The 288,358-nt window shown below is 46.1% G+C and overlaps 2 protein-coding genes and 1 pseudogene across 53 annotated transcripts; 1 reads left to right on the top strand and 2 right to left on the bottom strand.

Moving 5' to 3' along the window:
* Window positions 1–4,624: 4,624 nt before the first annotated feature.
* Window positions 4,625–15,860, bottom strand: MRPS10 (mitochondrial ribosomal protein S10). 3 transcript variants are annotated; one of them, XM_021098698.2, is made up of 7 exons: window positions 15,737–15,860; window positions 11,459–11,523; window positions 11,297–11,369; window positions 8,743–8,879; window positions 7,403–7,511; window positions 5,959–6,048; window positions 4,625–5,495 (listed from the first exon to the last, which is right to left on the bottom strand). In XM_021098698.2, exons 1-7 carry the CDS (start codon window positions 15,836–15,838, stop codon window positions 5,412–5,414), a joined length of 660 nt encoding a protein of 219 aa, XP_020954357.1. In that variant the 5' UTR covers window positions 15,839–15,860; the 3' UTR covers window positions 4,625–5,411. The 3 variants fall into 3 exon arrangements, with proteins under 3 accessions (XP_020954357.1, XP_005666054.2, XP_003482233.2); XM_005665997.4 differs by having other exon boundaries at window positions 11,297–11,366; window positions 15,733–15,797; XM_003482185.5 differs by having other exon boundaries at window positions 15,733–15,797.
* A 5,161-nt stretch (window positions 15,861–21,021) lies between these two features.
* On the bottom strand, window positions 21,022–238,411 carry TRERF1 (transcriptional regulating factor 1). Of its 50 annotated transcripts, none has more exons than XM_084968137.1 (18): window positions 238,294–238,411; window positions 237,359–237,443; window positions 152,370–152,453; window positions 94,177–94,291; window positions 65,092–66,790; window positions 63,317–63,363; window positions 62,288–62,438; window positions 60,563–60,673; window positions 56,758–57,148; window positions 55,775–55,841; window positions 54,591–54,730; window positions 54,350–54,453; window positions 52,024–52,099; window positions 42,547–42,635; window positions 40,114–40,227; window positions 32,330–32,533; window positions 28,233–28,444; window positions 21,022–24,022 (listed from the first exon to the last, which is right to left on the bottom strand). In XM_084968137.1, the coding sequence occupies exons 5-18, from the start codon at window positions 66,529–66,531 to the stop codon at window positions 23,698–23,700; spliced, it is 3,471 nt and encodes a 1,156-aa protein (XP_084824263.1). In that variant the 5' UTR covers window positions 66,532–66,790; window positions 94,177–94,291; window positions 152,370–152,453; window positions 237,359–237,443; window positions 238,294–238,411; the 3' UTR covers window positions 21,022–23,697. The 50 variants fall into 50 exon arrangements, with proteins under 50 accessions (XP_084824263.1, XP_084824251.1, XP_084824245.1 ...); XM_084968125.1 differs by having other exon boundaries at window positions 60,563–60,811; XM_084968119.1 differs by having other exon boundaries at window positions 28,233–28,480; window positions 60,563–60,811.
* A 14,489-nt stretch (window positions 238,412–252,900) lies between these two features.
* On the top strand, window positions 252,901–254,002 carry LOC100155543 (small ribosomal subunit protein uS3 pseudogene; annotated as a pseudogene).
* Window positions 254,003–288,358: the final 34,356 nt, after the last annotated feature.

Below are 288,358 nucleotides of genomic sequence, written 5' to 3' on the forward strand. Positions count from 1 at the left end.
AACTTAACAGGTACACTGCCCATTCATTACCAAACCATCGCACAATGTATTTTTTTTTTTTTTTTTTTTGTCTTTTGTCTTTTTGTTGTTGTTGTTGTTGCTATTTCTTGGGCCGCTCCCACGGCATATGGAGGTTCCCAGGCTAGGGGTTGAATCGGAGCTGTAGCCACCAGCCTACGCCAGAGCCACAGCAACGCGGGATCCGAGCCGCGTCTGCAACCTACACCACAGCTCACGGCAATGCCGGATCGTTAACCCACTGAGCAAGGGCAGGGACCGAACCCATGACCTCATGGTTCCTAGTCGGATTCGTTAACCACTGCGCCACGACGGGAACTCCCCCTCATGTTTTTCGATATTTAAGCAACACTGAGGAGTGGTTAAAGGATGGTACTTGTGCTCAAAAGATTGTCTGAATGAAACAGAACTTCATTTAGCTTCTGGCAGAGGAATCTAAAACTCAATGGGCTTTCCTGAGGGTCAGTCGCCCATGACCTGCCCTTAAATACCGCTGAGCTGTCGAGGTATAAATATATCGTTTTAAAGAGGATTAGGACTCCACAGAGAATGATAGCTTGAAGTGAGGAACAACAGTAAGGATTTAAGGAGGGCAGGGTTAGGAATTGAGCAGGGATTTGCAAAGAGAACCCTGGGGATCATGGGCATTCAACCCTAAGCCTGGCTCCAGGGGGAAATGCTTGCAAGCAATAAACCAGTGTCTGCAGAGTCCTAGATGGGCTGGGCCTTAAGCCCTACTGTTGTCTTCACACTCATGTTCTTGTGACCTGATAGGACCTTTCCTTGCTGAAGCTTAAACTCTCCCGCTGCCGCCTTAGTCAGGACCAATGTCAATCTTGAGACAACAGGGATTGCGCAGTGGGTTATGCTTCTTGCCTTTGTCCATACATATTTACATCTTTTTTTTTTTTTTTGGTCTTATTTTAGGGCTGCACCTGCAGCATATGGAAGTTCCCAGGCTAGGGGTTGAATCAGAGCTATAGCTGCTGGCCTACACCACAGCCATGGCAATGCCGGATCCTCAACCCACTGAGTGAGGCCAGGGATCAAACCTGCGTCCTCATGGATGCTAGTCAGATTCGTTTCCACTGAGCCATGATGGGAACTCCCATATTTACATCTTTTATTCCTTAGATTATTTCCCCCCAGTCAATCTCCTTAACTATAAGCTTTAGGGGAAATGATAGTACACTTTGCTAGTGTGTAAGGCCAAATAAATCTGGACTTTAGGTTTGAACGGTGTGCATCTGATATGTGGGCATCTGAGTGCAACCCAGGCTTTAAAAACTAGGTTCAAAAGCTGCCTCTGCTGTCACTAACCTCAACTCAGACAAATCAGCTTCACCTTTTCATCTCAGTTGCATTTGTAAACTGAAAGTGCAATCAAGTGGACAGGTCATATTTGGTTTTCTCTCCTATAAAATAGGGATAATAATAGTAACTACTCTATTGGGTTTTTATAAAGATTAAGATCACATCTGTAAATGACTATGTAAAATGCTTGGCATAATATATGGTGGTTATTATAAGAAGCATGTTACATGTTTTCTTATCTAAATTAAACTGCATAGCCATTGTAAGTATTATCCTCAGCTTAGACATATCAAGGTCTTTTCCAGCTGTGCTTTTTTTTTTTGACCAAGGCTGTGGCTTGCAGAAGTTCCAGGGCCAGGGACCGAACCCTCGCCACTGCAGTGACCCAAGACACAGCAGTGACAACACCAGATCCTTAACCCAATGAGCCACCAGGGAGCTCTTCAGCTGTTTTTTGTTTTTGTTTTTGCTTTTTAGGGCCATATTCACGGCATATGGAGGTTCCCAGGCTAGGGGTTCAATCAGAGCTACAGCTGCTGGCCACAGCCATAGCCACAGCAATGTGGGATCTGAGCTGCGTCTACAACCTACACCACAGCTCACAGCAATGCCAGATCCTTAACCCACTGAGTGAGGCCAGGGATCAAACCTGACACCTCATGGTTCCTAGTCAGATTCTTTTCTGCCGCGCCATGACAGGAACCACCCCGGCTGGTTTTTAAACAGGGCGGCACACAGCCATCCTGGAGTATCATCAAATTTGCACTGCCATCTGGTAATAGCTGGAATTTACTGAATGTCTATTGTGCGAGGTGCTTTATTAGTTACCTAATTTATTTATTTATTTGTCTTTTTAGGGCTGCACCTGCAGCATATGGAAGTTCCCAGACTAGGGGTAGAACCGAAGCTGTAGCCATCAGCCTAAACCACAGCTACAGCATTGTGGGATCTGAGCCACATCTGTGAGCCACAGCTCATGGCAATGCCAGATTCTTTAACCCACTGAGTGAGGCCAGGAATCGAACCCACGTCCTCATGGTTCCTAGTGGGGTTTGTTACCGCTGAGCCATGACAAGAACTGCATAAGTTGTCTACTAATACTCCAACCTTCTTAGGTATTATTTCCTATATTTTACTGATGAGTAAACTGAGGCTCTGACAGGGTTAAGTATCTTGCCTAAGTTTATAGCAGCTAGTGGGTTTGTACTCTTATCTGACTCAGGACTGTTTGACTCCAAAGTCCTTATTTTCTCTACTTGGCTACTCATGAATGTTGTTGTAAAGCTAACTTAATAATGTAAGAAAGGAAGAATGGAAGTTAACAAATACACATGGTTAAGAAAATAGATTAGGTAGTTCCCTGGTGGCTCAGTGGGTTAAGGATCCGGTGTTGTCACTACTGTGACTGGTTACAGCTGGTGTGGGTGTAGGTTTGATTCCTGGCCCTGAACTTCTACATGCCATGGCTCCAGCCAAAAAAATAGTAATAATAATAAAGAGAAAATAGACTAATGACTTGATATACAAGTAATTTTCTTTGAAAGCACTGAAACCAGACACTGAGTTTAATCTGTAGAGGTCTACCAATAATTTAAAACAGACCTTAAACTATTTAACTTACTATGGAAAGAAAATATACTTCAGATCAGAGAAAAATAACGAGCATTTCTGGGCTTCACCTCAATAAAAAAAAAACCCATCTCATTTCCTACCTGCCCTCTGGTTCTCCTGACATCAGGTCCACTTTTCTCTCCCCACCTCCCATCCCCACCACGAACAGAAAGTGAGACTGGGAAGTTCCCACTGTGGCACCGTGGGTTAAAGAATCCAGGGTTATCATAGCTGTGGGGTAGGTTGCAGCTGTGGCTCAGTTTCAATCCCTGGCCTGGGAACTTCCACATGCTGTGGATGCAGCCGTAATATTAAAAAAAAAAAAAAAAAAAAAGGAAGTGAGACTTGGACATTAATTCTAATTTTCAGAATATATGTTTACTCAGAAGGCCCAATTTTTAAAAAACCCACAAACTTTCTCAGTCTATCAAAATAAACTTACCTAGTTTATACCAAGAATAGGCTTTAAATATGTCAAAGAAATATCACTAATTTTTATTGTATATGTAGTTTATTTATATATATAATCTTAAAACAAGATTTTAATATATAATTTGAAGTCCTAAATAATCTGGTTTTTAGGATACTTCGGTCTGAAAATAGCTGGAAATGGATGGACACCTTTTTTAGAAATTTTTTTGGCCATGTCTATGGCATGCAAAACTACCCAGTCAGGGACTGAATCTACACCACAGCACTGACCTGAGCCACAGCAATCACAATACTGGATCCTTAACTGCCAAGCCACCTAGGAACTCCTAGACACCTTTAAAAGTGCTCTCATGAAGAGCCACTGGTGGTGTGTATGCAGAAGTCACCCTATTATAATAAATGATTGTCTGTAAAAAAAGCACAAAAAAAGATTAGATGTGGATCTGTATTTGAGGATTTCTTCTAAAGTGAAAATGAGTCACAATTACTGCTTTGCTAGATATAGTTACCATTATATTGCTCTTGTTTTACTTTTTTCTTTTTGTCTTTTCAGGGCCGCACCTATAGCATATGAAAGTTCCCAGGCTAGGGGTCGGATCAGAGCTGTAGCTGCTGACCTACAACACAGCTGGCAGCAACACCAGATCTGAGCCACATCTGCAACCTACACCACAGCTCATGGTAATGCCAGATCCTTAACCCACTGAGTGAGGCCAGGGATTGAACCCACATCCTCATGGTTCGTAACCCACTGAGCCACGGCGGGAACTCCCATGACTGGTTCTTAACCCTGAAGCTTAGACCAGGGCTAAGCACTCATCAGGCATTTGTGAATGACAAAGTCACCAACAGAGCTGTGAACAGAATGAGGTCACAGGGCACAAGGCTGTCATTCTTTTCATGTTAATTACAGTAATGTCAGTCTGATACACGAGCAGTGTACATTCAGAACATGCACACCTGATAGCAGGCTGGGAAAAGAGGACAGGGACTCTGATTTAAGGGGGGAAAAACTGAGACGTTGTAACCACCCCAGCGATGTGAAGGAAACCACAGAAGACATGGACCGGATTCTGCTGTAAAAAGGAAAGGAATCACTCCCTTGGGGTTGATTCACCAGCAGTTTCAGCCCACTGTCGTCGTGCCTTTTTCAGAGTTTTAACTACTATTTAGTTTCATGGAAAAGCAGACATCTCCAAACAAAAACAGTGCTGTTCACCCAAAGAAAGAGGCCTTATCAATGTGGAACTTAATAAGGAAAAGTATTTATTTGTGCCTTGCACAATTTTCAAAAGCCATTATTTCTATTCAATTTTTGGTATTTACTAGAATGCTGGGTGCAGAGTTAACATAAGAAAAGCTTGCTGGATAAATAAATTACAGGATGAATGAAATGATTCAGGCAGTAATCTCATGAATGTTCAAATTCCATGTTGGTGACCCTTCTAGACAGCCCTGTAAGGGTTTGGGCCACAGCAGAATTCAGGACATGCCATAAATGAGCTTGCTCTCCTGCAAAGTACACCCATTTTTAAGAATGTAATGTTTACATGAGAATTTGGAGGTCACCACCCCCAAACTAGCATTTGCCAGTCTGAACTAAGGTAAGTATCAAAAACTTTAACTGCTCAGGGTTAAGTTAATCAAAACTTCCTTGTAGGTACTTTGAAAGAATAAAAATGTGTGAGGAATATCTGAAACACCTGCAGATGAATGAAACAATATAAACCACAAACTAATGATTGAACAACAGCAGAATAACAAATATGAATTTGACTCTTGGTACAGAGTGGTCCAAAAGGTTTGCTGGCATTTGTTAAACATCAGAACTGAAACAGTGACATGTATAAAAGAACAGATAAAATAGTCCAATGTGTCACCCAAGTTCTAACCCCTGCTTCCACTGGTCAGGGTATGTGGCCTTAGGAGAAGTTAGGTGGACGCGAAACTGTCTTCGCTGAGGGCTCCCCTGCCTTGACACGCTGGTCTGGCCCGCCCTCACTGCACACCCCGGAACAAGCGGTGGCGCTGAGACTTTATGACTTGCTCTCTTCTTTCTCCTCTGGCATTGTTTCCCAGATTGGCTTCCTGATGTGTTCTGGTAATTGTTCTAATTTTGTCTAAAGAGAGAAAAACAAAATTATAACGTGGATGGACTTAAGTGAACTCCTCAGCCACAAACTGGATTTATTCGTTCTGTTCCCTCAAGTCCTCTCGACTTTTCTCTTCTATCCTCTCATCTTGCTGCAGGGCTTTGACACAGAGGCAAGGAAACTCGATGGTACATGAAACACTCTCACACGTATAACCCGTCTGATCCTCAGCACTCTCCACAGAACGCCAGTTAATGTGGAACCCATGTCTAGACACCCACTGAGAGGAAGGGAGGTGTCAGAGGTGGCACCAGGAGGACGTGGGCCGCAGGGCCGCAGTGCGCTGAGCTGCCACCACCGCACAGGTTGCCCCTAACCACCGAAGCAACTGCCTCCAGGTCCTCCCCTCCACCTAGTAGCCAGACTCAAGGGGCCATGTAGCAACACAACACAGATCTCCTTCCAACAGAGGTGGGAACTCAAGCCATACCTTTGTGACTTCCATGGCAACTCCTTCAGGTAAGTTTCGCTGAATATATTCCAAGTAGACATCTGCTGTACTTCCAGTGAGATGTTCTAACTAAAATTTCAAACATGAAAGCAGTTCATGCTACACTGTTAAAGTCAAAATTTTAAGGTCTTTTTTTTGTAGTAGTAGAATCTTTTCTTCTATGAAATCGATCAGAATTTGAAAGGAAAAAAGTGTAGACCCTTGATTTGAGCTAGTTGAGGGGAGCACGGCCCCATGCCCCTTCCTCCCAAATGCCTTAAAGCCAGGGCTTCACAGAACCCAGCTGGCAAGCACAGTATCAAAACAGTATACTAAGAAGAGTTTCACAAAACACCTCAAAACAAAAGAAACAAAAGACTAAATTATAAGACAGAGTCAGTCAGATTTTCTGTGTGTTCCATGGCAAGGTGATTTTTGATTTTTCTTTTTCATTTAAGGGTAGGATAACATCTTCATTGTATTTGTATCCTTAATGCCTACAACATACTTCTCATATAAAAAGATGCAAAAGCACTTGTTTTAACAATTACCCATCTGGAGTTCCCATCGTGGTACAGCGGAAACGAATCCAACTAGGAACTCTGAGGTTGCAGGTTTGATCCCTGGCTCAGCGGGTTAAGGATCTGGCATTGTCATGAGCTGTGGTGTAGGTTGCAGACGTGGTGGATCCTGCGTTGCTGTGGTGTAGGCCGGCAGCTCCGATTAGACCCCTAGCTTGGGAACCTCCATATGCCGCGGGTGCGGCCCTAAAAAGACAAAAGGCAAAAAAATAAAATAAAATTTACCAATGTTAACACTTACCAATCATCTACTATGTGACCAAGTGTTTAAGTGCTTCAGATAAATATCTCATTTAATCCTCACACTAGCCGTACCAGACAGAGACTATTATCATTTCCACTCTCTGGGGGAGGAGGGGGGGCACAAGTCACACAGCAGGAGACGCCAGTACCTGGACTTAGCTGTGTGACTCCAGAGCCCTAGTTTTCCTTAACTGCAAGGCTATGAGGAAATGGGTAGCTGCCCAAATGAATGATAACCAATGAATAAAAACCTTAATGCGCCCATCACAGGCATGGAAATCCAGCGAGCAGTGAAAAGACCTGCTAGAGCTGAGTGAAAACTTAGCCAGAATTTTCCAAATATAAGCAACACTTATTCCAATGCTAGCTTGAGTGTATAAAAATTAGTCGCCCTAGTCTGTATTACTGAGTTAAAGTATGAACTACTCTGAAGGATGGCTTTACTTGAGTTTGATTTTCCTCTCATGCTGCTTCCATGACAAACAGACATTTACCCTTTCCACACTATCAGGCGTGGGCCGACGGATTGGAAGTCCACTCAGCCAGGGTTAAAGGCAAGTTATGATGCTAGTGCTAGTGTGACATTTGGGGCATTTAAAAAATGCCTGAGACAAACTTACCTCTAAACATCTATAAAGGGTTCTCATTTCATACTGAACTCTGTGCTTCTTGAAAATATGCACTGATTTGAGAAGAGTAAATCGCTCTATTTTCCTTGGAGGCTCATGTCTGGAAAATTAATGGGCAAAGCAACATACTTAAGCTAAGTGATGTTCAAACCTGAGTCACTGATATCAAAGCATGATTCCGCAATTTTGTAGGTCAGGCTCACGCTCAATTATAGGCATTAACTACCATTAACGACTTCCATTTGTCAAGACTCTCATCTCTAACAACTCCTGTCATGAAGCTCAGGCCAAAATAAACCTGCAGACAGCAACAGGACCATCTGCCATAGATCTAAAAACAAGCCTTGGCATGCAAGTGAATGCACACATGCACACACACAAACACGTGCACGCATCACCAGTTTTCACACCCTTGAGGTCCCACAATGACCAAATACATGAACTGTGAGGAGCAGCACCGTGTGTTGACACAGTTGTAATGCTCTGCCATGTGTGATAATCACACAACTATTGTCTGTTACGGGAAATGTGTGGGTTCCTTCAGCTCTGTTAGAAGGCAGGGGTGGCGAAGCCCCAAAGGGGCCTTGTTCAACATCAGAAGGAGCTGCAGCTGTACTGGACCCTGCAGTGACGTCAAGGCTCGCCTTGCTCATGCACAAAAGTTCTAGGTGAGTGGTGTTTCTTAAGGCGGTTCTGACAATGGCTATAATAGCAAAGACCATTGATTCCAACAGGCCCAAAAGGTCTGCCTCCCTGCCCCATGGCGATCCAGACACGAGGGCTTCTGGGCCTCCTTATGTCTCCACAATTTCTAGAGAAAGGATTCCCTCATTTTCCTTGTTCACCCATCCTAGCATTTAAAAATGCCGGTAGGAGTTCCTGTTGTGGCTCAGTGGTTAACGAATCCAACTAGGAACCATGAGGTTGCGGGTTCGATCCCTGGCCTTGATCAGTGGGTTAACGACCCAGTGTTGCTGTGAGCTGTGGTGTAGGTTGCTGATTTGGCTCGGATCCCATGTTGCTGTGGCTGTGGCGTAGGCCAGCAGCTACAGCTCCGATTAGACCCCTAGCCTGGGAACCTCCATATGCCGCAGGAGCGGCCCTAGAAAAGGCAGAAAGACAAAAAATAAAAATAAAAAAATAAATAAAATAAAAATGCTGGTAGACAAGAAGGAATGATCCTGCTTGGGGTAACATCACAATTCTAAATGCTCCCCATGATGAGGCTGTGTCCTACTTTGAGAGCTCAGACCTAGCTGGGTCTGGCACCATTTTCCTGCTTGATTGTGTTACGGCAGCTGAAAGATCAGATTAAGAAAGTCCATACTTACACCTTAATAGAGATGCCAAGTTCTTTAGCAGCAAGCACGGCAAAGTATTCATAACTGTCCAAAACAGCCTTATCATGGCCTTTTACTAAAACTGACAGGCGCTTATATAATGTGTCTGGTTCATCAGAAATGGTTATCTACAATTTCAAAAATCAAAAAGAAAAGTTTTGATCACAGTTCCTCTAATATTTATAACTGGAAAACTTAACTAAAATACAGGTTGAATCAAAAGGATTTTCAAGCAACCTACAAAATCACCAATGGAACCTTCGAGTTTACTAGTTATTGAACCCCAAATTCACCACGGGAAAGGACTTTGGGGTCTGTTAATAAAAGTAGCCTGGTCAGCAGACCTGGGCTGAGAATTAATCTGCCACTTCGAGCTGAGTGACACTGGACAAGTCATCTAATCTCATGGCACTTTAGTTTTCTTCTATATAAACAGGACAGTACCCGTGCTACAGCTCACAATACTTCTCTCTGGAACAAATAAGAAAGCAGGGACATAAGTGTTTATAAATTATAAGGCACTGTTAAACAAGGGCGAGCCACTGCTATTCATAGTCTTCTCATTAGATTGTGTCCGCGTTTATTTTGCCTGCCCTAATAAAATTACTCATTTCTCATTAAAATGTTATGACACTGACTGTAAATATAACTTCTACTTCTTCCACCCTATAACTTAAAGATCTTAGAAATAATGGGTTTGACATTTCTGACTTTATTCCAAGAGGTGAATTATCTTCGCTTCATTCATCCAGCAAACCAGTAAACCAGTAATTTATATTACTAATCCAATGATTCAGGGTTAAATTACTTTGTCCCTGAAAGAAGATCTACTTACTGACTAGGAAGCTAGACATTCATTCTCAAGCTCTCCAAAGAGACAGAATATACTGATATTCTATCTGCTGAGGGACAAGGGAGGAGGAATATAGCCCAAAGAGTGATCTGGTTGGTTTCTACAGGGTTTTAAAGATATTCTGAATGTTACAAATGTTAAAAATCAAAAGACTCTGCATAAAAAAAAAAAAAATCTGAATTTCAGAGTTCCCAATGTGGCACAGCAGCAATGAATCCGACTAGGAACCATGAGGTTTCGGGTTTGATCCCTGGTCTCGCTCAGTGAGTTAAGGATCCAGCGTTGCTGTGAGCTGTGGTGTAGGTCGCAGACATGGCTCGGATCTGCTGTTGCTGTGGCTGTAACATAGGCTGGCAGCTGCTGTAGCTCCGATTCCACCCCCTAGCCTGGGAACCTCCACATGCCATGGTGCAGCCCTAAAAAGCAAAAAAATAAAATAAAATAAAATAAAAATCTGAATTTCATTTAGTGTGGAAAATTTTGACAATCTGACATTATTGCCTGATTTCCCACATGTCAACAAGTGGCTAGTGTAGCAGCTGTCTTGCTTATAAAGGGCAAGCCTGTCACTGTCATCCTGTCACCTTTTCTTACAGGCCTGGCTCACACAGGCGTCTGAGCTGGAGACCTCATGGAAATATGTCCAGTATCTACCAAGTGCAAACATTGAACCAGCAGTCCTTTAGGTGGAACCCAATTCCACTCTGGTGTGCGCATGCACAGACATATATATACAGACAAAGGTCTAGAAGGATTTGTACAAAACTATGAAAGGGAATTACTTTTGTGGGGTGGAACTGGAAGCATTTGGAACTTGTAAGGAATTTTTTTTTTTTTTTTTTTTTTTTTTTATTTATTTATTTATTTTTTTTTTTGTCTTTTGTCTTTTTGTCTTTTGTTGTTGTTGTTGTTGTTGTTGTTGCTATTTCTTGGGCCGCTCCCGCGGCATATGGAGATTCCCAGGCTAGGGGTTGAATCGGAGCTGTAGCCACCGGCCTACGCCAGAGCCACAGCAACGCGGGATCCGAGCCGCGTCTGCAACCTACACCACAGCTCACGGCAACGCCGGATCGTTAACCCACTGAGCAAGGGCAGGGACCGAACCCGCAACCTCGTGGTTCCTAGTCGGATTCGTTAACCACTGCGCCACGACGGGAACTCCTGTAAGGAATTTTTTAAACTACAATTAACATGAAAGCTGGGCTGGTGGAATCATGGTTTTCACTCAAAGGAAACAAGGTTACACAGCTGCTCCTGGATTTTCCCAACTTGTGATGATGCTCTTTCTCCCTGTGAACAAGAAAGCACTATCCAGGTCCAGGCTCGGTATCTTAAAATGAAAACAAAGACTGGAAGGCTACCAGAAAAAAATGTTTCTGTAACATGATAACCAAGTATTTGGCATCATTAAGTATGACAACTGTCCACTCTATGCTGAGCTAAAAGCAAAAGGCTGCTCACTCCCACAGTTATTTGGGATAAGTAATCGATTCAATTAACACTTACCCTGATAGCCTGACAGAGACTGGCAGCACTCAGGGACATCAGAACACTCTCCTCAGGTGCCCCGTGCACCAGTATTCCAGAACATTTTTTAATTCATCAAGTGTTTGGAAAACAGCTCCAAATAGAATAATGATGCAAATTCACTGCTTATGTAGCTTCCCATGTCAAGAAATACAGAGTACCTACCTCAGGCTTGGTCATATCCTTGGGAACATCAACGTGTAGGTTTGAAAACTGTACCCACTTCATAGTGGTGCTGCTACATGCGGAAACAAAGAGAAACCTAAGTAAAACAGCACTAAGACTCCGTTTTCTTATTCAATTTCACACATCCAATTATATACTTACAGAAGAAAGCCACCATTTTTGGCCGTACTGCTCCTGGAACTGCTTACAGAAAAATTTCTTGAACCCTTAAAAAAAGGGGGATGCGTATTAGAATTAAAGTCAACCCCCAAAAGATTCACGGTTTCCATTAAAAACAAAAAGATGGGGAGTTCCCGTCGTGGCGCAGTGGTTAACGAATCCGACTAGGAACCATGAGGTTGCGGGTTCGGTCCCTGCCCTTGCTCAGTGGGTTAACGATCTGGTGTTGCTGTGAGCTGTGGTGTAGGTTGCAGACACGGCTCGGATCCCGCGTTGCTGTGGCTCTGGCGTAGGCTGGCAGCTACAGCTCCGATTAGACCCCTAGCCTGGGAACCTCCATATGCCGCAGGAGCGGCCCTAGAAAAGGCAGAAAGACAAAAAAAAAAAAAAAAAAAAAGATGCCAAAGATGCTTCAAATAACAGGCTATCTCATTATTTCAGATATTGGGGTAACTAAAATGTCAAATTAGCTTTTCTTTTTCTCTTCCTTTTTTGGCGGTCCTGTGGCATATGGAGTTCCTGGGCCAGAGATCAAATCCAAGCTGCAGTTGTGACTTACACCACAGCTGTGGCCATGCTGGATCCTTAACCTACTGTGCTAGGCCAAGTATCAAACCTGAGTCCCAGCGTTCCAGAGATGCTGCCGATCCCATTGCACCACAGCAGGAACTCCTAGACTTCACTTTTAAAAAGGAGGTGTAGAGTTAATAATCAAAAAGGATTCTCAAAATACTAGAGACTCTTTATCATTTATCTTTTTTTTTTTTTTTTTTAAGGGCCTCAGGTGCAGCACATGGAAGTTCCCAGGCTAGGGTTCAAACTGGACCTACACCTGCCAGCCTACACCACAGCCACAGCAACACCAGATCTGAGCCATGTCTGTGACCTACACTGCAGTTCACAACAATGCAGGATCCTTAACTCACAGAAGGAGGCTACGGATGGAACCAGCATCCTCATGGATACTAGTTGGGTTCGTTTCTACTGAGCCATAATGGGAACTCTGAAACTATCTTTTAAAGCTCAGGAATAAGAACTTAAAAAAAAAAAAAAATCCTCACATTAAAAGAACAGCTATGAGCTAAATGTGCAGACATGAAGGAAAAAAAGTGTGACTTCATTTGCCCATTATTTTTTACAGATTAAATGTTTTTCAATATAATACTTATTTACATATTTTTAAGCATTAAAATTGTCTTTATAATTTAGTTTATGACTCAGAGTTGGGAGATTTTTTTTTTTCATTTTCTAACGCTTTATTGAAGTATAATTGGCTTACAATTTTGTGACAGTTTCTGCTGTACAAGTGACTCAGCTATACATGTACACACATCCACTCTCCTTCAGATCCTTTCCCATAGGTCATCACAGAATACTGGGCAGAGTTCCCTACACTACACAGCAAGTCCCTGCTGGCCAGTCAAAGAGTCGGAAAGATTTTGAAATCAAATCTATGGTTACCAAAGGGGAAACATGGAGAAGAGGGATGAATTAGAAGTTTTGGATTAATATATACACCCTACCATATGTTAAATAATCATCAAGGACCTACGGTAGGGCACAGGGAAATCATTCTTTAAAAAAAACTTTAAAAAAGAGTTGGAATAAGAATTTGAAGGTATCCTTCCTTTTGAAGATTTCCCAGCATATGCATGTCTTGGTTTGGCTGGGATAACTAGGTTATAAATAAATTGAGACACATACCAGAATTTACACTCATGTTTTATCACTGCTGTTCCTCATAGTGCAACAATCCAGCCTTTCTAAATCTTTTATTGTCAGCTCCCCCTGGTGGAACAAAACCTATAGTTGTAGGAAACCTATAGTTCCATATATTACTTGTAATTTGCCACTGAGATTTAAAAGTGTAACCTGAGGAGTTCCCTTCGTGGCTCAGCAGTTAACGAACCCAACTAGGATCCATGAGGATGTGGGTTCAATCTCTGGCTTTGCTCAGTGGGCTAAGGATCCAGCGTTGCCGTGAGCTGTGGTGTATGTAGGACGCAGACGTGGCACTGATTCAACCCCTAGCCTGGGAACCTCCATATGCCATGAGTGCAGTCCTAAAAGGCAAAAAAATAAAATAAAAATAAAAGTGTAAACTGGAAAAGCTCAATAGGATCCTTTTCCTCCTTTCTTTCTCTCTTTTTCTTTCTTTCTTTTTTGGCTGCACCTACAGCATGTGCAATTCCCTCACCAGGGATCCAACCCACGCCACGGTAGTAACCCAGGCTGCTGCAGTGAAAACACCAGATTCTTAACCCACTGTGTCACAAAAGCTCTCCCAGAATCCTTAAATATACTTTGAGGATGAGAATAACAGTTTACTACAAATGAAACTTAAAACAGCTGAGGGTCACCTAAGTATGTTTTTAAAAGTCTATTCTTAGCTTATTGTCCTTCCTCTCTTCTTTACTTGAGATGGACGCAAATTGAAACTTTCACAATCGCCCCTGGATCAAGGGGGAAAAATAAAGAAAGGAATTCAAACACAATACAAGGCAGTAAAAGAAAACTCCTTTCCCACATTTATGCCAGTGGCCACCCCAATAATCCGGTTGTGCAGAAGGACCTCAGGTCTAAGGAATACAACACTTCCCAGGCATCTTCTCCGGGTATAAACCCCTGCTTTAAAAAGTTGAAGCCTAATGTGCTGTTCAACCTACAAATGAATCTTAGGAAGTTCTTAAGTTTTCTTTCTTTTTTGTCTTTCTAGGGCCGAACCTAAGGCATATGGAATTTTCCAGGCTGGGGGTCGAATGGGAGCTGTAACTGCCAGCCTACCTCACAGCCACAGCAACGCCAGATCCGAGCTGTGTCAGGATCTACACCACAGCTCACGGCAACACTGAAGCCTTAACCTACTGTGCAGGGTCAGGGATCAAACCCACGTCCTCATGGATACTAATCGGGTTTGTTACAGCTAAGCCACAACAGGGACTCCCTCCTTTTTTTTTTTTTTTGAAGGCATAAGCTGTAGTCTGGTAACTGTGTCTTAAAAATAGCTCAAAATTTCAATCTCTAACACCACCTGCCTTTTCTTAAAAACACTGGTTCTTAAATTCTGGTCCGAGGACATTTTCACTGTGGGCTGGAGAGATTAAACTTACTTCCATAATAATAGTAAGACGTTATTTGCAACTTTGCCATTCTGTCACCAGTGTGCAGTGAAGTTTTCCAGACACTGTGGTATAGCAACAGACTGCAGAAGCTGCTGTGAAACCCCAGCTGTCTTCTATTAAGCCAAAATCAGAGATGTGCAAAAACATCTCTTCTCACTAAATTTGTTTCGGAAAATCTAGTTGTACCCCATACAAAGATTAATTACGTTAACATGTAATGAGTTTATTAGTGTTATTTTAATTTTTTACTTTTCTTTTTAGGGCTGCAGGTGCAGCATACGGAAATTCCCAGGCTAGGGATTGAATGGGAGCTGCAGCTGAGGGCCTACACCACAGCCACAGCAAAGCGGGATCCGAGCCCCGTCTGCGACCTACACTGCAGCTCATGGTAACGCTGGATCCTTAACCCACTGAGCGAAGCCAGGAATCCAACCCGCGTCCTCATGGATGCTAGTAGGGTTCCATACTGCTGCGCCACAATGGGAACTCCCAGCGCTATTTTTAAAGGAAAACGCATTTTAAAGATTCTTGGTTGTAATTTCCAGTAAGCTAAACATTCACAGCTAAAACCCACAAAAATAAAAGCTCTCTGGAGTCCTCAACCATTTTTAGAGTGTAAAGGGGTGCTAAGGCTAACTTGAGAACTGATGCTAAAGGTTTTGTTTCTTTCTCCAAAGAACCGAGCAGAGGTTATCCAACCAACTCCTCTGACTTCAGCGACTCTCATCTAAGTCTCAGAAACCCGGCTATCAGCAAGGTATCTCAGTCTGGTTCCGCGGGAAGCGTCAAAGGTCTCATGCCACCTCATTTCAGAGAGATGAAACTTCCTGCCTGTTCTGAGCCTCGGTTTATTTCGCAAATGTGAAAGGCCGGGTCTGGAACTTTCGCTGTCCTATATTCTTTACAGCTTTGACACTCTGATTCTTCCTGTTGCCCTGACTCATTACGTTTTATCCTATGAAAAGAAACTCGACAAAACATCAGCCCTTTTCTCGCTCCTTCCCTGCAAACAACGGGCTGAGATAAGGAATAAATATCGCGGAGGGCTCCAGATTGGCAGAACGACACGCGACGGCCAGACATAGAGGCAACTGTATCCGTAAGTCCGCCTAATACCCTCAGCGCGCCCGGTACCTGCCAGAGACGCCGGGCCAGCGCCCCAAACGCCGTTCGCGCCGCCATCTTGCCGCCCCAGCTTCCCGGGATCGCTTCCGGGGTCACAGAGCCATCCTCTGACCATAGAGTTCCGCAAAAGGAAAGAGTGTATCCCTGTGTTCCGGCTCAGGAACAACCATAGAGACGTGATCCTACGCTCTCTGAGGGTGGGACTGTGAATACAGCCAGCTTCCTTCCGGTCGCAGCCGGGCCGGTAAAGCTTCAGCTGGTACCTGGAGGGATACTGAATTCCGCCAGCGTTTCCCTCTTCAAATTACGGTTCCTGTTTTGTTGGAGGCAAACATAACAAATACATGCTTGGAAAAAAAGTATATATTGATGTCATGTCAGCTGATATATTGACAATGTTATCTCTGAGTTAGTGGATTAATGGTTGATTTATTTTCCCGTTATGACGCAGCGAAGCGCTTGTGTACCCGTGGCCCGCAGAAAGCCAAAGTGACAGCGGGAGTTCGCTCCAAAGTAAGGATTTATTGCAGGGCGCCAAGCAAGGGAGTGGGAGACAAGCCTTAGATGTACTCCAACTTGGTCTTTGAGTTAGGTGGGTTTTGTTTTGTTTTGTTTTAAGAGGAAGAGCAAAACAGCTGGGATTAGTCATTGTCTTGTGACATTTCTGAATTGTAGAGTCAAGAGTCATGATGTCACTGGTTTAACGATTCCCTGGCCAGGTGGTCCAAAGCTCCTGGTCTCTTAGCTCATTTTGCCCTGGAGGAACGACCTGAGGTTGTACTTAAGTGATGATGTCTGTAATAGCCATAGTCTTGGCAGGTTATCCAGGGGCCCTTCCGGAACCGGATTACGTCTTTCAATTGTGACATTCACAATTGGCTGGTCTCTCTTAGCCAGAGGAGTTTTCCCATAGCTCTGCAACTCTATTGCGGCTTCTTCCAGGGCTCTTCAGCCCGTCTCTGCCTTGAGTAGCTTCAGCTGGGTGACAGTTCTGCAGCTGTCAATGATGGTGACATTACAGCTTGAGAACAATCTTACGTGTGTTATCTAATCTGATCCTCACAAGAATACATACATTTTATCCTAATTTAAAAGGTGAAAAAACCGAAGCCCAGAGTGAAATGACTCAAAGTCATTATGATGAGTTAGTTACAGCTGAACCAATGACCATCATCAAAAATCCTAGTTCCGGAGTTACCATTGTGGCTCAGCAGAAACGAATTGAGCATCCATGAAGATTCAGGTTCGATCCCCGGCCTCGCTCAGTGGGTTAAGGATCCAGCGTTGCCATAAGTTGTGGTGTAGGTCGAAGACACAGCTCGGATCCCACGTTGCTGTGGCTGTGGTGCAGGCCAGCAGCTGTAGCTTCGATTAGACCTCTAGCCTGGGAACCTTCATATGCTGAGTTCGGCCCTAAAAAGAAAGAAAAAAATCCTAGTTCAGTGCCCTTTGCACCCCTCCAGCTGACCTCAGTAAGCTCCAGTCTCTTAAGTCTCTTTTGGATGTGAGGACTAGAGATTCCCCACGTCCCCACTTCCTGCAAGAAAAGGAGTTATTTTATTTATTTATTTTTTTTAACATGTATGTGGCCTGAACTGCTCCTGTAACTGGAAAAGTGGGCTCGGAGCAGCTTTAGGGACTGGATGTCCTCTCCATCCCTAAGGCCAAACATGGTCTCTTTATTGATGGGATTTCTCTGTTTACAGTTTCTGCTCCCTCAGAATTCTGCCTTGCCTGTGGTCACTGCTTGCTGCTTTTGGCTCACCAGCTTTTTCCATTCATGCTCTGAAGTGTGGGAATTGGGTATAGTCCCTTCGTTTTCTTTTCTTTTCTTTCTTTCTTTCTTTTTTTTTTTTTTTTTGTCTTTTTAGGGCATATGGAGGTTTCCAAGCTAGGGATCTAATCAGAGCTGTAGCTGCTAGCCTCAATGCCAGATCCGAGCTGCATCTGCAACCTACACCACAGCTCACGGCAACACCAGATCCTTAACCCACTGAGTGAGGCCAGGGATTGAAGCCGAAACCTCATGGTTCCTAGTCGGATTCGTTTCCGCTGAACCGTGGCCGGAACTCCCTAGTCCCCTTATTTTTCAGGCCTAAACCATGTCCCGTGTCACCAAACCAACTATGGACCTAATAGCTTGGGGTCCAGTTAGTTGGCAGCAAGGTGGGAGTCATTGTGAGGAGCAACCCCAGGTTTTGCCAACAGTGGGGCTGTGGACAGGGCCCTTTGGTATGATGTATGGGCATGGACAGTGGGTTTTTGTTTGTTTTTGTTTGGACATGTAAAACTTCTTAGTTTATTAGTATGGAAAGCGTTTTGAAGCCTGGCCAGTCCATTATGGATCTCTTCCCTATGACCTAAACTTTCAAACCTGACCTAATGTAAATGAGCAGATCAAATGATTCTAGAGAGTTGATGCAAGTCCATCTTGCTGTAGATCCAGGAAAAATAAGTGTATACATCAACTATTTCTAAGTTGAATCATATTTTGATTGCACCAGTTGTTGTTGTAAAAGACGCCTTTTCTCCTCGATCATGATGGTTTTGTGGTTACACACTTGTCTCCAAATGCATCAAGTTGTATTAAAAAATATGCATAGCATTTTATGTGTCTATCTTAAAAAAGTGGTTAAAAAAAAAAAAAGAGATGGCAAGACTGCCAAAAATAAAATTACACAAGCAGAGGAAGTAATGATCCCAAACAGCCCAGAAGGAGATCTGTGTTATATGTAAGGAATGTGTGTTGGAATGTGAAGCAAACATGTATACTTGGCCTTTCCAGCTCAAACAGAAACGTTAAACACTTCCCTTGGGGGTGGGGGGTGGGGGGCAGCCCTTTTCAAAAGATTCTCTTGTAAGGAAATTAATCAACCCTTTGGCCCTTTTATACAGAGGTATCCAGAGATCAGTATAGTTCGCTTAGGAATATATTATTCAATTTCTTAACATGCCTCCCTAATTATGTTTTGCTTATGTTAACATTAAAACTCATCTTCATTCCACAGCTGGCTAACTATGGCTGAGGAAATTAGACGAGGAGTCTGTGGAATTCAGAATTGACTTTAGGTAAACTCAAAAGAGGTTTTATTTACACACACACATGGATAAGCATACCTGGAACGTTAGAGAGATGATTAGTTAACTTAACAAATAGTTGCCGAGCATCTATTGTAAATTGCAGTTCAGAATAGCAGTAATGCATAACGTTTGTTTTATTCCAAACCTTTGCTTTATTCTTTGCTTTGCTTCCAGTGGGGGAACTGGATCAGTTCCCAGGGCCCTGTATGTCTTTCCTAAATATCAAGTTCCTTGATAGGAATGATGTCACAGTCATCTTTATCCACTCAACTCCCCCGTGTTTAATACAGTGTGGAAGAGTGCCTGGCACATGAGTACTGAGTGAAAGAATAAAACGTAGAAAAAAATCTTCAGATTGGACACGTGGGCCCCGGAAGCAGAACATAAATTTCCAAAGCCAGCTAAATGCACCGTTTGCCAAGGAATAGCTTTTTTATTTGGTACAGGACTACAACTGATGACCCAAATTAAACATATAAAGCCTCCAAAGAAGGCAGAAGATCAAGGCCTTGGACAGTTATGTGCCACTTAAATTTCATATGAAATCCAGAATTTCCACTTTCTCCTGAAACTTGCTGTTGATCACTGAAAAGTAAACACACTTTTTTTGGGGGGGGGGTCTTTTTAGGGCTACACCCACGGCATATGGAGGTTCCCAGGTCAGATGGGAGCTGCAGCTGCCGGCCGACACCACAGCCACAGCATCACCAGATCTGAGCTTCGGCTGCGACCTAGACCACAGCTCACGGCAACGCCAGATCCTTAACCCACTGAGTGAGGCCAGGGATGGAACCTGCAACCTCATGGGTCCTAGTCAGATTAGTTTCCCCTGTACCATGACAGGAACTCCTAAACACACTTTTAAGAACCTGGAAATTCAGGTTAGCAATACCTATGAACCAGGGTAGACTGGATTTTGTGGGGGATTCGCCGTGAGATAGCAGTCTGCGATACTGAGCTTCGGTGTGAGTGCAATGGTGTAGAGATCATCAACCCTTCAAGTGGCTCATCCACGGCCTGAGAAGCAGAAATGTTCACCCGTGCCCCCAGGGTAAAAGGGGGAACTTGACTGAGCATTAGATGTGGTCGGCAGACTTCTAAACTGGTCTACAGAAACCCACTAAGAGTAAATTAGCATTGAGAAGTCCTTTCAGTGGCTAGAAAGAAGGAATGTTTAAGCCAAATGAAACTCAAAAAGATAACATTTTATTTTCAGAGCAGCTGATGCAATATTTAATCAGGTTTTCACAAATAAATATGACAATCTTGGTTTGGTTACATCTCTCTCTCTTTTTACAATTTATTTTTTGCTTTTTAGGGCTGCACTTGGTGGCATATGCAAGTTCCCAGGCTAGGGGTCGAATCAGAGCTGTAGCCGCTGGCCTACACCACAGCCAAGCAACTGGAGAGCCGAGCCATGCCTGTGACCTACACCACAGCTCATGAAACGCCGGATCCCCAGCCCACAGAGCAAGGCCAGGGATTGAACCCCCATCCTCGTGGATACTAGTTGGATTCGTTTCCGCTGTGCCACAATGGAACGTCACATCTCTTTTTTGATGAATGCCTATCTATGAGAACTATAATAAATTTCTGAGAAGGCTAAGGACTGGAAACTTTTAAGTAATATTCTCCTGGCTTTCTTTCTGGGGGAAAAAAAAAAGCATTGTGGTAATTTTAAAAAATGCTTATCACTCAGGGGGAAAACTGACCTAGAATGCCCCAGCTGTTTTTGTTTTTAAGGAATGCACCTTTTTAGGACAAGTCTATAAAACATCTTTATTTATTTGTTACATATGATGTTTAAATATAACGTTGCTTTCAAGCTTCAAACTTTTTTTTTAAACCTCTGGTAAAATAAGACTCTTGGTTGGCCTTAACAAAAACTGACCTAGGAAGAAACATTTTTAGCAAAATGTGTTATAAAATTCACTAGAAAATACTGTCCTCTTTTTGCCAAAATGTTACATAAAATCCTTATTAAAAATACACACATTACAAAAGAAAAAGTTATGAATATGCTATACATAGTGCTTTTGATACGGACAGAGGGACCTGCATTCCGGGGAAAATACAGTGAAGCACATTAGATATTATGATGTCAACTTAAAATAGTGCAAACCGGAATAAATTACATCCTAAAATGGGAAGGCATGCAAGTCATTTCCTGCAAATAGAACACAATGAAGCCAGAACAGGAAGCAATCACAACCACTATTTAAAAAGGTTTTCGTTTTTATTACATTAATTTTTTTCAAAAATACTTTTCTTTACAATAGAACTCCTAGAAAATATTTACAACCTTCCTCTAATAAAATAGAACAGCAGTTAAATATATTTGAAAATAAGATGGGTTTTTCCATAAAATATATCTGTTAACTTTTTATATACAAGCTTTCTCAAAGAGGTCTAAATTCACTAATGAAAAACCATCTGATAAACAGTTACCATGTTGAAGACATAAACCATTGGGAAGAAAAGTTCTTTGGGGTGGGGAGAAATGAGGGAACACTAAAACACAACACATACATGCAGGCAGAATTATTTCAGGAAAAAAATAAGTGCAATATTTTACTATGAAGTCAATTCTTTCAGTTGATATTGTGAAGAAATACTAATTCAGGAAAGCGAACTGTCTCATCAAGGAGGAGTTCTTTGGTTATTTCAAGTAAAAAAAAAGCTTAACGCTATACTGCACGGAAAATCAGAATTACATTGTGCATTATATTTTTGCTTGGCAACTCAGTTTATTTTTCATGTTTTCAACTGGAACAGCCGGGCAAGTCTCCAAACAGAACGAGTACATGTGCTTTATAAACATTTTTCTGGGTGTTCGCTCCTCTGCTAGATAAGCTTTCACAGACCCAAGAACAGAACCATTCCAGAATCATTCTCAGGCACCCACAAGCGGGGGAGGAGGTCCACTGGGACAGAGAGGATCAGCCGGTATTACTTGGAATGGTTCTGGAACGGCTCTGCGGCAAAGCTGATGCCCTGCTCAGACGGTTCTGAGCTCAAAACATAGGCTGGGATAACGCATCAGAAACGGCAGCAAGTGGAACAGTATGTTTTTCCCCTTAAAAAAAAAAAAAAAAAAAAAAAAAAAGACAAAGGATACCTTCACGACCTCGTTTCTGAAAGACAGAATGATGGAATGGGAAAGAACCTTGATATTTATCTTCTGTCCGTGGCTTTCCTGAGATTCAGAGGAAACTGCCTGCCTGGGGCCACTGTGGCTGGAGCATGTGCACTAAATGCATTTGCAGGGATAACTTAAAGGATACTTGGGTCCTATGCTCATGCTTCCGCTGACATCCTAACGTCAAGCTATTCACGTGCCAGCAAAGTGCCCTGGCAGAACGGCCACACTACATCAGCATCAGCCTCCCCAGGGCAGGGGCAGGCCTGAAAGCCCCCAGTTCCGGAAGCCACCAGCCAGCAGCGTGGGCTCTGAGCTGGGGCTGCACCCTGGCCTGAAGGAGCACGCTGGTTTGCCCTAAGCGTGGCTGTGGAGCCGTCTAACCGCCCCAAAGCCGGAGCTGAAAGCCCTTCTGGAAGGATTACAAGTTTATCACCTTCAAGTACAAACAGCAACCCTGCCTGCAGAGACAGGAGGAGGCAGAGCAGACTTACGTAGCTTGGAAGATTCTAGAAGTGCTTTGGTACATGACGTTAATGAATACATTCATTGTTTGAATCAGACCTTGGATCTACGGTGGTATCTGAAACCGTTTTTTTGCTGGCCTTTAATGCTATTTCCCTTGCATCTGTCATCGGATTTGTTAGAAAACCCTTCTCCTCAGAGTCAGCATCAAGGTAAACTTCGCACAGGTGAATGATAGCAAAATCCCAGTGAGTGACGTTTCACAGTACTTGCAAGTGGCACAGAGTAATTTCAGAATTCCACTGACCACAACAGCGTGGCAAAAAAAGAATCAGTTCCTCTGATCTAGTTTTGGGGCAAAAGAAGACTTCTTGGCACTCTAAGTACTTCAATCTGTGCCCCTCGACCATCCTCCCTAAAAACAGCCCTGGCAACTTGATAGTTGGGGTTATTTTCCTCCAGATGGATTTCCAGTCGGCTCAGGCCAAAACAACCCACGAAGCAGTCAACCAGTCCTCAGGGACCAGGGCAGAGGGCATACTTGCTCCACGAACCTCCTTCTTAGTAAATCACTGCCAGGGAGTGAAAGCCTGAAAAGATACAGGACTCAGTTTTTAGAAACAGGCTGAGTGACAGGCAAGGCAGGGAGCAAAATTATTTTCACATTTGGTCAACTCTTCCAATGACGTGTGTGCTAGCAGAAAAGTCGTGGGACACGAGGGCTGGCTTTGCTCACTGGATAGCTACGTGCTAGCGTGGTCTCCTGGCAAAGACGCCAAGTTCATTGCAAACTGCGGAAATGAGGTTAGAACAAAAAATGACTCTCGGTGGGAAAGGATGGCCCAAGACCCCAGCTCGAAGAGGGTAGCCTGCTTTACATACACGGGTGGGAGGGCGCACACACGCACACACACACACACACACACACACACACACATATTCACTCACTCACTCACCGCAAGCTTTGGGATAAAAGACAACCAGGACGGTTGATCACTGAAAGCAAAAGAACTTGAGTGTCAGGTTCATTCCCAGCCAAGAATGAGTTCATGGGAATGCAGCCCAGATGAAACACCTCTTAAAGTAGAATTGTGCCAATTATTTATTCCCCCCAACCCCCAAAACAATTTTTTTAAATAAATGATTTTTTCCCCCTAAACCTGAAAAGCACGACCACTTTTTAAACAGGTAGTTTAAGATGGGTACAAAACGGAGCAGGCAGTCCGGTTTCCTGACGAATGAAGATGGAGGCCGGGGGTTTTCTCGGTCTCTAGGCGACACACGGGGCTTTAGAGTTCCGTGTCGCCCTGAAGCAACACTGAATCTTGATCGTCCAAGAGGAGGCCGGTGTCCACAACCTCGGCCTCTTCCATGACGCCCCCTAACTGCTGGACGACGTCGTCATCGAGGATGTCCACGTCCTTGATGGGTTTGATCAGACTCAGCTGGTCCAGGGGCAGCAGCCCCGGCGGCCCCACCGGCCCCGTAGTTCTCTCTATCGTGGCTGCCATCTCGGCCGCAAAGGCCGCCTTCTGGGCCTTCTGCCTCTGCTGTTCCTCCTGCTGCCTGTGCGTTTTCATGTGCGCATTTCGGCTTTTGATCTTGAAGAAGACTCTAAAAACGAAAAGCAGCAGCATGTGAAATTTAAGAGGATCTGAGGGTTTTTTTTGTTTTGTTTTGTTTTCTTTTTAGGGCTGCACCTGCAGCTTATGGAGGTTCTCAGGCTAGGGGTCGAATCTGTGCTGCAGCTGCCGGCCTGCACCACAGCCACAACCACAGCAACATGAGATCTGAGCTGCGTCTGTAACCTACACCACAGCTCACGGCAACACTGGATCCTTAACCCACTGAATGAGGCCAGGGACTGAACCCCAGTCCTCATGGATCCTAGCTGGATTTGTGTCCACTGAGCCAGGAAACTCAGGATCTGAGTTCTTGGAAACCCGTGTGTCCTATAGGGGAGTAGCGGGTACATGATCTGATGTCTGGTTTGGGGTGGCTCTGACAGGGTCCTCATCTTCTGAGCCCATAAGACCTCCTCCCCCTGCGACCTGGCACGTCTCTTCAAGCATTGCAAGGAAAGGGGATGAGGACAGGACCCCAACTATGGTGTGGCAGGCTTTCTCCCTGTGCCCACAGAGGATGAATTCTCAAAGCCTCCTGTCCCTCTGGGGCCTGGGGCACACCTTTTCTTCTTATCGTCCCCCTTTCTCTCTCCTCTTGACCTTCCCTAGCATCGTCAAATCATGCTGCCGAACTCTGGTGGTTTCCATCATAAAACAACTCCCCTGCTGCCTCTGGCCTCCTGTCCCTGTTCTTCCAATCAAAATTCTTGAGGATCTGCCTACACACACTCGGCACAGCTCCTCTTTCCTCCACCCGCTCCAACTGGACTGTCCACCCTCTGCTTCAGCCCAAGCACTCAAGAGCGCTAGGAACCATGGGGCCAAGTCCAGTGGCCCTCCTCTGTCTAGGCAGTACTTGACTTCTGAGCTGCATCCACCACTCCTCTTCCCCCCAAGACCCTCTTCTTGTCTTGGCCATGCTATATCGTAATTTCCTTTTTTTTTTCTTTTTTGTCTTTTTGGGCCCATACCCACAGCATATGGAGGTTCCCAGGCTAGGGGTCAAATCGGAGCTGTAGCCGCCAGCCTATACCACAGCCACAGCAACGTGGGATCCAAGCTGCATCTGTGACCTACAGCACAGCTCACGGCAACGCTGGATCCATAACCTGCTGAGCAAGGCCAGGGATCGAACCCGTGTACTCATGCATACATGGACACTAGTTGGGTTCGTTAACCACTGAGCCACGTCAGGAACTCCTCCTACTGTTTGCTTTTGAAGGAAATGGTGGTTCTCAGCTGGGGGTGACTCTGTCTCCCAGGGAATAGCTGGCAACATCTAGGGATGGGGGTGGTGCTTCTGGCATCGAGCAGGTAGATGCCAGGGATGCTGTGAAACACCCTAAAACACAGGAGGCAGGCCCTCCTCCCCAAACAAGGAATCAACAGCCCCCGAAATGTCAGTTCCGAGGCTGAGAAACCCGGGGATGAGGAGCCTGCTGACCATGGTCATTGGGCCCAATCCAGCCCCCTGCTTCTTCTTTGTAAATACCCCTGCCTCTTCTTTGTAAATAAAGTCCTACCAGAACACAGCCGTGTCTATTTGTTTCTGGATCATCTGCGGCTGCTTCTGCATTAAAATAGCAAAATTAAAATAGCTGTGACAGAGACAGACATGCAAAGCCTAAAATATTTTGATCTGGACCTTTTTCAGAGAAAGTTTGTCCAGCTGTGAGACTGCCTGCTTTTGGAGAGGGAGGGTGACATAATTCATCATTCCTGAGCTCACAAAGGGGAAAAAAAAAAAACAAAAACCCGTTTCTAAGACCCATGTCTTAGAGTTGATGCGTCACTCCTGGACATAACTGAAAATTGTTAACTGGAATGAATACGATTTCAGCAGCTAAAAGAAGCATTCTGCAAACATCTGCCTAGTGTTATTCCCAGTCTGGAAAACCAGAGAAAGCATTCCTATTTTCCATAAAATCTTAACTGGAGTTATGGGAGAAAAAGGTCCTAAGCAACATAAAAATAAGACAAGAAAAACATTTAATGGAGAGCCCGAGAGCTGAAAATAATCTATGTTTTTCAGTTGTCAAAATGTTCTTTGTTGCCACCTAGTGGAGGAAGGAGTTGTAGCCTATTAGAGGCGAGGGGGTGGAAGGTTTCTTTCCTCCCAGAAGAAACTGGGGAGAGTCCAGGCCCCCAGCTCTTCTACCCCAGGGCAAACAGATGGAGTCAGCCTGAGGGAGTTGCATTATTTCTAGGAAATAAGCCTCATGAGCAATCCGGGGGCTCACTTATTTCTCGGTGACATGAAGAGGACATCTGGGTCTGATGGACGTCTGAAGGACGTCAGAGCTCAGAGGAGGGGGCCCACACTTAAGTCAGTCTCCCCATCTCTGTTTCACAGAGGGAAGGAGAGCTGCTAGTTTCAATTCACTGTGGCAGGTGCCACCGACCTAAGGCTAATAAGAGTACCGACCTCTTGGGGCCTGTCAAATTCATCAATACATGAAATATCACCCACAGCAGATGGAGGTTCCCAGGCTAGGGGTCAAGTCAGAGCTGCAGCTGCCGGCCTACACCACAGCCACAGCCATGTGGGATCCGATCCGCATCTGCGACCTACATCGCAGCTCACAGTGACGCCGGATCCCTGACCCAGAGCGAGGCCAGGGATAGGACCCGCAACCTCAAGAATATTAGTCACATTCGTTTCCGCTGCACCACAACAGGAACTCCCCACGTGATAGCCTTTAAAACAGTGCCAGGCAAATACTGAGGAACTGATAAAAGGCAGCAACTATCAAAATGCCTGAAACGTGCCTGAACTGTTCCATTAGAATGAATATTATAAACAGAGGTCCAAGGTGGCCGCATTCTTACAGCCAAGGATGTTCTCTTGGTCGAGTTTCAGCAGCTACCCGGGGGTATCTCTCAGGTGAACACTGCACATTTATGGCACTGGCCATTATGGGAGGAGAAACGGAGCAAAAGGCTCCCAAAGGAAGTCACCGATGACAGCCGCTCTAGGCGGCACACTCACTGAGAAGGAAACTGGAATTCTACACAGGATGCTGTGGGAGGGACCTGTGGGCAACCGACCATCACTGATAAAATAAACAAAGCAAACCAACAGGATGGAACAGTGGTCAGAAGCCCAGGCTCTGTTTCTCAACACACATAGGTTCAAACCTCAACTCTGCTCTTACTGGGGGTATGACCTGGGGCGAGTCATTTTACCTAATGTTTAATCCTTATTTGTAAAACAAGGATAAAGCAGCATCTGCATCCCATGCAGTTTCTGTGTGTGGATTCTGAGAGGGGCTCATGTGCATAAAGCATGGAATAAAATTAAGTGCTCAGTAAACGTCAGCATGAGGTGTTTTTATTACTACCTACTGACAGTTTTCCTCTTTTTGTTGCTTTATATTATACTTAAATGGGCAGAGATGACCAATAGCTTTTATCTTGCAAGTCAACTCTGATCAGTTGGTTGTGCCAGCTTGAAGCATTAGGATTTGATGGCTTGGAAAGGATTTGAGTCTCATCTTAATGTGAGAGCAAAGAGTGTAGCAATTGATTGGTAATGCCTGCCCTGGGTGCAGGAATGAGCAGTATTGGTAGGAAAGCCATTTCTGCCACAGAGAGCTCCTGATTAAGTGCTTTAGAGCCAATCACTCAGCAGGGATGCAAAGACAGCAGCACTAGTGACTATGGTTTGGGTGTGAAGGAAGAAATGGGAGTCAGAGTCCCATCTACCATTTCTGGAAAAGGGTGTCATTGTGTCAGTAGAGATTTGCTCTCTGACGATGTCCATCCTTACGAAGCTTCAGGACATAAGAATAACTGTATTCTGAGTCAAAGACAAGATCCACCTACCATGAGGCGATATGTAGACTCCCAAGGATGGTATATGGAAAAATCTGGAGAGTCTTTTTTTTTTTTTTCCCTTGTCTTTTAGGGATGCACTTGCTCCATATGGAAGTTCCCAGGCTAGGGGTTGAGTCAGAGCTGCAGCTGCTGACCTACACCACTGCTCACAGCAATGCCGGAATCTTAACCCACTGAGGGAGGCCAGGGATCAACCCGCATCCTCATGGGTACTAGTCGGGTTCTTAAACCACCGAGCCACAACGGAAACTCCCTGGGTTCTTTTTTAACCCTGGTGACAACTCAGCACATTTCGGTCCAGCACCCACAGAGCCATTATTCATCACACACTTAGACTCAGTCCCTGGTCCAGTTCTACTCACTTGCCACACTCCTTGCAGGGGAAGATGGTGGTGGGGTCTGTCTCGCCGCTGGTGGTGCTGTGGGAGGGCGAGCTCTTCACTGAGCAGTACCCGCTCTGGGCACTGCCAGGCTTCTGCTTCCCAGAGGGGACAGCACCCCGAGCTTTGGTCACCTGGTTGGTGCCACCGTGGATGCGAGCGTGGCCATTCAGTGCCTGTCGGGAGCTGAACACCTGGGGAAGAAAGGGAGTGACATGACATCTACAGTCCTGAAAAGGAAATTAGGGTTATTAGTCACTCATTGGCAGAACATGGGATATTTGAAACAGTGTCTAATGACAGGGCACAGGTTTTACGTAAGCAAACTCTGGGCAAATGCCACAGAAAGTAGAGATCAAATACCACAACCACAATTTTTTTTTTTTTTTTTAAGGGCTGTACCCGAGGCATATGGAGGTTCCCAGGCTACGGGTCAAATCTGAGCTGCAGCTGCCAGCCTACACCACAGCCACAGCAACGCCAGATCCTTAACCCACTGAGTGAGGCCAGGGATCGAACCTATATCCTCATGGATCCTAGTCAGGTTAGTTAACCCCGGAGCCACAAAGGGAACTCCCACAACCACAACTTCTGTGCCAAGTGAACCGCGCATTGTTGTTATAATCAAAAACTGGGGGCTCAACCTGGGCCCCTCTGTCCTCTGTCTCACAGGGAGGCCCACGGGCCACTTTCCCTCTGTACATCTTATTTTTTTCCATCTGAAAAATGAAGGGGTTTGGACCAGCTTTCAAACTTTTTTTAGCCAGGTACTACCTTCTTCCCCCTTTTTCTTTCTTTTGTCCTTCCCTTCGCTTCTGTTCTTCACTTAAAAAAAAAAAATCAGACCTTATTCCAAGTTCAAAGCAGAGGTGCTCTAGCTGAAATAGACAGCATCCCAGAATCAAGTCTATTTGCTCAGCTGTATCCCTCCTCCGGGGAGCCTAATACCCCAAGAGGCACAGCTTGAAAGACACTCATTAGCGGCTCTGATATATTCGGTAGGTTATGTCTCAGCTCCAATCAGCCAGCATTGAAGCAAAGCTTCAGACCCCCACATTTATTGCAGGATGTTAGAAAGGGGGACAACCTGGTCTTTTGAGGCTCATCATAAAGCACAGTCTCCCAGCCACAGTATTACTGACATTTGGGGCTGGATGATCCTCTGTTGTGGGCATAGTCCTGAGCATTTCAGAAGGCTTATCAGCATCCCTGGCTTCTGCCCACTAGTTGCCAGCAGCACCTCCTCAGATGTGACAAAAATGTCTCTGGATGTTGCCAAATGTTCATGGGGGACAAAAAGTGGCCCACTTGAGAGTCACTGCCATAAGGGAGGTAATCCACACCCTTGAATTCCAAGAGCCCTGCCTTCCAGATTGTTAAATGCATCAGATAATGGGAGGACCCACTGAACTGTCTAGCCACAGATGGTTGCTCTGTGTTAAGTCCGTGAGTTCTGTGCATGGTCTTGTAGGGAAAAAAAAAATCTTTTTAGGGCTGCACATATGGCACATGGAAGTTCCCAGCCTAGGGGCTAAATCGGAGCTGCAGCTGCTGGCCTACATCACAGCCATAGAAACCCTGGATCCAAGCCGCATCTCTAGCCTGCACCACAGCTCATGGCAATGCCGGATCCTTAACCCACTGAGTGAGGCCAGGGATCGAACCTGCATCCTCATGTATACTAGTTGGGTTTGTTTCTGCTGAGCCATGATGGGAACTCCCAGAAAAGAAAAAATCTTGATGTAGCAACTAAAACCTCCATGTTTAGGCAATGAATAAAACATACTTTCCCCTGTTACTTTTTTAAAGTCATGAAAAAATAACCATCTTGCCAAGCAGTTTTGATTGGGTAAAGTAAAAGCTGATTTCCTGCTCAGTAAAGAATTTTCTGTACACCCAAACTATGAATTGAGGAAGCATCCAATTTCTTTTTTTCTTTTTTTTTGTCTTTTTGCCTTTTCTAGCATAGAGAGGTTCCCAGGCTAGAGGACAAATTGGAGATGTAGCCGCCGGCCTACACCACAGCCACAGCAATGCAGGATCTGAGCCATGTCTGTGACCTACACCACAGCTCACGGCAACGCCGGATCCTTGACCCACTGAGCAAGGCCAGGGATCGAACCCGCATCCTCTTGGTTCCTAGTCAGTTAACCACTGAGCCAAGATGGGAACTTCCAATTTCTAAACAAATTCACCACGGGTACTGTCATTTAGAGTCAACATCTTAATCATCCCTGAACGGGTGCTCTATACGATACGGCAGTGATGGCGTGAAGCGTTGGGGCCATTAAACATCAAAGACAGAAACCAGCTAGCAATTGCTCATGTTCTCTAGAGCTAATGCAAAATGTATAAATCATTTAACTTTCTTTTCTTTTGAAAAATTTCTATGGCCCCACCCATAGCTTATGGAAGTTCCTGGGCCAGGGACTGAATCCCAGATGCAGCTGTGACCCATGCTGGATTCTTAACCCACTGCAGGAGATCGAACCCATGCCTCCACAGCGACCTGGTGCGCTGCAGTTGGATTCTTAACCCACTGTGCCACAGTGGGAACTCCTCGTTTCTTAAATGTAAATCAAGTGAATTTCTGCTTTAGGATCCAAATACTTTACTCTAATTTTTTTTTTTTCTTTTTAGGGCCAAACCTGTGGCATATGGAAGTTCCTAGGCTAGGGGTTGAACTGGAGCAGCAGCTGCTGGCCTACACCACAGCCACAGTAACTTGGGATCCGAGCGGTGTCTGCAACCTACACCACAGCTCTTGGTAAGGCCGGATCCCCAGGCTGGATCTTGAACTGACTGAGTGAGTCCAGGGGTTGAACCCCGAGTCCTCATGGATACTAGATGGGCTCGTTAGTGCTGAGCCACCACGGGAACTCTAGGATCTAAATATTTAAAGACTGTTGCTTTCTTCATCGAAGTGACAGACTCAATAAGTAGTATTCAGTACACTCTAGAAAACAGGATTATCCTATGTAACTCACAAGCAAAGATAAGCATGAACTTGGGGAAAATAGGCCTTCTCATGAAAGAAGCAACATTCTTTGAATTTTTGGCAATAATACCTCTAGAACTTGCCTGCCCAGGGGTGCCCAGATTTAAGGAACCTGATTTGGGAAAAACTCAACCATTAAGACGACTTGGGGACCAGAGAGGACTGAGAGTCTAAAATTAACAATTAACAAAACATATCCTTTAAAATACACAGGGAACCTTAGATCAAGCCGGCAGAGATCCTGGGAGGCCATCCTTTAGCACTAAGAATGATCAAATGGTAAACTGGTTTTATTTCAACTAAATGATGATTCTAATGTACTTGAAAAGTACTGGGTTAAGTAATTACACAGACACCCTTTTAGCCTGTTTACATGAATAATTTGCTTAGTAAATTTTTTTTGTCTCCCCCAAAGGGTACAAAGACAAATGTTAGCTAGATCTTGGTAATTATGCCATAAAAGGATACTCTTTCTCTGTGGGCTCTCTCACTGCATTTATTTATTTAATTTTGGCCTTTTAGGGCCATGCCCGAGGCATATGGAGGTTCCCAGGCGAGGGGTCAAATTGGAGCTGTAGCCGCCAGCCTACACCATAGCCACAGCCATGCCGGATTCTTACACCACCGAGCAAGGCTGGGGAGCAAACCCGCATCCTTATGGATAACTTAGCCGGGTTGGTTACTGCAGAGACACAGCAGGAATTCCTCTCACTGCATTTAAAATGCACGTTTACAGGGCGTGACCTGGTGTCACACAGCCCAGAGGAGTGGACAGGCACCAAGGACCGTGAAGCCCAGAGCTCACTGCAGAGGCAGAACCACACGCTTCCTGAGGGCGGGGATGGCCTTTGGTCCTCTGAGCACCAGGCACCCACTCCAGAAATATCTGCAGGCTGAATGCATAGGTAAATGGATGATAGGAAGACAATCCCGGCTACGTGGACTTCCCTCGGCCCGGCCTTCAGGGCGGAGAGCAGAGCGTACCCTTTGGGAACTGTATTGTCCCTTAAAGCTGAGCACAGCTGCCATCCGTCCTGGATCCCCTGAATCCCAGACCCCAGGAGGACGCAGAGACACTTACAGCCCCGCAGTTGGGCATTTCACAGATGAAGGAGCCAGAGGGCTGGCCCATGGCCGGCAGCGGCGGCCCCTCGGCGTGAGCCAGCACCGGGCCCGGCGGCGGCTCTGGGGACTTGGGCAATTCGCTCTCCTCTTCTCTTGTGGATTTCCTGTCCTCTTCTGGGTCCTCCTCCTCCTCCTCCACCTCTTCCTCTTCTTCACTTGTCTGGTGGTAAGGCAAGAAAAGCAAAAAGGGGAAACCCCCAAATGGCATTTTCAGTGATGAACAGAACCCAGGGGCCCGGAGAGCAGAGCGGGCCGGGCTGGACACTGCGGGGGGTGGGGGTGGGGGGCTCTTTCGGCAGAAGGAATGGCAGGTGGAGGCCTCTGGGGATGATATGGTCTCTACAAGACCGGCCACTGGACACCTAGAGTTCTGAGAGCAAGGAAGTCCCTGCGGCCCCACCTGGGTCTCCTTATCACTTATAAGAAAGTATGCTAAGGCAGGGACGAGAGATTTCTGCGTGTGGCGTCCCCTCCTTGTCTGAGACTGGCCGACCTTGACACTGACTAAAACCCGGGCAGGTTGCCCCACTTGTAGCAGGTCTCTCTCCCCAGAGCATTTAGGAGGGTTTCTAAGCATTAATGACACTGTGGGATCCCTCTGGACAGAGACTAAAGAGCTATCGTGCTTTGTTTTCACAGGCCTTCAAACACCCTTCCATGTACAAAGCCGGAGCTGTGGATTTGACTTGTGCAAGGTCCTGCTGATGCACTTTTGCTCAGTTCTTTTTTAAAATGATTATTATTGTAATTGATTTGCAATGGTCTGTCAATTTCTGCAGTACAGTAAAGTGACCCAATGTTTTATATATATGTATATATATATATATATATATTCTTTTTCTCACATTATTCTGCATCTTGTTTCATCACAAGTGATTAGATATAGTCCTGCTCTGTTCTTGTCAGAAAACAGAATCGGAGTGAATCACAATGACTCTGACAAGGAGAGGCAATGGAAGGGACTAGTCCCTCTCATTTACTATGTGTTTTTTGGGGGGTGGGGGGGTTGTTGCTGATCACTGGCTCTTGGAGAAATGCCTTTCAGAGGCATCCTATGAAAAAGGACAAGAAAAATACTTCCTACAAATAAGTATCCTTCCTGTGACTGTGTCCCCTCCCTCTACTTGAGAACAGCGATGAGTTGGGAGAATTAAGCCGACGGACGGAGGACCAGGGAAAGGGGATTTGGTGTCACATCGGCCTCACTTCCGCCTCTTTTACAGCACTTCGCAGCATACAAAGTGCTTTATTTGCTGTGTCACGGACTGGGCGGTAAACAGTCCTCCTATTTTACATACAAGAAAACAAAAGGGATGTCCAGCTGCCTCCCGCCCAGATGGGTCATTCGTCTCTGCCAGGCCTTCTGCAAACCCACTGCTTAAAGCACGTGGGCTCCAGGCGGGTTTACCCAGACAGCGATGTCACTCTGCGTGAGCCTACGATTCCCAGAACCAGGAAGCAAGAAGAATAAAGATTCCTTCCCTCCCTCCCTTTCTTTCATGGCAGCATCCATGGCATGTGGAAGTTCCAGGGCCAGGGACGGAATCCAAGCCACTGCTGCGACCTACGCCAGCACCACACCAGATCCTTTAACCCTGTGCACCAGGTGGGGGACTCCAGAATAAAGATTTCTGGGATCTATAACCTAGGGCCTAGAAACCACAAGCTTTCTCTCTCCAGGCTGCATCGGGGGTGGGAGAAAAGATAATCCCAGTAAATATGGGCATTTAACATTCTCCTCACTTCTTCGGTACTGTCCTTAGTATGGAATACATGCACGTCTGAGACAATGTATTAATAGGGTGAACTTTAAAAATGGCCCCGGTTTCCAGTGGATTAATCCAGATTAATCACTAATGATGACCTTTGCTGAAAGACTTCAATGAATACAGATGTAGGCTTAATACACTTGACAGAGCAATTTGTGATTTAAGCTTATAGGTCCCTTACTAGTATAGAATTTACAGGCTGATTTCACTTAAATGGCTTTATTCTCCTATGAATCCTCCATCTTCCAATCTCAAAGAGTTTCAGGTAAGACCACGTGATGTCAGATTCCAAGGGTTCATGCCATTCCTTCACAAAAGGAACTTGTGGTCTCAGGTATCAGATTATTAAGCAGACCGAGGCCTAGGGTTTGCCATTTAAAGTAAATTACATAGTAGCTTTCAATGACAATGGCACTCATTTCTCGGCAGTTGCTAGAATTACAGTTTTCTTACCATGCCATTATTTGGCTTAAAAGCTTTTAGGGGAGAAGTTCCATAGAGCAATTAAATTACAGATTAAATGCTACTGTACTGTGATTATGTGTCTCAGGAATTTAAGCAGGGTTTACTTCAAGTGGCAAAATCAAAGTGGCAGGTTCCCAAAATGATTTATCATGAGGCCAAATGGCTCATGAGTGTGACTGAGAGATGCCAAGACAGGGGACAAAACCCCTAAAATGTAGGACAATGTATCGACAAGTTGGCCATTTTATGATGTGTTGTGAAATGAAACTTTTGGTAATATTCCCAAATCAGTAGAAAAGCAGGCAAATATAGGGCAGGGATATGACTATATACTTAACAAGGTACTCCAAGAGTACTCGAGAGTCAAATAAGAGTTTTTTGAGGAGATTTTTATTTCTCCGGCCTGCAAATGGCATTTGTATTATGAGAAAGTTACAAGCTAAAACACAAATGCTCAACCACCCAAATTTATTCAATGACAAATTTGAGTGTTACAGTCAGTGATGAATGAAGATGGTGATGACAATATACTGAGGATTTGCTATGAATCAGGCACTACACACACATACACACACACACACACTCTCTCTGTCTTCTAGTTCTCACAAAAACCCCATACAAATTATTTCTTTCTTTTGAGGGCCGCACCTGCAGCATATGGAAGTTCCTGGGCTTTGAATTGGAGCTGCAGCTGCCAGCCTACACCACAGCCGCAGCAATGTGGGATCCGAGTCACATGATTCTTAACCCACTGAGCAAGGCCAGGGATTAAACCCGCATCCTTAGGGACATAGGTAGGTTCTTAACCCTCTGAGCCAAGACGGGAACTCCTCAAAATTTTATTTCTTAAATAAATAAATAGGCTCAGCAGAAAGCAATCTGACTTGGATCTATGAGGACCCAGGTTTGATCCCTGGCCTCGCTCACTGGATTAAGGATCCAGCGTTGCCGTTGCCGTGAACTTGGTGTAGGTTGCAGACGTGGCTCGGGTTTGGTGCTACTGTGGCTGTGGCGTAGGCCAGTGGCTACAGCTCCGATTCGATCCCTAGCCTGGGAAACTTCATATGCCGTGGGTGTGGCCCTAAAAAGACAAAAAAAAAAAAAAAAAAAAAAAAAAGAAGAAGAAGAAGAAAGAAAAGAAATGGGCCAGAGAACTAATTTTCCCAAGACCACAGAGCTGGTAAAGAAGTTGAGCTGAAATGTTAAGACCTGTACCACCCGATTCTAAAACCCTGGCCTTCACTCCTCGGCCGATGCATGTGTCCACAGGTGCCCATCTGCCCATCTGGACGTGGCTTAGGTTTCCAGCTCCAGTACGGATCCCCTGAACCTCTCAAAACCACTGGAACCAGCTGCCCTTAGGCGTCAAGGGGAAGGAGGCTGTTTCCCAGGCCCCTGTCAATGGACTGCACTGTAGGTGCCTTGGGTCTGGCACCCTGCGGGGCTGCGCCCTTGGAGCCCTGACTGCTGTCTTCTAAAGTCAGTTAAGCGTCTCAGCTGGTTTCTTGAATCGTGCTGAATTGTGGCCGCAGCCAGACCCACAGATTTGCCCTGCATGGGAGTGGGGGCCTGGGGAAGGTTCAGGAAGGTGTGGCCAGCACGCTGCCCTCCCACCTCCTCAGCAGAGCCCACCTTGGCCCCTTCTTCTGCCCATAAGAGTGGAAGGGCCTGAGATGGTCTCTGGCCAGATGTCGAATCACCTGTGATTGTGCTGTGTTGACCTTCTGGCTCCCTAAGGAACAGGCATTGCCCACTCTCTTTTTCCTCTCCCACAAGTCCCTGAGCTACTGGACCATGTCCCACCCGGCCCTCTAGTGAAAGACTGAGGACTGTGGTCAGACTGCTACCCAGGTGTCCCAGGCAGGTCTGGAGGACGAGGAGGACGCCTCCCAGCACTGCGCCTTCTGCAGCCTCCCCAGTCCTGCATGGTCCCAGCTTTTCACCTCCACTTGGCAACCCACCCTCAGAAGGTTGACCCGCGCCTTCACAGAGCCCTCAGGGGAGCTGGGAGCTACCACATAGTCTCCTTGAATCAAGAGTTTCTTGTGGGGCGTATCTGAGCCATTTCTGCACATAGGTTTTTGTGCTCACAGGTCACAAGGTGTGGATGCACCTGATTCAGGCAATGCCTGGCTCCTGGCAAACAGATCCAAGAAGGGGTGGTACCTGGGGCGCCACCTTGACCCTTCCTCCTCAGTCGGAGGCTACACGCTGCCTTGGGCCTTGCCATCCCTGAGATGAACCTCTGCCGCCTGCAGTAACACCTTCCCCAGCAGCCCTCCTCTGCTCAGAAGCCCCTGGCTCAGCCCATCTCTTTCCAGTGAGCTCATGGAGGGCTTGTTGCCAGGACCCAGAGTGACTCCTCCATGGGAAGAATGCTCACTCGTTCATTCAACAAACAGTTACTGACATCATGCCAGGCGCTGTCCTGTAACACACAAGCCGGAGAGACATCACTTTGACTTAGGAAACCAAAGCCTCTGATTCTGCCCTCTTCCACAACATGACTCTGACAGAGCCCAGAACATTCCAGAATTGGAAGGGACTTTCCAAATCACCTGCACCCTCAGCCCCCTTTAATAGGTCGGTAAGCTGAGGGGCCAGGCCCGAGGTCTCCCGGGATTCTTTGTGCTTCCTTGTTTGCTGTCTATTCCACTCACTGAGAAAGGAATGCTCTGTGTGACCTTGGGCAAGTGCCCTCCCCTCTCTGGGCCTCAACCTTCTGCCTGTGGAATGACGGAGCTGGATGAGAGAAAGTCTCTAAGGCCACAGAGAGACTTTCTGGTCATCTCATGTTGCTTTGAAACACTCTTGGGGTTCACAGTAAACATTCTCTTTCTGTGTGCCATATCTTCCCAACTACAATATATGCTCATGGGGCAGGGAGCAGAGGCCAGCAACATCCCTCGGTCACCCATAGCACTACAGACATAGGGGGAACTCAACTGCTCCTAGCTGACTGAACCAGAAGAGGCCATATCGGTTTTTGGTTTTATTTGTTTTGGGGTTTTTGGGTTTTTTTTTTTGTCTTTTTAGGGCTGTACCTGAGGCATGTGGCAGTTCCCAAGCTACGAATTGAATTAGAGCTACAGCTGCCGGCCTACACCACAGCCACAGCAACACAGGGCACAAGCTGCGACTGCAACCTACACCAAAGCTCACGGCAACACCGAATCCTTAACCCACTGAGTGAGGCCAGGGATCGAACCCATGTCCTTATGGCTACTAGTTGGGTTGGTTACCGCTGAGCCCCCATGGGAACTCCCTTACATTGCTTTTTTAAAACCTTCAGGCACAGATGAGAAAAAGGTTACTCAGACATAAGACATCAGTAGTTAAGCTGGTCAAACAAAAGTCCTGATCACAGGAAACCCTGAATAGAGAACACTGCCATCTCCGATCAAAAGAATGGCAAGACCATTCTATTCCATTTTTTTTTTTGATATTTGGGTCCAAATATAAATTTATATATGTTTGTATATTTCACAGCTAGGATCAATTCTTAGTTAGGAACTTAGGCTTTGAAATGTTAATGAGTCCAAGTGTTTTTACATTTCTCTAAGGGCATATGCATTTGATTGCTCTAAAGTATTACACACACGGGAATAAGGCTCAGACAACATACTCATCAGCCCTTTGACCCTAGCTAAGTTACCGAGGCTCTCTGCCTCTGTTTCCTACCTCAAAGAATTCGGACAAGGAGTAAATGAGTCAATATGTGTAAAGTGTCTCCTGGTACAAAGCCTGGAACACAGGAAGTGCTGTGTATGTGTCGATGAAAGAAACCAAACCGGGGAGTTCCCGTCGTGGCTCAGTGGTTCATGAATCCAACAAGGAACCATGAGGTTGCGGGTTCGATCCCTGGCCTTGCTCAGTGGGTTAAGGATCCGGCATTGCCATGAGCTGTGGTGTAGGTCAAAGACGCGGCTCGGATCCCGTGTTGCTGTGGCTCTGGCGTAGGCCGGCGGCTACAGCTCTGACTGGACCCCTAGCCAGGGAACCTCCGTATGCCGTGGGAGCAGCCCAAGAAATGGCAAAAAGACCAAAAAAAAAAAAAAAAAAAAAGGAAAAGAAAAGGAAAGAAAAGAAACTAAACCACATATTTGCTAATAACACTTACAACTGGGGCACAATCCAGAATGAAAGTATAATGACAAACATTCACAACATTCATGAATGTCAAACATTTTCCCTGGAAAGTGACAGACTGGACTTCAGTGATCTGCGTTAAGACTTGCGATTTCTACATCCACACATGGGAGGTAATGTTTTCCACAACATGAGAGATTTCCCTCGGCTATGGATGCAGAGAAGGAAGTTAACCACAAGGACAAAAGTGGTAGTAATCACAGAAGCCATGCAAGGGGTTCGGAGAAGATTTTGATCTCATGTCTTTACTAGATACCTTATCTTTTAAATTTTTTTCTTTTTCTTTTTCTTTTTTTTTTCTACCTGGAGGCACATAGAATTCCTGGGCTGGGGATCAGATCCAAGACAAAGTTGCGACCTAAGCTAAGGCTGTGGCAATGTTGGATCCTTTAACCCACTGGGTTGGACTGGGGATCGAACCTGCATCCTGGTGCTGCACCGATGCTGCCAATCTCTTTGTGCCACAGTGGGAGCTCCAGTAGGTACCTCAACCTAATAAGCAGACAACTCTGGATTGTCTGCTAATGAAGGAACTCAATGTCAGGGATGTGAGGGTCAGAATGACCTACACACTGCTAACCAGTTCCTGGATAACGGAGAGTTCCTGGCGCCATCTAGAGGTCAAAGCAGCTTCTTGCATGTGCTTTGGAGAAGCCCTGTTAAATCCGAGGATGCCTTGGTCTTGGTCTTTCTTCTTTTTTTTTTTTTTTAGGGCCGAACCTGAGGCATATGGAGGTTCCCAGGATGGGGTCTCATCGGACCTGTAGCTGCCAGCCTACACCACAGCCACAGCAACGTGGGATCCAAGCCACATCTGCGACCTACACCACAGCTCACGGCAACGCTAGATCCTTAACCCACTAAGTAAGGCCAGGAATGGAACCTGCAACCTCATGGTTCCTAGTCGGATTTGTTTCCACCGTGCCACAGGGGAACTCCTGCCTTGATCTTTTTAAAGCATGTTATGCTCTCTGATCAGGAGCGTCTGTGTCATAGAAGTATCAGGAAGGGATATCCCAGGGCATCAATGCACCTCTTATAAACCAACCAGGTCAAGGCTGGGGCCACCAGGGTTCAAGTCCTCTGGCTCCTACCCACTTTGGAATGCAGGCCAGCCCTCAGCTTCTTCCCTGATCTCTGGTCTACAGGTCAAACCCAAAGCTGACTTCCCTCTGCCTAGTTATCCCAGGAAAGCAAGGCCAGGAAATCAATCAGTCACTCGCCACGGCCACCGGCCATCGGGCAGCAAAGCCAAGTCACCGGCCAGCCACTTACAAACCTGGGGGCGGGGCGGGGGTGGGGCCCGAGGAATGGGGCCCGCGGAAGCGGCGCTGGGGGCAGCCTCGGCCTCACTCACCACACAGTCCTCGATGATTTCAGAGAGGCGTGTCCGGTGTTTCCGGCCCAGCCGCATGATTTTTTTCCATGTGTAGTAGTACTCCACACACTGAGCCACCGTCTTGGACTTCACCTGCGGGGACAGTCAGCTCAAGATCAGCTTCATATAGGTTATGACAAACCACTGAGCAGATTTCCCTGTGCTATACAGTCGGTTCTTGTTAATTATTTCATTTTATTTTTTTCCTTTTTCTACAGCACCCATGGCATATGGAAGTTCTTGGAACAGGAACTGAATCCGAGCTGGAGCTGCTACCTGCACTGCAGCTGCAGCAACACCAGAACTGTAACCCCCTGTGCTGGGCCAGGGATCGAACCAGCAATGTCACAGAGACAAGCCAGATCATGAACCCACTGCGCCACAGTGGGAACTCCTAATTATCTGTTTTATAGAGTAGAGTGTAATAACCTATATGGGAAAAAAGAATGGAGATATATATATAGACATGTGTATATGTGTGTGTGTATATATATACATATGTGTATATATATATATATTTATACGTATAAACCGATTCACTTTGCTGTACACTTGAAGTTAACATTAACATTGTAAGTCAACCATACTCCAATAATTAAAAAAAAGAGAGATCAGATCAGCTTCAGGGCGGTGGGCAAGGCAGCAAGCTTTTGTGAAATGTTCAGTTCGTCCCAGGTAAGCAGGTTTATGCAGCTGAATACAAACTTATACATAGCGGAAAACCTCCTTTCCACACCTGCTCTCCATCCATCCATCCATCTGCTCCCTCCCCAGCCTTGCAACATGGCTCGCTCCCCTTGTTCCTATCTTGGGTATCTTTCCAGAATTCCTTTACAGATACACAAACAAACACAGAAATACATCCCTCCCTGCCATTCTGCCTCACAAAAGGTAGCGTGCTAGAGGCACTGTTTTGCACCTTGTCTTTCTTCAAAAGAAGAGCTTGGAGATTTTTTTCACGCCATCCAGAGAGCTCACTCCCCTTATTTAATCTATAAAGCAGCATGTTTTGTTTTGTTTTGCTTTTTTTTTCAAATGCTTCAATGTGTTTGGCTCTCCGACTGGTTGACCTTCAAAATCTATTTATGAAAAATGTTCCTTAGGAATGGAACAGGAATATAAGGCAGAAGTTATGATGCCAAGAGCTTAGTTTTTACAGAAAACAAGGCTTGCCCTGTTTTCCCCCGAAGGGGCAAAGGTAAATGTGTTTTAAAGAGAAAAAAAAAATGCCTTTATTTAGTTCATAGTTCTCTAAGCTCAAAATGGGGTTCAGTCATGTGGGTTTTCTGGAGGCAGATAAGAAGGTAGGCTGTCCCCTTGGGCAGCTGCATGGTGAGACAAGGACGGCACCCTCTGAAGACTGGTCTCCTCACAGCTGCTCCCTTCATAGCCACCAGGTATCCTGAGTTTCTACGTTAAGAATCACCCAGGGAGGGAGACAGGATCCCAGGGAATTCTTGTTTAAAATCCTGCACTGCCTGCCAAGCACCACCCATGAATCTACCACCAGTCAACATGGGGCGGGGCCTTTAAGGAACAAGGCCTAGGACAGGCCAGTCCTGGGGAAGGTGACTCAGGAGGGACAGGAGCCTGGGAGCTGCTGGGCAAATGGGGCAGCAAAGACTGTGGTGGCCTCCAAGGCAGGCGTGAATTCAGATCTGAAGATGGAGCCAATTAGAGAAAAAAAACCCACCTATCCTGATTCTCATCCAGTCAAAGCTCAGGATTAAGGACAGGAGATGAACTCAGGACAGAGCCAGAGGCAGCGGTCACCCGAGATCCTGTTCTCTGTGGACCTAAGCATCTTTCTCTTTTCTTTTCTTGGCTGCGCCTGTGGCAGGCGGAAATTCCCTAGCCCAGGGATGGAACCTGAGCCACAGCAGGGACCTGAGCCACAGCAGTGACGACTCTGGATCCTTAGCCTCTAGGCCACCAGGGAACTCCTAAATTACACTTTATTAAGATAAAAACAATCCCCCACCACTGCCACATCCAAATAATCTATGTCCTTCTCCCCCACCACATCCCAAACAGCAAGGCCATGCCACCTACAACAAAGACCTTTTTTTTTTTTGGTCTTTTGTCTTTTTTATGGCTGCACCCTTGGCACATGGAGGTTCTCAGGCTAGGGGTCTAATCCGAGCTACAGCTGCCAGCCTACACCACAGCAACGCCAGATCTTTAACCCAATGAACGAGGCCAAGGATCAAACCTGCAACCTCGTGGTTCCTAGTTGGATTTGTTTCCACTGCTCCACAACGGGAACGCCACACAGACCATTCTTAACCAGCAAGAGATGGAAGACATCCTTTTGGTGAGTCTTAAACCAGTAATCTAATATTTCTATATATCTTTAGGTATACAACTTCCCAAATTCGGTTTCAAAGGAGCATTGGGAAAAAACAGGCTTACCATCTTCTGTACAAAAATAAAGTCTTTGCTGTAAGTGGCTAGTGCTTTGTTAAACAGTTTTCTTTCTAGGGAGGTCCACTTGTCCGAACCTGTAACAAAACACAGACTTTATAAACAAAAACAGCTCTTGGTTCTTCTCACTTTTAGTTGTTGGTTCACTTAGCTAAGTTACAAAACTACAACTGTTCAGCATGTAATATTGTAAGTATCACATGTTTTTGAACCAAAAACCAGTGTCATGTAATGGTTAGCAGCCTTGACACCTGGGTTCAAATCCCCCCCTGTGGCCTTGACCTTGGCGAGTTACTGAAGACTCAGGTTTTGTTTTTTTTTTTTTTGTCTTTTTGCCATTTTTTGGACCGCTCCTGCGGCATATGGAGGTTCCCAGGCTAGGAGTCTAATCAGAGCGGTAGCTGCCGGCCTACACCAGAGCCACAGCAACGCCAGATCCTTAACCCACTGAGCAAAGGCAGGGATTGAACCCGCAACCTCATGGTTCCTAGTTGGATTCATTAACCACTGCGCCATGACGGGAACTCCTGAATACTCAGTTTTGTTACCTACGACGGGGATAATTCTAATTGTCTCCAGCTCGTAGGATTTTTGTGAAGGTTTAAGATCACACACAAAACGTGTCTAGCTCAGCAACTGGAAAGTTGTCAGCGCTCAACAGAATTTCGCTAGTTTTTATCTAACTATGATGAGAGCAAGTAGACAGGTAGCACATGCCCCTTGGGATGGGATGGATTCAGCTGTCTCCACCCTCAAAGTGTTCCCAAGCTCGTCGGGAGAAAAAGCCAGGAGGCTTTGCATTCAAGGTGATGACTGCAAGGACGAAGGGAGGGGCTGGGTGCCAACCGGGCACGGGGGACGAACGCCACACTCAGGTCAGGGCTGCTGGCAAGGCTTTCTGGTGGACAAAAGACTTGAGCGGAGTTTAAAAAGACGAAGAAGCCAAGTCAGGCAAGAAGGAAATGGAAGGGAATTCTGGGGAGAGAGAGTAGCACGTGCAAAGTCAGAGACAAGCAGGGAGGGATACACTTCAGTCAGTCAACCATCCATTCAGCAGATAGGTATTAGGTGTTTACATGCAAGTCACTAGGGGACAAAAAGCTCATATTTACAAGTGCTTATTACTACATGCCAAGTTTGAAGGACTGAATCAGTATTAGTCATTTGGTTCTACCGAAAACCCAGTCAGACTGGAATTACTGCTACCCATTTTATAGACGAGGGTGTGAAGGTGTTCAAGGAATAAGCAGGAATCCAGTACGGCTCAGCTATAGGGTTTCAGCAGAGGTTTAAGCAGATGAGAGGCTGGGAAGTGAGTAGGACCAGCTCCTGACAGATCTGCAGACCAGTGAGGAAAAGGGCCTGGCAGCGCCAGGCTGGCAGGGCCACCATTCTGGCTAAACTGGATAGTCACATCAAAGCAGGATAGGAAGATGATCACAGAGACTGGTTCTGGTCTGTTTGGGGCGAGACAGAGGCTGATTTCTAAGAGGAGGCGTATTTCTGGGGGCTACAGGGAAGATGCAATCACTGTGGCTGGTTTGCAGAAAACTCAGCCTCATTCCATTGTTTGTTTGCTGCACCCGTGGCAAGTTCCCAGGCCAGGGATTGAATCTGAGCCACAGCTGCGACTTATGCCACAGTTGCAGCAACACCAGATTCTTAACCCACTGCGCTGGACTGGTGATCAAACCTGAGCCTCAGCAGTAACCTGAGGTGCTACAGAGAAAATGCTGGATCCTTGCCACACTGTAGTAGAAACTCCCTCATTGTAACATTTGAATTCCCTGTGTCTTGACTCTTTGGATGGTACATGGCTGGGCCTTTGACAAGCCTCTACTTTTCAAAGCTGTAATCCCCCAAATTATAGTATTTTTCCTTCCAACCAGAACAAGTTCAAGATTTCCCATTTTGCTCTGCTTGACTGATGGGGCCGAGGCACAGGGAACCTGAATTGCTTCTTCCCTGGGAAGGTTCAGGCTAAGTCAGTCAATCAGGAGAAACCAGGCCTGGCAGGCAGGCAGGCAAGGAGGACAAGTGGGGCCGGGGGTTCAGAGGAGCTCTGCTGGGGTCGAGGTGCACAGAGGAGGTTGGCGGGATTTGGGGCTCTGGAGCGGTTCCATCACCATTCCTCAAATTCTATCCAACATTCAAGAGCTTGGGCTCCCAGCTCCCACATGCTCCCCTTGCCCGGGGCAGAGAGAAAGAGCAAGACAGGATTAACCAGCAACTGTAGAACCAAAGAGGAGTCAGGGTTCCTTTGAGAAATCCACCAAAGCAGCAAAAGAGGAATCAGAGAGGCCATGGTCTAAGAAGACTGTGATGGCGACATGTCACAGCAGCTGAGTCCCTGGACGGGCTTACAGGGAGGGTGACCAGCTGCCTTGCAGGTCCAGTCTCTGCAGCTCCGGGCTGCATCTCAGATAGGAAGCCAGGGGACATGTTGCTGTTGGAAACCCCCAATTAGATGAATGAGAATCCATTCCTTCCTCGGGCAGATCAGAGATCAGTTTCCTGAGTTAGGGTGCGGCCCTTAGATCCTGTGAGACACTCACATGGCCGCGCAACCTTCTCAGCACCCAGCCTCGACGGTGGGCACTTCCTTCCAGCAGTGTTAAATTCCCGGGTCTGTCTACCAGCAAGAAGCATGTCTCTTCATGTCCCCAGATGGCTTGCCAGCTGTAACCAAGAAGGGGAAGTCACAGAGTTCCCCCTGTGGTGCAAGGGGATCAGCAGCATCTTGGGAGCGCTGGGACATGGGTTTGATCCCCGGCACAGCACAGTGGGTTAGGGATCCGGCGTTGCCACAGCTGCAGCTCGGATCTGATCCCTGGCCCCAGAGCTCCATAGGCTGTGGGTCAGCAAAAAAGAAAAAAAAAGGGGGTGGGGGGAGTCACTTCCTGGACCATCTGTCATAGGGGATCCCCAAGCTTCACGGGGGAAGGAGGCCTTCTTCCCATCAACGCCTCAGTGGTTTTTAGGGCTGCTGCTCTGTGACAGTCTTCAATCTTCCCACTCCTGAAGTGTTCATTTCACACTGCCGTCCGGATCGGAAGTGGGCTGGACCCTCCAGCATTGCTCTGTGTCGCACAGCCCCTCTGAAGACTGGGGAAGGGTCACATGCCCAGAGAGTGTAGGAGGGGCCTCTGAGCAGTCCAGGGGCTGCGCTCTAGTGCTCAGGACAGTGCTGTGTGCACGTCTGTCCAAAACGGGTGTCTGCGAAGTGAGAGGCAGAGGCGGGGCCAGACAAGCTCATCCGTTCTCATGGTCACACTGGCATGCGCTCCATCTCTGCATCCTGATGACAGGATCGCCCACCGGACTGAGGATCCACTCTGGGCTTGAATTCCCAGGCCAAAGCCCAGTATATAGAAATAACATCTGAATGCGCTCACCCCAGATAAGGTCACTGTGCTGTGATAAAAGAGGGGTGACCGCAGGCTGCAACTTCGTTCTGTCACTTACTCCTCCTGGGATCTATGCAATTTTACTTCTCCGAGTCTGTTTCCTTTTTGTGACTTGGGGGTTGTGACAGTCAGCCTGTGACTGACAGCACTGGTCCTAGGTAGGTGTGCGGCGAATGTTTTATTTATTTTCTTTTAGGGTTGCACCTGCAGCATATAGAAGTTTCCAGGCTAGGGGTCGAATCAGAGCTAAGCTGCCAGCCTATACCACAGCCACAGCAATGCCAGACCTGAGCCGCATCTGTGACCTCTACCACAGCTCATGGCAACACCGGATCCTTAACCCACTGAGCGAGGCCAGGGATCGAACCCCATTCTTCATGGATGCTGGTCGGGTTTGTTAACCGCTGAGCCACACACACAGGAACTCTTGAATGCTGAATGTTTTAGATCCAGCCATTCAGAGAGGAGATTCTAAACCAGCCTGCGGCCATGGGACACATGCTGTCCCCTGCAGAGGTGTGCTGGCAGTGCTCATGAAGCCTGCCATCCTTGCCAGTGGTCCCTGTCCCATGTGCACACCCACAGCCTTGCTGCCTGTAACTCGCAGTCTCCTCCCTGCAGGAATCCTTCACTAATCCGGTCAAGGCAAGGCTCAGCGTCTCTGCCCCTGGAATCTGTCTGGCAGAAGCATTTTCCTCATCCTTGGAGAAGGTTTTCTCAGCCAGCTTTTCTTGGATTCTGGGCCTTGGACAAAGTCCAGGATAAAATGCAAAACCGAGGCAAGGGGCTGCCCCAACTCCTCGCCTGGCCTCCGTCTCTGAGATCCCTGCTGTCCATGCAGCATGTCCCAGGGGTCGGCAGGCTGACTTGCCCACCCCCACCCCCGCCCCCCAGCGTTCACTCATTTTCCCTGGGGATTCCCGGCTAGTGGGTTATTATCAGCAGGGGTCCCTAACAAGACGATTAAGGCTAATTACAAAGAGCCTAATTAACTGGAGGGAACTGGTACTGGAACAGTATCCAGAGGAAAAATGTTCTGAGCTTCGGTTGCTGGGAAACAGGCTCTGGATAGTGGTGAAATTTGGGATGATCTACAGCGAATGCAGGCAGTTAGAGAGAGACATGGAGGGGTGAGGAAAAGTTGGGGCACAGTATCTTTTAGGCTCTTGCTTCTTTATCCAATCTGCCACTCTATGTCTTTTGACTGGAGCATTCAATCCATTGACATTTAAGATAATTAATGATAAATACGTATGTATCACCATTTTAAAGCTTGTTTTCCAGTGGGTTCTATGTTTCTCCTTTGTTCCTTTCTTTTTTTGGTTGGATGATCTCCTTTTCACAGCATCTTCTAAAGAGGGCCTTTCTGTCTTTCTTTCCAGCTTTTAAAAACCGTTATTGATGCTGTTGTTACAGCAGTTACACAACAAAGACACGCTGGCTGTGCGGAAGAAGGAAAGACTTTTTTACACCAGACCTTCATTTCCGTGAAAGGTTTTCCATGGTGGGTGAAGGCAGAGTAATTTTTCAGGGATGCAGGTAAACCAGGTGATACCAAAGTTCCTTCTAGAAGCAAAAGGAAGGGAGGCCTTGATCTGAATCCAGGACCTGAGCTTATCCAGCAGCCGGTTTCTCTGCAAGTACCGTGTCAGGCAAAGCAGCAGAGCAAGTACTAACACAGAGCCTGCTCTTCAGAGGACCACTATCCAGCTCCAGCCATGGGCTAAGAATGCCTGCAAGATGACATCATAGCTGTGCTTCTTGCAAAGTATTCTCTTGAGAATGTAGTTCTGTCTCCTCACCAAACTGGGGCAGCTTCCAAGACAAGACAGGCCTCCTCCGGCCGAACTGGGTATTTCCTCCAGGTCTCTCCCATCTCCGGAGTCAGGTCAGGGTTCAGGACCCAGTGAGCGCTTGGGCTGTGGTGGGGGCCCACAGCAGCCTCTGCTGAACCCTGGCCAAGACTCCCTGGGCCAGTTCTGACACCCCCTCCACGCCCCGCCCACCTGCAGGAATGACAGTTCAATGGAAAAACCAAGGATGCTGGAAGCCTGCTAATGACAACCCTGACTCCCCCACGCTCAACCCTTCCCCACCCAATCCAGCCACTGACTGGGAGCCACTGCAAACGCCAGCTGCCCACACATGGGTGGAGGTGCAGAGCAAGGGCTGGACCGGGCACCTTGGTGTGAACGAGCCCGCGAGCTGCTGCATTGGCACCTTCCTCTGGGGTTCTCTCTTTTTATTTTTCCACTTTTTTAAGGTTGCACCTGTGGCATATGGAGGTTCCCATGCTAAGAGTTCAATCAGAGTTATAGCTGCCGGGCTCCGCCACAGCCACAGCAACGCCAGATCTGAGCTGTGTCTGCGACCTACACCACAGCTCAGGGCAATGCTGGATCCTTAACCCACTGACCAAGGCAATGCTGGATCCTTAACCCACTGATCAAATCCGCATCCTCATGGATACTAGTTGGGTTCTTAACCTGATGAGCCACAACAGGAACTCCCCTCTGAGGACCTTAACAGGGCTCCTCTGGGCTTGCCACGCGGCCCGCAGATCTGGGCGAGCAGCCCACCCACACTGGTGTCCCTCCTGGGCTCCCGCACCGGTCATGTTTCCTTTTCTTAGTGAATCGCCTGGAATGGGATGCGGTGGAAGGCAGGTCAGGAGTAACGTTAGGGAAGTGACTTTTCACAGGTCCCTGTCTCTGTCTCCTCCAATCTCATAGCCTCCCCCCACCCCACAAACCCAACCTTTCCGCCACCCCTCCAGGTCACAGATAGGCCCGCTGAGGCCTGATCTCCTCTGTGGACAACTGGGAGCCTGGGGGGCAATTCCAGGGCTGGAGGTGAGCTGGAGTGACACTGGCCACAGCCACAGAGCCGGACACAAAAAGGATCCCGAAGGTGGTGTCCCAGCAAGGCTGGACTTGAGCTGACAGGCAATCCTACCGGAGAGCAACCAACGGGGCTTGGCACAAAGGCCAAGGCAGGATGGGGCCACGGGGATGGGATTCACTGACAACCAGAACCAATCGAGGGTGGGGCAGGGAGGTGAGAAGGGTGAGGGAGGTCACGGCTGGTAGCTGGGGCAAGTGATGGGGGTAGACTCTGCGGCCTCCTCTGTGCCCTGGAAGGGACCTTCCAAGGGGGATGGAATCAGGTCAGACCTCAGAGGCCTGTGACCCCTGACCCCTTTTATTTTTTTGCATTTTAGGGCCCTACCCACAGTACATGGAAGTTCCCAGACTAGGGGTCCAACTGGAGCTGCAGCTGCCGGCCTACGCCACAGCCACAAAACTCGGGGTCCGAGCTGCGTCTTTGGGCTACATACACCTCAGCTCGCGGCAACACCAGATCCTTAACCCACTGAGCAAGGCCAGGGATCGAACCTACAACCTCATGGACACTAGTCGGGTTCGTTACCGCTGAACCACAAGAGGAACTCCCCCTGCCCTTTCTGCTCATAATTCTAGAAGATTCTCTGAGGCCTAGTCTGTGATCACTTCATGGAGAAGACAAATGACAAATGGCAGACTTAGATGAGCACCCATTTCTTGGGGACACACAGCTGGCGGGACACCAACCCTTCACATCTCACAGTCCTATGGTCAAAATGATTCTGGAAGCAGCGAGAGGGCTCTCTGGCCTGTGGGGAAAGGGAGCAGGGAACAGGCAAGGGACTTGCCAGGAACCTAAAATCCCCACAGGTCAATGAATTTTTTTAGAGTTCAGGGCCTTGTAGTTTCAAAGTTTTTAGTTATTTAGTGTTTTTGTTTCATTTGGGGGTGGGGGTGGTTTCCATCTTTTTTCTGTCATGACACACATGAAAAATAAACAAAAAAACCCCAATGCTTGCTTGGCCGCTGGGAAGAATTGGAGGGGATCTGGGTCCCAGACGAGGTTGCTCACAGCTGGAGCCGACCAGCCCAGAGGTGGCAGCCAGCCCGATCACCCTGGTCACCCCCAGGGGGCTGAGAATGGCCACAGCAATGGTTGGGAGGTCTCACCCACTAAGCAGAGAAGCCTGACACAGTCTCCAGGAGGCTGGACAGCCTGTCAGGGTTTAATGGGCAGCAGATGACACTGGGGATTAAGGGAGGACTGAACTGTTTCCAGGGCAGACGAGGGAGAACGCCCACACCTCCTGCCCACCCTCGGGGCAGACACCAAGCAGGAAATGATGCAGACGACATTAACAAACTGGCTCCCTTAGGCCAATGGGTCAAATGATGGATTTCTTCTCCCATGAGTCTCTGCCGTGCTTGCCCACTTCCAGGAGTGGCTTGAGTACAGGCCAGCAGCCTGGGCTTGCTGTGCTCAGACCAGTGGCTTCTGAGGCCTTTCCACCCCATGATGGCAGGTGGGAGGGCCGACTCATGCCAGGAGCGTGTTCGGTGAAGCAGAGGGTGGCGGGGACAGGGAGCCCTGAGAACGTTCCAGTACCTGCAGAGCAGCCCTCACCTTGGGCCACACTGGCTGCCCAGACCAAGGGCTGGGAGAGGAACTACTGGGTCCCCGAGGCCGCTGAAGTACCTCCTCGGGCTCTGCCCCAGGCACCAAAGGCACCTTCAAAAGATTAGCAACCATGGAGTTCCCATCGTGGCTCAGTGGTAACGAACCTGACTAGTATCCATGAGGACGCAGGTTCTATCCCTGGCCTCATTCAGTGGGCTAAGGATCTGGTGTTGCTGTGAGCTGTGGTGTAGGTTGCAGACACGGCTCAGATCTGGCGTGGCTGTGGTTGTGGCATAGGCTGGCAGCTGCAGCTCGCAGCTGACCTCTAGCCTGGGAACTTCCATAGTCTGCAGGTGTGGTCCTAAAATGATTAAAAAAAAAAAAGATTAGCAACCAGGGGGGGCGCGTCGGAGGATCCAGCTCCCTCTGAAACATAGAGGCCCAGGCAGGGTCGTGGAGACTGTCGGAATGGATGGGTTTACTAGTCACTGGAAATCCAGCGTGGACTTCAACTTCCTTTGTCACTGCAGGCTCCCCAACCTTTGCCTTCTATCTTCATGATTCTCATGACATTCAGCTCTCCAAGAGTTTCCTCCTTCCCGCTTGCTGGAGGGGACATTTTTTTTTTTTTCTTTTTAGGGCCACACCCGAAGCATATGGAGGTTACCAGGACAGGGGTCCAATCAGAGCTATGGCTCTATACCACAGCCATAGCAACATCAGATCCAAGCTGCATCTGTGACCTACACCACAGCTCATGGCCAATGACGGATCCTTAACCCACTGAGCGAGGCCAGGGATCGAACCTGCAACCTCATGGTTCCTAGTTAGATTTGTTTCCGCTGCGCCGCAACAGGAACTCCTGGAGGGACCACTGTTGATCCATCCCCTCCTAAGCCACACTCATGTGTAGATGTATGTGTACATCTGCATGTATGTACACGTGTGTATGTGTACACATACATGCATGTACGTGTCTTTCTCCCGCCATCCGTGTGATCTGTGTTTAATAACTTCCTCCTCCTCAGACTCTGAACTGCATGAGGCAGGATTCTGTCTACACCTGTCACAGTCACCTCCTCATTCTTCTGCTTAGTAGTTTCCTGTACACAGTAAGTGCTCGCTAACCATTCAACAAGTGAATAATAAAGCTACTAGAATGTGCCAGGCATTGGCCTCCATATACTCTCTCCCATCTTCACAAAATGCTGCAAGGGGTGGAATACGAGGCCTATTTTACAGGTGGGGAAACCAAGGCTGCACAAGGCGACAAGTCCAGGCAAGATGTGAACCCAGGTCTAATGATCTCAAAGCCGAGGGGCTGCTGAGTGTTGCTGCCTCTGTGCTCTACCCTCCGAGGCTCCTGCCCCGAGACACCGACCTCACTGCTGCAGCCGCCCACTCGCGCCCAGCTCAGGGCACAGCCAACAGCGACCAGCCAGTGGACACGGCTGCCCCGACAAGCTACTTCCCAGGGGCGTTGGGATGACAAGTGGAGGATAGAAGGGGTGCTATCAACTATTAAAAGGCGACACAATCAGCATACAAACAGCCCGCTCTCAGAAGGCAACGGGGCGCAGGGCTCCTGGCAACCTACCGGCATAGTGGTAATTTGCTAAAGGATGACATTTTAACCTGAGCGGCTTCCGCAGCAGCAGCATTTCCAGAGCAGCCTGCAGACCCACAGGGGAGAGAAAAGGTGAGAGTCAGTAAGGCGGCATGTGTCCTCGGAAGACCGTCCGACTCACTGGGAAGACGAGCCAGCACTGCAGGGCCTGGGGCTGGGGGGCTGGCAGGACAACCAGAGGACACTCCCCTAACTGGCGTCTGCCTTCTGGTCAGCACCCTGTGGGACTCTCGTTCTAAAACCTGCCCCACCCAGGCCTGCAGCCAGCTGGTCATGTCACAAAAACACAAGTGGCAGCCAAAACCCAACTCCTTCCTTGGTGAGGGCCCACCTTCAGAGATATGGTGGGGCCTCCTCTGAATGGAGACTGAGTCACGGGGGAAGGATTCCGAGGAAATGAGTGGGTGATCTGGAACTGCTTTTGCAGAAAAGTCATGTTTCATCACAACTGAACATAAACAGCTGTGTTAGCAATAACTGTACTGCACGCTGTCCTTCCAGGGAGCCTTGCTAAACGACCCTGTCAAATCTGCCTCCTTCGGCCTTGCTGGCTTTTTTTTTTTTTTAAATCTTTTTAGGGCCGCACCCACAGCATTTGGAAGTTCCCAGGTAGGGGTCGAATTGGAGCTGTAGCTGCCGGCCTACCCCACAGCCACAGCAACACAGGATCTGAGCCACATCTGCGACCTACACCACAGCTCATGGAATGCCGGATCCTTAACCCACTGAGCAAGGCCAGGGATCGAACCTGCATCCTCATGGTTCCTAGTCAGATTTGTTTCCACTGAGCCACAATGGGAATTTCAGCCTCGCTGGCCTTTAAAAAAAGTGGTACAGATCAATGGTTTAGGGGCAGAGCAAGGTCTAGAATTTGGCTGCTCCAAGTGTGGCCCACAGACCAGCAGCACAGGCATCCTCTGGGAGCAGGTTCAAAAGGCAGTACCTTGGGCCCCACTTCTGGAATCACTGAAAAACCTGCATTTTAGCAAGATTCCCCAGGTGATCTGGGTGCACGTTAAAAGTTTGAGAAGCATCCATCTGCAGCACTGATGTTCAAAGGTCAAGCAGAGTTCTCCAACGTTCTATAGGATGCTTGAAGAGTATCAATAATCTCATGAAAAGATAATATTGGGACATTTGTTTATTTTCACATTTTCATTAAATCAGAAAGCAGGAGGCCAGCTCTGGTCTAAGACTCGTAGTCATAAAGGGGAAGTAAGAGTTGGTAACAAACTGCTCTGGGCTGGAGTCCCAGCTGAGCAGCTCTGAGTCTGGGAAAAGGGCACCAACGTTCTGGTTTAGGAGATGCCAAAGAACTGTGTCAAAAGTGCAAGAGTGAGGAGTTCCTGCTGTGGCGCAGTGGGTTAACGATCCTGCTTGTCTCTAGTATCACCAGATCGATCCCTAGTCCAGTGCAGTGGGTAAAGAATCCGATGTTGCTGCAGCTGTGGCGTAGGTCACAGCTCTGGCTCGGATTCCACCCCTGGCCAGGGAACTTCCATATGCTGCAAGGGTGGCCGACAAATAAGAAAAAATAAAAAGTAAAAATTGGAAGGATGCCACCAGGTGGTGCACAGCAACATTGCACTCTGGTTAGGGGAGAAAACGGTTCTCTGAATGTCATCCTTTGGCTGATCTCCATAGGAAAGAACCTTTAGTGGAGTATGACAGACTCCTTCAGGCCAAGTCTGGCTTCAGGAAGACCTTCTGCCTCCATTACCGCAGACCTGTCTCCTGATGGGAATTACAAGACTGCTGAAAAGAAAGCTGAGCTTCCCAAGACAGATGTTCCTATCGTTATTACTTAGGAACAGATGCGTAAACAAAAGTTCAAATGGAGGTTTTCCTACAGGCTTTTTTTTTTTTTTTTTTTTTGTCTTTTGAGGGTTGCACCCTAAGCACATGGAAGCTCCCAGGCAGGAGTTGAACTGAAGCTGCAGCTGCCGGCCTACACCACAGCCACAGCAACCCCAGATCCGAGCAGCATCTGTGACCTACACCACAGCTCATGGCAATGCTGGATCATTAACCCACTGAATGAGGCCAGGGATCAAACCCACGTCCTCATGGATCCTGGTCAGATTAGTTAACCACTGAGCTATGATGGGAACTCCCATACAGGCTCTTAAATCCTGACCTCCTCATTGAGATAAGGACCATGGCAGGCACGTCGGCTGGACATCATCTTATGAACTGGCTGTATGATACAAAACAATGCAGCATCTTGGGAAAGTGCTTTTCAGAATTCGGACATGATGAATATGAGCCTGGAAGCCTGCTCTTCGTGGTTCCTTACCATGACATCACCTTTGGCCTCGAAGAGAGAGTGCAAAGCAAATTCAGAATTGGTCCCACCACCTGGCAATGCACTTGAACAGCACAAATTCAGGAGAGTCTCCACTGTTAGGAACAATGAGAGGTCACTGCATCAGAGAGGGCTCAGGGTCGCGGAAAAACACACCAATCCTGGAGCCAGGGTTCCCCGGGAGGAAGAGAATCCAGCCTTTCCCGCCCGGTTCTTCCCTGGGTTCTAGTACCTCTTTGCTGGAGGTCATGGTTTTCCAGCTCCGGCCAGGGCTTCCATACCAGGGTGGCCTTGTGTGTGTCCTGGGCCAGGGCAGAGACATCCTGGAGTTCTGGGATTTCCGCTTGGAATCTCAAGCCAATGTTGATGCGCCTTTAATGACAAGAAGAAAAACAACAGTGCGGTCTTCAACTTGAGGCCAAGGGCAACTGTCAGGGACTTGAAAAAGAAGGAAACCCGTTCCTTCTCCAAGAACAAGAGGCAGGGGCATTTCCTCACAGTGTGATCCTAAAAGTCTGGGCATGGCCTTCTCACCGGGATAAGGAACGGCTTTAAGATTGGGGAGAGATGCTGCAGGGAGCAAGGGAGAAGGGGCTTCAAGGAACCTTAGAGCTGGCTGGGGAAGGTGCTAATTCCCAGGGAACAAGGCTGCCCGGAGCATGGCTGATGGTACCACTTAACCCACAGAGACAAATACAAAGTTCTTATTTCATTTTTTATCCCTTCCAGACCACTCCATATACATGGTCCCATCTGAACTCCACAAAGACCCATGATGTAATAACCAAGGCAGTGAAAATGATTCCTATTTAATAGATGAGTTAACTAAAGCCTAGAAAGGTTACCTTGATCAACAGCAAGTAACGAAATGTGCTGGAACCAGGTTTTCTGATTCCTGACTCATCTATTCAGCACTCTACCATCTGGCCTTTTCTGTGCTTACCCATGAAATTAACCACCTTTCTCTTCCATTATACCCACACCCCCGACCAAGCTCAAGTATTCAAGCCCGGTCTCTTGGAGGACTGGCCAAGAATCTTCGGAAGAGGACAAGGAGAGCATGGCATTTGGATGCAGCATGTGGAGAGCTGGGCACCCCAACAGAGATGTCTCAGCATCACTTGGGATGTGAACGCATGTAGCCCCAACCAAACTGGCCCTTGGAGCCGGAGACAGGGATGCTAGGTTTGCCAAATACAAGGCTCCATGCTTTCAAAGCACTTAGTCTTTAGAAAGGTCTTGAAACACTCGCCATTACAGGGAAACAAACAGCACTTGAGAAATACTACGGTCCTACGCTTTCTCCAGTTTCCTGTCCAGCAGCCACACTGACTCCCGAAGTACTAACTACTCTTCCCACAGCTCTTCATCCTCAGCTGAGCCTGCTGTTCTAGAGGGTACTTGGCTTTTCCTTACGGTTCGACATCAACAGTCTGCTCTCCAGGCCCCGGGGTGACTGTCACATTGCTGCCATCGATGCTGTCTGAAGCACAAAAAAACAGAGGTCACGGGGTCAACAGGGAAGGGTACTGAAGAAACAAAATGAGCAGTTACTTAAATTGTCATAAAAGTGCTCCTCTCCTTCCCAGTTACCCCAGGAGTCTTCCAGGAGCTGGATGGAGTGTGGGGATACACGGCTTAGGGATCCCTACTTCGCACAGGATAAGGAGATGCCAGCTGCCCTACCCCCGTCTGCTAAGCTATCTTTTTTCTATGAAACTATTCTTGCTCCAGAAAGAGATCTTGGCCACAGGTCTCTCCTGCTTGACATTCATACAGCAGGCTAAAATGCAGACGTGTGGTCTTGCATATCATCCTATTTGTACACCCACTCAGCATTATTTATTTACATATTTATTTATCTTGTTTGGGCCACCCTGTGGCATATGGAGTTTCTGGGCCAGGGAACAGATCCTAGCTGCAGTTTCGACCTAAGCCCCAGCTGTGGCAACACCGGATCCTTAACCTGCAGTGCTGGCAAGGATCGAACCTGCAACCCAGGGCTCCCAAGAGGCCACTGATGCCACAGCGGGCACTTCTTTTACTTATTTTTTCAATGGCCGCACCTAAGGCATATGGAAGTTCCCAGGCCAGGGATCGAACCTGTACCTCCACAACGACCCGAGCTACTGCAGCGGGATTCCTAACCCGCTTCACTACAGCGGGAACTCCTACTTAGTATATTTATTGGGGGCATCTCACATGGTTATCCACAGCACACTTCAACTGCTTTTCCTTATCCCAGAGAGACTGTCATTATCAGCTACACTGATGCCCTTGAGACTAGGTATTCTGATTCTGAGGACTTCCAGCTCCTAGCACGGGGCCTGGTACGCAGAGCAGATCCCCCACCAAGCTCTGCGGTGTAAACGAGAGGGAGCCGCGACGGGCCGACTCACTGGAGCGGCAGAGCAGCACGCGCGGCGTGGGCGTCAGGGGCGTGAGGGGCAGCTGCGGGTGGGCGCCGGGGCCGTGGCCGTGGCCGGAGATGAGCACGTTGCTGAAGAGCCCCGAGCCCTGGCGCACCGGGCTCAGCATGGGCGGGGGCGTGTAGGGGGGCAGCTCGAGGGCGGGGTCCAGGAGCAGGTGGTCGCCCAGGATGCGCGGGGAGCGCAGCTGGCTCTGGTACAGGGTGGCGCCCGAGTGCGAGGCGCCGGGGTTGGGGTGGTAGGAGGGCGGCGGCGGGATGAAGAGCGGCTCGGGCCGGTGCCGGAACTTCTTCTTCTCGGGCACGGCTTTGACCGGGTCCTCGGCTTTGGCCGCACCGGCCTGATGCTTCTTGGGAATTTCCTACAAAGGGAAGAACGATCCAATTCAGATACTTCCAATTCAGATGCTTGGGCTTTTCCCACAGGCCATTTCCACAGGCTGAGGGAAGCGGGACTTCTGTTGGAAAGGCGACTCCTCCCTTCCACCGCCTTCGCCTCCTCCTCCCCAGACCGCAGCCTCCTCTGCCTTAAGAAACCGTCGCATCCATTTCACACAAGGCGCGATCTGGTGGCTCCATTAGGGCGAAAATTTTGGTTCTGGAGGAAATGCCTAATGTCTGGAGAGGGATGGGGGTGGCAGGGAATAGTGGGTGGGCAAGAAAGAATAAATTCTCATTCTTCAGTGCTTATCACTGCATTCCCATCTGGTGAGTGGAATCCAGCTGAGGGGGCCCTTTAATTCCCCACCTCTCCCCCGGGGACAGACTTCAGGGACAGATAACACATGTTCCGAGAAGGGACAAAATAAATCTATACAGGGAAGCTAGGCAGAGGCTGCGGGACAGGAAGAGGGGGGTCAGGCCTAGGGGAGGCTCCCAGGGCCAGTGACCCAGTGGGTTCTCCTTCCAGGTCACATCAGGGCTGAGGCGAGCCGTCCAGGACCTTTGAGGGCCCCCTCCTGTGCGCCTGGAAATGGATGTGGTGACCCTCCCCCCTCACCACCCCTGCCCACTGCTCCCAGCATTCTCCTCTGCGGCAAGCCCTTCTCCTAGGTTGGTTTCCTGTCAGCCGTGTTAGTTTGTTTCATACTGGCAGAACCAAGCATAGCCTGGGAGGAAGATCGGCCACACAGGTACATACATACTAATAAGTAAACACATGCACGGAAAGAGATAAGCAGGGTATGCCAAAGCCAAACACAAACAGACTTGGTCGTGTGCCAGCATCAGCCCAGAAAACCCCAGAGCTGGGTGTGGCTGGAGAGGCAGTGGTATGGTTGGGGGAGTGGTGGGCATACCTGCAGAAAAGTTCTGGGCGGTCTGTGGTACCCTCCCAGGCCCCTCAGAGCCAGCTGTGGTCCCTGGCAATCCCTCTGCCCAGGGTGGCGCCTGAGCAGGAGGCCACAGGGGATGATGGGAAGGCTGGCCCTGGTCATGTGACCAGGCTCCTCCAGGCCATGTGACCTGCCTCAGTCACCCCTCAGCTCTGGGCTCCTCTTCCTCAGGGCCCCTTCTGCTGCCTTCAGCACTTCAGGCTGCCCCTCCTGTCTCTGCCTCAGCTTCACCATCTGCTAGGGTGCCGTCCCAGCCCCTTGGCGGGGAGCCTAGGGAAGCAGAGAGGTGGGGAAAGGAGAAGGGGCAGAGGGGCCCCAGACTCCCATCTCACCCTCAGGAGGCTCTCCTTAGGCCAGGGAGCTGCAACCTGCTTCCTGTCCCCACCAGAGGGCTCCTCATCGCCTGAGGCTGAGGAGAGAAGGGGCTGAGGAGGAGAGGGGGGCTGAGGAATGGGGAGAGGATGCCTGAGCCCCCAGACTTGGGGAGCAATCCCAACCCTTTACACCCTGTTCCCGGGTAGCTGATGAGGTGATTTCCATCCTGCACTGGAATCTAGACCTCTGACCACAGGGCCAAAGGTCTCTGCTGGGCTCTCCCTCTGTGCACCTCTGGTTCTGTTGCTCTAGCTTTAAACTGGAGCTTTCTGATCCTCCAGGCAAGATTCTGAGGACCCTGAGCCAGGGAAGGCACCAGAATGTCAAACCTGGATGTCACTTGAGAGGAGGCACTTACAGAGTTCCAGCCAAGCTAATCAGACTCTGGAGGCAGGGCCAAGAGCAGAGACGTTTACAAAGCTCCCCAGAGGGATGACGGTCCCTGATGGGTCCGACCCCGCCCTCTCAAGGTCAGGGGAGAAACCAAGGTGCTGAGAGGGGAAGGGTTGCAGCTGTCTGCATCCCAGCGGCCAGGAGCAGAGTGGGGATAAAAACTGGACTTTTTAATGTCTTTCTGTTAAGTGTCAGGACCTTGTTCACATTTACACAGTCCTACCTATGTGCTTCCACTTCGGTTTAGTTCCTCACAGTATCTCTCTCACCCTTCCCACAGAACCGAGTTCAGCTCTGCCTTCAAGGCCCTGCTCGGAACTCCCCTCACGATGCTCTTCTAAGGGAATTTGCACCAAACTTCCCCTGTAATAGGGCCCTTCATCCCGGGCCCTAATTACCTCAGCAACGCAGGTGTGTCCCCAGCAGCCACCCGGAGGGCATGGCTCTTTCTCGCCTGCCCTGCTCATCCTCTCACTGTCTTGTGTGTGTGTGTGTGTGTGTGTGTGTGTGTGTGTGTGGGAGGGCTGCTGCCTGGGGCTCTGACCCCTGTGTGACTAGGAACCTCACTGTCTCCAGTGAGGCTGGGAGCTCCCCAAGGGTAGAAACGCTACCTCTCCCGCCACATCAGGAACTTCCTCGGGCAAAGCAGGAGCCTGGTTGTGTCATTTCATCTCTGCCTGTTGCTGGCCCACAAGACCTGCCAGCTGATGAGACTCCCCCCCCCCCCCCCCGAGGGTCTCCATCCATCTCTCCTCTTCTGAGCTTCAATATTACATAGAGAACCCCAAAGGCTCTTCCTGGACTTTTCTAGTTCTCTTAATTATCTTTCTGATCCCTATTCTGACCCAAGCCCACCCTCCCACCTCCTGGATTCCCAGCAGCCACCTACTCTCCAAGGACAAATACGACCCGGCATACCACTCATGGGGAGGGGACAAATCTGAGGTGGTCAACCACAGGGATTACAGACTCGCCAGGGGTGGGAGGGAGTGGGGGGGAGAGGTCCCTGTCCCAGACCCGAGCTAAGCTGCTTGGCTGAAGCACTTGCAACTTGAGAAAAAAGAACTCAACGGTGAGTGAGAAACACAAGTCTCTTTGCTTTCTCGAGATTGGGGGTGGGTGGCTCAGTGGAATTACTTTGGGAGCCTTCATGAATCAGGTTCTCGGAGGGTACTGACGCAGAGATGATACTGCAAGTATCAAGTCTGGTAAGACTGACTGGCCATCAGAATGGATGTCAGGGCTACTGCTTGGAGGGCCCCATACACTAGGGGTGACATCTTTGGCTGCCGGATCTGAGGAGGTCCCGGCGGAGGGGCCTGGGCCCTGGGCAGGAGCTATTTAGTGTCTTGGACAGGTCTTGCATTTTTTATTAACTGTGATTACCTCTTCGGTTCTGGTCTCTCAGAATCTAACCCAGACCGTCAGCCCGGTAGAGTGGCAGGTGTTTACTGGGTAGCAGGCACTGTGGACACGGGTGGGAACTCCAAGGCAGCCATCGGGGCCAAGCCATGCCTGAGCCCAGGTCGGGGGCCCTGGCGCAGCTGTCCCCCGTCTCCGAGAAAGCAAAGGGAGGTCCCCACCCCAGGCAGGCGGGGCAGAGCAGCGACTCACAGCAGGCGGGCGGGGGGCAGCCCCTTGGGGGGAGTGCGGGGGGGAGAGGGTCATCCTCACGAGCACGGGCATCTCGTCGTCCGACACCGAGCTGGCTGGCTTGTCTCTGGCCGAGGGGGCGGCAGCGACGCTGTTGGCGAAGCCCTGAGAGCTGGGCTTGGGCGGCAGAAGCTTGACAGGGACAGACACGGGCATGACCATAGGCGTGAGGCCTTCCGCCTCGGCAGGGAGCTGCGGCGGAGGCGGAGGCGGAGGCGGCAGTGGCGGCTGCGGCTGAGGCGGAGGCGGCGGGGCCTTCTCTCCTTCCTCCTACACAGACAATAAAGGCTTTGATCCTGGGCCGAGAGCAGCTCTCCCAAGGGGGGTGCCCTGTGCCCTTCCTGAACCTGGAAGGTTCCTGGGCATCCCGCGTGGGTGACAGGGAACCAGGGCAGGGTGGTTTCCTTCCTGCCGCCCCGCGTCCCTCGGCGGCAGGGATGCCCGTGGGCAACGAACAAGGCCCTCTGTTCTCTACATTAAAAAAATTGTGACCTTGTATCACTTGTGCATTAAAACAAACGGTCAAGAAAAATTTTGTGTGGGTGTCACTGCTTTCAAAGAAAAAACGATATGGACTCATAATCAGGCAAAACAACACAACAACAAAACCCCCCAAATTAAAGTCTTGTGGAGGACCTTTTAATTCACTGGGCCTCAGTTTGCTCATCTGTCAAAAGGAAGACAAAGCTCTTTTAACTGGCATGATCAGGAGACGCAGTGACCTGGGTCACAGCAAAGGTTTTGGTGAAGAGAGTTAATCCCATGGCAACGATATTCAAAGAGTTGAGAAAAATTCTTTGAATTTTAATCTAACACTAAACCTGCATGGACAGGGAGGGGTTGGGATGGGCTGGGAGTGTGGGGTTAGTAGATGCCAACTGTTGCATCTGGAGTGGATAAGCAATGAGATCCTGCTGGATAGCACAGGGAGCTATGTCTCATCACTTGTGATGGACCATGATGGAGGATAATGTGAGAAAAAGAATGTGTATATATATATGTGTGTGTGTGTGTGTGTGTGTATATGTATGTCCATATATATGTGTGTATATATATATGTATATATATGTATATATATGTATATATATGTGTGTGTGTATATATGTGTGTATATATATGTATGTATGTATATATATATATGTATATGTATATGTATGACCGGGTCACTTTGCTGTATGGCAGAAATTGACACAAAATTGTAAATCAACTATGATAGAAAAAATAAAAATCTTTATAAAAAAATTCACCCTGTGTGGCTAGTTCACCACGTGGATATCCTACCTGGATAATCCTGAGGGCATTTAAAGGTCTTCAGATGCTAGAGTCTAACACTAGTGCCCTGGTGAACAGAAAAGGCTGGCTGGAGCCTGACAGTCAACAGTAGCCTCCACTGGCCATCACTGACGGATCTGGAAGGCCCAAGGGACCCCAGTCTTGACTGTCAAGCAGCAGGAGTTAAAAAAATAATACATCTCCATGTTTTCTTGCTGTCTTCTCCAAGAGGTATGTAGGCTGGGATCCCCTTAAAGGATTTCTACCACCTCTGTTCTGGACTCTTGTTCACAAAGCCGGTGGCAGTGGGGACCGTGTGACCTGGCTGGCTCCCAGCAGCAAAGCTGAAGCACTTCTGTTAAGGAAGGACTACGCCTCTCAGTGACATGGGGGCTCACGTCACTCTGTCTGACGGCAGCAAAGCAAAGCAAGCAGCACATGGCCTGGGAAGGAGCAGGGCTGATGCCGACTCACCTGTTTGAGGCTGGGCGAGGCCCTCATCCCCCCGTGGGACCGCATGTGCCCGTTCAGGGCAGGCAGGCTCTTGAACTCCTTCAGGCAGATGGAGCACGTCAGCTTGTTCTTGGCATCAAACTGCTCCCCAAACACTCCTTTTGGCTGGCCACTGCTCAAGGGGAGGGCCAAGCGGAGAGGACACGCACAGTGATAAAGGGGAACAGTGACTTATCACAAGACCTCACACCCCACAATGAACCCATTTCATTCATCCAGAGCACCCAGGGCCACAGTCCCACTTGTAGCGCCCCAGTTGCTTTCTGAGAACTAAGTCCAATTTACAGATGGACTTAGTTCATCTGTAACTAAGATCCTCAAGATCCTGCAAGAGTTGAACCAAATGTCTTCCTTCATTCTAGGCTTTCAGGGGCTTGGCCCCATTCCCCTGCCCCCATGCTTATTATCCATCTAGGGTCAGCTTGGGTCTCTTCCAGAAGGCTTCCTTTAGAGACCTGTGTTTAAGTCTTCTGGTTCAACCTCCAGATCACACGCCTTAGCAGTTTATCAGGTTCTGGCTAAGTTTTTATTTACCACGGCCACCAGGCGAGAAAACAAGACCGTGCTATGATCCACTGTGGCATCCTCAAAGCTTAGCGCTATGCCTGGCACACAGTAGGTACTCAATAAATACTGAATGCATAGGGGATAGAACATGGGCTCTGGAGTCCACCCCAGCATCCCTACTTCCTCGATGTGCTACTTTAAGCTCTCTGAGCCTCAGTTTTCTCGTGCGTAAAATAATAGTAATTATAGCCAACAATGGTTGAGTGCTCACTTTGTAGTGGGCACATGGAAATCACACCCACTCTTGCTCAGTTACCTTATTACACACAAGAGAGAGTAACAGTAAGCGCTCAAACACAGTAACTGCTATTATTATTCTTATACATTTCTTTGAGGAATGGCTTTGGAAATGAATCATGAGACAATCCAGGGAAATCTCCCAGTCTCCCCAAATGCCAACGAGCCTCCATGTATCCAACATACCTTGACTCAGGGGACCCCGGCTGGGCTCTGCCATCAGGTACGTGCATCTAATTTGAGCCATGCAGGGCACCGGAAGAAAGAAGAAAGAAAGAAAAAAAAGAAAAAAAACCATGTGTTTCTGATGGGAGGGGTCCTTGAGCAGCAGGAACCCCCAGGGCCTGCACTTCTAGGGTTCTTCCCCGCTCTCCCCCTCACGCCCACTGGGCTCACGGCCACTCCTGACCTTATTCTTCCACACCTGAGGCTTCCAGACTTCTTGCCCTTGACGGTCCCGGGTCTGGGGCCCCGCCCTCTCAGGGGGCCCCACCGGCCACAAGCCCGCTAGGACTCATTCCCCACCTCCTTCCTTCCTGCTCTCCCGTCCACCCACTCTGTGCACAGACAGGCTCCATTCCCTCGAGAGACAGCATCAAGCTGGGCAACTTCCTGCTGGAATTCCTTCCCAGCCCTGTCCTCTTATTTTCATAATCACAAAGGTTCTCCGTTACCACTGGCCCAAGTCCTAAACACAACAAGGTCATGGGGAGTTCATCTCTGGCCTTCACCCCTCCTCACAGCCCCCTTCCTCTCTATCCTGGTCCTATTCAAGGTGACCTCCCCCACCCCCAGACCCTGTTGTCACATGAGTGTAGCACCTGCAACACGCCAAGGCATGAATGGTGCCCAGCACACCGCAGGGTGGTTTTGTGACCAAATACATCTGGGGAACAATCAAGGGTTAGCAAGGGTCACCCGCAAGCTGAATCTGGCCTACAGACACGGTTTGCCTGGCTAGACTGTTTTTAAATATCCTGACTAGGAGCATCATGAGATGGGGCATCGGGTCTCCTATCTACTGCAGACCTTATCATCTCCTACCAGGCCGTGTGGCTTATTGACTTCACCTGCCTGGATCCTGAGGGCAGCGAAGGTTTTTCATCTCTGCAGCTATATGAGGTCTCCCCTTGGGGATGCTCACGGTGCACATGAGCATGTTAAAGACCCTGAGAAGCCCAGCAACACAGCACCCTCTTTTACTTTAAAAAACCCTCCATCCAGAGAACCCATTCCTCTTCCCCAGCAATATCCACTAAACATTCTATGAACTCTTTTTTTTTTTTTTTTTTTTTTTTTGCTTGTTAGAGCCACACCTGCAGCATAGGATAAGTTCCCAGGCTAGGGATCAAATTGGAGTTGTAGCTGCCAGCCTACACCACAGCCACAGCAACCCCAGATCTGACCTACACCAAGGCTCATGGCAATGCTGGATCCTTAACCCACTGAGCCGAGGCCAACGATGGAACCCGCATCCTCATGGATCCTAGTCGGGTTCGTTAACTGCTGAGTCACGAACGGAACTCCTCTATGGAACTCTTATTTGGAGCAACGTCCTTTGAGAAATGCTGTCATGACGAGGTCTCCCTCGCAAAGGGGGAACAGGTGCCCAGGACATTCCCTAAGGATATAGTTCTAAGGGGGCCAGACACCGTTACTGGCTGGTCCTGGTCCCCGAGCGCCTGATCAGACCTTGACCATGACATGCATCGTTCGGGACCGCTATGGTATTTTTGCCCTCTCCTTAGTGAGATTCTAAGCTCTAGGGGTGAAGCCCTGAGTCAAAATGGACTCTGAATTCCAATGGCTTGGCATAGACAGCTTCTGGTCAATGTTTGTGGAATAAGGCAAGAACGGAAGTGCTGCAGGGGTTGGGAGGGAGGACCTGGCACTGCACAGACTCAGCTGGCTGGCCCAGGAGCACACCCCGATACCAAGGGCAACATCCATGGTGGGAGTACCTGGGGCCACATGGCACTGGGAGACAACTGCTGGTGCTGAGGCCCCATGTTGTTGAGGTGGATGCCACTGGGGGACAGGAGCGGCCGGTGCGGGAGGGCACTGCTGACCCGGTTCAGGTCCGAGCTTGCCGGGTCTCCCATTCCTGTATCTGGAGGCCCCAGGTCCCCGTGGGAGCTCAGCATGGCCTGGGCCTGCCGGTCACTTGGATAAGTCTTGGGCTGACTGTCCTCATGCTGCTGGTGCTGGGGCAGGTGGCTCTGCTGGTACAGAGGGTGGCCGTAGGGCTGCTGAGGCTCCTGGTAGTAGTACTGGGGCATGGAGCCCAGCTGAATCAGCTGGACAGCGTGCGCCTGCTCCGGGGTGTACTGGTGGGGGTCCCTGTGGTAAGAAGGGGGCTGCAAGTGCATCTGTGGCTGCTGCGGCTCTTGCAAATGCTGCATCACGGGTTGGGACTGAAAATACTGAGGTATCTGCATCGAAGCCTGCCGCTGCTGCAGCTGCTGCTGTTGCTGCTGCTGTTGCTGCTGGGGCTGTGACGGGCGAAGCGGCTGCAGGGGCGGCTGCATTTCTTGCATCGACATACGCTGCTGCCCAGTTTGCTGCTGCTGCGGCTGGGGCTGCTGCTGCGGGTAATACTGGTGCTGCTGTATCTGCTGCATGTGCGGGGACAGCATCTGGGGGGCCTGCAGGGACTGTCCTCCTTGCACTGGCATCTGTGCCAGGGGCTGCTGGTAGTCATAATACAGGTGCCCTTGGCTTGGGTGCTGCCCAACCTGAAGAGCTGGTTTGGACAGCCCACCTGTGAAACCAGGGTGAGGCTGCTGGGGCACCTGCTGGTAGCGGGAGGGGACGGCCGGTGCTGGGGGTTCCATGGGCTTCTGGGACAGCAACTGGCGGAGGGCACTGTCCGGGGCTCCGTCCATCACTGACGACTGGGTGTGCAGCACCTGGGCCATATTGTTGACCTGAATCCGCAGGTTTTGGTTGGCAAACACCTGGGTGAAAGAGTCTAGCTTGTGCAGGACACCGCTGGTGAGCTTCTGGGTCCGGATCTCGCTGGCCTGGGAGTAGGTGTACTGGAAGCCATCGGCGGGCTCCGCCTGGGCCGGTGCCCCCCACATCATGTTTGAGTTGGTCAGGTTGCTGCGTAGCTGGACGTGGTTTCCAGGCCCTGCGGGCCCTCCCCACCCTCCCTGCCTTGAGGTATCCACTTGGCCAAGGTTTTTGGAGCCAACAGGCAAGCCTAGACCGTCCCGAGGATCTTGAGGGAAGTGGGGGGAGATGGGTGATGCCTGAGGAGCATCCATGGCAGCGCCAGGGACCGTATTCCCATAGCTGTGGTTCAGCCCGCCGTGGACGCCAAGAGGTGGCTGTTGGTAGAAAAGGTTCTCACCACCATGGGCCACGTGGTTGGTCTTGTACAGTTGCTGATCCCCCATGGTGCCTGCCTTGGTCGTGAACGTCCAGCCACAAAACCATAAAAAACAGGTCAATGACACAAACCCGAAAGGACTGAAACCCTGAGAAGCAGAGAGAGAGCGTCCACACTACTCCACGGCTGACATGTCCGTGCCCGTGGCTGGAGCCAGGTGTTCCTGTTGGCCTGTACCACACATGTGCAGAGCGGGGGGGTTTACATCCTCACCCGGGCTGAGGTAGGGACCAAACGCCACCGTGGTGAAGAGGTGCCGCTCACACCTGCAAGACAAGATGCAGAGGACAGGAAGGGATTTACCTGATACTCTGAAGTGAGCAAGTTTATCTACCACAACCCATTATAGAAATAAATACGACACAGGGGAGTTCCCGTCCTGGCACGGTGGTTAACGAATCCGACTAGGAATCATGAGGTTGCGGGTTCAATCCCTGACCTTGCTCAGTGGGTTAAGGATCCGGCGTTGCCGTGGGCTGTGGTGTAGGTTGCAGACGAGGCTCGGATCCCATGTTGCTGTGGCTGTGGTGTAGGCCAGCGGCTACAGCTCCGATTCAAGCCCTAGCCTGGAACCTCCATATGCCGCGAGAGTGGCCCAAGAAATGGCAAAAAGGCAAAAAAAAAAATTTTTTTTTCTATTTTTTTAATTAATGATTTTTTTTTCCATTATAGCTGGTTTGTAGTGTTCTATCAATTTTCTACTGTACAGCAAGGTGACCCAGTCACGCATACATACATTCTTTTTTCTCACATTATCACACTCCATCATGAGTGTCTTAGACTAGATAAACAATGAGGTCCTGCTATATAGCACAGGGAACTATATCCAATCACTTGTGATAGAATATGGTGGAAGATAATATGAGAAAAAGAACATACACATACATATGACTGGGTCCCTTTGCTGCAGAGCAGAAATGGGCAGAACACTGTAAATCAACTGTAGTTAAAAAAAAAAAAAAAAAAAGACATAGCCGGTTTCATACATGCTGCACTTTTACACTGATTCTGTAGATCTTGACCCCCATGTGAGAAGTGAATTCTCTACTTTCAAGCCATTGCACAATGGCTCGTTAATTCAATGTTTTGCTCACTGATTAATCCATCCATTCTTCTGAGACCCTGCTACAGAAAGCCCAGCACTATCCTAGGACCTGTAGGGGATATGAAAAAATTTTAGACCTTCATCAATCAATTCATCTGGTCAACAAATATTTATTTATTAGACATAGACATCTACTAAGTATAAGGTACAATGCTAGGAAATAAGACACGGGTCAGCTCTCAAGGCACTTATGGTTAGAAAAGTTAGTTGGTCACATGATTAACTTCAGTATAAGGTGGAAAGAGATGCACATAATAAAAAGCTAAAAATAAGAGATAAGGAGCTCACAGACTGTGGACTGTGTTTCCAGCAGAAGAAGAGACTTGGAGAAAGTTTCAAGGGAGAGTATGCACATGTCAGTCCATAGCTCCCTGCTTCCTTGGGGTCCCTGTTTCCTTGGGGTCCCTGCTCAGGGAAACATCTGTGTACAGTGCTAACCACCTGGCTGGAAGCCAATGGCGTGCGTGACTCCAAAAAATAGGCTGGGCCATTCAGATTCCCCCTCTTAGAAACATGAACTAGGACATTTTGAGAGAGTGGTTGAGTCTGATTCCAAATCACACAGGTTCTTTTATGAACTTCACTTTTTTTTCTTTTTTTTGTCTTTTAGGGTCACATCCATGGCATATGGAGGTTCCCAGGCCAGGGATTGATTCAGAGCTACACCTGCCGCCTACACCACAGCCACAGCAACACCGGATCCTAACCCACTAAGCGAGGCCAGGGATCGACCCTGTGGCCTCATGGATACTAGTCAGATTTGTTTCTGCTGAGCCATGATGGGAATTCCTCTTTCATGAACTTCAAATGGGGGTGTGTAAACCCCTGGGAGTGCACTAAGACTTTCCAAGCACTACCCACACATGCGAAGTTATGAGAATCAGTGTCCAGTTCCTCAACTTCCATAAAAACCCTTTTCTAGGACTAAAGAGAGACAGTCCTGCGGGACATTTGGTTCTGTCCAAAATGCCTGTAAGACACTGGGTCCATAAGACATTTGGCCCATGTCAAAAGGTCCTTGAAATCTGGTCTCATTCAAAACCCCCATAAAGCTGGAGTTCCCTGTCGTGGCTCAGTGGCAATGAACCCGACTACTGTCCATGAGGATGGGGTTGCTCAGTGGGGTTAGGGATCTGGCATTGCCCTGAGCTCTGGGCGGTTGGGATCTGGCGTTGCTGTGGCTGTGGCTGTGGTGTAGGCGAGCAGCTGCAGCTCCGATTTGACCCCTAGCCTGGGAACTTCCATATGCTGTGGGTTCAGCCCTAAAAAAAAAAAAAAAAAAAAAAAAAAAAAAGAGAGAGAGAGAGAGAGAGAGAGAGAGAAAACGTTCATAAAGCATATTTGGTCCATGCCAAATGGTTCTGGACGGGATTAAATGCCTGCTAACCAGCTACAGATGTGCAAGATGTCCTTTTATTATACCTGCTCTTTCACATCAGCCCTCTTCCTTTAGGAAAGAAAGACAAACCTCTTAGTCATTCCAGCCCAAATCTTAACTAGGCTTATGCCCCAGGGGTAACTCCCCCAGCTGCCACACAAGGGGAACAGAACACTGAGAAAGCAAGCAACTCTATTAAAGAAGTAAGTAAACCTTTGCAAGTAAGCTGGGTGGTTTCCAATTCTTTTTTTTTTTTCCCATTAGGAAACCTAATAGAAGTAATTAAACTATAATTGTTAGTGATAGATCACTATGTGATTTTTGGACTTGTACTTGCATCTGTTAGTTTTTGCCAATGAGGGTTTTGAGTGTTTGTATCTACAGAAAATGAAATATGGAATTATAGTCAGTGCTGAAGCTTATCTCATAGCTCATGCAACAAATAGCATTCTTCCATGGATGAATTAAAACACAGAAGAAATAACCCAGCACCAGCTCTCTCTGGACCTGGGGGAGAACTGCATGGTGTGTGAGCTCAGTGAAAACCTGAGCTGTACACCCTGACCCCATCACACACACACACACACGTGTGTATTATCCATCCATAAAAAAATTATCTTCAAAAGTCATCCAGCATCACCATCTAAGAGGAGTATCTTCCACATAATTTTAGTTTTTATGTTTATTAATTATTTATCCAAATTTGAATACATTTGACTTTTTTTGATCAATGGCATACTATTACTAATCATAATGATAATTCAGACAAAATGAAAATTTTAATACTTAAAGCTTTATGATTTCAGGAAACTAAAAAGTTTTAACCATACAAAATAGTTACAGAGAAATATGATAAGGAAGTAAATGAAAGACTTTTGCACAAAAACATACTACATATATTACACTGGGATGAAATTCCATGGGGGAAGGGAAACGGAAATAAAATTTCAAGGAGAGGAGTTCCTGTCGTGACTCAGTGGTTAATGAATCCGACGAGGAACCATGAGGTTGCCAGTTCGATCCCTGGCCTTGCTCAGTGGGTTAAGGATCTGGCGTTGCCATGGCTGTGGTGTAGGCTGGCAGCTACAGCGCCAGCTAGACCCCTAGCCTGGGAACCTCCATATGCTGCAGGTGTGGCTGTAGAAAAGACAAAAGAAAAAAAAAAATCAAGGAGAAAAAGGAACACTGACAGTTAACAGACGCGTGTGTGCATTGGATGATGGTGGGTATCAAATTCCTATGGTGTTTAGATTCCATTGGATAAACTGAAAACAGTGATGTAATAGTTTTACTTAAAAATATCAATGTTTACAGTGTACTGGAAATTGCATCTCCTGCAAGAGTATGATAAAAAAAATATAGATGTAAACTTAAAAATGTGCGAGGGGGCACGTGGTTTTGCAAAGTTCATTTGTGGGGACTCTGAAGCAGAAAGTGTGAAGACCACTGGAGCAGGCCCCCTTCAACTGGGAGCCAGCCAGAGCTGCTCTCTGTCCCTTTCTGAATGACAAAAGAAAGAGATGGACAACTTCAGGGTGAGAGGTCTGCTTCGGGGGAGTGGTGGGTGGAAGAGGGAAGCAAGGGGAGGAAAAGGTTGGCCAGAGATGCCCAGAGCAGGTCCTGAAGGTGAAGTTCTCCAGCCAGGAGGACTCCCAGTGACCAAGACCAGCTCAGAGGGTCTGAGCTCCTGGCTACTTCACAGGCCCGCTGCCAAGTTCAGAGCAAACCCAACATCCTCACCCCCAAAATGGACACTCCTCCGAAGTCTTGCCCTTGACTCCCCACTAGCCCTTAACCAATCACCACAACCTATTAATTTACCTCCTAGTTATTTTTCCTAACTCCACCCATGTTTCTCCCGTGCCTTGTCTATCATCCTAATCCAAGACTCGGTATCTATCTTCTGCACTTTTCCCATAGCCTTCTTCTTCTTCTTCTTTTTTTTTTTTTTTTGGTCTCTTTAGGGCTACACCTGCACCATATGGAGGTTCCCAGGCTGGGGGTTGAATCAGAGCTGCAGCTGCCAGCCTACACCACAGCCACAGCAATGCCAGATACAAGTCAAGTCTGCAACCTGCACCACAGCTCACAGCAACACTGGATCCTTAACCCAGTGAATGAGGCCAGAGGTTGAAGCCACATCCTCATGGATACTAGTCAGGTTCATGACTGCTGAGCCACAAGGGGAACTCCACCAGCAGCCTGTGTTTTAATGAGCCCCCCTCCCCCCCCCCCCCGTTGAGTCTGACACCCTCTCAAGTTGGAGGCCGACTTGGATAAGGTTAACCAGTCTCCCCACATTCAGATGAAGAAGCTGAGGCCCAGAGGTGTAACTGCCAGACCTACAACAGTACCTGACTTACAGCAGTAGGCAATCAAGAATCTTCTATTACGGGAAAGAGAGGGAAAATGACTTAGGGAAAAGGACGTAAGGTGGTAACAGAAAAACAGGATGCTACTTATTTTACATTGCATTTACACACACACACACACACACACACACACACACACACACACACACACACACACACACACACACACACTTCTTTTTTGGCCGCACCCGCAGCATATGTAAGTTCCTGGGCTAGGGATCGAATCCGAGCCCCAGCTGTACCTAGGCCACAGCTACAGCAATGCCAGATCCTTAACCCACTGTGCCAGGCTGGGGATTGAACCTGGAACACCACAGAGACAAGCCTGATCATTGACCCACGGCACCATAGTGGGAACTCCAATTTATGTTTTTTTTTTGCATAGGTACTATATTCACAGAGTTCAAAATTGAAAAGATAAAAACAGAGCATACGAAAGAGTGAAAATTATGCCAAATAAATGCTTGAAAATAAAATGAAAAGTTAGAGCAAAAAAAAAATTTTTAAAGGGTATCTGCCGAAGGTCTTCCTCCCACCCCTGCCCTCAGACACCCAGCACCCCTCCTGGAACAATCACTCAGGTTCCTCTATATTCTAGAGACATGTTGCTCACGCATAAATGCTTTTACACCCCCCCACCCCCACCCCTTTGCACAGCCAGTAGCAAGCCAGGCCCACAGCTTAGCATATCTTATCAAAAGCCTACCTTATGTTTTTTATTTTTGGCTATGCCTGTGGCATGTGGAAGTTCCCGGGCCAGGAATCGAATCTGTGCCACATCAGTGACCTGAGCCACAGCAGTGATAATGCTGGATCCTTAACCCGCTAGGTCACCAGGGAACTCCCCCAAAGGCTATCTTAGACAAATCATTTAAAACCTGGAAACTGTTCTTTATGGATTAGTCCATCCCACAGAACTGTTATAACACCAACTCAAGATTTAAGTCTTTATTATTTTTCTAATAGGGTAATGGCTTTGCTCATGACACACGACACTTCCTATTAGGCAACTGACACGAGGAGCTTTTCCATTCATAACCAAATTAATAAAATGACTGCTTTCACATTTCTTGGTCAAATCCCTCCTTACTCTGGGATTTCAGATTCAGTCTGACCAAAAAACCCCATCTGCTCAGACCCTGAGATGCTCTCTGTTCCCCATGAAACACTATCAGCGAAGGACCTTCTGAGCCCATCTCCCCACGGGCTGTCTGAACACTCCAAGGCAGGAACAGCATCCTACCTGTCCTGGGTCTCCAGGGCTTGGGACACAGCAGATGCTCAATAAACACTCCCTGCGCTGAAACGCCGAGCCAAACAGAGAAGACGCAGAGAGTTTCACCCTCGAGTTTCCATGCTTCTGACATGGACCCCGGGCCAGAATTCACTATTTTCTCTTCAGGGCACAGAGCCATGGAATGCTGGACATATTAAAAAGGCTCTACAGAGATGTTTTAGCACAGGGGTTTTCTGTACAGGGCCAGCTGGTAAACACTTTCAGCTTTGGGGCCATATGATGCCTGTTGTAACTCTGCAGTTGCAGCGTGAAAGCAGCCATCAGCAATATACGAATGGGTGTGGTTGTGTTCTCATGCTACTTGATTTATGGACTCTGAAACCTGAATTTGATATAATTTTCACATGTGAAGAAATAGTGTTCTTCCTTTGATTTTTCTTCAAGCATTTATTTATTTACTATTTATTTATTTATTTTGATTTTTAGGGCCGCACCTATGGAAGTTCCCAGGCTAGGAATGGAATAGTAGCTATAGCTGCTGGCCTACGCCACAGCCACAGCCACGGCAAGTAACATGGGATCCAAGTCAAGTCTGCCACCTACACCACAGTTCACGGCAACGCAGGATCCTTAACCCACTGAGCAAGGCCAGGGATCGAACCCATGCCTGCATGGATACTAATCAGATTTATAACTCGCTGAGCCACAGTAGGAGCTCCCTGAGCATTTAAACATGTTAAATAAAACTCTTTCTGGCTCACATGTCATACAAGAACAGACTGGGTGGAGGGGGCTGGACTTGGCTGACCCCTGTTCTAATGCATCAAAGGCCCTCTCCCCTCCCTCCCCACCCCCAGGGCACCAGGAGACGGAGCACAGTCTGCAAAGAAGATGTCTGTCCAAAAGGACCATCCTTTGAACCGGAGAGAGGAGAGAGGGTGAGAGGAAGTTGACTTTGGCCAAGGGCTCAGCGAGACTTGTTTGCTTACAATTCGGAAGGGGTAACACCCTGCTCCCGCCAGACCACCATCGCTTGTTTGAGGAAGAAAAACCCCAAAAGATTTTCCTTTTTCCAACACCAGGCCTGCCTTCAGAGACTGTCTACACGATTCCCCAAGTGACTTGGCTTCAGCTTTAGTCAAGACTTCCTCTGAGGTCTGTCAAAAGAGCTTAACTTGGATCCTCCTGGGATTCAGCTCCCCAAAGGAGGCAGAAGCCAAGGGCAGTTCTCCAAGTCGTGGGCTTGTGGCTCCTGGTCTCCTTTAGAACAACAATGTTGTTCTAAATGCTTTCTGACTGGTCTTCTAAATAAAGCCAGTGGGTGTTTTAGAATCCAGTAACCTCATTATCGTGGACGAGTTGTGCCAATGCGGGCGATTAGCAAGGAAATCTTCCTCCTCACGGAGTGACCACCCCCCTGCCCCCCGCTCCTTCAGGGCACCCCGGCTCCCTGCCCGGGGCTCACGCTGACTCTCAGCTCTGGAAGGATTTTCCAGGCTTCCTCTGGACCCCAAGAGGCATGTAATTCTCCATCTCTGACTCTCACTCAGGCATCGATCACTTCCTCCAAGTCCCCAGGACTAGGAAGACGCCTGACTCACAGCCCAGGAACCTTCGCGTGGAGAGTGTGAACTTGGCTTCCCGGGGACAGCTCTCCCCCGGGAAATGGGGACTGGAGCCACTTTGCTTTCTGGTGTGTGGGTCCTCATGGGCAGCGCCCTCTCCTCTAGGCCAGCAGTGGTTCCCCACCAAGGAATGACTATTGTCCCTCCCCGGATGACTGCCACACGCCACTTCCTTCTCCCCCTCTCTAGCTGGCATGGCATGGTGAGGATGCTGAGGACACGGGGAAGAAAGGGGGGACTGCAGGCATCTAGGGTGGCTTCCCAGAGGAGGCAGCCATGGTTCGAACCCGCCTTGTTCATATACTCCTGGGAAACAGTTTTTAAACCAGCCCCCTGGACAAATGGCTAGGACTGGGTGGGGAGACTAGGGATATGGGACGAGTTGGGGGTTGATGAGATCTGCAGAGAGAAGGCAGGGGAGACAGCAGAGCAATGCACACGAGTCCCTGGGTGACCTGAAGGTCGACTGCTTCACAATCTCGCGTTTCTCCCAAGGAGTTGCGGCTAGAAGTCCAAGAGCAATCGGTGATCATATTTTGCCAGGAGATCTGACTTGGCCATGACCACAGGCCTTGCCGCCGGGAGGCTGGCATCTGTGATCAGTTTTGTCCTTTATATTCTTTCCTACAAACTCGGATGGAGAACCTACTGCACCAGGATGCCACGAGGAGAGATTAAAAACCCTCAAACCTGTGTCCTTTAAAGCCCATCATCTCTGGGGTGGGGGGAGGTACCGAACTTCCTAAAGATCCAAGAAATTTTGCAAGGAGGAGGCAGAGGAGGCAGAGAAAGGCCTGGAGAGGGTGGGGGTGGGGGAGAAAGGTCACTCCAGCCAGGGCCCAGGAGGCCCCCTGGGCAGACCTTGCTGCTGGGGACTCAAGGAGGGTCTCAGCAGGGTGGCCGGCTGGAGGGGTGTGGGCCAGGGCTGCAGGGAGGGTCCATCCACTCCCACCCCCGAGGACCTGAGGCTCAGGACTGGTGAGTCAGCTCCTGGGACGGCAGCCAAGGAAAGATCCCCGTCCCCGCAGCTGTCCCGGGCAGGGCAGGGCAGGGCAGGGAGGTAGGGAGGCGGCCCTCTGACGCAGCCCCAGGGAGCGTGGGGTGACGACGGGGGGGAAGGGGGTGACTGGTGGGGAGATCTGGCCTCATTGGCTCCACCCCAGCCTCAGAGCAAATTATAAACCTAAGAAAACACAAGTCAAGCATCGGAGGGCTCCGTTCCTATCACTCAAGCCCCACGCCCAGCACCCTGGCCGAGCTGCCAAGGGGCCTCCAGCAGGACAATGGCACAGACCTGCTTCCTCTGCAGGGGACAGGAGGGGAGGGGCTGACACTGTCCCCTAGGGCTTCACCAGGCCCGCAGACCTTCGTGCCCTAGGCTTCCAGGCAGGCCGAGCGGTTAGGGGTTCAGTTCCCAAATAGAGCAGCTGGCTTCATTTTGGGCTGTGATTTTTTTTTTTTTTCTTCTTTTTAGGGCTGTGCCCTTGACATATAGAAGTTCCTGGGCTAGGGGTGGAATTGGAGCTATAGCTGCCAGCCTACACCACAGCCACAGCCACGGCCATGCCAGATCTGAGCTGTGTCTGTAGCCTACACCACAGCTCATGGCAATGTCGGATCCTTAACCCACTGAGCGAGGCCAGGGATCGAACCCGCGTCCTCATGGATACTAGTCAGGTTCCTAACCTGTTGAGCCACAACGGTAACTACTGGTCTGTAATTGTGAAGACATGAGACTATATAAAAAACAAATGCCCCTGGACACACAGGCCCAGAGAAGGAGTGTGTGTCTTGGGGAAAAGCACCCCCCTTCTTTCTGGAAAACAGCAGCTCCCTTGCATGTGAAGTGACTGCACAAGTGTCCTTGTGGCCACGTTTCTGTCTGTTTCTCTTGGTCCTTCTGTCCACATTTCAGACAGGAGGTACCCCAGGTTGTGATGTCAGTGCCACACTCAGCATCCTGTCAACAAAAGGCCCCATCCTTGGGCAATGTCACGGGCCCCCCAGGCTCTCCGCTTGGAAGATAAGGGGCCTTGGACAAGCACAGCCCTTCTGGCTCAGAGTTTTAAGACTCTGCGGGCAGTTCTAGGAGTGAAGTAACAAGCCAGAGGACCTCTGGTGTCCGGGGCTGGAGGCCTTCCCATCGGCATTTCCTGGGTCGCTCCCCATTCTGGGCCCCAGTGGACTGGGTTCTGGCTGATCCTCCTCGCCCCGCCCCCACCCCTGCCTGGTGGGTGTGGACTTTCCAAGGGCAGCTGGAGGTCCCTCTGGCCCATCTCTGGGACCCAGCCCCTGCTTCATGCCTGGTACTGCACTGGGCAGGCATTTGCTGTGCGGAGCCAGACAGAGGGTTTCGTGGCTCACTTCCCACTTCCAGTCGCCCTGGAGCCCCTGGACTGAGGTCTGACTCAGTGGCTGGGCTACCCCTGGCAAGGCCTCCTTTGTCCCTGTGCCGAGAGCCACCAGCCTTCTCAACTGCCCCTTGGTGAGAGGGCACCCTGAACAGGCTTCCAGGGCCTGAGGGGAGCTGCCGAGGGAGGGGAAGCAAAGGCTAACAGACTGAGGATGGAAGCAGGAGAAGGGTCTGCAGGAGACATGCCCCCGGGAGCTGCAGAGACCAGTTTCGTCAGGAGGGTCTGGTTTCCAGTGAAAGCACACCCCCGTGAAGATAAACTGCATGCTTCCATTCACAGATGCTTCTAGGAACTCAAGCGTCACAGAATAAAGTTGGAGTGGACATTTACCCAAGGGTCCCACAGTTGACACTGTGTGTGGATGACAAGAGGCCCAAGGGGTTGACTTCTGTCTACGAAACAGCTACTGGGAGGCCTCGGAATCAAGAGGGTATCCTGCCCCTTTCTGTGTTTGCTCCCTCTGCTGGTAATCCTTAGGGTGACTGTTTTCTATATTTATGGCCGCACCTGCAGCACAGGGAAGTTCCCAGGCCAGGGACTGAATCTGAGCCAAAGCTTCGACCCACACCACAGCTGCAGCCATGTGGGATCCTTTAACCCACTGCACCAAGCCAGGGATCGAACCTGCACCTCTGCAGCAGATTCTTAACCTGCAGTTGGATTCTTAACCCATTGCACCAGATGGGAACTCCTGAGGTGTTCTATTTTTCAACCAACACTAGATTTTAAGTTCTAGAGGAGCAGACCTGTGTCTTAATACCTCTGCTCTTATACCTCTCCCTCCCTTCTGCCATAAGCAGTGTTTGACCCAAAGCAGATCCACTCAGTGTTTACAGAATGCGGCAAATTCGTCAAACATCACCCCTGAGCACCTAGCATAAGAAAGACAATCCCCTTCTGAAGAAGCCAATGTGGTCCAGCATTAAGCCTGGGATGCCAGCTTAAGAACATCCCCAGTGGCTCCCAGGGATCCTCGGGCCCTGTAGACTGACTGCAGGTGGGCGGGTTGTAGTCAGGAGAGCAGCAGGAAAGACACCCACACAGAAGTCTGATGAGCTGTCCTAAGATGGTGCGGAGCAAATGGGGAGGAAACAGGCAAGTGCTGGGTGCTGGGATGGGAAGTGTTGGGAAGTGGTGGGTGCAAACCCCAGGCCAAGCCCTTCACACGCCCTCACAACCACCACACCAATGGGAACTTGCATCCATCAACTTTTCTACCTTGCCAACATCCCAATGACACACTGTGTGATGGGACATGCCCAGATGTATCCCGTTATGAACCTCTGAGAGAATTCCTTTAGGATACAGATACAGGAGTTCAGGATTCCCTTACTAGTAAGATGATTACAGCAGAGTTTCATAAAAATAAAAAAAAAAGGACACAAATGACTTATAGACACTGCAGTATGGTTGGAATAACCAAAGACTGAAAACATCCCAAATGCCTATCAATGAGGGATTGGTTAAAGAGAATGATGGAATAACCATAGAGTGGAGCACTATGCAGCTGTTAAAAAGAAACAGAAACTATGAACTGATATTTAAAAATCTCTAAGGCTAAAGTTTGGGATTAGCAAATATAAACTATTATATATAAAAGAGATAAACAATAAGGCTCTACTGTATAGCACAGGGAACTATATTCAATATTCTGTAATAAACCATAATAGAAAAGAACATGAAAAAGAATATATAAGTAGGTATGTATAACTGCATCACTCAGCTGTACCCCAGAAACTAACATACCATTGTAAATCAATTATACTTCAATAAAAAAATAAAATGGGAGTTCCTGTTGTGGCTGAGCAGAAAAGAATCCGACTAGTAACCATGAGGTTGCGGGTTCTATCCCTGGCCTTGCTCAGTGGGTTAAGGACCCGTTGTTGCCATGAGCTGTGGTGGTAGGTCGCAGATGTGGCTTGGATCCCATGTTGCTGTGGCTGTGGTGTAGGCCAGCAGCTCTAGCTCCGATTCGACCCCTAGCCTGGGAACCTCCCTATGCCGCGAGTGCGGCCCTAAAAAACAAAAACAAGCAAAAACCGAAAGCATAGTAAGATATTAGGGTTTTAAGTTAAAATAAAATTTTAAAGCATGCATATATGGCTTTTAGGTGTTCATGCAGGTTTTTTCACTGTTTTATTACATCTGCTTGTGTTTTTAAGAAATAATAGATGTCTATGGTTCAGTCATTAGGAAAATATAAAAAGCCACAAAATAAAATATCTTCCTACTCTTCTTCTTGTTCAGCCCAGAGACACCCCATCCCCACAGACAACTATTACTTGTTTGTTTCTCTGGAGCCTTCGAGATTTTCTGCATGCATGTACATGCAACTATGAATATACAGTTGGCCTCATGGGGAGCCGTATTTGCAAATTCTCCTGCTTTTTAAAATTTATGTGTAACCCAGAATCAGTCCTCGCGGGGCTTTTTGAGTCATTGGTGAACAGGCGCAGAGCAAAGTTTTGGTTTCCCGGTACGCGTTCCTGATGAGGCTGATCAGAGCCTGTTTCAGCTTTCACACTGTAAACAGGGGTCCTCTCATGGTCTAGTTAGTGCCACCCCTTTCACACTTCTGTGCTTTTGTTGATAATTTTGCTGTTTAAATCACCCCTCAGCCCCCATGTTGTGCTGAAGTCTGGTGTCACTGAGTGTACACAAGCTATGATGTGCCTTACAGAGGAGATACGAGTGTCAGATGAACTTCATTCAGACACGAGTTACAGAGCTGTTGGCCATGAGTTTAGTGTTAGTGAATCCAGCGTATCCTTAAACAGAAGCACAATGAAAAGAGGTTATGTCATTGATGAAAGTTATGATTGGAGGCTTTCAGGAAACTAACCCTGTACTAACCCGGTTTTTGCTTGTTTTTGTTTTTTAGGGCCGCCCCTGTGGCACATGGAGGTTCCCAGGTTAGGGCTTGAATGGGAGCCACAGCTGCTGGCCTACACCACGGCCACAGCAACATCAGATCCAAGCCGAAGTCTGTGACTTACACCACAGCTCACGGCAACGCAGGATCTTTAACCCACTGATTGAGGCCATGGATTGAACCCGCATCCTCGTGGTTCCTAGTCGGATTCATTTCCGCTGAGCCATGACAGGAACTCCTCTTACTACTCTTTTGAGGCAGGGTCCAGGGCTTTGCTTTGCTCACAGAACTGCTCAGGACTATGTGTTTGTCCTCATGAACAAACCATCACACAATGTACAAGCTCTCATTTTCCAGATCTGTTCCTGTAAAAAGGAGCCAGAGGTCAAGGACCCTGGCGGAGGGATTATAGTGCAGAATTGTGTGACAGACTCACCTTGTCACTCCCCGCCAGGGCCTGTATTCCATCATCTTGCTCACACCTAACTTGGCAGCAGATTTACTTTTATAAATTCTTTTTTTCTTTTTCTTTTTTATATGGCCACACCTGTGGCATATGGAAGTTACTGGGCCAGGAGCTGAATGGGAGCTGCATTTGCAACCTATGCCGCAGCTCGTGGCAACACGGGATCCTTAATCCACTGAGTGAGGCTAGGGATCGAACCCAAGTCCTTGTGGATACTAGTCGGGTTCGTTACTGCTGAGCCACAACAGGAACTCCAACAGTCTCTTAATTGCTGGTCTTGCCCCCTCCAGCCCTGCCCCTTCTGATCTATTGTCCACCCAGCAGCTCTGTCCACACCACCCCTTGGCTTCATACTGCCTTCTGCCCAAAGGACAAGCACTCAAAGAGCTCAGCCTGGCCAGGGTGCCCCTCACCTCCCTTCCCAGTGATTTACCCAACCATTCAGCTATACACGTCCTGAGCCCCTGACCCATGAAGCCACATAGAGTCTCCAGAACAGGATCCCGCTGCCTGAAATCTCTCTCTCCCACTCTCTACCTTTTCAACCAACAAGTTCCTGCTCAACCTTGGCATCTTTTACGAAGCCTTCTCTGATTCTCAGCCATTCACTGTAATGAAGTATTTACCGGGTGCCCACTCTGTACCAGGCACAGTGGAAGGATGAGGGTGGGTACACGACATGACATCAGCTCGCATGCTGTCAAGTGCTTGCTGTCTGGGGCGGGGGGACTGTCAGACAATGACAAATCTGTCTATGACTGTGTGTTCTGACAGAGGGGTGTCACCTGAGCAGAAAGAGCAGGGATGGATCCTCTGAGGAAGTCATGGTGATTCTGCCATCTGCAGATGAAAGGACTTGAATAGGAAAATGGAGTGGGGAAAGCGGCCTACCGGACAGTCAAGTATGGCACGGGCAAAGGTCCTGTGGCAGGTGGGAACACGGTGGACACATGGACTAAAAGGCCAGAGTGGCCAGAATAGAGGGTCGAAGAGGGTGGGGATGAAACTGGACAGGGGGCAGGCACCAGATCACTCCAGGTTCCTAAAGGTCAGGAGTTTAATATTTGGAGTGACGGGGAACCATTAAAGTGTTTTGAGCAGTATGTGTATATGCATGTATGTGTGTACAAGTTGTGTGACTGGTCAGATTTCCTTTTTTTTTTTTTTTGCTTTTTAGGGCCACACTGGTGGCATATGGAGGTTCCCAGGCTAGGGGTCTAATCAGAGCTACAGCTGCTGGCCTACGCCACAGCCAGATCCAAGCTGCGTCCATGGCCTATACCACAGCTTATGGCAACGCCAGATCCTTAACCCACTGAGCAAGGCCAGGGATCAAACCCAAAACCTCATGGTTCCTTGTCGGATTTGTTTCCAATGCGCCATGACAGAAACTCCCAGATTTCCATTTTTAAAAGGCTCCAGGGTAGAATAGAGGTCAGCAACCTTTTTCTGTAATGGGCCAGATAGTATGTATTTAAGGTTTCACAGCCAGGAGGCAACCTTGAGGCTATGATGTAGACACTTACATAAACAGCAAAAATTAATTTCTACAAACTTTTAAAGGAAACACAAAATAGTAATTGAGTACAATTTCTATAACATAGACCTACTAATGAGAAGAATGGAACAACTTTTTTTTTTTTTTTTTGCTTTTTAGGGCCTATCATCCCCTAAAATACGGAAGTTCCCAGGCTAGGGGTCGAATTGGAGCTGCAGCTGCCAGCCTACACCACAGCCACAGCCATGCCAGATCTAACCAAGCTGCATTTGCAACCTACACCACAGCTCATGGTAATGCTGGATCCTTAACCCACTGAACAAGACCAGGGCTTGAGCCTTTGTCCTCATGGATACTAGTTGGGTTCATTACTGCTGAGCCACAATGGGAACTCCTTGGAATAACTTTTTGGAGGGATAACATTTTGCTTAATTGCATTCCAAGTCTGTGCCCCGTATCATCAAATGTTTGTATACACAAACCATTTTAGCTCATAGGTTGTACAAAATAAGGCAGTGGCTAAATTTGCCCCCTGGTCAGAACAATGGACTGGAGGAGGGTCAGTGAGGATATGGGGGGGACTCAGCTTCAAGATGGCCCAGGCAGGGCAGCGAGGATGTGGGTGGTGATGGAGGGGCATCTGGGGGTGAATCTGATTGGACTCAGTGATGAGATGGGCCCTGAGGGTGGTGGGGGCGAGTGCCCAGACGGTGCCTAGATTTGCACCTGTGAGGACAGGGAGCACCTTGAAAATTCAGGTTCACTTTGAGACCTACAACAGGAGCTGTCACAGCAGCAGCTAGGCTGAGGGCTCTAAGGCTCAGAGGGGCTTGTAGTCCCCTGACAATAGCCAGTAAGTGAAGGCAGGGACAGGAAGAAGAATGCCTGCAGGGCAACAGAGGGCGGCAGGATTCAGGATGCATGCCTTTTTTTCTTTTTTTTTCTTGTTACTATTATTATTATTTTAAAAAATTAAAGTACAGTTGAGTTACAATATTGTACCAATTTCTGCTGTACAGCATAGTGACCCAGTCATACATATATATATGCATTCTTTTTCTCACACTGTCTTCCAGCAGGACCTCACTGCTTATCCATTCTAAATAGCTGTCAAGGGGGAAGGGGGAGAGAGTGGGATGGACAGGGAGTTTGGGTTGGTAGATGCACACATGCCTTTATCACACCACTTAGCACATGGGTCCCAGCTGGTTTATCTGCCTCCACCATCAGACGGGGACCTCTTCTACGGAGGACCTGGTCAACTCCATCTACTGGGGTCAGCATAATACAGGGCACCCACTGGGCGCTAAGGACACAAGAGAGGGAGGGAATGAGAGAGGAAGGGGAGGTCTTTTGCTCCCACTGGCTCACATGGAGAAGACCCCCCCTCAATTCACAATGGAAGCCCACGTCCCACTTCTGCCCTGACCACCGACCGTCTCACCACGGGAGCTGCTTTCCATAAGGGTCACGAGACCCTCTCCAATCACTCAAAATCATTCAAGTGTGCACGTGAACACACATGGACACACAAATCTCCTCCCCACCAACTCCTGCAACATGATTTGTGGTGATAATGTATTGACAACACGCCCATCAGCTGTCAGTTCAACATGCCTAAATATCATGTTCCATCACCCAGTATGTCAGCTTTTTTTTAATTAAAAAAAATTAAGTGGCAATCCCACTTACAGCAAGGAAGGAAGAGAGGGGGGAAAAGGCACAGGTTAAAGGAAATCAATTTTTCTTTTTCCACCCTTTCTTTCCTTTTTCCAAATAGAAGAGTGAAAAGCTCCTGGCTCCATCTTTCCAACAACCCTGGGACGAGGAGGTCTGTGCTGACATGGAGACTTACCTGCCCTGGTGGCTGTGGGGTGTGTCTGGCTGACATCAGTGGAGCCCAGAGCGGACCTGTTCACAGAATCCCCTGGGCCAGTGTGGGGTCTCTGGTGGGGACACTGAGGAGTCTGTGGGAGGGGGTGCTTGTCCTCGTAGGCCAACAGAAACATTCCGGAAAGCACTGAACAAAGCACTACCATCCACAAAGGTCATAATTGTTTTCTCTACTTTGGAGATGAGGAAATTCGCATGCAGGGGATGGTGCGCCCAAGGCCACAGAATTGTGACAAAGGGCTAGGCCTCCAGCCCTCCGATGCCAGGACAAAGCTTCCTGATACTGTGTCGTGTCCCTCGTTTGCCCGTCGGAGTTTTGAGCAGCACAAACCTACTTCCCTCTGGTTAGGTCCTTGCATCTGTCATGTTCTGAAGGGTCAAGGAGAGCTGGACACGCCCCGGGAACCTGGCCATCAGCTCCTGGCAGCCTTCAACCCTCTAGCAAATAGCCATGAACTTGGCAGTATGATAAAGAATCATGCACTTTATACCAAAAACAAACAAAAAAAATGTTCTAAGTTTAAAGGGCTAGCTCCAGCTATCTGGAAACTTTTTTTTTTTTTTCCTAACTCATCAGGAACTTTCCATGGGAGAGAAACAGATGGATTACATGCCAGATGATTTCCTCAGAAAACCAGAAATACCCCAAAGCTCTGGGTTCTGGAGTCAGAAGACCAGAGTTCACATCGTAGCATTCCACCCAGAAAGTGAGAGCCGGGCTGGCCGATCTAATCTTTTTTGCTTTGGGGGGAGCCTCCGTTTCCCATCTGTCAATGAGGAATGCCAACACCTGACTGTTTCAGGTTTGTGAAGAGAAGCAGGAGAATGTTCAGGACATGCGTGGTGCCCAGGGAAGCCTCACAAAGTCTCCCCCCTACCCCCGGGTGGGGTTTCTAAGTTGTTTTGTTTTGACTTGGGTACAGTTTAGGTCAGGCTTCATGACTCAGTCATGATTGAGTAGGTTTGGTTATTTGTTTCCTGGGCAACCTTCAACCCTCCCTTTGTTTCAGGGAGCAGGAGGAACGGCTAGAAGTGGACCCAGGAAGGAAAGAAAAACCACAGCCAGGTGGGCCCTCCGGTGTATTCACCCTGACACCCCCCCATCCCCCGCCCGGGGAGCCCCACTGCATCACGGCACATGCACCCTTGTCCTTAACGAGGGTCCGGAGCCATCGTGGAAAGGCTGCAGGACACTGAGTGTGCTGAGCACTGCAGAGGAGGAAGCACGTGGACCCCTGTGTGACTGCTCATGGTTGAAGGGCGCTTTCTGGGGCAGGTTGGCCCCTGAGAGACAGGCCTACGGTTCTCCATGTTCAGTGAGCCCTGGGACTCAGCGTGGCCGGGGTTACTGGTAACAAAGGGGCCCTTCTGCTCTGGGGGGTCTGGTTTTCAAGCTGCCCAAAACCCCAGGAGGTGGAAAGAGAAGTTAATTCTTTGGTAGCTGTCAAAAGCTTTGGGACATCAGTGATCATGAAAGCAAGAAGTTGAAAGGGGTGCGCCCCAGTTACTCGGAAAGAGACATTTCATTCCCTTGGTGATAAGGAGATAGTTCACTTCCTTTCCTCTTTTGAGAGGCCCCCAGCTCTCGGATTCCAGGAAGTTGGCAGTAACTCAGTCTGTATCTGCTGTTTCCTTAATTTCAGTTACAGCCTCCTGGTCTGCTCACACAACGGCCCCCTCTAAGGAGCTTGGGACGTGCTGTCTGGCAGGGCGGGCGCAGGGAAGCAGGCCTGGGGTGGCCTTGGGGGCCCACTTCTGCCACCCGACCCATGGGCAAATGAGACACTTCCCAGTGGAAGCGCCTATTTCTGGAGAGCCTGTGCCAGCCTCAGAGAAGTTAGGGGGGAAGATGCAGCGAACCCTCGACATCTGGATGACACTAAGACACCCACTGTTTTTCCACAAGGCAGCCTGAGCAGAAGGCCACACTCCCGCCCTGAGCTAAGCCGTGCAAGCTCCGAGGGAGGAAGAGGTTTCCAAAGGATCACGCGCAGGGAAGAGTCCAACCTGAGGGAGATGGGTCACTTGCGTGTCCTCTAAAGGTACCAACACGAAGATGTCATGGAAATGGGAATAAACCAACTCCTATTTATTTCTACTCCACCGATGAAAAGATCATGGCCTCTCCTGTCAGTGTCCTTTGTCCCTGGACCTACACCTGGTCTTCTGGACCCACACCAAGCCTCCCCCTCTCCCCTTGATCCTGGGCACACGGATCATCTCCCTCTTCAGGGGACACTCACAGGAAATTTAAACCTTCTCAGTCGGGGTTCTTCGAAGCCCACTTCCCCTGCCCTCCACCCCACCCCCTACCCAGCAGCTGTGTGTTCAGGAAATGCAAACCCAATACAAAGATAACCCGGACTAAACAGAAAAGGAGACCGGCCCTGTGACCTTGTTGGGCAAATGACTTCCCCTCCCTGCATCTCAGACTCAGCTTCTGCAGAAGGAGGAGGCTGGACCTGATGGGTTGTAAGGAGGTCCCGCTGGATCTGACCTGTAAGCCCTCAGCTGGAAGAACCCCCAGATCCTCCCTGTCTCGAGGACACCCAGCAATCTGGAGGCAGGATATGGAGGCAATAGGGTTTTCCACAACTGACACCAGACCCCTAAGGACCTCTTGGGGGTCGGGACACCGAGATGTCAGTCTTAGCTCAGCTGAATTTTGGAAAAGGAAAGTGAGGTGGGCGGGGGGGGCGGCGGGGAGGTTATCAGAAGAGACTTAAGCTCCAGCTAGAGTGTTTTAGTTTTTAAAAAATAGAATAATCCACAAATGAACCTATCTATAAAACAGCAACAAGAGTCACAGATGTGGAGAACAGACTTGTGGTTGCCAAGGGGGTGGGGGAAGGAGTGGGATGGCCTGGGAGTTTGGGGTTAGTAGATGCATACTATTACATTTAGAAGGGATAAGCAATGAAGTCCTGTGTAGCAAGGGAACTGCATCCAGTCTCTTGGGATAGACCATGATGTAAGATAATATAAGAAAAGGAATGTAAATATATGTATGACTGGGTTGCTTGCTGCACAGCAGAAACTGGCACAATACTGTAAATCAACTACACTTTAATAAATAAAAGATTTTAAAAATAGCATCATCTATATGACTAATATAATAAAAAGCATTGAATATTTTTAGCACCAGGACCACCCAGCAGCAAGAAGCACCTGAAGGTCAGGCTTCAGAGATGCACTTAAAGAAAGACTCAGTTTAGAACCAATTTCCATTGGCTTTTATGTGTCCGTGGAAGCACATGAGTCCCCTGCCTGGGGCGCCTCCCTGTCTCTCCAGTCACAATAACCCCAGCTCCCCAAACTCCTCACATACCCCCGAACATGATGTGTCCTGACTTCCTGGTTCTGGAACTGGTTTCCACATCTGCACCTGGGACAACCCCTGGTTTCATTGTGCAGGACTCAGCCAACAAGGAGAACTCAACCTGGGGCGTCACCCTATGAAGAATGTTTAATCTACCAGTTGAGCTCCCCATGGGCAAAGCCAGTTGGATGGTGTAAGTAATCGATCTTGGCTCACAGCTCTGAGTAACTAGAATGGAGGAGGGACAGGAAGCATGAATCACTATCTGGGGAGAGTCTGTTAATAGACTTTGAGGTTTGCAGGCAAGGGTGCAGATGGGGTAGGATTGGGCCAGGCCCCTCAGCTAGGCCAACATCACTTTGGGAGGGTCAATCCCCTCCCTAGCACAGCAACATCAATGCTCAGGTCCCTAGAAACCCCCACCCTTCCAGATACTTGAGCCACACTTGGAAAAAGAAGACAAGGGGTTGACTCATAATCACTTGACTGAATAAGTTCTTGATCTTCACAGAATGAATTTTTTTGTTTTGTTCTTTTTTTTGTCTTTCTTGGGTTGTGCCCACTGTGGTATGTGGAAGCTCCCCGGCTAGGGGTTGAATCAGAGCTATAGCTGTAGGCCTATATCACAGCCACAGCAATGCCAGATCCCCTACCCACTGAGCAAGGCCAGGGATTGAACCTGCATCCTCATGGGTACTAGTTGGATTCACTTCTGCTGTGCCACAACGGGAATGCTCCACAGAGTGGATTTTTAAAGAAAGTCGTCAAAGACTTTTATAAAAGTGAGTTGGTAGCTTTTGTCAGAGAGACAAAAAGGCAAATGCAAATCCATTCAAGACCACAGCATTTACTGGCTGTGAGGGATCAAACACAGTTGGGAAACCTGGTAAAGCACAGTCAAACATTAACTGCAGGACCTATCAGGGTGCTTGAAATGCTAACAGAGGTGGTTCTCCAAGAGGAGCCACAGGGGCCATCTGTGGGGCTTAGAAGCACTGTACTGGGACTCACTGGCTCAAGAGAATGCCTGTCTCTAAACCTCAGTTCACACCAGTTCTGCACCCACAATGTACAAGGATTCTTTTCTGGCTTCCTGCCCCATGGGGCCAGCTCCAATCTTCTTCCTCCAGCTGCCCCAGGAAGCCTTCCCCAGCCACTCAAGGGCACAGTGCTGCCCCCCACCCCCCCTTGGAAACCTACTCTGAAATTCCTGGCACTTGATCTTATGAAGGTATTTATCCTTTACGCATTTTTTGGTCATAAAGGCTTTCTAAAATGAATAGACTATTTTCAGAGTAGTTTTAGGGTCATAGCAACTGTACGCATTTTTTATAACACTTGCCCTGAGTCACTACAAATAGCAGGTACTGAAAAAGTTGTTGCCTGATAGATATCAAATCAGGAAGTGACACAAATCTGAGTGTAATATAAAGCCACGTACTTATGAGAAGGGAGTGTATGAAGTTAAAAGCAGGAATGTCAGCTGTAAGAATAGAAGTAAAATGGACAGTGAAGACCACCCATACCGTCCCTTGTGGATGTGTGTCCAGTAGAATGGGTGTGCTATCCATTGACTGGGGGCTCCACAGGGGAAAACGCTCCAGAGAGTTGTATCATGAAGCTCCAGCCCCCCCATGGTTCCACGACAGAGGGAACAGCTTCAAGGGAGGGCTAACATTCTGAAGTGTTCCATTTCTAGAAATATACATTTCTAGAACCCATGGTTTATAGCCTATGCTAACACTGTCCAGAACAGTGTGTTCTGTCTTCTCTCAGATTATTTTTAAAAACACCCAGTGAGGAGTTCCCATTGTGGCTCAGAGGCTTAAGAACCTAACTAGTATCCCTAAGGATGCGGGTTTGATCCTGGCCTTGCTCAGTGAGTTAAGGATCTGGTATTGCTATGAGCTGTGGCACAGGTTGCAGACGTCTCTTGGATCTGAGGTTGCTGCTGTGCTGCAGCTCTGACTTGGCCCCTGCCCTGGGAACTTCCATATGCCGCAGCTTCAGCCCTAAAATGACAAAAAAAAAAAAAAAAAAAAAATCACTGAGGCTTGAAGGGGTCTGTTCTTGGCTACAATGATACTGACTACATGGACTGAGTGCTCGCGATGCTCCAAGCTCGAGCTCCGTATACGTACACTGTCTCTCAGTCAGTCCTTGAACAGAGCTGTGGTCCCCATGTTGAAGGTGGAGAACCTGAACTTCAGAGAGATGAAGCTGGTGAGGGGCAGAGCTAGATTCAAACTCAGCTCTTTCTTTTGCTCCCAAACCCCAAAGTCTAACCACCATGCTCTGTGGCCTCCCCCATCCCCCCACAAAAGGCACAGCAGCAGGAGACGGAAAACCAACAGCAGGAAGGATGGGGTTGTGGGTGTGTGGAAAAAAGGAAGGGAAGACGGTGAGAAGAAGGAGAGAGAGCATGAGGACAAGAGGAAGTTGGGGTCTGGACGAGGTACACATGGGCGCTGGGTGCCCATCCAGGAGGCCTTTGCCAAGTGGGAGCAAACTGGCAAAGTTGCTGGTGACCACGGGAGAAGCCAGCCACAAAATATGCAGAAGCCATTTCCTCTCTTGAGGAAGATAAACAATAGATTCATAAAAAAATTTTGCAAAGCTGTCCAGCTATTTAAAGCATTCCAATAGGAACTTATATCCTCTGTGAGCATAAAGTTAATCCCCCCAAAAAAGGATCAGCAGCTACTTTAAGGAGAGCAGAGCTGGGACAAGGTGACTGGAGAGGGATATACCCCTTGCTTGTCTGTCACCTGCCAGCCCTGTGACTGCAGCCAGTAACGTGTCCTTTCTGGGCCTTGATTCACTCTTCGGTGAACAAGAAATAGTCATTCCTGCCCCACAGGGCTATGGTGGAAAAGAAAGAAGACAGACTTTTTGGCAATATGGCAGACCAGATACCCAACTTGACCTTCCCAATTGCAATGACTAACATGCTGTTTAAATTTTTTTTTTTTTTCTTTTTAGGACCACAACCACAGCAAATGGAAGTTCCCAGGCTAGGGGCTGAATTGGAGCTACAGCTGCCACCTATGCCACAGCCACAGCAATGCAGGAGTTGAGCCGTGTCTGCAACCTACTCTACAACTCATGGCAATGGCAGATCCTTAACCCACTGAGTGAGGACAGGGATCGAACCCACGTCTTTTGGATACTAGTTGGTTTTGTTTCTGCAGAGCCACCATGCAAACTCCAAACATGCTGTTTAAAATTTTAAATGTAAAAATTGTACATGCACTGTAGAAATGATATAAATGGAAGGATTTCTCAAAAACCAAAACCAAAACCAAAAGCAGGAATCCTGGAATGCAAGCTAGCAGCAAAGCTGGCTTTTGCCCTGAGGGTTCCTGCCAAACAATACGGATTCTAAGTTTCCCCTGAGAGCTGCAGAGGGTTCAGGAAACAGGAGAAAATGCTTAGTTCCTTCATAAATTTGGGACTCCAAAAGGCTCCACCCTCAATGAATGAGAAACAGACCCAAAGATAAAAAGGGACTACAAGGAAACCTGACCTCGGGATGGGTAGAAATCTGAACTCAGAAGCTAGACCCCACACAGATTTGCAATTTTGAATTCATGTTATTTCATGTAGCCAGAAAAGCTTTAGGTAGAAAATGAATTAAAAACGATTTTTGGGAGTTCCTGTCGTGGTACAGTGGAATTGAATCTGACTAGGGCCTATGAGGTTGCAGGTTCGATCCCTGGCCTCACTCAGTGGGTTAAGGATCTGGCGTTGCCATGAGCTGTGGTGTAGGTCGCAGATGCGGCTCAGAGCTGGCGTTGCTGTGGCTCTGGCGTAAGTCAGCAGGAACAGCTCCGATATGACCCCTAGCCTAGGAACCTCCACATGTCGTGGGTGTGGCCCTAAAAAGACAAAAGATAAAATAAGTAAATAAATAAAATGACTTTTGGTTGGGAATGTCCCCAGACAATTAGCAGAAGTTAATGCAAAGTATCTCTGGAAAAATCAGCTTCAACCCATACCTCAAACAATTCCCAAAGATAAAGTTCCAAGGAAAATGAGCAGCTCACACACACAAAAATGACAACAGCAAGGAAATAAGGCACTGTGAGTACTATCCAGCACAAACAACAGACAGTAGAATCAGACCTGCAAAGGGTTCAGATTCTGCAATCACCAGACATGAACCCCTACCATTTCTAAATAGCTACTTCCACATATGAAAAAGAAAGACAGACAGAAAGAAAAAGAAAGAAAGAAAGAAAGAAAGAAAGAAAGAAAGAAAGAAAGAAAGAAAGAAAGAAAGAAAGAAAGAAAGAGGGAAGGAATTTGGCAAATATTAGCAGGAAATAAGTGGTGAGAAAATAACCAAGCAGATTTTAAACATAATGGGCCAGAACTTCTACAAATGATAAATAAAGGAACTGAAAAAAAATTCAATGGATGGATTAAACAGCATTCGAGACACAGAATATATTAAATGGAAGACCTTTTCCAGAGATACAGAATATATTAAATGAAGACCTTTTCCAGAGTTCAGCACAGAGGGATAAAGAGGTGAAAAATACGGAACAGAGACAAAGATATACAGAGACCAGAATGACAAGGTCCACCATACGTCTAACTGGAGCTCCAAAAGGAGATATTCGAAAGAATGGGAAAGAGGCAATATTCAAAAAATAAAGGATGAGAATTTTCAGAATTGCTGAAAGCCATCCATCTTTGGCTCTAAGAATCCCAAACCCAAGCAGAATGAAGACAGAGAAATTTACACCTGGTTACATGACAATGAAGTGGCAGAACACCAAAGAAAACAACATCTTTAACAAAGCCAGAGAGAAGCGTCAGGTCACTTATAAAGGAACAGTAATCAGACCAACAGCCAACTTCTCAAGAGCAGCATTCAGAGCCAGGGGTAGTGGAATAATGGCTTTAGTGACTGAAGAGATTATATCCAGTAAAGCTTACTCTCAAAACTGAGAGCAAAACAAAGACAGTTTCGAGCCAACAAAACCCTGAAACCAAACAAAAACAAAAACTTGAGAGTTGACCACTGACAGACTCTCACTGAAGGAAAACGCTGAAGGTTTTATTTTAGGCAGAAGGAAAATGATTTCAGATTCATGAAAGGATGTTGAGAAAAGATACTGATAAGAATGTGGATACATCTAAACAAACACCTACTGTATTAAACAATGATGTCTAACTTGTAGGGGTAAAAGCAGGTAGAATGAAAACACAGGATAACAACCGTACATAAATTGCGAGAGGCCGTGGTTAGAATTAAACCAGTTTATGGTTCATGTGTTATTTGGGAGGAAGGTAAAGATGCTGATTAATTTTAGACTTTGTTAAGTATGTCTGTTAAAATAGATGGGGTAAACATCGAAAGAACAGATACAGAGCACACAACTTCCAAAGAAGATGGAAGATGGAATGAGGGGGGAAAAGTCTCAACCAAAAAGAAAGAGCAGAAAAAACTGCAAGTATATGGAGATGGTAGAAACAAATCCCAATATATCAGGGAGATTATCTAACCTAAACATCTACATACCGAACAGCATTGCCTTATAATGTATAAAGCAAAATGTCTGGCACTACAAGAAGAAATGGACAAATTCCCAGTGGGAGATTTTTTTTTGGCCGCTCCATGGCATATGGAAGTTCCCAGGCCAGGGATCAAATCCGAGCTGCAGCTGTGACCTAAGCCACAGCTGCAGCAAGGCCCCATCTTTAACCCACTGTGCTGCGCTGAGGATCAAACCCATGTTGCCACAGGGACAACACTTGATCCTTAGCCCCCTGCGCCACGGTGGGAACTTCCAGTGGGAGATATTTTTAACGCATTTCTCTCAATAATTGAAAGATTCTTCAGATGAAAACAGAAATGGACACATTACAGGTGCTATGAACAGCACAATGAAATAAGATATTTTGATCACATATAGAAAACTACTATATACCTAATAATTAGAAAGAGCACATTTTGTCAAGCACTCATGAAATATTTGAAAAAGAGAAAAGATTTAAAAGGAGCACACAGAAAGGGTTCAATGCCTGTTTCAAACCCTCTCTAAGAATCCAAACCTATTTTGTCTTAAAAAAGATAAAGCCTCCGTCTTCCTTGTGCACTGATGTGTCTCACATCTAGCACACTGACTGTCACCAAGGAGGCTCTTAAAAGAACCTGAAGAATGAAGGGTAAATGAAGCAATTTCTGTTGAGAATGGTGCAGGTTGAGGGATTAACTGGCAGGACCAACACTGGAGGTGATGAAGCCTTTTCTAACTTGGAGGGGAACCAGCTGGAACCAGAGGACAGGATGAGTGGCACCAGACTCCGGGGAGAACTCACACAGAAAAGCAGAGTCACGACAGCCACCTTCAGATCCAAAGAGAGAGTCACGTGGGAGAGTCTGAAAGCTGTCTTTTTAAATTTTTTTTTTTTTTTCTTTTTAGGGCCACACCTACGGCACATGGAAGTTTCCAGTCAAGGGGCTGAATTGGAGCTGCAGCTGCAGGCCTACACCACAGCCACAGCAAAGCAGGATCTGAGCCGCATCTGCGACCTACACCACAGCTCACGGCAACACCAGATCCTTAACCCACTACGCAAGGCCAGGGATCGAACCTGAGTCCTCAAGGTCACTAGCTGGGTTCGTTCCTGCTGAGCCACAACCAGAACTCCCTGAAAGCCCAGTCTTTGTGGCTCCCCATGGCAGTGCACAGGAGAGCAGACAACAAGGATTTGTCCTGACGTTAGGAAGAATTTTCTTTTTTTTTCTTTTTCTTTTTTTTGCCTTTTCTAGGGCCGCTCCCCCGGCATATGGAGATTCCCAGGCCAGGGGTCTAATCAGAGCTGTAGCCACTGGCCTACACCAGAGCCACAGCAACGCAGGATCCGAGCCGCGTCTGCAACCTACACCACAGCTCACGGCAACGCCGGATCGTTAACCCACTGAGCAAGGTCAGGGATCGAACCCGCAACCTCATGGTTCCTAGTCGGATTCGTTAACCACTGCACCACGACGGGAACTCCAGGAAGAATTTTCTGACAATTCACTGTTCAACACTGGCTGGGAACTGGCCTAGTTGATCCTCTAAGGCCCCTTCTGACCCTGTGTGGGACAGGAGTCTGGTCCAGGCTGTCCTGGGAGCCCCACACCACGAATGGCCCACCTTTCCAATTCTATCCTATTCTCGAGATTCCTTCACTTCCAGTGTCCTGGCTACTCAGTCTGCCCAGGATCTCAGATTCAAGAGGTGGTGGAGGAACAACAAGCACTTCTGTCCCCGGAAACTCAATGCAGCATCTTTCTGCTCCACCATCGACCTCGCCATTAACCAAAATGAGCATGATTTGCCCCAATGGGCTGACATGCACTTTTAAGTCTACCCATGTCCCAGTAATCTCCATTTTTTCCAGTCCACGGTGAGGGATTACAAAAGCAAAAAATGAAAATACCTAAACCTTCCAGGAGAAGGGAAGCCGGCTCACCTTGACCTCTGCAGCAGATGGGTGCGTTGGGGGCCTGGCTCTGGGGGCTTCTCCTGCGGCCGGCCAGTCATGCTGCTCTCATGCTGCTGAGCAGGTGGGAAGAGGAGGCCTGGTTCTGTGGGAAAAAGAGAAGGAACGGTCACTTCTTCACCACGAGCTCCCAGCTCTCCATCACCAGCCTGCTGAGGACACTATCCAGAAGCTGCTGGAGCGCGCTAGGCTGTCCTCACCCACCCTCTTGTCATTGCCGAGCAGACATGCACTGGACGAAATTTTCCCACGCCCTCCAATGTGCCAGGCGGGGCTCCCAGGAACAAGGCTACAACGATGAATTAGACGCAGTCCCTGCTTTTGAGCAACAGCCTAGCACGCGCGCGAGAGAGATGTACGCATGTTTCATTATAAGATAATTTGGTAAGTGCTGCGATTTCCTCAAATTCATTCAACTGCCTGCCCGTTCCACAGGGAGCAGAGGCAGCTTCCGAGTGCAGCAGCACAGGACTTCGCAAGCTATCTGTGATGAATGATCAGGTCTTAGTTTTTGTTTTAGTGTCCAATCCATCACGGATGAACACGTTTATAAAATATAAGAAAAGTAACCAGAAGAAAAACGAAATGACAGAGTCACATAAGGTGCAAGCCTACTTTCAAAAAAATTATTATTTTTTTTCAGTTTTATGGCCGTTTCTGTGGCATACGGAGGTTCCCAGGCCAGAGGTCTAAGTGAAGCTGCAGCTGCCGGCCTACACCATGGCCACGGCAACGCCAGATCCAAGGCGCATCTTCAATCTTCACTACAGCTCACGGCAACACCAGATTCTTAACCCACTGAGTGAGGCCAGGGATCAAACCCGCATCCTTAGGATACTATGTCAAGGTTCTTAACCCAGTGAGCCCCAGCAGGACCTCCGAGCCTACTTTTTAATGGTTCAACTGCTTACTGTCAAATCGGCATGAGTTTCTGAGTGCTTACTCTCAGTTTCTGTACTGATCTCATGGAGCGGTAAACAGCTGGTAGACCAGCACCTTCCATGAGCCACAGCCAAGACGCATCACTGTAGTAAACGTCTGTACGAAGTGGAGCTTTCCTGAGGGGTCTGGCTGAGCTCCTGGTTCAGAGGGGGTGGCTAGAAACAAAAATGATGTGCAATCCACCTTTTGGACTACAGGTCAGCTTGTTGAGAGTCTCTTCCCAAGAAGGAGAGTCATAGCAGGGGCTTTGCAAAAGCGTGACTTTGAAGTATTGCCTGGGCAGAGGTGGGACACCAAGTCCCTGAGTTCACGGGAACCTGGTCAGAAGTTGTGCCTGGAGCCCTCGGCTTGCTCCACTCGTAACCATGGCAACTGCAGCAGACGCTATGGCCCTGAATGGGAAGAACAACGTCATCTACTAAAAACAGACTGGGACGTTTCAGCAAAGAAATCATTTCCAAAATGTCGACAGGGCTAGTGTTCATTCCTACTATTTAATGCTATAAAAATGATTTTTTTTCAAATTGAGAAGTCTTTTGTCTGTGACAGCCAGCTCCCAAAAAAAGCCTTTAAATGCCTATTGCCTTAATACTTGAGGGAGAGATTACAAGTCATTTCCCCCCATTTGAATGTTTAAGAGAAAGTGCTCATTCCTCTAAACTCTCAGCTTTTAAGTTCTTACTCTAAACTTTAGAAGATAAATCTGCAGAAGAAAAACTTCCCTTTTCAAAGTCTCTCTCTCTCTTTTTTTAAATGCATACATACGCAGACTCTCACTCCCTGCTTCCAATGCTAAATCATCTGCAATTTGGGAGTTTGCTGCTCATGAAATTCTGGAGATAAGCACATCATAAACATTCCTATAGCAAGAGAATGCTTTTGAAGCAATGTCTGTGATGTTATAAAGATTGTATATCATTATCTCTGAAAGTTGGCGAAGATAAGGTTATGGGAATAACTATTTATGTATAAATAAGTCAAGAAAGTAACTGGCAACCACAAAAGCAGATCCTACCAAGAAGCTAAACCACGGCACGAGGTGGGAAGCAGGAAGGTACTTCCTTCCGTTTGCATGAACTGCTGTGCCATCCTTATTCTCAACATGGAAAATTAACTCTCTAAGCCCAGCAACAGGAGCATGAGTCCTTGGGACTAGACTCATGGGAGATTAAGCTTCGACAACCACACCGTCGACTTTTATTGGCCATCTACTATGTACCAGGTGCTGGGCTAGAGTCCAGAGTTCTCAAGATGGTTTTTCTTCAAAAAGGCCCAAGGGAGACACATAAACTAGTAATTACAATCTCTTTCCCTGCACAAAGAGTATGCTGGCTGGACTTGAGGTAAAGGAAATGAAATTAACCAGCTCAGTCCCTCTAGCCAAACATTCATCAGTTCATTCACGGAGGGGTTTAAAAAAATTTTTTTTCTTATTTTATTTATTTATTTATTTATTTTATGGCTGCACCTGCAGTATATGGAAGTTCCCAGGGTCAGGGATTGAATCCAAGCTGCAACTGAGACCTATGCCTCAGCTGTGGCCATGCCCAATCCTTTAACCCAATGCGACAGGCTGGGAATCAAATCCACACCTCTGCAGCAACCTGAGCCGCGGTAGATGGATTTTTAACCCATTGCACCACAGTGGAATGCCACTCCATTCATTGCCGACTGAGTGCCTACCATGTCCCAGGCAAGCGCAAAGTACTAGGCATGTGACAGTTGAGACCCGTGTGGTCTCTGCCTTCACAGAGCTTATGATCTGGTGGGGGAAACCAGCATTAATGCCTCAGAAATAACTGTAATAGCAAGGTGCTCTGAAGAAGTATATTTATTGCTATAACAGCATCTGACAGGGGCTAGATCTAGCAGAGGAGAGGGTCAGAGTTAGTTTTTAGGAGTTCTCGCCGTGATGCAGCAGGTTAAGGATCTGGCATTGTCTCTGCAGTGGCTGGAGTTGCAGCTGTGGCTCGGATTTGATCCCTGGTCTGGAACTTACAAATGCCATGGGTAGGAGTTCCCGTCGTGGCGCAATGGTTAACGAATCCGACTAGGAACCATGAGGTTGCGGGTTCAGTTCCTGCCCTTGCTCAGTGGGTTAACAATCCGGCGTTGCCGTGAGCTACACTGTAGGTTGCAGACGCGGCTTGGATCCCGAGTTGCTGTGGCTCTGGCGTAGGCAGGTGGCTACAGCTCCGATTAGACCCCCAGCCTGGGAACCTCCATATGCCGTGGGAGCGGCCCAAGAAATAGCAAAAAGACAAAAAAGAAAAAAGAAAAAAACAAATGCCATGGGTATATGAAAAAAAAAAAAAAAAGAAAAAGAAAGAATTAGTCTTTAATCTGAGCCCTAAGAATAAATTAGTGAAGGAAAACAGGGCAAGCAGGAAGGAAAAGCTAGGAAGAAAAGGTGCTGCTGGCATACTGAATAGCCCGTGCAAAGGTCCTGCGACCTTCTAGTTACGAAAGGAGGCTCCTAAAAAGGATCCAATTGGTCTTGACCTCATACCACGCTTACATCACTGTGCTTGCGTTAGAGATGTGCAGATTATTCCAAAAGTGCCCAAGAAGGTCTCTAGGGCAAGCCAGGAAAATAAAAGGTGCACGTCTGCTAACTCTCCCTCTGCAGAAGCTGGCACGAGGAATCCTATCTAGGATGCCTTCCCTCCTCCCATTTTATAGAAAGTTCTAGGACTCATGATCTATTTTTCTCTTTAACAGTAGTAACTTGGTCAAATCCAATGTGTCCAGTGGTGAAAACCAGGTCCTCGATGCGGACACAGACTGACAGTGGGGGTGGGTTTGGGGAGGTGAACGGGTGTTGTCTATTATTAAAATGATCGCTGAAGAAGCCTCACAGTGAATGCTGTTTTACGGAAGGTCATATAACTCCATACACAGAACATGAGCTTTGGGACCAAGCAGACCGGGGTTCAGATCTGCCCCCCTCACCCCAACCTTGAACCCAACTGGCCACTTGGGCCTGCTCTTCCATAAAACAGGGTTAGCAGTGCCTTCCTTGCTGGGAGATCAGCAAGCTCGTGGGCCCAACCTCAGCGCATTTCCTGGCTCCCAACAGGCCCTGGATAAGGGGCAGGATTCCTATCACGCACCATGCGTAGGGACAGCCCGAGGCCCTCCCTCCATGCGGAAAGCAACAGGAATCCAAGAAACAATCCTCAGCCAGGACTGGCAGCTTTGCAAGGGCGCAGGGGGCCCGCTGACTCAGTTCCTTGGTGTGTGCCCTCAAGGGTCCCCTGCCTCTGTGCTAAGAGTTGCCCTGGGGAAGTCCCCCTCTGCCGCAGAGCTTCACCTCCTTGGCCCCAGGCCCACCCTCTCCAGACGCCACTCTGGGACTTTCAGAGCTCTGCTCGGGAGCTCTGGGCCAGCAGCCAGCAGACCTGGGTTCCAGTTCAAGCTCCACAGCCGAGTTCTAGAAGGTAGACGAGTCAGAACAGCTACCACATCCTGCTGCTGGGCCTTCCCAGGCAGTGCCCCAAATGTTTACAACACTCCTGCAGAGTCACGGCTGGTATCACCAGGTTACAAGAGGGGGAAACTGAGGCCCAATAATGCATCCATGAAACCGAGTGGGGGATCCAGAACAGGAAGCCCAGAAGCCCTTCCTGTCACCTCACTGCCTTACGGGGATGGAAACCTTCCTTACTTGGCTCTTTCCCACACCATCGATGAGGACACAGCCTGGAACGGCAGTGTGACTTTCCAGGGACCCGCAGGCAGCAATCCACCAAGCAAAGCCAGATTCTTCCCCCTGCCACACGGCTATCTGAGCCTCCGTCTTCCTCTGCACTTGGCAATGACCGCCTTACAGACCACACGTTGTCAGAGTTGAGGGGAGAATGACGATTTAAGAGTCTCAGGAGGGGAAAAAATTAATATAAAGACATGAACACTTAAAATGGGTATTGAGAGGCTCAAACCAAAGGGGGAGGTTCCTTCAGCCACAAAGCAGTTGAAATGAAAAGAGCTCAGGTCCCACCAGGCTCAGAGCAGCGTGCAGCCCGGGGAGGGGAGGGGACACTGGAGAGAAACTATGGCGCTTCTCAAATGGGAAACAGGACCGACTGAGGTGGGAAGAGTTCCCTCCGTGCCACCCACAATAAATTAGACATTGGCACAGGTTTTAAAAAGAAGGGGAAGCAGGAGGGGGGTTGGAGACAGAAATCAAGGAGGAGGAGGAAGAATTACATCTGTAGATTTAATCTAAGAAACAGGGCGGAGAGTAATCAATGCAATGAGAAATCTCAGACTCCAGTCACTTGGGGGCCACCCCTTCTGTCAAACGAGTAGAGATGATGGTGACACGGAGGAAGATCTAATTTTCAATCCACAGCCTGGGCGTGGGTGGGGTGGGGTGGCCGGATGTACTGAAAATGCCCGATCTCTCTCCAAACACCTCTCCTCTTCTGCGATGCCCCGCTCTTACCTCCAAGGAGGTTGAGAAGAGGATAATTTATAGGCACCAGAGTAGGAAGTTCCTGCCCAGGCCATTATGCGATTTAGATGGGCCATTTTGTCAAGGCTTCGGGGACCAGGTTACTCCAGAACAGAGACGGGGCCATTTGCAACAGTATCACAGCAGCTCAAACTTGGAGAGCATATCACGCGGGCCCATGATAGGCTGACAACGGATCGAGGGCCACTATCCACTCTCCAGCCTCTTTAGGCCTCCCCTCGCCTTGCTCATGGTTCCAGCTGGCTTGTCTTTCAGGTGATGTCAAGCTCTTTCCCACCCCAGGGCCTTTGCCCATGCTGGGCCCTCTGACTAGGCTGCTCTTCTCCTAGCTGCCCCCTCATTAACAGCCAGTTAGCTTTCAGATTACAGCTTCAGGGAGATTTCTTTGATCCTCCAGAAACACAAACATGCAATAGCACTTAACAGAGTTGGAATCAATTAATTATGTGATTAATGAGGGGGCCTCCCCGATCAGACTGTAGGCTCTCCAGGGCATGGGCAAGTTTTTTCGACCCATCATGTACCAAGGGCTAGCACAGCAGTTCTCAGTCCTGTCTGCACATCAAAATCACCTGGGAGCTTTAAAAAACATGGGTGCCTGGGTTTCACCAACACCCATTTGACAATAGTGCTTACAGGTTGCCAGGTGGTCAAGGCTAAGAACTGCTGACGGAAGGAGGCTGTGGGTGCTGGGCTTATGTCCTACAGCAATCTCAAAGGCACCCAGGGAGTTACAGTAGGACCTTAATCCCTCTGCTTGTGGGTACAATGTATCCTTTAAATGCTGTTTTCCACCCCAGAGATTAAATCTGAGGAAATTCCGGAAGAGGGAAACAAAATCCTCATTGTTAGAGAGGAATACTATTCCTTTCATTAAGCGCTCCCGCTGCAGCCCCTTCCCGGACACTCCTCTGCCCAATGACCCTGCTTTATCACCTTTATCCTCAGAGCCACAAGATTAAATGGACGTGTTCCTGAAATACGCTGAAATGTTTGGGGAGACAGCCCCTAATTTAAAATAATTAAACCAGGCCCAGCTCCAGTACGCAACAGAATGCAAAACGTCACATTAAATTTTATTAAAATTGGAGAGTTCAAAGCCAATTCGTGCCAGGACTGCCCCTCCAGGCCAGCTCCAAGCTGCTGGTGGAGGTGCTCTGCAGAAACTGGCCCATGGGGCCTTGGGGTGGCGGGGTAGGGGGCCGTCACCCAGGGGGCACAGGTCACTTGCGCTGATCTGACCTTTCTGGGGCAAGCAGAGAGCAAGCCATCCCTGTCCACTCAGCTCCCTGGGGAGGGGCAAGTGCTCTGTGCTAAATGCTGTGTCCCCCCAAATTCACATGTTGAAATCCTAACCTTCAGAAGTGATGCTATGAGTAGGTGGGGGCTCTGGGAGGTACTTAAGTCATGAGGGTGGAGGTCTCATGAATGGGATTAGTGCCCTTAGTGTAAAGATTCCACAACTCCCTCACCCCTTCTGCCACATGGGGACACAGGGAGAAAGCACGGGCAAAGCATGGGAAGGGGGCTCTCAGGGAATGCGACCCGTGCAGGCACCTTGATCTTGGACCTCCGTCCTCCAGAACTGGGTGAAATAAATTTCTGTCATTTACAAGCCACCCTCTGTGCTATTTCATTTACAGCAGCCTGAATGGACTAAGATGGTAAGACGTGTGAAAAAAATTCAACCTCTTAAACATATACACACTGTAACAACTCCAATTCTCTGATGGGTTTCACCAGCCCCAAAGAAGCAGTGTCTGACCAAGTCCCAAAAGTCCTGTGGCCCTGTGAACAGACTGTCACTTAACCCACTGCAGGGCGAGCTCTCCAAGTACAGCTCTAGCACCTACAGGGACCACCTGGGGAAGTAAAGAGTAAAGCTTCACTTTGCACCCATTAGGTTGGCAATAATAATAATAGTAATAAAATAAAATAATAATAACAAAACAACAACATTAGCAAGTGTTGGTGAGGATGTGGAGAAACTGGAATGCTTTTGCATTGCTGGCAGGAATGAAAAATCACGCAGCTGCTTTAGAAAAGTGTGTGGCAGTTTCTCAAAACTTTAAACATAGAATTACCAATGACCTAATCATCCTTATTCCTAAGAATAAATCCCAAAGAACTGAAAACAGGTACTCAAGCAAAAAGGAGCTCTAGTCACAACAGCCAACAAAGTGGGGACCAACCAAATATCCATCAACAGACTAACAGATAAACAAATCTCGTATTTACATATAATGGAATATCACTCAGCCATACAAAAGAATGAAGCTCTGATACATGCTGCAACATAGGAGACCATGGAAAACATTAAGTAAAAAAGAGTCAGACATGAAAGGTCACACAGAATGATTCTTTTTATCTGAAATACCCGGAATAGGTAAGTGCATGGAGACAGAAAGCAGCCCAGGGGTTGCCAGGGGCCTAGAGCTGGGAAGAGAATGAGGAGTGGTTGCTTAACAGGTATGGGGTCTCCTCTTGGGAGTGATGAAAATGCCTTGGAACTAGGCGGAGATGTTGGCTGCACAACACAGAATTCACCAAATGCCACGGACCTCTACCCTTTAAAATGGTCAGTGGTTAACTTTATGTTCTATGAACTCTACCTCAATTAAAAATAACAAAAAACAAAGCTTCCAGGGTCCTACTGTGGGAGGCTCTGACTCAGTCGGTAGGGGCTGGACCCAGGGAGCTGCTTTTCAAAAGAACCCCGGGGTGATTCTGACATGGGGGGGTCTCAGGCATGTTCCTCAACATCAGGGCTGATGTGTGTAAATGATGCCTTTCCTTTAGGTGAATCAATTAACACCTGCCAAAATTTCCCGAGTGCCAGGCAGTGGCCAGGCAGGCACCGGGCTTGGTGCTTTCAGATACAGCATCTCAGAAACACACTGCTACGGAGGATCACTGTCCTGTTTTTATCGATGAGGAAACTGAGGCTCAGAAAGATTAAGTTGCCCTGGACACCCGGCTCAATAACAGTAGAATCTGACTCCACAGACTGTGTTTTCCCGGTCGCCCTAACACCACACCACTGTGTCCTTTCGCAAGCCGTTCCAGGCAGCAGCAATGTCATTTTTATGTTTATATGCTCTTGAGATGAGAGACATCAGTCACTTTCTAAAACTGTGGTCCTTGGTATCCCCTGGGAAGTTCCAAGAAGTGCAGCGTCTCGGTCCTCACCCTTGGGTTGCTGAACCAGACTCGGCTCTCCTCAGATGATTCCTGGGACACTGAAGGGGGAGCAGCACTGGTTTCTCTAGAGCTGTGCTGTCCAGTGTGGTAGCCACCAGCCTATTCAAGTGGCGATTTTAATTCACATTAATTACAATGAAATAAACTTAAAAACTCAGTTCTTCAGTTGTACAAGCCACATTTTAAGTGCTTCACAGCCACATGTGACCAGCGGCTACCGCAGAGCAACACAGAACAGAGCAGCTTCAGCAGTGCTGTGCTGGAGCAGGGTCTCTTGAACTTGATGCCACTGACATCTGGGGCTGGATAATGCTTTGTTTGGGGGGGGGGGCCTTTCCAGCACATGGTAGAGCTGTCATTTGCAACCTGGGCTGATTCTGCCCCTCAAGAGAATGGCAGTGTCTTCAATATTTTTTGGTTGTTAGAGCTGGGAGGCGGGTTCTCCTGGCATCTAATGGTCAGAGGCCAGGGATGCTGCTAAACATCCTGCAGTGCCCAGCAGAGCACAGCAAAGAAATACCTGGTCCAAAATGTCAGCAGTGCCGAGGTGGGAAACCCCACTTTAGGATAATCAAAGCTACACGGCCATTCTCAGTACAACTGGAGGCAGGGGACACAGGACACCCAAGTGCTGCCCCCCTCCTCTGCCAAATGCAGAGCCGGAGAAAAGTAACTATTTCCTTCATAATGCGGAATAAAAAAGTCCTGGTTTCCAGAATAATCAACGAACTCATTACTAAAATAAAGTCCCTATGCCTCAAATCCCCAGGGCTGGGAAAGGAAGAAATTCATTTCTGATGTTTGGAATGTGTGATAAATTCCACAAGAAACCACAATCTGCTTGTTGGTCAGGTGTAGACAGATCATTCGTTCATGTGCTTTTGGGTTTTTTAGGCTGCGCCCGCGGCATGCAAAAATTTGAGGGCCAGGGATTGAACCTGTGCCACAGCAGTGACAAGCTGAGTCCTTAACCATGAGGCCACCAGGGAACTTCCTCATTCCTTTGTTCATGCACGTAATCACTTAAAAGGATGTATCACTTAAAAGTACCTATGGTGTCGGGTACTACTCTGTAGGGAATAGAGTAGTCAAAACAAACCAGGGCTCCGCCCTTGTGGGGCTGGCGTTCTAGCAGAGACCAATAGGACCCAAGTGAACAAATACACCAGCCGTGAAATGGAGAGTTTGATCAGTGCTACGAAGGAAAATAAGCAGGATCAGGCGACAGAGGAGTGATTGGCAGATGGGTATATGAGGTCACCTGAAGAGTCCTGGGGTACCTGAGAAGGTGACATCTGGCACAGACTTGAATGAACTGAGATGGAACCAGGTAATTCGAGGAGGGACAAGAGTTCTAGGCAGAGGGAACAGCAGCTGCTGAGCCTTTGGAGAAACCAGCTTGCCAGAGCTGGAAAAGGATGGCAGGTGAGATCAACGAGGCAGGCAGAGGCCAGGTGTCGGGGACAGGAAGGCTCTGAGCAGGAGAGATGGGGCTTGATCAACTTTTCACACAGAGAACAAACTAAAGGAGGTGAAGAGTGGAAAAGAACAGACCCATGACAAGGCTGCTACTGTCTTCCAGGGAGGAGATGGTGATGGCTTATTATTCGTTAATTAATGAGTGGAATCATTAATATTCATACTAGCTCTCTATTTGGCCAATGCTATTAATAGTCTACCTCAGATATATCATGGGTAGGCCCAGCATCATGTTCAAGCTACTTCTATGGGGAAATGCATCCTGAGTTCCAAATGATCAACTTGAAACCTTTTCCATCCACCTGGGTGTTAAGCTGGGGACTGTGTCATCTGGGAGAAGACAGCAAGAAAGGGAGTTGGGGGGGAGGGCACATGAGCAGGAGGAAAAGGGTGGATTCCCCAACCATCCCCTTTCTCCAGAGCCATCGGAGAAGAGGCATCTGAGAGGGGCCTTCCCACTGTAATTAAGGGTCGCTGGGCAGTGGATGGGTGAGAACCAGCTCTTCTGCTACAGGCAGAGCAGAAGGGAAAAAGGACTGGTCCTCACAGAAGGAGAGCCATTCAGCTGTCAACAAAGGAGGCTGTGGAGTCTCTTGCAAAAGCAGGGGGCCTTTCGGGGTTTCTAAGGTTCCAGGGCATCGCAGGGGCAGGGAAATGGGCAGAGTCGGCAGATTTAGGGCAGAAGAACCGAGCTGTACCTCTTCCTAACTGCACAGCACAGGGTGTGCCGTCCATCTCCCTGACCCTTTACAAAAGGCAACAGCACCCCTGCCTCTCAGAGCGGCTATGAGTGGTCAAGTCAGATGAGGTTTGCACTGAAAGGGATGACAACTTCCGGTCAACGTGCGGAGGTCTGCGCATGCGTATCTTCCGGGGGTGCAAAGCCTACCATTCTCCACCGCGCTGTGCACATGCCCGAGAAGTTCAGCTTTACACACGAAAAAGTTCAGCTTTCATTAATTCCTTTACTCCACACACATTCACTGGGTCTTAGTGCTGGGCATGGTGTTGAGAAGAGACAGAGAGAAAGATGCAGCCTCTACTTCCCAACAACTTGGGTGGGGTTGGGAGGGGGGCGGCTGGAGACATGCAAACACGTTCCTCTAATTTTCCTTTTCCTTCAGAGCCTGGTGACCACTGGTCCTAGTTTTTAGACGTGGGCCACCAGCTTCTGGAGCCTGCAAACCCTCCTGTTTACCCAACCTTGCGGGCAGGGCTCTCTCCCCTCTCCAGACCTACAAGCAGGACTGGTCTTTTCTGCTGGAGCAGAAAAGGACGGAAAGGGAAAGGTAGGGCTGACAGGGCAGAGGGAAGCCAGGAGAAGTGCTGGCCTTCAGTGGGGCCTTCCTTCCAGCCCCCACTCCTCCTTCCAGAGCGCACAGCTCCAGATGGGTCAGGGGCCAGGACACCCTCTCTGACCCCTAGCTCGACCCAGGCGCAGCATCTCTGGCGTTTCCCAAGGAAAATCTTTAAGAGAAGGCCCCCAGCTCTGAGTCATCTGCAGCAGAGAGGAGACCTTGTAAAAATAACTCCAAGTAAGAGGCTCCTGCTGTATTCACATTATTCACGACACAAAGAACAAAAAAGCAGGGCAGGAAGCAGAGGAGGAAAAGTGTCCTTCACATCAGTTTTCTCCACATGACAAGCAGCCGGGAACTCACTTGTGGAGCCCCATGGCTCCTGCTCTCCGCAGATCGATTACATAAGCTGGAGGAAGGGGCTTCTTTGCAACCTTCTGACTCTGACCCCACCCCTCTTCACTGCTCACCTCCAGACCCGAGCCTTCGTGGAAACCCCCCCCAGAATTCAAGGAGGGGCTCAGCTGTACCCACTCCTGGATGTCTGCCCTGAAACAGCCAGCTCCCTTGAAGCCCCAGGAGCCTCCACTGAAGCCCAGGGGCACCGTGACCATGACCATGTGGGGGAGAACCTGGGGAAGACCAGCAGCATTGGCCAGATCCCCGATGGTGCGCATGGCAGGGCTTTCCTGGAAGACTTTGAATTCCAAAATGTTAGGGTACCGGGCCGTGTGGCCTGGAGAACGACCCTGGTCATCTGCAAGGCTTCCTGGGCTCCGACAAGGAAGGGGGCTGTTGACTCATTTCCGCTCAGCTTTCTGAAGATGTGGTCTTTAGGGGCCATAGGGGGAGGGATGGCGATTTTGAGATGAAGAAGAGAGCCCAGTAAAAGAAAAAGCAAAGGAACCAGACAGAAGTAGGGAGAGACGAGAAATGAAAAGATCCTTGGTAGGAAGGGACAGGCAGCGGTGTGGCCACAGAGCTTTGATTTAGCACTTATTAGACACGGAGCCATCATAGTGGTGGTCCCAACCTCCCGCGGCTTATAATCAAGAACGAACTGAGAACTATTTCTAGACAAGCACATGTACACAGTAAGAAATAAAACCTCAGTCACAGCGTGGTCAATACAATTCACAGCAAAAGTCGGTACTCTGTCCAATACCAGTAAAAGAAGCAGTGTGGGCAAATCCCTCACTTGTGCATGGCAAGTACCCCTAGTCACATGCAAACATGCTTTAGTGGATGACTCTACCTTGTCTGCAGACTCTTCATCAACCTATGCTTCTGGCTTCACAAGAATCCAAGCTCACCCAATGCTTTGTCTCACATGTCCACAGTGACGTTAGGGCAGAGACCACAACCGGCCTTGCAAAATAAAGCTCACGTATCCAAAACCAATTTCTGGAGTGCCCGTTAGATGCTAGGCATTGTTCTAGGTGACTGGCATACAATGGTGAGCAAGGAAGATAAAACTCCCTACCCTCGTGGAGCTTTCATTTTAAGAAGAGGAAACAGAAAATGAAACAATTAAAATACACAGCATATTAGACAGTTATAGATGCATGAAATGGGAAGCAGTCAAAAAGAAAGCCTCTCTGAGATGGTGACATCTGAAAAAAGACCCGAGGGAGGTGAGCGACCCGTGGGTGTGTCTGGGGGAAAGGGTGTGCCAGGCACAGGGGTCAGCGAGGGCAAAGGCCCTGGGATGGGCACACGGCTGGTGTGACTGAGGAAGAACGAGGAGACAGATGGCACGGCTGGAACGGGGGGATCGATGGAATGAGGTCAAAGAGAGTCTAAGGAGGATTTAAACACAAAACAGAGAACTATAAACATGATAGAGGAGTTCCTTTCATGGCACATCGGAAATGAATCTGACTAGGAACCATGAGGTTGTGGGTTCGATGCCTGGCCTTGCTTAGTGGGTTAAGAATCCAGCGTTGCCGTGAGCTATGGTGTAGGTTGTAGATGTGGCTCAGATCCCGCGTTGCTGTACCTGCAGCTGTAGCTCCGATTAGATCTCTAGCCTGCGAACCTCCATATGTCTCAGGTGCTGCCCTAAAAAGCAAACAAACAAACAACCAAAACCAAAACCAAACATGATAGAGCCACGAGCTTGCTCACCTAGGGCACTCAGGAAAGGCCTTGGTAAGAGGCTGTCAGCTGAGCTGAGGCCCAGAGAATTTGAGAAGACGACGTTGGATATTCAACAGGGACAGCTGGAGCAATGGCCCCAAAGAGGGATGAGAGCGCACAGCAGGTGCAGGGGTTGGGGGTGGGGCGGGGCAAAGGAATGGTGGGAGAAGGGTTCTTGTCACGTGGGTAGTAGTTCTCAAACTGCAGGCATTTCATCCTCCAGAGGATATCTGACAATGTCCAGAGACATATTTAGTTGTCACAACTGGGAAAGTGCTTTGGCATTGAGTGGGCAGAGACCAGGGGTGCTGCCAGACCCTCAAAACAAAAAAATTTTTTTTGACTTTTTAGGGCTGAACCTGTGGCATATGGAAGTTCCCAGGCCAGGGGTTGAACAGGAGCTGCAGCTGCCGGCCTACACCACAGCCACAGGAGCTCGGGATCTGAGCCACATCTACAACCTACACCACAGCTCATGGCAATGCCGGATCCTTAACCCACTGAGCAAGGCCAGGGATGGAACCTGCATCCTCATGGATACTAGCTGGGTTTGTTACTGTTGAGCCAGAGTGGGAACTCCTCAAAAAAATAATAGTTACTCCAACCTAATCTGGAGCTAGGAGAGAGGTCCTAGAGCAAAGACAAAGGAGACTGAATGCAGGGAGGCATGGGGGCTAAGCACAGGCAGACAAATGCCATGGAGAGCTGTTTTCAAGCAGTTGATGTCCCTGAGGAGTCAGGGCAGGGCCCTGGGTGAGAGGAGAGGAGCTACCAATGATGAGGCCAAGGGCTGGATGCGGGCACAGCGCACAGGCCACAGGCTGAGCCAGTGTGTGGGCAGCCTAGAATTTCACAACAAAATCACCAAAAGAAACAGCCATGGAGAGAAGGGACTCAGGTGGGCATGGCAAGGGGGGCAGGGGGAGGGTTCCCCCAAACCCAACCATGAGATACCTGGAAGAGGCAAATGAGGAACTCAGAGGGGCCTGGAAAACCAGGTGCCTTTCAGAATGATCTTGAATTTGGTTACTACGGAGTCTGCTCCACGGGGGCGGGGGCACCTGGAGGTCAGGTCACCAGGTTTGGTGGTCAACAGAGATGGCATTTTAGGGCACAAGAGATTTCGCTTCTCCCCAAAGTCAAGTCAGCCCACAGGCCCGGATGGGGGAGGCGGGGGGAGTGGCCGAGATGACCAATGCCTCCGACATGCAGTCAACCCCAGGCACGCCCTCCTCCCCGCTCCTGATTAACTCCATGATGAGGAGGAGTCGTCCCGAGAGGCTGGTCCCCCCTCAGTGGAAGAGACTCTAGATGAGGCTGTCACCTCTTAGAAATCACGAGAATTTCTCAGTGCAGAAGCAGGCTGGGACCCTTCCACGGTCGCTCTGTATAGGAGCCCTTCTAACTTGGGGGAGGGTGAATGGGATGGGCTGCCTCCTAGGGACTTGTTCTGACAGAATTTCTGGTGGCGATCACAGGTGTCTGGGTGCACAAGCAGGTAGATAGCCTTGTCACCACTCACTCAGGGCTAACTCCCTTTCCTAAAGACTTTTTTTTCTTTTTTTGTCTTTTTAGGGCTGCACCGGTGGCATATGAAAGCTCCCTGGCTAGGGGTCGAATCAGAGCTGCAGCAGCTGCCGGCCTACACCACAGCCACAGCAACACGGGATCCTTAACCCACTGAGCAAGGCCAGAGATCGAACCTGCATTCTCATGGACACCAGTCAGGGTTCATTACTGCTGAGCCACAGCGGAACTCCTCCCTATAGCTTTAAATTCACATTTATTCCTCTCCACCTATACCGCAAGCTCACTGTAAAAGTTTCTGTTTTTTTTTTTAGGGCTACACCCGAAGCATATGGAAGTTCCCAGACTAAAGGGCTGAATCGGAGCTGTAACTGCTGGCCTACGCCACAGCCACCGCAGTTTGGGATCTGAGCAGCATCTTCGACCTACACCACAGCTCATGGCAACGCCAGATCCTTAACTCACTGAATAGGGCCAGGGATCGAACCTGCATCCTCATGGATACTAGTCAGATTCTTAACCCACTGAGCCACAATGGGAACTTCCTAAAAGTTTTCAACATATACAAAGGAAAAAGAAAAGCCTCTCATAATCCAGTCATTTTGTGAGAAGATTTTCATTTTTTGGACCAAAGTTTTAATTCGCTTTGGTTGAGATCATATTGCATATATATAATTTTGTATTCTGTTTCTAACATAGGCCTATGTTAGAAATTATTAAAATATTAGCCTTAATCATTGAAATAATCCATTGAAAACACAGTATATTCTCTAATGTCACGAGAAGCAGAGGACCAGATCCTCTGAGGACTTATTTCATCTAATGCAGGTACTTTTTTTTTTTATTACTATTAGAGTTGATTTACACTGTTCCCTCAATTTCTGCTGTACAGCAAAGCAACCCAGCCACACACACACATACATTCTTTTTTTTTTTTAATTTGAAAATTACTGGGAAACATTTTTTTTATTTAATGATTTTTTTTTTCCATTATAGCTGGTTTACAGTGTTCTGTCAATTTTCTACTGTATAGCAAGGGGACCCAGTCACACAAACATGCATGCATTCTTTTTTCTCACATTATCATGCACCACCATAAGTGACTAGATATATAGTTCCCCGTGCTATACAGCAGGATCTCATTGCTTATCCATTCCAAAGGGAATAGTTTGCATCTATTAACTCCAAATTCCCAGTCTACCCCACTCCCTCCCCCTCCCCCTTGGCATTCTTTTTTTTTTTTTTTTTCCCTTCCATCATGTTCTAACCCAAGAGACTGGGCACAGTTCCCTGTGCTGTACAGCAGGACCTGTCTGTTCTAAATGTAACAGTTAATGCAGGTACTTTTCAGGGACCCCTAAGCACCTAATACTTAGGCATGGCCCCCATATTCTGAGCATTTACCATGTGGACTGGGCCCTGTGCTTCCTACCATGTCAGGCAGTGGAGTTTAGCCATGGAGATAGCTTAATATCATCATGTCACAAGCAAATACGTTCCTTTTCTCCAGACTTGGGACCTCTACACTTCATTAGCTTGAGGGTTATGCCGTATCCCTCTCTTCTCACAGAAAAACCAGGGACTCAACCTCCTCACTCAGTTGAAGGGCAGCTGCAGGTCCCACACAGGCACAGGGAATGGAGAAAACATGAGTTAGGTCCTAAGAAGCACAGAAAAGTGGACAGTGGAAAAGCTCTGGAGTAGTCATCAGGTGTAGAAGTGGGCAGGGGCTGGTCAACCATGGCCAGCAGGCCAGCCAACCACCTGTTTATGTAAATAAAGCTTTACTGAAATACTGCCACATCTATTCACTTCAATAGCGTCTATGGCTGCTTTTGGCCACAATAAGCAGAATTGAGTAGTTGTGACAGAGACCACCTGGCCCACAAAGTCTAAAAGATGTACTACTTGGTTCTTTAAGACAAAGTTTGCCAAACCCTGTATTTGGAAGCCAGCCATCCTCCAAAACCCCTGCAACCCCCTTATTTCACTGAGAGTAGTCATGGAGAGCCAGCTGCCCCACCAGAAATTACACCTCCCAGCGCCAGCAGCAAGGCGGGCCCCTGTGACCAGTTCTCACCAATGAAATGTGGGCTAGGAGGTATCTGTAATTTGGGGACCATGAAGGTTAAGAAGTGGGTGAGCCTTCATCACCTTCTTTTCTCCCTTTCACCTGGACACAGGGTGATCCTAAGCCCTAGAGCAGTGTTCAGCTATCTTTTTTCCCATCATTGTTGCCCCTGGAAGGAGCGTGTTCAGACATTATTTTCCTAGCTGCCTTCCTCCATGAAATTTTAATACACTATATATCTGTTTATGTACCATATGCATATCTGTGATTTATGTATAAAAAAAAAGAGATTTTTTTTTTTGGCCCCAAGGACTAATTTTACCCCTTGTGTGTCATACTGCTCCAGTTGAGAATGTATTCTCTAAGGTGCAGCAGAGTCACAAGATGGAAGGTGCCTGGATTCCTGAATTTGTGGAAGAATGCCAGTCATGCCAGAACACCTGCATTTGACTGTTATAGTGGCAAGAAATAACTTCAATCATGTTAAGCCCCAGAAAGCTGGGAGAGATTATGGCAGCTAACGCTGCCTTAATAATGTTAACACAAGATCTAAGTTTGATAGTTAAAAGTATGAATTTAATAGGCATGTTTTGTGGCAGGTTGTCTTTTTTTTTTTTTTTTTAGGGCTGCGCACATGGCATATGGAGGCTCCCAGGCTAGAGGTCGAATCAGAGAGCTACAGCTGTCAGCCTACACCACAGCCACAGCAATGCTAGATCCTAGCCACGTCTGTGACCTATACCACAGATCCTGGCAATGCCTGATCCTTAACCCACTGAGCAAAGCCCGGGACTGAACCTTCATCCTCAAGGATTCTAGTCGGGTTCGTTACTGCTGAGCCACAACGGGAACTCCAGATAGACATATTTATAATACAAAGAATTTCTAAATCCTAAAAGAGGTACATTTAGGATTAAAAATACCTACTTTAGCTGGTGGACAACACATTAACTGCCTTCATTTATATCTTCTCCATCTAGACACATCAACACAAAGATGAGAGTGAAATAGTTCTTTTTAAGTTATCATTTCAAACACCAAAGGAATAAGTACAGGCTCCTGGAGAAGAGACTGGGACAACTTTGTGGAGAAGAGAGACAGAGTATGAAGGATTAGAAACTGATGATGCAGCAGCCACAGGGAGCCTGACCCTGGAGTGGGCTCAGATACTACAAGAATCCATCAGCCTGGCAGAACGGCCAAGAGGTCATGATTCAGAGATGCCAGGGCAATGGAGGACAAGAATCAAATGTGAGGCTGAAAAGATGGGGAGTGGGGGGTGGGGGGGTTGAGATTATATAAAATTTGAAGTCAGAACAGTTGAGCCATTAGTACTCAGGGGGCAACCTGGTACCTCCTGTCTCAGACAAAAAAAGGGGGAGGGGAGTGGAATTTCCATCTCTAAAGAAACTGAATGGACTCAAAGAAAAGTTGTTGAGCTCCAGGAAGCAGCAGAACTAACCTAGCTTAATAGCATAGGAAAACCCAGATGACAGCTGTATTGCAGGCCTAGACAGCAACCAGGTCAAACTTGAGGAGGAAAGAGAACTCTGGGAGGAGGGAGACTACAAAAAATACCCAACTGGTTAGAGATTTTGAGAGGACAAAAAGGGAGGCTATGATAATAGCAAGTGGTGGGGGAAAAAGGAAGGCGATGACATACTCTTGGAAAAATATAAAGCCATCTATATAAAGGGAATTCATAATATTGACTCCAAAGAGGAGAACAGATCAGGCATCAGGGTCACACACTTCAATGCGTTCAGGGTCAGGCAAATAAGAACACAGCCGGCTTGGTGTCTGAGCAGATGCATGCACTGCATGAGTAGGAGGGAGCAGGCAAGCCCATTCTAAAGGAGGCAGTCCCCAGCAGAGGGCTGCCATGTGGGAATTCAGACCAGACCTACAACCTTTAAAACAATCTCCCAAACTCTAAATCTTTTATGAAAACTCCCCTTATTTAAAAATGTTGGCTGAATTTTTTTTTTTTTTTTAATCACTAGGCAAACCTAAGGAATATGTCCTATGGTGGACTGGCAACACACAGCTCGTTCCACCTTCCTAATAACATAAACCCTATCTGCTGATTCTTCAGTCTTTGGGATCAACCTACCGATAGAGCAGTTTTTACTGGCAGTTACAAAATAAAAATGGAAGTGTTAGCACCCTGAACAATGTAAAAGTAAAAATAGAGATGCTAGAAATTGGAAAGTAAAAGGCAGCTGGGGTAAAGACAGTAGATCTTCATCTTACTGATCAAGGGAATCAAGAGATACTGTTGTTAATGAGCAAGAAATAGGACAGTAAAAATACTACTTATAAAGCTCACCAAATAGAGGAACTATAAATAACGATGCGACTATTTGTTGTGAGGATGTGGGGAGGGGAGGTCGCAGGGTGGTATAAGTGCGCTAAATCGTCATCTATCATAACAGGAAGTAAGCAGATAATTTCTAAAATAGGAGTAAAATAAAAGCACATTATTTTAAAATATGGAGGTAAATGCCAGAAAAAAAAAATAACTGAAAGAGGTCAAAGAGGTGGCCTAAGGGAGAGGGACAAGTTGGGGAGGGAAGGGGCAGGAGACTGTTATTTTTATTGTAGATTCTTCTGAATGTGTACTCCCCCCACCGCCCCCGTCAAAAAAAACCCCAAAAAACTCGTAAGAAAATGAAACAGCTCAATTCATGGGTTGAGAGCTGGGCCAGATAACTAAGCCTGCAAGGTCGATGCTCGGTAATGCTATAGATGGCACTCGATAAGGTTTAAAAAGAATACAACTTAACGAATGGACCAGTTACAGCGGCTTGGGGAGGTTTAAGGGGATCAACCACATATAGCAGAGCAACTAGAGACTGAAAGCAGCAAGAAGCCTTGACTGCCCCTTAGAAGGGCAAGGGGAGAGAGCAACGGTTCTGGAGCTCAGTGATTTTAGAGCCGGGGAAGAGGGGGTGAAGGTGGAAAAGAAGCCATTGCCAGAAATCAGACAGAGCAGCCGGAGAACAGGGGGATTAAGAATCCAACCTCTCTCTCCTCCTGTTCCTGGATCTCCCACTGGCATCTCCTATTGGCCAAATCCAGAGGCTGAAATAAAGTAGCCCAGCTGATATAATGCACAGGGGCCCAGCCTCCGAGGACCCAGCAGGGCAGAAATGGATCTGGGAGGAGGGGCCAGATGGAGAATAAGCAGCACATATTCTCACACTCTCCATTACCTATCTGAGTGGTAACAGATTAGATAAACCACACATTGGTCCCACTGTGGCAATTTCGACCTTGTCCAGTTCAGCAGCAGAACTAAGGGACTGCTGGGAAGAGGTGATAAAAGTTGTGTAAGTTCCCCCGATTTGCATTAGCAAACAGAGATGGATGACTTCCATAGGAAGGGCTGGTGTTTAGTTACAGAGGAGAACCAACAAGATATATGAGGCAAGAATCCCATTCACGTGACAAGAGCAGAGTGAGGCGGACCTACCTAGAAAGGCAGCCACACCTGCCTCCAGACCCCAAACCATGAGGCAACATGCCTTCCCAGGCTTTTCTTGGTTGGCCCCTGATGTTGAGTGGAATTAGAAGGGAGATGGGACATGTTTGGGGGCAGTGAGTAGGTCTGCCTGTCGCAGGAGGAAGGAGAGAGAGGCTGGTCATCAGGCTGGAGCAGCATAGTGGAGGGATCCAAATGCAGGGCTCAGGAGCTGGAACTTTTTTTTTCTTTCTAAGGCCAAGCCTGCAGCATATGCAAGTTTCTGGGCTGGGGTAGAATCAGAGTGGCAGCTGCAGTCTATACCACAGCCACAGCAATACCAGATCTGAGCCACATCTGCAACCTATACCGCAGCTTGTGGCAATGTCAGATCCTTAACCCACTCAGTGAGGCCAGGGATCGAACCTGCATCCTCACAGAGATGACACTGGGTCCTCAACCTGCTGAGCCACGATGGGAATTCCAGGAGCTGGAACCTTTGGAACAGGATGTTGCCAAAAACTGCAGATCAGGGGATGTGCCTGAAGCAGTAAGGGAATTACATGGGTGGGGAAAGAACCAATGCCAAAGTGAGAGAAGGTGGGGACACATACAAGGAAGGGACTACTCCTAGTAAGTGTATACATCTGTGGAAGAATGAGAGGCCCGGAGGGATGGAAGGAGAGAGGATTTATGTGGGTAAGCACCCAGCTTGTCCTTTAAATTTTTCTTGACCCAACCCTGCCTCTCCTTGGTAGTAGGAATATTAAGCCCCAACTGCCTAAGCCTGGAACATATCACTGAACTCATGTTTCCTGCAATTACTGTATGAATCCCTTGACTGCAAGGATGGTGACATGTTCATCTCTATACCCCCAGGTCCTTGCTCTGGGCCTGACCCATAACAGGTGCTCAAAACTAAGTGCGCCACTGGGTGGATGGTGGGTTGCCTGGATGGATGGATGGATGAACAGATGGATGGATGGATGGATGGGGATGGGGATGTTGGGTGGATGGATGGATAGATGGGGGATGGGGGATGGATGGGTGGGAGATGGGGGATGATGGATGGACGAGGGATGGTGGATGGTGGGTGGATGGATGGGGGATGAATGGGGTGACAGGGGCCTGCAGTAGGATAGCAACAGTACTGAATGAAAGAACCAAATAGGATCTGGCACCTGGATGCTTCCCAGAGTGTGCAGGCCTGATGCCCATCTCTTTGGGAAAGTGGGAGATTCTAACATAACTGCTTTATCACTCTGCAAATATTCTCCAGCTTGTGAGGGCATGTTTGGTTATTAACAGATCGTGCAACAAATTAGGCACAGGAAACAAACCGTAGATGATAGGAAGGCGGGTGGGGCCCAGGGCAAGAGCCAGCGACCAAAGCGCCCTCTCACATTAGGAGGATGGGGTCAGACATGTCAGCCTGCTTCACTTTAAAAGTTCGGTCATTCCATTCTTTAAAGTCCAACTCAAGAGGGTGACAAGGAGCAAGAATCCCTTTCCACAGGGCTGTTTCCCCATCACACACCAACATCCCATCTATTGCCACGGGCTTGTTTTTAACTAATGGTCTTGGCAAAAACCACAGAAAGCAAAACAGTGCTCTTGCATTAGGTTCCAGAATAACACCAGCTGTTTGAATTAAACAGCCAGGCTGGTAGCCTACTGACAAATAAGAACAACTTCCTTCAAAAAGTACCATCACTAGGCAAGGGATTTGGGGACCCTGGACTATAAAACTCTCTACTTGCAATCAGATGGGACAGCTGCCCTAAATACCACGATCCGATTGACCAGTTGTGTAAGTATGGCATCTCTTACACCAATGGACCAAGAACTGATTTTGAGATTCTAGCTAGACTCTTTGAGACATTTAAGAATCATAGAACTCCTACAAGTAAAAGAAGGGGGTGGAATTTGATAAGGACTTAGTACCACCAGGACAGAGGTGAGCAGTGGCCAATTCTCTGCCTTTCCTTTACCCCGGAAAGCTCAAAGTTCAGTCATCTGGAAGCACACCACAAAGGCAAAAGACTGATATGCTTTACTGTTTAAAACTTGTCAGCTGGCTGTGTAAACAAACAGAAAAGGGCAAACAAAATGAAGGCCAACAAAATTTTTAAAAATTTGCCATATGTTTTGCCACATGCATGTTTATCTTTAATATATAAAGAGAGCTTAAAACCAATAAGAAAACAATAAACAATGAAGAAAACAATGGGTTACAGGAAATCCATGAAGGAAGAAACACAAATGGCACAGATGCACTAAAAATTGTCAACCTCGGGATAAATCAACAAAATGCAGATTAAAATAGCCCACCAATATGGAAAAGATTTTTATATTCTAGTGCATTGTTGGCAAGACTGTGGAGGGAACAACCATGCTTATACAATGATGGCAAGTTGATCAATGTCTATCCAAACTTTGATGTGCAGGCACTTTGAGGCAGGAATTTACTGGGCAGAATGTTCTCATTATAACCCAAACATACATGCTCAACGATACTCAGTAGGGACAAGAATTTGGAGACCAGGCACATTCAGATATGGCCAGAGGGAATGCAAATCAGTGTCATATTTATGAAGAGAAATTCAGCAATATGCATCAGAAACGTCAGCGTGTGATCTGCTCTGTAACCTCCAGAGGGTGAGAGAAGCAAGGATGCTGGGAGTGGGGAAGGGTGGGGAGTGGGCTGAAAAGAGGGACTAACTGGAAGTCAGAAAAGAGAAGACTGACACCTACACAGACCCTCATTCCCTCCCTCCCACAAGCACGCACCTTGCAGGTAGGAGACTGGAGGTTCCTCTTTCAAATGAACTGAATGACAAATGGTCACCCCAACTAGTGACTGGCTCCCCAGCTGCTAAGCACTAAGCCGGACGCAGCAAAGGCCCAGATGCAGAATGGAGGGCCACTGGTGCTGCAGATCCCTGAGTGGGGTCAGGCTGGGGGTGGGGGGAGGGCCTCAGAACCCAGGGCAGGGTCTGACCTCCTTAGGGAGTCAGTGCTCCTCAGAGAGGAGCACTAACTGGGTGCTGACATGCAGGGCCACTGTGAGTCTAGGGTAAAGCCGAGCGAGCAGGGCCACCAGTGGCATGTGCATGCCCAGTCCACACAGGCCCTGTGGACACCCCTTCCGCCTTCAGCCTTCCCCCTCCCCTTGGGCTCTGCCAAAGAGCTGGGAATGGAGAATTTGTCTCCAAAGGAGTGAAGTATGTGTCACTTGCCCATTCTTTTCTTGAGACCTCCAGAGCTGGTCTATACCACGGGTGACATCCTGGCAAAGAACAGGCCCAGTAAAGTGCCGGGGGAGGTGTAGGGTGTGAGTAGAGCCCAGGAAGCTTTGCCCACTCCGAATTTTCCTCAGATCTCCATAGAGAAAGAACAGTGGTTCAGAAAAGAGACTATTCGTGACTAGATTCCCTCGGAAGGTCAAGGTGAGGCTCATGGCAGAACCACCTTAACTCCTTGGGGTGCAGGTGATACTGAAAGGGAGCAAGACCTCACGTGGGCGGGGTGGGGGCAGTCCCAACCCACCAACCAGTGGGGCAGTCCCATCTAAAGGCAAGGAAACAGCTCTCGCTCTTTTTCTGGGCCTCCCTCCCCAAAACCATGAACCTGACCTCTGTAAATGTGCTCAGAGGGCTCTCACAATTACTTAGGGACTATCTGAGGAAGTCTTCTTCCACTGGCAGCTTCTTCTTTTTTTTTATGGCCACACCCTTGGCATATGGAAGTTCCCAGGCTAGGAAGTGAATCAGAGCTGCAGCTGCCAGCCTATGCCACGGCCATAGCAACACTGAATCCGAGCCACATCTGCAGCTTGTGGCAACACTGGATCCTTAACCCACTGAGCAAAGCCAGGGATCGAACCCGCACCCCCACAGAGACAATGTTGAGTCCTTAACCCACTGAGCCACAGCGGGACCTCCACCACTGACTTCTTAAAGACAGTCAATATTTATTTTCCTGCCACAATGTTTACTTTCTAAGAAAGCCAGGAGGCTGTGTTTTGGCCTTTAAGATCCGGATCATGAAGGGGACATGTTTCAAGGTGGGTAAGAGGAGGATCTTCCCCAGAGCACCTGGCTCAGTAATGCCACATCATGTGACAAGCTAAGAGCAAAGGACAGGAAATGGGTCTGCTCTTATGGACCTGGACCTCAGTTTTGTTTCCAACAAAAGTATACACACAGAGAGAAACAGAGCACCCAGGGGACGTAGGAGGCAAACGAACTCATTTTTGCCCCCAAGAAGATGCTGGTAAGAGACAGGATTGGAGGTTAACACGAAAGTTGGGTGTGGGAGCTGGCAGAATGAACCACTTTCCACAGCCCAGCGCAGAAGCACACCCTCATATGCTCGGGCTTGTTTCTTAACGGTGACCAATCCTACGCTGGCTGGTGTTTAACTCAGAAGGGTCCAGATTCCAATCATCAGTAAAGGAAAATGTGTCTTAATTTTCACGAGCTTATTTCACCTTTTGCTTTTATTGTTCTTGGCTTCCACATAAACTGGGGCACTGGGTTCAGGCAATGCTTTGGGGCGCTCACGGCTGCAGTCAATGCTTAAGGACGTACGGGAGCAAGTTTCCACCCTCCTCGTGAGAAGTGAGTGGGGTGTTGGAGGAGACGTTTTCCAAAGGTCCTATGATGTGATTCTATCTGGCACTGGGCTCCTTTCCCGCTGGCTCACGTGGCCTGACACACACCTGCAGCGGCCACATCAGAGCCGGCTGCCTCCACCCTGTGGAGCTGGAAATAGATTCTTCTCGCCTGAGAATGGACCTGGGTCCCTAAGTGAGGAGAGAGCTCCCACCACTGTTAAGTAAGAAGGACCCCCCATTCCACCTGGCACGAGGAGGGGCACAAGATCTAAAAGGGCCCCTCTACCGACCTCAGCCTCCATGGGAGGAAAATATAGGAGCCTCCAAGGGCCACAGGGGCCCCTCCTGTGCTTACTTAACGTAAAGAGGAAATTGCCCCACAAACACCCACCAACGGACACCGAGACGCCGAGGCCAAGGGCAGTGACGAATCCCAACGGCCACATCCGACCACCTCCCGGCCATAAAGGAATGGAAAATTTCAAGGAATCAGCAGAGAGATTTTCTCTTTTAGGATGGCAGCCCTGGATGGGCTTTCGAGCGGGGCCACTAAAAAGACAAGCAAAACAAAACAACTCCACAGACACATGTAGCTTAAAGGGATGTGTGTGTGTGTGTGCGCAAGCACATGTGTGCATGCGTGTGCGCTCAAAGGGTACATACAAATACATATATATGAATGTGTGTGTAATACACATGCCAAGACACCCTGAAGACGTAAATGTGGAAATATAAAAATAAAACAAAGAAAAGTTCGGGAAGGCGAGAGGAACCCCATGATATGAAGGTCGTTGAGTCGTGGGGGTCATGGCAGGCCTCAGACACAGAGCCCATGAGATCTGCCTGCAGCAACCACGGACACACTCATCCTTCCAGAACAGTGATCTCGGGTTCCTCAGAAACTGGCACCATTATTACCCTCTTGCAAATTTTAAAGCAACTCAAGTCCCAACTGTCATACTCTCAACAATTATATGGCCTAACGAAATTATGCAGGCCAATCTCAGGCATCAGATCTCATTACCAGAAAGAATTGCTTGGATGGGCCAAGTCGCAGTGATGTCTTGATTTGGTTAGAAAAAAGCCTCTCTGGGGACAAATCCTGTGCAATGAATCCTCTACCTGGGCCTGACCATCTAGAGGGGTCGCTCTTGGTGCTGAAAATCACTGGTTCTGAGCTGGCAGCAGAACAGGCCTGAGAGGGGGACCAGTGAAGAAGATTACGGCTCTGCCTATGGCCTCAACTCCCTAATGGGAAAAGGGATTAAGCTCTAAGGCCCCACCCAGGAAAGGGCCACCACACGCCACAGGCCCAGGGGCACTGGAACCCAAAAGGGAAAATGGGAGGGGGTGTTCCCTCTGATATTTCAAAGCTGTGAGTAACGGATCTGGCCATGGTAGCAGAACATCAGCAAGATGCCCTATGTGTGTCTGAATGATGTACTGACAGGGACAGGAATGGCACCGGGTTCTGGTCTGATGGAAGTTGGTGAGATGCTTCCACCACTGGAGTCCCAACCTTCACAGTGATGTAAATCTAACATGTCAGTGTCAGGACTGACCTTGCTGATGTGTTATTAGGCTACAAGGCACACGTGCCACAGAAACGACAACTGCTGTGATTTCTACACAAAACAAGTATTTACAGGGTCGGGTGGGAGGATTAAAAGCAGAGAGGACAGGCTTGGGCAGGGGAGGAAGGGGACGCCAGGAGCCAGAACTCTTGGCTCACCTGGCAGCGGGAGCCCAGACTCAGAAGCCCTGCTCCAAGGGCTGGGGGCTGGCAGTGGGTAGGCACGTCTTGATTCTATAGGAGCTTGAGGTAGGGTGGCTCCCTGCTAAGTCAGGGGCACTGGGAACAATAATAACACTTAACACTTACAGTGTGCCAGGCACGGCTGGGTGCTTTACGGGTATTAACTCAGTTCTCACCACGGCTCTACTGTGGATGTATAATTTTGCCTATTTTATAGATGGGGAAATGAAGGCACTAAGAGTTGAGCAGATCTGAACCCAGGATATGTGTCTCCAGGGAGAGCCAGGCCTGTGCTTCCACACAGGTCTGGATGAAATAGTCAACAGGGACGGGCATAGGGAATGCCATTTATCAAACACCATCGAGCACGACCTCGAGGCATTGTCACATGCAGGAACTCTAGGATTCTCTCTCCTCCCCACCTTCCTGGCCACCCGCTCAGCATCTGGTCCAACTCCAACTCAACCATCACCTCTTCCAAACTCTGGCTCCCTCTCCACTGGGTTATTCACTGGCAAGCCTCCCTCCACGAGGTCGTCTTCTTTCTTTTTTCTTTCTGTGGCCACACAGGCAGCAAATGGAAGTTCCCAGTAATATCCCCAGAGGTGAAGAGTCAGGATGCAACAAACGTTTAAATGAATGAATGAGGAATAAACAAAGGAATGAATGCAAAAACACAGGAGATGGAGGCTGATGAGGAAGCAAGAAGCAGGACCCAGGGAGGCACCTGCTTCCCGATTCTCTCCGTGATGTCCCGCTAACCTGCCACCATCCCTGACCATCACGCCCCATCCCTGGGTCTTGAGAGGCTCCTCAGAGCAGCTCCCTGCTCCTCTTTCCATAGCCTCTGAGGTCCAGGAAAGGGTGGAGCCCTAAGTGCCCATTTCCATCCCTCCCCACCCTTTGCTGGAAGCGTGTCTTCTGCAGGCTGCCTTATTCTACCCACTGGAGATGCGCTTGGAAAGATGATCCCAGAGGAGGGATCACGCCCCCCTCAAGCTCTGCGCCTCCTTTGCCCTTTTGAGGTCCCCACTACACCTGCACATAACTGAGCAGGACAAATGAAGGTCATCCTATCAGACCCTTGCCCACACATCTGGCTGAGAAGTGTGACCTGAGGAAACAGATACTCTCGGACCTCAGGGCAAATTCACAGCACCCCAGGCTGGTTGGTCTCTGCGCAGCCTGGAGTCAAACTCCAGCTCTGCCACTCGCACACACGCAGCCTAGTGAAGGCCCGTCTTGGAGCTGGTGCTCAATGCTGGTGCAGCTCGTATTTATTAAGCTGCATCCAGGCAGTGCGGGGGCACTGGGGGTATGGTGGAGGATGGGCTCTCGCAAGTGCCAAAAGAAGAAAGATCCATGATGCTCTTCTTTGTTTGCGGAAGGCAGCTGGGGGCAACAGGGTCCTGGGGGGTGGGGGAGTGAGCATCTGGAAAGGGGACCGGACAAGAGGGAGGGGGATACCAGGGAGACTCCAGCTACTGCTCAGGAAGTGTGAGCACTCAGGATCCAGGGAGGGCGCTGCCCTCGCTTTCTCCAGGGGTGCTGCCCAAGCCCAGTGGGGGTGGGGGAGGGCAGCTGGTCAGAGAAGGGGACTGGGCACATCGCTGAGAGTCCCAAGGACAGAGGAGCAAGAACCGTAATGTTTTTGACTTTCCCCCACATTCGGAGCACCTCTTCCCACTGAGCCTCTTCCTCTTGGAGAAGGTGGGTTCAAGTTCAGGTTCTACTCCTGCTCCTCAAGGAGATGCCCAAGAAATCAGCTGCAGCAGGTCTCTGGGTCGTCTCCTGGGTGCAGACTCTGGGCTCAGGAATAATTTGATTCATTTACTGAGTCCTCACTTGTAGAATGAAGAGGCATGGTTCCCACCCTCAAGGACGGCCTCATCTACTGGGGAGAGGCAGCCGTGCCCAGCCCGCCTAATTGGGAGGCAGAACATGCAAGAACAGGCATACGGGGGATGTGAGGGTGCAGGGGAGAGGGAGGGTGACATCTCTGTAGGGCTCCAGAGCCACTTCTCGGAGACAGCTGAACCTAGAGGGACCCACAGAAACCTCACAGCTGGAGACGGGAAAGGTGTACGTAGGAGGGACCACATGTGCAAAGGCACGGCGGTGGGAAAGCCCCAGATCACTGGTTCTCAACCCACTGCCTGTTAAAATCACCCCAGGGGCTCTTCAAACAGACTGATGCCCAGACCCTGCCAACCCAAGATTCTGATATAACTGATCTGGGGTGGGGTCCCAACACTGGCATTTATTAACAGCTCCCCAGGGTTGAGGGTTGAGATCCCTGCTAGTGGGACCAACAGCATCACCATCCCTGGCAGTTATAAAGTACAGAGCCTCAGGCCCTGCCCACCCCAGCCCTCCTGAATCAGCGTCTGCATTTTAACAAGGTCCCCAGGTGATTCATGTGACACTAAAGGTTGACAGGCCCTGTTCCAGAGTATTAGAGGGAGATCAGGGAGATGCATTTAAATCAGCAGCTTCCATTTTTTTGTTTTATTTTGTTTTTTAGGGCTGCACCTGTGGCATATGGAAGTTCCTAGGCTAGAAGTTGAATCAGAGTTGCAGCTGCTGGCCTTCACCACAGCCACAGCAACGTAGGATCCCTGACCCAATAAGTGAGGCCAGGAATCAAACCTGAGAATCCTCATGGATGCTAGTTAATTCATTCCGCTGTGGACAACGGGAACTCCATCGGCTTCCATTTTTTTGGTCAAAGGCATCTGGCTCGCTGTTACGGGTGAGCAGCAGGTCCCAAAATGATAACAAAATGACCATGTATTAGAGACCCGGCCTCCACTGTGCACCGTGGGGGAAGGAGGGTCACCGTATGACACAGGTACGGGAAAGAGGGAAGACAATGGGGGCAGGGGAACCAGTGTTCTGACAAGACTGGGATTCTGTGAGGCAATGAGAAGAAAAACTGACCTGGGCCACAGGGGTGTGAACAGAGGGTGCACCCAGGCACACACACGTGCACACGTGCACACACATGCACAGAGGTGTGAAATTCAAAATGGCACCGAGAAGGTATCTGACTCTAAGCTACCACCAGAAGCTCAGCATCCTAAATTAAATGCATCTGTTCATTAAAATGGAATGGACATAGAAATTAACAAGCTCCACTATTAACTTTTTTTTTTTTTCTTTTTGCCTTTTCTAGGGCTGCTCCTACAGCATATGGAGGCTCCCAGGCTAGGGGTCTATTTGGAGCTGTAGCTGCCGGTCTATGCCACAGCCACAGCAACACAGGATCCAAGCTGCATCTACAACCTACATCACAGCTCATGGCAACGCCGGATCCTTAACCCACTGAGCAAGGCCAGGGATCGAACCCGAAACCTCATGGTTCCTAGTTGGATTCGTTAACCACTGAGCCACGACGGGAACTCCCCACTATTAACTTCTGAAAAGCAGCTGTCTTGCTTCGGAGAATCATTGGCTGGAAACTGGTGCAAAAGTAGATCCACGATGCTGCTACCTGGCCTCCTCCCTTCCTAAGGAACCATTCCTGCCGAGCAGGATTTCAGGTGGTGTTCCCTGAATTTGGTCAGCAGCGTCACACACAGACGTTGGTAGTAATCAGCCACGCTGCTAGAATGGCACCTAAAAGATGCCTCTCTGCACCATAACACACATGCCCCCGAACTCCACTCACAGCCCACATGTAGGAAACTCCCAGGAGCATCTGGTTTTTTGTGGTGGTGATGCAACATATTTTTATCCCCACTCCCCCCCAACTGGTCTATGCCCAACAGTCGGCTGGACAGTCCTCTAGCCATTCCTAGCCCCTCTTGCCCACCTCCACTACCAAGGCTGGAAAAGCTTCCCATTCCTTCATCAGCCTCCCTTGCAGCTAGGAGTGACTGCATCATATCCCCAGAACTAACAAGACAAGAAGCCAAACCGCTAAGGAAGGCAAAGCAGAGAGACTGAAAAAAGCTCCTATCCTGAACAGTACTGCTGAATGGCCAGATCAACACCAGACAACCACTGTCTTCAGCCCAACTTTTTGTTTTACTAGAGGATCTATTACTCAGGCCACTACTCGTTTGCTTTTCTGCTACTTATAGCTGAAAGCATGCCTACTGTCTTCTCCTACCCCGATTCCTCTCCTTCCATTTGCTGGGCCCCTGCCTGCTTATTCTCTCCATCTAGCTTCTGCACCAGCCTCCAGACCCGCTCCATTTCCCCCTTATCCTAGTCACACCCTCCACTCCCAGCCCATAATATCACAGCAGGGTCAGATGCCCAACCCCCATTTTTGAAAGGTCAGGTCTGAATGTCCAATCACTGGTCCTCATGCAGCAACCTCTTCTGATTTCTGGAAACTTTCAGCGTAGCTACAAATTTTACCCAAAGCTGTAGGAACAATGAGTAAATCGCACTATTATGTTTCTTTATTTCTTGAGTAACTGTTATGAGCTAATAAAAGTACATAAGGATATACACCTCAAGTGCATTTATACTGGATAAATCTTGAATTTCATAGCAGGTATCCAGACTCAGCCAGATCAGCCGGGCAGACACATGAACCAAGACAGAAGGCTTTGAATAAGGAACTACTCCTGAGAGCACATGTGTAAATAGGAACACCATTTTTGCATTTAGCCCAGTGCTCTGCCTAACGTAAACTGTGATCTGGATGTTACCTGGCTGGGCCCTAGAGCCTCCTTCCAGCACTTAACTGGATATGTGATTAGGAGAAACATATTTTAATCTTGATTAAGCTTAAGATTTTCATCTTTTGGTTATCCACGTAACGTACATTCACGCCGACATGTTTTCTGCAACTATAGACATGCCTCGGCCTCCTTCAGGTGGTGAAGCGCTGAAAGGCAGGAATGGGGTCCAAATGGCACTGCATCCTTCCACACAGCATCCACCCCAGGGCCAGGTCTGATCCCATCCCCGAAAACAACAGCAAGCAAGTCAAAATCAGAAATTACACAGCAGTTGCCAGTCACAACCAAACAGCCATTTCTTACCTGTACGTGCTACAGGAATTAGTCACATTTTCAGGGCTCCCTCATTTCAAGAATGACTCACAATCTGTGGTGACTTAGACTCACCATCCCATTCCTGCTCTAGTTCATAAGGAGTGTGGAGTGAAAGCTTCAGGGATGGACAGGAACCCCAAGAGTTCCCTGGGGCTCAGTGAGGGATTGGGGGCTCACCAGGACCATCCTAGAAGGTTGAGCATGTTCTTCCATTGCAACACTCGATTTGCCCAAACCAGAATCTTGCTGCCATGCTCAACATCTATTCATCAGCACATGGGCTGATCTAGCGGTTCCTTTACAAGTGGTACTGCCCCCACCCCCCGCCCTTCTTAGCTTTGTGTCTTCTTCACATACCACACATGCTGCTTCAGAAGGGTCACCCTGTCCCCAACCATGAAAATGAGCAAAAAAGAAAACTCTCTTATCAGATCACGTTAGGTTAACATTCTGCAGAATCTCCTGAAATGATCAATTTCTTTCTGGAACTTTCTCTGACCAGTACCTTATTCCTCCATAACTCAGTCAGATGAATGTTTTTTAAACAATAACCTTTATGCACTGAGCCTTTGACTGTGGGTGCTGGGAAAATGTTCAGAACCAGTTGCTCCAGGGCCCCCCCTGGTTCTCAGGTGCCGAGGGCCCCGCCTGTGTGAAGGAGTGAGCCCAGTCTGGTGGCTTCCCCTCACATCCTTCCAGATTTGGGTATGGGACTTTCATGACCCCAAATCATTTACCAGCAGAGCAGGGGGTGGAGCGAACAAGAAGCTTTACAGACGGAAAGTTGTAGGTCTGAACCCAGCTTTATGTGACCCTGGTCATTTTACTTCTCCAAGCCTCATTTTCTCATCTGTAAGTCAACACCTGCCCTGCAGGGTGGCTTCAAGGATTACAAAGACTGTGGGGAATTTCTGGCCCAGAGGGGATGCTCCATACTTGTAAATTGCCAATAACTGTCATCCTTATCAACGTAGTGAGAACACTCCAGAAACACATTCACTCACCTATGCGATGCAGAATCACTTAAGTACAGGTAGGACCTGGTCTCTATGTGCAGCTGGTCAGGGTTTTCATTCTACAGTACATCTATGTACTCTAAGGCCCCGGGGATGGGACGGGGCAAGGGTGGTCAAGGTTTGAATGATGTAGCAGAAGATGGCACGTTCCCTTTGGAGATGAGGTGCCTGCTATTTTTCTGCGAGACCTGGCTTACCACCACGCTTCAGAGTTAGCTAGCTGTCTGAATGACACAGAGGCCCCAGGTCTGACCTGACATGGCTCCCTCTTTCCAAAGCCATGGGCCCCACACCCCTTTTACGGCCAGGTGTTGCATGAAGGAAATGATCACCCGTCACAAAGAGCAAGTTACCACAAGCTGTTGGTGCTGCCAGAAGAAAACGAAAGATCTGTTCCTCAATCCGTTTGGACACAATGGAGATAAGCCTTTCAACTTTATTTGTAGGAAGAATGGCATTTAAATGTTCAATATCAATTCATATACCAACAACCCTCCCCCCCGCCCCCCGCCTTTCTCGCAACCCCAGGCTTTGGTAATTATTAGTGGAGCCATCTGCTCAGCCTAATGAAATGTGCAATCTCCTGTACATATAATTAGTGAAGTCATTTTAATTAATTAAACAAATTAATTAATTGCAAGAATTCTGCAACCGTTTCCCAGGAACTGCATCCAATTCATTTATTCTGCATGTGTCTTCTGGGCTCCTACTGAGGGCAGAGCTCCATGCTCATACTCTGGGAAGATGAAGATGCTCCTGGCACACCACGGGTAGAAATGGAACCCAATATGCACAGTTGTGGATGACCATCCCTTCTGCTGAGGATGACCGATTCATCTTGGTTTTTCTGGGATTGTCTTGGAGTCAAAGTCCAGGGCAGGAGAACCCTCTTGATCCTGAGCAAACCAGGATGGCTTGTCATCCTGCTTCTGCTTGACCTGAGTCCAAGTTCACCACTAGACACTCACCATTGAAAGGACATAGCTAATGCTGGGCATCCTGCAACATGGCAGACATTGCTAATCGATCAAGGAGCTCCTACTTGCTTAGCCCAGACTAAGCCAGCTCCAAAGCCTTCTCTTCTTTGCTCCAGGGCAGCCACTATTAATCACTCTGAATGGGAGGTTCAGAAAATCAGTTTTCCATCTATGCTCTAGAATCATAGAAGTTCTAGGCTAGCAAAGACCTTCAAAGTCTAGTCTAATCACTCATCCAGAGCTTAAATCCCTGCTATAGTATCCTCCACAAGCCACCAGCCAGCTTCTCCTTACATACCTCTAATGATGGGGAACTCACTACCTCTCAAAGCACTCTCCCTACCTTCAATAGTTTTGGCTGTTAAATTCCTTCCTTAGGAGTTTCTGTCATGGCATAGTGGAAACAAATCCAACTAAGAACCATGAGGTTGTGGGTTTGATCCCTGGCCCCACTCAGTGGGTTAAGGATCCAGCGTTGCCATGAGCCGTGGTGTAGGTCACAGACATGGCTCGGACCTGGCATTGCTGTGGCTCTGGTGTAGGCTGGCAGCTAGAGCTCCAAGTAGACCCCTAGCCTGGGAACCTCCATATGCCACGGGTGCAGCCCTAAAAAGGACAAAAGACCAAAAAAAAAAAAATTCCTTCCTTAAATTACTAAAATGTCTTCATCTGTTTCTTTCTGGAGACTACATGATGGTGCTTTAAATAATGAAACAGAGTTATTAAATTCCTCCCAATTCTTCTCTTTTCCAGGCCCAATTTCTTCATGTTACTCACATGACTTGGTTTAAAGTGGGAGTGCTATCCTAGTCTTATAACATCCCATCTAAGCCCCTCTTGGGAGGCGCTACCCAGGTATGCCCCCCACGCCAGTTACCTTGCTCCTGGCGGATTCTCTACTCTGCTACAGCACCTGGCAGCTCCCCCAGGCACCAACTCATACCGACACCCTGACGCTGTTTCTGAATGTGCTACTGTTGAGCCACGACTCCATCCATCTGCCACAGAACTTCCCAAGAGCTCACACTCCATCTGGAGTCCCGGGATACAAGACATCCCATGAGACGGTAAGAAAATATAATGTAAATTATCTCCTGCCAATGTCTCTGTTACAAACCACTTACTCTAAAGGTCTGTTTAAAAGTAATTTTTTCAGATTCTCGACAGCATGAGCCACAGAAGCTGTATTTTAAATGATGGTTAGATTCCCAGGCCAGCCCACAAAAGCCTTCTGAACTCATAATGTACCTGCAGCATAAAACTAACCATGCTATTTTAACTACATGTAGCCGCCATTTATATTGTGGTTTCCACAGTAACACAGGCTCTGTGTTCCATTTCACAAACTAGACTCGAGGTAAACCTAATGCTGCATTTACTCTGGGTTGTTCCTGTGGGGGGCGGGGGCGGGGTTGCTGACCTCAGAGGAGAATGACCCTAGATTCTAGTCCCCCAACTCCATTCAAACCCATGAATTCTTCCTCATGGAGACTATGTTGGGTTCTTAACCCACTAAGCCATAACGGGAACTCCTCAAAGTCAGGAACTTAAAACTAGAAAAGACCCTGATTATCATGTTCTGCTCTGAGTCCTTAAGAGGAATCAATACAAGCTGGTGTCTATGGCGACTGGAGGGGAGGGAGAAGAAGACGCGCTGACCCCAAATGGACAGAGGTGCAGATGCCAATACTGAGTCTCAGTTCTTCCCTGCTGAAGCTCCATACCCTTCCTTCTTTCCACCTCAAGCAACCACACCACTCCGGCCCCCAACCTCCCACTGAGAGCTGGTTCTCTTCTGGGGGAAGCTACTGAAGGGAGTTTGCAGCCACATCTCTCGGGCACCGCCTGAAGCAGAAGCAGCCTCTCCCACCTGCAGGAAGGCAGGTGCTTTCATGGACGAGCTGGGCCTGGAGTCAGAGACCCCACCACCCACACGAGCGCCTTGAACTGTTAACTCGGGCTGCCAACCTCCTGCAGCCTCAGCATCTGCATCTCTAAACTGGGTACAACATCATCCACGAAGGACTATTGTAAGTAATAAGGAAAGGTGATGACGATGACAATGTGATGATGACAGTAGAACTCTTTGGTAAGAGCTATTACCAGCACTGTTCTATATGCGCTTGGATGAACTCATTCAAAGTGTACAAGAGCCCTATTATTTCATAAAGGAGGAAACCGAGGCCCAGAGAGGGTGGGTTATTTGCTCCAAATTGTGCAGCTAATAAGCAGCAGGGCCAGGACAGCAAATAAAAAGCTGCTTTGGGGAGTTCCCTCTGTGGCTCAGCGGAAACGAACCTGACTAGTATCCAGGAGGATGCAGGTTTGATCCCTAGCCTCACTCAGTGGGTTAAGGATCCGGCATTGCCATGAGCAGTGGTATGGGTCGAAGATGAGGCTCTGATCTGCTGCCTGCTGTGGCTGTGATGTAGGCCGGCAGCTGAAGCACTGATTCGACCCCTAGCCTGGGAACCTCCACACGCTGCAGGTTTAGCCCTCAAAAGCAAATAAATAAATAAATAAATAAATAAATAAATAAATAAATAAGGCTGCTTTGGGAACTGTATAATTTGCATAAACAGTGGTCATTCTTATGGTTAATGACCGACCTGGGACCACACCTGAATGCTTACCTCTGGATTTCCTATCATGTGGGTGCTCTGGTGGGTCCTGCCCCAAGCTCCTACTACATATCTCATTGATTTATTGCCAGTCACCCCAACTAGACCTTAGGTTCCATGAGGGCAAGGAATTTGATCTCTTTTTTTCAATGCTATACCTCCATATACCCCAGCACCCAGAACAGCGCTAAAGCACTGGTAGTATTTGCTGAGTGAATGACAAGCCAATCTGCACTGACATAGAAAAAATGTCTGTAACAAATTGTTAAGCAAAAGAGGGTAGGCTCCTTAATTTTATATAAAATGATCCCTTTTGTAAATATATTATGTGTGTATGTGTGTGAGTACATCTACGAGGGCACAGAAAAAAAATCTAGGAAGATACACATGAAAATGTTCATTGTGGTTGTTTCTAAGGAGTAGGAGTAAAAACAGTTTGAACTTCCAAATGTTTTATAAAGAGCGTGCATTTTTCCTATACATTTCGAAAAAGCTATTTATAGTTGAAAACAAACACACTTGTGCACACTCGTGGGCAGACACACAGCAGAAGCAGGCAGCTGGTTACTGGGGACCGAAGCAGCAGGTTAGGACTGGTGACAGGGCAGAACGCCCACCCCCGAAGATGGGCACAGAGAATCCCCACTCAAGGATCAGCTACACGAGAGAGAAATCACAGGATTAGGTCTATAGAGTCCAGGACCCAGCAGCCCCTCCCTCAGAACTCTTCCTAAAAAGGAGTGACCCAACAAAGGAAAACTTAAGTTCTCACTGCACTGCAGTGGGTTAAGGAGCTGGTATTGTCTCTGCAGTGACCCGAGTCACTGCCAAGGCATGGGTTCGATCCTGGGCCCAGCGCATTGGGTTGAGGATCTGGCATTGCTGCATCTGTGGCATAGGTTGCAACTGCAGCTCAGATTCCACCCCTTGCCCAGGAGCTTCTTTCCTGCCTCTCCAGAGCAGTCTCAGAATTATTTAATCTTGTGATTATTTGTAAATGACATTCGCATCTTCCAGAAAATGTAAAGCAAAATCAAAAACATCAAGTGAAGCATTCTGCACCTAAAAACTCATTTCGCAGTTAAAAAAAAAAGATTTTGGGCCCAGCTCGGCAGCAGCCTCCATCCTGCCCTCCTCCTCCCTGCTGCCCGCAGACACGTTCTCCACACAGGGGCTCAAAGGGAAGTGACCCACTGACTTGCACGAGGCTCCATCAACAACAACACGTGCCAAGTGAGGGCCAGCTGTGGGCCCAGCAGAAGACCAGGTGCTGTGAGGTGGAAGGAAAGGAAGCCTAAGATAAGAAGTCTGCCTGCAAAAAATTAAAAAGAAGAAGAAAGAAGAAAGAAGGAGGAAGAAGAAGAAGTCTGCCTTCACAGAAGGGCTACCACACGATAACGACAGAGGAAAGCAGCCACAATTACGGGAGCCGCACTTATCTGCGCAGTAAGAGTTCTGAGAACAGAGAGGTTACGTGTTGGCAAGGAGGCTTGGGGAAGAGGGCCAGCTGCACTCAGGCCTCCCCAAGAGCCAGGCCCATGGTGCGCCCGCAGGCGAGGGACTGAGGGCTGAGGCTGGGTCCAGGTGGGTGGGCCTTGGTGCCCACCCCACAGCCCTGCTGCCTCCCTGCCCTACCCCCTGTGCAGAACGCCCCATGTGCAGGCAGAGCCTCCCCCAAAGAGGGCACACTCCCTCAGCCAGAGGGTTCTAACTCTAAGCCACAGAAGCTTTCACCGCTCGCTTGATCCCGGGGGGCCAAGTGGGGCCAAGTGGAGCCAGAGAGAAGGAAAGGCAGCGTCCATGACTGCATCCAGCTCCAGGAAATCTGGTCCACCCCCAGCTCTTCGGCAAACGGTTTGAAAGGTCTCTCAATGTAGAGATGCAGGCAAGGCTCAGGGCTCAGTTTGGAAGAGCTGGGGCAGAACTAGGGGAGGTGGCAAAAGGAGAGGAGAAAGAAGGCCAAATCAAGGACTTTGCAGAGGGCAAGGAAATCGAGAGAGCCAGCCAGGGCAGGGATGGGAGCAAGTGGCATCTAAGGAGCTGCAAGTGGCATCGAAGGGATGGGCTGGTGCCACTCGGGGATGCTAAGGGGTTCTGACCCCGTGGTGCTCGCCCTTCCTCCTTCGCAGATCTGTCCCTGCCCACTGGCACCCCCAGGATCAACACAGGGAGGCAACCGGGTGCCCCTCCTTTGCCTTTAGTGATCTCATCTCAACCATGTAGATGTCTGAAGGGGTTCAAGCAGCAGAGAAAACCTTTTGTTGTTGTTAAAACAAAGCCTAGAATCACAGCCACTATCCTTTCCTCAACCATTTCTCAGGCATCCAGCTCACCCGCCCGAGAGGACTTCCCTTAGGGGAGTGCCCAATCCATACTAGGAAATCAGAAGCAGCAGGAGGGTTGGCACACCCAGCTCTTGAGCCCATCCCTGGCCAGTCTCCCTCCCTCCCACTCTGCCCTCTCAGAGCTTCATTTCCATCTGCCTTTTCCCATGGCAGCTCCTGCGAGGGCAAAAATCCATTCATTCAACAAGGACTTAGTGAGCCTTTGCTGTGCAGGAGACACTGCTAGGGACAGTGGAGAACACAAAGAAGTTATGGTTCAGTGGTGGGGGGCAGGGGCAGGGGCAGGGAGGGGGGCAGGGTGGGGCTGGTAAAGAGAAGGTGAGAGTCATTCAATTAGTCAACACTTAATCACACTGCCCTTAATAGATGCCAAGAACTGTACTGAAAGAATAGAGACAAGTAACCGGACAACTGCAAAACTACTGTAAATGTGATGAGGGTGATGGGGTCAGGGACCTACCCCCTCCAGTGACTGAACCAAATTCCAAACCACCTCACTTTAGCCTCAGATAAGTGCTATGGAGGAGGGAGGAAGAGAGGGAGGGAGAGAGAGAAAGAAAGAAAGACAAAAAGGAAGGAAGGAAGGAAGGAAGGAAGGAAGGAAGGAAGGAAGAAAGAAAGAAAGAAAGAAAGAAAGAAAGAAAGAAAGAAAGAAAGAAAGAAAGAAAGAAAGAAAGAAAGAAGGAAGGAAGGAAGGAAGGAAAGAAAAGAAGGAAAGAGGGAGGGAGAGGGAGGAAAGAGAGAGAGATGAAAGAAGGAAGGAAGAGAAAGAAAGGGAAAGAAAGAGGGAGGGTGGAGAGGGAGGGAAGGAGGAAGAAGGAAAAGAAAGGGAAGAAAGAAAGGCCAAGCACTGACCAAAGAGTTAAGCAAATTATCCAGGAGCTTAAACTCACACGATAAGAAACAATCAGCACGCCACAGGAAACAGGGTGAAGTGCTAACTGTGGGATGCAGCCCTCCAGCACACAGAGAAGCAGAGCTGGAGAACGTCTAGAGCCTCCTAGCAGAAGTGGAACTAAAATCTGAGATGAAATACTTATAGGGGAGGGTTTTCCAGGCAGGGAGAAGACCACAGGCCCTTGTGATTACCGCCCCCTCCCTGCCACCGCCCCCTGCCCGGCAACAATGAAAAGCAAGTATATAGTCCTTACTCAAGATGTTTCAAAATGGCACATGTACTCACAAGTCCGGTTTGAGCAGGTGGGGACCTTGCCAATGGTGACTTTCAAAAGTGTACCTTACATTGAAGTGGACCGTCAGGCCTAAGTTCGAATTTCAGCCATCCACCCTAAGGAGGCAGGGACTTGAAACATGCCTTTTCAAAAAACTTAACTTTGTTTCTTCTTTTCTTTATTAAAGTATAGCTGATTCACAATGTTGTGCCAATTTCTACTGTACAGCAAAGTGACCCACTCATACACATATATACATTCCCTTTCTTACATTATCTTCCATCATGGTCTATCCCAAGAGACTAGATATAGTTCCCTGTACTATTTAGCAGAGTCTCATTGCTCATCCATTGTAACTATTTGCATCTACCAATCCCAGACTCCCAGTCCATCCCACCCCCTGCCCCATTCCTTTGCAAACCACAAGTCTGTTGTCTAGAAACATACTTAATTTCGTAATGCAGATCCATGTGGATGCTCCTGCACACACACACACACACACACATACAACTTGCGTCCTTAGCCCCCTCTCTATGTCCACCCTCAAGTGATCCAAACCCCATCCTTCTGTGAGAAGAACTCCGTAATTCAGGGAAAGGGAAAACTGAATTCTTAAGGACAATCTACAAAATAATACCTGGGAATCGACCACATTGGATTTTGCTGTAATGATATTCACAAAATATGAGCAGAAAAGCCACGTGTGGTCTGATGATACACTGGTCCGTCAATAAGAAGTTAACGACTATTGACTGACTGTCTATTTAATGAAGAACTGGGTGCTGGTGTTGAGAGTGAAAAGGAGGAGCCTGTGGGAGGCATCGGCAGAAAGAAGGCAGGATACTGTGAAGAAAAATGGAAGTCGCAACACGGAACCTGGTCCCAGCTCCACCACTGACAGGCCTTGAGTGAGTCGATGGCACCGTGAACATCACTTCCTACTACTTCTCAGGGTCATTTACTCAAGTGGAAAATGTAAGGCCAGGAGTTTAGAGGTGCCTCCCCAGCCTCGCTGCCCTATCTACTTTCCCAACAGTGCCCGGAATCCCCAAGAGAGTCAATCCATCCCATCCCCTCCACATAGAACTGCTTCAGGAAAGCATAGGATCTAAGTGCAGCCAACCAGGGGCCACCAGATTCAATCACAAGCCTTCAGCTGACCCATCGAAGAAGCCATCTTTTTCTCCCATTGGATAAGAACAAAGAAGCAGGAGCTCAGGCTGCCATCTTGGGGCCAGAAGGAGAGGTCTAAGAAACACTGGGTCTTAGGCACCTCATTTGAGCCCTTGATAAAGCCTCACCTGATGCCAGGATCTACTCCTGGATTGCTTCATCGCCTAAGTCCACGCATTTTCCTTTTTTTAAGACATACCAGCAGCATGCAGCATAAGTTCCCCAGCCAGCGATGGAACTCTAGCCACAACTATAACCAGAGCCACAGCAGTGACAACACCAGATCCTTAACCTGCTGAGCCACGAGGGAACTCCTGCATTTTCTGTTGTTGCTTAAACCAGTTTGGGTTGTTTTTCAGGTAATCTGTCACCTGACATAAAATGAGAGAAAATATGGCTAATCAATGCTATAGACCTCTCTAGTCCCTCACCAAATCCTTATGGCTCCAGAAAATACCCAGGGAGCCACTTCCTACCCAGGGTCCTCCTGAGGGGGAGGTGATTCAAGGAACAAGAAGAAGAAAGGCAGTCATGAGTCTTCAGTGATTAGTGGGCCTGCCTTTATTTGCTTGTCCTCTGAGACCACCCAGCGTCCTAGCGATGGAAGGGGGAAACATTCTGAATAATAAGCTGAAGAATTAGAGTTTCTGTCTCAGCTCTATTTCTGCAGGTTTCCTCCAGATGTTTGCTTATTCTCTTTTATGGTAACCACTGAGGAGCCCAGAGGAACGGTACGGGTATCCCACTGATTGATTTTACATCTTAAAAAAATTACTCAGGGTCTGTAGTACTGAGCTCATGTTCAAATTAAGTTTGCTGGAAATCTAATTTGGGATGAGTAATTTGATTTGGCTACTACAATTAAAAGTGGCGCAGTATTTGTGTTTTAGAGGAAAACCATATTAGAGTCATCTAATCTTATTAGGTGAATATCACATTCAGATCACATTATATCTGGAAGAGATATATAACGGATTGATTTCTTTCATAAATCACTCAGGAGACCAAAGAGACTAACCTTCTCCCCACTCCCCGCCCACCCACCTGCCACAGGTCAGAGCAGGTGGCATATGTAAAAGAGGCGTCATGGAGAACCCGCTGCACTTCTCTGGAATTCACGTGCTCTAAACACCACCTACCACAACCCCTTGCATTTTGCAGAGGAGTAAACTGAGACACTGATCGGACAAGAGACTTGCTCAGGGTCGCAGTCAGTGAGTGGCAGAGCTGGGGCTACAACTCAGCCCTCCCTGACGCCTAGTTTGGGTCCCTGACACTCCAGACTTGTGTTTGGGTTGTGTTTTTTTGTTTTCACTTTGTCTTTTTAGGGCCATATCTGTGGCACATGGAAGTTCCCAGGCCAGGGGTCCAATCGGAGCTGCAGTTGCCAGCCTACATTGCAGCCACAGCAACACAGGATCCTGGCTGCATCTGCAACCTATGCTATAGCTTGTGGCAGTGCCAGATCCTTAACCCCCTGAGCAAGGCCACGGATTGAATCCGGTTCCTCGGGGAGAACCCGCTGCACTTCTTAACCCACTGAGCCACAACGGGAACTTCCCTACGTGTGTTTTTAATAAGACTTAACATGGGAGTCACCTGGTGGCTCAGTGGGTTAAGGATCTGGCATTGTCACTGCTGTGGCTCAGGTCACTGCTGTGACATGGGTTTAATGCCTGGCCCAGGAAATTTTGTATGCTGTGAGTGCGGCCAAAAAAAGAAAATTAAGATCTAACATGAAAAACAGCCAGAGAGCCAGACTCTGCTGCTACTCACTTAGCTAAAACCACAGAGTCATCAGATACCCGTCTCCTTGCCAGCTTCCCTGCCTCCCTAAGTATCCTGGGAACATAAAAAAATACATCTCACCATCTCCGTGGGTGACTTAGACCATACCCCAAATCCTTCTTGTCAAGTCCCTTTTCTTGACAACTACTTTAAACCCCCTTGCTTCCAGATAACTAAAAATCACATTAAGAACATTTAAACCATATGATGGGTCAGAAAAAAAAAAAAAGTTTCTGCATTGCTTTTTAAAACGGTTTTAATCTCAGGAGTACTGTTAACCAGGCAGACACATCAGGGTTCCAACTGTAGCGTTTAATCTAAAAAAAAATAGGTTAGGAAGCAAAATCAAGGCAAGGAGAAGTTAGATAAAAATATTTGTAACATATGACAAGTTAATACACATACTGCATAAAAATCTCTTATAAATGATTGAAAAAGGATGGAACACTGCAAAATAAAAATGAGAAGGGATGCAAAGAGGCAATTCACACACATACCAAAAAGATTACTGATGGCCTCACAAAAAAATGTTCCAACCCATTACTACGCAAAGCTTTCAAATTAAAACAATGCAATACCATTTTCCACAAACTGGCAAAAACCGAAACAACTATAGTGCCCAGGACAGTCAAGGGCTCTGAAATAAGAATCTGCAAACACCACTGATCAGAGTGCAAATTAGTCCACATTTCTGAAGGGCCAGCTGGTAATATGTTTCACCAGCCATAACACTAAGCCAGGATTTTCCCTGAGGAAATGATCAGAGGAATACTCAAAGATTTATGCACAAGGACAGATATAGCAGCACTATTCATAATGATAAAAAGCTAGAAAAACCTAACTGTACCATAATAGAAAAATGGTAAAATGAATATATCAATACAAGGAATAATATGTAGACACTAAAACTCATGTTTTTGAAAAAGATTTAAAGACACAGGGAAATGCTCACAAAATGATGCTAAAATTCACAACTCAATTAATAGGATAATTCCATTTTATAAAGAAAAAATATATTTTATATGTATAATATATATTTATATGTATGATATATAAACTTATATGCATTATAAATGTAACATCTATTGCACCATAAATGCAATAAGTGGCCACAGATTCAGCTAAAGAGTCAACGAATATTCATGTTTCTCTTTCCAGAATGTGTGATTTTCACTGGAAAAGCAGCTGCCCAGCCAGGAACTTCATTTCCCAGCATCCTTTGTATCTAGGATGCACCATGTGACTATTCCCACCAATGGGATATAGTCAGAAGTGATGTGAGGCATTTCTAGGTTGAGGTGGTTAGAAAGTGGGCTGCCTTCTCCCTGCTTTCTTCCGCCATCTGATGGAGACCCCCAAAGCCCTTCGGTATGAGAGAGCCATGAGATGGAAGGAGCCTGGGCCCCTGAATTGCTCACTGCAGGGCTAACCATCAATCAGGAACACCTATGATGGATTAAGAAATAAGCCTCTACTGTGTTAAGTTATAATTGGGGGTTTTACTTGTTTCTTTAGCAAGTGTTGCTCTAACACACACATATAGAAAAATTACTGAAAAGTAAACTATCAAATTTTATATGATGAACTATATGGTATATAAGGTAAATTCTCAAAAATGTATTCTTCCCACCACGAACATATCTTATTTGATAACCAACAAAGATATTAAAATAAAAAGCAAACTCAAGAGGGCAATGTTACATAATGAAATCTCCTAGTAAAATACTGAATAAGGTTATAAAAGTAAAAATGTACAAAATTAGACTCAAAGAAAAAAAAATCAAGATTTATAACCTTTAAAAATTTACTAAAACAATTCCAGACAAAGGACTATTCAACAATGACCCAAAGTTAAAATGACAACAAACTAGGAAACACTGTAATCTATGCAGCACTTGAAATAGTAGTATCCTTTAATATGTAAACAGCACTTATGAATCAGTAAGTGGGGGATAAATACAATAACGGGGAAAAGATATAAACACCTAGCCACAAAATAAATACTCACACTTATGAAAAGACTTTCAAAATCATTAACAATCAAATATAAATTAAAATAAGATAATACTTATCGTTCTATCAGACTGGCAAACATTTAAATTATTGCAAATACAGCACCCAGGGTGGCTGGAGATTATGATGACATGGGGGTAGTTTGAAAAAAATTTTTTTTTTCTTTTTAAGGCTGCACCTGCAGCATATGGAGGCTCCCAGGCTAGGAGTCTAATGGGAGCTACAGCTGCTGGCCTACACCACAGCTCATGGCAATGCCAGATCCTTAACCCACTGAGAAAGGCCAGGGATCAAACCCGAAACCTCATGGTTCCTAGTCGGATTCATTTCTGCTGTGCCACGACGAGAATGACGGTATCACATTTTCAGCAAGGAGTTTGGCAAGATAGGGAAAAAAAAACCTCTGAAGCCCTTTGACCTTCTAGATATTTGTCAAAAGAAATAAAAAAGTATGCAGAATTGTTTGACTAGGGAAAAAAGAAACAACTTACATACCCATGTGTGAGGCACTTATTAGATAAATAAACTGTGGTATGTGTTTATGTAGTCACATATTAGAATAATATACAATCATAATCTTAAATTATGAAGATCTAAATGTACCAAAGCACAACAGTGCCCACAATATTAAAAAAATATAGAAAGTATACTTTCATAATTGTTTAGAAGTGTATATGGGAGTTCCCATCGTGGCTCAGTGGTTAAAGAATCCGACTAGGAACCATGAGGTTGCAGGTTCGATCCCTGGCCTTGCTCAGTGAGTTGAGGATCTGGCGTTGCCGTGAGCTGTGGTGTAGGTCCCGGGCGCAGCTTGGATCCCACGTTGCTGTGGCTCTGGTGTAGGCTGGCGGCTACGGCTCTGATTCGACCCCTAGCCTGGGAACCTCCATATGCCGCAGGAGTGGCCCAAGAAATGGCAAAAAGACAAAAAAAAAAAAAAAGTGCATATGTATAAAAACTTACGTTGGAAGTACATACGGAAAAGGCGCGGAAGGAATTTTATCAAAATGTTGTTCTCACCAGGGGAATGGGATTATGTGTGACTTTCATTTCCTTCTTCATACTCTTCTGTACTTTATATATTTTCAACTATGAATATATTCACTAGTTTTATTATGAAAAATAATAAACATACGCAGAGTAGCTAGAATATATCTACTGCCCAACTTCTATGATCATACATGCTGACTTTATTCCATCCATACTCCTGTCTGCCCCCAGCCCTGGATTATTTTAATATAAATCCTGGATATGTCACATATATATATGAGACATAGGGCTTTTCATAGTTAATATACTCTTAACTCTCCACTGTATTATCTTAAAGCAAATACCTGATACTTTATTTGTACATAAACACTTTAGCAGGTATTGGTTTAAAATATAACCGTAATAACAATCATACCTAAAAATTAATAACTTCTTAGTATCAAACATCCAGCATCCCAATTTCCTCAATTATCACATAAATGCCTTTTTACAGTTGATTTACATAAAACAGGATCCAAACAAGATTTACATTTGCATCTGGTTGATATGTCTTTTGAGTCTTTTAAAATTTATTAACTAGTACCCCCCTGGCCCCCACCAATCCTTTCCCACGCTATTTTATTTACTGAGAAACATATGGGTCGTAGGTCCTAAGAACTTCCTGACTGCATCTCTGTGGTGTCTTTTAACAGGCTTCTCTATTCCCTATGTTTCATTTTAAATGAGATTTAGTTTTAGTGTCTGATCAACTTCACATTCTTTAACATTTTTTGTAAGACTATTTCAAGTCAATTGTATTATTATTATTATTATTATTTTTTGGCCATTTCTAGGGCCGCTCCCGCGGCATATGGAGGTTCCCAGGCTAAGGGTCGAATCGGAGCTGTAGCCGCCGGCCTAGGCCAGAGCCACAGCAACGCGGGATCCGAGCCGCGCCCGCAACCTACACCACAGCTCATGGCAATGCCAGATCCCTCACACACTTGAGCAAGGCCAGGGATTGAACCCGCAGCTTCATGGTTCCCAATCGGATTTGTTAACCACTGAGCTACGACGGGAACTCCTGTATTATTTTTTATAACCAGACAAAACAGTATAGCTAAAGAAAATGTTTTGAAGGAACCTAAGAAACACCAGTCTAATTCATCTATTTCAGCAATTTATTAAAACCCGGTGTCCAAAAGTTTTTTTGGAAGGCAGGCCAAGCCAATGGTTTCTCGCACAGGAAGGCTACTCAATGACTACTGATGGACTGACTTATTTCCCAAAGACACTCTTTTTATGATATAAATCCATCTCCCCTTCTTCCTCAATGCCGAAGTCCATCACCCTCTGAGCAATGGCACACCCTCCACCAGAAGCTCACGTCATCCTATAATTGCAATTATCTTCATTTTTCCCTTATTCCTTTTTCAAAAAAGTAATATAAGGACACAACTGAAAATTTGGAAATGACAGAAAATGAAAGGAGGAACCGCTCGTAATTTCATACCTTGAACAGAGTCACTGTTACCTATATACTCAGTACCATCTTTATTAGGGATATACATTCTGTACCTAATTATAATCAGTGAATACTGATTTTAATATTCCTTTAGTTAATATCAAATACATTAAAAATACCTGTAGGTTATGTTAAGGGTATAAGAAATAGCAAAAATAGGAGTTCCCAGTGTGATGCAGGCACATCAAGGATCCAGCATTGCCACAGCTGTGGTGTAGGTCACAGCTGCAGCTCAGATTTGATCCTTGGTCCGGAACTTCCATATGTTTCAGGTGTGGCCAAAAAAAAAAAAAGCAAAAATACAGATGTGGTCTTAGCTCAGCCTGAGAAAGAGAACTTTACCAATCCCCTAGACAGCCCCTATAAACTGCTCCCTCATCCCATCCCCTCCTCCCATCACTATCCTGATTCTTTGTCTATGTTCACTTGGTCTTATAGGCCGTGCCTCATGTGTGTGGCTGTCTAAACACCGTATCATTGGTTTTGCATGCATCTGAGCCTTATGTAATTGGAATCACATCGCAGATATTCTGCAACTTGTTTTTTCACTTAACGTTATATTCCTGAGATCTTTCTGTGCTCTCACAGCAGCTATGGCTCATTCATTTTAACAGCGCAGCTAATACAGATAGATTCCACAGTAAGACTATGCCATAGTTTATACTGCAATTTCTGCACCCAAAATTGTATTGTAAATATTCTGTCACAATGCTACATATCTTCGAAATAATTATTCATTATAATAGAGTATTATGCTGAGAGAACTATTTTATTTTACAGCTACCCCACAGTTGGACATTAATTGTATGTGTGTGTGTGTGTCTGCTTTGTAAATAACGCATTAGGGAGCATCATTGTCTAAGCAGCATATTAAATATTTTGTATCATTTCTTTCATGGGGGGGATGTGGGAAGATGGTCCACAGAAGCGATATTACTGGATTAAATGTGTGAATGAACAATACGGCTCTTTTAATACACTGTAAAACTGCTTGATAATATTGTAGTAACACCAAAATTGGGGATTATCTTGAAAATGGGTTTGGTTTGTTTTACGTTTTTTTTTTTTTTTGGCTAATATATTAAAAAATACTTTACTGCTATTTTAACTATATATTACAAAATTGAACATTTTCCATATACTTGTTTAGGGTTGTAGTTAGTTATTCAAGTGCTCTACCAAGGTTTTTTGTACCTTTCTTTTTAATTTGTGGAGCATTTTACATAATAAAGATATTAATTCTGTCACATTACTGCAAATCTTTTCCCAGGCTATTGTTTCCCCATTGGTTTTTTTACATGAAGAAGTCTTTGAATATCCTGTAGCTTGATGGACTGACTATTCTTATCCTTTTCCAATGTTTTTCTTTTGTTTCTAAGCAATAGTCAATTCTATTGGTTTCCTATGCATCTACGTTTTGCATTTAATTGTTTAATCCATCTGTAATTCATTTTGATGAAGTCAAAATGATTTTCTCCAAATTACTAACGAGGCATCAAAATTATTTATTGAATAATTCTCCCTTCCCCATTGATTTGCAATGACTTCTCTACGATTTATTAAATTACTTCTGCAAGAGTCTATTTCTAAACTATCCTAGTTCACTTATCTACTTCCTTCTCTTATGCCAGCATCACAGTGTTTTAATTACAAAGGCTTCATAATGCATTTTAATATCTGGTAGTGCTATATATTTTAATATCCAATAGATCTGACTCCCTTCCCCGAAAACCATTTTCATAATTCCCCTTGAGGTTCTCATCTACTTATTTTTCCAAATAGACTGAGAACCATCTGGTGAAATTTTTTAAAATCCTGATGGGACTTTGAGAGGAATGGCATTAGGGCTCATGAACTAATTCCAGAAGTATCCAAATCCTTAACTTTGATCTCACCATTTAGAAATAAGGTTTTTAGCTAATCTCTTTAACTTTTCTGGGTTTACAACTAAGCAATCTGTAGTTAATGATTATTTTATTCTTTTCTTTACAGTATTTATTCTCTAAAAGTTAACTATTTTTATAACTTTTTGCACTAGCTTTTTGTTTTGATCTCAATCATATCGAATGATGCCTTATCATTGATGGGGGACCCAGTAAAGTATAAAGCCAGTGGATGTAGGAACTCAATTTTCCTTATCAGATTAAGGAATGGTTATTTTATATATTCCTTTTTACGTGGTCTGTGAAAAGCAGAAGAACTAATTGAAGGCACTACTGAAATTAATGAGATTATTATGTATTTTTTAACTTAAACAATTTATGTGAATCAAATTGAAATATATGTACATGAAGCCATTCCTACATTCCAGGAATATAACCCCCTTGGGTATGGTGGAACATTCACAGACTCTATTGTTGAAATCTACTCATTAGAATTTTATCTAATATTTTTACATTCTTAAGCGAGATTGGTATAGAGCTTCCCTTTGGGGACTTGCCAGATTTGTTATCAGAATCGTGTTTGCTTGAAAGGAGGATCTGGAAGTTTTCCATCTTTTTTGTAAATCCTGGAACACTTTATATAACACAGGAATTATTGGTTCTTTGAAAGTTTAAAGGAATTTTCAAAGGCTTTTTTATATTTAAAAATATTTCACCTGGCGATCTATAGTTAATGATTATTTTATTCTTAAAAAGAATAATTAATTATTATGATTAATTAATAATAATTATCATAATTCCTCTGTGTGTGTGTGTGCGTGCGCGCACGCAGCTGTGTCTGTGGACATTACCGTGTTTGTATACATTTAAAATGACACTGTAAGTGATTGATCTCTAATGGAACAGGGAATCGTTTTATTGTCATTCACTGCCTTTTCCCACCATGAAAAGGGAGTAAATGCCCAAGATGTTGAAGTGCTAAGAAATAACCCCCTTTTCCAGGCATCGGTTCCAAGAGCAATCCTTTCTAGAGGCCCATCAAGGAGGCTAGAGCAGGTAGTGAGGGAATCCCGGATGCTGAACCCTCTAAATTTCAATGAGGCTGATCGAGTTTGGGAACCGACTTAACCACTGACATATGGAACTAAGAAACCTAAGATCCGAAGAGAAAAGGAGATCACCCGGTCTATCCCAGGTCACCTCTAGTTCTGAGGTAAAGGTCTCCCAACTTTCTAGCCCACAGAACACTGGCTCCGGCTGCAGAGCAGTGCACCTCTTCCAACCACAATAAAAGTGTGTAACTCTAAGGCTTTCTTTGATTGCTGAAGGGCTCCTGGACCAAAGGCCTTACAAGTACTTGCCAGTGGCCATAAAGAAAGATTTAGCCACCAGTCAGAATGGCCATCATTAATAAGTCCACAAATAAAAAATGCTGGAAGGGGTGTGGAGAAAAGGGAACCCTCCTGCACTGTTGGTGGGAATGTAAGCTGGTACAACCACTATGGATATCAGTATGGAGATACCTCAGAAATCTATACATAGAACTACCATATGACCCAGCAATCCCATTCTTGGGCATATATTCAGACAAAACTTTCCTTAAAAAAGACACATGCACCCCCATGTTCATTGCAGCTCTATTCACAATAGCCAAGACATGAAAACAACCCAAATGTCCATGGATAGATGACTGGATTAGGAAGACGTGGTATATATACACAGTGGAATACTACTCGACCATAAAAAAGAACGAAATAATGCCATTTGCAGCAACATGGATGGAACTAGAGACTCTCATCCTGAGTGAAGTAAGTCAGAAAGAGAAAGACAAACACCATATGATATCACTTATATCTGGAATCTAATATAAGGCACAAATGAACCTTTCCACAGAAAAGGAAATCATGGACTTGCAGAATAGACTTGTGGTTGCCGAGGGGGAGGGGGAGGGAGGGGAGTGGGGTGGTTGGGGAACTTGGGGTTAATAGATATAAACTATTGCCTTTGGAATGGATTAGCAATGAGATCCTGCTGGGAACTATGTCTAGTCACTTATGACGGAGCATGATAATATGCGAAAATAGAATGTGTACATGTATGTGTAACTGGGTCACCATGCTGTACACTAGAAAAAAAAACTGTATTGGTGATATAACTATTAAAAAATAATAATTTTTATAAAAGAAAGATTTAGCACTGCTATGGGCTGAATGTTTGTCCTCACCCCCCAAATTCATATGTTGAAGCTCTAGCCTCCAATCTGATAGTATTAGGAGGTGAGTCCTTTGGGAGTCAATTAGGTAAAAAGGAGTCATTGGAGTAGAGCCCCCATGATGGGCTTCATGTCCTTTTCTTAGAATAAGAAGAGACACCTGCGCTTCCTCTCTCTCTAAAGAAGTCATGTAAGCACACAAGAGAGGCTGCCTAGCAGCCAAAAGAAGAGGTCTCAGAATGAAACCCACCTTGCCCGGCACCTTGATCTTAAACTCCTCAACTTCCAGAACTGTGTGATATAAACTTCTATTGTTTAAGCCACCCAGTTATGGCATTTTGCTGTGGCAGCCTGAGCCAAAACAGGAGGGTGGTGGTAATGTCTGACCCAAAGAATGGTGAGCTGCAGCGATACAGAGCTCAGTCTGCTGCAGAGAGAGTGTCACCTTGGGAGAAACAAGTGGTACGGAGCCTGAATGGATTAAGATGGAGTAACTACTAGAACATGCGAGGAGCATATGTGAGAATTCAAACAGGACTTAAAGAGTTCCCTCTGTGGCCCAGTGGGTTAAAGGATCGGCTTTGCTGCAGCAAAGGTTGCAGTTGCGTCTCGGATTCAGTCCCTGGCCTGGGAACTTCCATATGCCCCAGGCGCATTTAAAAAACAAAACAAACAAACAAACAAACTCCAACAGTGACACTATGCCCAAGAATGAAGCCTGTGAACAGGGCAGTGACTGCAGATGTGAGTGGGCCATAGAATGGTCTGCATTTTTCTTGAGGAAGACACACCTTAGTTCATGTCCATGTTCACAGAGGATCCATGAAACATTAGAGATGGAGGAGATGTTAGGATTAGGTGACCTTTCACCAGTCAAGGTGATGAGGCTAGGAGCGCCTGGCAGGAGGACAGGGACCTCAAAACACTTTTTAGTGCTAGGATGCCATGATTCCACTTAGAATTACACCCAAGCAGAGCAAGCAGTCCATTCCCCCCTCAACAAGGGCAGAGAAGTTGCTTTCACACCCGTCATGGCCTCATAGAGAAGCCTAATCCCTGGTTGGAGGGCAAAGTATGTTTGTGCTAAAGCCAAGCAGGCAAGTGAAGCGAAGCAGAATGAGAAACATTTTATTGCTGTTTTGGATGCTGGGGTGTATGTTTGGGGGTTTTTTTGGTAATGACTTCAAAAGGCATCTAACAAAGTCATACTCTTTTGGCAGCTTCAAGATGCAGTTGCAGCTACAAGTACTAACACTTGCCAGCAACTGACTGATGTACATGCTGCTTTTCTCAAAAGTACCCTTTCCTTTCTGGGGCTTTTCAGACCAAACTAAATTTTCTTATGTATATGTGTGGGTGCCCACACACACACAGGGACACTACCACACAATTGAAAACCAAATTAAGTTGAACAATTTACCATTTTTAGGGTTAAAGCGTGGAGAAGGGAGAAATATTGTCATGCCTTTTCATATCTATTTAGTTATTGCAACATTTTCTTCCTACCCATGGAAAACTAACAATTCTTAAGGACTTGAGAGTAAACAGTTCCTTCTTTTATAACATGAATTGGGTTTATCAAGACTTTGGTTTACGTGAATTTCCCCTGTTACTTTAAATCAAATCAAGACATGACCTGAGAGAATTCCTAGGCTCCATGAGACGCTTCAAAAAAGTATGATTTGTGGGATGGACTGGGAGCTTGGGGTTAGTGCCATTTAGAATAGATAAGCAATGAGGTCCTACTGTACAGCACTAGAAACTATATCCAACCCCTTGTGATAAAACATGATGGAAGATAACATGAGAAAAAAATATATGTATGTATGTATGAATGACTGGGTCACTTTGTTGTACAGCAGAAATTGACACAACACTGTAAATCAACCACACTTTAATAAAAAAAAATTTTTAAGTATGATTTTCCCCCCTTACAGGTGCACATTAAGTAGATAACGCCACATCTCCTCACCACCTGTTAAGCATAGATTCAAGGACACATCCACTCTCTTAATGTAGGTTTCACAGGTGATGTCAGAAAAATAAGAGTGCAATAAATTAATCCTAAAGCTGAGTGTTTTCAAGGTAAAGATTTTATGCCCTGCTTATCTTCTTTCTACTATTTCAGCATGAAGATGGTCCATCATGTTATAAAAATTGTAGTGACCAATGTTAGGTTTTTAAAAACATCCTTTCTTGGCAAAGTAAAAAAAAAAAAAAAAAAATGGTAGCACTAAGCCTATTCTCCAAATTTTGGGGGGTAGTTTTTTTGGTCCAGGTGATCTACATTTGAGCACCACTTGTCTACAGCACCCTCTGTATCAGGGACTTTAGGGTCAGTTGTCCAGTTATCACTAGCCCTCATTTCTTATCACAATGGTGACCAGACAGCCTTGGGGGCAACAAACAACCTACAGAAAACTGAAGTCTAATTTCAGTCAATATTCAGGGGACAAGGAGATACAAAATGTTATGGTCTATACAGTAGAGGTCTGTAAGTTCCTGGTCACTCTGGAACATCTTCCTCCAGCCACAGGCCCCTCGCTGCACCCTATCCACCCAATTATCCTCGAAGTTATCGCCTCCCAGTTTTATTTAATTACTTAATTAATTTTTGTCTATTTAGGGCCACACCTGCAGCATATGGAGGTTCCCAGGCTGGGGGTCGAAGCGGAGCTGCAGCTGCCAGCCTATGCCCAGATCCGAGCTGCGTCTGCCACCTACAGCACAGCTCGTGGCAACGCTGGATCCTTAACCCACCATGCGAGGCCAGGGATCAAACCTGCATCCTCACAGATACTAGTTGGGTTCGTTACTGCTGAACCACGATGGGAACTCCGCCTCCCAGTTTCAAAATCAGGTGACAGAGCTTCAGGTTGCTGTGCCAACCTGTGCTCTTCGCACCACTAATCTGGGAACCCCAAACCAAGACACTTCACCCCCCGGGATTCTGAGAGCTCAGCCTTTTGGCACCTAAGGCTTTAGAGAAGGATATACAACATTTTATCAGCTACAATTCCACTGAAATAAATGCCCAAGACGAGCTTGTCACTACTGCACCCAATCCAGGTGATCCTAAATCTATCCACCCAGAAAAGCCTGACTGCGTGGCTGGTTTGGGAAGGCGAAGCAGAGGAGGGTCATCCGCCCCTCCAGGGCCTCCAAACTGAGCTAAGCAATGGCAAAAAAATCAGCTGAAATCCATCACAACAGGCATTCGACTATTTACAAGACTTTATCAACCAAGAATACATCAATATAGCAGTCCCCATCATGGCACAGCAGAAACAAATCTGACTAGGAACCATGAAGTTAAAGGTTTGACCCCTGTTTCTTGCTCAGTGGGTTAAAGATCCGGTTAAGGATTGCCATGAGCTATGGTGTAGGTCACAGACACGGCTCAGATCTGGCATTGCTGTGGCTGTGGTGTAGGCCGGCAGCTGTAGCTCCAATTCGACCCCTAGCCTGGCAACCTCCATATGCTGCAGGTGCAGCCCTAAAAAACAAACAAACAAAAAAAAAACAACAAAAAAGAGAATACATCAATATATTATTGTAAAGTTAAGATTCCCTGTTGACTAGGGATTATACGTACCTAATTTAGCTGTGTGCTACCTAAATTTTTCTTTATTTAGGTTTTCCTCAAAATAAATAAAAAAAAAACATTCCAACAGAACACTGTAAATCAACTATAATGGAAAAAATAAAAATCATTAAAAAAATTTTAAAACCCACTCCAGTTTTTTTTCAAAAAACCCCATAAACACTAAATATTTTAATACCTTTTATTTACCTTGGGTCTAAATGAGCTCTTCAGTGACATATATTGTTACGAAGAGGGTTAAATTCCTAGCTTAAACATGCAAATAAACGTGACAATATTTTGAGTTATATAAAGCTACTAAAGGTAATATTTCCTGGGCCAGCCCCTGGGCCACAGGCACTTTACTGGGATTATCTCAGTTAATCCTTACACGGAACCTATAAAGTGGGTGCTGTTCTTATGCCCATTTTATAGATGAGGTTACAAATGAGGAACTTCATTACTGTAATTTAATCTCCACGAACCCAGAATTTGAGTGCAGTGTTTTACTCTGGCTATAAAAAGGTTGAAGAAGCATAATCCGAAATGAAAGAGCATTGTAGAAGGCATAGTCAACCTCCTAGAACGTTCTATGTTTTAAGACGTACTGAAAAGCAGAGGCTAATTGCAAGCCTTCCAACAGGAACTGTTTGGGAAGAAGGTTCTGCCTGAAACTAGGCTGTGTCAAAGCACTTTCAAATTCAGACTTTTACTAGTTAAGAGTGGGTTTTCTCTTACTCTTATCCCCAAGGAGTCTGAATTAGTAAGGTTTCTATAGATGATATGGTGGATGTCAGCTGTCACTCTCCCAGCATCCATTCCCCTCCTCTCCCAGTGGTACCCAGAGCTCTGCTTCTTCCATCCTCCCTCCAGGACCCTGGTGCTCTGGGGAAAGGACACACACTCCCCAGTATAGGGACAGACCAATAATGCAATGTTTCATTCAATCAAACAAATAACAAAACCTCTCTTTTGGTTCTAAAGTAGAAATGTCCCTTTTAATTCTGTTATTTATTTATTTGGGCTGCACCGTGCCACATGGAAGTTCCCAGGCTAGGGGTCGAATCAGAGCTACAGCTGCCAGCTTACACCACAGCCAGAGCAACGCAGCATCTGAGGAGCATCCGCGACCTATACCACAGCTCACAGCAATGCCGGATCTTTAACCCACTGAGCAAGGCCCAGGAACAAACCCACATCCTCATGGATCCTAGGTGGATTCATTTCCACCGTGCCACAACAGGAATTCCTGAAATATCCCTTTTTGTATAACCCAAGCAGTCTGCATCTCTTGGTCTATTGAGTATTTTCCATTCGCACCTCTATCTCCACCCCTGACCTGTCTCCACCAGCTCCGCAGCCTTAGAGGTTCCACTCTCTGGAGGGTGTCAACATGATCCCTGCCTTCTGGCTTCTGGCTGAGTATGCCTGGTGGGAGGCACCATCAGGAGATGGGAGAACTGATGGTGACCTCGAAGAGGAAGTCTATTCTCCTGGCTCTTTCCCAGCCGTGCTGCAGTAGGTGGACTGCCCCCTTCGACCAGAGATAGCCTTTCTCTACAGCTTCTCTTCCCAGTTCTGGTAACCAAGCCCTCCCTCTTCCTTCCAGACCTAGGCACGGGAAGCACTCCCTGACATTACTAACCGTGGGATCCTTCAACACCCCAAGCTGGTTTCTCTTAACCCTGCTGATGCCGCTGTAAAGTTACTTCAGCAGGGACTCTTGGACTACTCCATTTGAATGAACCATCTGTTTCCTACTGGAACCCCAGGGTGCAGTGGCTTAAATATGAAGTCGAAATCAGGCACAATAAAATTCCCACAACCACTATGGAAAACAGTATGGAGGTTCCTCAGAAAACTAAGGATACGGTTACCATATTATCCAGAAATCCTATTTCTAGGCATATATCCAGACAAAATTATAATTCAAAAAGATACACGCACCTCTATGTTCACTGCAGTGGGCTATTCACAATAGCCAAGACATAGAAACAACCTAAATGTCCAGTGACAGATGAATGGATTAAGAAGGTATGGTACATATAACACAATGGAATACTACTCAGTCATAAAGAATGAAATAATGCCATTTGCAACAACTTGGATGTGATGAGAGATTATCATACTAAGCGAAGTATGTCAGAAAGCGAAGGACGAATACCATGATATCACTTACATGTGGAATCTAAAATATGGCACAAATGAACCTATCAACAAAACAGAAACTAACTCACAGACATAGAGAACAGACTTGTGGTTGCCAAGGGTGGAGGGGGAGGGAGTGGGATGGACGGGGAGCTTGAGGTCAGTAGATGCAAACTATACATTTACAATGGATCAACAACAAGGTCCTACTGGATAGCACAGAGAACTGTATTCAGTCTCCTGGAATAGAGCATGATGGAAAAGAATATAAAAAAAGAATGTGTGTGTGTGTGTGTATATAATATTTAATTGATAATATTTAATATACAAAATATATATGTGACTGAGTTACTTTGCTGTACAGCAGAAACTGGCACAATACTGTAAATCAACTATACTTCAATTAAAAATTATACATGCTAAAAAAAAAAATCAGGCACAATAAAAAAGAAACAGAAGCAAACAACTGTGAGCCTCACATAAGAGACACAAAAAGTATGGAACTTGTCAAGAAAAAAAACCCCGAGCACACCAACAAGAGTCAAATTCTCCACCCCATTCCACGTGATGCTGAATTCCAGTACATGAATCTCCAGGCATTTCCCAGGGAAAGTTTCCCAGACATGCCTGGGTGTCCAGGCCCAGAGCAGCCACCCTCCCCTTCATGGGGCATTTCCCACACCACAGAGATCAAAGGAACAATCTGAGGACTCCATCATAAAGCATTCAAACACCCAGAATGTCAGAGAAGCTACCTGTTTTGAGATTAAGAGGCTTAATCTCTCAGGGTCGTTCTGCTTCCGTGTCTTCCTCCTTTAGCATCCTCCAGAGCCCAGGGCCTGCAGAGGTGATGCAGAAAGCACATTCAGGATATCTGGCTTCAACATGGGAACAGATCCTATCAATCAGGGGGGGACCAGAGAAGCGGCCCAGGGCAATGGATGGACCTGCCCAGGAGGAGGGCCCTGCAAGGTCCCTGAGGGTGGAGAGGATTTAGGGGAGAAGGACCCTCAATTCTATTCCTTTACTCAGGCCCCAAACACAGGAATCCCTGTGCTCCCCTCTTTCCCTCACACCCCACATCCAACCCATCAAGCAAATGATGTCGGCTACATCTTTTCTTTTTTCCCCCCTGCTCTTTTAGGGCCACACCTATGGCACATGGAAGTTCCCAAGCTAGGGGAAAAATCAGAGCTGTAGCCACTGGCCTATACCACAACCACAGCAACGTGGGATTCAAGCAGCATCTGTGACCTACACCATAGCTCAGAGAATGCCGGATCCTTAACCCACTGAGCAAGGCCAGGGATCGAACCCACATCTTCATGGATCCTAGTCGGGTTCACTGGGTTCATTAACTGCTGAGCCATGAAGGGAACTCCTGTCAGCTGTGTCTTTAAAACACATCCAGACTCTCACCATCTCTTACCAGCTTCATTTCTACCACTTTGGTCCAAGCAGGCTCTCCCATTAGAATACTGCGATAACCTCCTAACTGGTCCCCCTACTTCCACCCCTGCCTTTCTAAAATCCATGTATTACATGAGTTGAATTGTGTCATGGGTTGAACTGTGTCTCCCCACCATTCCTGTGTTGAATCCTAACCTCCAGTACCTCAGAATATGACCTTATTTGGAAATAGGGTTGTGGCTGATGTAATTAGCTATTGAGATGAAGTCATACGTCATACTTTGCGTAGAGTGGGTCCCTAATCCATTAGGACTGGTGTCCTTATACAAAGGTGAGATATGGACACAGACACCCAGCAGGTGCGCATCATGTGAAGACTGGAATTACGCTGCCACCAGCCAAGGCACACTGGCTAGGAGGGAGATCTGGATCAGATCCATCCCTAGTGTCTTCAGAGGGAGCGTGGTCCTTCGGACACCTTGACCTTGGACTTCTGGCCTCTAAAATTGTGAGACGATAAACTTCTATTGTTTAAGCCAACCAGTTTGTGGTACTTTGTCATGGCAGCCCTAGCAGACTAACACACCATGCTCCCCACAGCAGCCTAAAAGTTGCTTTTCTGCTCAAAACAGTCCTATAGCATCTCATCTCTCCCAAAGTAAAAGGCAAAGTCCTTGAAACGTCCTACAAGGCCCACATGGCCCGGTGCCTCCTTCAATTTCCTACAGCCACAACAGCTTCCTCAAACATCCCAAGCAGGCTCCTGCTTCAGGGCCTTTGCACTTGCTCTTCCCTCTGCCCAGAACACTCATCCCGCAGGCATCCTTTATTTCCTTCAGTTTTCTGTGATAATGTAACCCTCTCAACCTGACAACCCCAGCACCCTTTCTATCCCCTCTCCCTGTTGTATTTTCCTTTGTAGTGCTTCTCACCACCTAACATTTGTTCATATTTTTACCCTCTTCCCTCACACTAGACTAGAAACTCCCTGAAAGCAGGGACATGGTATTATGGTATGCCCCAGAGTCCAGCACACAGTAAATGCTCAAGAAACACTGGTTGTGAGATTTAGTTGCAGAATGAAAGAAGCCAAGAGAAAAGAGAGTTGCAAGAAGGAGGAAGTTGTCCACAGTGTCAAAAATAGCTAAAGGTCCAGAAAGATAAGGACCAAAGTGTCCGTTGGGTGTGGTAACATGGAGGCCACAGGTGACCTGAGAGAGGGCAGTTCCCGCAGAAGGCAAGAGCCACACGCAGCTAACCCAACTACCAAGGCAGAAGCCAGCCCGAGCGGGTGCCTCAGCACAGAAGCAAAACCCAAGGGCAGATCCTTCCAGACGTCTTTTGAGGGAAGGAGAAAAGGGAATGAGAGCAAGAGGGGGTAAAGGTTTGAGGAAGGACTGCAGCAGAACAACCGGAAGGGGTGAGGCCCCAGGAGCTGCAGGGGATGGGGCAGCCGAGTGCAGCAAGGAGGTTCTCTCTGTTCAGGAGGAGGGGGAGGGACGTGTCCTTCTCCCAGTGGAAGGAAATCAAGTTGGGATGAGCCCAGATGGGCATAACTGCATGAGGGGGAGGTGAGAACCTGAGTGGCTTGCTGCTGAGTGATGCAACCTTGTCAGTGACTCAGTGAAGGTAGGTTGTCTCCTCGTGAGGAAGGCAGACCACCAGAGGACTGATGGAGGTGGGGACAGTGGGGAGCATCCTACAGGGTCAGCCCTGCAACCGAGTACCGCCTTAAATTCTGCACCTCAGGTGTCCCATTCACCTTGCTCGGAGAGAGAGCTGGCTGCAGGCCTGCATCACTGAGGCCACGTGGACTCAGACAGACACAGTGCACGTGACGATGGGTTTCTGGGACAGGCCTTCTTCAGCCTGGATTTAGAAGGGTCTTCCTCTAAGTGAAGAATTCCAGGACCCCGAACAGCTCCATCCAGTTCTGTCAGGGATGCATCATTCTCCCAGGTCCCCAGATTCAACCTTTTGGGGTCCCTTTAGGTCTTCATTCTCCACTCCCCTAATTCCTCCCTGTCAACCACGAATCCTGCCTATGACACTTGGGTGCTGTGGGGGACCCAAGTTAAAACCTGTATATACTAGTCCCATGAAGTGTTCTGAGCTTCTATTGACGGATGATGAAACTGAGGTTTAAGGGATGAGGTAGCCTGCTCAAGGGCAGCAGGCAGCAAGTGGCAGAGCTGGGGTTTGAAACCTTCCATCTCTCTTTCTTCTTGTCCGTATTCATGTCACCACCCTAGTCCAAGGCCTCAACATTTCATCCCTAAAATTCAATGTGATAAACGCCTTCTAACGTACCTCCCAGCATTCCCCAGTTATAGTGCACTCATCTGGAGGAAACTTCTACCTGCACTCTTCTGGATTTTTTTGTTTGTTTCAGCAAAACTTTATTTACAAAAATAGGCACCAGGCCATAGTTGGCCTATGAGTCATCGCCTTCCAACCACTGATTTACAGTCTTCATGGAATTATGAAGATTTTTGTTCCTTATTTGTTCAAACATTTCCCCCTCTTCCCTTCCTCTCCCATTGGGATTCCAATTACACATATATTAGACCGTTTAATATTGTCCCACAAGTTGTTGATGCTATGTTTTTCTTTAAGTATCTCTGATTCCTTTTGGATAGTTTCTACTGCCATTTCTTCAAGTTGGTGTCTAATTTGCTTTCATCTTATCCAGTATGTTATTTTGAATGTTGCACTTTTCAGCTCTAAAAGTTCCACTGGAGTCATTTTTATATCTTCTACTTCTCTCCTCTTTTACGATCTTGTTTTTCTCCCCTTATTGAAATGTGCAGTGTATTTATAATGGCTTACAGCACTGTGTTTACCTACCCCTTTACTATGCAATTGGCTTCAGTGGTTCCCCAGTTTAGGAAAATTCCAAACTCTGCAGCCATCCCTTCAAATCCTTCAAGAATGAGGTACATCCCCTTCTTTAGTTTTGTTTTCCACACACATGCTCTGCTCCACCTCATCCAGGATGCTCCTCCCCTTTCCATGCTCCCCTCAAGGCCCCAGTGTGGGACATCCCCCTCCACTCCCACAGCTCCACCCCTCTAAGTGGCTTGCTCTCACCCCAGCTAGCTGGGCAATCCCCACTCTTCAGAACTCACTGCATTTAGCTTCTCTTGGAAAATGTTCCATTTGCCAAGTTTCCATGTAGATGCCACACCCCTTGAAGGTAAATAACACACAAGGTGAACTCTTGAAATTGCCTACTGCTCAACACAAGTCTATAATAATAGCGAATGTTATGTGATCTACAGAACGATACTTTTTTTTTTTTGGCTTTTTTTAGGGCCGCACCCGTGGCATATGGAGGTTCCCAGGCTAGGGGTCCAATCGGAGCTACAGCTGCTAGCCTACACCACAGCCACAGCAACGTGGGGATCCGAGCCACGTCTGCAACCCATACCACAGGTCACAGCAACGCCAGATCCTTAACCCACTAAGCAAGGCCAGGGATTGAACCCACAACCTCATGGTTCCTAGTTGGATTCATTTCCACTGCGCCATGATGGGAACTCCTACAGAATGATTCTGATGAAGTACAGATGATGTACTCCTAAAGTTTTTCAGAAAACACAAAAGAGAACTGGAAGAGGTAAGGGAAGGGACATGGGGCCTTCTTGAAGTTCTGGAAACACCTATTCTTCCTTTGCAGGAGCACTCAGAGTCTGACACCCTGTAAGAGCCACCCTAACAAGAAAGGGGGTGGCTAGATATAGCTCCCCACCTCCTCCACACTCAAGGTCTTGGAATATGTCCTTAGCAACCCTTCACCTGCTTTCATATACACAGATACCCTATCCTCCTCCCTCTTCGAGGGAAGAGATTGAAGGGTGAGAAATCCAAATCTGGCTGAGAGGAGTTCATGGTGACAGCAGAATGGCAGAAGTAGGAAAAAGGACACACAATTTCTGGGGCATTGGGAGTTGGCCCTAACCCACTTTGACTGCCAGCCGGGGACCATACAACAATTCTGGGATTCTAGGAGAAGGATGGCTGGGAAAGGTGAAAGTCAGCAAGGCACTCAAGGGCCATCAAATCACACCCTATGCAGATAGAATGGGCAGCGCCTGGATAACCAAGGCCTGGGAGGATTGTGGAGGTGGAGGTGACACTGTCTGCTAGATGCCCAAGAAGAAATCAAGACGTCTCCAAAGCAGCAGAACTAAAGGCACCAGGGTGGGCCTCATGACACAGTGGCAATAGTGGGAGCTCTGGAGTCAAGCCTGGGATAGTCCCCCCATTGACGGTCCAAACACAGGCTGGTCACTTCGGCTCTCTGAGCCTGGTTCTGCATGAGCTAATGCGAGGCTTAAATAAAACCAGAACTGCAGGAAAACATCTAGCGCATGGTCTGGCATTACATAAGGAGCCCAATAAGTGTGGCCCCCTCCCTCCTTCCAGCCTTCAGAACTCACCGCAAACAACCCTCACTAAGAGAACAAGTGCAGAAGCTACTGAGCCCTTCCCAGGGAGAAGGTCTGCAAAGGAGGGTGGGCGGAGTCTGCAAAAGGGAGGCGGACAAAAGGGCCCCCCCATTGCCAGGAAGAGAGAAGCACTGGGCCCTTGTGGATGACACTTTCAAAACACACAAAACTTTGAGCCTCAGACCAGATACAAACAGGAAGTTTGTGACAAACTTAGAAAACATGCAGGCACAACGGCAGGAGGCTGACACCACTCAGAAAAGATGAAAATGAACACTTCTGGGGAAGGTGGGGTGTGTGTCTGTGTGGAATAAAAGGAGCGTGCCTGGCCGACGTCCCAAACACACACAGCTCCTCCCCATGTCAGGGAGCCTCTGCCCTGTGCTCCTGTCCTCGCCCCAAATGGGGGCCCCATCCCGTGCAGTTGCCGTGGTTTTCTGGTTTCCACATGGGACCTGTCCACACCTCCCCACTCCCTGACCCTCCCCTTCCTCCCCAGGCATCAAGGGCAGCGGACACTCTGAACAGCACTCTGGGGGCCTGGGGGACTCAGGTGTGTGAGATCATTTTTCAGCGATTAGAACTTAGTACAGAAAGAGGAAGTAATATGGGGAGGTCCCACAGGACTCCCGACCCCAGTGCATGTCTCATCCACAGCCCTGGCCCCACAATGGGGTCTCCAGGCTGCCATGTTTTCTCCGCTGCACTCCTATCTGGGACCAGCATTTGCAGTTGTACTGTTCTCAGTGGTATGGGGCACTGTAATGTCGGTTCCCCTGCTTGTAGAGGCATGGAAATATGGACCCACCTAACCTCTCTGGCTTATGTCCCATTTCCCCAAATGGAGTGACACTGCAAAGTTCCCTCCCCTTTGTTCTCAATCTCCCAGCCCCTGTGGACTTAGCCTTCACACTAGGCCGTTTGTCTGGTGAGTGTGCTCCACAAAATACTTTAAATTAATTAATAAACAACATCAATACCATTTTGCTCCCCTCTCCCCTCCCCCCCACCAGATGGTCCCATTAGTCCTGATCCACCCTCGCTCAGGGGTCCCTGGTTCCACCCCTCCAGGTGAACCGCCAATGGTAAACTCAGTTCCCCTGATTGGCAGCCTTAGCACCCGCCCCTTCCCTCGGCACCTTTGGCAGTGGTTTCCCCACCTCCCCAAGTTAGGTTCTTTTTTTTAAAAAAAATGACTCATTTAGGAAGAGACAAAACCAAAAACTTCAATGGTGAAGATAAAACAGCACCCAGTCTCTTTAAACACCTCCTACTCCATGCAGAATTTAGATCCGATAAAGACTCCCCCCACTGGACCTCCTAGTTTGTAACTTACGGCATACACAATATTTCTAGCAAAAAACACTTCCAGTCATGTCTTCTCTTTGGACTTTTCAGGGTCTTCTTTAAGAATGAAGGTGGCCTTCGGACTCTAATATTACCTTTTTTTTTTTTTTTTAATTATAGTTGACTTAGAATATTGTGCCAATTTAGTACCTCTTTTAAAATGTGGGAATGAGAAATTAAAGTCCATGCTTTCAACTCCTGGGTCAAAAATTAATTATTAGATGTTTTACTACGTTTACGATTCTGACTTACTGGACAAAGGATGTGGACTTTATATCATTGGCCTAATGAGAACTATGGGGAGTTGGTTTTTGTTTTGTTTTGTTTTTAACAAAAAGTAAGACTTCTTGATATGTAAGAAGTTGACATTTTGCGCACAGTATTTGAAAGGAACAAAACTGTGTAATATAATAGACTCATAACATAAAATGTGCAATTCAGGTGATCCTAATCCAGGGATTCTCCACATTGGCTTCATTTAAAAACTTCTAGGCCCCATCCCTAGAGATTTGGGTACATCTGGACTGTGGTGGGGCTCTGGCATTGGTTGTTTTTTCCCTCAAGTTTCCTGTTTTTTTGTTGTTGTTGTTGTTGTTTGTTTTTTAAATGAAAGCTGCATCGTTTATTTCCGGTTCTCTCTGGGGGGCGGGGGTTGTATTTTCTTTTTCTTTTTTTTTTTTTTTTTTTCCCTTTTTTGCTACACAGGCAGTATGAGGGAATTCCTGGGCCAGGGATCGAACCTACACCACACAGCAGCAACCAGAGCCACAACAGTGAGAATGAGGATCCTCCACCTGCTAAGCCATCAGAGAACTCCCTTCCTGGTGATTTTAACATGCATCCAGGGCTGAGAATCATTGGTCTACTGCAGAAAAGAAAATGGAGATCAAAGAAATTAAGGTGCAGTCTAAGACTACATAGCCAGACACAAAACAAGAACCAAATCTGACATTTACAACTTCCCTTCCAGTTCTGCAGTCTTGTTCAGAACTTCAGTATTCACAGAAATAACCCCTTGGGGTTTTTTTGTTTTAAATTTGGGGGACTAACACAGAATGGCCAAGGTTTTGTTTTGTCAAGCAAGGGTATTTTTTTTTTCCCTGACAAAGCAAGACTTTAATGGAAAGGGGTGTCTGGGCAAAGAGCTGCAGGGTAAGGGAACCCAGGAGTGCTGCTCTAAGGAAGGGTATTTTTATAAGTATCTACCAATTACTCTTACAGCTTTTTCTGACAATCTCATACTCATTTACATACTGGCCACCCTCTCCACCTCGATCTCCACCCAGGAGGTAAGACAGAACAAAATCTGGCCTGTGCCCGCAGCCTCACTCACTGCTACATAGCCTGCCCTTCACCAACCTCCATAGGGCAGAGCCAAACAAACTCAGGCCTCCAAACTTCTCCATCGTCCCCTTTGCCCTCAGACTCCATAAGACCGCTCCTGACCACAGATGACTTCCCGGTCCCTCCAAACCCACCCCTGGCCTTTTTCCTGACCAACGAGAGACAGCTAATATTTGTACAAGTCACAGCATCCCAATATCCACAGTTTGTTCTTCCACACACATTATCTTGTCTAAATTTCTCCCTCGTCAAGAATATACTAGACTGGGTCACTGTGCTATACAGCAGAAATTGACAGACCATTATAAATCAACTATAATAATTTTTTTTAAAGTACACATATCGTATTGGAGAAAAAAAAGAATGCACTGGAAACTTTAAAAAAAAGGTTGAACCATAGTTGCTGTCCAATATTCTATAAGTTACAGGTATACAGTAAAGTTATTCACAATTTTTAAAGGTTAAACTCCATTTCCAGTTATTATGAAATACTGGCTATATTCCCCGCATCGTACAATATATCCCGGAGCCTATCTTACACCCAGTGGTGTGTACTTCTCACTGTCCACCCTTGTTCTACCCCCCTCCCCCGTTATCACGTTTGTTCTCTGTATCTGTCAGTGTTCTTCTTTTATGTTATAATCACTAGTTTGTTGTATTTTTTTTTTTAAGATTCCACTCGTAAAAGCATCACTGACACTTTGGGCTGATCATTCTTTGTGCAGAGGCTGTCCTGTGCATCGTAGGATGTTTAGCAGCTCCCAGGCCTCCATCAGTAGCTTCTGGTAGCACCCCCCACCAAACAGCTGCCACACCAAAAAGTTTCCAGATATTGCTAAATGTCCCCTGGGGGCGATATCTTTCCCAGCTGAGAACCAGTGTCTTTCTCAGTCTGACTTATTTCACTAAGCATGATGCCCTCCCGAGTCCATCTGGGTTGCTGCAAATGGCAAAATTTCAGTCTTTTTTAAAGCATGTGTTGTCTTAAGTGAGACGAAAATAACATATACAGACAAACATGATAAAATAAAGGAGGATACAAAATGCAGCCATGGTTTCCTTCTGCTTTGTAAATACATCAAATTATCAAGGAAGCCTCCATACCCAAGTTTTCGACGTAAATGACATCTAGGTGGTGAGATTCTGGGTGACGTTAATTTCACTTCCCTTTCCTCTCTGCTTATCTTTATTATGTTTTATTTATGTAATAAAGGAATAATGAAACTTTCAAACTTGAACCAAAGCATTATCTGATCTCTGACACCTACACAGTATCAAGAAGCCAAGGCCCCATGGCAGGATCCAGGCTGATGTGTAGCAACATCTCCGTTTTTGTAAAATGAAAGATCTCTTCCCAGTCAGGCCCTGGCTTCTGCATCCTGCCCAAGGCCAAGTCTACCACTACCACTGACCCTGAACCACACTCAGGTCCTGGTGGTTCTGAAGAAAAGATGCCCTAGCATAGCGGTCAAGTCCCTTCTGGGACCCGCCTGACCTCCTTCATCTCCCCCTGTTCCCTGAGTTTCAGCCACATGGAATAGCTGTCCTCTCCTGAGGGTCTCCTCTGGTCCCTGGCTCTAAATTTCTACCCAGGCTGTGTCACCCACCCCTTCTTGTTTCCTTCCTGAGTCTTCGCCAAAGCAAACAGCCTCACCTACTCCACGTAACCCTCAAACCCACCACATGAAGATCAGGAGCCCAGAAATTCTCACAATGGAGTGGAAACTGTGGAATTCTCCACAGTCCCCAGTGCTCCCTAATGTCTAAAAAGGCAAGGCAGAGGAGTGAGAACATTCACCGGGCAGGAAGAACCTCAAGCTCAAAGGCCTGGAGCTCGGAGAGTGTATGATGTGTTCAGAGCAGGAAAAGGCAGCCGAGATGTCTGGAGCCTCTCCTGGCACATCCACGGCTCAGCCAAAACAAAAACCCAAAGACACCTGGCAAAACTCACAAGCGCCAGCAAGGAGAAGCCCAAGCGAAGGGTTTTAACCTTTCATCTGCTGCTCATCCTTCCAACTCAACTGCTTCCCCATGATTCTCTCTGCCCTTCCAGTATCTAGTTGGGTCTAGGCCAATAGGAGGGGGTGGAAAAATAGGAATAGGCCAAAAAGAAATGAGATTAAGAACCATTGCACACTGAGGCAGGCTGAGGTCCTCCCCCTGCAACATCAAGTTTTCCTAAGTGGCCCTGGGTGATGCTTGAAGGGATGGGGGACATGGCCCTTAAGCCCCCACCTTGATGTAAGCCCCAAAGGTCAAGGACGACATCTGCCAATTATCCAGACTTCCGGGACTCTCCAAAGACATTTTAAAAGAACCGTGGGACTTCAGAACTGACAAAGCACAGACTGGCCATGCTCCATCAAGATGCCTCTGTGGCCCATGTGAGGCCTTTCGGGAAAGCCTCGTGGAGGTCACTGGGCTAGTACCACATCCTCTCTCGTGAGAAGGAAGCCTTTGACAATTCTGGCTCCTCACATGTCCACTCCCACCACCTGGCTGATGGCACATGCATCTGTCCTGGGGGACATGCAGCTCTGCCACAGCACCATGCTCTTTTAGGGAGGACTACGTGCCTGTCATCTCTCCTGAACCACGATGGGAACTCCCATTTGTTTATTCATTCATTCATTCTTATTTTTTTTTAATTTTTATTATAGCTGATTTACTGTGTTTCCTTCCTTTAAAAAAAAAAAACAAAAAACTGGAGTTCCCATTGAGGCTCAGTGGGTTACAAATCCAACTATTATCCATGAGGACGCGGGTTCGATCCCTGGCCTTACTCAGTGTGGTTAAGGATCTGGCATTGCTGTGAGCTATGGTGTAGGTTACAGACGAGGCTCAGATTGGTGCCATGGTGCCATAAAAAGCAAACAAAACAAAACAAAACAAAAAACCCTAAAAAATTTTAAAAAACGAAACCCTCCCTTGGAGTTCTCCAGAGGCTCAGTGGGTTAAGGATCTGGCATTGTCACTGCAGCAGCTCGGGTCACTGCTGTGGGCATGGGTTGGATCCCCCGTCTAGGAACTTCCACGTGCCGAAGGCAAAGCCAAAAAATTACAAAAACCAAAAACCCTCCCTGTTGGCTCTCAGTGGGCATTTACTAACCAAGCAGGAAACCAACCCTCAAATCCTCCAGCTCCTATCACATGGCTCCTCTCCCAGGGCTGCAGCCCCCAAGGGCTCCAGAGTAGCTCCCTCTGAGGTCCCCTTGGGCTTTGACGTGGTAACAGAGTCTCCCCCGTGTTGTTGATCCACGGGCACCAGACCAACCACAGCTATTGGTTCCCTCAACCCAAGACCTCTAGCAGGAGTGACTGACATCTCCTCAATTAAATCTTTTGAGCCAGCAGGGAGTTCCAAGAAAACTCAGGACCTAAGATCTGTACCAAAGACAGCTGGAGTCTTGGAGATTGGGAAGAGGCAGGCACTCCACACAGCTGGTAACACACCCCGAGGGGACGGTGGACAGTTCCCTGCCACAGCCTGCGACGGGGAGGTGTGGGGGCTCGTGGAGGAAGTGAGATCTGAGTTGGGTCTCGAAAATGGGTTCAACTGGGTCAAGTGGAGAGGAAGTGGGAAGATCAATCCAGGCAGTGGAACCACTACAGGCGCGGCACTGACCACGGGGTAGGTCGGGCCCCGCCTGGAAGGACAGAGGCCAGGAGGCAGTGGGGTAGGTAGATACATGTAGGAGTCAGACTCTGCTTCTCCTTAGCTGTGCGATGGGGCAACTTACTAACTCTCAGTCTCAGAGTGAAGATGAGGACGATAATGCTACCTACCAGCTGGGGTTATTGTAAAGATGGAATGAAAGGATGCCTGGAAAATGCTTAGGATGCTCAGTGCCTGCTGTCAATGAAATGTTTTTCTTGCTACAACCAAAACTACCCAGTGCTCATCCTACTGATTCAGACAGGATACTCTCTTCTTTATTAGTCATGATGCTGGAAGGAAGGGGACACTGGATGACTGGTCGTATCCTCAATGACCCAAGAAATCTAAGAACCAGCTGGGCACTGGAATGACCAGACAGTCAGGGGGCAATGGGTATTCTCAACCACATGTATGCAGGCACATGCTCGGTCCTCTGCCCTTATGGATTACCTACTGCATCAGCTGAGCTCCAGCTGGATTGGGTCAAAGGGAAAGCATCTCTTGCCTCTTGCCCTCTCCCTCCTGCTTCACCATTTTGGCAGGGGTTGTGTCCCTTCAGCATCATGGCTGTTGTTGGGGGCCCAGCTCCCCAACTCTGGCGCTCCCTCCTTCTGGCCAAGGAGAGGTTAACAGCTTCCTATTATTGCCAAGCCCAGGGGTGGCTCACTCTCCTCTGGCTTCCCTAACCCTAACCACGCTTCTCTAAATACTCCCCCTCACTAAAGTCTCTCTAGTACACCCCCTGCACCTGCCAGCCGTCTCATGCTGGAACCCCGACAGACCCGATTCCATCCAGCAGATGCACAGAGAGGAAGGGCAGCCCTGTCTTACTTACTCCCTTCCTCCCCTCAGAGGCAGGCTGTGAAAGGCGGTGTTTAAGACATAAGCATCAATGCATTTTTCCCATGAGACTATAACATTCCTAGGAATCTGGAGAAAACCCGAGCAGCTCAGGGAAAAGCAATTCTCCCAGCCCGGGCAGTGCAAACGCAAAGGCTCTGTGCTCCTCCAAATCGCCTCACAACAGAGCTCCAACCAAGTCACAAAATCCAGCTCAGTGCCCAGCACACAGGAAACACAATGAGTATTTGTTCACGCAGGTCCTTCTGGCTAAGGACGGAAGCCTGAAATCCAAGAGAGCTTTTAGGAAAGGACCCTCCACGGAAGTAACGACTCCAAGGGATGGCTCCTGAGATGCCCTGTGCTCATCATTCCATGCGACGTGAAGCTGAGGTATCTCCATCTCCAGCCAGCAGGCTTTCAGACTCCAGCCCTTCACGTCACAAATGCTGTTTTCTTTTCTCTAATCAAGTCATTCCTAAGACTCACCATTTCCTCAGCATCCCCCTTGAAGCTTCATTGTTCCCCACTTCCTCACAGGGCCATACGCAGCCTTGGTTCAGCATTTATTAAGTGCTTACTGGGTGCAAGCACCGTGTCAGGCACTGAAGATCCAAAGATGATGAAGATAAAGGTCTCAGGATCCAAGGGCAGAAAATACAAAGGAAGAGGGCTTCACACTGACTAAAGGGGAGTCTCAAAGAGGTAAAGCTCAGACCACAACAGGTCTTGAAGGATGGGGCTGTGACAGTGGGGAAGGTGGGGGAAGGCAGCAGAGATGGGAAGAGGGCTGTGGGGGTGGAGGAGCACGGGGCAAGGACAGGCAGCCCTGAATTGACAGGGACAAGAGCAGAAGAGGGCCAGGCAAGGGGTTTGTCTCAAACTGGTCCCACCTGATTCAAGAACCAAGTACATCCACAGAGCAGAAATGAAACCTGACCAGAAGGGTGTTTCCTCCCAGCAGCCGCCAAAGTCAAAATGCCCACTTCTTTGGAAAATGTCAGAGGAAGCTGGGTGGGTCTGGGACAAAGATGCTCATCCTGAAGGGATGTTCTCTCTCAGCCCGCCACTCACCACCCACCTGGTCCTGCCCTGGGGTCAGCCAGATTGTGGCTGGCAAGGGGATCTGCCACCGCCAAGCTTCAGAGCCACAGAGAGCACTCCACCAGTGAAAAATAATAACCTTCCACACCCGCCTGCTCTTACTTGGAATTCTAAAATTAAACATTCGTTCCTCTCACCTAAAAGCTTTCTCCCTTTAGAAGCTAATATGCAAATGCCTTGGGAGAGGCTGAGTCTTAGCAGTCACAGATCCACTTAGCATGAATACTTCCCAAAGATCTTCCCTGGAAAACGGTTTTGCAGGAGGGATGCTCGAGAGATTATCTGTGACCGACGGGGGGGCAGAAAGAAGAGGGCTGGGGTTTGTGGAAGGAGAGAGCACCGCTCCCGCAATGGCAATGAACCAGCCACATCCACCAAGGGCAGAGAGATAGAGAGTTAAATGCTGACCTCTCAAAGGACCTTTTTTTTTCCTACTGATTTTTAAAAACTGAGCTACAGTTCACAACCCATAAAATGTACCCTGTAAACTGTCCAATTTTTAGCATATTTACAAGGTTGTATTACCATCACTACCACCTCATTGCAGAATATTTTCATCCCCCTCCCCTCCCCCAAGAAACCAATACCCATCAGCAGTCATTCCTCCTGCCCCCTCCCCCTGGCAACCACTTTCAATCTTATGCACGTGCCCATTCTGGACATTTCATATAAACAGAACCAGGCAGTATGTGGCCTTTTGTGTCTGGCTTCTTTCACTTTACATAATGTTTTCAAAGTCTATCCAGGTTGTAGCATAACAGTATTTCACTCCTTTTGATGGCTGAATACTATTCCATTGTATAGATAAACCACATTTTGTTTATCCATCAAGACTTTTTAAAAGACAAATAAATGATGTTCCTGCAGAAAGGAGCCCCACACCCCAGGCCGGCCTTCGTAGCTTTGGGGCTGCTTGAGCAATGTGACTATCTGTAAACCAACCTTCCCTGTGTGTCCCATCAGCACCCACAGACACGGTCCAAATCCTCCCTACCGGGGCTGGCATGATTTTCCAAACCCACAGTGACTCAGGACAGCAGCCCTGAATCACACAGGCCAGGACAGAAACAACTCAAATTCCCTCTGAGGGAATTTATCATGACTCTCAAAATGTGTTTTCTAAATCTCCATGGTCCTGGTAATAAAAGATGGGAGAGCAGAGTTGGCTTCTCAGGTTCCCAGGGCCCTGCACTTGGTTTCACGCTCTACTGTCCCTGTCTTGAAATTCTTAACATTTTTAAACAGGCGGGCCCTCATTTTCATTTTGCCCTGGGCCCAGCAAATTAAGCAGCTGGTCCTGGGCAAGAGCTAAGGGTCTGGGAAGGATTTAAAAGTTAGACAATCTTCCTGAGCAAACTGGTGCATAACAAACAGCTCACTGAGTCCTGGCTGTTGGGCAGGGGAGAGGGGCTGGGGGCGTATCTGCAGCTAAGTGGGGGAGAGGAGCCAGACCGACGCTGAAAACCCAGCTTCCAAACTGCCCGAAACCACGTCTTCCTACCCTGAGGCCTGAACAGTTGGCTGATAAGGCCTCCCCGGAACAGCCAGACTAGTTGAAAGTAAATGTGATAAGTCAACACAGGCTCAGACTGTAAAAGCCGGGGAGATGGGGGGGGGGGGACTCAAACTGAAACTTGTTTGATCTTGTAATCGCTTACAGGTTAAGGCCAAGAAGAAGAAAAAAGAAAAAAAAAAAAAAAAAACCCACACTTACTAAAGTAACTGGCACTGAGAAAATTTTTAAACATTTGTTCTCTTTTTTAAAAATGATCACCTTTATTCCAGCATATCAAGGAAGCCATGGTTTCACCAAAAACCTAATGTTCAGTCCAAAGAGAGCAGTGAATTTATATGCAGCCATCGATACTGACGTCAGTAACTAGAAGGGACCTCGGGGATAACATCCACGTGAATCCTCAGAAGCCTTGACCCCAGGCCCCCTGTCCAGGGTCTGTCCAATTCTCATTTTACAGATGAGGAAGCTGGGCTGTGAGAGGGGAAGTAACCCACCAAAGCCACCCACAAAAAGGGGCAGGACCAGACCCGGGAGCTTGCTGCTTCCCCTTCCGACCTCCCAATTTCGAGTCCCAGCAAAATTCATATGCTGGGTATACTTGCCTCCCCCCCAACACACCCAATTTTCTCTTGGATCCTCAACTCAAATCTTTCAGTTCTTGTCTCTGTCCCTTGGAAGAGGGAGTCTGGTTGTACAGGTAAACTTTCTTATGCCGCACCTTTGGCATGTGGAAGTTCCCAGGCTAGGGGTCCCATCGGAGCTGCAGTTGCCAGCCTACGCCCACAGCCACAGCAACACGGGACCCAAGCCACATCTGTGACGTATACCACAGCTCACGCAACGCCAGATCCATAACCCACTGAGTGAGGCCAGGGATCGAACCCGCATCCTCATGGTTATCAGTCAGATTCATTTCCGCTGGCCCATGACAGAAACTCCTAGATAAACGTAAGCTTTATACACGCTAGGGAGGAAGGTGCAGCTTTCTTCCACCAGTGCCCTCACCTTTCTGTCATTTGGAGAAGGGCCGGAGAACTCCAATGCAGGATTCAGAGCCTCTCCACATCCAGGGATGTGGCATTTATAAAGCATTCTTTTTTTTTTTTTTTCTGGGACGAGCCAAGTTTAACCTAGGTTTTTTTTTTGGGGGGGGTTGGTTTTTGTTTTTGTTTTTTTTTTCCCAGTGACAGATACAAAGATCACGCACAGTGGCTGGAGCTCAGAGGCTGACAGGAAAAGCTGCCGGCTCACCACACCAAAGAGAAAGGTCCACTGGCAAATGACGGAGCTCTGCCACCCCATCGCGTGTTGTCCTTTTTCTCTTTGGTCCTTTTTCTAAACCACAGACTAACTCAATTGAACCATCCTTAACACCAAGTGCCTGGATTTCAATTCATGTTTCATCCTTCCTCCCTCCCTTCTTCTTTTCTTTCCTTGAACAGATACTGAGTGCTCCCTATGTGCCAGGCACCTTCTGGTTGCTGAAGACACAGCAGCAAACAAAACAGACCATGTTTTGGTGTTTACATTCTAAAAGAAAGAAATGAGGAAGAGTAAGTAAATAAATGAATGTATCCCATGTACGATGAGGACGACTGCTCTGGAGAAAACATAAAGCAGGATAAGAAGGATAGAGAAGGGCAGAGAAGGAGAGCATTTTTATCTAGAAAGGCCAGCTAAGGAAGGACTCTCTGAAAGAAGTGAAGGTGTGAGCCATACAGACATCTGGGATAAGATATTCCAGGTCAAAGGATCAGCAGGTGCAAAGGCCCTGAGGTGGCACTGTCCTAGGGCATTCAAGGAATAACGAGCAGTCTAGTGTGGCATGAGTGAGGAAGACAGTGGCAGGTTAGAGAGGCAAGGGAGGGGAGCATGAGATGTGATGACGTCTAATGACATTTCTTTCTACAATATTCTGATTTTTTGGCCCTAAGACAGATTGCTCAAAGGATCTAAAATCTCGCCATCTGACTCTGGAGAAGGCAAAGAACAGCGGGCCGGTTGTAGAAGTCCCCAGCCCCTCCCCACTACCTCCCCTGCCCCAAACCAAGTTCTCACCCTGCAGAAGGTACGGCTCTCTAGGGAGAAAGGTCCAGCCCAGGAAGCAGCCACGTCAGCAACGTCCTCTAAAGATTACAAAGGGTGACCACTAAAGATAGCACAGCCCCCACACAGGGTTTGAGGGTGGGGCTCGGCCAGCGGAGGCAGCTGCTGCAGCCAAATCAAAAGGCGCTGCTGAATCCGCTTCTTCCTGGGCTGCCAGGCTCCCCTCTCTCCCCTACTTCTCTCATGGCCTGAGAGAGAAAGTTATAGGGTTAAGGATGGCTCCATCCCATCCATTTCCCAGGAAGGTTCTGTCTGGGTCTCACATCTTAAGACTAAAAGTCTTGAAAGCAAGACTCAGGTCTCCTCCTTGGGACTGGATTAGCAGGGTTTCTCTCTCCCACATCAGAAGAGTTCCTCAAAAATATGAACAATTTCACTCATCAGACTGTGAATTCATCCTATGCCTCCTCCATCAGACTGGAGGTTCCATGAGAGCTGAGGCTCTATCTCCCACAAAAGATCGCAAGCATCTGATGTTAGGGGCTTTGTCACCCATCGGATGGAAGCTCCTTGGGGACAGGGTTTATCTGTGCCTTTCCCTCACTGCTCTCCATAAGGCTCCTGTAGGTATATTTAGTGATATCTTAAAACAATTTAATGACTAAAGCACTCAGGTTAAACCACCCACCCAGGCCCAAGGCCCCTATGATCACCAGCCATTAACTGATCCCTACATGAAAACTCTCTGAATACAAACCCCCCAGATGAATGAAAAGAAAACAAAATTAAAAGTTGGCTGGGCCCAGCAACTTCTGGGCAGACTGTTTACAGGTTCCGGCCAAAGGTGTCCCCATGTTATAAATAACCCTCTCTGGTGATGGTGGTGGAGGCCACGCTGAAATGCACCTTGAAGGCCAAGGGCAGGGAGCCTGCCCACCCAGGCCTGACGGAAGCCATGTCCTACCTGGGAAGAGAGCCCACGGCCCAGGTATGACTGTCCTCTCAGCCTCCAAGGCAGCCACACCAAACAATGTGGTGGGAACAGGGAGATGAACTCAGGAGACACATCTCAGAGAGCTCAGAGCTCAGGGGATGGAGGAGGTTGGGCGGGCTGGGCAGAGCTGGGGACTGAGAGCACCGGGCTGGTGCCTCCTACAGGAAGCAGAGCTCACCCCAGACTCAAGAAGGGGCATTGGTGTACACGGGAGCTCAGGGAAGCCACCCCCGGTTCCCCTGAAATCCAGGATGCTGGGTCGTTGTGGTAAATGGTTTCCACAGAACTGCAGAGGAGGGGCACGAAGGTTGGAACCTCCAAAGACTGAAACCAATAATAATAATAACAACAATAACAGTTAGCACTTACAGGCACTGTGCTAAGTGCTTTCCATACACTGAGTTCAACTTCTTAACCATGCTAATATTACTCCCCTCTTACTGAGGAAGTGACCGAGGCCTGTTCAAAGTTATGCATAGTTGATGGGACTTCCACTGTGGTACAATAGGATCAGCAGTGTCCTGGAAGCACTGGGACAGGGGTTTGATTCCTGGCCCGGCACAGCAGTTAAGGATCTGATGTTGCTGCAGCTTTGACCTAGATCGCGACTGCAGCTCAGCTCTGATCCCTGGCCTGGGAGTTCCATATGCTGCAGGGCAACCAAAAATGAAAAAAAAAAAAAAAAGTTGTGCATAGGTGAGGAATAAAGGTTTCAGCTAGTCTGGCTCCCACCCTGCGCTCTCAGCCACCTCCCTCTCTGAAAGCACAAAAGGAGGGGGGAAATCCAAAGGTATTACTGCTGGTCCCTCTGCACCTCTGGGGTTCCAGGAAACCCCCAGCAGGTATCCTGCTGGCTCAGGAGACAGGGATGCTGGAGACTCAGAGCTCAGCGGGTCCCAGCACCAGCTGCCCACTGTGTTCAGAGCCTTGGATACCCAGAAAGCGGCACCCTGCGGGGCACTGATGATTCTCTTCTTTCAGGAGTCTCAGGTTAAGGAAATCCAACCATGGAGTTCCCGCTGTGGTACAACAGGATCAGAGGTGTCTCTGCGGCATCAGGGTGCAGGTTCGATCCCCAGCCCGGCACAGTGGGATCAAAGGATCCGATGCTGCGGCAGCTGTGGCTCAGATCTGATCCCTGGCCCGGGACCTCCATACCCAACCAGGCAGCCAAAAAAGAAAAAAGAAAAGAAAAAGAAAAACCCTACCCTTTCTGTATCCAGACTGTGCACAGGGTAAAAGAGCGAACGCAATAAGGAGAGGCAAGGACAGTGACAGGTCCTCGCTCCCACCGGAGGCCCACAGGGTGTCCCTCAAACTCTGCCAACATAGGCTAGGCTTCTTTTTCGACAATGTGAATGTTACATTTTCAAATAAAATTCTCTATGTTTTCCTTCAATCTCCATACCTTTTCAGATGAAGTTCATCTAAATGTAATAAATCAGTGAGTCCAATTGTGACACCACAGAGTGTCCAAAATGACTGAAACTGAAGGAAACAGTGGCTCCAGAGTACTTCCTTTTCTTCAGATAAACAATTGACCCCATTGCTCTACATAACGGCTTTTCGTGTATGGATGCTACTGGCATTTCAGGCTGAAAGCTCCTGGTAGTGGGACCATCCCGTGCATTGTACGATGTCAGCAGCACTCTGGGCTCTACCCACCAGATGCCAGTGGCTTCCTCCTGCCCCTCCCCTGTGACTGTAACAACCAAAATGTCTCCAGACATTGACAAGTGCGCTGGGCTGGGGTGGGGTGGGGGCGGGGATCACTCTTAGTTAAGAACAATACTTTTTATGTTCGATAAACGTCAACTGAAAAGGTAACCGAAGGTTGAAAAAATGTACCCTATTTTTCCCGATTTCTCAGACACCGTGTATTTGAAATTTTTTTTAGTGAGGCTGCTGTTCTTCATTCCTGTGAACCTGCTAAATGCAAATACTCAGTGTCCAGGATCCCCTTGCCCTGTTCCTCCTCCCAATCTCAGCTACTCTAATCTCATGCACGTCTCACCCAAACCAATCCATCCTCACGTGTTCCACACACCAGCAGGCACTCACTGTCTGCCTAAGTCAGACCACTGCCAGCTCGGAAGGAGTAGAGCAGGGTTGAAACCAGAAACCACTAGGCTCAGGGACTCCAGCACCTCAGAGGCAGCAATGGCCACACCCAATAAAATGGACCTATTTCATCATCCATCTCCAAAGCCTCATCTGAATGCACGGTGTGCCTCAGCCCCCAGGAGTGAGCTGTGCCAAATCCAGAAATGGGTCAAGAGCTACTGAAGCTACAAGACTTGTGAAAGACCAACCTGATAGAAAAATGGGCAAATGATATGGTTTGCAAGAAAAAGGAAATACGAATGGATCTTAACCTTGTGAAAAAAGGCTCAACCGCACTCATAAAAGAAATGCAAATTAAAATGAGCTGAGATACCAATTTTCATCTATCAGACTGGCAAAGATCAAAAAGTTTGATAACTCACTGTGTTGGCGAGGATGTCTCATTCATTGAGGGTGTAAATCACTACAACCTCCTTGAAAGGATACTTACAATGTCTACCAATATCACTGACGTGTATGTGTTTTTACCAGCAATTCCACTTCTAAGAATTTATCCTGCAGACATACGCCTACACATGCAAAATGGTGTGTGTACAAGGATACTTACTGCAGTGTGATTTATAAGACAAAGGACGGGGAACAGTCTCAGTATCCATTGTCAGGGGATTGCTTTAACAACTTAGGGTTCATCCATTAAGTGGAATGCTATGCAGCTGTTAAAAAGCAACAACAAAAACAAAAACCAGCAAGGGCATTCTGTATGTCATGATATGGAATGGTTTACCATGCATACTGTTAGACAAGGAAGGCACAGAATACATGAATAGTATTCCAGTCGTTGTTCAAAAATACTATGTACTCATATATGCATTTCTATGCATAGATTTTTCTTTGAGAAGGATAACCCCAAAGCTAACAACAGTAGTTACTGCTACAGAGGGGAACTGGGAGGCAGGGGCAGGAAGGAGAGGAAGGATTACTATACACCACTTTATTTATTTATTTATTTATTTATTTATTTGGCCCATGGAAGTTCCCCGGCCAGGGATCCAATTCGTGCTGCAGCTGTGACCTATGCCACAGCTGTAGCAACACTGGCTCGTTTAAGCCACTGCACCACAGTGGGAACTCTCAATATAAAACCACTTTAGACTCTTTGTAACCTCCAGCTTTTATCCCTATGGACACACTGTCCAATAAACAAATAAATGGGAAAAGATTGTGAGCAACTGGTCAAGCTCTACCATTACGATGTATGTACTACAGGTCAGTTTCAAGGCTAAAGTCTCTATCTTTCTATGCATCCATATTTGTCAGTTCACATGTCCCAGGGTTTTTTGATTCAAAAGTAGGATAATGATCTGATCAACAACAAAGTCCTACTGTATAGTGCAGGGAACTATATTCAATATCCTGTGATAAATCATAAGGAAAAAGAATATGAGAAAGAATGTATATACACTGAATATATAACTGAACAGCTCTGCTATACAGTGAAATCAACACAACACTGTAACTCAACTACACTTCAATAAAATAAAATTTAAAAAAAAAAGTAGGGAAGTTCCCACTGTGGCGCAGCAGAAACGAATCCGACTAGTATTCATGAGGATGCGGGACAATCCCTGGCCTCGATAGTGGGTCAGGGATCCAGTGTTGCTGTGAGTTATAGACACAGTTTGGATCCCACATTGCTGTGGCTGTGGTGTAGGCCGGCAGTTGTAGCTCCGATTCACTCCCTAGCCTGAGAACTTTCATATGCCATGAGTGCAGCCCTAAAAAGCAAAAACAAATCAATTAAAAAGTAGGATGATCACCACAACCAGAATTTGAAACTGGCTTCCCTCCTCAATTAGGTTTTGAAAGCATTCATCTTCATCACTACCTTCTGTATCTGAAAGACGTACAGTTGTCGACCCCCGCTACCCTGAAGTTCCATTTGCAGGTAAGTGGAATCCTTCAGAAGATGCACTGCAGCATCAACTGCTAGGAATGTGGGGGGGGGCACCCACACTTTCAATAGTGCTTCAAAGTGTGATCAGCTGGGACTGTGCATTACAATGTGGATCGGACCCTGACACTTACTGGGAGTGGCAGGAACCCCCAGAAGCCACGGAGAATCCTCCCAGGAGCTCTGCCTGCGGCAGTGTTTTAATGGCATATTACTCAAAGGCGCCACAGCCATCACTTTAACCCTATCCCACCACACTACCACTTCATCATAAAATAACCCTTACATATATTTTAAGCCATAAATCAGCATTTGTCAAGTTCTAAATTGGGCTCCGGCAATATTTATTCATCGAAGGATAAATCTTCCCTGAACAGTCATAAAACTGCCTAATAATTTAATATGCTATCATTCTTACCTGAAACTTGTCAAGAAGGGGCTTGAAAGAGGTATGTGTTTTACAGCTGACTGGCAGTATAAGTCTATAGTTTATTAACTAGTTGATATTTTTAATTCACTATATGGGGGAGGATGGCACTCAGGACACATCTTAAGCAGGACAGCAATTTGGAGATTCATTAACCTGTTTATGGTAGAGAAAGGCAGATTCCCCCAAAGAGGACAAAGGACCCATCCGATACAGCTTTAAGATGGGTGGTATAGACAGAAAAGCAAGAAAATTCAAATTATGGCAATGTGTATGGGGTGAGGCAAAACGCACTGTCAGAGAATTAACGTTGGGGAACAGGTTCATGCAACAGGAAGATAAGATGGAGAATTGTTGGAAGAAAAGTGTGGGGGGAAAATGACTCCAAGCTGCAAAATCATTACACAGCTGGGCCAAGATGCCAATTCTTGGGTCCTTTTCAGACTTTTGGAGCAGTGAGCTTTCCGGACCTGGCAGTTCCACTTCAGTAGAAGTATGTACTTCTCACAGCCCGGAGCCAAGACACAGCTCTGTTGAAGGATGAATGAACAGCAAATAAGCCCCGAGATTAAGACTTCTCAACCTCGGCACCACTAACACTTTGGGCTGATCCTTCTTTGTGCAGAGGCTGTCCTGTGCATCGTAGGATGTTTAGCAGCTCCCAGGCCTCCATCAGTAGCTTCTGGTAACACCCCCCCACCAAACAGATGCCACACCAAAAAGTCTCCAGATATTGCCAGATGTCCCCTGGGGGCAATATCATCCCCAGCTGATAACCAGAGTCCTAGATGAATCCAGTCTAACTTTTTTCCTTTTAATTATGTTTTATTTATTTTAAAAAGGACAGCTGATTTACAATGTGCTAATTTCTGTTGTACAGCAAAGTGACTTAGTTATATACATATATACATTCTTTTTTATTTTTTTATTTTATTTTTTTTTGTATTTTTAGGGCTGAACCTGAGGCATATGGAGGTTCCCAGGCTAGGGGTCAAATCGGAGCTGAAGCCACCGGCCTACACCAGAGCCACAGCAATGCCAGATCTGAGCCACATCTACAACCTACACCACAGCCCACGGCAATGCCGGATCCTTAAGCCACTGAGCGAGGCCAGGGATTGAACCTGAAACCTCATGGTTCCTAGTCGGATTTGTTCCCACTGCGCCACGATGGGAGCTCCCACGTTCTTTTTTAAAAATATATTCCTTTCCATTATGGTTTATCCCAGGAGACTGGATATGGTTCCCTGGGCTATACAGTAGGACCTCCTGTCTATCCATTCTAGTGTAATAGTTTGTATCTTCTGCCCCACATACCCAGTCCATCCCTCTCCCTTTCAGCCCTCTTCCTTGGCAACCACAAGTCTGTTCTCCATGTCTGCGACGAGTCCAACTTGACAGAGGTGGGCTGGTAGAGATAAACCCGATCCGCTCCAACAACCATAATCTGTGTCCTTTGTGTTGCTTTTTCTGTTAAGTTTTTTTTTGGGTTTTTTTGTTTGTTTGTTTTAGAGCCGCACCTGCAGCATATGGAAGTTTCCAGGCTAGGGGTCGAATTGGAGCTGTAGTCACCGGCCTAAGCCAGAGCCACAGCAATGGCAGATCCGAGCCGCGTCTGTGACCTACACCACAGCTCACGGCAACGCCAGATCCTTAACCCACTGAGCAAGGCCAGGGATAGAACCTGCAACCTCATGGTTCCTAGTTGGATTCGTTTCTGCTGCGCCACAATGGGAACTCCTGCGTAAAGTTTTAAAATGCAAATCGAAGGAAATGCAGACGGCCAAGCACCAATATTTAATTCACATACTGTAAACCTTCAGTCACCAGCCAAGTCCAAGTCTGCCCTAAGGCCAAGTATCCCACCAGCCTGCTTTCCTTTCTCCTCCCTCAATTCTGCAGCCCCCTCCCACGTATACCCCCCCCCGCCCCCGCCAACCAGCCTTCACCTTTTACTACGAACTCCCCCCCCCCATTTCCTTTACGTTTTTCCACAACCTTGCGGTTTACTCTGGCACAAGAACATGTTTCAGGCTGGCATTCGCTGGTGGTTAATGACAGAAAAGGTGGGTTTCTAAACCACAAACACGATTAATTCTGAACTGTTCAAATTCATTCTCCCTCTTCACAGGCGAGCGGGGGAGGCAATCCCTCCCCAGTGCTGAACACTGAACTCCTTACAGAACTTAAACAAATAATCAAAGATAGAGAACCACTTTTTAATTAAAAAAAAAAAAAAAAAAAGCCAAGTTCCCATGTTCACATTCCAGGCCATATTTCCCACAAGAATTTTACAATCAACAGACTGAGATGCTACATTTAATTTGCAAGACTCCATCCGGGGAGCTGCCTGGCTCTTAGGGTATTAAAACCAACTGGGAGATAACAGAACACGAGCTGAACTCAAATAAATGTTGTTGAAAGATTCAGCTTTGATTTCATCATGGAGTTGTCTTTTTTTTTTTAAGTTAATGTTATTAAGGTAGTATTAGAATAGGATCGGAAACATTAAGATGAAACCAGGCTGGAAGTTTGGAATGATTTTTCATTTGTTGATATTCTTCTCTCAGTTAGATGGTGCCCAGCCCCCAGTGGCAGAAGAACGGGAGAGACATGAGCAGGGCTCACCTACATGGCCTCCACTGACCACAGCCATGCTTCTTCCAACCATGCAAACCAACCTTTCTGCCTGCCTGATTCATGAAAAACTGAAAACCAGACTGCCTGCAAGCTCTACCTTCCTCCCCCAAGTCTCATCCACTTGAAAAATACCAGCTATCACCACCCAGCCTAGCACGCCTCTACAAGCTTGGTGGCATCACCAGAGTAGGAGATACCATAGGCCTGGGCTTGTCAGATGGTGGGGATACGCTAGCAAGTTGGGTTTTTTTGTTGTTGTTGTTTTTGGCTTTTGGCTTTTTAGGGCCACAACCAAGGCATATAGAGGTTCCCAGGCGAGGGGTCGAATCGGAGCTATAGCTGCCAGCCTACACCACAGCCACAGCAACTCCAGATCCGAGTCAAGTCTGCGACTTACACCACAACTCACAGCAACACTAGATCCTTAACCTACTGAGCGAGGCCAGGAATCAAACCTACATCCTCATGGATACTAGTCAGGTTCATTACCGCTGAGCCACGATGGGAACTCCAGCTAGCAAGTTGTTTAGGACTCCCAAAACTAGCCAATGAATGCCAAACTTCTGCTGGAGGCAATCCTGTTCAGGGTTTTAAAAAGCTGTTTCAAGATGAATGGATAAAGAAGATGTATACGTAAGTACAATGGAATACCACTCAGCCACAAAACGAATGAAATAACGCCATTAGCAGCAACATGGGTGGACGTAGAGGTTACTATTCTAAGTGAAGTAAGTCAGAAAGAGAAAGACAAATACTGTAGGATATCACTTATTAGGTGGAATCTCAAAAAAAAAATACAAATGAACTTATTTACAAAACAGAAACAGACTCACAGACACAGGAAACAAATTATGGTTACTGAAGGGGAAAGGGGCTAGGGAAGGGAAAAGTGGATTAGCAGATACAAACTACTGTATATAAAATAGATAAACAACAAGGTCCTACTGTAGAGCCCAAGGAACTATATTTAACATCCTGTAATAAACCATAATGGAAAAGAATATGAAAAAGAATACATATACATAGATATATGAAAAGAATACATATACATAGATATATGAAAAGAATACATATATATGAAAAGAATATGAAAAAGAATATATATATGTACAACTGAATCACTCTTCAATTAAAATCATTTTCCTTCAACTGTTTCAGCCCCATGCTCTATTCATTACACTCATTGTGTACAAGTTCTCTGAATTAGGTGACGGTCCAGCTAAGTCCTCCATTCCTCTACTCTGACAAGATTGAAAAACAAAACAAAAATGAAGTCCCAGGAAAGAGGGGAGGTGCCCAAATCATACGAAAAGAACCTGCACCATACAACCCTTCCACCAAGACTTGAACTCAAACGCTCAGAGCTGATCTTACTAATTCTTAGAGTGACAAAGCCAAAATGCCATAGACATTAAACAGAACTGGGGAGAGGGGTGACTTAAAAAGAAAATAATAATTTTTCTTTGGAATAACCTTCACCAAAGTGGATTTCCAATGGACTACTGATGACGCATAAATCCGCAAGGCTTTAGAGGGTAGCGAGGTGCACCTGTGTCCATGCCAAGGCTGCCTCTCCGTCAGCAAAGTGTGGACTCAGGGTCAGGACGTCCCCTGGACCAGCAATCTTCCCCCAAAGAGACATTCTATGGCCAGGCCACAGACCACACCCTAAACCCAGCCATCTCAGAAACCCATGCCAGGGAACAATGAGGGTGACATAGGGGACACAAGCTGTGTCACCAAGTGAACTTCAGGACTGCACATCTGCTTGATCATTACAGATAATTACTGAGTTTACCATTCCAGACTCCAGTCCCATTTGCACCATGGAGTTCCCTCAGCATTAAATAAGATGATACCTACAACCTAGGATCCAAAAATGTGCCCATTGAGTGCTGGCTTAGCATTCTTGTTTCATTATTTCATTATTAATGTTATCTAAGCCATCCTTGGGCACCTATAGTTACCTTCCCTCCAACTTCCTAGGCTTGGTGGGAGAGTAAACAGCAGAAAGGCAGGTGAGGCTTCTACAAACACACAGCTCTTGTCACTCACTCGGCCCCGTTACTTTTGGCTGCACCTCACTCAAAGCCCCTATGTAGCTAATCCAACCTCAGCTAATTGGGCTCCAACAGCCAAAGAGGGAACGCCTACCGGTAGCTTCAATCCTCAGGACGGTATCTGCTCCTCAAATGAAAAGCTATTTGTCTAAGCTAACACTCCCTCTCTCCATCTGGCCAGCCAGCCATTTGTTCCCGCACGTGTGAAGTGTGCCCTCTCTGGTGGGAGGCAACCTGGGGAGTGACAGGGTCTAGTTAAAGTCAACAGACGACGGGGCCCTCCCGATACCCCGGAAATGAATTATTCAATCTGCTTTCTCTCTTTTTTCAGTCTTTGGCAGAAAATAAGAAACTGAGGGAGAGGCAGAAAAAGAAAAAGCGTGGGGGCAGAATTCCACTTTCCCCCACCGTCTCTTGTACGTGCAGAGTCCTCCAAAGGCAGCTCTAAAAGAGGAGCAATTTAATAACTTTCCCCAGCCCTTAGTAAAGAAAAGTGGAGCGAAAGGATCAAACCCCAACCTGACATGAATTTGCATACCTTTTGCCAAACACGGAGGAGGGCGCTTTGCCTGGTCCCTAAACTTGTTTTACCCCCGCCCCGAGCTCTCTCCTTGGGCCTCTCAAGAGGCCGAATCTTTGAAAACAAATGAGACCATCTACTTCAACCATTTAAGAAAACTATATGAATTTTAAGAGAGAGGGAGGAAAAAAAGGTCAACAGCGTTCTGAGCACACGTCGCCAGCTTTGTTCTGCTCACTTCCCCACTTCCTGTTGCTGCCTCACCTCGTCACATTTCAGTTTTGAAGCGTCTGTGTTTGCCCTGGTGTCACTGTAAAGTTTCGGTGGGAGGCCACCAGCGGGACCAGCATGAGGACTGTACGGTTCTGAGACACGAAATCCCAACCGCCCGACCATCAGGAAAGTACACCCGACTTCTCACCCCCGCCCGCCCGCCAGCAGCACATCCACGGCGAGGAAAGCGCCTGTGGGCGAGTTTGTCTTCGTGGGGAACGTTCTGGGCGGGCATTGGCCACCTAACCACCAGTGAATGAATACCAGGTGGCTTAGACTTCGGAACCACGGGGGGAAAACACTGGGCACCCAAAGACAAAGAAATGCCCGGGAGGGGCCCAAGCCAGCTCTGAAATCCTCCCCCAACTCCTGCTCACCAGGGAGCCCTGGAAAAGGAACTTGGAAGATTTAAATGCATTGGAAGTGGGACCCCGGTCTAAGCTCCAGCTTAGAAAAAAAGGTCAGAGTACCAGCCACCGCCCCATTCCCAAGAAGACATCAAACCCTTTGGCCAGACCTCTCCTGTGACAGAGGAAATCGGACCAAGGCCTGTCGCACACAGCTGACTTCCCAATAGCAGAGCAGGTCCTGGGTCCCAGGTCTCCATCTCCCAGGGCTTGGATTTTCAATATCTTGTATCATGTGAACATGGAGCAGACAGTGAATAAGGGTTGGCTCAGCCACACAGGGCACTGGCTGGTCCATAAAGCATGGGGGGGGGGGGTGTGGTGGGAAAGGCAGCCTAAAATACATTTTGTCTCTTACACACCAGGAGGGCCAATTTTCTATAAGCAGGTTTTGGAAGGCAGAGCAGCCAGTCCTCCTAACCCGCTCAGGCTCTTGAATGCCTGGGGTTAGGGGTCGCCCTTCAGCAGGTCCCTAAACTAGCTGCCTACATCCATCTGCTATTATTTCCTAGGCAGGAATTTTTAAAAATCAAATCAAATCTGGGAGACAGTGATGTTGCACAAGGCAGGGGACTGAGAAGGCAACACCAGGTTTCTCCCCTTGGTAAACTCAGGCTTGGCCTCGGGGGAGCCCTCCTGCCCACTGCGCCTTCCTGGGGCGGTGTGTACCCATGAGAACGCTGGCCTCTAAGAGGCTGCTACCCCTGTGGGCCTTTGATTCTAAATCTGCATATCCTCTCCCACCCTCCCACCACCAGCCCCAGTCCCCAGGCTCTCCTCCCCCTGCATTCACGGCTCAGCCTTCCATCCCCCCTACCCAGCACGTCCTGGGAGCCCTGAGAACAAAGGTCAGTACCCTGGAGGGTCCAGCGTGCGTGCGCGGGTACCCGATTTGCTTTTGTGCTTACCCTGAGCTCTCCGTGTGCCTTCCTGTACCTTCCCCACAGAGTAAGCCTTTGTCCCAACCAGCCAACCAACACCAGTGTGATGTGGAGCTACAGGGTGCTGGGCTAGCTACACGGTGGGCGGTGTTTCAAGGGCAGTGAGACAGACCTCCCCTAGCCCTGCCCCATCCGCCTTGACCTCCTTCCCCTGACCAAGTTTTTAAAAAATGTTTTACTCTTATTTATTTGTTACCGTTGATTTACAGTGTTGTGCTGATTTCTGCTATACAGCACAGTGACCCAAACACACACACACACACACACACACACACACACACACACACACACATTCCTTTTCTCATATTACCTTCCACGATGGCCTGTCCCAAGAGACTGGATGTAGTTCCTTGTGCTGTACAGTAGGACCTCGTTGCTTATCCCTTCAAAAAAAGTCATGGTTTATGTCTACTAATCCCAGTCCATCCCACTCTTTCCCCCCTCCCCCTCGGCAACCACAAGTCTATTCTCTGTGCCCTGACCGGCCTTCTTCATAGCCCTCTGCAACAACTGATGTTGTGGTATATGTTTGCATGTTTATTTATGATCGGTCTTGCTCGCCGGAAGGACTGCTGCATGAGGGCAGGGGGTTGGCTGTGTTCATCCAGGCAGCCAGGCCACACTTGGCACGTGACAGGGCTTGGATATTGAAAGAAGGATCTTCCTCAATTATAACCAAGTTACTTCACGTCTCTAAGTTACAAAGGATCATATTAATGTATTCCTTAAATGACTAGAGTGAGGATTAAACAAGAAAATGACTGTCAAAGCATTTAGGATTTACCTGGCCCACAGCAAACAATCAATAAACGGTCGCTATTACTTGCTAACCATTATTATTAACATCGCTGATGGAAACACAGGGAAATAAAGCCTCTTTATTATACCCTGGGCAATTCTTAGGCTAAATAACTAAAATTCTGTGTATGTAAGACCCATCTGCAAAGGGTCATTAAAAGAGGACTGGGCCATGGGTCTGCATCGCTGCTATGGATCCCACAGATTATTAAGTCTTTGTGTAAAATTTCTGCAAGTACTTTAACTCATGAGCTTATTTGTGCAAATGCTGCTTTTAGGCCCTCTCATTAAAGTCTTAAGATATATAATTCCTGCCCTCAAGAGTCCAGCTGGGGAAAATGAGACAATAATATATGAAAAAACTACAAATTCAAAAGGATGCCTGTCAAATGGCAAATAATCACAGTGAACACCGAGGCTGTGAAGTGATGGTAAATGCTTAGCAATCAGCCCTCCAAAAAAAAGAGAAAAAAAAAGCCTTGATTGTAGCATGTGTCAATTTCCATGGTGTAAATACTCTCAGTATGGCCAATCACAGCTGACAAGCTGACATGGAGTCAGAAAGAAATGTTCACAATCAACTCTCAAGAGCTGGTGTGAGCCAGCAGCAGCACCCCTGGACCAGGCCCTGGGGTTATTCCTAAAGGTCAAGGGCCATGGACCAAGTGATGGCTACTAACCACCAACACGTTTAGGATACTTCAAGTTACAAAGCACATCTGGGGCCATGACTGTATTTCACCCTCGTGCTCTGGTCAGAAAGATATTATCACCCTCGTTTTGCACATACAGAAACAGAGGGTTAAAAAGCACCCACATTGTTCAAGGGCATTCTGTTGGCAAATAATATAGCCAGGGCTTGAATTAGGATCTTCTGGGGCAATGATTGTTCTCTCATTGTTCCCGCTGCCCCTGGGAACCAGAGGAGAAGTGGTTGAAGGGTGAGCAGGATGCGGAGGACCAGGTGGAAATGCAGGAGAGGTACTGTGCTGACCTGGAGGGTGAATTTGCTGACAAAGCCCAAAGATCTAGGCAGCACGTGAGGCGTGAAAACAAACAAACAAACTTGAAACGAATGAAACGGCTTCTTTGTGCAGCGTGCTTTGCCAGAGGCTTGCTTTCCTAAAACAGGGATCCCAGCTATTAAAATCTGCATTCTCCAATTCACTGCAGCATGAGGTGAAGGAGCAAAAGAAACAGAAAGCAATTTAAATGATGAACAACAGGGGGGCTGGTTGAATAAGTTATGGAAGAGCCACATAACGGAATGCCATGCCACCACCCAAAGCCATGTTTTAAAAGAACAGTTTACAACTAGGAAACGCTCACAGAATATTGTTTTAAGAGCATGTTACATAACCATACGTGCAATATGAGTCCAGTTTAGTCAAAATGAACTAGCACGAAACACACCCTATGCATACAGGCACAGAAAAAACCTAGAGGCACAGACATCAAAATCCTCACACACTGGTTTCTCCCAGAAGGGTAGGATTATGGATGATTTTTGTTTTCTTCTCTAGGATTTTCCATCTGTTCCTGCTTTTCTGTAACATGTTGTTTTTATAACCAGAGGAACAATAAGTGAACCATGTATGTATGTGTGTGTATATATATATAAGATAAATACATATATACATATGTATGTATATAAAATAAAAATATACGTATATGTATATATATGTATTTGGGTGTATCCTTGGCATAGGGAAGTTCCCAGGCCAGGGATCAAACTTGTACCACAGCAGCCACTGCAGCAACAATGCTGGATCCCTGACTCACTGCACCACAGTGGGAACTCCTAGACCATATTTTTAAATACGGATTTTCCAAAGGCTGACGAGACTAACTGCAAAGATTCAGTGAGGCAACCCCCAGGGATATGATACAGGGTAAAGGTCCAGATACTCAGACGCTGCTGAACACACCCTCGAAGACAAGGCAGGTTCCCCCCAAACTCCAACTCCCCCCCCACACACACACAGTCCAGCACCTGCCTCCACACCATCCCCTCCCCCTGCTTCAGGAGGCCAGCCTCTCAACCTCATCCCCTGAACATTCCCACCTTGGTTGGGGGCCAGGCATGGAAGGCACAGAGGAGGATGGACGAGCAGTAAGAATGCATGCGAACCCTTCATGGGCCACACAGCACACCAGCACCTTCCAAGACACGCACTCAGATGCACAGCAATTGGAAAACATAGGTACTGAGGCCGACATTTTACCAAGAGGAAAGTCAAGTTCAGAAACTACATCTGGGATCATGCAACCACCGAGTGCCCAGAATCGGGAATGAAACGAAATCTATGAAAATCCATAGATGTTTCAGAAGTTTGTCCAAGAGCTGTACCTGATCATCATGAAATGCAAGCTAATAATATTCCAGTTCAACCAACTTGAATTTATACTCAGGCTGAAAGTGAGATAAACTACCAGTCCCGATTTGAGGCTACAGACATTTAATAATTTAAAAAAGAAAGAAAGAAAAGAAAAGGGGCGGGGGGAGAAAAGCCTCTCAGCTCTATGCTCATCCCTCATTCAGTGAAGTAAAAATAAAAATCGAACCTTCCCCCAACACATTGTGCTTTAATGAAAGCACCAAGCCAATCTTCTTCACTACCACCCACCCCAGCCTACTTCGTTTAAATTTAGGCAACCGCCAGGCAAACTGTACCCAACTGCATTATCTGAGATGAAGTCAGAAAGCCCCCATCCGAAACACCAGCCCTTGTTCCAAGGAGAACAGGGCAGGGCACATGGGGCTGGCATCTCGGGGGAGGAAGACCCCTTTGCAAAGAGAGGTTCTGTGACCTGGTGTCCTCATGGGGCTGTGGGGCCTTGTGGCAGCTGCTTCTCCTCTTAGCCGTCCCTCTAGAAAGTCAGGGGTGGCAGGACAAAGGGATCTCGAAGGCCCATCTCAATGCAGCTCCACCATTCCCGAGACCCTGAGTGCTGAGGGCAGTATGCTGAGCAAGGTCGGGACTCACCACTGCAGCCCCAACACCCAGGCAACCCAAGGTGTGGCTGATCGGGGTGAAATGAGTTGGCCAGTCCTGGAGCCGCTGTAGCTCCTAAGCTCCATCTCTGGAGTAGTCAGGTCTCAGTAAATGTTTGGCAGCAGGAGGGAGAGAGAGGGTTGAGCTCCAGGATGACTCTGCTGCTGGTCACCCTCTGGTCCTGTCCAGGCAACACAGGGCGGGATTCCACCCCCCGAGACTCAGCAAACTTGAGTCCCTGATTTCTATTCCCCTACTTAAATGGGATGGAGCCAGAGGAAGGGGAAAAACTCCCTGGTTTTCTGGATGAACCTGAAGCTTTGGAGGCCAACAAGCTTAGATGGATCTTTCTTCCAGCAACCTAGCCCTTGGGTTTCTTTTCAAGGTTTCCTTCCAGAGTTTTCATGAGTGCATCTAAGCCCTTAGAGTACTCCTGTACCCAGTCCCTCAAGGGGAGGGATGGGGCATCCTGGAAAAAGATAGTAAAATTAACATTCACAACTTGAGGAGAAGCATGGCCTTAACAAAAAGCATTAACTCAGCTCCATAGTGAAGACACCACTAAATGATCTGTGCTCCCTGGAACCAGGGACTGGCTGTGCTCTTTCACCAACCTGGGACTCCAATCTCTGCAGCCAGTGGACCAGCAATCCAGAGCTGGTCAGCGGTCTCACACACACACTCAAGTCCAGTCCTCCTCAAGCCCTGCCCCCCTTCAAGCCTGGAACCTTTCATGCAGGCTGTTCCCAGTTCCTCATCCACTGAGCCATACTCTAAGGACTCCATGAGAAATCCAGCAGAAGACCAGAGAGCATCGAAGAATGATTTAGAGAAAGAGGAGGGCAACGGGTGGCCTCAGTGCTTGGAGACTCTCAGATGGTGGCTTTACAATCCAGCTTCAGGAACTGGGAGACAAGCCTCTCACACCTTGATGGAATCGAGGACCTCAGGCCTGCCTCCCCCTCAACTCTTGCACCTCAGCCAGAATGCCTGACCATCCAAAAGCAGTACATCCAAGGTGAATCAAACTGAGATAATATATATTCACTCCTTTACTTAGGGCTAAATGTACCCAGCCCACCTCCCGAAGAGGGAGAGATGATACAGAATAATACATAGTTTTGGTGGTAGGGAAAAGCGTGGCTGATGCATACTGTAGTAAAAATTATGAACTCTAGGAATCAGATCTGGATTCAAATCTAGGCCATTTCATTTATCAGTGGTGTGGCCTCAAGTAACTTACTCAATTCCTCTAAGCTTCCTAGTCTGTGAAATGAATATAGGGGAAAGTATGTATAACTTGGAATGTATTCATGGACACTCAAGTTGTTTTCCTCTGCACACCGGGATGAAAGCAGGAGAATCATGAGTCCCGGAAGAACCAGAAGGACCTAGACTCCAGAAGCAGAGTCAGAACAATGAGCACACTAGTCCCCGCCCCTGCCTGCCCAGATACACACAGCAGGAGGTGTGGCCCCCACTCTCAGACCTCCTCAGGCAACAGGCACTGCAGCAATGTCCTAGCCATCTGGTTTTCAAACTTTTTTTTTTTTTTATCAGCAGAATCCCAGACCCCAATAGAGAGAACAGAGATAGAAGGCAGGACGTGCTTGGAGAAATGGATTCTAAGATTCACTGATCTGCAGCCCCGGAAGCTCGCAAACTAAAACTACCCTGAAATGGAGACGGTGGGAAGGAAAGAGAAGGAGGAGGCAGAGGGAGTCATCGGAGGAGAGTGGTGGCCAGTTAGCTGTGTAACAGGATGGGGACCTTGTGGGGACAGCACCTCCCTTCTGGGACAAAACCGACAGCCTCAGGCACCTCCCTGACATACTGGCTGCACAAACCCCTTGTGAGAGAGGTCACGAGAGAGGCACCATCAAGTCAGACTCTAGAATTACAATATTTTTTCATAACTGCCAAATATTTACTAAGATTCAAACACCCACCTTACCCCCTGATGACAATCACCCACCTTACAGGACGCCCCCCCCAATCTTGAGACATCCCTTGGGAAAATGGGTCCGAGTGGGTGCAGTGCCCAGTCTCCTGCCTCTGCCCCAGCAAGTCCACCTCCTACATACTTACTGCTCCTCACCCCACTCACTCTGCTGTTTCTCTCCTAGATGTCAGGGGACAGCACTGCTTGTCCACCAAAAACCTCACCCTGCCAAACAGAAGGATATCGGTCCAATGCTGCCAGCTCAAAAGCTTGTCTCCATTAGAAAGGCATTAACAACGCTTTCAGGCACAGAATGTGACCTGCCAGGTTGGGCAGATCATAGACCAGAAGGTATCTGCTCTTCAGAAAGTAACGTAAATGGCAGTGGCCTGAAAACCCAGTTGAAGAGCAGCATTAATTACAAAAGAGTGGCATCGCGGAGCATCCTCCAGAAAGCATGACCGAAATGGCAATATTCCTCCCACGGGCCACGGGAAGTTTGCATGACATGTGTGAAGACGACAAAGTAAGCAGTCCCAAGCATTCCCACCCATCCGCTCTACTTGCAACCTGAATACCACTGTTTGGGAATGACTGTCAGCATCAGTGACCTCCCAGGAGATGGTGATAGCGCAGTGGTATGGGAAGAGCTGGGATCCTCAAGTCAGAGCGTTCTGAGTTCAAGTCCCAGCTCCAATGCTTTTGCTAGTTCTGTCCCCCTCGTGAGATGATGGGTGTCAACTGGATATACATGAGTAAAACACTCCATAAAGACCAGCCCTCCCCTAAAGCCAGTCTTCCACCTCCAACCCTAACTTTCAAGTGAAGATGGTCCAAGCAATTCTGCAAAACCGATACTGGGCAAGTACCACTTAAACCCAGGATGGGACCACCTCAGCGTTTGTGCAGCCTGGTATTAAAGATATGAGAGTGTGGCCGTACCATCATGACCTTGGGCCTTACTTCTCCAAGTGTCTTTTCATTGTCTGCCTGGCACCTGAAGTCTATTTGTCCTTCAAAAATCTACTCCAATGCCATCAGTGCATCTCTCAGCAAAAATTAACCCCTCTCCACGGCTCCATTTGACCTGATCCTTGTCACAGTACTTACTCTGTTCTGTCTGATAGTCCAGTTGTGTTATGGTTTTGTGCCCCAACTGCAAAGAGAAGACTCTTCCCAAGTGGGGTTTTGACGCTCAATCCTCCAACCTTCCAGGCCTGGCACATTGCCTTGTGCAGAGCAGGTCAAGAAATTTTTGGATGGATGGATGGATGGATAAGCATTCATTCATTATGTGGTCCTGATACCACATAAATGCATGATCCTAACAGCTCTTCAGTGAGGGCTCATGCTCAATAAGCCAGGGAAACCACAAGGAGGAAGGGCTGAGGATGTGCACGGCCAAGGAGAACATCCCACATCTAACATTGGTGCTCTGGGGAGAAGCAGAAGCGCTGGCCTGGAACCTAAGCAGTACAGACCTGATTCTAGTCCTACCCAGTGTAGATTTCAACCCACTCTCATCCCCTCTGGAGGCCCGAGTTTCTGCCTGTCAACTACTACCTGCTCCCCCATCAGCCACATGGAGAGACTCAACCAGACGGTGGCAAGGAAGATGCTTTGGAGGAAAAGCGCTGTGTATTCCCCAGGGGCTAGTTTTATTTTCTAAATGGTTTTGGTTTTTATAGTACGTTGTTTGTGACTTTTCTAAAAGAAAAGTCCGGAGGAAGAGAAATGAAACAGCATGTACAGAATTTTTTTAAAAATAAAACAACAATCAAGAGGAAGTGGGTCCCTCTCACAGGTTTCTCATTAAACCAATAGTCAAATTTTAGTAATCAGCTTATGTTATGGTTTCCATTACAGACGAGAGGGCCTAGTAAACCTAAAACGATCAAAGAGAAAGTACAGGCCCCACCGCGACTAGATTCCACCCCCAGAGCTCCCCTGACAGCCAGGTCTTACCTTTCCCATTACCAAGCGGGGACCCTGAGTCTCCTCGGATCCCTGCCTGCATGAAAAAAAGGGGAGAGGCACAAAAAAGAGGACAGGCACTGTGGAATGGAAGCCGATGCCCACCCGTCAACGCTTAACCAGAAAAGGACCCCCACCCTCTAAGGGTCCCAGTGCTGCGTGCCCAGCAAACGCAATCCTGCTGTAATTATACTAAACACGCTGGAGAGAGACTTCTTCCAGCCTGAAGGTTTTAGAAAAGTCATGTGCATTGCTGTAGACAGTGCCAGGCCTGATAACGATTTGAGGTACCCAGAAATTGACGATGGAGTTGAAGGGGGCGTGGGGGGAGAGAAGAGTGCCAGGGCTGGCTGAGACCAGAGCTATGGGGTTCCAAACATGCTGGGGAGACCTGAAGGCAACAGAAACAGCGGCCAGCTTCTGTGTCCTAATTCCGACTGCCGTCCCTCCTGGGCGGATCCTCCAGAGTGTGGCAGTGCAAGGAGAAAGCCGCCCTTGGTGACCACCGTTTATCACACTTTCAGTTCTCCAGGCAGGTCCCACAGGACCCGGGGTGGATTGGAATTCCGGTATTCGAGCCTTCTAGTGTTCCAGGAGTCAGGGTGATGGTGCAGAAGGAACATTATCTTTGAACTCAGAATGACATTAGGATCCTGAGGAGGATGTATGAGAGGTCATGCAACCTCTCTGGTCCACCTGACATGAGTGAATTTCCCTCCTCCTACGGGATCCTGCTACGCGACGAAACAGAGCTCACAGGGCCTGCATCTTCTGCACAGAGAAGAATATGCCTGATCCCAGGCACGGACTGTCCCCCTCATCCCGGCCGGCCACCCTGGAGATGCTACATCATCACCACACCAGGGATGACTAAGCAAAGGAGGGATCAACGTATTTCAACTCAAATGATGGCTATACAACGCAGCACACGAAAGACACACACAGAAGAAAGAAGAGCAAATTACAGCCAGCCTCTTCCTGTAGCGGTGGGGACAGGAATCTCACCCTGTCTGAGTTTTTTTTCATTGCAGGGGCTTTCAGCTGGCCCTTCATTCATGCACTCCCTCTCCCAGCGCTGGCTTACTGGGGGATGGCCTGGGGACGCCACCACACACAAGCACAAAACCCCCTCACCCCCGCAAGGACCATACCCTAGCGGAGGGCAGCAGACAATGGGCTGAAAGAGGTAACCACACGGCGGTGGGACTGGCACATTCAAAGAGCAAGCATGCTCCGCTCTTGCCAAACAACCTTCATCTCCAGAAGCTGAGAATGGGAGAAAGGAGGAACTCAGGAGACACCAACAATGAGGAAGGAGGCAGAAGCCAAGGATGTTCCCTTTAACCTGGGGTCCTTCGCCACAGCTAAGGCCGCCAGTATCCTGAATGCCCAGAAGCTCCGACTGCAAGCAATCTGTCACCACCGTCCGCATCCACCTTGGCTCATCCCAGAGATTGCTCCTGGAGGAGGCAGAAAAATCTCTGGGGGACCTCGGGGTCTGACTGAGGCCTCGGGACCAGGGACCACCTCCTCTGCCTGACTGGCCAGAGCAAGGCAGGAGGGTGGGAGCTACACTGCAGGGGCTCATGGCCATCCTCCAAGTACATGGGGTAAGCATGGTCTGGCCAATCACAGGAGAAGCCCAAGAGGGACAGGCCCTGGGGAAAGGGCAACAATAGAATACCGGCCAACAGCAAATCCAAGGTGGAGACAGAAACCGGTCAAATGAACACAGAGGCCAACCTAAGACACTGAATTAATCACCACCCCAAACCGGGGAGCTGACCACTGATGATTACCTAGAAGGAAAGCCTTAACTCCCCTTTTCTCCCTAAAAGGCTCCTTCCACCATCCACACTCTCAAAATAAGAGATTCACAGTATTTCTTGTAATTACAATGACTGTTTTTTAAAATGGCTGCACCCACAGTCTGTGTAAGTTCCTGGGCTAGAGGTCAAGTCAGAGCTGCAGCTGCCGGCCTACGCTGCAGCTGCCGGCCCACACCACAGCCATAGCAATGCCAGATCCGAGCTGCATCCTTGACCTATGCCACAGCTTGCGGCAACACCGAATCCTGAACCCGCTGAGTGAGGCCAGCGATCAAACCCACATCCTCATGGATACAGGTTGGATTCTTAATCCACTCCCTGAACCACCATGGGAACGCCACAACAACCATTTTTTGAGCCCTACTATGTGCCAGGCCTGTACTCAGTGCCTTAACACCTCATTGAATCCTTAAAGGCACTGATTGAGAAAAGTGTTGGTATGCCCATTTCGCAGAGGAGGAAACTGAGGCTGAGAAGTTACATAACTTACCCAAGGCCCCATGACCCAGATCTGCACACAGACATGTACAGGAAGGTTTTTAATCTGTATCATCAGATTTGAAATTCCATGAGAGCCCCAGGCCCCGCCACATAACCCGCCTGCAGGAAAGCTGGTTCCCAGCACGGAGCCAGGCACGTACAGGGCACTCCGAGGGTGCCTCTCCAGCCATGCACCACTCCCCACACCCTGCCCCACCCAGCCACACCTGCAAGAGGGAACTCGCTGCGCCTGTGAGTCTTTTCAGCTCTTCACAACTAAGTTCATCCTCAGACTGAAATGCCCCAACCCTGTCTACACTGGAGACCAGATGGAATTTCACAGGTTCATTTCTTGAAAGGAAAAGAAAACCATCACCTGCAGGCAAAGAGGAGCCAAAGACAATTCCACTTAAAAGAGAGAAGAAAAAAAAAAAAAAAAAAAAAAAGGTCTCAGGCTCTGAAGCACTGCTCTTAATGGCCAATAATCAAGAAACAGGAGTAGGTCTCTTTAAAAAAGCATTAACATTCCACGTAAAACCAAAACCAGACAGAAGCGTAAACCTCGAGCTTAGAACCAAGCAGACACAAATTTGCACAGACTTATTTCATTGACTTCAAGATATGCCCTCAGATCCAAATAAAACTCCAGTAGGAAATGTGGGAAGGAGAAAGCTAAGACTATGGCTCCTCACTCAAGACCTTCCTGCTACTTAGGATCACAAGAATTATTTTATCTTCTTTTCCAGACATTCATGGCTGGGGTGCCTGATCACAGAAGGCCCTGTCACTCCAGACTGGCATGTGTCTGCCGGGCATCTGAAAGCCTTACAGTAAATGGTGACTCATCTATTGCAGCCACCACAGGTACTACTAATGTAAAAAGCCAAAGTTTGTTCCATCCACATGAAAGAGAAACGTCGGGTATGGGGCTGTGAGCCTGACTCAAACTGTGATCCCTGCTCACCGCCCCTCGTCAGCATTTAGCTGAAACTCAAACTGTAATTACCCAGTTTTTGGGGACCGGGGGCAGGAGAAGGGGGGGTGGTTCTAAGGAAGGGTCACATCCATCAACACAGCAGTGTCCCTTCTCATCAAGTGAAGTCTCCTCTACGTGATCACTTATTCAACAACTATTTCTAGTGCACCTGCCATGTCAGACACTGGGCCAAGGGCCAGCTACACAAAGGTGAACAAAAAACCATGGCGGCCCCCACCAAGGAGACCCTGAGCCCCCCACCAGCTGCTTTTCATGCTTCTTCTCACTTAATGTATTAAATTCTCATTGAAGAGCTCCATCTTACAGAGGGAGAAACAGAGGCTGAGGGGTTGGAGTGGGGTCCCATGGTTTATTAAGTGGAGAGACAGGATTCAAATCCACTTTTCTGGTGCTCTGGAACTGGGCTCTCCAACGCCAACTTACCTTGCAGTGAGGAGGGAGGACGAGTAAGATCCGGTCCCCTGTCTCAAGGAGCTCAAGGTGGCGGAGGGCATGGGCAACAAAAGGAGTGTTGGGGTGCTCACAGGGGGAGCTCACATGACGGAGACAATGCACCTTAGCCAGGGTCGGTTCTGGACATCTTCCCCTAAGGAGGTCATGGTGGGGGAGGTAGGAACCAAAAAAGCAGCTGGGTGGGGGGAGATGAGACCTATTACTGTGTTGAATAGGGTCCCCCTCCCCAAATTCATGACCACTGGGAACCTCAGAATGTGATCTGGTTAGGAAGCAAGGTCTCTGCAGACATAATTGTTGAGATCAGAGTCATCTTAAACCCACCCTAATCCAATGACTGGTGCCCTTATAAGGCGAGAAAGCAGAGACACAGACGCACCCGGGGCCACGTGATGACAGACACAGGGGCTGGAGTGAGGTGCTTATAAGTCAAGGAATGTCAAGGGTTGCCATGAGCTAGGAGGGCGGCGTGGAACAGATTCTCCCTCAGAACCTCTGGTGGGAACCAACCCTGCTGACACCTTGATTTTGAACTTCTAGCCTCCAGCGCTCCATGGAATACATTTCTGGGGTTTTAAGTCACCCTACTTGTGGTCCATCGTCAGCCCTAGAAGGTGATACCAGGCCCTTCAAGTCTTCGGCCTCTGGTCCTATACCTGTCAGTGTCCTCCGGGACCTCACCGTCCATCGGCCCGCATGCTGCATGCAAGTCCCATCCACACCCATGGCGTCAAGGACCAGATCTGTTTGCAGATAGCGCTTGCCTTCAGCCAGGACACTGTTCTGACCAGACGCCTCCACCTGCCGTTCTCACGGGTCCTCAGGCTCAACACGTCCCCCATCAGCAGAGTCCTTCCCTTTCACTTTGCTTCTTCTGGGTTCCTCTCCATCATGGACCCAGACTTCTGCTCACCAGCCAGGGAATCATCAACTGGCTGTCTACCCCACGCCCACTTTGCCCCATCCTGCCCCATGACTGGAGCAGCAGCCCCCTCCTCTCCCTCCTGTAGCTGCAGTATGGGTTTCTAGCCCTCTAGCCGGAGGCCCCTGTCCTCTCCACCCTCCACCCCAATCCAGCTGTCCCGAAATCCACAGCCAAGCCTAATGCCGAGAAGCCCAGCTCTCCAAACACCTGACCTCCGGCCCCCCTGCACCCAGCCCCAGAGGCCTCTGGCTGATCCACAAGCCTGTACTCGGCCAGGGGCCCCACCCAGCCTCATTTCCCGATCCTCCCTCCTCTTGATCCTACCCTCCAACTGCTCTCCCTGCCAATTCCTCCTTCCTGTCCTAGCTGAGCAACCACAGCATCAAAGGCCCCAAGAAGTCAAGACCCTAGGGACGGCCTGCTTTCTCTTACTAGGAAACTCACACTGAATTTGCTTTGGATTCACCCAGAGTGGAGTTAAATTCATACCTGCAAGGCTCAGGGAACTCCTCTTGCCTGAGGATACAAACATGGAGCTTGGGAGGGTCCCTAAAGCATTCACATATTTAGTCCAGGCTAACAGACCCATTCCCCAGGCTAAAGCCGGCAAATAGGCCCCTTTCCCAGGCGGCTGGAGAGAGTCTGGGGCTACAGACAGGGCTGACGGCAGCCACCACTTGCAGCTGTGCTCTAGGGCTTGGGCTATTATCTTACTGAATTTTACAATAACCCTCCAATTAATAGCTGTTATCACTGCCAAGTAACCAGAGAAGAGTGAGCCCTAAGCGGTTAAGTACCTCGACTCAAAGCCTTAGAATAAGAAGGGGGAAAGGCAGCCATAAAAAATGTCATTGTCCCCACCCCCACTCTGCTTTGTTCCAGCTCACTGACTGGAAGGGGCCGGGCATGTGGCTCACGGGCACCCGAAGACACTAGGTCTGGCACAGAGTGCCCGTTATATGTTTGCTCAGAGACTGAGACAGAGTTTGGATTCCTAAGCTTCCATTTCTTTATCTGAAAAAGAAGCATACGTACCCACCCCCAAAGAGTTATTGGGAGGATTTAAATGAGATAGTATTTAAATAGTATGTAAAACTACAGAACAAAATACCCGACACATAGAAGGTGCTTCCTAGAGGTTAGCTCCTTTAACCTGAAAACAGACAGAGGCAAAGAGGTATGCAGAGAGGGAGAAGCATCTACCTGCCCACGTGAAAAGAACTGACCAGTGCTCCTGACCAGTCTGGGGTTAGCAGATGCAAATATTACGTTTAGAATAGATAAGCAAAGAGGTCCTGCTGTACAGCACAGGGAACTCTATACAATTGCTCATGATAGAACATGACAGAAAATAACACGAGAAAAAGAATATGTGTATGTGTATATATATATATATATATATATATGCATGGACATATGTACAGTGAAATTGACAGAACATTGTAAATCAACTACAATTTTTAAAAATTTTAATTTAAAAAAAGTGTCACTTTGACCCACACAGCAGCAAAGTCATGACACAGAAACAGTCATTTCCAAGAGGTGCCAATTCTTCATGATCACACACATACACACACACAATAATAATAATAATAAAATGGCAGCTACTGTATAGTGCCAAATACTTTCTGCACATAACTCTAAATGAGTTAGTCCTCCCTCATCCCCAGGAGGAGAGCTGATGGACCCATTTTACAAAGGGAGCTACTGAGGCTCAGAGGGTGGATTTATTTGGTCACAGCTGGAAAGCTGGACTGACCCTCCAATGACTGACTCCAGAAAATCCTCATCACTGCCTCCAGAAAATCGGTCAGACAACCTTCGCCTTCTCCTCTACCTCCAAAATCTCCTGCCCCCTGTATCCTCTCCTTGGCCCCTCTCCTTGCTCCAGGGAGAAGTGCCCAGGACTGCTTTTTTTGTTCCTTTTTTTTTTTTTTTTTTTTTTGGTTTTTAGGGCTGCACTTGCAGCATATGGAGGTTCCCAGGCTAGGGGGCAATTTGGAGCTGCAGCTGCCAGCCTACACCACAGCCACAGCATCACCAGATCTGAGCTGCACCTGCGACCTACGCCACAGCTCACTGCAATGCCAATCCTTAACCCACTGAGTGAGGCCAGGATTGAACCTGCATCCTCACAGACACTATTTGGGTTCTCAACCCACTGAGCCACAAGGGGAACTCCAAGACTGCTCTTCTTGAGAGGGTGCGTGGTTCAGATTCAGGAGCTCAGATCAGTGGGTGAGAAGATTCTGTCCTGGTCCAGCCAGCCCAGAAAGGATCCCTTTGTCCCTGCAAACGTCACAGTGGCCTTACCTCACTGGTTGCTTTAAGGCCCCCACGAGATAACAGCCATGCATGTGTTTAGTCTATCCTACAGGGCTGTTAAATCCAGGCCTTCTGGAACCTTCCCCCACCAAATACCACCTCTCTTGGGCAGCCCTACACTCTGCCTCTTACCTAATCCCTCACCCCAGCCCAATCTCTCTCCTCCTAAAAAAGCCATCCCTGACCTTGCTGCCTTCTCATGACATACTTCTGTGGGAGTTCATGTAATCGCCTCCCGCTGCCCCGGGCTATGCAAGCTCCCCAAAGGCCGGGGCCATAACTCAGACAGCTGTGTGTTCCCTGTGGGGGCCAGCATCGTGCCATTTCAGGCACGCATCCAGGGAAAACCTTGACAAATAGTAGCTGAAAGCACAGAGGACACTTAGGCACGATATCCTAAGTCATCCTCACAACAAATTTGGGAGAGGTTATTCTCATTTTTCACAATGAAGAGACTGGGGCTTGGGGTCACAACGTTCAAGGTCACCCAGCTCCCAAGCAGAGACACTAGAATTTATTCGTTAGGCTCTAAAGTGTCCCAAACACACCAGATAAGTGACCAGCCTCCTTCCCTTCTTGCCTTGTCCATGGTGAGGCTTCTAAAAATAAGCTCAACAGCGTGGTAAATCTGAATGTGCTCACCAGAACATTCTCTTTGAAGGCTCTGTCTTTTCCTCATCACCTGTTCTGAAACAGAAGGGGCCCCTGTGTCTTTGTTTAATGTTTCCTGGGGGCTGCAGTACTTTCTCAGGGCTATTTGCAACAACACCTCTGGTGCCTGCCTAGTTCTGGGATGTGCCTCTCTGCTTCCCGCTCTCTGCTGCGGGGAGGGGATCTGCTCAGAACTAGACATTTCTGCAGAGAGGGGGACAGAACAAAGGACAGCAGCCAGGGTCTCCAGCACTCTGCAAAGCTGTTTAATGAAAGAGTGTGGAGGGAATTCCCGCTGTGATACAGTGGGTTAAGACTCTGACTACAGTGGCTCAGGTCGCTGTGGAGGCGCAGGTTCGATCCCTGGTACAGACACCAAAGCCTGGGAACTTCCATATGCTACAGGGGTGGCCATTAAAAAAAAAAAAAAAAAAAAAAAAAAAATGTGTACTCAGAAGGCAAAAACAAGAATTCCCAGGATCTCATTTGCGGGCGTCACCATTACCTTCTCTAAGGGTGGAGACAAGGGAAGCTGGAGACAAGGGAAGATGTGTGACTTGCCCCAAACCACATGGCAACGCAGTGACTCAAATCCAGCCCACGTGGACGCCCTGCCCAGAGCCGTCTCTCCACCATAGGCTGCCCACGTTTCCCCTTTTTAGTACCAGAATTTCCCCCCGTCCTTTCTTCTTTTAAAGACCTGCATTACATATTAACAATGGGGGGGGGACCTGATTGAAGACACATCAAATAAAACTCTGCCCTTTTCCAAATTCTTTTCAATGTGTGTGCATAGATCTTCACCTGCTTGCCACGACCACAGGTGAGCAATCCCGTGCGGTTTCGGATTCTTCCGTCTCCACGTGGATGAGTGTTCCACTGCACTGCTGTCACAGAGTTTACGGAACCATTCCTGAATTACCTACATTTGGATGATTCCCAATGTTTTTCCATCTTCGGACAAGTCGGTTTTCTGCCCCTTTGGAATTACTTCTTTGGGACGCATTCCCAGAAGTAAACATACTGGTCAAAAGGTATAAACAGTGTCACAGCTCTTGTAGTCCAAAGTCGCCATGCTCCCCTTTTCATTCATGATGGTGGTACCCTGTTTTCTTTCCCAAGGGCCTCAACAGTGGGTTTTTACAACTTCGATCAATTTGTCACTACTATTATGTGACATATGATGTGAACTGGAGGATGACCTCGGAGCTGTCCTAATTTACATATCTTTTGTGTTTATTAGGAAGTAGAACATCTTCCACATCTTATTTTATTATCTGGGCCTCACAGGAAATGATCTGTTCCTACGTCTTGGTTATTTTACCAAGACAGTCTGAATATCTGCCTTCAAGATCCTGATCAGTTTCATGCATCCTTTCAACAAGATGTTCCTATCCATCATGCTGCTAAAAGTTTATCACAATTGTTTCTGTACCCCTACACCTTCCCCTTTAGCACAAGTGAATTAGGATGAGGTTTGTTGTTTTATTTTTTTGGAAAAAAAAAAATCCACTTTACTGAGTCACCCCAGCTGTAAACAGGCCACCGTGAAATCCCCACCCTATCCCCAGGCCACACAGTCCATAATGAAATGACTGGATGTATGGTTATTATTTTTACTTTATAGAATGTATTCCTTCATAGCTGAACACACCCCATTTCGTCAATGATCGTTTTTATGGAATTTTCACAGACGCATTTGCTCTCCGTAGCGAGGATAAATACTCCATCTGCTTTCTCTGTGTTTTAAAGAGTTTTTAAAACTAAGTTTTAAATACATCTAGAATTTAAAACTATGATATGAGACACGTTATCTGAGTTCATTTTCTCCATGATGTTATCTAGAACCATTGACCTTAAAATAATTTCTTTCACTATTGTCTGCCTTTCCAAATGTGCCACATAGAAAGGACTTCTATTTATTTAGATCTATTTTGTTGTACCCATCTCTGAGTTTCCCGTCTTATCCCGAGACTGTACAGTTTTGTTTTATTTCTTTGGCCATACCCTCGACACAGAGAACTTCCCGGACCAGGGGTCAAACCCGAGCCACCGCATCAACCCAAGCCACAGCAGTGACAATGCCTGATCCTCAACCTGGGGGGCCACCAGGGAACTCCCTGTACAGTTTTAACGTCTACTGCTTATCTGCCTATTTTGCTCAGAGAAGCCTGCTGCTAAAAGATTTTCAAAACATCCTTTAGTTTGTTTGTCCGCCAATTTTTCCTGTTTATTATTATTGCTTTTCATGCTTTACAAAGTATTTCATTAGAATTTTAAATGCCAGGACAGGGAATCTAGGCAAAAACCTGGGGATACTGACCTTTCAATACTGTAACTTCTGATCAGAACTAGCCATGTAGGATTTTGTAATTTTCTTTGAATAGAAATTGTGTCATTTGCAAACAGCGATATTTTTATCTCTTCCTTCCCTATACCAATCCCTCTGGTTTCTTTTTGTTCCTATATTGTTATGACAAGCATCTGTTAAACTATGTTAAATAAGAGTAGCGATAAGGGACATTTTGGTTTAGTTCCTGTTTTTTCAGAGCACATTTAGAGACTTTCTCCACTCGGCACCTGCAGCCCCCATGAAAAGCTTGGTACATGATTATATCCTGGCAGGCTCTTTATCATATTTAGAAGTAAATCCTCTCACACACCTATTTTTAGTTTTATGACGCTTTATAATGCACATGTAATTATTTTCAGTATTTCTGCATCTACTGAGACCAAATTAATTCATTCATCAAGTATTTGTTGAGCATCGATTATATCCAAGGCACTTGCTAAATACCGGGTGTTCTGATTTTTACGGTTTATTTCTATTAATATGAGTCTCTTTGTACTGAACCAGACATATATGCCTGGGATGAGCCCTGCTTGGTAGTTTTTCAAGACTCATTTTTCAAGAGCCCTTTATGTGACTATAAAATGTATCTGGAAAAATTAAGAGACAAGATTATTGAGATATCAACCTCCAAGTACCAGGACAAATGTCACCTACTCAGTAAAGCCTTCCCAACCCTCACTTTTTTGGAAACAGGGTTTCCTGGCTCCTTCCTCTGGGCTCCCAAAGTCTTCCCTCCGTCCACTACCACATTAACCACAGGGACTATAATGCAATTCAATGTCCACATGTGTGTTCCATCCCTCCCTCAACCGCCAGGACCTCAGGACTCCATCAGCACTGAGGACAGAAGCACAGGTGTACCACCACGGCGAAGCGCCATGACCAGCGGATGGGAGCTACAAAAGAATTATTTCCCAAAGTAGTCAGGCTGTTCATCTATCAATTTATTTCACAGCTGATTTCTGCAGCTGTATTTTTTTAAGCAAAATTGATCTGTCATTTCCTTCTTGGGATCAGCAGGGCATGGCCAAGCTAGCCCAATTCCATGCACACACAGAGGACCTGTGATCTGCTGGGCAGGCCTTCTGTCTAAGGAGACGGTAGAGAACTTCAGCTAGAGATTGGGCTTACAGTAACTTTGGGGAAGGGCACAGAACAAGATGAAGGTTTATTTTGTTTGTTTGTTTTTTTATGGCTGCACCCGGGGATCGAATCCAAGCCACAGCTGTGACATATGCCACAAGTGTGGCAACGCCAGATCCTCAACCCTCTGCACCCGACCAGGGATCAAACATCAGATCCTTAACCTGCTGCACCATAGCGGGAACTCCCAGAAGATGAAGTTTTTAACTGTCCCAACAAGTGGGCAAGGCCCTGTCATAGGGGGAGAGGGGATGGGAGGCCAGGGCAGGTGAGCCTCAGCAACGCATGCGTCAGGACATCTGTGAATATCACCAAGGCCCCAGCTGGTACTAGTTATACTAGTTCCTAGTTAGCAACACATACTAGCACCAGACACCACACACAGTTATTATTCCAAGCCCTCTATAAAGGTGCATTCTATAGCTCCTCCCGCACACAAGGAAACTGAGGCCAGTCAGGTACATAATATACCCAGAGCCACCCGGCCAGTAAGTGGCTGAGCCGGGGTTCAGACTGACACTGCCATCACTTTGACATCTCTAGCGAAGCCCAGGACAGGGTCTTGGTCCCAGCACAGGACCTGGATATCAGGCATATTAGCAGAACGGGAACCAACACAGAAGCCTCTTACAAGAACTGAGACTCAGAGAAGGAAACGGGACACAGGAACAAGGCGGGAGGCCCTGCCATGTCAAAGCCAGAACAGTGTCTGAGCCCAGAATCCTGGCCGGAAGGGATCAGAGCCTCCACTTCCTCAGGCCAGAGGGGACTCTCTGAGGGGAGAGCAAGGCCTAGCGGCAGGAAGTAACGCGAGGGGCTGCCCTCAGCAAGACCACACATGCTGAGTCTGGGTGGGTCTGCCCCACTCAGCTCAAGGGACCACAAGGGGAAGCAGCGTCCAGCCAAGCAGGCCTCACTGCCACAGGGAACACGGGCGCTGTGGCTCGTGTTGCTCACCTGGGGAGTCTTCCCTTCAAGAGCACCGTTTACATGTGGGGTCCTCTGGTTTATAACCAGGCTTCTGGCTGCTCGAATCCCATACAATTGAAAGAAAACCTGGGGGTGTCAGTGTGTATGATCGGGGGTGGCGGATTTCTCGGGAGGAAGCCCATAGCTCCATCACATTCCCACAAAGGCCCATGCCCACCAAAAGGCTCCAGCACAACTGATCCAAAGGTATCTGAAAAGGCAGCTCAACAGCAGAGTCTAGACAGCTGTGCCGCACCATGGCCATCAGCTCAACCAACCAAACACGCCCTGAGAACTTCTGCAGCCATTAACTCTCTTCTGTCCTCTCAGGTCACCTGGAAAGTGTGGTTGGTCACTCGTGAAGCCAGAGAGAGTGACTGGGTGAGTCGGGGCACCCCAACTTCACGCTTTAAGGGAGAACAGAACAAATTTTCTGGCATACTTAGAAACACCATCTTTAACACAGTGGGTGGGTTCGCTTGGTACTGGACACTTGGATACATGGGGCCCTCAGGTCGGAGGAGAAGCAGGTGCCACTGCCTCTGTTTTCCTGTTCCTCAGGGGTCAGCCCTGCCTGGAGCTGCTTCAAAACCCCAAGTCTGGGGCCTCACTCCCAGGCTGCCAGATCAGGATCTGCATTGAACAGGGGCTCCAGGCCCCAGGTGATTGTGTGAGAAGCACTGCTTATGTTGATGGAAATTTGTGGAGGAAAAAAAAAAAAAAAAAGGATGAGAAAAAGGAAAAGTGAAAACAGAATTAACAAGTATGAATACGCGCCACTGTCAGGGAAAGGGACGAAAGCCAAAGCTGGCTCTTAGAAAAATATCTGAGATGACAAAACCCTGGGCCCAATTAATTTCAAAAGAATAAGCTGGAAAAGTTAGAAAAGTCATACAAAGTAAATGAGCCTCTGACCCACTGTTTAAGGACTGTCATGTGCAATCTTAAATAACAGCTGAAAAGCAGTTAACAAACTGAGACAAATTTATAAGACACTCAAATTAAAGCTTAAGGAAAGGCACTTAAACTGATGGGTAAAAGAAGATGCATTAGAAAAATGCAAAACAACAAAGGGAAAGGCAGGGGCTGATGCATCTTTCAGGCCTGTTTTGTAGGAATACATGATTCCACCAAAAATATACTTTTTCAAAAATGGCATCACACTGTGCAGCAACATGCTTTTTTTACTCGACATTACATTTCTGAGATCTTTCCATAAGGCATCAACCCAATATATTCCTTTCAACTACTCTAGCAGTGTTTTTCCAACATTTCTGATGGAGTCCCATAGTAAGAAACATACTTCATAGTGTGATCCAGTTCGCACCGTGAATATGCAAAACTGACACAAAAATCTCACCAAATATTTACTCACTCTGTGCAAGGCACTGTTATTTTCTAGTCTTTGTTTCACACTGTGTCACAACCCACTAAGTTGATTTATTGACCCACTAATGGTCTGAACAGTCTGTTTTCCTATTTATTTATCCTATTGATGGATAATTGACATTGCTGTCTCCAATTTTCCACTATTACAATATTCAATGAACATGGTGCATGTACTCGCTCGAATGGTTCTCGAGAGCGAGACCTACAGGAGAACCGCTGGATCCTAAGACAGGGTGTTCATAATTTAGATAATATCACAAATTGCCTGCCAAAGCAGCTGTGTCCATTTACTCTCATCAGCAATGTACAAAAGTATCTTTTTTTCACACCCTCACCAACTAATATATTATCAAAAGTCTTGATCTTTTCTAGTCAGCTCGGTTACAAATGCCATCTGACTGTGGTCTAAGTTGCATGCTCTTTAAGAGAGTTGCCATCTTTTCAAGATTCTTTTACCCTTCTCTTCCTGTGAATTTGTCCTTATCTTTTGCCCATTCTTCAATTAAGTTAATGATCATTCTTTATTTATTTGTCAGAGCTCTTTGTATATTAAGAAAATTTTATCACGTGTTGCAAATATTTTTTCCTCAGAGTATCACATATCATTTGACTTTGTTGATGCTGTTTTTCTTTTCTTGCAGAAGTTACCATTTCTACGTCATCAAATTTATCAATCTTTTACTTCATGTCTTCTGAGATTTGCGTCAAACTTAGAAATGTCTCTCTACTCCAAGACTGTAGAAAAATTCTTCTAGCACTTTTATACTTTCGTTCTTCACTTCAATCTTTGATCTATCTTTGATAGACTTATGTTGCTCTAAGACACAAAGTAGGGATCCTACCTAACATACTTCTTCTGGGGCAGTAATCTGCTATGAAGTTACTTTCACTATAAATTTGAAATACTGCCTTTATCACAAATCACACACACACACACCACTCCTATTTATTTCAGGGTCCTCTATTCTGTTTCATCACTTGTTCAATCTATTTAGCACCAAATTATCCCAATCACTGTAGCTTTTAAAATAGTTAATAATCTGTGAGGCTAGATCCTCTTCTCTTTTTCTTTTTTACATTTTTTCATGTATGCTAATTTTCTCATATAAACTTCAAATCAGTTTTCTACTACCAAAATAATCCTATTTGTAACTGCATTGTGATCACATATTAAATGTATGGGATTTTTATAATGCTGACTCTTTCTGGCCGGGGTTATATTATCTTCCTGTTTAAGCCTTTTATGCCCCTTCATAGCATTAAAATTACATATAATTTTTGTTAACATTATAACTAGATATTTTACCACTTCTGTTGCTTACATAAATGTATTTTTTTTTCTTCCATTGTTTCCTAGCTTTTTTCTTCCACTGTTTATGTGGGAGAGCTATGGCGTTTTTTGTGCATCTATCATACACTCAACTACCTTACTAATTCTCTTATTGTTTTTTTAGTTTTGCCTCCGCCCTTTTAGTTTTTATACCTCTTACTTCTTTCTCTTATCTATATATACCATCTTATCCCTCCAAAACAATTATATAATTATGGTACTTAATCATGATTTTAATTGGAATGCATCTAGTATTCACCATTTCAGTACTAAGCAAAATTTGGCTACCAGCTTGATAAAGATATATTTTCTCACGATGAGGAGGTATCTAATTATTTCTATATTATGAGTTTTTATTAGAAACGGCTGCTTAATTTTTCATAAACCTTTCAGCGTATTATTTTCTCCTTGGATCCTTTAATATGGTGAATTTATTAATAGAAATCCTAAAATTAACCTATCCTTGCATTCCTGTTCTGAAAACCCACATGCCCATGGAGTTCTTTCAATAGACTGCCGGATTCTATATGCTTATTATGTTATTAGGATTTCCCATCGATATTCAAAACTAAGACCACTTTGTAGTTTTGTGTGCCCATACATTTTTGTCACATTTTGTTATAATAGCTTCATAAAAAGAATTTAAGCATTCCTTATTCCTTACTTAAGCATTCTTTCCTTCAATTTAAATAGGATTAGAATCACCTGCACCTTCAATATTTGAAAAAATTTACTTGTGAAATTGTCTGGTCCTATGACTATTTTAAGGAACAGCTCTTTGTTAAGTTTCTCAATTTCTTGTATGGTAATTGGTCTGTTTAAATTTTATTCTATTCTAGTTTCAGGGTTTTTTTTTTTTTTTTTAAAAAAAAGAACACATACTCTCATATTACATAAACTATTTCTAAACATAGAAAAAGATCCTACCAGCATCACTATAAGCAGTAAATATAGGCTCTACCCCAAACCCTACCAGGACAACGCCCAAACGGCCTGGTTCCTGATTTCTGTTACCCCCCCCCCCACCGCACTCCTCTTCTCTCACCACCAGATTCACATAAAATGAGAACGGGCAGGTTTGCAATAAACCAGAAATACGCCGGCTCTCCTCCTCCATTTCTAGGACCATCAGGGAAGGACCAGCAGTGAACAGCCCAATTCCCTCCACCTCCCCTCAGTGGAGTCCCTTCCAATCTCCTCTGGGCATCTTTTCCAAGCCCTCACCGGCCCCTATCCCATCTTTGAAGTCAGCAGCCCACCTCATCCCACTCACCCAAAATCCTCAGCCTCCTGATGGCTGGCATCAAGGAATTCACAGGTGTTCACTCCCCAGGCACCTGTCAGATGCCTGGGGTCCCTGGCATACAAGGGTCTTCTTGCCTTTGAAAATCAGGAATCCTAAGAGTTCTCTTCACAAGAAAAATTTTTCTTTTTCTTTTCTCTTGTTATCTATATGAGATGGTGGAAGTTCACTCAACTTACTGCAGTAATCATTTCATGATGTAGGTAAGTAAAATCATTATGCCGTACACTTTGAACTTACACACTGCTGTATGTCAATTACATCTCAATACAACTGGAAGAAAAAAATAACAAAAGTGTGTTACCTGAGTGGGAGGTTAAGACCTGCCCACAAGTAACAAGGCCTCAATAAGCAGCCCCAGAACCAGGGACTCAATAGTACAGCACAGCAAATCAGGAAGGCAGAGACCAGAGATCACTGACCAGCAGAAAGGTGATGGGAAAGACACTTCAAGCAAGGGACCAAAGCCAGGCTGGGGGAGGCTCGATCCCAGGTGGTTAATGGTATAGAAAAGCAGGCAGATAAGCCTGGGAGCCCCAGTGAGAAGTTTGGACATGACACAGCAGGCAATGGGAGCTGTTGTGGGCTCCTGTGCAGGGGAGTAACAGGAAGATAGTGGTGTTTTGGTCACAACCCCCACATTCTAGGATGCCAGACTTGCATTCAAAGAAATGACTAGCTGTGCCAAGAACTTGGTGAGCTGTGGGGGGACTGTAAACCACAACCCTATGCTGATGCCACAAGTGACAATGGACACACACACACACACACACACACACACACACACACACACACAAGTCCAGGCTCTAATTAAAGACACAGACTGGGAATCATAGCGCTGCACTAGGGTTTAGGTAGTTTATTGCGCTACACAATAAAAACCACATTGCCACAAATCTCTAACCTCAGGGGGTATCTATACTAGCCCAGTGCTTCTCAAACATAAAGAGCACCCAAATCACCTGGGGATCTTAATGCAGATCCTGATTCTGCAACCACAGGTTCTGCATTTATTTTTAAGAAGCTCTCAAGTGATGCCAGATACCACTGGTCCAGGGCTAGGCTTTGAGTGGCAAAGGACTAGATGATACTGAGGGCTCCCAGGCAATAGATTATCGGCATTAACCACAGGCAGAGAAAAAACCGAGGGTTGTCTGGGGTCAAGAGCAGAGCACCTAAACTAACCAATGCATTTTCAATTCAAAAAAATTCACCATGGGGGTTCACTAATTGGCAGGGCTCCTAAAAGCCATTGGTAAACAGAAACCACCCCTGCATTTCACAACTACCATTTAATTACTCTCCGGTAACCTTTAACTGAAGCCCTAAGCCAGCTCTTTCAAGTGCTGGTGTCAGTAATCAAGTCATAAAGCCTTAAAGTGTCCTATTATTAGCTTTGATAACGGAGTGTAAAACAAACCCCATCAACAATTTCATTTGCCTTCCCTCCCTCCTAGCTGAGCCCATCAGGCATAGTAATATGTTCAATAACGTGTGTATCACATCCCAGGCCAAGGGAACAAGTGACAGTCTCATATCCAGGATGGGCCACCCAAGAGAAATTTATCAGCTCTTTTATGATCCATCTGAGAGGACTCTAGAAACTGATCACAATCTGCCACAATCCTAGTGACTCTTACTGTGCCCATCCCCTTGGCTAACTTGGAAGCCTAGAAGAAACTTCTGCCTCTCCACACCCCTTCTCCTGAGTAACCCTTTCGTGGGTCATCCACTTAGGCACAGAGTGACCCACTTCAAATCAACCCCATCACAAACCACAGAGCTCCTCTACATGGCTTGATTCTGAAATGAGACAGCCCGTGTTTAAGCTTCACATGGGTGGTCCATCAACAGAGCAACAATCATACATACTGAATGTAGACCTGGACCTCACTTCCACGTGACCAACAAACTACTCACACAACACATATGTACATACCATTAATTCAGTGAATTGGCTGTCTGAAGTGTGTAGATCCCAGCACCTTACCATACACTGTGAGGATGCAGAAAAGACAATCCCTGAATTTGAGGAGTTGGTCCAAGAGTTGAGATCACACCACATGCTCAGGCAGCAACCATACTCTAAGTTTCCTGATAGCTGGGAACTTCCCACCAATCTGGAGACTTTCTTGTATGTATGGCCTAAAGTTCCATAGAACGTGGCTAACGGCAACTCCTCTGTAAAGATTAGGCCATCAGTTCTGGAGGGAAATAAGCCTAAGGACATCCTCTGCTGGGGGTGAGTACTCTTGCCAAGTGCTGACTAAGCAATATGTGAGGAACAAGAATTAATCTGTCCTCCAATGGTGAGTAAGTGATTCACCCAAGACGACACAGTGAGTTTTAATGCTGGGAGCAGAACTTGGGTCCCTCGACACCCAGACTGAGTTTCTTCCAACTAAAGCACACTCCTCTCACCTGTGGTAAGGTGCTGGGATCTACACACTTCAGACAGCCAATTCACTGAATTAATGGAACTCCTCTATGAAATTAGAAGGTTTGCCACTTCTTTGTTCTTTATTCCACCATAAGCTCAACCAACTTTTATGATCCCCTTTCTCTTGAGGAAACAACATAATCTAATCCACCCAAGAGCTTGTCTGGTTTTGATCCCCATAAAATGGAGATGAGTCAAGGGCAAAGCAAAGTCACATCCCCTCCTTAAGACTTAGTTTTCTCTTCTCTAGAACAAAGGTGTTAGTGGAGATGACTTCTAAGATCCTTTCCAGCTTTTTAAAAGAATCGATGGAAGCTTCATTTTGCAGCTGGGAAGGAAAAGGGGCTCCCTCAAGCCGTGGTCCCTGTGTCATCCTGCTCTGTGCAGGGAGGATACCTGGTCCAGACAACTGATAAGAAGCTGCAGTTCATGGAGAACCTGTCCACCAGTGGCCTCCTGTGGTCCACACACAGCTTGCCCTGCCCACACCAGAGGAGGAGTGGTAAGCTCCCAGCTGTCTTCACAAAATTGCCAGCAAGAAATCTTAAAAGTTTTCTGTTGCACTGCAGAATTTTCTCTTCCATGACTTTTTAAAATCACAAAATTGATTTGTGTTGACTCCACAAAACCAAGAACATTTCATCTTTAATAACTTTTTAAAATCATAAAATAAATGTACATTCATTACAGAAAAGTGAGAAAACTTATTAAAAGACAATGCCGGAGTTCCTGTCGTGGCGCAGTGGTTAACAAATCCGACTAGGAACCATGAGGTTGCGGGTTCCGTCCCTGGCCTCGCTCAGTGGGTTAATGATCCAGCGTTGCCGTGAGCTGTGGTGTAGGTTGCAGATGCGGCTCGAATCCCGCGTTGCTGTGGTTCTGGTGTAGACCAATGGCTACAGCAAAAGACAGTCTGTTCAGCAAGTGGTGAAAACTGGACAGCTGCATGTAAATCAATGAAACTAGAACACACCCTCACACCATGCAGAAAAATCAACTCTAAATGGCTTAAAGACTTAAACATAAGACAAGACACCATAAAACTCCTATAAGAGAACACAGGCAAAATATTTTCTGACATCAACTATACAAATGATTTCTTAGGTCAGTCTCCCAAGGCAATGGAAATAAAAACAAGAATAAACCAATGGGACCTAATCAAACATACAAGCTTTTGCATAGCAAAGGAAACCATAAAAAAAAAAAAAGACAACCTAAGGAATGGGAAAAAAATAATTGTAAACCATGCAACTGACAAGGGCTTAATCTCCAAAATATACAAACAACTCATACAACCCACCAGCAAAAAAACAAACAACCCAATTGAAAAATGAGCAGAAGAACCTAAACAGATATTTCTCCAAAGAAGACATACGGATAACCAAGAGGAGCATGAAAAAAATGCTCAACATCACTAATTACTAAAGAAATGCAAATCAGAACTACAATGAGGTACCACCTCACACAAGTCAGAATGACTATGGTTAATAAGTCTACAAATAAATGCTGGAGAGGATGTAGAGAAAAGGCGACCCTCCCACACTATTGAGGGGAATGTAAATTGGTACAACCACTATGGAAAACAGTATGGAGGTACCTCAGAAAACTAAATATAGAACTACCATTTGATCCAGCAATCCCACTCCTGGGCATATATCCAGACAAAACTTTCATTCAAAAAGACACAAGCACCCCTATGTTCACTGCAGCAGTATTCACAATAGCCAAGACATGGAAACAATTTAAATGTCATTCCACAGATGAATGGATTAAGAAGATGTGGTACATATATACAATGGAATACTACTAATGTCATTTGCAGCAACACAGATGGAACTAGAGATTATCATACCAAGTGAAGTCAGTCAGAAAGAGAAAGACAAATACCATATGATACCACTTATATGTGGAATCTAATACATGGCACAAATGAAACTGTCTACAGGAAAGAAACAAACGGCGGGGAGTTCCCATCCTGGTGCAGTGGAAATTAATCCAACTAGGAACCATGAGGTTGCAGATTCCATCCCTGGCCTCACTCAGTGGGTTAAGGATCTGGCATTGCCGTGGGCTGTGATGCAGGTTGCAGATGCGGCTCGGATCTGGCATTGCTGTGGCTGTGATGAAGGCCCACAGCCATAGCTCCAATTTGACCCCAGCCTGGGGACCTCCATATGCCGTAGAAAGAAACAAACTCAGGGATATGAAGGACAGACTTGTGGTTGCCAAAGGGGAAGGGGAGGCAGTGGGATGGACTGGGAGTTTGGGGCTAGGAGATGCAAACTACTTCATTTGGAGCAGATAAGCAATGAGCTCCTGCTGTATAGCATGGGGAACTATATCTAATCACTTGTGATGGAACATGATGAAAGATAATATGAGAAAAGTTGTGTGTGTGTGTGTGTGTGTAATTGGGTCACTTTGCAGAAATTGACAGAACACTGGAAATCAACTATAAAAAATTTTTTAAAAAGAAGAGGGAAAGTGAGGAAGAGTTTCAATATGCACATACAAGCCCAAATCTACAAGCAGAAAGCACTCCCTTCTTACTCATCTCTCAACTAGCGCTGCCTGCAAACCCTGGAACCAAACCAAGAAGGCTTCATCACCCAGCCACATCTGGCCCTTCATGGTCAAAGCAGCCCTGCGACAAGGAATCTCACACCTGGCTGCAAACACAGCCCTTCAGAGCTGAGATCTCCCAGCCACCACCTTGCATGGGCAGGAAACGATAGATTATCAGATACAGCCACAGTTTCCCATATCCGATCTGCGTTTGTGGTCATCAAAAAACATGCATTCGTGGTGATAAAAAATTAATTAATTAAATGCACACACATGCACCTAGTGTCACTACTTTGATGGGTAACATTTTGTAATCTGGGGGTTTTAAAAAGTTTCCAAAGCAAAACCTAAAACAGTCTACTGTGCTTTCAAAATGAGAGCTAGCTCCCATCTCTATCACTGCACTGGGGGATCTCGTTGAAAACACATTCAAGAGAGTCTCTCCCATAGGAGGAAACCATGAACCCACCACCCAACCTTTGTGGCATTAGTATACATATCTGCATCCCTGAATAACGTATTTTTAAATTTTTGTTGACTTTTTCCAAAGATATCATACTGTATGATCTTCCTGTTAAAAAGTTCTACCTGGGATAACTAAGATTCACTTATATCACTGAATGGAGATGTCACGCATTCGTGTTGCTGCCATATCACAGCCCATCACATGACTACGATGTTCTGACCCATCCTCCAGCTGACAGCATTTGGGTTTCCAGTTTTTTGCTATTACCAACAGTGTCACAAGGAACATTCTTAGTACCCTTCATCTGGTGCCCACATGAATGAGTTTCTCATGACTCTCTTACACCCAGAAGCAGAATCGCCAGGTCCTGCAGTAGGCACCAGTACAATCTTTTGAAATGAATACCAAATTGTTTTCCAAAGGGGCTGCAGCCCTTCACACCTCCGTCAGCAACACATAAGAGGCCATGGTATTCCACATTCTCTCCAATGCTCGCAACGACACAGCTTCTTAATGTTTGACCATCAGACGGGGATAAAATGGGATCTCATTAAGATGTGTATTCCCTGATTACTTATGAAACTAAGTGCCCCATAAAAAGAGAGAGAGAGCCTCTCCCAACCTAAATGCCCTGCACTTTTCTTTCCCAGCTCTAATCACAGCCTATAATTAAATGTTTGGGGGATTCTTTGATTAATGCCCCTGGCCATGCCCATTTTCTTCAGCACTGCACACAGTCACAAAATAGGGACGGTGTGTGTGTTGAATGAATGAATGAATGCATGCATGAATAGCTGAGTAAGTGAGTCTATCTCGTTCATTTGGGGGAATGTGATGTGATTTTGTTAAAAGCCTGGGCTCCTGAGTTGGGGTCTGACCTCCCCAACTGAGTTATCCAGTGGGGTAGAGGTGATGAGGTAGTACCTCTGAACTTGGACCAAAGTGAGGGAAAGGTCCCCAGAGGACAGAGCCAAGTCTAGTCTCGACCCACGTCAGTAGTGCCTCTTCGGTAACAATAATAGGAAAACAACATCTACTGTTGTGACGTGTGGACCTAGCACAGGCCACATACTTCACATCAAATAACAATTATCATATATGCAGCGGCTTATTCTGATCTAGCCCTGTATCATGTGCTCACTAGATCATTCTTCTGATCCTCCCAACGTCCCCGCGGAATACGACCGCTCCATCCTACAGCAAAGAAAACTGAGGCTCAGAGAGGCTAAGGAAGTCTCGGGTCACAGCACATAAGGGACAAACCCCAGAGTCAGAGTCAAATCGACTTTCCACACACCTGCTGCCAACCCTTCCCCAGGGCTTTCTGCCTTCTGGTCATGGGCTGCTTTTCCTCCCCATTTGTGCCCACAAAGCTCCAAGTTTTGCTCCACAGCCCACAAACGCTTTCCCTGCACTTGGGGAGCCAGAGATCACCCTGCAATCTGTAACTGAAATGTCTGTACCAACAATCCACTTACCTGGGAGGTCCCTGGCTGCAAGAGGTTGTGCATCGCCCAGAAGGCTAGCATGTGGACATCCCCCAGGCCCGGCTCTCCCAGAGTCTCCCAAGTCAAAAGTTCCCACAAGTGGAGCTTCTGCAGAATTCAGCTCCTTTTCAACTCTGAAAGGGCTCTGACTGCAACTGGAAACAAACATTTAACAGGTGCCTACTATACCCTGGCACATGACATGCCTTAACTCAGCAAGAAATACTATGTAGCCACTAAAATTATACAATCCAAGCCAATGCATGGAAATATGCACGTGAAATTCGGCTAGATGGGAAAAAAGAGCAACTCGAAAATAGCATCTACAAGCCAAATTAAGTACACACCGTACCCCCAGACAAGGGTGGGGGGAGGGAGAAGAATATAAATAGAACTGAGGGTTCAGTGGAATCTTTCTTCAGTAAAGTTACTTAGGTTTCCCATACCCCCCAAAAGCTACTTGTCAGCCCTATATAACAGGTGTGGTTCCATAGCAATGCTGCCAACAGCAGCAAAGAACTATTCCTAGCAGGAATGAAAGCTCTGTGAGGGGCAGGATCATGTCTGGTTTGTTCATAGCTGCGTCTCTAACAAAGAGGTCAGATGGGTCAGGCTGGGGGTCAGCAACTGTGGCCTGCTGCTAAAGCTCATCACGTGGTTTTGTAAACACAGTTTGATAGGAGCACAGCCATGCCTCCATTTACCTGTTGTCTCTTGCTGATTTTATGCTGCAGTGGTAGAGCTGAGTATTTAGGACAGAGACATAGCACACAGCTGAAATATGAACTCTCCGGCCTTTTATAAAAAGTTTGCCAATCCTTGGTCTAATGCTTAGCCTGGTATTCTGTATATGGTGGGGATTCAACCATTTATTGAATTCATTATTTTAAATAAGCCTAAGTCAAGCTAATATAAGAAGGAAGGAGTTCCCATTGTGGCTCAGCAATAGTGAACCCAACTAGTACCCATGAAGATGTGGGTTCTATCTTTGTCCGTGTTCAGTGGGTTAAGAATCTGGCATTGCCGTGAGCTGCGGTGCAGGTCGAAGGCGCAGCTCAGATCTGGCATTGCTGTGGCTGTGACGTAGGCCAGCAGGTGCACCTCTGATTTGACCCCTAGCCTGGGAACTTCCATATGCTGTAGGTACCGCTCTAAAAAGAAAGAGAGAGGAAAAAAAAGAATGAAGACCTGGGAGTTCCCTTGTGCTTCAGTGGATTAAGGGTCCAGCATTGTCACTGCAGTGGCTCAGGTTGCCGCTATGATACAGATTTGATCCCTGGCCCTAGAATTTTTTCCATGCAGCGGGTGCAGTCAAAAAAAAAAAAAAAAAAAAAAAAAAAAGAGTAAAGACCTCACTGACCCAGGGCACACAAAATGCCTGGCAAATGGGAAATGTGTTATTTTATATTAATAAAAAAAAAAGGCAAGAGGGGAGGGAGGGCCTCCTGACACCCTCAGTAGGAGGTATGCCCTGATTAGTTTCATTCCTGGGGACTGCTCACACGTTGTATACCCAGCAGAGCTACAGTGTCAAGTCTGGAAAATCAGTCAAGATGCTGTCATAATCCCCCAAATGGAGCTCAAAGCAGGATTTTGGCCTCCCAAGCCTTAAATTCTAAAGATAAACAGGCAAGCTCCAGACCCAGAACCAACCTACGGTGAAATCATTGATTTCCTATGTAACTTCTGGTTGGGACAACACATCAGTAAACAACTGCAGAATCAATTATTTCCCCCTTAATTTATCAGTATACATGCATCATAATGCAACTGAGTATTTTTAGTTCGGTATGCTTGATTATTCAGAGGCTGATGGTTCGGCTGGTAGCTTTTTGAAGCTCATTATGGCCCCAGAACCAGAAGACAGGAGAGAGGAAATGAAAGGAGGTGAAACTCAAATCAGTTGCTGTTGCTACTTTATTAGCAGATGAGATGCTAAGATTGGGGCGGAGAGGGTGGCCGAGGGTGAAACCCGGGTCTGGAAAGGCTGTCCGCAAGCATCCCTTATCAGATCTCCACACCTTGCATCACTGCATACTGACAGCCTATCAACAATTTCATTATACTGGCCTATCCCTATTGGGATGCAAGAGTATTAGTCTCTAAGCTCCCTTCCTTTGTTCATATGGGAAAACCAAAAGTCAAAAGGACATTCAGAGGGAGTTCCTTGGTGGTCTAGTGGTTAGGGCTCGGCACTTTCACCACTGCAGCCGAGGTTCAATCCCTGGTCTGGGAACTGAGGTCCCACTTCAAACTGCAGCATGTCATGGCCAAAAAAATTTTTTTTTTAATTTAAAAAATAGAGATAATTTTTAAATTAAGAAAAAATTTTTAGAGTTGAAGCTCTGAGGCCCAGAACAAACCCCATTGGCCTGCTGAAGTCAGAGGACGGGCCTGCCCTGATTCTAAAAAGACTGAGGATGGATTCATTTAGAGAAACGTTTAGAAAAGAATGCTGGGAGGAGTCGAAGCCACTTCCTCATCGATGCTGCCTCCTCCTCCCTGCCTTCCACACACACTAATTATTGCCAGCGGGCCTTCCCACTTCCCAGGGACCCACAGATCCAGAAGGAGCTCAACACACTGGCTCTGAGCCACTGGGTTCACCCAAGGTCCCCCAGTAGCGTCCCTCCTGCAGCCAGCTGAGCAGTGATGGGAGATCTGACTCCAGCCCAGGCCCACAGACCCTTCTAGCTCATCTGCACCAAGCAGACCTGCCGTGACAACTGCTGAGCAAGTGAGTGACAGCCACTCGTCCCCTAAAGTGAAAAGCTAACAGCCACACTCGAGGAGGACCACACTCCTAAGTCCTCCTTGTGACATTATTCCTCCAACTGAGCCGTACAAAACACACGTCACCTCCCCCTCCTCTCTCCTCTCCAGCCTGTCTTCTTCTTCTTCCCACCTCGGGTACCGGTGACAGCAGAGGGCCCTTCCCTGCAGGAAGGCAGGGTTCTCCTTTCCGGGTGACCACAGACCCTCCCTCAGCCACGCCCTGGGAGGTCTGGGACCCCTGCTCCCCTCCACTCTACAGGCCTCAAGTCGTCCTAAGTGAATAAACCACACGAGAAAACCAAGGAGAGAGCGGAATGGAGGAAGCTGCCGCCACCGCCTCTCACTTTCCCCGGGGCCTGAGCTCTGTCAGATTTTGAAGCATAATGAGTTTTGTTTCATAACAGTTTTAAATGAACTGGAAGGGGGAAGGGGATGACAATGATAAAAATCTTAATTAAAAAAAATTCCTACAGGCAGAGATTTTTCCAGATCCTAAGATGTGATGAAATGGAAGTCTCCTGAACTGGGGGCCCTACAGAGGCCCCCGACCCCAGCACCCAGCACTCAATGTACACCCACTGAGGGCCTACTAGGTGCCTGGCGCCATCCTGGGTGCTTAGATGCCGCCGGGAACATACACACAAACATCCCTGGCTCCCTGGGCCCATATTCTAGGAAGGAAGAGACAGGCAATAAAGATAACAAGCAAGTAAACTGTATGGCATGTAGAAGGTGAGAGAGTTTGGGAAAAAAGAAAGTCGAGCACAGAAAGGAGATGGGGAATTCAGGCAGAAGGTGTAAAGGGGTTGAGGATTCCGGGTGTGGTGTTAGATGCAGCAGTGAGGAGAGCCTCATGAAAGATAGACATCAGGAGTTCCCGTTGTGGTTTAGGGGTAACAAACCCGACTAGTATCCATGAGAATGCAGGTTCGATCCCTGGCCTCGCTCAGTGGGTTAAGGATCCAGCGTTGCTGAGAGCTGTGGTGTAGGTCACAGACACAGCTTGGATCCCGTGTTGCTGTGGCTGTGGCTGTGGTGCAGGCCGGCAGCTGTAGCTCCGATTCAACCCCTGGCCTGGGAAATCCCATGTGCCACGGGTGCGGCCCTAAAAAGGAAAAAACAAAAAAACAAAAACAGAGAGAGTTAAGTCCTGAAGGAGGAAACAGTGAGCAAAGCAGATGGGTATTTAGGTTACAGAAGAGCCATCCCAGCAGAGAGAACAGCCAGTGCAAAGGCCCTGAGGCAAAAATACAGCAGGTGTGTCCAACGAATAGTTCAGAGGCCCGCTGTGGCTGGAGCGAGTGAGCAGGCAGAGAACAGTAGAAGATAATGTCACAAAAGCGAGGCAGGGGAGGGGACAGGGTGTCACTAATCCACCTCAAGGACTCTGGCCTTCAGACGGAGATGGGGGCCACTGAAAGGTTGTGAGCAGGGGAGGGCCAGATCTCCCTTCAATTCTCTGCCACTCTGTCATTCTTCCTGGTGATCTCCTTTTGATACCTTTAGTACATATGGTTCAGGACCATTTCTCGCACAAAGCCCTCTCTGACCCATCATTGCAAGTTACAAACTCAAACTCTGGAATTCCGGTTGTGGCTCTGAGGATTAAGAATCCAACACAGTGTCCGTGAGGATGCGAATTCGATCCCAGGTCTTGCTCAGTGGGTTAAGGATCCAATGTTGCTGCAAGCTGTGGTATACGTCGAAGATGAGGTTCAGATACGGTGTTGCTGTAGCTGCGGTGTACGTCTGCAGCTGCAGCTCCAATTCCATCCCTAGCCCAGGAACTTCCAAACGCCACAGGTGCGGTGACAAAAAATAAAATAAAATAAAATAAAATGAAATAAAATAAAATAAAAGATAAGATAAAACAAAACAAACCAAAATCTCAAACAACTCTAAGAAAACCAACAAGCCCCACACCTCCCTCTCCCTCAAATCAGTATTAGACCCAAAGGGAGGGAGGGTAGGAAGATGAAAGAGGGGAATGGGTACAAGGAAAATACAATAACAGAGAGGCAAGGAGATATACAGGAGAATGTACAAAAAGCTCTAAAGAGAGGCAGAAAGACAGAGGAACAGGAGTGCAACTGCTCCTGAGGTTCCTTAACCTCATCCACTCCATCCAGAGCACTGATGCTGACACTTTTCAATCCCTGCTGCCCTGTGGCTGCCCTGATACTCCAGTCAGTGGGCCAGTCGTTTCTTTATGCCTCTTTACTCTCTAGCCTGATGTTAAGTGGACAGGGAGGAGAGGAGGGAAGAGAAAGAGTCCTTTACTCTTACTCTCTTGCAAAGGCCCAGCTAACACCAGCCAGTCAGGGGGAAGCAGAAATTCCCTTGTCATTAAATCCACACCAGGTCCCCAACAGATTCACTACAAGCCACCAGGCAACCTGACCTGGCCAATCTACCTCATGAGCTGTCCCCACACAGCCCCAGTGCCGAGAGCAACTTCCGTCCATGACACCTCCTCCCCCAAACTGTCCCCACATTCACAATCATCCCCCAGCAACCACTCTGCAGAGGAAAAAAAATAAATAAATGCTCAATTAAGAAAAAGCTAGGGAAGGCCCAGAATAAGCTAAAACTGGTAGAAAGGCAGTAATAAATTAGAACAATTAGCTCAACGTGGCTTAGTGTGACAGCTAAAAGCACAAGCTCTAGAGCCACAATGCATGGCTCAGCAATACTGCTGAAAAGTGTACGACCTTGGACAAGTTTCCTGTGTGACCTTGGGTAAGTTACCAACCCTCTCTTGCCCCAGATTCCTCATCATTATTAGTACCTGTGTCCTAGGGCTATTAGGAAAATTAAAGTTAGTACTATAAAGCATGTAAACAAATGACCGGCACATACATGCTAAGCATTATATGAGTATTTTTTAAAACGGAAAAAAAAAACCACCTCTTTTTTTAAAGGAAAGCTTCTTTCTGAAATATCTGAGAGAGAAAGTCTATAGTTTTATTTTTGTACACCACATATGCATGAAAACAATCACTACTGATAAATATGTTCAACTCTGATAATTCCTATCTATACTCTCACAATATTAATAAAGCACTTTGACACAAGATATTTATTGCAGCATTATTTATCTGAGAATATTAGAGAACAGAACCTAAGTATATGACAACAGAATGGTTGAGTAGATTATAAAAGCCATAAGAAGGGCTTTTGCTCAGATACTAGAAATCATCCACTGAAGTTTTTTTTTTTATTTTATTTTAAAGACTTGGAAAATACAGGAATTCCCATTGTGGTTCAGCGGGTTAAGACCTGACACAGCATCAGGTTTGATGTAGGTTTGATCCCTGGCCTTGCTCAGTGGGTTAAGAATCCAGTGTTACTGCAAGCTGTGGCATAGGTCACAGATGCAGCTCAGATCAGTGTTGCTGTGGCTGTGGTTTAAGTCCTAGCTGTAGCTCTGATTTGACCCCTAGCCCAGGAACTTCCATGTGCCCCAGTGGCCATAAAAAGAAGAAAAATTAATTAAAATTAATTTGGGTGCAACCACTGTGGAAAGCAGTATGGAGATTCCTCAGAAAACTAAAAATAGAACTACCATTTTGATCCAGCAATCCCACTCCTGGGCATCTATCCAGAGAAAATCATGACTCGAAAAGACACATGTACTCTGATGTTCATTGCAGCACTATTTACAATAGCCAAAACATGGAAACAACCTAAATGTCCATCAACAGAGGAGTGGATCAAGAAGATGTGGTACATAGACACAATGGAATATCACTCAGCCATTAAAAAGAACGAAATACCACATTCTTAGCAACATGGATGGACCTAGAAACTATCATGCTAAGTGAAGTCAGCCATACAATGAGACACCAACATCAAATGCTTTCACTGACATGTGGAATCTGAAAAAAGGACAGACTGAACTTCTTTGCAGAACAGATGCTGACTCACAGACACTGAAAAACTTATGGTCTCCAGAGGAGACAGTTTGGGGGGTGGGGGGATATGCTTGGGCTGTGGGATAGAAATCCTGTGAAATCAGATTGTTATGATCATTATACAACTACAGATGTGATAAATTCATTTGAATAATTAAAAAAAAGTAAAAAAAATTAATTTGGAATTCCCATTGTGGCTAATGGAAACGAATCTAATTACCATCCATGAGGCTCAGTGGAATCAAATCTGACTAGCAATCATGAAGACACAGGTTCGATCCCTGGCCTCTGGGTTAAGGATCAGCATTGCTGTGAGCTGTGGTGTAGGCTGCAGATGCAGCTTGGATCTGGCATTGCTGTGGCAGCAGCTACAGCTCCAATTCAACCCCTAGCCTGGGAACCTCCATATGCCATGGAAGCGGCCCTAAAAATTAAATTAAACTAAATTAAATTAAATTAAACTAAAAATAAAGACTTGGAAAATACTTATAATGTCAAATAATAAGGGATACAAAAATTAGAGTTCATGTTTGGCTATTATGACCTAACTACTAATCCTCCTGTATAGAACAACCATAAAAGGTAAATAAAATACAAAATAATAACTACTGCAGGTACAGGAGTACACCAAGGCAGCTAGGACTTGAGAGGCCAAGCTCTTAGAGGAAAGGGAAACTCAAGAACTAATGTTTCCCCTCAGGAATCTGCTGATTTGGTAGAAGGTAAAAAAGAAGGCAGCAAATTAAAACTTGCAGCAGCTTCTTCTCTGAACTGAAAAGACAAAAACTGGAGTTCAAGATTATGACAATATCCAGGATCTGAGAGGACAAGATCCCAGAGAAAAGGAACCACACATAAGTGAGTCCAATAATCTGCAGCAATTTTCCCTCAAGGCATTTGCTGACACCTAACCCATGTGTGTACAAGGCTCAACTCTAGGAATCTAGCAGAAAGAAGCTATCAAAAGACTTAAAAGGTAAGCGCAGACATTAGTAGTTTCACAGAAGAAGAAAGACAAAATTTGGAGATCAGAGCCTATGAAGGACCCTAATAAATACCCACGCTACAAGTAAGGGTAAATCAGAAATACCAGCCTTCAATGAATCAAGGTGGTAACAATACCCTGAGCCTCGACATTTTCCATGTAAAACGCCCAGCATTCAAACAAAAATGATCAAGCTTTTCAGGAAAAGGACCAAACCAAGAAAAAAATACAATCATTTAAAAACAATCAAAAATATTTTATAATAAGTAAAATATTTACAAATAACAACAAAGAAAGGAGTTCTCTTGTGTTACAGCAGGTTAAGGATCCAGCACTGTCACTACAGTGGCTCAGGTTGCTGCTGTGGCACAGGTTCAATCCCTGACCTGGAGAACTTCCACATGCTATGGGTACAGCCCCCCCCCCAAAAAAAACCCAAATACAAAGAAATTAAGAAGTGAACAGCTAAGTACAAATAAGAAACAGTAGTAGAGATAATGGGTGAACTGGAAGATAGGTCAGTAGGGAAAAAAATACAGGAAATACAAAAATAAGCTTCATAGACATGTAGGATACCAGGAAAGGGTCTAACACATGTGCAGGAAACTAAGGAGCTGTGGGAAATAATGGGACAAAGCAATATTTGAAGACAACTGCCAAAGAATTTTCTAAAACTGACCAAAAAACCCCAGCAAGCCATGAATTCCAGAACCTCTCCACACTCCATGGGGTTACATACAAAGAGAACCATACTTATGCACATCATAGTAAAACTGCTAAAAACACAAAGTCAAAGGAGGAAAAATGTTAACTTCAAAGGAATCACAATAAAACCAAAGGATGGCATTTTAGCAGAAATGAAGCCAGAAGACAATGGAATTATAGGAATTAACCTTTTTTTTTTTTTTTTTTTTTTTGTCTTTTTGCCATTTCTTGGGCCGCTCCCGCGGCATATGGAGTTTCCCAGGCTAGGGGTCTAATCAGAGCTGTAGCCGCCAGCCTACGCCAGAGCCACAGCAATGCGGGATCCGAGCCGCGTCTGTGACCTACACCACAGCTCACGGCAACGCCGGATCGTTAACCCACTGAGCAAGGGCAGGGATCGAACCTGCAACCTCATGGTTCCTAGTTGGATTCATTAACCACTGCGCCACGATGGGAACTCCGGAATTAACCTTTAAAGGACTATTAAAAAAAAAAAAAAAAAAAAGGACAAGCTAGAATTCTATACCCAGTAAAAATGTCCTCCAAATATAAAGGTGTTTCAGACAAACAAAAACTGAGACAATTGCGACACCAGCAGACACTCTCCACACACACACACACACACACACACACACACACACACACACACGGGGAGTTATTCAGACAAAAGGAAATTAATCCAGGAGGGAAGCATGTACATGGTTATACAGGGAGAAATGAAAAACACCAAAAAGAGTAAATATGTGGATCTAAATTATTATTGACTTTTTAAAACAATATCCTATAGGATTAAATTCTTATAATAATTTCATATTTTATGTTATTTTATATTTTAATTAAATTTTATGATAATTTTATGAGATAAAATTCTTAGGAGATGGAGTTCCCATAGTGGTGCAAAGGAAACGAATCCAACTATGCAGCATGAGGTTGCGGGTTCGATCCCTGGCCTCGCTCAGTTGGTTGCGGATCTAGCATTGCCATGCACTGTGGTATAGGTCGCAGACATGACTCAGATCTGGTGTTGCTGTGGCTGTGGTGTAGGTCAGCAACTGTAGCTCCGATTAGACCCCTAGCCTGGGACCCACCATGTGCCTCAGACACAGCCCTAAAAAGAAAAAAAAAATTCTTAGAAGAGTTAAACCACGACAAGACCTCAAAAGGCAGGTCAAAGAAGGTATAGGAATTTAAGTGTTTCAAGGAACTTGAACTGTCCAGGAAATGGTTAAAGTATTAATTTAGGGTAGTTCTCATTGTGGCTCAGCAGGTTAAGAACCTGACTAGTATCCATGAGGATGCACGTTGGATCCCTGGCCTTGCAGCATTGGCACAAGCTGTTGCGTAGGTCACAGAAGCAGTTAGGATCCAGTGTTGCTAAGGCTGTGGCATAGGCTGGCAGCTGTAGCTCCAGCCCAGAAACTTCCATATGTCACAGGCACAGCTGTAATAAGACAAAAAAAAAAAGAAAACCACTAAATCACACAAAGCATCCAACTATGCAAAGATATATATTGAAAAAATACTAGAGAGAACTCCACTTTTTTTTTGTCTTTTTGCCATTTCTTTGGGCCACTCCCGCGGCATATGGAGATTCCCAGGCTAGGGGTCCAATCGGAGCTGTAGCCGCCAGCCTACGCCAGAGCCACAGCAACGCAGGATCCGAGCCGCGTCTGCAACCTACACCACAGCTCACGGCAACGCCGGATCGTTAACCCACTGAGCAAGGGCAGGGATCGAACCCACAACCTCATGGTTCCTAGTCGGATTCGCTAACCACTGTGCCACAACGGAAACTCTGAAACTCCACTTTTTAAAACAGAGGTTCTGGAGTTCCCATCGTGGCACAGAGGAAACAAATCCAACTAGGAATCATGAAGTTTCGGGTTCTAAGTGGGTTGAGGATCCAGTATTGCCGTGAGCTGTGGTGTAGGTTGCAGACGTGGCTCAGATCTGGCATTGTTGTGGCTGTGGCGAAAGCCAGCAGCTGTAGCTCTGATTTGACTCCTAGCCTGGGAACCTCCATATGCCACAGGAGTGACCCTAAAAAGCAAAAATAAATAAATAAATAAAACACAGGTTCTATCTAGACCATGGAATGAGGACTGGTTTTCATTTTTTTATACTTGATATTTTCAGTGGGACAACTCTTTTTCTCAATATTTGGTTTCATGTAACACTAGACAGTGTTTTCCTATACTTGCAGGAGGTGAGAGTAGCCTTCATTTTCTCATAAAGTTTCAATAAGAATAAATTCTTGAAAATTGGACTGAGACTCTGTATTTCTGCAATCAATTATTAGCAATACTTATTCTAAGAATGCTGTTTGCTGATTACAGACCAGCTACCTGACACACCCTGTGCCCCTGGGCATGGAATGACTGCTCATTCATGCCAGCTTAGGTGAAAGGAAGCACTCCTAAAGCCTCCTTTCTCGATAAGCAGGAGGAAATACTAACTCAGAAGAAAGAATCGCTTCTCAGAGTAATTCAGGTCATCTGCATGGTCTTTCCACAACAGAAATCCAAAGAGCTTGCTAAATTAACAAATAACAGTCATCAAGCAAGAAACATTTGTCCTCCACTTTGCAGCAAGGAAAAAACTAAGCCCTGGAGAAGTAACGGATATTGTTTAGACTAATCCATGCTATACAAGAATGACCATTTTTTGAAATACAATATTAGGGTGATGGAGTGAGGTAGGTACTCCCATATGCTGGTAGTTCAAATGAAAATTAATTTTAAAACTGTGTGAAGAACAATTAGGAAATGCTATCATGAACCTTAAGAACACGCCCACTCTCTTTAACATAGTAATTCTCCTTTCCAGGAATTTATCCTAAAAGAATAATCTGAGATGTGATCAAAGATCTATTTACTACAAGGATGTCCATCAAAGCATCACTTATAATAATCAAAAACGATAAACAAGCTCAATCTCTAAGGACTAGTTAAATAAATTAGGGGACCCAGTGCCTGGTGCACAGTAGGTGCTCCATTAAGTATTTATTAAACATAGAATCTAGATAAGAAGACACTAAACAGCGATTTCAGAAAGAAATGTTCCCCAAGAATATTTCATGAGCAAGCTATTAGTGTATGTAAAATAACCCCAATACAATTTTTAAAGCACAATATCATAGCTAATCTTTCTTGAGAATTTACTATTTGCCAGGCACAGCCCCAAATGTTTTATGTGTATCATCTCACTTCCTCTCCCCCAGCCCTACAAGTTGTTGTTATTATTTCCAGCGAGTGAAGGATCCTGGCTGACTCTAGAATTTATACTCTTAATCACCAGAGCACACTGCCTCAAAAACATGGTGGATGGAAATTATTAAAATATTAACAGGAAGGAATTAAAGACAATTTTTATTTTCTTCCTTAGATCTGTCAATATCTTCTGAATTCCCTATGGTCACCATGTACTATTTGTAGTCTCCTGCTCCAAAAGAAAGTTTTATGAACTGCTTTCACTTGCCACTTAACACAATTTCAGTGAAAAAGTCTTAGCGCCAATGAAGCTTTGAATCATGTCTTCTCCAGACTGTAAAAGCAGGAGAACATTTGTAAATCTGAGCCATGACATTCTGACCACGGAAAGGGGATGGGCCAAGAGTCTGCTCAACAAGACTATGGACAACCATTCCACGAATACGTGTTACCCTCTGCTGACGAGATGCTGATTTTCATGTACATTCTGCCATTAATCTTCCCAAGGACCCATCCAAGTAGATGTGACTACCCCTAGGAAATGGAGGTTTAAGAAGGTGAAGTGACTTTTCCAAGGTCATGAAAGCCACTCCGGCTCTGGTCAAAGGTCTGGCCACCAATGGTTCCATTCCCCTACATCACATAAAGCAGAGCTGAGAGCATATTTGGGCCCAAGCACTTCATCCCTTGGTGCCTCCACTTCCTTACCTGTGTAATGGGGACAATATTGCCTTCTTCATGGAATCACTCTGAGGATTAAATGAGGTAATGATTCAACGGCGACATGCATCCACTTATTAGGTAGCTGTTATGCTCTGAAATGCATCCATCCTAACCCCGATGAGGAGGTTCCAATGACACCATAGTCATTGGTCACCATGGTTGGAGTACACAGCCTCACTTTCCTAAAGAAAAGATTCCTCTTATGCTTCTCTTCTTCACTATCCCAAACAGACTGGATTGATCTCAGTTGCATCCCAGACTCCTTTTCAAAACCCTCTACAGGCTTCTTAAATTTAAGCCCCTAAAAGTGTCCTTGGAAAAGAAGCTGGCATGGGTTACAAAGACAGAAGGCTGAAACCGCAGCCTCTGTGCTCCACGCTTCTGCTCAGATCTGATCATAAAGGTTGAGACATGGGACACCAGAGAGCCAGAGGTTCCCAGGAGAGAATCCAACAGGTGAGCACAGGGAGGGAGGGTGATGCGGGGAGAGGGCAGCCACCAACAAAGCAGAGAGTGGACCTGGGAGGGTTTCAGAGTACACGGCCCAGGGTCTCAAGGGGAAAGGGGTTGAGGGGCCCAGAAGTGAAAGGGAATTCTTTTTGTAGTTTCCCTTAGAAATGGAAAAGACCATCTAAAAACGGAGAGAGCAATGGTAGGAGGCCCTGACTGGGCAAGACTGTGATGTAGCTCTTTCAACATCCCTGCCACACCTACGAAGTCCAGACCCTTAGCCCTCTTGCCCCTGTGTTTCCAACACTTTGCTAACTGATCTCCCGGCCAGAAGGCTCAGCCTCTCCAGCCTGTCCTCCATATTCCATAACCTCAGAATAATCTTTCTAATGACACAACCCTTACTTGACCCCATTCCCTCAAAATCCCTCCTCAACCCGAACCCCTTCAGTGACTCCCCCACTGCCTCCAGGTCAAGATCAAGCTCCATAACGTGGAATCGGATCCCCGCTGCCCAATCCCTTGCCTACTTGTCCAGCCTGCAACTGTTACTGAGAACTTCCAAAGGGCCGGGGCCCAGCTAGTTGCTGAGGACACAGTGATAAACAAGACATGACACAGATGAACAAGAGCCAGTTCACACCTTAAAGAAGCTGAAAGTCTGTTGTGGAGACAAACACAAAAATGAAGCAATGCAATCCAGAAGGACAGTGGAACCTGGGTGTGTAGGGAAGGCCTCTGGAGGAAGTGGGACAGGCTATGGAGGGAACATTCCATGCAGAAGAAACCTCAGAATAAAGTTCATGAGTAGCGCTGATAGAACTTTCTGCACTAATGGAAATGTTCTACACATACACTCTCCAATATGCCAGCCGCTAGCCACATGTGGCTATTAAGCACTTGATATACGGCTAGTGCAATTGGGAAACTGAGTTTTTCATTCTATTTACTTTTTTTCCTGTGTTTTTTTTTTCCTTTTACTTTTTTTCTTTTTATGACCACATCTTAGGCATATGGAAGTTCCTGAGCTAGGGGTTGAATCAGAGCTGCAGCTACAGCCAACACCACAGCTACAGCAACGCCAGATCCAAGCCGCATCTGCGACCTACACGGGAGCTTGTGGCAATGCCAGATCCTTAACCCACTGAGCGAGGCCGGGGATCAAACCCACATCCTCACAGGGACAACAATGGATGAGCCACTCAGTCGGAGAGCCCGCTAAACCATAACAGGAACTCCTACTTCTAAATTAATTTAAATTTAACTACCCATGAACAGCTCATGGCTACCATGCTGGACAGCATCGTTCTAGAGCATTCAACTGAGGGCGATGGAAAATGAAATTAGACAGGTAGGCCTTGAAGTTGCAGTGGTGCTGCAGTAAGGCCAGACTGGGGGTGGCTTCCTATACTCACCAGGCTATTGGCTGTGCCCTCCCCCTTGTCTACCTGTAAGCACCCCCCAACCCATACAACCCACCCACGCATGTATCACTTACTTTTTCTAGGGTTTTGTATTTTCTAGGCAGAAAGGACTGAATATCGTATTGCTATGTTCTCATAACAGTCAGTCCTCTACTAGACTGTGTGCCTTCTCTTACTTGTCCTCGTGTTTCCAGCCACTGGTACAATCCCAGCACTTCAGGATAAATGCTTGCTAAAAACAAGTAAGTTGTCGGCAAAAGGACCAGAGCCTGGCAGGGATGGGGGGCAAGGCACTCACTCTTCTAACAAAGACGTGAGCCTCTAACCTTGACCTTCCTTAGAATGACAGCTCTGTCCAGCAGCTCAGGAAGGGTTTTCATGAAGGCCCTGAGCACTCTACCCTTAACTGTCATCGGCAGGTCTTGTGGGGGTTCTACTCTCCCCAGGTTCCAAGACTCCAGAGGCCTATACAAGGAAGGTGACTAGCCAATTTTTAAAGACAGCACAGCCTAATTATCAGGAGTCAGTTTTTGGAGTTTGTCCTGGGTCTGGAGACCAGTTGGGCAACACAGCAACTGAATCTCTTTAAAAGAGTTGCTGAAATGGCAGGAGCCACAGTTTCCTCAAGTGTAAAGTAGGCATCACATCTGCCTTCTACCGCTGTTGTGGGGATGAAATGACTAATACACCTGCACGAGGCCAGGCACACAGTAAGCTCTCTATACGCAGTGGCTGCTCCTAAAGCCATGTGGAACTCTCACTGGGTACCCTACGTGCACAGGCAAACGCCGGGGTCCCCCAAATTGGCTCTGGGTGGTGCCCCCTGGGATGCGAGGAGTATAATCTTGCAATGTGTTGCCAGAAATCTCGAGTTCCCAAGAGAAAATGTATTTGAATTTCCTCTAACTTGAAAAATGAAACCATTCCCGCAGCATTTTGGGGTGGCAGGGGTGAGGAAGGAGACCACGAAATCCAACAAGCAGCTTTGAAAAGGTTACAAACTGGAGAAAGAAAGGAGAAGGCAGCTGGAGGGGGAGAGGGGGGATGGGGCCAATCCCCTGAGTTTCTGCTATTATTGAATACCCCAACTCTCAAAGCAGCCCGGCAGCCCCCTCCTCCACGTGGGCTAAGCGCTAAGCTCCGTTAATGAGAAAGCCGAGCTCTGCCTATATTACCACAATAATGATTTCCCGGTTGCATTTTTACATGCCTGCTGCTTTATCATAGCAGAAGTAGACATATATTTTCAATAAATCCCTTCTCTCCTTCCTCCTCCCCAACTCCAGCTCTCCTGGTAAATGCTGTTCCCTCCGCGCCCTCCCCCAACGCAATCCCAACCCCGGAGCACAATGAGTTCCACTAATCAAAACAGAAAGAAAAAGAAAAATGGAAAAATCACAGCTGCTGAAAAACAGCATTCGCTACAAGTCAAAGCCCTCCACATTTTTTCTGCAGGCAGCATTTACTTCTTCAAGGACACATCACCCTCCCCTATCAGAAATCTTACGTAGAGTTGCTCAAAGGGGAGGGAAGGGGGGGGAGAAATCTAATATTCACTCTTTCCTATTTTGACTAAGCCAGCACAGACAGAAATATAGATAAGGCCTTGAATAACTGATTTAACAAAATGTCACTTATTAAAAGAGATGGGGGATGGGGCCACATTTGCATTTGAGAGCTCAGTTCAACCAACCCCAGCTAAAGGCTGCCAGGCCAGAAAGGCGAGGGGGAAGGAAACATTGCTCTAGTCTGGTCTCCATCAGCGGCTGCAAGAGCTGACCCTGGTGGCCGAGAGGCCTGAATTTCTGCCTCCAACAAGAACCAGTGGGGAGAGAATGAGAAGCAAAACCCGAACAACAAAGCCGCTGATTCTTATGTCAGTAAGCACGTCTACTGTACTAACCAGCGCCGGGCTCTGTGCTAGGTGCTGGGGGTGCAAAATTGAGGGATGACCCAGTTCTGCCCTCTCCAGGGCAGTCCAGGAGTGAAAGAGCCCAGTGGTCAGGATGACAGCAGCCCTCCAAGCCAAGGGCTGCAGGACCCCACCCGACCCCCACAGTCTGGCCCACGACCAGACACACAGAGCCCACAGGGAAGACCTCAGGCATGAGCATCTGCACCGTGAAACCGCTTGAATTCTACGCTGGTCTCTAACGAAGCTTGAGCTCTTCAAAAGGAAAGAGGCCACTGAATGTCCTTACCTTCCGTGGCTCCCCACGAAAACCCCTTAGCTCACATGTGTTCACCCAATTAAAAGAGAGAAGTGAACAAGTCCCAGCACTTGAGAGTCAGCTCATTACAGGCAGCCTTCGGTTGAATTTTAAGGGAGTTTGGTATCTTCCACTGTAATGACAACAGAGGGAACTCAACAATCCTATTACAACTCCTTGGGCATCGGACTCCATTTTTTCCCCCTTTTCCTTTTAAAAAAATCTTTCAAAGAAGGTGGATGGGAGGCAGTTTTGCAAAGATGAGGAGAGGCTCTCAGAGCAGACAAAGAACCCTAGGGGCCCTCAAAGCTTCTCAGGGCTCTTAGGAGAGCAAGCTGGTCAGAGCCCAGTGTGTTCAGAGCCAGAGCCTGGAGACTAAGGCCACACACTCTAGAAAGGATCACGGAGGGGTCCACAGAAGGGACAGGGTAGGGTAGGAGGCTGGTGGAGAATAGCCACTAAATCTGTTAAAGTCAAGTTTTTGGTTTAATTACGAGGCATCCTTAAAGCCGCGTGCACCAGAATGAGCCAGACAATTCAAGTTTTTTTGAAAAGTGTAATGCCCAAAACATGCTTAAATCATTTGAGTATTTCCAACTAAGGTCACTGGAATTCTAAGCCCCAGATTCCCAGATCATCTTCTTGGTTTCCATGATCCTTTGCAAGTATTCGGTACCACATCTCCCATTTAAGACTATACAGCGTTATCTGCAGGAGAATGCACAACATTTGGAGACCATTCAAATTCTGGCATTAAACTAGGGCTCCGAATGCTGGCTGGACATGTGACTCTAGGTTAATCAGTTATTTATATTTTTTCAATTTTACTTCTTGAGCCTCACTTTCCTTAGCCATAAAGTGAAAATAATATCTTCCTCCTATAGTTGTTGCAAGACAGTTAAAATAAGACATGCCCAAGAGGCTGTGGACCTATAAAATGCTAGGTAAACACTAGTTATTACAATGACGTCATCCATTTCCTCCCTCTCTGATTTTTCGTTGATTATTTTCCCCCTCTATGAAACCAAACTGATATCGGTCCCACTGATCTCTCAAAACTGGCAACTTGTGTTTATTATACAAATACAGGAAGAAGTCCCTTTAGCCATCGATGTGCAAAATCTCACTAACTGCTGAATCTAGGTGATGGGTATAATGGAGTTCATTACACTAGTCTGTCTGCCTCTGTGTGCTTTTTTTTTTATATAATAAAAAGACATTTTAAAAGAAATAAATAACGCCTCACCCTTCTAGGTAGAGGCCAGAAGTGTGACTGGTACAAAGCACTGGATGCTTTTTAAAACTAGAAAGGACTCTCCAGCGCACACGGTAAAACTAAGGGCTAAGGACTGTTTTTAGGTAGACTCAGCTTTATAGAACAGTCCTCATTTGCAAAACAAACTCAGAAGGCAAGTGAATCACTGCTAACGCCCCTGGACCACAGTTGGGGTTCTTGGGTGGGTTCAAGCTTCCCACGGCACACAGTTCACAAGTCAAGTTCATTTGGCCCTTGGGGTGGGCAGGTCTCAGATTTTATATATGGAATCAGAGCGTGAACCTATACAGACTGGCATTTCACAGCCAGCCTTTCTGATGCCAGCCTTCCGGCAGTAAGAGCAGTTTCACTAAAAGAAATCACAGAGGACTTGAAAACCTCAAACAGAAAGTGGCTACCAGGAGGGAACAAATGTGAGAGTGGGCACGGTGAACCGGCTTTTTCGTAGAAGCTTTGGGGAATGGAGGGAAGGTTTTCATTGGTTGTCATGTTTCACATCTGAAAAGAGGATCCGGCTGAAGATCACTGCACCTCGCGGCTGCCTGTGTGCGACGCCGCTTACAGTTTACATAGCACGTTGCTTACATTATCTGATTCCATCCTCACAACTCTCAGAGAAGAGGCGACAGATGGTATCACCTTCTTTCTTACAGATGCGGAGACAGACTCGGAGGCTGACTTGTCCAGAGCCTGACGACAGAGCTGGACCCCAACCCAGGTCTTCAGACTCTCTCTTCACCCCGGCACCTGCCATACAGACCCCATCCTCGGGGCCACCAGGGGTGGACAGGCCAGTCTACGGCACATTTTTGTGTGAAAGGCTGCCTGAAGAAGCAGCAGTCCTTTCGCCTTTTATTTTTTCCTGCTCAAAACCTATGACACAATGCCCACCAACTTCTGCACAGAGCTGGAAATCACAGATATCTTTTCCCAATCGTAGTTTTCAAATAAATCTGACACTGTGAGGCCCATATCACTTTAACCGAAGACTCCTTTCCCCAAGCAAAAGAATCCTGTCTTTCCTTTGTACTGCTCAGTAATGCAGTCAAATGTTCAGAAAAATGCAGTACAATTTTCTGATGCAGTCTTAACCCTTGCCATCTCTGGCTAGTGTAAAGTCCTGAGCCCAAACCCCTACCCAAGGACAGGGTGGCCTCTTTGTGGACAGACAGAGCACATGGCTGCTGCAGCACAGCTCCCTACCTTTCCCTCCCTCACCTGCCCCTTCCTGTTTCTTGATAATTTTTTTTTTTTCTTTTCGGATGGACATGCGTGAGTTCCCGGCCAGGGATCCACTCTCCCGGCCAAGGCCAGATCTTCCCCACAGACCTTCTCAAGGGCTTTTCTCAGCTGACTCAACCCATTGCTCTTGACAAAACACTCCCTCTTCGTTGATCTTTCCCATCATCACACAAATACACCAGCAGCAGCCCCTCAAAAACCTTTCTCTTTACACACGTGTCATTCTAGCTCCCCTCCATTTCTCTGCACCCCACCCCCGTCACAGTCAAACTTTGCCAAAAAGTTGTCCATACACCGCTGTTCACCGTTCTTCACTTCCAATCCCCCTCCAATCTTGCTCCCAGCCAATCCACTGCTCCACTCAAACTGTGCTTTGAAGATCGGCAATGGCTTCCATTTTGCCAACTCCACTGGTGACTCTTTTGGCTTTAACCTCGTGAAACATTTAACACGCCTCCATTCTAACACACACACACACACACACACACACACACACACACACACACACACGGCCTTTTCTTCTCTCTGCAGACTCCTTAGTGCACCCATCCAGTCTCCTGGGTTTCAATACTACAGCTTAGGCTGATGGGTCACACATTTTGATCTCTGGACACTATCAAACTGCAAGCTGGACATCTCCATCCTGACTCTAAGAGGCATCAAACTTCGTAGTGTCCAAACTAAAATGGCGACTCTGCTCCCGGAGACTTTCCCACTCCCCCCATCTCAGCAAAGGGCACTACCCACGTCTGCCCAACTGCTCCAGCCAAACGTCAGTAATTAGAGTCCTCCTTCCCACCCTGCACCAAATCCATCAGCAAGCCCTGCCACCTCTTATGTGCATCTCACACCCACCTGCCCCCCTCCATTCACCTCCTGTCACCTCCTCACCTGGCCTGCTCCAAACACCTTTTTACTGCCCTCTCCAGTTCCACTCTTGCCCGTTCCTTTTAAACACCAGTTAGGGGGTGTCACTTCCCACTGCAAACTGTCAATGGCTTCCCACTACCTTCCAATGACACCCAAACTTTTCCAAGGCCCCAAGTCCTGCATGATCCTTTCATGCTGCCCTCTCCCACTCCCCCCTCATCCACCTGTGCCTCTTTTTGGTCCCCCCAACCCAAGGCCAAAGGCCTTCCCCACAGACTCTCCTCCATCTCTGTCTTCTACTCCCAATCCTCAGAGAGGCCTCTCTAGGCTCCTTTGACTAAGTTAAGGCCGGGTCACTGCTCCCTGTGGTTTCATCAGAGCATTTATCCCGTTTTGCAATATATATTTCTTGACATGTCTGCCTCCTCTCTGGACTGGAGGCTCAGTGGTGGAGTGGGGATGGGCAGAGAACGATGACTACATCTTTTTATTATCAATGTATACCTAGATCGTCAACACAGTGCTTAGCAATTAGTAGGTGCTCAATAAGTAGCTGCCAAATGTACACATGAATAAACCAGATCCGTGAAAATAACTGTCAACCTCCTATGGAGCCCCGAGTTATCATTGCCATTTAGGCACATGGGTTCTTTTTCCCCTTCTGCTCTACCCAAAAAAAAAAAAAAAAAAAAAAAAAAAAAAAAAATTCTTTTAATGCTGCTGAACCAACAGCCCAGTATCTCAGCATATCCCAGCCATCCCCAGCTTGTTGTCTCCTATGAGGAAAAAAATCATGTTTCTTCAAAAAACCCAAATGATCCAGAAGACCCTACAAGCAGTTGCCCTGAGAATTTAAAAATCTTTAGAAAACATCACAGAGGCTTTTTGTTGTGTATTTTCTTTGTCTGTTAAGAGAGTCATGGGGTCAAAATCATGTTACCAGAAGTACATTATTCCTTAAGATGCCACAGTATTCTTGATTTTAAAAAAAGTACCATGGAGTTCCCGTCATGGTGCATCGGAAACGAGTCCGACTAGGAACCATGAGGTTGTGGGTTTGATCCCTGGCCTCACTCAGTGGACTGAGGATCCGGTTTTGCCATGAGCTGTGGTGTAGGTCACAGACGAGGCTTGGATCTGGCGTTGCTGTGGCTCTGGTGTAAGCCAGTGGCTACAGCTCTGATGAGACCCCTAGCCTGGGAACCTCCATGTGCCACTGTGCAGCCCTAAAAGGACAAAAAGACCAAAAAAAAAGTGCCAACATCTGGCAGCTGCTTGTCTCTCCCCCTCCCCATGAAAGAAAACAACTGTCTTAGTTTCCCCTTGATTTCACTGGATCCCCTCCAACGTGCAAATTCAGAAATTTTTTTTTTTTTTTTTGCTTTCTTATTTTCTCTCGGCCTATGGGAGATCCCAGGCTAGGGATCAAATCAGAGCTACAGCTGCCGGCCTACATCACAGCCCCAGCAACGCCAGATCCAAGCTGAGCCTGCAGCCTATACCACAGTTCACAGTAACACTGGATCCTTAACCTACTGAGCAAAGCCAGGGATCAAACCCGCATCTTCATGGATACTAGCCAGGTTCATTTCTGCTGAGCCACAATGGGAACTCCCAAATTCAGAAATGTTATTAATCCACAAGATTCCAGCTGATTCTCCTCCCTAAATCACACAATTTTGTGAGGCTGGAAATAAAACTGAGCTGAATTCAACTGCTTTTAGAGCAGGCCAGTCAGCACCCATCTGTACTGCCTGGGGTCTAAACCACTTGTCTGGATCCCTACTTTTCATGTCATTGTTCTAAGTTAATAAAAACACCAAGAGTATTTCCCCCCCCCCCCAAGAAGTGCCCATGGTGAAATACATGATACCCCAGAAGTGACTGTAATACAGTATCATATTATGAACCTTATCACAAATATACAACCAAATCCCAATTACCCACGTGTGAATTCTCCACAGAAAGAGGAAAAAAGCCACACCAGGCTTTCTGGTCTCCCACTCCTCCTGAGACTCCCTCCTCCTGCTGCCTGGGAATAACAGCTCAATTAACCTTAGACTTGACCAGGCATAATTAGGCAGGTGAACCAGCTGGCTGGAGGGGAAACTTCCAAGATGAACTGAAATTATTTTTGGAGCCAGGGATTATGTGCCCCACTCTCTATTAGCACGTATAATTGGGACTCAACCACGTTTTTCTCCCCCCAAGACGGCGGCAGATTTTCCTAAGTATTTCTTTGCGTTTGACAGTCAAGATTACAGGGCCACTCAAAAATCCTTTGTGGAAAACCACGGTACAAATCCACTCTCTCCATGAGAAGACAAAAAGAGAAGTTAATCAACTCGCCCAAGTCCATGAGGCAATTTGGCCGTTGGCCCAGGAAGAGACAGACTGTGGGGATCTCTTGAGACCTCTCTCCGCAAGACCGAGTCACAGAATTTCAGAGGCACACATGGAACTCACAGATCAAATGTGCATTTTTTTTTTTAAGATTAAAAAATCTGAAGTGCAGAAGGGGCTAGCCCCTGGTACCCTCGCCACTTTCCCATCCAGTGATGTTGTCCCCCTGCCTTGAGACTCAAACCACCTAAAAGTTCTTTGTCACTTTACAAATCCTGTAAACGGAGCCTATGGCTGAACACGAGACAATTTTAACGTTTTCTGATTAATCAACTTTATGGAGAAGCCTCATACTTTCCAAAAAAGCCCGATGCATTTGAATTATGACCAACCCACCCATCAGAGCAGGAGAAAAAGAATATTTTAAATAAGCTTTGTTTTTGGGATCAAACATTTTATTACATAAGCAAGCAGAGAACACTTACAGTCCATCTCCTCTTTTACAATTAAAGCGCCCACCTCAACAAAAACCACAGGCCCGAGTGGGTTAAAGGAGGCAAAATTGAGTACTTTCCGCACAGTTCATAGAACAACTGTTTTCACAGTAAGCTCACATAAATGCTATGTGATATTAACACATGCCTGCTATGTGGAAGCCCGCTTACCAAGCTGTGAAAACACCCAGGCTTACTATGGAACCTGCAAAATTAATCTTCTCAATGCCCATAAAGCAGAAGGGAAACGCTCTTTTTTTAAGGTGTCAAGCCGGCTTCTTGAACAATTCTTTGGCGAAAATGGACATGCCTACAAGGGCGGAGCCCAAAGAGGTGTGTCACTCCCAGTATCAATTCCTATAAATCAAATCCTGACAATATTTTTAAAAGAACGAATTATGATTCATGGGCCTTCAAACCTTTATTACCACAAGAACATTCTCTGCAGAAGAGGGAAAAAAAAAAGCTACTGGGACTTGATTAATGGCCAAAGCAAGACAATAAAATACATCTCATAAATATATTTAAAAAAAAAAAAAAAAACAACTGAGCGACTGCTCTTGGCTTCGAGGGTACACATGTAAACAACTCCACTACCCTGGGATAAACACAGAGAGATTTTGTTTACCTTCCCAGCTTATACATCAACCAGACTGATTTTCGGCAGGGGAAAAATAATAGCTAATTTGTTTAACTAATGCCTAGTTAAGAACATTTGATAAGTGGCAATAATGTTTAATTCCCAACTAACTCAACTCTCAAGCTGCCAAATATCAAATTTTCAATCTGGAAATCTGATGACAGGAAGGAAAGAAAAAAAAATACTGTTCATCAGTAACATGTAAAAAGATCATTTTTTAAAACCCGCTTTTTTCCCCTGCCAGTATTGAGCCTGTCTATAGAACTGCAGAAAGCATAACCAACTTTAGTTAACACACTGCCTAGTGTTTACTCCCTGACCCTACTGAACACGCCTGGGTTTGAATCCCTGGTACTAAAATTATCCTGGCCAAGTCAAAATTCCTAGCATACTTATGGTGGGGGGGTCCTTTCATAATGCATAAAAATATCAAATCACTATGCTGTATGCCTGAAACTGATACAATGCTGTAAATCAATTATAGTTCAATTAGAGGAAAATAAGGAAATAAAATTTCCAGCATAATAAAGGTACCTGACAACCAAGACCTACAACTCAGAAGAACTCTGCAGAAACCAGCAGGCTGAGGACCAGGAAAAGAGGCACAGAGAAGCAAAAAAGGCTGGTTAACTAGTTCAGCACTAAATACTCCTGCTTGTTATTCCCACATTTTCCATCACCAGACGACTTTCTTGAAACAGTAAATGATGCAAAAGGATACCAATTGGGACAACTTAAAAACTCCTTTCTTAAAGCTCTGTTCCTTGGCCTGCTAAAAAGTGCCAACAGCCAGTATTTTTTGTTGTTGTTTTAAATAACTCTTCAGACATCCCTGGATCCTTCCTTCTTAAGCATCACTTCCATGTGCTTTGCAAGACAGCCCGGGCCACGCTGCTAGCAACCCGCTTCCAACACCAACACGTTCACTTGCCAAAGGTGCATCTAGCGTAGGAAAGAGTTTCCACAAAGCTGGCTCTAACAGGCCAGTTGAAGGAGGCACACGGAGGAACCAGAAGTCATTTTCTTCTAACCTAAGGACGGCAGGCGCACATGCTCCAGCCCAGTGCTGGCCAGAGGCTATCCGCCAGGTGCTCTCAGCCTCTGCCAGTGAATGGGTGGTTTTGTGTTGTTTTAAATATCTATTTCTTCAGACCACCGGCAGTAACTTCCCAGTCTCCTGGACTGAAGTTGAGGAGTGAAGGGGCAGGTTTACTCTCTTATACATTTCTCCCATCCCGGTGGCCACTTTAACTTCTGGGGAGTACCCAGCCCCCAAAGAGCCCACAGGAGCGTAACCACACACATATGCATCATGTCAAAAACCCCAAAAGACCCATTCCTAGGGTCCTGCGGTTTCTTGCCTGGAAGAATGAAGGCTTTATAACGTCACAACCTTCAACTGCAAGCCCTACTACCACCACCCTTTAAGCCAGGGCTGCCAATTACAGCGCCCACCTCACCCCTCCCCCTTTGCTGGGATGCTGTGCATCGCAGAGAGGGAAGAGGGAAGAAGGGAAGCAGAGAGAAGGCCCTGCTAACGTACTGAAAGTAAAGTGGAGGGAGACTTTTCTCTCTGTCCCCCCCCCCGCCCACTTTTCGCTTCCCCTCCCCCGTCTTCTCACGGAGCATCCCCCAACTAATTTTTTTTAATGAAACTTAATAAGCTTCTTGCCTACCTTGGCTGTTTCTGCAACAAGTGCATGGGCAATCCGACAAGAAGACCGGTCTCCGCTTGGGGGATGAGATGGGGGACGAGCAGACCTGACGGAGTAATTTCAATATTAATTTATGTCAGAGCCGCCTTCTCGAAGCGCTACTCACTTACAGTACTGCCCTCAGCCTGTAAACAAATATCGCTCCGCCAGGAAACATACTCCCCAGATGCAAGCCCCTCTCCCCAGCAGAGAACCTGGCCCTTCGCCCCCCCACCCCAACAGCGTGCTCCCCCACCCCGGGTAGGAAGCTCTGGGTTACCAAAGCACCAGCCCACCACCTCCGCCACCACCCTAGCAAGAAACTTACTCGGTCCGTCTACGCCTCCACCCTCCCTTCAGGAAATCTACTCTCCATAAGCATTCAGCCTCCCCGCAGGAAATCTGCTCCCCCCTCCCCCCCCTTCTATATACAGGCACCCCTCCCTCTCCTCCTCCCCAGGCGCCCTCCCCGGCCAGAAACTTACTAGCGAGCAAGCGTGCAGGCTCTCCTGATCCTGGAAACTTACTCCCAGATATAGCGCCCGCCAGCCCCGTTTCCCGGCCCTGCTCCCCTTCCTGCCCTCCGCCGCAAGCAACTCCAAACTCTCCGCATCCAGTCACTCTCCCTCCCGGTGGAAATTTGCAGCGCGGGGCCGCGCGCGTGCATCCACCCTCCCCTTCAGGAAACTTACTCCCCATCTGCATGCACCGCCTCTCAGCCATCGCTTAGAGGGAAGGGGGTGTGCTAGGGAGACAGAAATACATATGTATCTCTCGCCCCTCCCCCGGCCGCAGCCCACTCGGGGCCGAGTCGCGGTAACCTGGCCTTACCTTTTGCATTGCTCCCCACCCTCGCCCCCTCCTTTAACCCTCCTTATCCGCTCCCTGGCGCCCCCCTTTTTTCACCCATTACCCACCCCTAGCAACCGTTCCCAAGCTCCTCTCGGCCTTTTTTTTTTTTTTAATCCAGGATGCAAATTCCTCCCCTGTCAGCAAATCGACTGTCAAATTATTTTCTTGCAAAAGGAGAAAGGCGGGGGGGGGGGAAGAGCAGAAGCAAAAAAAGGGGGGGAGGGCGGGGGAAGAGAAAGAGAGGGACAGAGGAGGGGAGAGATATCCCTCCGCAGAGCTGGGTCTGGCCGCGGGCGGGGAAGCAGGAAGTAAGGTGTCCAGCGCCCGGGCCGGCTGGTCCACTGCCGCGGCCCCCGCCCGCGCCCCCTGTCCCCCGGGGCGCCGCGCTCCGGCGGGCGCGGGCCGCCGGAGCATTGTTCGCAGCCTCCCCGGCAGTGCGCTGCCGACCTTATTTGTGTGCTCTGCATGTGCGTGAGGTTGCACCTTTTGTAGACTGGCGAGACTCTGGACGAGAATGGGGCGGGGGACGCGAACAGAGTTGCAGCCCCGCGCTGGACCTGTCAGTCCCGGGGTGTGGCAGACTCTCCGGCGAAGCCAGAAAATCGAGGCCCAGGAGCAGGCGGCGTGGCCGGGAAGGGGCTGCCTTAGACTCGGACCAGTGCAGGATTGTTTCCTGCGTAGCCGTCCGGGTTATTGTAATGCGCTTTGCAATCTAATGACTGGGGTTTGGGTTTTCTGTTTATTTTTCAAGGGGTTGCAAAGATGCCAAGGTCTGGGTGGGCTGAGGGGAGATGGTCTGCGCCTACCCTCTACTGCACCCCGGCCTCGCTAGGTCGGGGAGAGGGGCTGAGGCTCCCGAGAAGGGGCTGGAGGTTCGCGAAGCGCGCGGCTCCATCCCTCCGCCCCGTTGGGGGCGGGGAGGAGGTGCTGCAAACAGCGCTGGAACTGCAGCCCTCTGGGGAGGGGTCTCCATCTCCGCGGCGCAGCAGGCGGGGGAGGGAGGTTGCCTAGGAGAGGGGCCGGGGCCCGGCGGCGGAGGGGAGGGGGCGCGGGTGCCGCCGCGGCGCGCGTTCGCCCCTCCTCATGCGCCATGACTGTGGAACGTGGTGCCGGGGAGGAGGGCCGGCCGCCGGGGGCCGCCCGGGGCTGCTCGGCATTGGTGCGGAAACCCGAGCCGGGAGTCGCTCCTCGCGCTGTCTCCTCCTCCTCCTCTGCGGGGGAAACCGCTGCACCCAAACCGAGAGCAGCTGCGAGCAGGGGGCAGGGCGCGGGCTGAAAGGCGAGCCAAGGGTTCAAGCCTCGGCAGCGCCAGGGGGGCGAGAGCGGGACAGCTCCCAGGTCCCTCGAAGGCGCGGCCCCCTTCGTCCAGCTCCGGACGCCAGCACTTCTAGGCGGCTTTTCTGGTCCAAAGGAACATGAACCAAAAATGGTTCGGCTAAACAGACCACCTCGGGCCGGGCGCGGGGCATCTACCTCGTGAAGAGCCCACCAGACAGCGAGTGTTTTGCTTAAAGGAAAGTTAAACCACAATTTTTTCAGTATGGGGAGATCGTTGCGCCCCTTCCCCCAATTCTTCGCGCAGGATAAATAAGGTGCTCCCGCTACCAAGACCTTCGCCAACGTCCACCCCACCCCCCGCTCGGGCGCCGGGTGTGGACAGGGCGGGGGAAGGCTATATGGGAGCTTAAAGCATGAGGTCATGGGCGGAGGAGGCTGCTGCCAAAAGCGGCCGAGGTTTTTGTGTATCTTGAGGGGTAACGGTTCTCCATCTTCAGCCGTGGTAAGTTCTCCCGCATAACACTACCAGTTCTGGGGCACCTGGATCAGAGAGCCCCCGAAAGAGGAGGGGGCTCTGCACTGTTTCGCTCTTTGAGCCTTTGGCTGGTGCCCTGCCCTTTATGTGGCCCTCCCACATAAGCAAGAAAGTAGAGGGGCAGCGCACACTGTCGTGGGGTTTGAGAAAGGCTCAGATGCTCGGTCACCCCCCTCATCCCCTCTTTCCTCAGCCCTTGGTCATCTTCCATCCCGAACGCTTTTTGTGATAGCCTTCTATCCCCCTCCGACCCATTCTTCCCGAGCAGCTAGAAGAGTCTTTCTAAAACTCTGGACGACACTCCTTCAAACCCCTCCCAATTGCTCTTAGAATAAAGCTCTGAAGCCCCCGCGCGATTTCGCCCTTACAGACCTCTCCACTCTCACAGCTCCTCCTCCTCCTCCTATACTGTAAGCCGGGTAGTGCTTCTTTGTTCTGTGGCTGGGGGCGGGGGGTGGGGGTATCCCTCCCCCTCCATCTCTTCTTACCAACTCCTGCTAGACCTTCAGGACACGTCTCCACTATCACTCCCTCCAAGAAGCCTTCCTAAGAATACAATCTCATCTCTAACTCCCTCAGGGCAGAAAGACCCACCCTCGAACTCCGGGAAGCCGGGCCGTGGCTGGAGCTGGCTGCAGTGGCAGCCCTTTTCCAAGCCGAGGAAGAAGAGCCAAGCTTGAGCGCCATCACTGCCTGGGCGCCTGACCTGCTGGGAGGCAGTGACTAGGTCAAAACCTCAACACGTCGTGTTTCCTCTAGAGACCTGGGAAAAGCAGCGCAGTGCCGCCCAGAAACCTCAGCCCCTCAACCCCCCCACCCCCGCCCCCCAGCACACACCCACAACTTGTAATGCCAGGAGAGGTCTTTTAACCTAAAACTCCTCCCTGGGGCAGATAAGGAAGCCGAGGCTTGAAAGGAGTAACCTGCCCAGGGTCAATGAGGAAACTGACACCTTGGTCTTTCCTGCCCCCAAAAGAGAAGGAAGGATTTGGGGCCTAAAGAGTTGTTGCTTCACAGCCAAGGATGCCTGTGTCACCTTCCAAGGACCCCTATATGCTTGGCTCACTGCCAACAGAGAGGTAGTAAACCTAATGGTTAGTCTTGCAGGCTCTGACCTTAGGCAAGTTACTTCCTCACTGGGTCAGTTTCTTTGTCTGTAAAATCAGAACAATGGTACCTGCAGTGTAGTGTTACTGGGAGATTTAAATGAGTTTATATATGTAAAGACCTTAGAACAAGTTCTTGATTATCAGGGAGCAGTGTTATGTGCCCCCTCCCTTCCCGAGGACTCTAATAAGGGCCCCAGAGTCTTAACTGATTTAAGCATCAAAAATGACCTATGGTCTAATAAACTGGGAAGCGTCCATAACGCACAGACAATACATACAGAGACCTTAGGTAGTTGATGGATTCAACCCTCAACAATGCATTCTCTTGAAGACCACCCCAAGTCTGGGAGCACTAGTCTGGACTCTTAGAATGAGTGTCAGAGGGAGGATAGCTAAAGTTAAAATATTACCTTGAATGTTTGAAATCAGAGTCAGGCTAAAACAGTCCCTTCCCAGTGCAAAACCTGCCTTATATGATCAAAGTCCTCCTAGGGCTGTAAAAAAATGTGAAGGGATTATTACTATTATTTATTATTATTATTTTATCATTATTATTGTCATTAGATCCTAGTTTTCCCATTCTCAGCACTAACCCCGTGGTAAAAGAGGGTGGGTTTTTTTGGTTTTGTTTTTTTTTTTTTTTTTAATGCAGTTCTTTTTTTTTTTTTTTGGAATAGGTTTCCTGCATTTACATGGTTCCAAATTTGAATAATCTCCCTCCCACCATGTCTCCTACCCACTGGTTTTCCCTCAGTGGAGATAAGCAGGGTCAGAAGACGTATTCAACTATTTTTCAGCTGAGGGCTCAGGAGAACTCTTCGGATGCCTATTTAAGTCTTTATGTTCAGGGCTTCCTTCTCCAATCCAGGCAGAATCACCACCCTACTCCTCCCCTTCAGCCTCAACCTGAAACAGGTTGTAGTAACAATGATGAACCACCATTCCCGGGCCATTGACAAAAACAAACACACATGCTGTGATCCTTTCTCCTCCTCTACACTAGTAATAGCTAAGCTTTACTGAGTGCTTTCTATATGCCTAAGTACTAGACATGCTAAGTACTAGACATGCATTCTCCTATTTCATCAGCCCCAAACCCTCATCCTTAACCTTATTTTACAGATGCAGACAGAAGTGGAAGCTCAGAGAGATTATGTAACTTGCTCCAGTTTGCATCCAGGCTAACCTGAGCCCAAACCCTCTCTCTTAACCACTAGGCCCTTTGCCTCTGCAACACGGGAAAAATTCCGGTGGCCTGAAGGGGAAGAAGTAAAATGGAGTCTTTGGATTTAGGCAGACCTTAATTCAAACTCTGGATCTGCCTGCTACCAGCAATGAGAACTTGGGGAGGTTTCTTAACCTCTCTGGGTCCCAGTTCACCCACCTGCAAACTGGAACCATACCTTCTTCACTGGTTAAATGAAGTAAAACTCAAATGTATGTAAATAATGGCTTTTAAAATGCATAGTAAACCAAGCACAATGTTTAGATATTGCGTGGCTCTGATTTGAATAAACCAGTTAAAAAGACATTGTTGAGACAATCAGGAAAATAAAATGTGAACTTGATGTTAAGAAATTATTAATTTCGTTAGATGTGATAATGGTGTTATGGTTATGTTTTTTCCTTAAATTCTTATCTATTTAGAGATGCATAATGAGGAGTTTTGGGTGAAAGTATGTTTAGGATTTATTTTCAAACACTCCAGCCCTCTCCTAATAAAAGATAAATAAAACAAGATTAGCAAAGCATGGATAATTGCTGAATCTGTCCATTATACTTTTCTCCCTACTACTGCTGAAATGTTTCAAATAAGTCTGAAATAATTTTAAAAGCAATATATATATAAAAGCCCTGAAATTTAAAATGACCAGGATTACTCAATTAGTATTAAATGTTATCAGTAATTATGAAAATTGGAGTTCCCGTTGTGGCTCAGCGGGTTAAGGACCCGACTTAGTGTCTGGGAGGATGCAGGTTTGATCCCTGGCCTTACTCAGTGGGTTAAGGATCCAGCGTTGCCGTGAGCTGCAGTGTAGGTGGCAGATGTGGCTCAGATCAGGCATTGTTGTGGCTGGCATAGGCCAGCAGCTGCAGCTCTGATTCAGCCCCTAGCCCAGGAACTTCCATATGCCTCGGGTGTGGCCATAAAAAGAAAAAAAAAAGAAAGAAAATCAAGAAAAATAATAATAATTATGAAAATTTTTTAAATGTTGAAATATAGTTCTGACTTACAGTAGATATGTGGAAATGGCAGTTTTGTTACTGTGAGACGTTCAGAGCAACACCACCTGTGTCCAGCAGGTCATCCAGGGAGAAGGCAGAGATGAATACTGCAGAGAGCAAGGTGGACAGGTACTTGCTGAGGGCCCTCTCAACCACGTAGAAGACAATGCCCAGGAAGGAAAATGGCAGGGCTGGGGATGGAGGAAGACGCAAAGTAAAACTGGTGGCTGATTTTCCCTGAAAAAAAATGTATCTCCTCAGAACCACTTCAAAATTGCATGGCTTAGGAGTTCCCGTCGTGGCTCAGTGGTTAACAAACTCCAACTAGTATCCATGAGGATGCAGCTTCGATCCCTAGCCCCGCCCAGTGGGTTGAGGATCCGGCGTTGTTGTGAGCTGTAGTGTAAGCTGATGGCTACAGCTCCAATTCAACCCCTAGCCTGGAACCCGCTGGGCCCCCCCAGCCAAAATAAATAAATAAATAAATAAATAAAATTGCATGGCTTAGGAATCTGATGCACTGGGCAAAATTCTCAACTCTGTGCTTACCAGCCCTGTTACCCAGTTCAGAACAGCTACTGAGTTTCCTCATTTTAGTTTGAGTACAAGACCCTTGGCCCCTTCCAGCCATCCAAACTAGAAATCTAAGCAAGACTGTTGGCTTTCACAAGAGAAGGGTTCTGTCAGAGGCCACGCTGGTTATTTGCCTCTCCAAGAACAGATCACAACTGAATAGAAATGGAAATGTAGCCAATTCACAACCTAACGAAGTGTTTTAGGCTCAGTGAGTATTCCTGTATTATTTATTCTAGGAGTAATTTTTCTGTGCTCTGGATTTAAATAGATGGAATTATTTTTTTCAGATGACCCCCTTTTGAAATGAAAGTTTGTCCTCTTTGAGAGAAAATTTGCATTTCAGAGAAAAGATGAGACAATATATTTGGTAACTCTTCAAAGAAGTGAACCCTTCTGTATAATACTTTCTATTAAATGTATCTGTTTAGGAGAGCTTCTTGAAAGTTGGGAAAACTGGAGGCAGGGAGAAATAGAGAGAGAAAAGCGTGGAAAGAAAATCCCACCTCTGCTTCCTGCTCTGTCCAAGGCTCTTGAGAGGCAACATGACCAAATCAAAGGACCCTGAGGACAGAAGAAATCAGTGCTTTTAGAAATGAGTGATGGACGTAACTAAATGCACTTGCTGAAGAAGGCTCAGCCGTCAAGGGCACCTAAGTCTGTGGCAAGTTCAAGCAGTGAAATGCTATGGTTATAGAGTATTTCTCAAACTCATCTTCTTTGTCATCCCTGAATCTGTAACAACCAAAGCAATGAAAGCCAAAAGTCCTGGCACAGAAGGGCTTATGGGACTCCCATTTTGAAACCAACAAGATAACCTAATTTGTTTCTTGTCACCTCAACCCCCGAGGCTGTTAAGGACGGTGTTGAGAGAGAAGGCCTTACTCAAGACAAGAGGCCTAACTGGTGTTTGTTAAGTAATACTAAGAGATCGCTATCTCTGGGAAGTTTCTAGCCAGAGAAAATAGGTTCCAGGCTATGAGAAAGTTCTCAGTTGAAGTCTTATTTCCGAGAGAAAAAGAAGCAGAAAAGCTAGGGTATATAGTAGATTCTGTATCCAATACTTAAAAAAAAAAAAAAAAAAAGCAACCCATTGGTTGAAATCATTGCTAAAAATTGCCATGCCTGCCCAAAAGGCATCTTTGGGAGTCACACATCTTAGCTAGGGTACCAGCACAGGATTGGTAGTGTTCAAGGGCTGTGCTGGCCCTCACTGCCTCCCAAAGCCAAATGAATAGCTTTATTCTCTGTAAGGACAAGGAAGACAGAGAGTAAGTGACTGCAGATGCAAATCGATCAAAAAATTTTAGATTGCACAGTGTTAAAAATCTAAGTATAGATAATGGCTACTTTTCCAGAACCCCTAATGGAGTCACAACTTTTTTTTTTTTTTTTTTTTTTTTTTTTTTTTTTTTTAATGGGAGTGCGAATCCATAAGACCTTGTATGAGAAAGGATCCTGGCAGGAAACGAGTGGCATGCTCAACAGGTAACGGAGGAGCTTTAAGGTAAGTGCTGTTTACAATAGTATGGAGGCAGGGCGGGCTTTCTGGATGTGGAGTGTGTGTGGTTACACAGGACCTCACACTTAGAAGGGTCCCACACTATTTAATGCCTTGCAGACACCATCTTGAAATCCATCGTGATCTTCAAACAAAGAGTACTGCATTTTCATTTTGCACTAGACCCTACAAACTATGTAGTTAGTCCTTTGCGCAGAGCAAGGGGAAACCAGCCAGGGATGGTCTAGCAAAACACAGTACGAAAAACAGTGTGGTGCCTTTACCACCCGTAAGTCAGAAATGGCAGAAAAGAAAAACATCTGGAATGGAGGGAAAGCTGTCGTTGAAGCCATGGCTGTGACTATTGCTGTAGGAGGGGGTCGCAGAGCACAAGTGATGACCTTCTGTAAGAACACAACACAAAATGCAGCTGTGGTCAACCCACAGGCTGCAGAGAGTGCTGTGGATGAATAGATACCCCAGTTTCTCTCTGCCCCTGCCCTCTGACCTCCTGCATGTGCCTCCCATTGGCTGAACCCTTCAGGAAGCCAGAGGGTCTGGAGCCTCTTAATGAAATCAATGGAGGTCAGCCTGCCAGGGCCTAGGGTACAGTAGGAAAAGGTAAGAGTGAGTCTGGAATGGGCAGGGACTATCCAGCTCAGAAATTTTGCCTGAAATGTTCAGAGTCGTGGTTAGAAACAAATAAAATGGAAAATTCAAATAATGAATTTCGGTAAAGGACTTTGTGATGATTTTTTAAAGGCGAGTCATTTGGTATATGCATCATCCACAGGGTCTTACAGACTTTTGAAGGAAAAATGAGATGGTCTTAGAATTTTTCAAGAAAATTGGATGTTTGAAAGAAGAGCGATTGCTAGGTGAAAAGAGAAACCTGAGGTTTTCAAAATTTTTAGAAATATTCCAGGCCCCAGAGTCAAATATTGTAGGTAATACCCCACTCGCCCTCACTCTCACTTCTCTGACCCTCATCACAACAATGAAGTGCCTTTGTCAGGCACAGCATCCCAAGAATTGCAAAGACCACTGGGGCAATAGCAGCTAAATAGAATGTTATTCCAACAGATGATTTTGCTATAATTAAATATTTGTAGATACTTTTTACACATGAAGAGCATTGAAAAGCTTGTACAAAGTGAGTTCATTATGCTGATTTGTAACCATTCCGACTACTCAATTCCTCTGAATATTTTTAGAATATTCAGATCACTTTCAGAAAAAATACATATCGCTGATTAATTCACATGCCACTCAAGAGTTCTTAACTATTCAGATATGGGCAAAACTAAATGTATCCCTTATGATTTTCTTGAAAAACAAAGATTGTGCTGCATTTTGGAAGAAGATTGCAGGGACACAGTTCATCATATTTTAAAATTGAGTAAAAGTCACAGAACACAAAATTAATCATTTTAAAGTGCATAATTCAGTGGTATGTTATACTTTCACAATGTTGTATAATCACACCTATTGAGTTCCAAAACATTTTTATTTCCCCCAAAGGGAAACACCATATCCATGACACCATCATTCCCCCTTCCTTCCTCCCCAGCCCTTCCCCACCATTTGTCTGCCTTCTGTCATTAGGTTTACCTGTTCTGGATATTTCACATAAACGGAATCACACAATATGTGACCTTTTCTGTCTGGCAACTTTCCCTTAGTATAACATTTTCAAGGTTCATCCTTGCTGTAGCTTGTGTCAGCGCTTCATCCCTTTTTACGGCTGAATACTATCCCCTTGTGTAGATATATAACATTTTCTTTATCCATTCATCAGTTGATGGACACGTGGTTGTTTCCAGCTTTTGACGACTGCAAATAATGCTGTTATGAACGTGAGTGTACGTGTACTTATTTGAATACCGATTTTCAGTTCTTGTAAGTATACACCTAGGAGCGGAATGGCTAGGTCATATGGTAATTCTATGTTTAACTTTTTGAGGAACTGCCAAATTGTTTACCCAATCTTTTAAGGGACCTCTGTTTGAAATCCTTTTAGAAGCACCCATTTACTAGATATCATACCTAGAGTAACTAAGCCCATTCTTGCCTACACAAGATAAAACACAGTCCATACTTTTTTCTCTGTGGAAGATCCTCTAGTTAAGCAATTGACTTAAGTTCTTATAACTGACTTAGGTTATTGGTTTATAAACATACGCTCAGTAGAGAGCTTTCTTAAAAATACTAAGATGCAAAAAGAAAACACAGATCATTTGTAACCCACTGTGAACTCTTACACACACACATTTCATTTCTTTTCTTTTCTTTTCTTTTTCTTCATAAAAATAGCCCCAGAGAGCTTATCAATAGATCTGGCCTGAAATAGAAAATGAAATTAAGTTGAAGAAAAACAACGCAGTAAACCTCTGAATGGTAACAATTTCACATCGGCAAGCACCTCTGCCTAGTTTTTTCAGTTCAACCTGTTGCTCTAATAATCTGAAGCCTGATTCTATGCTTGTGAAGGATAATTACCCAGTGAATCCAATTCTGGATATTGTGTTACTGAGGCTGCATATAAGAGGTATGGTTTTGGTTTGGTTTTTTTGGTTATATTTTTACGTATGTGTGTGTGTGTGTGCGTGTGTGTGTGTGTGTGTGCGCGTCTTTTTAGGGCTGCACCTGAGGCATATGGAGCTTCCCAGGCTAGGGGTCCAATGGGAGCTGCAGCCACCGGCCTACACCATAGCCATAGCAACACAGGATCTGAGCCGTCCCTGTGACCTACCACAGCTCACAGCAACGCCAGATCCTTAATCTACTAAGCAAGGCCAGGGATGAAACCCGTGTGCTCATGGATGCGGTGAGGTTCGCTAACTGCTGAGCCATGATGGGAACTCCTTTACAATCTATTTACTTGACAATAATATTTTGTTTTCTACTTTGAAACTGAAGTGAAGAACACAGAATTTTGGCAAACTGTATCTTTCAGGAGGATTCAGAGCTCCTACCCAGGTACAGGCTTTCTTTTTTTTTAATCAATATGTAGTAAAATTGACGTATGTATGTGTGTGTGTCTGTATACAGTCTTATGGGTAAACATCATGACAATCAGGATACAGACAATTCTATAACCCACACCCTAAAAAATCCCCCATGCTACCTCTTCAGAGCCACACTCCCCCCCACCGCCCACCCCCATCCCTAATTTCTGGCAGCCTCTTGCCTGTTCTCCATTATTCCTTCATTTGGCCTTTTTCCTGAATGTCATAGAAATGGAAACATAAAGTATACAATCTTTCTAAAATTTTTCATTTTTTATTAAAATATAGTTGATTTACAATGTTGTGCCAATTTCTGCTGTATAGCAAAGTGATGCTACACATATATATATGCACCTTCTTTTTTTTTTTTTTTTGGCCTTTTTTTTTTTTTTGCCTTTTCTAGGGCCGCTCCCATGGCATATGGAGGTTCCCAGGCTAGGGGTCTAATTGGAGCTGTAGCCACCGGCCTACACCACAGCCACAACAACGAAGAATTCCAGCCAAGTCTGTGACCTACACCACAGCTCATGGCAATGCCGGATCCTTGACCCACTGAGCAAGACCAGGGATCGAACCTGCAACCTCATGGTTCCTAGTCGGATTCATTAACCACTGAGCCACGACGGGAACCCCTATACCTTCTTTTTAAAATTATTTTCCAACATGGGCTATCCCAGGAGATTGCATATCGTTCCCTGTGCTATACAGTAGGACTTCATGGCTTATCCTTTCTAAATGCAATAGTTTGCATCTACTAACCCCAAACTCACAGTCCATCCCACTCCCTCCCCCCTCCCCTTGGCAACCATAAGTCTGTTCTCTATGTCTGTGAGTCTGTTTCTGTTTTGTACATAGGTTCATTTGTGCCATATTTTAGATCTGATATCATGTGGTATTTGTCCTCTTTCTGACTAACTTCATTTAGTATGAGAATCTCTAGTTGCATCCATGTTGCTGTGAATGGCATTATCTCATTCTTTTTATGGCTGAGTAGCATTCCATTGTATACATGTACCACACTTCTTAATCCATTCATCTGCTGATGGGCATTTAGGTTTTTTCCATGTCTTGGCTATTGTGAATAGCGCTACAATGAACATAGGGATGCTTGTGTCTTTTTGAATGAAAGTTTTGTCCAGATATATGCCTAGGAATGGGATTGCTGGATCATATGGCAGTTCTATTTTTAGTTTTCTAAGGTATCTCCATACTGTTCTCCATAGTGGTTGTACCAACTTACATTCCCACCAACAGTGGAGGAGGGTTCCCTTTTCTTCACACTCTCTCCAGAATTTTTTTTTTTAGGGCCAAAGGTTTGGCATGTGGAAGTTCCCAGGCTAGCTGCCAACCTACATCACAGTCACAGCAGTGACAGATTCAAGCCAAGTCTGCAACCCACACCACAGCTTGAGACAATGCCAGATCCCCAACCCACTGAGTGAGGCCAGGGATTGAACCCACATTCTTATGGATACTAGTCGGGTTCATTTCCGCTGAGCCACAATGGGAACTCCTCTCTAGCATTTTTATTTGTAGACTTAGTAATGATGGCCATTCTGACTGGTGTGAGGTAGTACCTCATTGTAGTTTTGATTTGCATTTCTCTAATAATTAGCGATGTTGAGCATCCTTCCATGTGCCTACTGGCCCATTCGTATATCTTTGGAGAAATGTCTCCTTAGGTCTTCTGCCCATTTTTCAATTGGGTTGTTTGTTTGTTGTTGTTGTTGTTGAGTTGTATGAGTTGTTTGTATATTCTGGATATTAATCCCTTGTCGGTTGTCGGTTGCATCATTTGCAATTATTTTTCTCATTCCTTAGGCTGTCTTTTTTTTTTTTTTTTTTTTTTAAGGTTTCCTTTGCTGTGCAAAAGCTTGTAAGTTTGTTTAGGTCTTATTTGTTTATTTTTAGTTTTATTTGTATGGCTTTGGGTGAAGGTATATTACCTTTTGAGACTGGATTATTTGACTCCACATAATGTCTCTGAGACTCATTCATGTTGCTGCCTGTAGTAATAATAGTTCATTCCTTTTTATTCCTCAATAGTATTCATACTCTACTAGCAATAATATTTACTGATAAATAGTATTTTAATGCTAAAGCATATGAAAGTACCCAGTTTATCTACTCACCTACTGAAGGATTTTTAGTTGTCTCCATTGTTAAGTAATGATTACAAATAAAGCGGATATAAATATTCATGTGCAGGTTTTGGGGGTGAATATAAAATTGATTTCTCTAAAGTAAATAGGAGGGGGATCATACTATATCGTATAGTAAATATGTGTTTAACTGTATAAGAAATAGGCAAATTGTTTTCCTGAGTACCATTTTATATTCCCACCAGCAATTCCACTTCCTCCACACCTTGCCATTACTCGATGCTGTCAGGCTCTTGTGTTTTTTTGTTGGTTCACTTGTTTTACTTTCATCCAAATAGCTGTGTAGTATCTCATCGTGGTTTTAATTTGCATTTTCCTAGTGGCTGATTATACTGACCATCCTTTCATGTGCTTTTCAATAACACAAAGCAAAAGTTTTTCATTTTAATAAAGCTCAATTTATCAATTTTTTTATGGGTTGTACTTTTGATAAGTCTAAGAGCATTTCTACTATATTTTCTTCTAGAAGTTTTCTAGTTTTACATCTATGATCCACTTTGAGTTAAATTTTGTATAAAATATGCAATTGAAGTCAAGATTTTTTTGTCTTTAGCTTTTCGTGGCATACTTTTGCATATGGAAAATCAGCTTGTCTCTATCAGCAGAAATCTTATTGGAATTTTGGTCTGAACTGCATTAGCTTTATAGATTTTTTTGGAGAAATTTGACATGTTCAACTAAATTCAATCTTCTAACTATGATTCCCGGATGTCTCTCCATTTATTTATGTCCCTCAGTGGTTACAAGAGCTGTTTCAAAGTCTTCGTGTCAGGGTTGTTGTTGGTTGATTGCCTTCTTCCCTTATTATTTAAGATTTTCCTGGTTTTTTAATTAATTTTGAATTAATCAAGATATTTGGATATTGGATTTTTTTAGAGTAAAACCAATAGACCTCAAAAATTAATAGTTATTAGTAGGTTTTTCAGGTTTACCTGAGTTCTATAATGTCATTACAACCTATTGGACTATAAAAAAGATTTGGGCTTTTTTTTTTTTTTTTTTCTTTTTAGGGCCGCACCTGCAGCATATGGAAGTTCCCAGGTTAGGGGTTGAATCAGAGCTGTAGCTGCTGGCCAACACCAGATCCTAGCCACATCTGCAAACTACACTACAACTCACGGCAACACTGCTCCTTAACCCATTGAGCGAGGCCAAGGATCACTCTGCCTCCTCATGGATATCAGTCAGATTCCTTTCTGCTGAGCCACAATGGGAACTCCAGGCATATGTCTTGAAAAAATTAACACTGCATATATACATAAAGGTTCATGTTGAACTCTATAGCTTTTTGGCAAATGAATAAAAGAGTATTGCTTCTATTTTAAGCTATAATGTATTATACTGATATGCAAGTTAAAAAAAATTTTTGGCCACACCCGTGGCATATGGAAGTTCCCTGGCCAGGGACTGAATCCCTAACCCACTGTGCCAAAGAGGGAACTCCAAAATATTTTTTGATAGCTGTGGCCCTAGCCCCCTGAGTCTCTTTCCACTAGACCCCCATTACCTTAGCTTCTCCTTACAGGAAACCCCAAACTTTCCTTTAATTTAGCAACTAAAGAGTTAATGTCTGGCCCAGCCAGGAGCCTACCAGATCTGGCTCCAGTGCCTTGATTGAAGACTGTTTTGATTGGTCAAGGCCAGTGCCTACCAGTCATTAAATATTTGGAATATCTCCTCCGCTGGTACCTTATATTTGTACAGCATTTTATAGTTTAGGAAGGATATTTATGTATATTCTTAGTTAAGCTTCATGCCAACTCCATGACATCAATAGGAATTGTTCCTGCCATCATAAAACATTTTAATTACAAAATTAACCCATATTAGTGTAGAAAATAAATTACTATCGGGGGGGCTCTCTGCTCAGAAAAGTTATCACTTACCCAAGATCACATGGTTATAGCAGTTAGAGTCTAAACTCCTAACACCTTCAAGAATTGTCATATCTTAGGTGCTCGAACTGGGGGAGGAAGATTTCACTCTGCACTCACTGGATCTGGGAAGGGAACTGCAGGAGGAAGGCGCTGAGCTTGTACTGAGGGACTGGTGGGATCTGGTGGACACAGGGGAAGAGCAAGGACACTGTACCCAGGAACAGTGTGAAATGTGGCCCAAATGTAGTAAACAATCCTATTTCCACGACCATTTCAAAACACACTCTCTGGAGGTGTTAGAACTGAAATTCCCCAATGCTGAGTCACACAGAGCACCCGAGGCAAAGCTCTCTTCTCCTACATTGCCTGCTCAATTCTGGATTGCCTTGGAAGGAGGCAGGAAATGGACATTCACGAGCTGCTGAAGATGAAGTGTACATATTGGGTCATTTTTCTCCTTCACACTCAGGTCTCTCCAGATAGAGCAGTTGATGAGAAAGGAAGCGAGGAAGTCTGAAATATTATTCACAGCTCCTCGGCTGCTTTTACCAAGTCCACAGGGCTTATTCAAGGAGAGAATGGTGCTCTAAAGTCTGAGCGTGGCAACCATAGTCCTAAAGTTCATGGGATGTTAGCGTTCTGTCCGTAGGAGCAATGGGAAAATTTTGCTTACATCTTACTCCTTAGGTCATTTTACAGCAGCATTGGGGTCATTCCTTAAGGTGAAACCAGGCAGCCACACGGCAGTGCCAATTTCCAAGATGGTGCTGATGGCATCCTCAAAGCTGAACTGAACAAGTGTCTCACCTGGGTACCAGTCAAAAATGAAACTCTGGAGTTGAAGTCTGCCTTACACCAACCGGGACAGAAGTCATTATCTTGGTCTCCAGGACCCAGAATGTTCTTGATGAGAAGTGCTGGTGGATCCAGGAATTGACCACTGTGCTTCAGAAGAGGTTTGGCTCCCCTGGGGGCACTGTAGAGCTTTATGCTGAAAAGGCAGAGCTCTGTGTGCCATCACATAGGCAGAACCTCTGTGTTATAGTCTCCTGGGAGGGCTTGCTGTGCCGAAGGACTGCTCCGGTGTGCTGTGGCTCCTCCTGGAATGTGGGGCCATGGGCTGCTAGGTGGTGGAGCCTGAGAAGTCCGAGGACAGAGGGTTAAGTCCATGAAGTTTGTGGATGGCCTGATGATCCACCGTGTGGACCATGTTAACTCCTACGCAGATACTGCCATGCCTTATGCTGCTCAGACAGGGTGTGCTGGCCATCAAAGTGAAGATCATGCTGCCGTGGGTGAATCCCCTGCCTGACCCCCTGAGCACTGTGGAACCCATAGATGAGACACTGCCCAGCATTCCCATCCTCAACCCCGAACAAAAGAGAGCGAAGTCAGAGCTGCCTGCTGTGCCAGCCAGCCCCCACAGCAAAACAGGGTCTCCTTGGCAGCTGGATCTGAAGTTTGGATGTTAACTCTTTAAAGACCTTTAATACAATCTTTCTAAAAGAAAAAAAAAAAAAAGTTGGGAGTTCCCAGTTGGCTCATCAGGTTAAGGATCAGGCATTGTCAAGGCTGTGGCTCAGACTGCTGCTTCGGCGCAGGTTTGATTCCTGGCTCCGAGGACTTTTGCATCCCGTGAATGCAGTGGAAGGGAGGGAAGGCTGCATCCAGGTTTTGTGAAGCCTGAACCTTATACAGTTTGGGGCCTCTTTTTAAAAAAGGAAACACAGGAGTTCCCATCGTGGCGCAGCAGAAACAAATCCGACTAGGAACCATGAGGTTTCGGATTCCATCCCTGGCCTCGATCAGTGGGTTAAGGATCTGGCGTTGCCCTGAGCTGTGGTGTAGGTCACAGACGTGGCTCGGATCCTGAGTTGCTGTGGCTGTGGTGTAGGCCGATGGCTATAGCTCCGATTAGACCCCTAGCCTGGGAACCTCCATATGCCGCAGGTACAGCCCTAAAAAGACAAAAAAAAAAAAAAAAAGAAAAGGGAAACACAATTACATGTAGAAAATTAGCTACAGAACATTGGAAAGAGCTCTGTAAATGAGGACCCAAAAGCTTTAACTTCATTAGTATCCCAGTGCTCTACAGTAATAATAAATCTGAGAAATAAGAATAACTATCCAAATAAATAGCATGGGAGTATTTTTTACTGTATATTCACCTCTGCTTAACAGTAATTTTTAAAAATCTGCTAAAAGAAAAGGAGTTACCCAACTAATACCACAGGAGTCCTTTTTTAAATGGTACCTGTGTTTCCAGGCTACTTTTTCCTCTCTCCAGGACTTTAAAAACAGGTTTATTGAGCTATTATTCACACTCAATAAACTACCTTTTTTTTTTTCTTTTTAGGGCTGCAGCAGCCCCATATGGAGGTTCCCCGGCTAGGGGTTGAATGGGAGCAGCAGTTGCTGGCCTACGCCACAGCCACAGACAGCAACGCCAGATCCAAGCCGAGTCTGTGACCTACACCACAGTTCATGTCAACGCCGGATCCTTAACCCACTAAGCAAGGCCAGGGATCAAGCCTGCATCCTCATGGATTCTAGTCGAATTCGTTTCTACTGCACCACAACAGGAACTCCCAAACTATTCATATTTGAAGTATACAATCTAAGTTTTGAAATATGTCTGTCCCCGTGAAAGCACAATCAAGGTAATGAATATATTTGTCACCCTCAAAAGTTTCCTCATGCACCTTTGTAATTCCTCCATCCATCCCCTCCTTGTAACCCCTCATTTTTTCCATATATTTTAATCTGCTTATTTGCTTGTTTAAGGCAGAAGGATAAATTTGATCCCTGTTGTTTTATCCTGTCAAGAAGTAGATGGCTCCAGGCTTTTTAACATAGAGAAAAATATTAATAGTCCAAACATAAAGAAACGAAGAGATACTTTCTTAGGATAAGTATGGTTTGGTTTTGGTTTTGGTTTTTGGCCGCATCCACAGCATGTGGAAGTTCCTGGGCCAGCAACTGAATCCAAGCCACAGCTGTGACCTACACCAGAGCTGCAACAAAGCCAGATCCTTAACCCACTGTGCTAGCTGGGGATCAAACCTGTGCTGCCACAGAGACAATACCAGATACTTAACCTGCTGTGTCACAGTGGGAATTCCTTTTTCATTTTTTTTATTTATTTATTTTTGGTCAGTATGGTTTTAAAGAGAAACCAGAAGACTGATAATCCAGAAAAAAAAATTACCCAATCTTTTGCTTTTCTTTCTTCACTTTTTTTTTTTTTTTTTTTTTTTTTTTTTTTTTTTTGCTTTTTAGACCCTCATGTGTGGTATATGCAAGTTCCCAGGCTTGGTGTTGAATTGGCAGCTGCTGGCCACAACCACAGTCACAGCAATGTAGGATCCAAGCCACATCTGAAACCTACACCACAGCTCACAGCAACACCAGATACTTAACCCACTGAGTAGGGCTAGGGATCAAACCTGAATCCTTATGGATACTAGTCATTACCACTGAGCCTCAGTGGGAACTCCAAAACTCCCCAATCTTAATTAAAGGCAAAAGAGGAGAACACACCCAAAGATAATTTCTTTATAAATGCACAGATACACTTTTGGGATGTAGTCATCAATGTAGAGATCACATAAAAGGAGAAAATGACATTTTCTCCCATACTTGACTTGTCATAAACCCAAATGCAATTAATTTTGGTTTTAATTTATATGTCTTAGGTATGAGCCACTATGATGCTGCATGTGTACTTGTGCCCAAGTGAAGTTTCTATATACATCCAATAATTGTTCAATTCTTCACAGCATTCACTGAGCACCTGTATGTACCCCGGGGCTTTGCAGAGACCCTAGCATCCTCCCTTGCTCTCTGCTTAGGCTCTGGCAGGTTTATCATCCAAGGCTGGGCCCAAATGCTCCTCCCAGGACCATGCAGCCTCGTCATTTTTTCCTTCCAAAGTACTTGCCAACTGTACATTTAGTTCTCAGTGAACACTGTTTCCTGAATACCTTGTCTATTACTAAATATTTTTCCAGTGTATATATGAATGAGATCATATACCTCTTAAAGGCAAGTACATATCCGTATTACTTCTTGGCACCTCCGCCCTCATCACCCAGCCTAACACAACTTGATACGTATTTATTTTACAGGACTATCTTTATTATATAATTAACACTTGTTCATAATGGAATTGTTCATTATGAAAACATTAAATGATGCAAACAAGCAAAAAGATTTTAAAATTACCCATAATTCCAACATCCAAGAATAACAATAGGGTGTGCACCAAAGAGGTTTAGACGAGCTAAAATTTTAATGGAATAAATTGAAATATACACAACCACAAGTAAGAAGGGGTAAGAGGATAGAGTGACATTTCTTGAGAAGCCAAGAAACGTACTGCACAGCATGGGGAACTGTGTCCATCCAATCTCTTGGGATAGAACATGATTGGGGATGATAGGAGAAAAAGAATTTGTGTATATGTATGACTGGGTTGCTCTGCTGTGCAGCGGAAATTGGCACAACATTGTAAATCAACTATAATAATAATAATAATAATAATAATAATAATAATAAAAGAACCCAGGAAGATGATGTGTTTCTTGTGGCCCAGGGTGAATAGCAGAAGTATGTTTTTAGAGACTTGGCTGAGCATGCCATCCAGAAAATATTTCTCCCATCAGTTCCTGGAGTTCTTACAGCAGGAATAAAATCCTTTAAACAACATCAGAAGTGTGGTCCCTGGAGTTCCCATCATGGCTCAGCGGTTAACAAACCCAACCAGCATCCATGAGGACATAGGTTTGATCCCTGGCCTCGCTCAGCGGGTTAAGGATCCGGCATTGCCATGAGCTGTGATGCAGGTCACAGACGCGGCTTGGATCCAGTGTTGCTGTGGCTGTGGTGTGGGCCAGCAGCTACAGCTCCAATTTGACCCCTAGCCTGGGAACCTCCATATGCCACGGGTGCAGCCCTAAATGGACTAAAAGAAAGAAAGAAAGAAAGAAAGAAAGAAAGAAAGAAAGAAAGAAAGAAAGAAAGAAAGAAAGAAAGAAAGAAAGAAAGAAAGGGAAAAAAAAGAAGTGTGGTCCCTAAGCCAGCAATGTCAGCACCACCTGGGAACTTGTCAGAAATGTAAATTCTCAAGTCCCATCCTAGATCCACTGAATCAAAAATGCTAGGGGTGGGCCCAGAAGTCTATGTTTTAACAAGCCTTTCAGATGATTCTGACGCATAACAAGGTTTGAGAACCACCATCAAAGACTGGGATTATATATTGTCCATTGTTGAGTTCTCTGTCTCAGCATCTGGTGCTTTGAAGGTCAGAAAGAATTTGCTAAATCAAGCATACGAATACCCCTTAGAGATGCATCACTTTAAAAATTATTTTTATTGTGGAATATTTCTCATAGAAATACATTAAAGATATAAAGAACACTTAGTATATCCAGCTCTCTCTATAGCAAGTTAAATCTTAACAGTTTGCCACATTTCCTTCAGATATTTTTTGGAGAACAAAAGCATTGCAGATACAACTGAGAGTTTTCTGTGTCCTCTCTCCAATCTCATTCTTTCTCCTTCTTCAGAAATAACCAAGATTGTGAAGCATCAATCATCCTTGTACATGTTTTATGCTTTTATTACATATTCATGTATCTATAAACAAAATGTGGTACTGTTTTTGCAGGTTTTTATGCTACTTAAATGGTGTAACACTCTACATACCCTGCAATTAGCTTTTCTGCATTATTTTTTAAGATTTATCATTGTGTAGACACAAAGCTGTGATTCATCATTGTAATTGCTGTATAATATTCCCTTGTATGAATAGACAATGATATATGAATCTGATCTTCTATTAATGACATTCAAATGTTTCCAGTTGATTTAGTTTTTCACTCTTAAAAGCAATGCTGTCACAAGCGTATATATCTTCTGGTGCATCCAAATAGTGCTTCTCCAAAGTTTAAAACCTAGAGTCGACTTCCTGGGACATAGGCATAGGAGTATTTCCAATCTTAATCAATAAAATAAAATTGCTCCCCTGTATCACTTTCTCTACTTTTTGTCCAACATTTGGTATTGTTGGAGTTTTACATTTTTGTCAGTCTGATGAATATGAAATAGTATCTTGTTTTTATTATAAATATTTCACTACCTTATTTTCTAGTGAGGCTGAGTACCTTTTTCTGTGCTCATAGACTATCTGGATTTGAGAAACATATAACACACATCCACATAAAGATATAAATCCCTAACATCACCTCTATTTCTTCTTTTTTTGGCCACGCCCACAACATGCAGAAATCCCCAGGCCAGGGATTAAACCTGTGCCATAGCAGTGACCGGAACCACAGCAGTGACAAAAAAAAAAAAAATCAAAAGCCCATTCATGCGGGTGAAAAGCCTGTTCTAAAGATCAAGCCGAGCACCTACTTCTGTTTTTCACATAATCACAAAGTGTATTATCATGGGTTTACACTATTTTTTTCCAGGAATGTAAACTACTATTTCAACTGAGAGAAGAGTCTAACTTTATTTTGTTTGGAGCTTTACCAAGATTTAAAAAAAAAAATCTGTCCCTCAACAATACTGATCATGGCATTTAAGTCACCAACACAGCCATACAGGGGAATAAGTCTGTCGCTTAAATTACCCCCTTCATGGTGATTCCACAAACAGGTGCAAGCATCTGACCACTTCATTACGTTTTCTATTCTAATTAGACCTATGCATTTTATATATGGTTTTATGATAAATAACTCTTTTGTTTTTCATTTATGTGGGCATTACAATGATTATTTTTAAATTTTGCATGTAGAATGATCATATTACCTATGAATTTCATTTTGGCATAGTAAAAGGACATTACAAAATGTTCGTTGAGGACCGGTGAATTACAGTTCCTTGATAAGGATATCTAGACAAAGAGAGTGGGAAAAAAAAAAAAAAAAAAAACAGCCTTACTTACCCAAGATGACACAGTTGGTAAGTGAGCAAAGAAAGGTTTACACCCATTGCTGACTAACATCAAATCTAGACTCTTTCCATTAAGTCACTCTGCCTTCCAAAGCAATGGCCTCCATCCAAATAACAGCAACAATAACATAGCTCACACTTACACAGCACTTGCTATGTGCCAGACAGTTCCTAAATGTCTTACATTTACTAACTCTCTGCCCCTCACAACACCCCCTCTAAGGGAGGTACTATATGACCCTCATTATGCAGGTGAGGAACCTGATGCACAGAGCAGTTAAGGCACCTGCCTAAAGGCACACAGCTAATGTGCAGCACAGCTAAGACAATCCCTGGATATCCGGCTCTTCATCACGTCACTGTATCATATCAAAGACAGCGTCAGGAAGCTGGGCAACCCAATGGAAGCATTTGGGCTGTAGAAATGGAAGAAAATGGACACATCCAAGCAATACCATTGCTCAAGTATTATATTGTCCTTGGATGAGCTTGGGGAGTTACATGCATCCCCTAAAACTGTATGCAAATTACACATCTACATGTGTGTATTTACACATTATTCTAGGAAGGAAGTCCATGGTTCTCATTTGATTCTCAAAGAGGTCACTGACCACAGAAAAGTTAGAACCATTGGTATAAAGGAGTATCAGCAGGACTGGGTGAGCAGGAGGACAATGTTTTTTCCTCTGGCTTTGGAAGCTTTAGATTCACCTACAAGGATTTTTTTTTTTTTTTGCTTTTTTGGGGCCGTACCTGCAGCATACGGAGGTTCCCAGGCTAGGGGTCCAATCAGAGCTACAGCTGTCGGCTACAGCCGCAGCCACAGCAACGCCAGATGAAAGCCGTGTCTTCGACCTACACCACAGATCATGGCAACACTGGATCCTTTACCCACTGAGGGAGGCCAGGGATCAAACCTGCATCCTCATGGACCCTGGTTAGGATCATTAACCGCTAAGCCACGACGGGAACCCCACCTAAAGGGATCTTGAGACCCCCTCTATCTGTCCCCAACAATGCCATGAACTTCCCTACCCAACACTGGTGTGCAGGGACAGGCCAAGTGCTGAGATAGGAACTCCCGTGACCCTTAGGGTTGCTGGAAACTCTTTACTTTCACTGGCAACTCCATCTAGACGCAGCCCCTTCATTGTTTCCCTCCCCCAAAGCAAACCCTGAGTAAATCAATACACTGTACAGATAGGATCTTTCCTATGTGTTCAATTACATGCAGAAGATCAGAAGGCACTGATCTAGAAATAAAAAAGGGAGCAAAATGTATCCTAAGAGCATGAGTGAGGTCTAAGGGGCCAGTCAGCACACAAGTGGCTCTCAGGTCTCTTCTGACCTAACACAGCTAAGGAGGTAGAGGGCGCAGATCACTAGGGCTGTATTAGGATCTCATGAGGAGAATTTGCTTTGGAGGAAGATGTCACCAGCATCCTATCCACAACCCTCAGCCACTCAGCAGGCCACCTCCTGCTCTGGTGGAATTTCCTGTGCCCACCAACGGCTTCGTATCCCAAGCATCTGCTTCTTGTGAGTCTTCTCTTGCCCCAGTATCATGTCAGTCCTCCTCCTAGGGGCAATTTTCAATCAACGAGGGCCAGAGTTAGTGAATAAATACCTCAGCTTCCTTGCCCTCGGTGGGACAATTCCTTTAAAATGTTTTTTCAGGTGGGACAATTCTTTTTTTTTTTTTTTTTTTTTTTTTTTGTCTTCAGGGCCGCAAATGTGGCATATGGAGGTTCCCAGGCTAGGAATCCAATTAGAACTGCAGCTGCCGGCCTATGCCAGAGCCACAGCAATGCAGGATCTGAGCCACGTCTTTGACCTATCCCACAGCTCAGGGCAATGCCAGATCCTTAACCTACTGAGCAAGGCCAGGGATCGAACCCACGCTCTCATGGATGCTAGTTGGGTTCGCTAACCCCTGAGCAATGACAGTAACTCCTGGTGGGACAATTCTGAGGTGTATTTCACAAGTCCCTCACAGGGTCTGCAGTGGGATGGGACCCCAGCTACCCACAACCATAGCCAGCTCTATTGCCAGTTGTCTTTTCCTTGTCTCATTTCCTCAACCACTATGCCTCCTGGGACTACCTCCAAAGTTAACTATTCATATCCAAATCTTTGTCTTAAGATCTGCTCTTAAGGGAGCCCAAGCTAAGACTGCTCCCTTGGCGATCACAGGGCAGTTGAGGATCCTGCCTGTAAGGTCAAGGCCTCTGGCCAACCTTGGCCTGTATCTTGCCCAAGGCACCATGATCATGGCATTGTTAGGGATACAGGGGTCTCGCAAGATCCTTGTAGGATGAATTTACCAAAGGAAAAAACATTGGTCCACATCTTTGAATGAGAAATTCTATCACAGAGGACCTTATAGCTAAAAAGGAGGCATACAGAAGGTTTATCCCATAGACTCAAGGAAAGTAATTTCAGAGAATCAACTTAACATAGGTCTTAAAAGAACAATCTTGTGCAACCAGAGCATCTGCAGAAGGTGCTCTGACTGAGGAGGCAAATGGAGTTGAATGCCAACCTGCATTCTCCTCACCAAGCCGTGTGCCCACATGAAAAGTCTACCTTTTAAAAATTTGCACAAAGGAGGTTATTCACACATGGCACTGCCATCTCTGTTAGTTCACTATAAAAAATCAGCTAGGTTTCATCTTTAGACCCAAACTATCATTGCTAGTAATATATTCTTTATAACAATATTCCACTGATCTAGAACAAAAGCAATTTGAAAGCCTCGGGCTGTTTGTTATAATGGAATTTTCCTCATGTGAAAAAGTAAGCATTACTGTTGTATTATTAATGGAGTTTTATTCTTTTTTTCCACCCAGTTGACAGTTTTAGGATCATGTTGGTACGATTTATTCTACTAAATGATTAGAATACTTCTGTGTCACATTTCTATCTTCCTTTTCTAAATTGGAAATATTTGTATTCTTGCAGCAAAGTCCGACATTTAATGAGATTTGAACTTGTTTGCTTTGTGTTGAATGGGATTAACCCCCTGCCAGTGCCCACTCTCAAGTCTTTGTGTTGAGGAGGCCCTGGTTATGTGGGCAAATGGATGGTTATTCTCAGCAATAAAAATGAGCAAATAACGTGAAAGCACCCATACCTCAAAAAGCAGAAGAGTGACCTCTGTTTGACCTTGAGGTCTGTGTGCTGAAGAGAAAAGTTCCTTAACAGACAAAACAAGTTTCCAGCCAGAGAGAAAGAGAAGAAGGTTGCTTACTTTCTGATTACTTTGTTTAAACCAACCTCCTTTCTAGTTTATAATCCTTTATGGGAGCATATTAAGAAGGGGCAGTTTAAGGTCTGTTTAGAATGGAGAAGAATCATGAAATAAACAATTAATATTTAGGAGAGGGGCCCAGAACTCTCTATCTGTAGGCTTTTTCTTCCTCCATTTAATGAATTATAGCCTTGGGCTGTCGGCTCAGGCATCCCACGTCTTTATTTTGATTAGTGTTGTCATATAGTCACTGGCTACACTCTTTGTGCTATCTTGGACAATCCCAAAATGAGTGAAACTTACTGGAGTAAACAGTGCGATCATTTCTACTGGCGTGAGTTGTGTATAAATACAGGAGTGTCAATTCCAGTAACAAGGAAGTTCAGTATTCACATTTTATCCTGGCCAAGTGGTCTTAGTGCCTTAGACAATTACAAAAAAAAATCAGTCTGTTTTCCTTCCCTTCCAGCCAAAGACTCCATTACTTTGCAGCTTAACATTTGGTCTCTGTTGCTTCTGCCCCGAGAGCTGATCTGCATTGTCCAGCTTCTAGGCTTCTGCTGAGGTTATTGCTTTCCTGCTGAGATGTCTTCCCCAGTCTTTTGTGTCTCCTGAGTCCTTCTCATCCTCAAAAAGGACTTCAAATCCTAGTTCTTCCAAGACACTTTCCTGGAGTGCGTTGACACCTACACTGCCTCCTCCAAATTTTAGCAACCCATCACTTGCCCCTTCCCAATATACTATTAATTGCCTCTTTAAGACTTCAGGTTCTTGCTTCCCCAAGTAGATTTTAACTTCCTATAGCAGAAAATGGAAATTGCCACCCAATACTCATTTGTCCCTCTTTTTAGGCATAGAGGGTGACAATAAGCCTGCGTAGAAATTACCTCTGCAGCCTCCTTTGCCAAGTATGGTCATGTGATGAAATTCTGATCAATGACATAGAAGAAGCAAAGTTTTCTGGAACTTAGAGGAAGATTGTGAAAGGAGAACATATTCAGATGGAAGGGTAGACCTTTTGTCCTTACCTCCTTCCATCTTCCTGCTGCCTGAGGAGAAGAGGGGACGGCTAGCTCTAAGAAAGCCATCTCAATCATGCAGTGGCCTTCAGGATGGAAGCCACCAGCTGAAGGTGATGGAAAAGAAAGCTCAAAGGAGCCCAATATCCAGTGACTTGGTGAAGTCTCTATTCCATCCCTGGATTATCTCCTCTAGACTTCTTTTCTGGAAAAGAATAAATCTTTCTATGTTTAAGCCATTTTTGTTCCTTACAGTTGAATTCACTTCTTCTCTAGTCCACCTTCGTAAGGGCACATCAGCTTTTTAATCTTGGCGTCACCAGCAGTGAGTGCCTGACAGAGTACATGACAAATTCTGAACAGCTATTTGTTAAAACTTGAAAATATTTATCTCTAACTCGTAAGAGTTCTCATCCTCATTGATATTACAATTGCTCTCTTTAAAATCACACCCATTGATCTTATGCTCCAATTTCACAAGTTGATATTGTTTCCACTACATAAAGTTTTTATCCTTACAAATGAAGTCATTATTTAAGAAATAGAAAGGTTAGCAAGGAAAAAAGGAGAGAAGGCCATTATTAGATGACAGATTGAAGGAAGGAAGTTTACCCCATCTCCCAGAAAAGCCCATAGAAAAGACATCTTCAGTGGGTTTAATTTCATCTGCTTAATTTTGCTCCATTTCAGGCAAAGGAGAAATAAGGCTTTTTTTTTTTTTTTTTTTTTTTTTTTTTGTCTTTTTAGGCCCACACCTATGGCATAAGGAGGTTCCCAGGCTAGGGGTCAAATTGGAGCTGTAACTGCCGGCCTACACCACAGCCGCAGCAACATGGGATCTGAACAGCGTCTGTGACCTACACCACAGCTAACGGAAATGCTGGATCCTTAACCCGCTGAGCAAGGCCAGGGATCAAACCTGCATCCTCATGGTTACTAGTTGGATTCATTTCTGCTGAGCCATGACAGGAACTTTGACATTTATATATCTTATATCTACTGCTATTATCTTACATGATCCAAATTTTCCACTGTGATCACACACTACTTTCATAATCTGAGAAAGTGAAACAAATTATTATATTTTTGGCCATGCCTGCAGCATGCAGAAGTTCCCAGGCCAGGGATCGAACCCTCACCACAGCAGTAACCAGAGCCACAGCAGTGATAATTCCAGACAACCCCCGAGCCACCAGGGAAGTCCAAACAAATTATATCTTAAAGAAGATGCTTATTCCAAAGATATAAGACATTGTTCCCTACTCTTGGAAGAAAAACACATTAAGTCACTGTGTGATTAAACAATTATCAAACTGTTCCTATGAATCTGTAAAAGTTGACCTTTGACAAATTGTTTAGCTTTCTTTTGCAGTCCTTTGGCTGTCTGTAACACTGTCACATGTGTGCCTGTTCTCCCCAGCTAAATGGGCTGGGATGAAAGGTCACCATTTCCAAATGTTCTTCGAGGTTCTTCCATTGAAAAGTATTTTGCAAGAACAAGTGATTACTGCCCCATTATTATTTCCTAGACTATTGATGGCTGTCAACCTTGAATAAAATTTTATTTAGAAAGACACACTCTTCCCTCTTTCTCCTGAATATAATAATTCTCAGGAATAGATGGAGGATGAATTCTCTTCCAAAGCTGTATAGAAAATGTGGCAAATCATAACTTTGTCGTTTTAAGGAGAAACAAGTTTACGTCCAAGTTTGTATTTTTTTCTTTCCATTTACCATTCCCATGCTCTATGTAAAATTTATGTACTTTGGGGTCAAGATGAAATGGAGAAAACTTAAAATTTATTTTGTGGTCTGGAATTTTTTAAAATTTAGTTTATTGAAGGATAGTTGATTTACAATGTTATATTAATCTCAAACTCCCACTCCTTTTCCCCCTTGGCAACCCCACAAGTGTGTTCTCTATATCTGTGTGTATGTTTCTGTTTCATAGATAAGTTCATTTCTGTCTTATTTTAAATTCCACATATAAGTGATATCATATGGTATTTGTCTTTCTTTTTCTGACTTACTTCATTTACTATGATAATCTTTAGGTATATTCATGTTGCTGCAAATGGCATTATTCCATTCTTTTTTATGGCTGAGTTATAGTCAATTACATATATATATATACACAAACATGTATATACATTCTTACATACACACACACACACACACACACACACACATTACTACATAAAGGGAATGCATTTTTTAGAATTTTGATATCACTAAAGTATCCTCTAAAAAGATGATATCAATCTAAATTCCCAATAACTTAAATTAGGATATCGACTTTCTACATATTTGTCTGCACTTGATATAACCAGTATGAAATTCTTGTCTGCATCATAGTTAAGAAATAGTGTCTTGGAATTCCCATCGTGGCTTAGTGGTTAACGAATCCGACTAGGAACCATGAGGTTGTGGGTTCAATCCCTGGCCTTGCTCAGTGGGTTAAGGATCCAGCATTGCCGTAAGCTGTGGTGTAGGTTGCAGATGCGGCTCGGATCCTGTGTTGCTGTGGCTTTGGCCTAGGCTGGCAGCAATAGCTCCGATTCGACCCCTAGCCTGGGAACTTTCATATGCTGGGGGTGCAGCCCAAGAAATGGCAAAAAGACCAAAAAAAAAATAAAAAAGAAAAGAAATAGCATCTTGCATATCCCTGATTAACTATAAAAGGGATATATCTTTTAATATCTTCATTGACTTTTTATTTTGCTTCTTTATAGCCATTGACAGTTTTTCTATTGAATGCTTTTTTTCTTGTTTACTGTCTAACATGTTTGTGATAGAACTCTTTTGTTACTATATATATGATGAAAATCTTTTCTTCCAGCTTCTTGCTTTTTCTTTCACTTTGGTTTTGATGTGTTTTAGAAGGATAAGGTTTTACTTTGAGGTAATCAAATTTATCAATTTTTGCTATAAAGCTTTTTGTGGAAATATAAGTATGTATTGCTTTAGAGAGTTTTTCCCTACCCCATGAGTTATAAGTATTTTCCTATATTTTCCTGTATGCATCTGTGTGTGTTTGATTTAGAGGATCTTTCCTTCTCAGTAGTTATGTATATTTGTCAGTATTTTAAACTAACACTTCCACAACTTTGGGTTTTTTTTTTTAAGTTTGGTCCTTTAATCTAGCTGGAATTTAATTTTTTTTTCTTTTTCTGGCTGTACCTGAAGCATATGGAATTTCCTGGGCTAGGGATCAAATCCACACTCCACAGAGATGCCAGTTCTTTAACCCACTACACCCCGGCAGGAACATCTGGAATTTAATTTTTAACACCTGGACATATACTGATTTCTTATGTAGAGACAGATTTATTTCTATAGTCTCCATTTTGCCTCGTTAATCTATTTATTTCTATGCCAAAACTATACAATTTTAATTGCTCTAGTATTATAAAATATCTTGATATTTGATAAGGCAAGGCCTAATATCTGTTTCTAGCAGTATAGTAGACCAGATAGCCTTAACAGCTTCCTTATGCAAGACAAATAAAAATTCTGGATAAAATGGATTTGTTTACAGTTTTAAGAATAAGTTAGCAAGGAAGTTACAAAAAGTTAATAGGCCAAATGAATGGAAGGAGAAATCCAAATGCCCAATGCCTTCAAATCATCTTTTATGACCTCAAGCTTCTATTTTGGCACCTGCCCAATGTCTAGAGCATGAAAGTCTTTCCAAAGTGAGGACAATGGATAGGAGACCCATGCACAAAGCTAAAATACCAAAAAATAGCTAGAAAAATCCAGCCCATGGAAAAGCAGGGTAAGAAAACTTACCAGCTTTAATCTTGATGTTAGATGGGCAGGAAAATTAAAATATCCTCTGAAAATACAGAACTGCAGCTAGGCTTCATGTAGGTCTGTGGCTTAAATTCACATGGCCTATGTTTTCTGAGAAACCTCCAGTTGATCATTTGTTTGTAAATGGTTTCAGAGCAAATAAAACGCTGATAACCAAAACCTGACAAAGACTGCACAAAGAAAGAAAATTACAGATATTATAATCTTGCTTATAAATATCAATATAAAACATCAAGTAAAATATTAACAAGCAAAATCAAGGGGTGCATTTAAAATAATCATCAAGCTATATTTATTCGGTGAATGAAAAGATGGTTTAATATCAGGGATCTTTCTGTATTAATACAGCTGAGAAGAAAAATTAACTGATGCTAATAAGGATTTGGGAAAAAGTAAAGATCTACTCTTGATTTTAAGAAACACCCCACAAAATATAAATAGATGATTTATTTAACATGATTAACATGATTTATTAATCCAGAAACAATTTTTTTTTTTTTTTGTCTTTTTGCTATTTCTTTGGGCCGCTCCCGCGGCATATGGAGGTTCCCAGGCTAGGGGTCGAATCGGAGCTGTAGCCATTGGTCTACACCAGAACCACAGCAACGCGGGATCCGAGCCGCGTCTGCAACCTACACCACAGCTCACGGCAACGCCGGATCATTAACCCACTGAGCAAGGGCAGGGACCGAACCCGCAACCTCATGGTTCCTAGTCGGGTTCGTTAACCACTGCGCCACGCCGGGAACTCCTTCCAGAAACAATCTTAATGGAGAATAATGGAAGAATCCATGCTAAGATAAGAAATAAGACTAAGATACCCACTATCACTTCTGCTATTTATTATTGCCCTAAAGATATAAAGAAATACAATTAGACAAGAGAATGTATAAGACTTGTAAGATATGGTAAAACTGTCACTATTTTCAAATTATATGATTTTATATTTTAAAAAATCAACTGAAAAACTACTACAAGTAATAAGAGAATCCAGGAAATTGCAGGGTATAAAAATAATATATAGCAAGGAATATTATTCTCATGTAAAACAATAGCAGGAATTCCTATTGTGGCTCAGTGAGCTATGAACCCAATGGGTATCCCTGAGGATGTGGGTTCAAACCCTGGCCTTGCTCACTGGGTTAAGGATCTGGTGTTGCTGTGGCTGTGGCATAGGCTAGCAGCTGTACCTCTGATTCAACCCCTTACCTGGGAACTTCCATAGGCTGCACACGTGGCCCTAAAAAGCAGGAAACAAACAAAAAACAGTTTTAAAAATACAATGGAATACAACATTGTAAATCAGTTAAAATTTTTTAAAAATAAAATACAATGGAAAAGAAAAACACATCTGCAATGACAAAAACAACAAGAGGCATTCCCACTGTGACTCAGCGGGTAATGAACCTGACTAGTAACCATGAGGAGGTGGGTTTAATCCCTTGCCTTGCTCAGTGGGTTAAGGACCTGGCATTGCCATGAGCTGTGGTACAGGACAGCTGAAATGAGGCTCAGATCCTGGGTTGCTATGGCCACGGCCGTGGCCTAGGCTGGCAGCTGTAACTCCAATTCAACCCCTAGCCTGGGAACTTCCATATGCTGCATGTGTGGCCTTCAAATGCAAACATATAAAAAACCAGCAATAACAAATACACTTAACAAGAAATATACATCCTTACAAGGAAAATTTCAAAACACTACTGTGGGACACAAAAGTAGAACAGAACAATGGAAATACATACCATATTCTTTGGTGGAAAAATTCAATATGACAAAACGTCTATTCTCTCGGAGCCAACTTATAAATTTAACCTGATCTTAATAAAATTACCAATAGAGTTCTTCCAAGAAATAGATAAGTTGTTTCTAAGTTCATTCAAAAAAATAAATAAGCAAGAGTAACCAGAAAAACTTGAAAAATGAAGAACAATCTGATGGAGCTATCCCAAATGGATATTAAAACACACTAATAGGAGTTCCTGTGGCAGCTCAGCAGAAACAAATCTGTCTAGCATCCCTGAGGATACAGGTTCAGATCCCTGGACTCGCTCAGTGAGTTAAGGGTCCGGCGTTGCTGTGACCTGTGGTGGAGGTCATAGACACGGTTGGATTTGGCGTTGCTGTGGCTGCGGCTGCAGCTGGCAGCTGTAGCTCCAATTAGATCCCTAGCCTAGGAACCTCCACATGCCTCGGGTGTGGCCCTAAAAAGGAAAAAAACAAAACAAAACAAAACATACTACTAACAGGTTACAATAATTAAAAGAGTATAATTGTGCATGAGAGGCAAAGGAGGAGATTTTAAATGCAAAGATAAAACCAAATACATATAAAAATTTAGCATATAAAAAAAGTGGCAACTCAAATCAGAGTGGCAGGAAAAAATTTTCAAATAATTGTTTAGACAACTAAGTAATCACCTGGAAAAAATAAATTTGAAGCTATTCCTCTCATCATGTACTAGCAAAAAGGCAAATATCTTTAAAATCTTGATATTAAAAAATGAAACTAATAAAACTATCAGACGGATACGAGTACCTTCTTTATGAGCTAATTGTGACTCGGTGTAGAAAGCACACACAAAATAGTAATTTTTACCACATAAAAATTTTTTTTATGGTCCCACCCATAGCATATGTATGTTCCTGAACCAGAGATTGAATCTAAGCCACAGGTGCAACCTACGCTGCAGCTGTGGCAATCCCAGATCCCTTAACCCACTGTGCCACAGCAGGAACTCCTACATAAAAATTTTTTAAGTACATAGAAAAATATATAATAAGCAATGTTGAAAGACAAATAAAAAACTTGGAAAATATATTTGCCACCTGCATCCTGGACAAAGTGCTAATTATCCAAATATAAGAATTACAATAAATCAAAACAAAAAAGACCAATAATGATCAGTCTTTCTAAAGAAAAATAAGCAAAATACATGAACTGAAAGTTCATAGAAAAACAGACAGAAATGACCCTTACACATATAAAAAGAAAGTAAATTTTCTTCAAGTCATAAGAAAAAAGCAAATTTAAACAAAACTGAGATCACTATTAAATAAGGAAAAACCCAAAAATTGAGAAGCAGTTTCTGTTAGCCAAGCCATGGGGGAAGCAGGTAATCTTTTTTTTTTTTTTTTCTTTTTTTGGGAGGGCCCACCCACAGCATATGAAGGTTTCCAGGCCAGGAATCAAATCTGAGCCACAGCAGTGACCTACTCTACAGCTCCAGCAACACTGGAACCCTTAACCCACTGCACAGCAGTGGAAACTCAAGGAATCAGGTAATCTTAATTGTTGTTAGTGGGAGTGAAAAATGTACAATCATAATAGAAGGCAATTGGTTACATTTCCCAAATTTACAATAAATTTACCCTTTGGCCTGACACTTTCACTTTTGGAGATTTTATGTTTCCCTCCATGCTGACAAAATGATGTATGAACAAGGTAATTAATCACTGCATCATTGTCTACAATAGAAAAAGATCAGAAACAACCCAAAGTCCATCCATAAGGAACTGGTTAAATAAACTGTGCTCTGTTCACACACAATATAGCTTTAAAAAAATTAGGAAGCTTTTTATGTATTGATATGGAAAGAGCTCGAGGAGCTATTTTAAGCAACAAAAGGAAGGTGCAGAATAGTAATGTATAATTTCTGTCTTTTGTGCAAGAATTTGTATCTGCAGAGAGAAATATTGGAAGTATTTAAAAGAAATTAATAAAAGTGTTTTAACTCCAGAGAGAAGGAAGGAGTGGGGGTAGCATAGCAAGAAAGGGAGTGACTGGACCTATTGTTCAAAGAGGAGAAAAAAGATGTTGATTAAAGTTTTGTTAAACAAGTCAGGAGAGGCTTGGTATGCTGAGGTTACAAATACACCAAAGTCTCAGTGGCCTTAACCACAAAGACTTTCTTTCTCCCACTAAACATCCATCACGGGCAAACTGGAAGCTTATTCCATAATTCTGGGATGGGCATATAACCTGGTTTTGGCCAATGAGATGTGACAAACTATCCTGGAGTGCTTCAGGGAAATATTTCCCTCGTCTTGAAAAGAGACAAACGGGAACAGGTGTCCTGACGACATCCCAGGTTTACATAGGATGCTTGGTAATACGGGAGCTATCCTGTTGCCTTGGAAAAGGCAAGCTTGGGAGATCTGCAGATCTGATCTTCAAGACATGGTAGAGTTAAAAATAGAAAGAACCAGAGTTCCCGTCATGGCACAGTGGTTAACGAATCCGATTAGGAACGATGAGGTTGTGGGTTGGATCCCTGGCCTTGCTCAGTGGGTTGACGATCCGGCGTTGCCGCAAGCCATAGCGTGGGTCGAAGAAGCAACTTGGAGCCGGCGTTGCTGTGGCTCTGGTGTAGGCCGGCAGCTACAGCTCCGATTGGACCCCTAGCCTGGGAACCTCCATATGCCACGGGAGCGGCCCTAGAAAAGGCAAAAAGACAAAAAAAAAAAAAAAATATATATATATATATATATATATATATATATAGAAAGAACCTGGGTCCTTGATGAAGTCAGCAAACTACTGAATTAACCATCTCTGGAGACTTCCTACCTCAGGATTTCTTATTACATGACATAATAAAATTTACTTATTTATGAGTTTTTCATATTAGGTTTTATGTTATTTGTAGGTGAACATCCTCATTTATAGGTTCTTTAAATTCATTTTTCTTGTTTTATTGCACTGACTGGATCTCCCAATTTAATGTGGGATAGTAACATGAAAGCAGACATCCTTGTTTTCTGATTTAATAGGATTTCCTCTACAATTACCCCATTTATTATAATTACTGTAGGTTTTTGGTAAGTCTCTTTATTAAGATAAGAACTTTCCTTTCGCTGCTTAGAGGTTTGCAGGGGTTTTTTTTAAATCAATAATATATGTTAAATTTTACCAGTTATTTTTCAGCTTTTATTGATATAATCAGATGCCTTAATCTGTAAATGTAGTGACATATAAATTTCTAAGCTAAAATTAGATTCTCGGGCTTCTGTAATTAACCTCCCTTTTTCATAATATATTCCCTTGGTATACTGTTGTATTTGCTTTACTGAAATTTAAATGGGATTTTTGCATCTATGTTCCAAATGAGGTTAATTTTGCTTAGTTTTGGCATCAATGCTTTGCTGGATACACAAAAAGAACTGGATACATTTCCGAACTAGAATAATGTATATTACATAGAAATTATCTCTTTTTGGAAAATTTACTAGTACTTACTCATAAAACTTCTTAGGCTTAGGGTTTTTTTTTTAACTTTTAAAAAATTTATGAAAATGCAGAGAAAAATGAAATAAACTCCCCGTACTAACGCATAGCCAAAAATGATCAATTCGCAGCAATTAGCATTTTGAAATAAATCCCTGACATTACATTTCATCTATAAATATTTCAGCATGAATCTCTGAAATATAAGAACTCTTTTTTTATCACTACCACAATATATCCTTAAATATCCAGTCAGTGCTGAAATCTCTCTACATGTCTTATCAATATTTTAATAGTGCATTTGTTTGTATCAAAATCCAGTTAAGGCCCATATATGCAATTGGGTGATATGTCTTTTAGCTGTCCTTTAATCTATAGCTCTCCCCACCCCTCTACGCCACACACAACTTTCTTTTTCCTTGGAATTATTTGTTGAAAGGACTGAGTCATTTGTTCTGTAGAATTTCCTACAATTTGGACTTTACTGATTATGTTCCCATGGTGTTGTTTAATGTTTTCCTTGTAGAAAGTAGCTAATAAGTATTTTTTAAAAAATTATTCCATATCATATACTTGAAGTGTTCTAATCCAACACAGTTATTGTTTTTGTTTTTGTTTTTGTTTTTTTAGGGCCACACCCATGGCACCTGGAGGTTCTCAGGCTAGGGGTCTAATCAGAGCTATAGCTGCCAGCCAACACCACAGCCACAGCAACACCAGATCCAAGCCAAGTCTGCACCTACACCACTGCTCATGGCAAGGTCAGATCCTTAACCCACTGAGCTAGGCCAGGGATCAAACCTGCAACCTCATGGTTCCTAGTCGGATTCATTAACTGCTGGGCCACAACAGGAACTCCCACAGTTATTGTTTTTGTTAATGCAAAACTGTCACATCTTTAGCCAGTAGGAGCCTCTTCAAGTTGATTCCTTAGTGGTTTTGACACTTTGGCCTTTAGCCAAAAACACTTTTCGACATTTTGGCCTTCAGCTTTCTTGTCTCCAATATGACAACTTGTTCCAGGTTTTCTTGCCCCAGACCTGGAATCAGCCCAAGTGAACCCTAATTCCTTTTAGCGGGAAATGATGTTTAGAAGCCACTATTTAGGTTTCCAGGGTGCTCACTACTATTGGCTGGATCCATTTTCCAGGTCTTCCTTGAATTTTTTTTTCTTTTTACTTTAAATATAGTCATATACTGTTTCTTTTTATTCATTTTATTTGAATAGCACTTCTTCCATCATTTTATTTTCAGTCTTCTCAGATGATTTTTAGATGTGTCTCTTGTAATACCTATATTTTTAAAAATCCTATTTAAGATTCTCTTTTCATCAATGAACTGAACCCAATCACATTCAAAGTGATACTGACATATCTGAACTCCCATTTTACTTTGCCTTTTCTACTTATCCCAGATTTTTGCTGTTTCTTTTTGTCTTTGGTAAGATTGATTGAATTTTCTCTGTCCCATTTTATCCTTCTTAAAATCTAGAAATTGTATCTGCTTTTTCTTCCAGTGGTTACACTATACGGATTTTACAATTAGTTTCACTTATTTCTTTAGTAAGATGCTGCTTCATGTATCTCTCTAGGATTACTATTTTTTCTTTTTTCTAGGTAAGTACTTTTCTATTAATTTATTGTGGGTGGTAAATGTTCTTCATCCTTAAATATCTACAGGTGCATTTATTTTGCATTCAGACTTGAATAATAGCTGAGTATAGAATTTTAGATTTGTAACCATTTTTCTCTCAAAAAATTTTTTAAACTTTTTTTAAAAAGATTTTTATTTTTTCCACTATAGTTGGTTTACAGTGTTCTGTCAATTTTCTACTGTACAAGCAAAGTGACCTAGTCACACATACTTATATACATTCTTTTTCTCACATTATCCTCCATCATGCTCCATCATAAGTGACTAGATATAGTCCCCAGTGCTATACAGCAGAAGCTCATTGCTTATCCATTCCAAAGGCAATAGTTTGCATCTATTACCCCCAGATTCCCAGTCCATCTCACTCTCCCCACACCTTGGAAACCACAAGTCTGTTCTCCAAGTCCATGAGTTTCTTTTCTTTTTTTTGGTCTTTTTTTTGCTATTTCTTGGGCCGCTTCCACGGCATATGGAGGTTCCCAGGCTAGGGGTCGAATCGGAGCTGTAGTCCCCGGCCTATGCCAGAGCCACAGCAATGCGGGATCCGAGCCGCGTCTGCGACCTACACCACAGCTCACGGCAACACCGGATCCTTAACCCACTGAGCAAGGGCAGGGACCGAACCCGCAACCTCATGGTTCCTAGTCGGATTCGTTAACCACTGCGCCACGACGGGAACTCCCCATGAGTTTCTTTTCTATGGAAAGGTTGATTTGTGCGGTATATTAGATTCCAGATATAAGTCATATCATATGGTGTTTGTCTTTCTCTTTCTGACCTCCTTCACTTAGCATGAGAGTTTCTACTTCCATCCATGTTGCTGCAAATGGCATTATTTTCTTCTTTTTTGTGGCTGAGTAGTGTATATATTCCACATCTTCTTAATACATTCATCTGTAGATGGACATTTAGGGTGCTTCCATGGCTTGGCTATTGTGAACAGTGTTGCAGTGAACACAGGGGTGCATGTGTCTTTTTCAAGGAAAGTTTTGTCCAGATATATGCTCAAGAGTGGTATTGCTGGGTCATACGGTAGTTGTATATTTAGTTTTCTGAGGTACCTCCATACTGTTTTCCATAATGGTTGTACCAATTTACATTCCCACCAAGAGGGTAGGAGGGTTCCCTTTTCTCCACACCCCTTCCAGCATTTGTTACTTGTGGACTTATCAATGATGGCCATTCTAACTGGTGTGAGGTGTTACCTCATTGTAGTTTTGATTTGTATTTCTCTAATAATCAGTGATGTTGAGCATTTTTTCATGTGCTTGTTGGCCATCTGTATATCTTCTTTAGAGAAATGTCTATTCAGGACTTTTGCCCATTTTTCAATTGGGTTGTTGGGTTTTTTTGCTGTTGAGTTGTATAAGTTGTTTGTATATTTTAGAGATTAAGCCTTTGTAGCTGTGTCATTTGAAACTATTTTCTCCCATTCCATATGTTGTCTTTTGGGGGGTTTTATGGTTTCCTTTGCTATGCAAAGCCTTGTCAGTTTGATTAGGTCCCATTGGTTTATTTTTGCTTTTATTTCTGTTGCCTTAGGAGACTGACCTAAGAAAAGGTTGTAAGGTTGATGTCAGAGAATGTTTTGCCTATATTCTCTTCTAGGAGTCTGAAGGTATCTTGTCTTACATTTAAGTCTTTAAGTCATTTTGAATTTATTTTTCTGTATGGTGTGAGGGTGTATTTTTCTCTCAAAAATTTGAAGACAAATTTTATTGTCCTCTTGTATCCAACATGTTCTCAAGAATTCTGATATAAGATTTTGTAAAGATGTTTTTGAAAATCTTTGGGGCGTTCCCTGGTGGCTCAGTGGGTTAAGGATCCTGCATTGTCACTGCTGTGGCATGGAGTTGATACCAGGCCCATGGGCAGGGCCAAAAAATTAAGTTAAATTAATTAAAATTTTTAAAAAATCTTTGCATGATTTTAAGAACTATTTATTGCCTATTGTTCTAAAATTTCATTCTGTACATCTAGATGTAGTCCTTTCTTCTTTTTTAAAATTTATTTATTTATTTATGTGTAGTCATCTCACAATTATCTTATCATTTCCCAACTTGAAGATTTGTGTATTTATTCAGCTTTGGATATTTTTCTTTTATTGTATTTTGAATTTTTCTTCTTTTATTATTTCTGTCTTTTATTTTCTTCTGGAATGTGTATGAATAGGTTGGGAGACTGTGGTTCTGTTTTCCATATTTATAAATATTTCTTCATACATTCTGCCTTTCTTATACCACATTCTAGGAGAATCCCTCATTTTTCAGCCCATTCTGCTGTTTCCCCTTCTTCTGGATATTTTCCATTTCCAAGATCTCTACTTGGTTCTTTCCCATAACATCCTTTTTGTCTCAAGGATTCAATTTTCTTTCTTATTCCTGTGAAGATTTTAATTATGCTCACCTTCTGTGAGTTCTATTAACTGTTTTTTGCTGTTAGTCCTGTGTTGCATTTTGTGCTTCTCTTTTATGATATGTTAGTCATTCTTAGTTCTGTGCACATCTTTTCCTTTGAGATTCTCTATTACCTTGAATATGAGAGCTGTTATTGAAATTTAATTCTAGCAACTGTTGGAAAGAAAGACAGGGATGGGCTTTTATCTGGCCTTCTGACTGTGGGGAGGCTGTTTCTGGGTATCAGCAGCTTCGCACGATCTGTCTTGACTCTTGTGTCCAAGGGTCTCCCTCTTAGCTGTTTAGGGGCAAATACTTCTGGTAACCACTGCATGGCACAAAGTGGGAAGTGGGGAAGGGCAGAACTATCAGCATCCTCCTGCCTAACTGTACTGGGTTGAGTAGTGTCCATCCCAAAAATTCATGTTCACCGAGAACCTGTGAACATGACTTTATTTGGAAATTGAGTCTTTGAAGATGTTCACAATATAAGATGATACCATGCTGGATTAAGGTGGGCCCTAAGTCCAACATGACTGGTATCTTTATAAGAAGAGGAAATTTGGACACAGACACAAATACCTGGAGAAGGCCATGTGATGACAGATGCCAAGATTAGAATGATGAGGCGTTCTCTCATGTCCTGGTGGTTAAGGGTTTGGAAGTGTCACTGCTGTGGATTGGGTTCAAACCCTGGCCTGGAAACTTCTGCATGACATGGCCCAAAAAAAAAAAAAAAAAAAAAAAAAAATTAGAGCAATGTATCTACAAGCCAAAGAATTCCAAAGATTGCCAGCAACCATCAGAAACTAGAAGAGGCAAAGAAGGACACCTTTCCTAGGGACTTCAGCAGGAGCACGGCCCTGCTGACACTTTGATTTCAGATTTCCAGCCTCCAAAACTGTGAGAGAATAAATTTCTATTGTTTTAGCCACCCAGTTTGTGATCATTTGTTGTAGTAGCCCTAGGAAACTAATATACCCTGAAACCCTACTGATCACCCTTGAATCCCTCTCCAACCCATTTTCTGTTTTCCAGTCTTTAACAGAAATATTGTCAGTTCCATGATATAATCCCTCTCCATCTCCCTATAGATGACAATAATAAGTTGACATTCCCCTTTTCTAAGAGAAGGAAAGTTACCACACAAGACAGTCTTTCCTGTTTGGTTCTTGGCAACTGAACCTCAATATGTTCTCTTAGATATCAGATCATAATGATTCCACACTTCAAGTCTCAGTTTACTCATCTAGAAAACAGAAGCACTAATACTCCTTAGCCTGCAGAGTCATTATGAGGATCAAAAAAGATAAGGTTAGTATAAGAGGTTGCCTGAGTTGGCCATTGTATTTTCTCTTATGCCAAGTGCCACACAGATAAGATTAACAATGATGATACAGCAAAAGCAATACATGTTATTCTAACATTTAGACCAATAACCCTAATTCTGTGAGTATACCTCAAGAAAATAACAAACTATAGAAACATCTTTATGTTTGAAAAAATATCCATAATAGTAATCCTTATAAAAGCAAGACAGAGGAGGGAGTTGGGGAACAGGTGAAAAAGGTGAAGACAATTAAGAAGTATAAACCTCTAAATATATGTCCTGATGATATAATGTATAGCATAGGGTATGATACAGTCAATAATATTGTAATAACTCTGCGTGGTGACAAATGGTTCCTAGCCTTATTGCGGTAATGTTTCATAATGCATAAAAATACTGAATCACTATGTTGTACACCTGAAAATAATACTGTATGTCAATTATAATTCAATTTTTTTGGTCAAGCTCAGGGTATGTGAAAGTTCCCAGGCCAGGGATCAAACCCATGCCACAGCAGTGACCCGAGCTGCTGCAGTGACAATGCTGGATCCTTAAGCTGTTGCACCACAGGGGATCTCCTATAATTCAATTTTTTTAAAAAAAGTCAAGAGATTGGCAATAACTCAAAGAGCCAACAATAAAAGAATCATTACATAAATCTGCCTTTCTCTACATAGGTACACACAGATATATAGATTTTTTTACTATGCAAGTCTCCCTTGTCAACTCATATATAATCTCATAAAATTCAAAGAATTCTAAAAATCATTTTACATTTTTTTCATTATTTTTATTTAATAAATATATATTATGCTTAATATGCGTCAGGTTGTTTTAAGCAATTAAAAATATTTAAAATATTGTATTGGAAACATTAACTCATTGATACTTGTTTCAATTTTTTTTTTTTTTTTTTGGTCTTTTGTCTTTTTAGGGCTGAACCCGAGGTATACGGAGGTTCCCAGGCTAGGGGTCCAATCAGAGCTGTAGCTGCTGGCCTACACCAGAGCCACAGCAACGCCGGGTCTGAGACTCGTCTGCAAACTACAGCACAGCTCATGGCAACGCTGGATCCTTAACCCACTGAACAAGGCCAGGGATCGAACCTGCAACCTCATGGTTCCTAGTTGGATTTGTTTCCACTGTGCTCCGATACTTGTTTTAATTTTTTGTAAAATATTTTATTTTTTTACAACCTACACCACAGCTCACCACAACGCTGGATCCTTTAACTCACTGAGTGAGGCCAGGGATGGAACCTGTGTCCTCATGGATACTAGTCAGATTTATTTCCACAGAGCCACAATGGAAAATCCTCATTTATTATGTTTAGTTTAGGGACAAAATATATTTAAGATAGATTGAAAGAAACTATATGGTATGGGATTAAAAGGGGCAAACATTGTTTTCATTGCCTAATGTTTGGAATTCTCGCATTTTAACTTAAAATATCAATGGTTCCATTTTTATAATTTTTACCTCTTGTTTCCATATGAAGAGATGCGAGAGAGTTCAGACTGTCATTCTCAAATACTTCTCCAATTAAGTACATCTGGGACTGGAATTTGGGTATGGATAGTCATTACTCCCAGTAAATGGACTGCTCGTCTCCAGTTTAAAAACAATTTTAAAGTATCAGACATATTTTGAGTGTGAACTAATGTTATTAGAACCATGAAACAAATCCTATTTACATACCTAGTAAAGACCATCTCAAGGGAGTTCCCATCGTGGCACAGAGGAAACGAATCCGACTAGGAAATCCGACATGAGGTTGCAGGTTTGATCCCTGGCCTCACTCAGTGGGTCAGGGATCCGACCTTGCCGTGAGCTGCAGTGCAGGTCACGGACAGGACTCGGACCTGGTGTTCCTATGGCTGTGGTGTAGGCCAGCGGCTGAAGCTCCGATTGGACCCTTAGCCTGGGAACCTCCATATGCCTCAGGTGCTGCCCTAAAAAGACCAAAAAAAAAAAAAAAAGACTATCTCAAGAAAAAATTTCAGAATTATAATTTTTATTGTGGTAAAATACACACAGCATAACATTTACCACTCGTGACATTAAGCACATTCACAATGTCGTGAAACCATCACCACATCACTACTATCTAGTTCCAGAACATTTTCATCACCCCAAAAGGAAACCGCATATGGACTTCTCTTGTGGTGCAGTGGGTTAAGGATCCAGCATGGTCACTGCAGGTCGCTGCTGTGGCACAGATTCAATCCCTGGCTTTCCACATGCTTCAAACACAGCCAGGAAAAAAAAAAGGGAAACCCCACAACCATTAAGCAGTCTTTCCCTATTGCCCCATCTCCCAACCCCTGGCAACCACTCATCTGCTTTCTGTCTCTATGAAATTGCCTATTCTGGATATGACATATAAATGAAATCACACAATATGTAGCCTTTTGTACTTCTTTCATCTAGTATGTTTTCAAGGTTCATCAATGTTACAGCATGCATCATTAGAGAATTATAATTTTAATGCTTCTCATTAAATTTCTATATTTTAATAACAGTATTCCTTATTCCTTTAGTTGTTGGCCTAAAATCATTACTCATACCGACTAAATAATGCAATAAAGAATAAAGACTATGGCTGTCCAATAGTTTCCTTAGGTATTGGTGCCCCTGGTGTTGTGATGAGGCAGGTACGACTGAGGGACCGGTATGTGATCCCCTCTAATCCTGTCTGTGCGGCTTACTCAACACATACCTTGAGGTCCCCTCACGTTTGTCTTTAAAGGAGAAATGTTTTAAGTAACTAATCAAGCGAAACAAACTAAACAGATGCTATCGCCAACTTTGAATGTGGAATAATGTTCCACATTCCCCGGAATTCCCTGGAATATTCATGGACCTTGCAAAGGATCAGAGACCCTTTATGGGACTCTCATGGGATGGAATGTTTTGTAGCCATTAAACAGGATACTTATGAAGACAACGTATTACACGAAAAATATTAATGATCTAATGCCGCAGGGGAGAGCAGAATACAAGGTTGTAAGTGCGCTATGGAAATGAGAGGAAGCCCACTCAAAACTATGGAAAAACACTTCTAGAAAAAAAGACAAAAAGGAAATATGCAAAAGAATAATAATAACATGATGGACAGTGGAATTATGGGTATATATATTTTGCCTAATTTTTCCAAAGATCTGTCATGTGCTTATATTACTTTCATTAAGTAAATAATTATACAGGAAGAAAGGTAATAGCTCATGATCATTGACCTTTAGCAGCTTTCTGCTAGGTCACCCTTGATTCAGGTCATCATAAAAGGAAATGCAGATCCACACATACTCTATAGTCAGAAATCTCGAAGTTAAATGATTGGAAAATTACACAGGAATTGCTATTTAATATTTATTTGGGAAAGGTAACTGCCATTGGCTTACCTTGTAAAAGACAGCTCCTTCCACTGATATCCTCTTTGTATTTCATGAATCCCCCCTGGACGCCCTTTAATTAGACCAAATTTTGCTTACTATCTACTTTTCAAAACAAAAGCACATGGAGTTCCCACTGTGGTACAGTGTATCAGGATCTGGCCTGGTCACAGCTATGGCTCAGATTCAATCCTCAGCCCTGGGACTTCCATATACGTGGGTGCAGCAAAAGAAAAAACAAACAAACAAAAAAACCCAGGACGGTTCCAGGCTATCTATTATAACATGCTGGGAAGGACGTTGGCTCAGGTGTTAGGAGGCCTGAGTCTGAGCCTTAGCTGTGGGGTCTGGGACAAGTCAACTCCTCTTTAAACTATCTTCCTGCTCTGCACCATGGGGGTAGGGATCCTAACTTTTATGGAGCGCTAGGTAAGAAGGAAATTCTCAGATATTTAAATGACCTCTGACTTCTCATAAGTAGGGATACTCAGAAAAGTGTCTGACTCCAACTAAAGTGGAAACTTTGTGGGGGTTTTTGTTTTTGTTGTTGTTGTTGTTGTTTTTCTTTTTAGGGCCGCACCTGCGGCACATGGAAGTTCCAGGCTAGGGGTCGAATCAGAGCTCTAGCTGCCGGCCTACACCACAACCACAGCAACACTGGATCCTTAAACCTCTGAGTGAGGCCAAGGATCAAACCTGTGTCCTCATGGATACTAGTCGGGTTCATTACCACTGAACCACAACCAGAACACTAGAAACTTTTCTTTGAAATTGCTCTCACCAACTTTGAGTGTGGCAGAGCAGGAAGAGGCAGCATGAGCAAAAATGATACACTTGAATATACACGAGAGAGAGCACTGGAGGGCGAATCCCAGGAGACCACAACTCTGGTCCTAGCTCTGCCACTGGCTGAGGGTGTGATCTTCAGTTAGTCATTTCATTTCTCTAGGGCCTGGCTTCTTCTTCTGTGAAAGAAGGTGACAGGTCTAAGGCCCCTCTCAGTTACAAATTCTATTAACACATGATTCTGTATCATAGGACGAGGGGTGCCCCTTGTAAGCCCCACTTGGTTCTTACAGGGCCTCTTTGTTACTCAAGGGACTCAGCGCAAGGGTGGCTTTTTAATCTTTTAATTCATTCTCATGTCATCCATGAAGTAAATCAGAAGAGAAAATCCAGATGAACATTCCCATTTAAGCCAGTTTCTTGAGGCTGATATTTTAACAAACAATAAACTGATGAATCATGAGATGGCCTTGGAAAATATTAGACACTTAAATCTTCTCAACATTTTTCAGGAAATAGGCTGTAAATGGGGGAAGAAAAATGTAAATGTGTTCAAGATGGGGAACTGCCTTAAATAAAAATAACTACATTTTACTTTTAAATTTAAAAAAATCTCCTACTGAAAGAAAACTTGGGATGAGGACAAACATAGTATCAGGGTGTTTTTTTTAGATCCCACAGCCGACTCTCTATTTGCTAAACAGAGCATTTTGGAAAATTTGCATCATGAATGCAGACCCAGGCCAGGAGGTGATTGAGATGGGTGACTTCTCCAGACACTTGATTTTCCTGATGGTCACCCTCTGCCCTAAAACCAAATTCATTATCATCAAGGGAAGCTGTGGGGTAAAAATGTGAAGATGGCAGAATTTATCTCCTGGTTCAGCATCTAGTTCTCCCTGCTCAGTGTCAACATTCTGAAGCTGCCTTATATACCGGTATACTTTCCTTCTTTCTTTTTTCTCTCCTTTTTTTTCTTTCCTTCCTTCCTTCCCTCCTTCCTTTCCTTTCTCTTTCTTTCTTCCTTCTTTCCTTTCTTCCTTCCTTTTTCTTCACATATTTGAAATCTTTTACCAGGAGAAATCTTTATTGTTCTGACTTATAATTGGTCGAGAATATCCTACAATAGACTATATATTTCCGTGTTTGTAAGCCTAAAGGATTCAAGGCTCAAAAAAATGGAATAGAAGTTAACGAACCTGACTAGTATCCATGAGGGCAAGAGTTTGATCCCTGACCACTCTCAGTGGGTTAAGGATCCGGTGTTGCTCTGAGCTGCTCTGAGCTGCGGTGTAGGCTGGCAGCTACAGCTCTGATTTGACACCTAGCCTGGGAACAGCCCTAAAAAGGCAACAGTAACAACAGCAAAAGGGAATACATTTTCCACCTATATCCTTGAGGGAATGTAGATGTGAGAGGAAGAGGCACTTGTAGGGTCTATCAATCAGGGTCCATTGCAAATAGCAGAAACCACTTTAGCCTTCAACAACCTTTTAATAAGGGAATTGTGTGCTTACAAAATTGTTTGAAGGGTAAACAGGAAGAACCCTAGGTTGAGCTTCCAAGAATGACCCTTAGAACAAGACGGTAGAAGTGGCCCACAAAGGGAGCTGTTACCTCTGCCACCCACAAAGCTAAGAACCAGACATTGGGACTCCTGCCACTGCTGTCCCAGAAGAACCCAACCCATCTCTATTTGCATACATGCCAGCAGAAATAACAGAAAATAGCAGAAGTGTGGTCTCCACCTTAATTCTACCTTCCAAATTCCCAGGTGTGTTTCCTTGGTGGACTCAGAACTCTTGCTGTCAAGGAGTCTAGGAAATATGTAGTCTTTCTTTTTTATCTAAAGTATTCAGTGAGGTGTGTTACAAGGGAGTTAGAATGGAACTAAATGAGCCTATCTGTGATACGTAACATGGAGGGAGGGAAGGGGAAAAACTCCATTTCCCCAAGGCCCCTGGAGGTTTATTCCCATACACCAAGGCCAGTCGTGAATGTCATCACGTGTACCGAGAGAAGCCATGCAGAGCAGAAGGTCCTCTGGTAGGGTAGGACTCTGAGTCTAGAGTGTGAATCACTGTTGGCTTCCTAGAGCTTACACTGTTTCGTCTGAGAAATGGAAATACAGACTCACAGACTGGCAGGCCAATAATATGTATAAGCCTTTGAAAACAAATGCATTAGGGAATTTAATTTGCATTTTTAAAAGAAATTGACTTTGATGCCATGTAGAGATGTGTCCAATTCACAACATCTGTTTGTTGTGAGCCTGCTAAGTGCCAATGAATACTTTCATATGTGCTTTCTCATTTAATTTTCAAAGCACATAATCCAGCATTTCTGGGGTATAAGATGTATACGGGCTAGGAGTCTAGGGGAGATGTCTGAGCTGGAGAGAGATACGTTTGGAAGTTATCACCATATCTATGGTATTTGAAGTCGTAAGACTAATGACTTCATCTGGAAAGTGATTTAAACTGTGAAAAAGAGAAAAGGTTCAAGAACTGAGCCCTGGAGTTCCCGTCGTGGCACAGCGGAAGCGAATCTGACTAGCATCCGTGAGGACGTGGGTTCAATCCCTGGCCTCACTCAGTGAGTTAAGGATCCAGCATTGCCATGAGCTGTGGTATAGGTTGCAGATGCAGGTCAGATCTGGTGTGGCTGTGGCTGTGGCTGGCAACTGTAGCTCAGATTCGACTCCTAGCCTGGGAACCTCCATATGCCACGAGTGTGGCCCTAAAAAAGCAAAAGCAAAAAAAAAAAAAAAACAAAAAAACAAAAAAACTGAGTCCCATGACTTCATCATTTAGGAGGATGGACACTGAAGAGGAACCAGCAAACAAGACTGAAACAAAACAACCAGAAATACAGGAAGAACACCAGATGAGTATAGGTCTTCAAAGCCAAATGAAGGAAGTTATAAAGGTGTAAGAGTCAACAGATGGGTTAAATAGCAAATGAGATCTGTGTGAAGGTGAAGTCAGCAAATTCAAAGAGTGAGATGGAAAGATAGAAATTTTTTTTTAAAGAGTGATTGAAAGAATGAAGAGATGCAACATGCATTTAGTGGATGTCCCTGAAAAAAAAAGAACAGAGGATGTGAAAAGGCACTATTTAAAAAGAAATAGCTAAGAATTTTCTATAAATAAATTTAGAAGGACATTAGTGTTGCAGGTTGGGTTCCCTGGAAGTAGACTGAGACACAGATTAGTGTGCAAGAGGCTTCTTAGGGAAAGTTCTTAGACTAATACCAGTAGAAATGATGGAAGCAGGGCTGGGTAGAGGGAGAAGGTGAACAGTGAAGCAGCCTCAACAAAGGCTTCAGCTAACTTCATGGGAAGGGTGACCAACTGTCCCAGTTTGCCCAGGATGCAAGAACAAGGGGTTTCAGAGACTTGAATCCTTGGTGAACCAGGATGAGTTGATTATCCTACCAAAGGGACCTCAACACTAAGAAGGACCTTTAGAATTGTCCCAGGCTGAGACAAGAGGGCTGGCTCTTTGCACCCCTGCATCAACCAATCACTGGATGCAGGCTGCCTTTAGGAAGGGGTGTGACTTCATGGGCAAAGTAGCACTGTTCAGCTGAGGGCAATTCCCAGAGAAGGCTGACATCTGAGCATTGTCTTTGGAAAGCACCCCCAGCTCCTAGCATCTGGGGGATTAGATCCTTCGGTCCTGAAGAAGGATCCAGCTGGTGCAGGACAGTGTTGAACACAATGAATCTTTCTAGTTGAAGTAGTACATTTTGTCTTGACCAGAATAAATAATACAAATCCACACCTAGACACATCATCACACCTGCAGAACAATACAGACAAAGAAGAGATAAATTCAGCCAAATTGGAAAGACAGACTGTCTACAAAAGAACAGTAATTACTGAGAAGAGACTTCTCATCAAATAACAAATGCCAGAAGAGAACGAAACAATATCTTCAATGTATTAAGGGAAAGTAATTGTCAACCTGGAATTCTATATTCAGCAAAATCATGTTTCTACTCTGAGCACAGAATAAAATAAAGACATTTTCAGACAAACAAAAGACTCAGAGCTTTCATACTTCCCTAACCCTCAGGGAAAGTATTCCTGAAGGACATTCTTCAGTAAGTTGGTAGTTGAAAAACTGTGATGCAAGAAGCAATGGAAAGCAAATGGGTAATATAAACCCTAATAAACACTGACTATTAAAATTACTAATTTGTGTGGGGATGTTTAAAAACAGGACGGAAATACATCTGAGGCAACAGCAATGAGGAACTGGGAGAGAAAGAGAGGAATTAAATCATTATAAGACTTTGTATTTTTTTAGGAGAGTGATACCAATTAGCTTTGTCCTTTATTATGTCAAGAATGCATATTAAAATTCTGAGTGTAACTCCTAAAAGAAAAAAATAGAATTCGTAACTTCCTATCCTGTAGGAATGAAAAGGGGGAGCATCAGAAAAACTTTGTTAATACAATAGAAAGCAAGAAAAGAAAAAAGAAAAAGCATAATAAAGGGAAAGCACAAAAAAGGGAACAGAAATAAATCCAAATTATTAACTCCAATAAATTTAAATGATTAAACCCAGCTGTTAGAAGACAAAAATTTCTGGAGTTCCCTCCATGGCTCAGCCGTTAATGAACCCAACTAGGATCCATGAGGATCCTGGCCTTGCTCAGTGGATTAAGGGCCTGGCGTTGCCGTGAGCTGTGGTATAGGTCGCAGCTCGGATCCTGCATTGCTGTGGCTGTGGCACAGGCCAGCAGCTATAGCTCCAATTGAACCCCTAGCCTGGGAACCTCCATATACCTCAGGTATGGCCCTAAAAAAAGAAAGACAAAATTTTCTCAGCCTAGGAGGTAAAGTCCAATCATGATTTTTTTTTTAAAGAGACAAACCTGAGACATGATGATAGAAGGTTCAAAGTAAAAACATGGAAGTATAAACACCAGGCAAATATTTGTGGAAGGAAAGCTGGTGTGGCAATACCAGACAAAAATAGACATTAAGGCAAAAAAGCATTAATAGAAATTAAGTAGACCTCAGTTTCGGGCCAAGATGGTATAAGATTTACCCTCTTTACCCAAAACAACTAAGAAACTGGACATAATATTTGAACCAAAAGTTTTGCAGAGTTTGGACATCACACAGCACAGAGAGTAAACACTGAGAGGGGAAACACGTTAGGTGAGCTCGACTCTAGTTTCGTGCCTGGAGAGTTTCCAGGCCAGAGCACAGAGTTTCCAGGTGGAGCGCAGAGAGACCCAGGGTCTCCAAGTTGAAGAGATAAATCCAGGGGTCTGAGGAAGCCAAAACTGTTTTCAGTTTTCCACTACTTTCAGCACAGTAGTGGAGAAGCAAAACTGCACACAAAGAAGGGCAGTCCCAGAGATCTGCACAGGATCCCCCCTGAGCTCTCGGCTGGGTGCTCCTCTGTCCGTGAATGTGAGGAACCTACCCAAAGCCACAGAAGGAATGAGCCAAATGAACAGCAGTAGCAAGCAGGGAGATGACACAGAACTAGGAAGAACTGGGATCTCATCTGATTAAGTGGAAAACCTTGTAATTCGTGGGGCATTGAGTAATCAGAAAGGTACTGCCTCATTCATGGGGAAAAATCAGCCCTAAACTAAAGACTACTCTGGTCCCATCTAACAAAGCTAAAAAATAAAAAAGCCCTATATTTAATGGAATATTACCCAGCCATAAAAAAGAACAAAATAATGCTGTTTGCAGCACCATGGATGGACCTAGACATTATCATACTAAGTGAAGTTAAGTCAGACAGAGTAAAACAAATATCATATGCAATCACTAATATGTGGAATCAAATGATACAAAAGAACTTATTCACAAAACAAAAACAGACCCCAAGATTTCAAAACCAAATTTATGGTTACCAAAGGGGAAACGTTGTGGTGAGGGATGGACTGAGAGTGGGATTGGCATATATACACTATATACAAAATCGATCAGTAACAAGGACCTACTATATATCTTGGGGAAATCTATTCAATACTTTGTGTTAGCCTATATGGAGAAAGAGTC

This window comes from Sus scrofa, chromosome 7 (assembly GCF_054392235.1).
Source record: "Sus scrofa isolate SSC_HxYL_T2T_F1_AM1 chromosome 7, Sscrofa_HxYL_maternal_Yorkshire_Landrace_v2.0, whole genome shotgun sequence".
Taxonomy (NCBI): Eukaryota; Metazoa; Chordata; class Mammalia; order Artiodactyla; family Suidae; genus Sus; species Sus scrofa.

Excerpts from the sequence above, each read along its gene's own strand:
- MRPS10 (XM_021098698.2), bottom strand. The coding sequence starts at position 15,838 with ATGGTCAGAGGATGGCTCTGTGACCCCGGAAGCGATCCCGGGAAGCTG. Across the intron at positions 6,049-7,402 it reads CCCTTTATAGATGTTTAGAG|TTAGAACATCTCACTGGAAG; the intron begins GTAAGTTTGTCT and ends TTGAAATTTTAG. Across the intron at positions 5,496-5,958 it reads TTGCCATGGAAGTCACAAAG|ACAAAATTAGAACAATTACC; the intron begins GTATGGCTTGAG and ends TTCTCTCTTTAG.
- TRERF1 (XM_021098712.2), bottom strand. The coding sequence starts at position 66,531 with ATGGGGGATCAGCAACTGTACAAGACCAACCACGTGGCCCATGGTGGT. Across the intron at positions 42,636-52,023 it reads AGCAAATTACCACTATGCCG|GTTCGGACAAGTGGACCTCC; the intron begins GTAGGTTGCCAG and ends GTTTTGTTACAG. Across the intron at positions 40,228-42,546 it reads TTATTTTTGTACAGAAGATG|GTGAAGTCCAAGACGGTGGC; the intron begins GTAAGCCTGTTT and ends CTGTCCCCGCAG.